At 37.1% G+C, this 288,358-nt stretch overlaps 15 protein-coding genes and 6 long non-coding RNA genes across 55 annotated transcripts in view; 9 read left to right on the forward strand and 12 right to left on the reverse strand.

The window, feature by feature from the left end:
- Nucleotides 1–871: 871 nt before the first annotated feature.
- On the reverse strand, nt 872–10,965 carry LOC124304723 (uncharacterized). The gene is made up of 3 exons (XR_006908258.1): nt 10,899–10,965; nt 5,342–5,346; nt 872–881 (listed from the first exon to the last, which is right to left on the reverse strand). It is a non-coding gene; the product is annotated as an uncharacterized LOC124304723 (long non-coding RNA).
- Nucleotides 10,966–24,409: 13,444 nt separating this feature from the next.
- Nucleotides 24,410–33,003, reverse strand: LOC124304716 (gamma-tubulin complex component 3). 4 transcript variants are annotated; one of them, XM_046763285.1, is made up of 11 exons: nt 32,979–33,003; nt 31,320–31,486; nt 31,112–31,244; nt 29,536–29,953; nt 28,217–28,719; nt 27,764–27,956; nt 27,389–27,593; nt 26,945–27,166; nt 26,726–26,857; nt 25,871–26,131; nt 24,410–25,512 (listed from the first exon to the last, which is right to left on the reverse strand). In XM_046763285.1, the coding sequence occupies exons 1-11, from the start codon at nt 32,986–32,988 to the stop codon at nt 25,336–25,338; spliced, it is 2,421 nt and encodes an 806-aa protein (XP_046619241.1). In that variant the 5' UTR covers nt 32,989–33,003; the 3' UTR covers nt 24,410–25,335. The 4 variants fall into 4 exon arrangements, with proteins under 4 accessions (XP_046619241.1, XP_046619242.1, XP_046619240.1 ...); XM_046763286.1 differs by lacking the exon at nt 32,979–33,003 and adding an exon at nt 32,849–32,968; XM_046763284.1 differs by lacking the exon at nt 32,979–33,003 and adding an exon at nt 32,627–32,833.
- Nucleotides 33,004–33,404: 401 nt separating this feature from the next.
- Nucleotides 33,405–38,806, forward strand: LOC124304719 (ribonucleoside-diphosphate reductase subunit M2 B). 2 transcript variants are annotated; one of them, XM_046763297.1, is made up of 7 exons: nt 33,405–33,879; nt 35,253–35,324; nt 35,583–35,771; nt 35,892–36,127; nt 36,895–37,123; nt 37,219–37,437; nt 37,763–38,806. In XM_046763297.1, exons 1-7 carry the CDS (start codon nt 33,778–33,780, stop codon nt 37,913–37,915), a joined length of 1,200 nt encoding a protein of 399 aa, XP_046619253.1. In that variant the 5' UTR covers nt 33,405–33,777; the 3' UTR covers nt 37,916–38,806. The 2 variants fall into 2 exon arrangements, with proteins under 2 accessions (XP_046619253.1, XP_046619252.1); XM_046763296.1 differs by lacking the exon at nt 33,405–33,879 and adding an exon at nt 34,058–34,428.
- A 1,651-nt stretch (nt 38,807–40,457) lies between these two features.
- LOC124304718 (eukaryotic translation initiation factor 4E-binding protein Mextli) lies at nt 40,458–61,804 on the reverse strand. 5 transcript variants are annotated; one of them, XM_046763294.1, is made up of 11 exons: nt 61,468–61,803; nt 58,368–58,488; nt 57,938–58,078; nt 56,680–56,849; nt 54,891–55,095; nt 54,458–54,529; nt 51,866–51,926; nt 50,744–51,035; nt 48,860–49,112; nt 47,265–47,380; nt 40,458–42,496 (listed from the first exon to the last, which is right to left on the reverse strand). In XM_046763294.1, exons 2-11 carry the CDS (start codon nt 58,480–58,482, stop codon nt 42,392–42,394), a joined length of 1,530 nt encoding a protein of 509 aa, XP_046619250.1. In that variant the 5' UTR covers nt 58,483–58,488; nt 61,468–61,803; the 3' UTR covers nt 40,458–42,391. The 5 variants fall into 5 exon arrangements, with proteins under 5 accessions (XP_046619250.1, XP_046619251.1, XP_046619247.1 ...); XM_046763295.1 differs by lacking the exon at nt 47,265–47,380 and having other exon boundaries at nt 42,343–42,496; XM_046763291.1 differs by lacking the exon at nt 40,458–42,496 and having other exon boundaries at nt 44,242–47,380; nt 61,468–61,804.
- LOC124304725 (uncharacterized) lies at nt 42,421–43,568 on the forward strand. Its single transcript, XR_006908260.1, has 2 exons — nt 42,421–42,541; nt 43,419–43,568. It is a non-coding gene; the product is annotated as an uncharacterized LOC124304725 (long non-coding RNA).
- On the forward strand, nt 60,250–60,839 carry LOC124304724 (uncharacterized). The gene is made up of 2 exons (XR_006908259.1): nt 60,250–60,449; nt 60,547–60,839. It is a non-coding gene; the product is annotated as an uncharacterized LOC124304724 (long non-coding RNA).
- A 4,358-nt stretch (nt 61,805–66,162) lies between the features above and the next one.
- On the reverse strand, nt 66,163–70,592 carry LOC124304721 (neuroguidin). 7 transcript variants are annotated; one of them, XM_046763303.1, is made up of 4 exons: nt 70,461–70,592; nt 68,407–68,941; nt 67,910–68,263; nt 66,163–67,770 (listed from the first exon to the last, which is right to left on the reverse strand). In XM_046763303.1, exons 1-4 carry the CDS (start codon nt 70,467–70,469, stop codon nt 67,748–67,750), a joined length of 921 nt encoding a protein of 306 aa, XP_046619259.1. In that variant the 5' UTR covers nt 70,470–70,592; the 3' UTR covers nt 66,163–67,747. The 7 variants fall into 7 exon arrangements, with proteins under 7 accessions (XP_046619259.1, XP_046619264.1, XP_046619262.1 ...); XM_046763308.1 differs by lacking the exon at nt 70,461–70,592 and adding an exon at nt 70,057–70,234; XM_046763306.1 differs by lacking the exon at nt 70,461–70,592 and adding an exon at nt 69,849–70,234.
- Nucleotides 70,593–71,222: 630 nt separating this feature from the next.
- LOC124304717 (transmembrane 9 superfamily member 4) lies at nt 71,223–77,567 on the forward strand. 2 transcript variants are annotated; one of them, XM_046763290.1, is made up of 11 exons: nt 71,223–71,384; nt 71,939–72,183; nt 72,585–72,731; nt 72,846–73,001; nt 73,174–73,451; nt 73,891–74,109; nt 74,524–74,681; nt 74,776–75,035; nt 75,584–75,767; nt 76,558–76,796; nt 77,346–77,567. In XM_046763290.1, coding segments are annotated over exons 1-11 (1,890 nt in total). In that variant the 5' UTR covers nt 71,223–71,381; the 3' UTR covers nt 77,347–77,567. The 2 variants fall into 2 exon arrangements, with proteins under 2 accessions (XP_046619246.1, XP_046619244.1); XM_046763288.1 differs by having other exon boundaries at nt 76,558–77,567.
- A 196-nt stretch (nt 77,568–77,763) lies between these two features.
- On the reverse strand, nt 77,764–85,074 carry LOC124304720 (metallophosphoesterase 1). Of its 7 annotated transcripts, XM_046763299.1 has the most exons (12): nt 84,926–85,074; nt 84,203–84,476; nt 83,779–84,074; nt 82,485–82,630; nt 80,809–80,843; nt 80,261–80,331; nt 80,027–80,167; nt 79,425–79,592; nt 79,231–79,316; nt 78,773–78,895; nt 78,274–78,414; nt 77,764–78,149 (listed from the first exon to the last, which is right to left on the reverse strand). In XM_046763299.1, the coding sequence occupies exons 3-12, from the start codon at nt 83,939–83,941 to the stop codon at nt 77,985–77,987; spliced, it is 1,239 nt and encodes a 412-aa protein (XP_046619255.1). In that variant the 5' UTR covers nt 83,942–84,074; nt 84,203–84,476; nt 84,926–85,074; the 3' UTR covers nt 77,764–77,984. The 7 variants fall into 7 exon arrangements, 4 of the variants coding, with proteins under 4 accessions (XP_046619255.1, XP_046619256.1, XP_046619257.1 ...); XM_046763300.1 differs by lacking the exons at nt 84,203–84,476; nt 84,926–85,074 and having other exon boundaries at nt 78,769–78,895; nt 83,779–84,176; XR_006908257.1 differs by lacking the exons at nt 77,764–78,149; nt 84,203–84,476; nt 84,926–85,074 and adding an exon at nt 78,490–78,540 and having other exon boundaries at nt 78,276–78,414; nt 78,679–78,895; nt 83,779–84,179.
- A 2,216-nt stretch (nt 85,075–87,290) lies between these two features.
- LOC124304714 (chitin synthase chs-2-like) lies at nt 87,291–96,790 on the reverse strand. The gene is made up of 20 exons (XM_046763281.1): nt 96,466–96,790; nt 94,542–94,663; nt 94,202–94,446; nt 93,849–94,142; nt 93,570–93,779; nt 93,159–93,506; nt 92,704–93,095; nt 92,383–92,635; nt 92,046–92,308; nt 91,767–91,977; nt 91,460–91,707; nt 91,152–91,344; nt 90,930–91,084; nt 90,396–90,701; nt 89,959–90,206; nt 89,567–89,876; nt 89,311–89,487; nt 89,059–89,226; nt 88,204–88,432; nt 87,291–88,113 (listed from the first exon to the last, which is right to left on the reverse strand). The coding sequence occupies exons 2-20, from the start codon at nt 94,649–94,651 to the stop codon at nt 87,836–87,838; spliced, it is 4,638 nt and encodes a 1,545-aa protein (XP_046619237.1). The 5' UTR covers nt 94,652–94,663; nt 96,466–96,790; the 3' UTR covers nt 87,291–87,835.
- Nucleotides 96,791–97,263: 473 nt separating this feature from the next.
- Nucleotides 97,264–106,605, reverse strand: LOC124304713 (chitin synthase chs-2-like). Its single transcript, XM_046763279.1, has 20 exons — nt 106,401–106,605; nt 104,846–105,317; nt 104,543–104,781; nt 104,179–104,472; nt 103,898–104,107; nt 103,465–103,812; nt 102,993–103,384; nt 102,652–102,934; nt 102,238–102,500; nt 101,943–102,153; nt 100,571–100,818; nt 100,263–100,455; nt 100,000–100,154; nt 99,330–99,635; nt 98,998–99,245; nt 98,632–98,929; nt 98,373–98,549; nt 98,123–98,290; nt 97,818–98,046; nt 97,264–97,740 (listed from the first exon to the last, which is right to left on the reverse strand). Exons 2-20 carry the CDS (start codon nt 104,959–104,961, stop codon nt 97,475–97,477), a joined length of 4,644 nt encoding a protein of 1,547 aa, XP_046619235.1. The 5' UTR covers nt 104,962–105,317; nt 106,401–106,605; the 3' UTR covers nt 97,264–97,474.
- A 32,656-nt stretch (nt 106,606–139,261) lies between these two features.
- LOC124304707 (putative uncharacterized protein DDB_G0277255) lies at nt 139,262–175,386 on the forward strand. The gene is made up of 6 exons (XM_046763257.1): nt 139,262–140,056; nt 141,388–141,607; nt 169,315–169,571; nt 169,942–170,005; nt 171,565–171,813; nt 172,273–175,386. The coding sequence occupies exons 2-6, from the start codon at nt 141,407–141,409 to the stop codon at nt 172,633–172,635; spliced, it is 1,134 nt and encodes a 377-aa protein (XP_046619213.1). The 5' UTR covers nt 139,262–140,056; nt 141,388–141,406; the 3' UTR covers nt 172,636–175,386.
- Nucleotides 175,387–183,820: 8,434 nt separating this feature from the next.
- LOC124306365 (very long-chain specific acyl-CoA dehydrogenase, mitochondrial) lies at nt 183,821–190,108 on the reverse strand. The gene is made up of 8 exons (XM_046766989.1): nt 189,767–190,108; nt 188,534–188,744; nt 188,223–188,441; nt 187,676–188,107; nt 187,220–187,483; nt 186,265–186,621; nt 184,932–185,144; nt 183,821–184,389 (listed from the first exon to the last, which is right to left on the reverse strand). Exons 1-8 carry the CDS (start codon nt 189,835–189,837, stop codon nt 184,252–184,254), a joined length of 1,905 nt encoding a protein of 634 aa, XP_046622945.1. The 5' UTR covers nt 189,838–190,108; the 3' UTR covers nt 183,821–184,251.
- A 5,697-nt stretch (nt 190,109–195,805) lies between these two features.
- LOC124306364 (histone demethylase UTY) lies at nt 195,806–255,790 on the reverse strand. 4 transcript variants are annotated; one of them, XM_046766985.1, is made up of 16 exons: nt 255,424–255,790; nt 253,189–253,457; nt 252,959–253,067; nt 216,380–216,558; nt 214,223–214,351; nt 211,381–211,564; nt 210,923–211,138; nt 210,532–210,693; nt 210,021–210,207; nt 209,089–209,403; nt 207,188–207,590; nt 202,219–202,557; nt 199,507–200,231; nt 197,569–197,824; nt 196,469–196,806; nt 195,806–196,386 (listed from the first exon to the last, which is right to left on the reverse strand). In XM_046766985.1, the coding sequence occupies exons 1-16, from the start codon at nt 255,489–255,491 to the stop codon at nt 196,174–196,176; spliced, it is 4,092 nt and encodes a 1,363-aa protein (XP_046622941.1). In that variant the 5' UTR covers nt 255,492–255,790; the 3' UTR covers nt 195,806–196,173. The 4 variants fall into 4 exon arrangements, with proteins under 4 accessions (XP_046622941.1, XP_046622943.1, XP_046622942.1 ...); XM_046766987.1 differs by lacking the exons at nt 252,959–253,067; nt 253,189–253,457; nt 255,424–255,790 and adding exons at nt 240,252–240,752; nt 243,962–244,297; XM_046766986.1 differs by lacking the exons at nt 252,959–253,067; nt 253,189–253,457; nt 255,424–255,790 and adding exons at nt 240,252–240,752; nt 243,854–244,297.
- LOC124306366 (uncharacterized) lies at nt 222,641–223,399 on the forward strand. 2 transcript variants are annotated; one of them, XR_006908590.1, is made up of 3 exons: nt 222,641–222,923; nt 223,043–223,204; nt 223,298–223,399. It is a non-coding gene; the product is annotated as an uncharacterized LOC124306366 (long non-coding RNA). The 2 variants fall into 2 exon arrangements; XR_006908589.1 differs by having other exon boundaries at nt 222,641–222,806.
- Nucleotides 237,538–240,109, forward strand: LOC124306367 (uncharacterized). Its single transcript, XR_006908591.1, has 2 exons — nt 237,538–237,835; nt 239,077–240,109. It is a non-coding gene; the product is annotated as an uncharacterized LOC124306367 (long non-coding RNA).
- On the forward strand, nt 254,610–256,244 carry LOC124306368 (uncharacterized). The gene is made up of 2 exons (XR_006908592.1): nt 254,610–254,808; nt 255,784–256,244. It is a non-coding gene; the product is annotated as an uncharacterized LOC124306368 (long non-coding RNA).
- A 1,579-nt stretch (nt 256,245–257,823) lies between these two features.
- On the forward strand, nt 257,824–258,950 carry LOC124305685 (28S ribosomal protein S14, mitochondrial). The gene is made up of 3 exons (XM_046765332.1): nt 257,824–258,040; nt 258,459–258,599; nt 258,680–258,950. Exons 1-3 carry the CDS (start codon nt 257,966–257,968, stop codon nt 258,860–258,862), a joined length of 399 nt encoding a protein of 132 aa, XP_046621288.1. The 5' UTR covers nt 257,824–257,965; the 3' UTR covers nt 258,863–258,950.
- A 209-nt stretch (nt 258,951–259,159) lies between these two features.
- Nucleotides 259,160–262,811, reverse strand: LOC124305595 (ionotropic receptor 21a). The gene is made up of 9 exons (XM_046765174.1): nt 262,392–262,811; nt 261,877–262,076; nt 261,651–261,773; nt 261,416–261,577; nt 261,004–261,245; nt 260,788–260,928; nt 260,143–260,335; nt 259,857–260,061; nt 259,160–259,544 (listed from the first exon to the last, which is right to left on the reverse strand). Exons 1-9 carry the CDS (start codon nt 262,809–262,811, stop codon nt 259,236–259,238), a joined length of 1,995 nt encoding a protein of 664 aa, XP_046621130.1. The 3' UTR covers nt 259,160–259,235.
- A 2,159-nt stretch (nt 262,812–264,970) lies between these two features.
- LOC124305681 (adenylyl cyclase 78C-like) lies at nt 264,971–285,373 on the reverse strand. Of its 9 annotated transcripts, none has more exons than XM_046765321.1 (21): nt 285,144–285,242; nt 284,715–284,846; nt 283,567–283,733; nt 280,826–280,903; nt 277,094–277,371; nt 276,824–276,981; nt 276,247–276,436; nt 275,666–275,853; nt 274,478–274,670; nt 271,360–271,518; nt 270,849–271,078; nt 270,237–270,373; nt 269,405–269,741; nt 269,108–269,317; nt 268,901–268,998; nt 267,514–268,434; nt 266,805–267,042; nt 266,537–266,663; nt 266,364–266,470; nt 265,712–266,020; nt 264,971–265,417 (listed from the first exon to the last, which is right to left on the reverse strand). In XM_046765321.1, the coding sequence occupies exons 4-21, from the start codon at nt 280,885–280,887 to the stop codon at nt 265,205–265,207; spliced, it is 4,155 nt and encodes a 1,384-aa protein (XP_046621277.1). In that variant the 5' UTR covers nt 280,888–280,903; nt 283,567–283,733; nt 284,715–284,846; nt 285,144–285,242; the 3' UTR covers nt 264,971–265,204. The 9 variants fall into 9 exon arrangements, with proteins under 9 accessions (XP_046621277.1, XP_046621276.1, XP_046621278.1 ...); XM_046765320.1 differs by having other exon boundaries at nt 284,567–284,846; XM_046765322.1 differs by lacking the exon at nt 284,715–284,846 and having other exon boundaries at nt 283,567–283,689; nt 285,144–285,236.
- Nucleotides 285,374–286,355: 982 nt separating this feature from the next.
- The window catches only part of LOC124305683 (tudor domain-containing protein 7), a 22,280-nt gene continuing 20,277 nt past the window's right edge, over nt 286,356–288,358 (reverse strand). For both annotated transcript variants that reach the window (XM_046765327.1, XM_046765328.1), the window contains one exon: nt 286,356–288,358. This exon is cut by the window's right edge and continues 408 nt beyond it. The gene's annotated coding sequence lies outside the window, so the exon portion shown is untranslated.

A 288,358-nucleotide genomic window follows, 5' to 3' on the forward strand; every position in this document is an offset into this window, starting at 1 on the left:
GAAAAGAACGTACCTAGCTTTCGTTTGACATATTAAAATTTAAAACATCTTGCTTAGTTTTGGAGATACCGGGACAACATCTTGAAACTTGAAAATCAACCGCGCATGCGCGAGTTTTATCGGCTGTTCGTGCAGCCTGACCATCCCGAGTTTCAGCTGTCACACTGTTTCTGGCGGCGATGTAGTCGATACGAATTTTCGAGGTTAAAATCTTAAATAATTGAGGTAGTGACTCGGAAGGGTTTGGGAAGCATTTGTTATTGGGTTGGAAAGTTGATTCTTCGAAGAACGGTCGGAATTTAATGCTTATGCTCTTCGAGCATGCAAATGTACACATTTTGTGTACGTTGGCCCGCCTGCATCGCAGACAAAAATATCGCTGCGAGAAGATTTCGCCGACCAATGAGATTGAATTTTTGGCGCATGCGCAGTTGATTTTCAAGTTTCGAGAGATTGTCTCGGTATAAGCATTTGAAGAATAAAGTTTTTTGGGAAGAAAATTAGAAATTGGTAACAAAAAAATATTAATTAAGAACAAACAACCGCCGAAATCACCTGGTAGCTCTAGAAATAATTCATGAAAGTTCTAACAAGAATTTGGCTTTCGTTTCAAATATCTCGTCCATTACCTGAAATACGAGCGCGTTAAAAGTAATTTGCCGGAAAAAATGTAAATATACACAGTGTACGTGTATGCACATTCTTTTAACGCGCGCGTATTTCAGGAAATAAACGAGATATTTGAATATCGAATCGTCGAGCTTTCATGAAGTCTTTCTAGTGCTACTTGGTCATTTCGGCGGTTCTTTGTTCATAATTCAATTTTTTTTTTCACTTTGTAATTTTCTTCTGAAAAAAAATAATTTTTCAAATGCACATATCTCCGAAACTAAGCAAGATATTTTAAATTTTAATACGTCAAACGAAAGCTACATTCTTTTCGCTTCCAGAATGCGCAGGGGGGGATGAAATCGAATCACCCGGTAGATTTTCATAAATTCTTCAGTGCTAACTGGTCTTTTTGGGAACTTTTCTCCATTTCAAGCCCATGTTAAAAAATTAAAAACGTTATGGAGTTTGCCAGAACAGAAAATATCTGTTGTAAATTTTTTCTTTTGGCACACTTTTTACTGATGCCAAGAGACGACATTTCCGTGCTACTACGATACAATCGGCGAAAACTAACCTTCTTCACTCTGCGGGAGTACACACGTGCGCACAGAATCTTAGAAGGCTAATTTTTCGACCAGTTCGGTTACGTTTGGCAATGCAGATTCAGCCTCCACTGTCAATGTTGAAGCAGCTACAGGCTGATCTGCATTGCCAACGTGATCCATTCGGTCGCAAAATTAGCCGTTCATGATTCTCTGTCTGTATGTGTATACGTAACAATAACAGTAAAAAACAGTATTCATAATAATGGTAATCCACAGCATCATGCACCTCGTCTACGTATATTATGAGAATTCATTATAAAACACGATTATCAATAGTATAATAGTATAGTAACTATTATTATTATTACTATTACTTTTATTATTACTATCATTAGTAATATGATTGACTCGATGACGAGCAAAGAAAAATGGATCTTAGAAAGACGGTTACGGGGAAAAAATTTCAAATTTCAGAAATATTTAATTCTGCCGAGCTGACGAAAATTTTTCATTTCAATGCAATAATGGATGTGAGGAAAATATCTGTCGAAAAAGTAATGCCAACTGTATTTAATAATAATGATATGGCAATGATGATAACACTTATACCGCGTCAAGTTATATTAAACGCGTGATAAATAATTCATGAGAAGATTTGAGAGAAATCATGATTGGTGAGGTAATATCAATAACAATAATAATAATAATAATAATAATAATAATAATAATAATAATAATACCAACCATAATAGTAATCATAACCTATAACTACAAATGGTATTGAAAAAGAAAACACAAATTTCAAATGTAAAATAATTCTGCCCAGATGCCGAGAATTTTTCATTTAAATGCAATAACGAAGGTGAGGAAAAAATCTGATGAAAAAGTAATTATTGTATAGAGATGATAATAATAACTATACCGAGTCAAATTATGTTAAATGCGTGATAAATCATAACGAGAAAACTTGGAAAGAATCATGATTGAAAAAGTCATAGTAATAATAATAATGATAACGATAGAAGAAATAATAAAAATAATAAAATTAATGATAGAAATAATAATAAGAATAATAAAGATAATAATAATAATTACAATAACAACAACAGTAACGATAATAATTATAATAACAACGATAATAACAACAACAACAATAGTACCAATAATAGTCATCATGATCTATCGCTAAGCTTTGTGCAAATGTAAAGATGACGGTGATTCGCGACTCACGTATGTATACATGCTGTGGCATTAGGTGGATGCGCGTAATAAGGACCCCTAATTATAGGCAATACAGAGTACACAGGTCTGGATTGTTTGGATTGAAGCGGCTGGCGCGCGGCTAATGTCACCCCGGCGAAACTCGGAGCTGCTCAGAGTGGTTCTTACATAGACTTATAAAGATAGACTGAGCGCTCCTATAAGAGGCACTGACGATTACATATAAAGGACAGTGATATACCGGGAGTACTACTCTCTCTTTTCAATCGGCGTCACGGTGGGAGACAACGGAGCAATGGAAGTGGAACAGCTATACATACAGGCGCATAATTTCGCCTCATTCTCCTCTACCGCCTCGATCCCCGCCACAAATATCGTCAGAGAGAGAAAGGAGTACTCCCGGCATATTTCTGTCCTTTAAATGTTTGCTTCAAGCGGCTCATGAGAGCGCTCAGTCTATCTTTATAAGTCTATGGGTTCTTACAGGTATGTTGCGCATCCACGTAAAGTCCCGGTTTAATATGTGTTATAATGGTATAGGTATACCTATGATAATAAGGATAACGGGAGAAGTTATATATACAGACTGTCCATGTAATGAATTTATCATCATCATCATCGTTAGTATTAATGTTGTTATTATCATTATTATTATTATCATACGTATAAATATATTACATGCTTAAATTGGAATTGATAACAAACAAATGAAAAAAGATGAAAGAAACCAAGAAAAAGAAATGCTGTTTTACTTGCTCGAAGGGAGGGTGGAGGAGAGAGGAAGAGAGAAAAACACTTTACGGGCACGCCCCATACAATATTTTTTGCGGCGAAGCATGAAAAATCACTTTGACGTCGGTTAAGATCCCTACCTTGGACCGCGCAACAGAAGTTAGAATTGCCGTATAAAGTCAGTTATACAGCAGTATAAGATGCGCACTTCGAACGGCGCATCAAAATTGCAGTATAAAGACAATTTTTTTTTTTGCCCTAAATACGAGACTAAAGTAACTGTTTTACGACGACGGGCATGAAAATCTACAGCGGGCAAAAAATTTACTTTTTATCACACGTGCGTGAAAAGTGGGGCTTTGCGTGGCAGTTTAGCGTGACAAAAGTAATCAATTTCAGCTGAGTGTTGTAAAGATAGGTTCACGCATGCGCAGTCTACAATTGCTTCAATTTCGTCCCTAGGGAGAATAGATTCACCACTCGTGTCCCACAAAACTACCACGTAAAGTCCTACCACTTTTCATTCCTTTGTTACCAAAAGTAGCGGAGTAACACAACTTTCCCCTTTCACTTCTATCTCGAGAGTGCGTTACGAAAAATTTGTGTTACCAACAAACGTGGGGGAAAACTCAAAAGTTATAGTAACCATTGGTTACTTCATCGCTCAGCTCGACTCAGGTGTTGATGCTTTACAATAGGTTGTCGAATAAGGGTCCCATACTAAAGCGTTGAGTGTCGACCCGCTGATCAAAACTATCGTGTGACTCGGGCCCAAAGTTAGCGATGGCAACTCGAGTGGTTGCCGCCCTCACTTTGCTCGGACGCAAACTTCACACTCGTCGCATTTGCCAACTTTCGTCCCTCGTCACACAATATACTATTTTTGCCCGCATTTGTTCCGGAGCCGGCAATAAAGTAACTTTTTTGCCTTTTGACTTTTATACTAATTGAATATATATATTGCAATTATTAGTTAATTGAATATATACATATATATATATATATATATATAAATACCAATTTGTTGATCAATGTAATTTGATCTCCGATTTTTGGCAGAAAAAAAGCCAAGTCCATACATGCGTTACAAAAAATATTATTTGAAACAGGGGCAAGGGGCCTTTTTCCTTCGTGTGATTGCATCACTCGCCTCCGTCTCGGAATAAGTTCTCGTTTCGCTTATGCTTGCGAGCCCGCGACTTGGACTGTAAACTCCACACGCGGGCAAAAAAGAACCACTTCTCGCCCTTGGTAGAGAATATACTAATATAGGTATTTACCGCAGTTTTGAGGTTAGGTATAAAATGGCACTGGTCGGATCGAAAACCAGTGTCAAACAGTGACTTATTTTTCATGCCTGGGCCGGAAAACAAATTAAAAACAAACAAACCCACGTAAGTATCGTGAAAAAATATTAAAAATGAATGTATAATATTATAGAGGTTTAAAGTACATTTCTCATACAATACACAGTCTGGCGGATTCGGTCCCACCGTGTTATTCAGTGCTTTTTCAGTGGGTCCTCAAATCAGTAATATTAGAGTGATGTTTCAGGATATTTCAATCACTCAAATTCCATTCAATTCTTCGGTAAAGTTGTAAAATTTTCCCACTGCGGTATTATCAAAATAACACTAAAAGGATTCAACACATGAAGCGTGGTTTCTTTATCTATTGATGACGTACTTTATTTGTATCGTTTCTTACATCACATTTACACTGACTGAAGACTTAACACTTACTGAATTACTGAAGCTCCCAGACTGACTGACTACTCTCTTGATATACTCTTTCTCTGTTCTAGAATATTCCCGTTGCTCCTTTCTTTAATTCCGAGGCTCATCTAGATCTTTTTCCTTTACTCTATAACTTCTGTCGATACTATTGTTACTAAAGTATTCTGTATTACTTATTGATAATAAAGCGTTCGGTATTGCTTTTTTCTTAACATTTTTTAAACAAAATATTTCCGCAATTTCAGTAGATTTCAAGCGTGACTTCAGTTATAAGTATGAATTTAGAATTCGGTATAATTTCAGGGGGGGGGGGGGTAAGAAATCTTTTCGATTTCAATGTTGTTGTAGTGGTGGAGTAGAAAATTTTTATTTCAGTGATTTTTCGGTGGGACTTTGGTATGCTTTTAATGTAGTTACATCGAAAATACAGTGTAAAATATTCTTAACTACACCGTGAAATCTATGAGTGTAACTTCGGTTGAATTTCAGTGGGACGAAATCTGCCAGGTGCAGACGCATATATATATATATATATATATATATATATATATATATATATATATATATATATATATATTCTGTAATACGAGCATGATTATCATTATTATCGTTATTGGCATTATTACTGTTATTGCTATTATCATCCCCATTATTATATAATAAAAAAGTTAAAGAAACAAAAATTAATGTATAACAAAGTTTTAATTACATTCTCGTAAATATTATAATAGTATTAATAATTATGTATTATGTAATACGCACTGTATATAAAGAAAGGGCAATTACAACACACCATCGCGTTTGCTCTTCACAAAGTTATTCGCTCCAATGATTAATTTTGGTTTTTTTTTTCTACGTTTTTTTCTCTCTCTTTGATCGATAATTTTAATTTTGCATCACCTTTGGTTTTCGAACCTCTAGAATCCGAGAAACAGGTGTTTAGTGTAATGTCCGTCTGTCGGTCTGCCATACAAACACCTCGATGAAAAAATCTGAAACTTACAGGATCTCACAACGATATGATAGGCACGAAAAATTGCCATGTCCCGTTTAATTCAAACTTCCGGTTCCGGTGAATCGATTTTTAATGTTTGACCCACAAATCTAGACTTTTTCTTCTCTTTATTACTATTTCTAAATTAACGATTATGATATTTTTCCGAGTTTATTTCGGTATTGAGAAAAAAATGTAGAAATTTTGAGTTTTTAATAATTCTTAGTTTTTTTCATACGTTTTTCTTTTTACGATTGAAATTTATTCTTTATTTTCATTACTGGTGTTTTTTTTATTTTTCCTATCGATAAACCAACATTTGTTCTTTTTTGATGAAAAGTATCGCAAAAAACTGTTTTTTCCAGCTTGTCATGTCTCATTTTATTTTAATCTTGTTCTGCGCTTAGGAACGAGAAAAGAAAGAAGAAATGGAAATACGAAAAAAAGATAAAACAAGTCTTCGCTGTTTAAAATATTCAAGAAAATGTTTTGCATTGACAGAGACAGAAACAAAGATCAAATGAACCGTGAACGAATGGAAACAAAAACCACGACAAAAATTCATTCTTCCATTTATTTTCTGTGACTCCTTTCCTCTCTCTCTCTCTCTCTCTCTCTCTCTTTCTCTCTCTGATTTTTTTGCCCGGCATTGCCACGGGCATAATAAACCTTATCTATCTACATATATACCTGTCTCTCGTTTTCTATTTCGGTTTTCATTCAGTTTTGAAATGAACCTCGTGTAAATATATCATACATACCTATACATATAGATATCTATCGAATGCATAAATGCAAGGAGAAAAAAAAACATAAATTATTGCATATCCTGCCCGAACTTTGGTAATTAATCACTTTGTATACCACATACATGATATATAACGGTCCCATCACATAAATAACAAGTTCAATAATTTGGTAAATAAATATAAAATACATAATAGAGTGTTTCAGAATCAAAAGAATTTTGATCTCGCTCGTACTTACACTCTGAAAAACACGTTTTGGAGAAAAGAAAATAAGCCCCTCAAAAGATGAGGTCTGCAGCTTACGTGGAATGACTGCCGAAATCAGACTTTGTGATAAAAATCATGAAAATTCCATTTCCGTGCCATTTTGGCATGAGCATTTTTTTTCTGTCCTTTAAAAAAGTTTTATTTGCGATTTTTGGATATAAAATAGTGAGTAATCGATTAATTTTACCTGTTTAGACCATTTTTCTTCACGTCCGTAGAGTCATTGACGCTTTTGTGTGTTTTCCATAACTCGGGACTTACTACAAGAAAATCGGACTTTAAGTTGAATAGCTCAAAGAGGAGAAAGAATTTTTTTGTAATAAAATTACACATCCTTAGCAAGCAGTGTCGTCCAATCTTTCTCTTTAATTTCAAATCGCTTTGAGACTTTTTCTGAACCGTCTCTATGTCTGATCGCTTGAATAATTTTCAATTTGACATCATTCGGTACAATTTCATTTTGTTACTCTTTTCCATAATCAATCAAGGTCATATTCCATGGAAACTCTTTTCAAGGCCCAAAATAAATTTTCTAGCCGCCATAAAAGAAATGTTCTTGCCAAAATGACACAGAAATGGAATTTTCATGATTTTTATCACAAAATGCGATTTCGGCAGCTATTCCACACAAGCTACAGACCTCATCTTTTGAGCGGCTTATTTTTTCGTCTAAAACAAGCTTCTCAGACTGCAAGTGCGAGCGAAATGAAAAGTTTTTTTTATTCTGAAACGCTCTCATATATATACGATATAGATCAAGGAAACCCGAAACGGAGAAAAGAGAAGAAAAATCACAAAAATGAATAATAACGATACTAACAGTGGTAACATCACCATAAAAAAAAAAAAAAAATAATAATAATAATAATAATAATAATAATAATAATAATAATAATAATAATAATAATAATAATAATAATAATAATGTTGATGATCATGATAATAATAATAACTAGACCCAGTAGAAAGATTGTTTTCTACGTGAAAGTTGGATATAAAACAAAATACGTACGTACATTCTATATATTATACACGATGTCAAAATTTACAAATGTTATGTTTTAAAGAATACAGGAAGAAAAAACAAACAATAATATTGATCAAGAATAACATGTAATGCTATCGCTTTATATATATTGCAATTCCAATTGGAAATAATCGAAATTTCGAATAATCCCATGGATCGGATATATGTTTTTTTTCCTTTACATTGATACAAATTACACTTCACTTTTTCCTAATTTTCATGTAATTTTACACATTTTATTCCTAAGCAGATCATTTCCAAAGAATCTGGAGACTCATAGAACATGGAAATTCGTGATTAATTTTTTTTTTTTTTTTATTTCCTGTGTCATGTAAAAGTCTGTTATGTATTTAACATCATGGGTGTAGATTATTGAGTGTTTTGAATTTCTCGTCGTCCACGATTTGTAAATTGTACATAGATACTTAGTTCTTACAATTAATTTATTAATTAATTGATTGATTGGTTAACCGATTAGTAAGTGTAACTAACGATAAGTATAATATTGTTCACAATATGTACGTAACCGATAATAATAATGAATAATTCGTATATGTATGTTACATAGACGTAAGCGTACACAAACTGAATATCTGAATTTGTACCTATGATATAATTAACTATGATATGTAATACAAAAGTATACATATGCATACATACATGAATAAGATGATGTAAAATCAGTATCGTTACAATGATGATGAAAAAAAGTAATATGCAAAAGATCAAGATCTCGATGAAAGTAGATCAAGGTGGGAAGAAACTTGCTGTATATACATAACATGTATATTATAAATACACAATAACTGTTGTGAAAACGAGGATAAGAAGAAGAAGAAAAGAAACACACGCTAAACGTTGTTATTATGTAGATTCATACTAAATATAAACAGCCACGGAGTACCACTTTTGTCAAGATGGAAATTTTTTTTTCAAATCAAAGATATAAAGGATAAAAATAAACTTGTAATTATATTACATACATTGCATATATAAATAAAGATAACATACACACCTAGTGAGCCAAAAACTTTATAACTAGATTATCACGATATCATTATTATTACGATTATTGATATCGAATTCATATTGAGTATAAAAAATAAATTGTACGTAATATTAGTATATAATGTATACCTACATATGTGGGTGGGTGGGTGTGTGTGTGTGTGTGTGTGTGTGTGTGTGTGTGTGTGTGTACATACACATATACAAAATGAATTATCTACCGCGCGCAAGTGCTAGTGAAAAGAAGAAAACAAACCAGGGAAAGAAAAAACGAACAAAAAAAATTGAACAAAAAATTCCACGAAGTTATTATTAACTATTATTACTATACAATTACTATTACTACTATTACTATAACCGATATGCTACCTTGTATAAAGAAAAAATAACATGTCGATCGTAGTATATAGAAAACCTCGTACCTTGTACTTATATATTATAATAATATGATCTATTATTATTATTACCTTGTATCCGAAAGTTGTAAGAATTGATCGGCTCATTCTCGAGGTTGGAGGAAAAAAGGAATCAAAAAAAAAAAAAATAAGAAAAAAGGCAAGAAACATTATTAATTGAATTGCAGGAAACAGAGGCGACGAGGAGAAGGGAAAGTAAAAAAAAAAATGTTCACGATTTTGTAATTTTTCATCCTTCTGGAACTCTGTTTCACCGAAAATTATATTATTAGGAAGAAAAATGTACATCTCAAATCCAATACCATTCCTCAACGTTACACACTGCATGATTTATATAGGATAATACAATATGTACAGCAATTTGAACACATTTACGGCGAGGATTGGTCGATCAAAATTTTCAAAACGAAACAAACAAATCACACACCTTGTTGATTATTATTAAAGAAAAGAAATTAAAAAAAAAAAACAAATTAAAAGAATCACTACCACGATGATAATGACGATAAAAGAAAGAAGAATAAATAACCAATAATGGTCATAATCGTAATAATAACGACCTGAATTATTGTTCGAATATTATAATTATGAGTGGAACATATTCGACACATTGTTAGAGTTGAGATTCGTCTTGGAAATCTTCTGATAATTTATTATAAAGCTTGTACAATATACCTATATAATATTTTGAAAAGTATGATTTTTTTCTCTTACCCTCAAAATTTCTAAATTTTGAGAGGCGGAAAAAAGGAAGTAAGGAACAAAAACGAAAAAAAAATGCCATGCAAACTTATCGAATCGTTACGATGTAACTAATATTATTGTTGTTGTTGTTGTTGTTGTTGTTATCATTATTATTATTGTTGTTGTCATTATTATTATTTTTTTTGTCATCATTGTAGTTATTATTATTATTATTATTATTAGTGAATACGAAGATTCTACTGATCATTTTAGCAACCCGAAGCGATGCGTTGGTATAGCTCCGCAACAAAGAGTAATGGTAAAAATTTCCCAAGAAACAAAAAGATGGCTCATCTACCCACATGTTTCCAATGAATCATAAATAATCTGAAATATATATGTACGGTAAATATGTGATGATTTGGAAATAATCACATGTTATCCTCTCGTGTTATATATGAATGTGTATATTCGCGTTCGAAGAAGATGCAAAGAAAGAGGAAAAATAAGAAGAAGAACGTAAAAATGTTAGAAAGACGTGCAGCAGTATGATATGCTATTGTATATGTATATGTATTATTATATATATTATTAATATGTGTATGACTGTGAAAGAAAGCGAGACAAAAAGTGATCAGATGAGAAAAGGAGAGAGAAGTAGGTGTACAATGAAAGCATGGAGCTATACCAGCATCTCGACGGGATGTTTAATATATATGAGGCGTTAGTGATTGTATTCGGTAATCTGATATATACGTATACATATACATACATGTATGTATGCGAGTGTGCGTGTGTGTGTGTGTGTAATACACTATCAGATATGAAAGATACCCCCAATGCCATAGAGACATGGCGTGTGACAATAAAGTGATTTAATGATATATCTTTATACATACATATATACATATATATATATATATATATGATTCTTTGGTGCATCTGTTAGTGATCGTGTAACTTCTGAACGACTTGACCGATTGAGATCATATTCGTACAATACATTGGTACTCTCGAAACGATGGGTCATAGCTGTACTAAGAACCGATAAGTCGCGATTGTTGCTTTATTTTGCATATTGTCAACGCATTATCGCGCACCTACCAGAAAGGGAAGGCCAACGTCTGCCGTGCCAGCTAGTACATACGCGTATGTAATGAGAGGTGTATTGAAACAGAAGTTTTTTATTCACACAACCCTGCGGTATCACGGAGATATCTCTGCTTTCTGTATCGCTAACCGATTATTCTTCTTCATTTTTATGCTGTCTATAAAAAATATGAGTGCTGCTGGATTGATGCTTTTGAATTTCCCGCCGAAAATACCCAGGCTAGGAAGTCGCAGGCGCGGTTGGCTGAAGAATATAAAGACGGATGCCCCTGGGTAAATTTTTGTGACTAGTTTTCGACGGGCAAGTGGGCCCGAGTGGGTCTGGGAGCGTAGGAGGATTATGCTCTATCGACTCCACCTGACGAGCTCGCACCGACATTCGTATCAACTAAAGTAGTGCCGGTACGGAAGCTTGAGATTGAGTCGGTACAAAGTGAGTATGCAAGACTACTTGTCGACTGCGACTTAGAAATGTCGATCAGCTCGATCATCCCCGTGAAAAGACGCGTAACAGCGTCCACCGCGAAACGCCGCGACAACCGTCGAGCACCTCCAACCTCCGTCAACCACTTACTCCCACCACCGACCTCCTTCGTCCTCCTTGTCAACGTCAACCCTGTCCACCTCCTCCACGCCCCCCCGACGCCTCCGCCATCGTCGTCGTCATCGTTGACCGAAGAATATAAAGACAGTGACTCTACTGGGCTTTGGTGTGACAACCGGAAATCGTCGTGCGCTTGCGGTCCCTGAGATGTTCCAACGGTAGAGTTGAGAACTTGCTGCAAAACATCTGAGAGTTACCGATTTCGACACGATGCTGGCTGCATTCGCCTTTCGAATAACACAGTCTTCGCAATGGTGAGCCCAAGCCAGTACTTAGCCTGTGTGTACTTACCGAATTGGCGGCGATACAAGAAATTATTATTGAGAATAAATTTCTTCCAAAATTCGTGGCAAAACAGTGATTTAATTAGAGTATAGGTACCCGAGAGAAGAATGTGTACATAGATTATAAATAATAATATATCAGATGTAATAATGATGCAGAGACCAAAAAGTAAATGCGGTCCATGTACGATATTACTATACCTATATGATCCATTTACGATTAATACGTGATGCATACTATGAATTTTATAATTTTCCAGGAGAAAAACTAGATTATCTACAAAAATACGGCTACAATATGAAAATAGAACAATTATTCCTATCGAAATAGGATTCTATTCGACACGCGCACGATGTATTCCGTGACATTATTATTCATAATTATTCCAACAACTTTTCATTTGCTCCCTCGATCTTGAATTTTCGTTGACATAGAATCGAAACACTGATTTAGCTAGTCGCAAGTGAGGTATCTACGTTGGTTAGAGAAGCAGAATTGTTTTTCAAAAAGTGTTCGTACGGAAAAAAATTCAGAGTAACTGTAATACATCACGGTTGCGCTAATTTTGATCGAGATCAAATGGATACTCCGTATATGAGACGGTATTTAACGCTGCGTAGTGGTTTAAAGACCTAGAAAGGTGATAGGGAGAGAAAGAACGACGCTTCTTAACACTTCGAGTGTATTTTAACACACATTTGAAAGATACGAGCGAAATTTTTCATCATCCAACTGTCGCAGAACGGCAGCGTTATTAGCCGACCCGTTCACTGAAGAATATATCTTCAGTCAACGGCTGACCATCGAAGGGCCTGGCCGCTTGAGTCTGGAATCGGCAAGAGAGATAAAGTTTGTATTTCTTGTATGAAATGTGAAAGCTAAAATCATTATACATCATATATCATCATACCTCATACATCATACATCATACATCGTACATCATACATCATCATACATAGTATCAAAGTTCGAAACCATAGTTTGGATGTCGGACGTTCAGAAAGTGACGTCACCAATTCAAAATCAGCTAGCCGAATTCCTCAGTCTGGAAACAACCGCGCAGTAGAGCGGACGGATGAGAGTCGCGCTCCGCAAATTTCGAGTACCGGGTTCTCAACCTCCCGGATCCCGCGCTTCGGGTCCGCTACGTATTTCGAGTACCGGGTTCTCAACCTCCCAGTTCCCGCGCTTCGGGTCCGCTACGCGGTGAAACTCGACTTCCAGGACAAGCGCTCCGTGGTTCCTGGTTCATGTTTACAATAAATTATTTCAATTCGTTTTCCGCGCAACCCCAAATTCGGTAGCTGTCAGTCCGCTAATAAAATTTCTCGACTTCCAGGATAAGCGCTCCGTGGTTCCTGGTTCATGTTTACAATAAATTATTTCAATTCGTTTTCCGCGCAACCCCAAATTCGGTAGCTGTCAGTCCGCTAATAAAATTTCTCGACTTCCAGGATAAGCGCTCCGTGGTTCCTGGTTCATGTTTACAATAAATTATTTCAATTCGTTTTTCGCGCAACCCCAAATTCGGTAGCTGTCAGTCCGCTAATAAAATTTCTCGACTTCCAGGATAAGCGCTCCGTGGTTCCTGGTTCATGTTTACAATAAATTATTTCAATTCGTTTTCCGCGCAACCCCAAATTCGGTAGCTGTCAGTCCGCTAATAAAATTTCTCGACTTCCAGGATAAGCGCTCCGTGGTTCCTGGTTCATGTTTACAATAAATTATTTCAATTCGTTTTTCGCGCAACCCCAAATTCGGTAGCTGTCAGTCCGCTAATAAAATTTCTCGACTTCCAGGATAAGCGCTCCGTGGTTCCTGGTTCATGTTTACAATAAATTATTTCAATTCGTTTTTCGCGCAAGCCCATATTCAGTAGCTGTCAGTCCGCTAATAAAATTTCTCGACTTCCAGGACGAGCGCTCCGTGGTTCCTGGTTCATGTTTACAATAAATTATTTCAATTCTTTTTTCGCGCAAATCCATATTCAGTGGCTGTCAGTCCACTAATAAAATTTCTCGACTTCCAGGATAAGCGCCCCGTGGTTCCTGGTTCTTGTTTACAATAAATTATTTCAATTCGTTTTTCGCGCAACCCCAAATTCGGTAGCTGTCAGTCCGCTAATAAAATTTCTCGACTTCCAGGATAAGCGCTCCGTGGTTCCTGGTTCATGTTTACAATAAATTATTTCAATTCGTTTTTCGCGCAAGCCCATATTCAGTAGCTGTCAGTCCGCTAATAAAATTTCTCGACTTCCAGGACGAGCGCTCCGTGGTTCCTGGTTCATGTTTACAATAAATTATTTCAATTCTTTTTTCGCGCAAATCCATATTCAGTGGCTGTCAGTCCACTAATAAAATTTCTCGACTTCCAGGATAAGCGCCCCGTGGTTCCTGGTTCTTGTTTACAATAAATTATTTCAATTCGTTTTTCGCGCAACCCCAAATTCGGTAGCTGTCAGTCCGCTAATAAAATTTCTCGACTTCCAGGACGAGCGCTCCGTGGTTCCTGGTTCATGTTTACAATAAATTATTACAATTCGTTTTCCGCGCAAGCCCAAATTCGGTAGCTGTCAGTGCGCTAATAAAATTCCTATAACTTTACAATCTTCTCATAATCTTTTTGGTAAAATATGTCGATAAAAAAATTATATCAAACCTTACACATTATTTTTGATTTGTTCTCACGCTGAAAATATTTATTAGTATCCGAGGTATAACTCGAGGTGGTTGGCGGTTTTCGTTGGAGGTAGTTAGGGGTGGTTGCGGGTAATCTCGGTGATTCAGGAGGAGGGGGACGAGGATTTGTGCTGGGTGAGTAAAATACTTTTATAATATTTCATGGCAATTGTAATTATATTTCATCTGAAATATTACAAACTTGTCACGTTTACAATAAATTATTTCAATTCATTTTTCGTGCAAGCACATATTTAGTAGCTATGAATAATCTTATACAATTTATTATATTATTAATTAATTAATTAATATTCTTATAATATTTGATGGCAATTGTAATTATATTTCATCTGAAATACTACAAACTTGTCACCTTTACAATGAATTATTTCAATTCATTTTTCGTGCAAGCACAAATTCAGTTGCTACGAACAAGCTTATACAATTTATTATATTATTAATTAATTATTTAATCAATTACTCAATTATATTAATCCTTACACAATATTTTCGATGTGTTCTTATACTGAAAATATTTATTACTATTCAAGGTATAACCTGAGGTGGTTGAAGGTGGTCGGAGGTGGACGAGGAGGAGGACGAGGAGGACGAGGATTTGTGCTGGGTGAGTAAAACACTTTTATAATATTTGATGGCAACTGTAATTATATTTCATCTGAAATATTACAAACTTGTCACGTTTACAATAAATTATTTCAATTCATTTTTCGTGCAAGCACATATTCAGTAGCTATGAATAATCTTGTACAATTTATTATATTATTAATTAATTGATTAATTACATTAATCCTTACACAATATTTTTGATGTGTTCCTATACTAAAAATATTCATTACTATTCCAGGTATTACCCGAGGTGGTCGGAGGTGGACGAGGAGGAGGACGAGGTGGACGAGGAAGAGGACCAGGTGGACGAGGAGGAGGCCGGGTGGGTCGTGGGAGAGGACCCCTCCTCTCCTCAGAGGAGGGGAGGGGGAGGGGCAGGGAAGGGGGAGAGGCGGGCGGGGAGGGGGTAGGGACGGGAAGGGAAGGGGAGGGAAGGGATGGGATGGGAAGGGGCGGGGAGAGGGGGAGGGACGGCGGGCGGGAGGGAGGGAAGGCGGGCGGGCGGAGGGAGGGAGGGAGGGAGGGATGGCGGGAGGAGGGAGAGGGAAGGGCCGGGCGGGCGGGTGGGCGTGTGGGGGACTTGTACTGACATCCGTCGTCCACTCCCTCCCTCCCGCCCACCCGCCCGCCCTCCCTCCCTCTCGCCCGCGCTCCCTCCCGCCCTCCCGCCCTCCCGCGCCCCCCCTCCCGCCCCTCGCCGCCCCTTCCCTTCCCCCTGCCCGCCCACCTCTCCCCCTTCCGTGCCCCTCCCCCTCCCCTCCTCTGAGGAGAGGAGAGGTCCTCTCCCACCCCGCCTCCTCCTCGTCCACCTGGTCCTCTTCCTCGTCCACCTCGTCCTCCTCCTCGTCCACCTCCGACCACCTCGGGTAATACCTGGAATAGTAATGAATATTTTTAGTATAGGAACACATCAAAAATATTGTGTAAGGATTAATGTAATTAATCAATTAATTAATAATATAATAAATTGTACAAGATTATTCATAGCTACTGAATATGTGCTTGCACGAAAAATGAATTGAAATAATTTATTGTAAACGTGACAAGTTTGTAATATTTCAGATGAAATATAATTACAGTTGCCATCAAATATTATAAAAGTGTTTTACTCACCCAGCACAAATCCTCGTCCTCCTCGTCCTCCTCCTCGTCCACCTCCGACCACCTCGGGTAATACCTGGAATAGTAATGAATATTTTTAGTATAGGAACACATCAAAAATATTGTGTAAGGATTAATGTAATTAATCAATTAATTAATAATATAATAAATTGTACAAGATTATTCATAGCTACTGAATATGTGCTTGCACGAAAAATGAATTGAAATAATTTATTGTAAACGTGACAAGTTTGTAATATTTCAGATGAAATATAATTACAGTTGCCATCAAATATTATAAAAGTGTTTTACTCACCCAGCACAAATCCTCGTCCTCCTCGTCCTCCTCCTCGTCCACCTCCGACCACCTTCAACCACCTCAGGTTATACCTTGAATAGTAATAAATATTTTCAGTATAAGAACACATCGAAAATATTGTGTAAGGATTAATATAATTGAGTAATTGATTAAATAATTAATTAATAATATAATAAATTGTATAAGCTTGTTCGTAGCAACTGAATTTGTGCTTGCACGAAAAATGAATTGAAATAATTCATTGTAAAGGTGACAAGTTTGTAGTATTTCAGATGAAATATAATTACAATTGCCATCAAATATTATAAGAATATTAATTAATTAATTAATAATATAATAAATTGTATAAGATTATTCATAGCTACTAAATATGTGCTTGCACGAAAAATGAATTGAAATAATTTATTGTAAACGTGACAAGTTTGTAATATTTCAGATGAAATATAATTACAATTGCCATGAAATATTATAAAAGTATTTTACTCACCCAGCACAAATCCTCGTCCCCCTCCTCCTGAATCACCGAGATTACCCGCAACCACCCCTAACTACCTCCAACGAAAACCGCCAACCACCTCGAGTTATACCTCGGATACTAATAAATATTTTCAGCGTGAGAACAAATCAAAAATAATGTGTAAGGTTTGATATAATTTTTTTATCGACATATTTTACCAAAAAGATTATGAGAAGATTGTAAAGTTATAGGAATTTTATTAGCGCACTGAGAGCTACCGAATTTGGGCTTGCGCGAAAAACGAATTGTAATAATTTATTGTAAACATGAACCAGGAACCACGGAGCGCTTATCCTGGAAGTCGAGAAATTTTATTAGCGGACTGACAGCTACCGAATTTGGGGTTGCGCGGAAAACGAATTGAAATAATTTATTGTAAACATGAACCAGGAACCACGGAGCGCTTATCCTGGAAGTCGAGAAATTTTATTAGCGGACTGACAGCTACCGAATTTGGGGTTGCGCGGAAAACGAATTGAAATAATTTATTGTAAACATGAACCAGGAACCACGGAGCGCTTATCCTGGAAGTCGAGAAATTTTATTAGCGGACTGACAGCTACTGAATATGGGCTTGCGCGAAAAACGAATTGAAATAATTTATTGTAAACATGAACCAGGAACCACGGAGCGCTTATCCTGGAAGTCGAGAAATTTTATTAGCGGACTGACAGCTACCGAATTTGGGGTTGCGCGAAAAACGAATTGAAATAATTTATTGTAAACATGAACCAGGAACCACGGGGCGCTTATCCTGGAAGTCGAGAAATTTTATTAGCGGACTGACAGCTACCGAATTTGGGGTTGCGCGGAAAACGAATTGAAATAATTTATTGTAAACATGAACCAGGAACCACGGAGCGCTTATCCTGGAAGTCGAGAAATTTTATTAGCGGACTGACAGCTACTGAATATGGGCTTGCGCGAAAAACGAATTGAAATAATTTATTGTAAACATGAACCAGGAACCACGGAGCGCTTATCCTGGAAGTCGAGAAATTTTATTAGCGGACTGACAGCTACCGAATTTGGGGTTGCGCGAAAAACGAATTGAAATAATTTATTGTAAACATGAACCAGGAACCACGGGGCGCTTATCCTGGAAGTCGAGAAATTTTATTAGTGGACTGACAGCCACTGAATATGGATTTGCGCGAAAAAAGAATTGAAATAATTTATTGTAAACATGAACCAGGAACCACGGAGCGCTTATCCTGGAAGTCGAGAAATTTTATTAGCGGACTGACAGCTACTGAATATGGGCTTGCGCGAAAAACGAATTGAAATAATTTATTGTAAACATGAACCAGGAACCACGGAGCGCTTATCCTGGAAGTCGAGAAATTTTATTAGCGGACTGACAGCTACCGAATTTGGGGTTGCGCGGAAAACGAATTGAAATAATTTATTGTAAACATGAACCAGGAACCACGGAGCGCTCGTCCTGGAAGTCGAGAAATTTTATTAGCGGACTGACAGCTACCGAATTTGGGGTTGCGCGGAAAACGAATTGAAATAATTTATTGTAAACATGAACCAGGAACCACGGAGCGCTTATCCTGGAAGTCGAGAAATTTTATTAGCGGACTGACAGCTACCGAATTTGGGGTTGCGCGGAAAACGAATTGAAATAATTTATTGTAAACATGAACCAGGAACCACGGAGCGCTTATCCTGGAAGTCGAGAAATTTTATTAGTGGACTGACAGCTACCGAATTTGGGGTTGCGCGAAAAACGAATTGAAATAATTTATTGTAAACATGAACCAGGAACCACGGAGCGCTTATCCTGGAAGTCGAGAAATTTTATTAGCGGACTGACAGCTACCGAATTTGGGGTTGCGCGAAAAACGAATTGAATTAATTTATTGTAAACATGAACCAGGAACCACGGAGCGCTTATCCTGGAAGTCGAGAAATTTTATTAGCGGACTGACAGCTACCGAATTTGGGGTTGCGCGAAAAACGAATTGAAATAATTTATTGTAAACATGAACCAGGAACCACGGAGCGCTTATCCTGGAAGTCGAGAAATTTTATTAGCGGACTGACAGCTACCGAATTTGGGGTTGCGCGAAAAACGAATTGAAATAATTTATTGTAAACATGAACCAGGAACCACGGAGCGCTTGTCCTGGAAGTCGAGTTTCACCGCGTAGCGGACCCGAAGCGCGGGAACTGGGAGGTTGAGAACCCGGTACTCGAAATACGTAGCGGACCCGAAGCGCGGGATCCGGGAGGTTGAGAACCCGGTACTCGAAATTTGCGGAGCGCGACTCTCATCCGTCCGCTCTACTGCGCGGTTGTTTCCAGACTGAGGAATTCGGCTAGCTGATTTTGAATTGGTGACGTCACTTTCTGAACGTCCGACATCCAAACTATGGTTTCGAACTTTGATACTATGTATGATGATGTATGATGTACGATGTATGATGTATGATGTATGAGGTATGATGATATATGATGTATAATGATTTTAGCTTTCACATTTCATACAAGAAATACAAACTTTATCTCTCTTGCCGATTCCAGACTCAAGCGGCCAGGCCCTTCGATGGTCAGCCGTTGACTGAAGATATATTCTTCAGTGAACGGGTCGGCTAATAACGCTGCCGTTCTGCGACAGTTGGATGATGAAAAATTTCGCTCGTATCTTTCAAATGTGTGTTAAAATACACTCGAAGTGTTAAGAAGCGTCGTTCTTTCTCTCCCTATCACCTTTCTAGGTCTTTAAACCACTACGCAGCGTTAAATACCGTCTCATATACGGAGTATCCATTTGATCTCGATCAAAATTGGCGCAACCGTGATGTATTACAGTTACTCTGAATTTTTTTCCGTACGAACACTTTTTGAAAAACAATTCTGCTTCTCTAACCAACGTAGATACCTCACTTGCGACTAGCTAAATCAGTGTTTCGATTCTATGTCAACGAAAATTCAAGATCGAGGGAGCAAATGAAAAGTTGTTGGAATAATTATGAATAATAATGTCACGGAATACATCGTGCGCGTGTCGAATAGAATCCTATTTCGATAGGAATAATTGTTCTATTTTCATATTGTAGCCGTATTTTTGTAGATAATCTAGTTTTTCTCCTGAAAAATTATAAAATTCATAGTATGCATCACGTATTAATCGTAAATGGATCATATAGGTATAGTAATATCGTACATGGACCGCATTTACTTTTTGGTCTCTGCATCATTATTACATCTGATCTATTATTATTTATAATCTATGTACACATTCTTCTCTCGGGTACCTATACTCTAATTAAATCACTGTTTTGCTGCGAATTTTGGAAGAAATTTATTGTCATTATTAATTTCTTGTATCGCCGACAATTCGGTAAGTACACACAGGCTAAGTACTGGCTTGGGCTCACCATTGCGAAGACTGTGTTATTCGGAAGGTGAATGCAGCCAACATCGTGTCGAAAGCGGTACTTAACTCTCTGATGTTCTGCAATAAGCTCTCAACTCTACCGTTGGGACATCTCAGGGGGCGCAAGCGCACAACGATTTTCGATTGTCACACCAAAGCCCATTAGGGCAACAGTCTTTAACTGTTGATCGGTTCCTCGCAGAGTATTCCGACTGCGCGCAATCGATTCCTTTCGCAAAATTAAAACGATATAGTACATCGAAGAATTCGATCCAGCATTATTCAAAATCGTAAAAATTTTCAGAAAAAATCCAGACGGGTGACACGTACTTTTTTTTTATCCAAATTTTTTTTTCCGTTACCGATTTGTATGACCCTTTTCCAGACTATTCAGACCCGCAAGGAAGTAAAAAAGGAACTGAGAGAAGCGTAGGGCCAAGCACTGAAAAAATAGGAATAAAATATGAAAAGAAATTCGATTATTTGTTCATTTCAATTCAAGTTGTATAAAATAGTAACAATACAACATCGTACACAGTGAATCGTATCTGGCAGAGGTCGCGCTTGTACGCGAGTCGCAACTGTAATCATACTTAGGTACAAACTATACGACTGTTACTATCTGATACAATACTTTTCATACTGTGCCTAAGATAGTGTAATTACGCTCCGTTTTTTTCTCATAGTAGTCTGATTTCGTGAGTAGTTTTCAATCATATTTTAGCATTTTATGATTCACTTTTATACTATTTGACAACTGGTCAAATTGCTATAAACTGACACTCGAACACTTGTACTAGAATTAAGGCATATCGAATAAACTGGAAATGTGTAGCTATGAATTTGTAATTTTTTTCCCCACCTATTTGAAATCCAATACCCAGATTCGACGTATTTCGAATGTAACTTTTGAGCCGTTGATCGCAGCCTATTGTGACTGCGCCCGGTCGATTCCTCTTGCGATATCACGTCGATATAGCACACCAAACAATTTATTCCAGCACTTTTCAAAATGGCCAAAATTTTCGCCAAAAATGCAAAGGGGTTAGCCTTACTATTTTATTGCGCAAAAAATTTTTCGTTTCAGATACGATTTGTATGACCCTTACCTGACTAATCGGACCCGCAGAAACTTAGAAAATGCACTGAAAAGAGCGTGGGACCAACAGCAGAAAATTTACGAAGGAAATCTTTCGTTTCTTGACTGTAACTCTTGCACCGTTGATCGCAAAGTATTCCATAGAGCTTATTTACAAGCCTCATAAGTAGATGTTCACTTGTTCTAGATATATGAAAACAATCCAATCCATAAATCCCACTATTCTAAAACCATAATACATGTAATGCATTGAAATCAATTAACTATTCATAATTTCACGATCATTGTTTATTGTTTAGGAGAAAGGCCCTGAACACACTGCAATATTTTCGGTATGGCCTATGCGGTTAGGCTAGATTTACATGGGCGTTAAATTCACGTACAGCGTCACGTTGTGGACGGCAAAAAGACGCTCATGATAATGCATCCTCTAGCATTTTTCTTCTCGCTAAAATAGATATGACGTATTTTCATATCAGTTTATAGACGACCGTGTCCGTTTTACGTGGCGTTCAACGAGTGGTTAATACACTTGTAAACACGTCACATACATACAAAATTTTTGTAATTGTGCTTTATAAGAGGAATTTCATAATATACTAACACCAAGCACACGAAAACAAAACAAATTCTAACTTACAGGTGATGAGAGAAATTAAAGACAATGTAGTCAGGGCGGCTAGGTGGTCTAGTGGAGTAAGGCTCCGGCACCGATCTTTAGACACCAGATTCGATTTCTCCGTCGTTAATTTTTCAAATCACCAAAAATTTTCGAGTTTGCATCCTCGCTCATGATAATGGATACCGTCGCAACGGCAAAATGCCGCGAGTTACGCAGTTCAGCCAGTGGTTCTTAGTTGCGTTTTTGTCCTAAGAATTGACAACTCTAGGATTGCTAATTTAAAGTGTGAACAAACGGAGAAAACGAAGAATCGAGAAGGAAATTGAATGAAACGGTAGCAGTTTTTCAAAGTAAGAAAATAATCTGATTCATTCTTATCACCCTACAATTGGGCACTCGTGCATAATTAAGATATCTTCTTATACGTTTATTGCCGCATAGTTCATACTGAAAATATTGCCGCGTATGCAGGTCCTTGCTTCTGAACAATAAACAATAACAAAAAAGATATCAGTACTTAATTGATTTCAATGCATTATATTGAAACGTGCGCGGTTTTCTTGAGGAGTCTACCTATAAGAAAACCTCGTTATTGTGAAGTTCTTTTCCCTTAACCCCTGAATTTAAGGTAAATATGGATAATATAAAGGACCCCCTCTGATGGGCAAAAGGAAAGGTCGGTCTTTCCGACCCAAAATCACCCTGAATCAATTAGCTATACGGACTTAGGTGATACCAAAGCCGCCTTGGTTTATGAACAAGCACCTTCTTCTTATGCTCCCTCGCGTAAGACAAGAGCTGTGTCGCTTTTGCTACCGATCAGAGACAAGAGAGTGAGGTGTATGTCACCCGTTTGGACACACGGGTTTCCCGGTGCTCCCTTCTGACTGCGAACTCGGAGTTAACAGAGTCACCTTCCTACTTCTAATCTTGGGTAGATGACCCAAACATAACGCTGATCCTGCAGATCAGGGACAACCGTGGCTGCCTGTCGGGTTTTTACACAAGGTGAAATAAACAAACCGTGTAGGACGGAGAAACAGACTCGTTGTACAAATGTGTGATAATCAACCAAAGTAGGTTTTAACTGAAATAAACTATTACAGGGCTGCGCTGAGCGCTCAAACAGTCTAAATTCTATAAACTAACCGGGAAAATTAATATAAAATAAAATAATATTGCGAGAATTTCTAGGTTTTTCTTCTGGTTACTTTCACGGCTCAAATTTTCTATTCGAAGCTCTTATGAAATAATTCCTATCGCTCTAGATATCCCGTGCTATCGTGGATTCTACTTAACTCGTATGTCTCTAAGTCGGATCTAAGCGCTTTGCTTGAAGTTCCGTGTCACAATTTACTGAAGCTATCTTCGATAGTGGCCTCCATACGAGGAACACTTCGCTACCAAACCTGGGTGAGTCAGTTCAGCGCTATGCCGGTCAACTGCTCTTTTACAAAATCTACCTCTGAACAGTGAGTCAGTTCGGCGCTGTGCCGGTCAACTGCTGACGATGCTCTCCGCGGTTCTCGTATTTATACTCGTCCCGATTTCCAATCCCACTACGTCGTCATCGTCTCCTCCTTATTCATGACCTTTGCAAAGGATCTTCAAGTCAGTGTTGTCAACGAGGCGTCGGTCACCGTCTGTTGTTGTTGTGATTTTTTGTACGTATGGGCATTGCTGATGTCGATGGTGACCGCGATCGGCTGTCCGTTACAATGTATTACAGTTCTAGAATAATGCCAATTAGAGTATTTTAATTTTTTGTAATAAATAAATATTAATATCTTGAACAGCTGCTTCATCTCGCTAATTCATTTTCTCCATTTTTTCACACTTTCAATCAATATTCCTAGATTTCTAAATTCTTCGATTAAAAATTTAATCGAGACTGACAGAACCACGCGAGTTTCGACGTGCGGCATTTTGCCGATGCGTCGGTACCCATTTCCAAGAGCATTTTTTGGCTCGCGCGAACGCGTTAATTTGCCGTCGCATCAATTTGATGGCCGTCAAAATCCAGCCTCAGAGTTAGCTATATCAAGGGAAAAAAATTTCACTGCTAGCAAACTTTTAACATTATTACTTCATTTGTTGTCGAGATTGAAATGAATCATTTCAATCCCTTTATCATACAATTCCATTTAATTATACATCTATTATTATATTTTTAGTTAGCATCAATGTATTTTGTGCAAGCAATATACAAAGGTGTGAATCTTTCGTACAGAGTACATCACAACACTGGTCAAATTCGTCGATGTATTACCCGAGACAACAAGGAATGATTCCCCGTTTTCTACGCCGCTTAACCGCGTCATTCAGTCGTCCAAAATCTGCATCCTTATCCCTCGGACAAAATTCTGACCAATCAGAACTGCTCTCATCGCTGAAAGAGCTTTCGAAACACGGCCGCGTTTTTTCGCCGTCAAAGTCCTTCGACGAATTTCTCGAAATGTCATCGATGCCAAAATGATCATGATAGACTCGGACCTCGCTCTTGGAATTTGAGTGATCAAAAAACTGCAATTCCGTCTCTTCGCCGCTCGGAGGATCTCCGGATTTATTCTCTGTGGTTTTTCTCGCGTATTCGAAAGGCAGAAATGCGATATTGACTGGAGGATACAGAGAGAAGTCTTTCATCTCCCGGAAATCGTTGTTCAGCACGGAGGCCAATATCGGTGTGACCGGGGTTTCCGGTTCATCGGGAATAATCCTGACCAACTCGGTCTCGGCGTGTCGGATAATTTCGGCTTCAAGAAACCGTTTGAAACTCCGTTTGCTCTCTTCGACATTTTTCAAATTTATCCTATCGAGTTTTTTCCGTAATTTCAAACAGTCTTCGAAATTCGTTACTATTTTTGCACTTCTTGAATCATCGTGTACTTCTGGCTTTTCGCCGATTGACGATACCGATGAAACATCTTCACCGCAGCGATTTTTCGATGAATCTTTAGACACTGGTTCGGTCGAATTTCCATTCTCACAAAGGTGTCACTTGCAGACTGGAAACGACTGCTCGCTTTGTCTACGGTGCTGGTACGTCAAAGGCGCCACCAATCGACTGTCTCGGCTCTTGTAGTATTCGTTGAAATCAAGCCGAACGCTGAGAAGCTGAAGTGAAACGTCTTCAGCAGATGCGAGCATCAGGAGAAACTTTTTCACACGATCCTAAGAGAATCGAAAATGGAATCAGACGATTTCCGATTAGAGAATGATGGAAATTAGGGGTGTGCGAATCGAATAGTGGCAATTGAGTGTTCAAATTTTTTTTATCAAATCGATTCAAGTTCGAGTAAACAATATTTCTTGAATTATTTAATCGGATTGGCGAATCTTCGATTTTTTTTTTCACATATCTGTGACAAAATATCCGAATAATTTCATTAGTACGAACTATTCAGTTACCACAATAATTGGAAGTGTGCGAATCGATTTTCCGATATAATTTCACTATTCGATTCGATTCGATTTGACGACAATTCGTACACTTCTGCGAAAATTAATTAACTAAAATTGGATTACATACTTGATAAGTTCTCGAGAGGAATTTCAGATGCAAAGAGAGTGTGGCTAGATATTTGGTGAAAATATTTGTACGTTTAGCGTCCTTCGCGTCTCCGCTTGTTGTCCTCCCCCACTTTTTACTTGGATCACATTTGTTCTCAATTTTATTTTCTGCTTTTGTTCGGTCCTCGTACTCCTGCATCGCTCTTTCTAGAAATGTTTCCTCCAACCCCTGGAGCTCCAGGATCGGACCGTAAACAGATCTCAAATGATTCATGAGCTCCTGAAAGAAACAAATAATTTTCTCAGTATTTTAAGGAGACACGAAACTCGTTGTTTTGCGATTTTACAGATGTTTCATCCTCGTGTGATCCAAATTCACTGAGAATCGCCTTTTGGAATTGTTTACATAGTGGGAAACTCTATTTCACAACGAAATATTTCATGGCAATTTGTATGAAATCTATTTCAATAATTGAATCTTTGTTTCCTAATATTTTCGTAGACGTTCATATGGGGAATTAATTCTATAGTTTGGATTCCGGCGATAAGAGTTAATCAATTCAGATCAAATTTCGCAGAAAAAACTAAAATCGCTTCAAGATGCATCCTAAAATTTTTCGGAACACTCCGATATTTTATCGCGAAACTGCGATGGCCTAAACTTTCAAAATAATTCATAAATCATAAAATTCAAGACGAATCTTCACAGAATCAGCCACATCACTTGATCGCGTCAATTTATAATTTTCAGGAATTTGTCTGTAATTTTTAATCCGTGATACTGCAAGGCGAAATATTTTAGCCATTGACGACGAAAAATTGCGCATAAAAAATTGCTGCTCTCTACATTCTGAAAAATCCAGTGCGCTTTCACCTGCGAATTTTCGTCGAGCAGAGTGCCGCGTCTGACAGACTCAACGAAGTTGTTATGCGCAGATATAATGTCATCAAGAGAAGTTGCTTGGCCTAATTGTCGGGCGAAAACATCCCAGGAGCACTCTATCACCTGAAAGAAGGGTCAAGTCGCTTTAAATGACTTGATTCTGTTGATTTAAGCGCTGATTCCGATCCAGGTTGAGGAACAATTGCTCACCTCGAATAAAAAATAATACTGCATTTGATGGACGAGATGAACCATGCTGCTCGTTATCAAGTGAATGTGATTCTGTATCGGCAATACTTCCGGCATTTTTCTAAATATCTTCGCTGACGTCGTCTGCCGTTTCCATATACCAGACAAAATCGATTCCATCCTCTTCGCTCGCCAAAGAGAGAAGAAGACAGTCTGATAAGTTTGGCGACAGGGCTCCAGAATCTGTAATGCGTCAATATTGTGTACAGAAATGGTGGATTTTCGGATTTCTTCAATACTCTTGCGAAACAAAATCGTTTCTATTGATGAAAAATAGAATAAACATGCGAGATGATTCGGCAGATATAGCAGTCGGTGTGCAAAATTATTTCAGAATCTCGTTTCTGAATGGTTATGGATCAAAAGTTACGCTGCGCATTCGTGGTGAATCGAAAATTCTCTTACCGTTCCAATCGGTCCGTCGACGTTGTAGTCAAGTATAAAAACGTCCCATCCAGTCTCGTTTTCGGACGGAGCAAGCGAGCGGACATACAAACGTCTCTGTACATCGAGATCGTCAAATTTCGCACTCGTAGCTCTGATCGCCGTTTCAAGGATGGGAAACAAGTTGTGAGTGTTCAACGAATTTGCCGGCTTCGCCAATTCCGGTCTGAAATGCAATTACCAAGTTTTCAATCGCGGAATTTCGTGGACATTCTGGTTAAACTAAATTCAGCAATTTTCGACGCACCAATGAGTCGTTCAAATCAATAAAAGGAACGAAAGGATTCGAACACGGAGTAAAAAACACGGCGAGAAACCTTAAATACATTGACTTACTCGAGGAGATGCATCAAGTGTTGAATAAAATGACCTTGTCCGAGCAAAAGGTAGCCTTTTATGCCCTGGAGGTGTTCCATGAGGTTGTATTGTTTGGTCAAAATTTCGACGACCCTCGTTGAAGTTTCTTTGAACGCAGTTTCCATCATAGTTTGTAGAGGACCGTCTGGATCGATATCGAACAGAGCTTCAACTGAAAGAATGTCAATTTGTAAGATGCGGCAATGAATTTTTGGGTACAAAAAAGCATCGAGAATTAATCATTGAGGTCTCAAATTGAGGTAAACAGTTTGTAGAGTCTGAAAATCATTACAGATCTTAAATAATCGATTAATTACGGAAAATAAGAAATGAATAGAAATTAAACACTGAAAGTTAAAATAAATTTCAACTAAAAGAATTTTGTCCAGTTCGTTGAAAGAAAAATTTGAGTTGCTGGAACAGATTTTGTACCGTTTGAATTTTCCGCGTTTTGTTGAAAGGATTCCCTGTGTCTCTCCTGAAGGGGCGCGGAGTCCTTGCAAATCTCTCTCAGGAAATTGATACTCTTGCCTGTACCAAGAATCTTCCTAGCCTGAGCCTTGCTGATGAAAGTCGGAACCATGGAGTCCCTGACCTGATACTTTTCGTGCCACATTCTGTCGCCGGCGACGTCTGACCGTGCTTCGATAAAAAACTCGTTTCTAGAATCGTCCAATTCTCCCTCGGCGATCCAGCGCACCAGCATCGTGTGTAGAGGGTCGCAAACTTTCTCCAGGATTCTTTTTACCAGCTGTTTTACGCCCGCGTCGCCGTGGTGGCTAAATCCGTAAACCGCAGATGCCAGGGCTCCGCCTTTCTGGCCCTCACAGGCTTTTACGATACTTGCGAGCCACTTCAGCGATTCCAATGGCTGATAAGCCCAAAGATGGAGATGCGAAAGTGTTACGCTGTCCATTCCCAGCGAACTTTGAGATCTGAAGAGACAAGGAATTTAATTTTGTAATGAGAGGTTGGGAATTAGGGCTGAATTTAAGTAGGAGTGGACGACTGAGGAGACTGAGGAGGTGAATTTGGAGAATTTATATTGATTCGTGATCTTGATACGTGCATATTTCTTCTGTTAAAACCAATAAATAGGAAACATCGTTACTGTCCATACAATGTTAACCGTCTTGTTCGGTGACAGGTTTTGCAATGGCAATAATATCTTTAAAATAGCTAGATAAATTTTGCAGACAGTAATACTTGGATAGTTTATCCGTGTTTCCAGAACCAGACTTTTTTTTTATTGTCATATTTTTTTGCCAATGAAATAGAATAGTAGTCAGTTTTGGAACAGAAATCGAATTCCCACTTTAAATGGTCGACGTTTTATTAAGGCAAGGTAAAAACTAAAAATCGGACAACTATCGCAGAATACCGTCACCGAATTTAGAGTGAATCCGTTAAGCCATTTTTAAAATATCACAGGCGCTGCAAAACAATTTACTCCTCAAAATGGCTGAAGTTTTATTATCCATACCAATGCTCCCTTATTAACTGATTCTCATGAAAAAAATAAAACAAAAATCGAATCGAATAAAACAAACCCAATTATAATTGAATAATTGGATATAGAGATATAAATTCCCAAAGTTGATCGATTTTCTGCTCTAGAGAGTGATACCAGTATTGGAAAAAAAGTCAAATAAGTCATTGAAAACTTGAGATTCGTGGAATAATCGGTTGAAGAAGAAGGTAGTACGAAACTTTCTTTAAAATAAATTTGAGAAAAGAGAATAAACTCTGACCTGTTCACCTCCTCCTGCATGATAGCAATAAATCTATAATATTCCGAGAGTTCCTGATGCAGGGCAGCAACAAAGCTGTCTGCGACTCGTCCAGAGCATGCAGCAGACATTCTTTCCAGCCCGCGGCTGACAATGTTGTGAAGATAGCCAAGCGCGCTGAGCCTCAAGACACCCTGTCTGTGCGTTCTGTTTACTTTTGCTTTCGGGTCTATTTGGAATCCATAGCTCGAATCGAGCTTCAAAACCTTTCCCTCTATCCCCTGGAATGAGTAAATAAGATCCTGGACCAGCACATCTTCGGACACTGACTCCTCGTTGAATATTCTCGCGGGATGTAGAGATGGGCCGCGAACTATCGTCTCTGTGTAACTCAATGGCAGCATCTGTCCCTGAGAGCACGAGACCTGTGAGGTCTGACCTAATTCAAAACAGATAATATGCAATAAGCAGGGATAAATTTTCAGGAAGCCTTTACGTGACTCAGAAACAATTAATGAAAGAATTGATACTATTTTGTGATATGGAAGACAAAAATAAGCTATTAAGAAACTCGAAACTGTAAAAAAAAACAATGTATAAGACTAAACAAAGACAATGCGATTGAATGATTGTATTATGTTTGTTTATTTTGATTAATCAATTGATTAGTCTTTCCAATTCATTGTTTTTCAGTGAATCGAAAAATCGGCCTGGTTTATTAATCACATTTCCGATTAATTGGTGTTTCCAACTCCATTTTGTCAGTTAATCGAGTTAATAGTCCTTTTAATTAACTGCTTCTTTGATTAATTAATTAACCGGCATTTTCAATTATTCACTTTTTCAATGAATCGATTATTCATCACTTTATTTTTCGTACGCTTGATTAATCGTTTTTGCGAGTAATTAATGATTAGATCTTGACAAATATTTATTTTTTCAGCCAATGGTTTGTTTGGCATTATCATTTAATCGTTTTTCCAGTCATTCGACTCTTTAAATTAATTGCTTTCATAATTAATCAATGAAATACACAGCCCTAAACAAAGCATTAATTACAGTAGAAACTCTATTATCCAAACCATGATCACCTTAACTAAACCATCTATTGTCCAAATCCCAGGTCAAATTGGCATGGAATATATATACATATATCGTAACATATATGTGCATTACATATTTATTGAATATTTTCTAGAGCTGATCATCGTGTCACTTAACATTACTGTTCAACTATCCAAATTTTTGATTATCGGAACCAGGCCTGGTCCAAATTGGTTCGAATAATCGATGTTTTACTGTATAGACGTTTTTCTTTCAGGTTTGGTATCTTTAAGAAAAAATTTTCCTTTTTTTTTGACAAGTTCAGAGTCATTTTTCCCATACTATTCTTAATTGAAAATTCGTAACGAAGTTAGAAAGCAACTGAATTTCCTTTTTTTACAATATCATCAATTAGAAGTGGCTTGTTAATGCGTCTGGCATCAAATGCATGTTGTCACAAATGCATTATTTGCTGTGTTAATCAGTTTCATTTATGAAATAGCACAAAACAAAAATTCAGAAACTGGTACAAATTCTGAGTTTCTTTACGCACGGCTGGTAGATGCGACAGGTGATGTCAGACCAAGCCTCATATCGGGGAACGAAAAATGCCTGTCCTTAGTCTGATCAGCGGTTTGTCCCATGTAAAGCAGAAAAGTCAGGATGCTGAGCCTGTTCTTTAGTGGCTGAAAAAAAAGGTTATAAAATCAAGAATTTAGTTGATATGAAAGCAAAATAAACTACAAACAAATCAAACGCACCCCGTCCTTAAGGTCGTTGTGGAGTTTGTCGAACTGAACGGCATCGCGAACTTCAAGTTTTCCCTTGATCTGTACGGCAACATTCATTTCATCTTCTCGGAGTGTTTCAGCACCTGGAGACGAAGAGAGGAGTCCCAATGCGAAACGCACAAAGCGTCTTATAGCCTCTGCAAGTATTTAAACATGCAATTTTTAGTCTAAATTGATTGATGATGCTCTCCTCCTTTCACCTCTGATATATGGATCCTTAACAGGCATGTTTTAATTTAACAATAGGATTGTAAATGATCCGAAAATGTTGTGATCCTGCATAGAGGTAAAAATAATAATATCTCAATTTTTTCTTATATCAAAAAACGTTCAAGTCCCCGCCGAAGTGCTTGCTTTCTGCATTTGTTTTCTGCGATGCCATGGCAACAGCAGAAAAGAAAGATGCATCTGCATTCGAAAAATTTGGGATAGCTGAAAACTACGCGGCTGTAAATTGATTGACAGTAATTTCTGATTATTATCATCTTTGAAAAATAAATTACGGTAATTAAAATATTGGTATCAACAAAAACCATCAAAGGAAAAATAAATATAATTTAAGAAAGTAGGAATTAAGGTTGTTTTAACTTCTCGACACAATAAATAACAAGCTACACAAATTAAATATCCAATCGCGATAATAATGGTAGGTGAACTTTATTTTCAATTATGTAGTGAAAAGATTTTATGCTGAAAATAGGAGCAGAGTATTTCGGCACATTGAGCATAGGTTTTTTAAACGTTTATATGGTTTTTGAATCGATAGTCATTTTCATTCCAACAAACTTATTGCTGATCTTGTTCGTCAGATTGTAAAAGCTATGCGAAATCAAATCTTTGGTAGATACTTTCTAGGAATTAAAAATTGAAAACCTTCTTTGCTTCGTTTGTTATTTCATTTATTTAAATAACATTTAGAGTTAAAAATAATTCTAGGGATAAAAATTAATCTATGACTGTTTCTGATTGTAAATATAATTTTAGTAGAGTTAAAATATAGCAATTAAGGTCCAGAAATTATCACAAATGACTGTAAATGATGAAATGAGATGTAAAAAAATTCCAATCGTCAATGTTTCAAGGTTTTATAAGGCCGAATAACGTGTACAACAAAATCTGGAGATTCTAATAAAGCTGAAATACATATTCAACGGGATTGAACACTTGCATAACATGTCATTGTGCTTAAACACAGACGTAATAAACCCGTAAAAACGATTGTGGCGAGCGGTTAGCCCGGCCTTAAACCAACCTAAGCTAATTTAACGTAACCTAACCTGGTTTCTGATCTCCCCAAAGAGAAACGACAAGTTTTTGGATGAGATCACTGATCGTCTCAACGTCAGGAACGCTCATTTTTATACTCTGTAGTGCAACTGATGCACTTCTACCAGGCTACGGCTGTTATTAAGTTTCTAATAATCATGCACATTTGTTTCCCAGAGAGTGACCATAGAGTGAGTGACACACGGGTGACAGGTAGGCAATTAACTGTTTACAGGCGAGAAGCTAGCTTTTGGGCAATGTTGCCAACTTCGATTAGTTAACGCTGCAAATCGATGGCTAATAATCGATGTTTTCAGTATTTATCGTGGTAATTACAGAGAGAAACCTGTAATTATACCATACCGCTAGCCATTACGTAAGCATTACGTAAGCTAGACACGGAATACTACTGGGAGGCCTACCAAGGCCGTATTCGTAAATTGACTGCCAGTACTAAAAATTCCCTAGGACAGAGACAGAGCCGTCCATGAACTCGGCAGCACAAAAGAGATAAAAGATTGCCAACAGTGCTATCAGTCAATTTTCGAACACGGCCTAAATCTAGTCAAAGTTATGAACTTTCCCTTTAGAAATGTCGAATTATGGGCGAATCACTACATTTGTCAGTGAAAACACCGATTCATGTTCAAACCGTCAAAATTTTTCTACCAAAAACCTTCAAAAACCACCAGATCCAATCAAACACCACCAAGTTGGCAATGCTGTTGACGTTTTCACATCTTCCAGTCCCTGCATCGATAAAGCAGCACGTATCCGAAAAACTAGGCCGAAGGCAGTTGTAACGTTATTGTTTTGTCTCTATTTGGCGGGAAATATTGCGCGCGAGCAACAAGAAATAGCGCGGGAAACGGCCGAGAGTAAATACGATCATCTTTTATTACCGAACCGGTCCGCAAACGAAAAACAGATTTTTTCCCGCCACGTGATTGCCAAAGAAATGAGCATAAACCGGTTAATCGACGTATGAGCAAAATTTGGCGGCAACATCACCTGTCCCGATTGGCCATCACGGTCATGTGCCGCATTGTGTTGGCAAATGGGCCAATCAGAGAAATGAGAACCGGAGCCTCGATGACTGAGAATCAGCAATCCGAAACCGTTTGCTAACTTGTCGTCAGAAGGTGATCAAAAGTAAACGATAATGGAACCTGAGCATAAATCGCCTGTAATCACCATGCCACTCCAAGTTTCGCAAAAAGAGAATGTTTCCCGAAAACTGGAAAGTCTGCAAATCAAGGAAAATGTAAGTCTGAGTATTTGTAGTGTTAAAAATCATATTTATTCACTGTTTCAAACTCACGCTTAGCGCGGAGCTTGTCTCATTCAGCAGCCTTTTGCAGCTGCGCGTGACGCGCGATAAGTATTTTAACGTATGCATTAATGCCGCAATTCACACAGTCACACACGCACATCGTTTTAATTTCCTTACGCGAGTTGTGCTCTAACCGCAAACTGCGTCACGACCTCGAAACGCTTAAATTCGAAAAAACTGGCTCTCAGTCTCGCTTTTCGCTTCGCATATTCTGCTTAGTGAAACATCGTCATGCTTACATCCGCAGCTAATTCCACGGCGAAATCTGTAATCCCAGTTCCCACAGTAATCGACGAAATTTATGTCTGTGCAAATGCCAACGAGGACCTCAGGTTATCGGCCACGTTCCTTCTATTCTTTGCTCTCTCTACCACAATTTTTTACTGCGCTGTGAAGCGCAACTTCTTCAGTGCCTCCACTCACCACAAATCGTCTCTTTTCGCCTCCTCCGGTCATCACGATTACTGCAATTATCCTGTCGTACGTATCTACAAATGTTGATGCGAGGGATTGTTGACTTGAGAAAGCCATGAATACATGTTAATTGAAGAAACTAAGCAATTATTCAAATATTTCTTGAAATTACAAGCAATCTGTCAACATAATTAAAATCGTGTTAGAACGACTTGAAATCTTATGAAATCACATGATAGCGCGGAAGAATTCATCCAGCAACAAATTCTGCAAATCGTTGTAGGTCTTGCGGTAAACTACAAATTATTTCAATTCACTAAAATTAATGTCCAGTCTTTTTATTGATTTCTATTTTACCATGTGCTGCTTTTTAATTATTTGTTGTGATTTCCCGTGATCTTGTTGAATCTCGAAATCATTAAGAATTGCTTGGTCAACTGGAAATAAGCCACAATCAGATATGGTAGAAATCAGAAATAATCAATTCAAATCATTCATTTGATTCCCAAGTGAAGCCACAAAATTAATTAAAAAAAAAAAAAAAACCCAAAAACACAACAAACCGGATTGAGTGTCTGGTTTTTATTTCTACTAATATATAAAGTTGCTAAGATGTTGATATTGCATTTTAATACTTAGAAGAAAATAAGTTGTCTTGATGGATCGAATTAATCGAATGAAAGAAATTGCCACATTTTATCCTGAAAATAAAGACAAGACGTGCAAAAGTATTTTTTGTCGTTCTGTTGATTAATTGTACTGTACACAGTTTGTATAAATGATAAAATAATTCAATAAACTAGGCAATGAATCCAAGGACTCCATTAGAACTTCGTGGGAATTGAGAAAGTACAACTAAATTGACGGTTTTCTTTCTACTTACTTTTCAGGTTTCTCCAAAGAAGATCTGCATCTCTCCAAACTTCCAACAGAACGTGAATGGAAAGCCTGAAGTACAGAATGTACGGAATTGGTTCGATCAGAATTAAGCATTTACAGTACACGAAAATGAAATATAATAAAAAAAAAAAATTTTATCTCAGTAATAAGACGTAGTTTAGCTGCTAGAATGAATCGAAAATCGTTTTTGAAACAGTGCTACGCGATTATATTTTGTTCACTACAAACTGACGAGAAGATTCGTGACAGATTTTTTTATCTTATTTTATATATATATCGTTATTCACTTTCTTTTTAACAATCAAGTGATTCACTTTCAGGTTGACAAATCTAAGGCAGTGAGGAAAATTGATCTCAAGGAAAACACCTTCAACCCAGAACTGGAACCACTGCTTAGAGATAATCCTCAGAGATTCGTCATATTCCCGATTCAATGGCCGGACATTTGGAAAATGTATAAAAAGGCAGAAGCCTCATTTTGGACAGTCGAAGAAGTAGATTTATCCAAAGTAATTGAGCATTCGATGAATTTGATGTATTTTTTAGTTTGTGTCGCACTTTATTGCTCTACCTGGTTTTTTAATCGATCTCATCATTCTTGTTTGTTTAATTCTCTCAAATGCTTTCAGGACATGACGGACTGGAATGATCTAAAGGACAGTGAGCGTCATTTCATATCTCATGTCCTGGCATTTTTCGCGGCATCGGATGGAATCGTCAACGAAAATCTAGTCGAGCGTTTCAGCCAGGAAGTGACTGTAACAGAAGCCAGGTGCTTTTACGGCTTTCAAATAGCCATGGAAAATGTTCATTCAGAGATGTACTCGCTGCTCATAGACACTTACATCAGTGACGCAAAACAAAGGTGAGAAAAATTAAAAATGATACGAGTTAAGAAATGTCGGGGTAAAAAAAAAAAAAAAAAATTAAATAAATTTCTGGCAGTGTTACTGGCACTAATGATGGTGAAAACTAATTATATGATATTTTAACTGTGTGCTAGAAATGATTCCATGTAAATTCAAACAATGACAAAAGCGAAGATATCAACGATTTGAGAAAAGGTTCTGTAATTAGGACATTCTAAATTACTAAACTGTGGTATTTTTGAACCGATTCTAATGTTTTTGTGCATCAGAGTTCTCCAGAGATTTTCTAAAGAGAATTTACCAATTATTCATTTCCAGAATGGATAAAAATAGATTTTTGTAAGTACCGTACCACAGATATTCGTCAAAAGTTATATTTACGCCTTACAAATGTACTATAATGTAAAATTTTTCGAATGTATCTCAGAAAATTAATCAGGATCTGATCAGCGAGAAAATGAGCGCAAAAGCATTTGATTAAAACATCGAATTTTGATCGTTTTGCACGTTCTGATCGTTAAATCTTCTCTTAAATTGTCGATATCTCAGCTTGCGTGTTTCGAATTTGTTCAACATCGTTTGTATCACATGGCAGGGATATTATTTGATTTGTGTTGCAAATCATAGGCGTAAATAACACTGCTAGAGATTTTTTTAAACTGCTTTGCTCCCTCGTTATGTCTGATTCAGTCGTTAAGATCTATATATCCAGAAAAAAAGTTCTAGCTGTAATTTTCATACTCAAAATGCTTGAATTTTTCAGAGACTTCCTGTTCAATGCCATTGAAAACCTTCCCTGTGTCGCTAAGAAGGCAAACTGGGCGCTCAACTGGATAAACAACGACAGCGCAAACTTCGGTGAGCGAGTCGTTGCCTTTGCAGCGGTCGAAGGGATCTTCTTCAGTGGAAGTTTCGCCTCCATATTCTGGCTCAAAAAGCGTGGATTGATGCCAGGTCTGACCTTCAGCAACGAGCTCATTTCCAGGGACGAGGTTAGTCGCAGTTGATCAGCATTTTCTTGGAATTCTGGAGATCGAATCCGTCTATGAAACTTCCATCTCAATCTCCTCATCTTCGGTTTTTCCAGGGATTGCATTGCGACTTTGCTTGTCTCATGTTCCAACACATCGTCCAAAAACCCTCCCAACAACGAGTCACTTCCATCATCAGAGACGCCGTCGTTATCGAACAGGAATTCTTGACTGACGCCCTTCCCGTCGCTATGCTGGGAATGAACTGCGAGCTCATGTGTCGCTACATCGAATTCGTCGCTGACAGACTCCTCGTCGAACTCGGCTGCCCGAAGGTAAAAAAAATTCACTCTGTTTGAATTTCTGATAATACAAGTTTCTCACTTATCTGCCCATTTTTAAATAGTTCTTATTTTCCGCGTTTTTACGATCACTAGTGTTGCCACTTTTTGTAAATCTGTGGTAAAGTTTTGTCCATTTTCGATTGATTGAACAGATTATCAACAATTTTTTCACCTCTTAGACCAATCATTTATAATTTTTGTCACTCTTTTACGAAACTTGATAGTTTGGACAATTTTTTTTCCACCCAGTTTGTTCTCTAACGATGAAAGTCGGATCGAATTTTCATGACATATACGTAATATTGAATATCTGCAGATATACAACTCCGAGAATCCGTTCGATTTCATGGAAAACATATCGCTAGAAGGTAAGACTAATTTCTTCGAGAAGAAGGTCGGAGAATACCAAAAATGGGGCGTGATGAGAGAGAAGAACAAGAGTGAGTTCACAATAGATGCAGATTTTTAAAAAGAAAGAAAATTACACCATTAAAGCGAACAATCAGAGTGAAAGTAAATTATTTCATACTCAATTTGTGTAAGCAGTAGCTGAATTATAAACGAATGTGTAAAACATGTCGATATGAACTCGGTCAAACTTGTCTCTGAAAATTCGTTGGTAATAACTAATTGACTTCGAAATTATAATGTAGGATAGAAGATTCGGGATCTTGTAAACCTTTGTAGATTTTGTAAAAAGAATACCAGTTACACGCAATATTCGAATTATTTACGTTTAGAGTATAATTATTTTCTAATTCGGAACCCGGGAAAAGTTCATGAAAGTAGTATTCGGCAATTGAATAGAAATGAATTTTTCCCCATTACTTGATCTATCGAATATCGTTTAAAAACGAAACTTTAATATAGTCTAGCATTTAGTGTGTTTTGAAATATTATCAGACGCGTTCTTAAGATAAACGATTATTTGTACACGTTTTTTCCTATCTGTGTTGATTATTATTGGTTTCTTTCTTACTTTTTTCATACATAAATTGTAAATGATACTGCATCACAGTTGACTTGATATTTTCGATAACACCGCAAATTAGTATGATTCGTATGAACAAGATTGGCTTTCTGTATTGTATTTTTTTCTTGACTGCGAACTCGTAAAAATTTCAAATAGCATTCGCTTCATTTGTTTGTTGTATTTTTCACGATGTGTGTTTTACCTAATCACGCCGTACAATTTGAATAACGACAGTATTTTTCACGACTATGATAGATAAGTTAATAAGTAAGTTAAGTACTATTACCATTACCTGTGCATATACAATATAAACACATGTAATATTGTTAATTACTTACAAATTTTATAAAATAATACACGATAATAATTACCTTCATGTGTTCAGAATTTTGTTCCCCTTTCTTCATCTCCGATAATTACCTAATTCGCATTTTATACAGCCATATTTTGAAGAATGAACATTTAAGTACAATACCAAAATGATTGCGCTGCAACTTCGCATGAAAAAAGAAACTACTGGAAATAATTGTTGAATAATCTGAGCACAGAAAGAAAAAAATCGGAAAAATTACACGTAAAATCGTGTTGAGCATGTTTAAAATTTATTGAGGGTAAAATAAAAATGAAAAAAAAAAATTACATGTGTACTGTTGCAGTCACAATAAATATACCTATGTACATAATATAATAAATTCTATTACATATGAAATTTATTGTTATTCATTATTGCATGTGTATTTCTTTCGTTAGTAGTGACTATTATTTATAATATCATATATACTTGTATATTATATCAGGGCAATAAATTATTTAATTAGTCAAATATATTTTTCACGTACGCAATTAAAGCGATTCGTAATTTACAATTATTATTATTATTAATAAAAATAATATCTGATATATTTCGAACCTTCTAAAAACAATTTAACAGATCGTAGAGAGATTGCAGGCTTATCGTTTTCGTAGTCGTTTTGTATTTCGAGTTTGAGTTTTTGTATGTCATATATAAATATTAATAATCTATTCATTCGCATCCCCCGATGAACGAAGAAAATAAAAAGGGAAAACAAATCTAAATACTTGAATATATTGATTTGTTTATTTATATACCTAACCAACTTTTCTCTAAATTATCATTTATTTATTTATAACAACCTGCCGGTTAAAAACACAGATCACATAATATAATTTATAATTAGAAATCTTGGAAGAAATTATTTAATGTTATAGGTGATTCACTAGATATTGCCAAGAAAAAGAATAATGAGTGAATAAATTAAACAAATAAAATTAGTGAAAAGATAATAACAGGAACCAAATTATAAAGCGAATGCGCAGTGTGCAAAATTAAACTACATATCGTAAATAAAAATATCGTTACTTCAATTCTCGCCCCTTCGAATAAAAAAAAAAATTAAACAAAGCGAAGGGAAAAGTCCTTACACCATAAGCAAACAAAATTTTTTACCTACTAAAAAAACATTTTTTTTTTTCTTTAATTTTTTTCTTTGAAGCACAGTTATAGCATTAATTTCAGTGATTATTGATAAAGACAAACATTAGAACAAAAATTCGCCTCGAGTTTTATTTCTGAGAGCGCCCCGATACTGAAACAGTATATTGTGTAACAAGGGGGCAAACTCGGTCTTTTCGGGCCGAGCATAAGCTTGCAATATGAGTCGTAAGTGGGCACGCACACACACGAGCCGAAGGCGACTATTGCTAATACGAGAGGCAAAAAACCGATGCCTCCTTGTTGCACACTATTCTTTATATAACAAGAGTATGTTATGCGTTTTTTCACGAAGCACGAAATTGAGGTTAGGATCGCGTAATATCAGATTTGTTTACCGCAGCGCATGCGAGCAGTAAGGAGTTAAAGTGGTCTTTTCTGTACTCCGCGCATGCGCATTCGCAGATTCACGCTATCGTCATAAAAACAGGTAATTCACTTACGGAAAACACGGATGAAAAAAGGCGTAAAACATGCTCGTGTTATGTAAACTCATTTCTTTTACTCTTTCACTTCCAATCTCTCAATATCTCTGTCAGTCTCTATCTCACAAGTTCGCTTAGAAAGTAAAAAATATAAAATCACTTTATAAATCTTTTTTTTTTTGGTATTAGATTCGTTTGTAGTTTTTTTTTTTTGTTATTTTTTGTAGTTTTGTTGTTAGAGTCGATTTACTTGTCCGTCATCTACGTTTATACTCGAACGATATTTCAACAATTGAAACGTAATGCAACATGCATATTAATTTTTTTTCGTTTATTTTTTTCAACGTTGCTTTTTACTTCTATCTCTCTCACCCTCTCTCTTTCGCTTTCATCGACATTCTCATTATTAGTATTTAGACTAGACTATACTTAATCACTGATCATCGTCGGTTCAATCCTTAAAGGACTTATCAGGATTCTCTTTCGTCGCCAAGAATAAAAAATACGCGTAAAACAAAATCTGAAGAGCACCGTGTAAAATTTTTAATATTCTTGAGAATTTGATCATTGTCTGAAAATTGCGTAACAATAACAGGAAATAGAGAAGAGCGTCCTTTTTGTTTCTATTTCGTTTGTTTTTCAAATAGTTGAAACAAAGTAGCTAAAAAATTTAATGCTGTTCGATGAAGTAAAATTTTTTTTCGTAACTTGGCTCCTCAGTTTTACGCCTTCAGGACTGTATTATTTTAATTAAGTATTAGAGCTGCGTTTTTTCTAAGTTAGCAATAACATTTTCATAAATAATCTACTAGGATGCCACTATTTTACAGACAAAAATATAATTCTTTTTGTTATTATTCTTTTTTTGGACGAATGTGACAAAGAGAGATTCCTAACAAAACTGTACGCATAGTACATAATATAAATAACTATTAACCATTTTTTTTCCTACGCTATATTTTTCTCTTTTGCAATAAATAATTTTCTCAACGCCAAGAATAAAAGAAAAAAAAAAAAACAAGAAAAAATTAATTTGACAAATAGGATAGAACAACCGTGTGTTTGGTTGATAAATAAATAAATAAATGAATAAATAAATAAATAAATAAATTAAATAAGTGAAATAAAGTAAAGTGAATAGAAAAATTTTCTCACAACATTAATAATTGATAGCAAAATTCGGGAAGCGAGAAAAAATATATAGTACAAGTTTAAAATAGTGACACCCTTGCTCTTCAATCAACTAATTTCAATCAAGATTCGCTCAAAGAACAAAAAAAATATATATGTAACCAATACATATGATGAATACAGTTTAGCTATCTTTAGAATACTCGTGTTTATTTTTGTTTTTTCTTCTCTGATATAGTGTGTAAGATTTTCACGCCTACCGCTAATTTTTCACACTCGTCTTTACAAATAGGCGGACGAAACAAAGAAGACAAATGTCTAAAAGCGCGACATTGAATACAATGAAAAACTAAGTACTCTCAACACTTGATAATTAGGCTTGTAACATGTGTAAAAGGCGCTGGTCGCGATGACTGTTACATTGATTTGATAATCAGATTTCTGCTATAGTTTGAGAATAAAAGGGTCAGAATAAACTGAAAAGACGAAAGTAATTAGAAAAAGAAAGTGAACGGGATTGACTCCATGAATACTTTTAGAAATTCTCTGATGCTTCTACCTTCTAGCATTAAAAACCAATTTTCAAAACAGAGTAACGAAATCGATCGCGAAATTCACGTACAAAAAACCTAAATAATTCCTTAATTTCTGGAATTTCGATTATTTGATGAGCCATAATTTGATTGAATCGAGCTTGTTTTTTCAGATATTCTCTAATCTATTTTATCATCGTTTTCTAAAGCAAAAAGTTTCCTTTCGATTATAAAAAAGAAAGTTGTACAGTCCTGAGGCAAAAGCGTTATTATGTTACACAATGTAATAATAACGATAAATTTATTCTAATTAGGGATTAGAGAAGTTATTAAATTTATATATATATATATTAATTTTTCACCTTTAAATTCACTCTGCTTCATTTTCTGTGTCACCGGCAGGTACGACGGTAACAAGACCTGCAGCTGCGACTCGCACCTTGTATGCCTCCGGTTCAAAAAAGCTGATCGGAGCCTACGAAAACAAATCGAAACAGAAAACCAATTATTGTACATGAATGTAATGAACAGAAATATGTTTTCAAATTTCATTATATCTAAAAGCCTAGAATTTCATTTAAAAAGTGTGATTTTTTTTAATATGTAAATTCTGATGGAAATGTCGATAAATTTTTTGGTACTGAATGGTTGAAAAAGTGGGTGAATTCAGGGAATTTATAACTCGATCAATTGATCAATTAAAGTGGGAATTTCTTCTGTTCAAAAGCATGTCAATCAAGCTTGTTTTATATTTTTTTTTCTTTCATTTAAATCAATCAACAGGAAGCATTGTTATTGACAATAAGTCGCACATTGTCTATCCTCTTTGCTATGATCACAGACTTTTTATTTTGAAGTTCAAATTTGATTTTCGGTGTGAAACTGTTGCCTTCTTTATTCAATTACCAAGGTAATATGACGATTAAATATAAGTAGAATCGTGGCTAAGAGGATAAACTATTCAAGAATACTGGCTCCGTATTTGAAGTGAATCGGTTCAACTCTTTTTGATATCGGGGACATAGCAAAACATGTCACTTGAACAAGATAGTTGACATTATTCTCAATAACAATGTATCCGATAATTTGATGCTGATGAAAAAAAAAAAAAATTAAAAAAAAATACAGACCAAGTTCGATCTACATATTTTTGAACAAAACAAACCACAACCCGGTTGAACAATTGGCAATCAAGATATAAATTCTCCAAATTAGCCTACTATTTCAGCGATTCATTAATAAAAATTAATCGATACTTCAATCAGAATTTATTACCAACATTTGAAAAATATAATTAGATTACTGAAAATGAATGAAAAATAAACAAGTATCTAAGAATTTGGAATAAAAATTCTGAATTAGTTGTGATTTAGTTTCATTTGCTTCCTCTTGCACAGCAGACGTTACTGAGGTGATGGTAAAATGCTTGTGGAACATGTATGAAAGCGTATTGTTACATCTTATCGTCAAAAGCGTCGATTAATGATGAAAAGTATGAATGGGGCGGCTTACCTTCACTGAGGATTGGTTACATGGAGGAAGAAGCAGCATGCCATAAAAAATTTGAGTATATAGTGATAGTTCGCCTGGTCACAAAATGCTGTGCAGATTATTTAATGTATTAATATTCACAAGTGAATATGTATGTACATATAGGTATGTTATAAATTTATCCGTACAGGTATATGTATGTGGATATGTAAACGGGAATGTATGCGTTGCGAAATTGTTAATTTCGAATCAATATTCACGGAAATTTATGCAAATTTTCCGGTTGCATATACATGTATATATGTATGTATTAAACATTATTCGACGAAGTTTGATAAGTTTCTCTGTAACTCGTTGAAATTACACAAGATCTCAAGAAATTTGTGAATATCTTCAGAACTTAATGACTGTATCTATAAAAATTATTTCAATAAATACAAAATTTCGTCGACTGTCTGAAAATCTTTGATAAATTTTGTATGATTTCATTATGTACGTGTAATGAAATCGTTTTATAGAAAATCTTTCGATTAAAAATTTAGTTCTCGCATATTTTCCCACTTTTTACCGTAAGATGCATCACTCACAATTAGTACGCTGAATAATGACATCATCGTTAATAAATGTGAAGTATTATGATTATGGTAGCATTGCATTTGGCGATGAATATCGAAAGCTGTTAGAAGACAAGAATTTTATTTATTAGTAAGTTTTTTTTGTTTGTTTTTATATTCCACAATAGTAACAAACGACTATTATCTTTAATATTATAATAATAATCGCTTGGTAAGCGTTATTAATTTAACGATAATGTTGTGTACGATTTTCTTTTGTTTTCCCCGTTTGTATTTTGGTATTGATAATTTTTCCTTCTCTCTCACATCTTCTTTGGTTTTGGTATTGGTTTTAAGAATAACTACCTATTTAATCATAGCTTTCTTTCGTACGAGAGTTAATTACTAATTAGCGTTAAGTATATAGCAGCAAAGTTATTTGTATATATATTGCTAATTCAATACACAACAAATTTGGAAATTTAAACAAATACACATGTATATATGTATATATATATATATATATGTTTTTTTTTTTTATATAATAACAAAGTTACACAGAAAATTCAAATAAAACACGAGATAAAAATATTCATAGGAACTGGAACTGACTGAAGTAAATAACGACAATGCTTTTCAATACTACTGGTAACAAATAATAATAATAATAATAATGAGTAACAATGGCAACTGGAACCAAATTCTTTTTCTTAATTCGTTCCGCTTTGCATAGCTTTCGCCCTTTTCTTTGTCAAATTCTTTTCATTATAGAATAATATACATGCGCCTATGCGACACAATATATAAGCATGGAATAATTGCATGTGTCAACATCATAAACTTTAATAACATTTTTAATAATAATAATAATGATAAACTTCAATCTCTACGAAAATAAATTTTATATACTAATGATAATGAAAAAAATAATAACAACGCTGCTATTATTATTGTTAATAATATTGTACTCGAAAGAAAATACTGAATTTGTTTATATCTTTTTGGTTTTTTACCTGTTCATAATTATGAACACTGCTAAGAATAATTATCAAGGAGATGCCCTGGTCGATTTCGACGTTGATTTATATATCTCCAAATATCAAAGTCCACGTGTCTCAAACGCGAAAAACAGCTTGACTGCCCCATTCTATGCACGATTCTGAATAAAAAAAAAAAAAACGATCCAACACATTTTCGTTTGTCGGAGATAATAAAGAAATGGAATTTCTAAGAAATCGCAGTAAATTCTTAGAATTCACGCCATTTCTTTGTTACTGTGTAAAATGAAAATGTATTGAAGTGTTTTTGTTCAGAATTGCGCATAGAATGGGGCTGTTAATAATGGGTCCTTTTTTCGCGTTTGAAATACGTGGACATGCGATATTTGGAGATATATACTCCAATGTCGAAATCGACGAGGGCACCCCCTTAATCACAGAATCATTGGAATCTGTTAAACGAGTAACACTAAATATCAATTTTCCGTAATCACAAGAAAAGAATAAAAGAAAGCACGGTGTAAAATATATTTTAATTACGGTAATACTATCAGATCGACCATTAGGTATATATTCAAAACTTTTCCCCTAAAACTGCCATGGAATATTGAATTGAAAAAAAAAGAAGGGAAATTAAATTTCTGACAGTTTTCGTCAAGCTCGATTTTTGTTTCCTTTTCTATTTCTCGCGTTTATACCGCATTTCAAGATAAAATCTATCGAAATTACAATAAATAACTCGAATCTGTTTATCGGTTAAATAAGTATTCCATTATTAATTTCATTTCTTGACTCACGATATTTACGAAGACTTTTAAACCTTCTTTTCACCAGTGTGATGTATGAATACGAAAATGGTAACGATCTTTGGTTAACTTGATCTTGGCATTGTAATTTTATACTGTTAAATGCGGCGAATAAAGTTAAGCTTTTACGCATTTTATACATTAATAATAATAATAATAATAACAATATACTCTGTTCGATAATATCGTGTAATAGTTTGTTTTTTTTTCTCTTTTTTATGATAATAATAACGAACCCGAGGAATTATATGGAATGCAATTAATGCGATTCCAATACACAATACACCGTATTATATGTAATACTCTTGTATGCCTTAGATTTTTTTTCTTTTTGACGATTTTCCTTCTCTCAATTTTTAACGGTTTTCGTTAATAATAAATCCTCTAAATAAGCACAGATCATTTTTATAATCTTCTCATAGGATACTTTTTCGTCTTTTTTCTCCCCTCTGATTGATTGTCGCGTTAGAAATGATGTACAAGTATTGCATTTTTCAAACGAGCTTGAGATAATTTCAGCCAGTAACAATTGAACATGTTAACAATTGAAAAGAAAAAAAGAAATAATCATCGGAAATGAAATTAGGGGTTTATAAGCGCAAAATTTTTGGAACAAGTATTTCATCTTTCTGATAGACCATAAACTGGAATCCAAATGTGCAAAAAAATTTTGAACGAAGCTCAAAACGATACTCAAGACTTTACTGTTTATTTATGACTTCGTTTAAAATCCTTAACCAATCGATTTCCGAGTAGTAGTTAAAAAAAGATCTAAACACGAGTTCATAGAAACGTATTTGGAACATCTCATAAGTCAAAAACGGAATACACCAGTTTTCTTCCAAATCTCAAAATGAAACTAAAACTTTGAACTTTATTTTGAATCTTGATTCAACTTATTGACATACCGTATTACAGAGAATGAAAGAAACTGTCGCGAACTCGATACATGGCTAAGTAATCAAAGACAAAGGCCTGATTTCATTGCCAAAGAAAAAACACGTTACCTTCAATCTCCGAGCAAAGTGCTGTGGGAAGAAAATTCTTAAAATTAGAAAAACATGTTCACATTGTTAGGATAGTTGTTAATGGTTAATATCGAGCTATGTTAGTGATTTGTTATTCCTTCTGCACTACCGAACCAGAGCCCCGCGTATTTTAATTCAGTACTGACGAACGGCAATCGTGGCAGAGTGAGAATTGCGATTTTCAAACCATCTGCAGTTGTTCTGTTGATTATTGTCGAAGTCATAAGCTACGTTTTGATTGTTATAGCAATTGTTAGCGTCAGAATACGGTGCGATTATTGAGCAGTTTGACAACGAATAGTGATCGTCGTAGTTGTTGTCACGTTGTTCTTGTTGTTGCTGTTGATGTTGTTGTTGTTGCTGTACCTTTCTAACAATGCTCGGACAGTCCTTTTGGATTCTAGCCCAATCGGCCGGGGCTCGTTTTGCGTACGGGCCTGCGGAGCACTGCAGCAGAAACTCGTACGTGAGCTCTCTGCTCTCTGAAACAACGTAACATAAAACCCTCTACTTGTTTCAGAACAATCGCTGCACTGGCGTGTTTTCTATCTTCCAAATTGTTTTTGTGTTTAGTTTCTCCATATTGCGCAGGAGATGTCGAGTTTAAAAGAAGCGAATTCGAAATGTGCGAGTTTCGAGAATTTATATCTCTATAACCGGTTGTCCAATTTGATTGGAGTTCGTTTTATTCAAAAGCATGCTATTCCAGCTCGGTTTAGTTTTTTTTTTTTTTTTTGGTTGCAAGTAACTAATGGGAAGCATTCTTATTTGCAATAACCTCGACCATTTTGCTCAGCGACAAGATTTACAGTGTTCACGACATCTCAAAAACAAGTCGACTATTTACTTCAAATTTGGAGACAGCATGCTTGGATAGTTTACCCTTTTTGCCGTCATCCCACTTTTTTTTCGTAATCATTCGTTAATTAAATAAAAAAAGGCGTAAATTTAGGACAAAAATCAAATTTCAACTTGTATTGCCGATTGCCATTTTGGTGAAAAAAGCCCAAAAAACACCTTGGATCGTAGCAAAGAAGATATAAAATAAACTATTAAAAAACATAGTCTCCAAATTTGAAGTAAATCGGTTGAGTTGCTTCTGAAATGTCGCAAACACCGCAAGACCTGTCTGACGTTATTATCAATAACAATGCTTTCTGTTAATTGATTCAAATGAAAAAAAAGGAAAAAGTAGTTCAATTTGCATGCTTTTGAATAAAACAAACCCCAATCCAATTAAATAATTGGTTGTACAGGTATGAATTACCGAAAATCATGTGCATTTTAAGAGTTTTTGGCATATGTCAAGAGTTTAATGATCAACAATAAATGGATAAAGGGTCAAAGAAATAGAAGCCAATATAAACGAAAATGAAGAAAAACCAAAATGGGAATGGAAAAAGAAAAATTCAAACAAGAATGTGTAAAACAAACAATACACATGCTTTCGATGCTTTTGTTTGTAATCTACAGAAGCTGAGGGAAATAAATTTGTTCGAGAAGAGTTATCAATCATATTATGATGAGAATTGACAAACACTTTTAGCTTCTCAATTTTAAAAATGCACAAAAATCAAAATAGAGGATTTCAAAATTGTTTTGCAAGACAGTCAATTATCATTAAATACGCAATATTCTTTATTTTCTATCAGAAAGGAAATATATGCAAATATATTCACCATTAGGTATCAAGGATACTCCTCTTTTCAAGAAAAATCCTAAAATTTCACTTCTAATTGATACAGTGTGTAAAACAAAGAAAACAATTCGAGCAAAAAAAAAAAAAAGAAAAAACAAAAAACAAAACAAAGTGGCAAAAACTGTCTAAACTAAATAAACACCGTGACTAAAGTAAAATGAAATTGGATTTTGAATGACGTTCGATGAAAAAAAAAGGTGATCATCTGAAAACGAAAGAAAGTATCGCAAAATGTAGATTTAAATTATAATTTTCGACGCACCGGCTGCAGCAGCGGGACTGAGCTGGGAATTGGGACGAGGTTTGTATGTTTCCTCGCTTTCTGAAGTAGCTGCGCTGTCTAGGCTTAGTTTACGACCGACGGCGTTCAATCCGCCTGGAGTAATCGGGGTGTGCGGAGTCGTGGGAGTAACAGGAGCGTAAGCTGGTTCCTCCTCGAAACTGAAGTACTCAACTCCACTGGTAAAGTGTTCAGAATCACCAGAAAAATATTCCTCAAGTACCAGTTTAGCTGTCTGAAAAAAAAAGGAGGAAGAAAAGAAGTGAAAGCAATCCGAAATTGGAAGATTCCTCACGTTTTTTGGAGCGAAGAAAGGTGTAGAATATAGAAATTGTTTGCGCTCGGCGGCGATGGCGGTAAGAGATTTTTTACCAACAAGGGTTGTAAATCCTCGTCAAACCAATCGGGAAAGATTTTCGATGCACTGGCTTCCTTGAGACGATTGGGTTTGACTCAAAGATGATTCAATGTTAGAAGGTTTCAAATCAACAAATATATTTATTAAAAGGCTTAAAGTAAATTGAATACACTGTTGATCTAATGTTGTACGAGATTCACGCGGGATAAAGGTAGTGAGAAGAAACTGTGGAAGTTAGAATAAGCTGGTCTTCTCTTCGCGTTGGTCGAAACGAATCTGATCTTAGAAGTAGTTCTTAAAAATTAACTGAGCTCGGATGGCCAAAAAACCACTGGAAGGGGTAGGAGTGTCCCTTGTGAAAAGGGATGAATTTTGCTGGGGAGTGGGACAGATGGTCACTCATAGGAAAGTTTTGCACCGAAAAAAGGATTGTAGTGTGTAGGTACGAAGGAATGAGAGGGAGTGAGCAAGTGAGCGAGAAGCAGAAACGTACATTCCCAATGTGAGATGCACGTGCGGGCGTTTTATGATACATGTCATAAAAAACAAGGAACGAAAGGTAAGGATTAGAGGATTGGTAGGTAGGCAAAGGTATTTACTAGTAGAAAGTAGAGAAATTGTCGAGATTGCAAGACTGGCTGCCAGATGTGGCAGACAGGCGTAAGGATTATCCTTTTTTGCAAATCAGTCGAAGAATGTCGTCAATAAGGAATGGGAACTTCCAGCAGTTAAGTATTTTATGACCCTTAAAACGTGACTAAAATGCCCACGCAGAGATTTAGGATTAAAGAATGTAAAATAAAAATGAAGAATGTTGAACGTGAAAAAGAATGCCGCTAATTTACAGAGCCGATTCAACAGAAATGTTAAAGAATTCTAACTCGCATTGAGATCAAACACTTCATTTAGCTAATGAAAAATCATTCCAGTTTTTTTCTTTCTTTTTGGAAAAACTAAGTGAGAACATCGAAATAATAAACGGAAACCGTGAAAAGAACTTCGAGACAGTTGTTTTAACCTGTTTAAAACTTGAAAAATCATTTTATTCAATACGCGAAATTCAGTATACTCGAAATTGAAACAAAAACATTCAAGATGAATTAAAATTGAACTAAAGGAAAGAATTTTAACATAAAAAACACGAGACATTAACATTAATTTTGTATATCTATAAAAAACCGTACACTGTTAATTTGCGATTTATAATGTTTCGGCTACATTGGGCGAAATTTTTTTTAATAAAATCCAAGTAAATCCAATTCAGTTTAGTCTTTGAAACCCTGCTTTTCGATAATATTTTAACCAAAAAGATGATTTTGACAATGGAAACTAACGTAAACTTTCCAAATTCACCTAAAAACAAACTTTCTTTATTTGAATTAACAGTTTTCAAAGTCTTTTCGACATCAAGAACAGATTCTCTGGATAAAATCTTAATCCGATAAACTCGACTTCCAATTTTTAAGCACCAATCTTATCTACCGTAAAAACTTCAAAACGTCAAATACCTTAACGAGATCCAGATTGGATCCAGTGATCTTGAGGGAATGGTTGTCAACTGTGACTGTATATTTGTACTCGCCAATGCTGGCGTCGTTGGTGGAAAAACTGTGGAGTAGGGTGGAGCGGAAACGGGAGGCTTGCTGCTGCTGTTGCTGAAGCCTGTTGCTCTCGTCTGATGCGCTGCTGTTCAGCGAAGAGCTGGAGCCTCCTATTCCACTCTTGTCGCTTCCGCCCTGCTCCAGCCTCACCGGGGATGCGTTTCGCTGTATTGTATCTTTTATAAGGTCCTTAGCGTAGCTGAAACAGTTTCAAAATTCTCATCGATTCCTCTCATTTGTGGTTGAAAATCATCGAATTCCTGTTACTGAATCTGTTTTATGCAATTTCAGCACTATTTTAAAGACGAATCAAATCACACCAGTTGAACCAGGAGTTTGGATGAAAAAAAAAAAAAAAAAATTCAAAAAATATTCGGCAGTGTTATTTGTACCAATGAAAATGAACCGAAATGAAACAACATTCCTGCTGTGCAACAGAAATCATTTCGGGCAAATTCGATTAACACAGGCTCAGATATCGATGATCTGAGCAAAGATTTTTGTAATCAGAACGTTAGAAAGGCTAAAACACTCAAAAATTAACTCAAAAACATTAAAATCAACTCAAAACCACCAATGTTTGATCATTTTGAACGTTCTAATTATAAAACCTTTTCTAAAATTGTCGATATTTTAGCTTGTGCTGTTTGAATTTGCACAAAACCATCTTTATAACACAGAAGGGTTGTTATTTCATTGATGCTTACTATTGTTGGTATAAATAATCTACTGTCAATTTTTCAAACGATTTTTTGCCCTTTCCTAACTTTTAATTCAAATTGTTGATTTAAAATTAAATTTATGAACAAAGTAGCTAATTATTAGATTTTCCGACAGTTTAAAAAATATTTTTCCATAGTTCTATACACTGAAATTCTGGTCAAAAAATTACGGCTTGAATTGATTACCGATACATCGAATATAACCTGAATTTGAAAACTATGAATTTCAGACCTCCAAAAACCGAGTTTGAAGGCTTAACTGTCCCTAAATTGTTAAAGTTTTACAAAATATATGAAAAACGCTCACTTTATCTTGTCCTCGGAGGTTCCCGTTATTTGGACAAGTCGTTCTTTGGCTCCAGGATTCACTGAAATCATTTCAACGCCGTCAGTCGGAACTCGTAGCTTTTGTCAAATGCGTTCAAAATCCGTTAATTAAGTTAATCAATCACAATTAATTAGTCGTTTGGGTTTATTTATTAGCATATGAATGTGCATGTATATTTATTTTTCATTCAAGATAATTCCACGCAAGAATTTCCACCAAAGATCTGCAAAATTCCATCGTTTCATTTCCAACAGTTAAAAATTTGATGAATAAACTTTTCAGCTGTATTAAATAAAATCTTTCAACTCTCACGTGGAATTTACCTTTATCGATTCACTTGCTTTTTATTGTTTATGCGAACATACGGCAAGTTAACAAAATATCGTATTATTATTGTTATTATTATTATCATCTTGGAGATATTAAATATATGAGCACAGCATTCGACAATCGTTATCGATGATATCAGTTATATGTCAAAAAATTGATAACATGAAGGATTTAGAAAATAAATCGAAAGCGACAGATTTAAAAGTAGGTGATAAAAAAAATCATTAACTGCACACACTCTGAATTCGATTAATTGAAAACGAAAATCGAATAACTGTAAACGCAATTCACTGAAAAACAGATAAACGAACAAAAGTTACGAAAAATAATTACTATAATAAATAGAAAAACATTAAACAATTCAATAATCGCTAGATGAAAATATTAAAGAGCAGAGTTATTTTTACAACAAAATAGCAACAGCATGATGCAAAAGGATGATTCGATTTTAGCGTGTCGGAGGAGCAGCCATGTTTTGTTGGTTCCATCCATTGACGTTCGATGCAAGTTTTAAGTTTAACAAATAATCTAATCTTCGAGCATGAAAACGATTTTGGTGAATTATTTCATGTGAAAAATATTTCGGAAACTTATGTGTAAGCAGCATTTTCAGATCTTCAACTTTATTCTCTTTTTCGTCGGTGTTTTTTTTTTTTACCATGTTAAAATCGTTGATTCAACTAACTCGTAAAATCTTAACTTGTTATTCTAGTTTCTTAAAGAATTAAAACTTTCACAAATACGTCGATCCGCTTCATTGATTATTAAATGATAATAAATAAATCGACACATGGAAAACTCTAGCGACTTACTAATAATTTCGTTTGATGAAATATTAAATAATTGTCTTTCAGAAAGTCATTTTTCTAATTTTTGGTCAATTCTAACAGGAATTAATTAGGACAAAAAAACAAAAAATTCGTTTTGTCCTATTTCCTTTGTCATGGTGGCCACGAAAAATTCCCCTGACATTTTCCGATCAAATCTTAATTGTATCCTGACTATAATTGGAACTAACATCATCAATTTGATTGTCCAATATTCTTATACATAAAGCTCGGAATCAATCGGAATTCAAAAATATGTTCGCGATCTATCTTTTTAACTCCCATAAAAGTGAGCAATCCAAAACAACAATTATTCTGAGAATTTTTCACCTTCAACAGGAAAAGCTCAACGTTGTGTCTCGTTTCATACCGCAAAAAAATTCCTTACTTTTTTCCCGACCATTTTTCAAATTCCTTTACCTTTCACTGATCATTTTTCAGATTCCCTAGCTTTTCCTTGGTCATTTTGCAAATTCTAGCTTTTCCCTGAACATGTTTCATATTCTCTGAATTCTCCCCAACTTCTAAGTTTTTCCTAACCGATATCAACTTGTTTTAATCCTGAATTATTCTTTCTCTGACCGCCGACTCATTTTCTACTCTACCACTCCCCTAACAGCATAATGTAACAGTTCAAGGTTAGATAAACGGCTGCAAGCAATCATGCGGGCAATATTTCATATCGCAATTCATCGAAGCAGATTGAATGACGATTATCAAATCGTGCGATAATGTCATTGGTACATTATGCCGATATTAATAACGAACATTCAAGTAACATAAAGGATGAAAAAAAAATCGTCGTCCAATCTTCGATAAATTAGATAAACGAAATGAGAGAATCTGATCATTTTTGTTATAACATTAAGTGATAGCGATGCAAATATCAGTCAATCAGTCGCTATTTGTAAATCTCTTGACTGAAGTTGGGTCGTTGCTTGGTTGTTACTGGAAAATTTTCCCCTCTCTCTACCTTTGATTATAACTTCTTTTTGCTCTTTTTTTTACCTACCAATAAATTAGCTGATAAAAAGTGCAATTCTTCATTTTAATGTTTTTAGCCTTAGTTCACTAGATGCTTACAATTCAAGTAAATCAACATCGGCACTTGTCGATCAAAGAAAAAGTGCGCAAAAGACAATGAGCATGAAAAATTAACCAAAACAGTCACATATTTTTTCAAAAGTTCTCTATTGTCTACTTTGTTATTATGCTTTCAAAAAAAAGAAAAAACAAATATGAATATCGGATGAATGTTGAAATGCTCTTCATCCAAAAGTATCGCAACGGCCCAACTGAGTCAGAAAAATTCAGCATGAAGCTATTTATACTTGCACTTTGCATGTTTTCAAAATTATTTGTAAATTTTTTTTTTGTTTGAATTCTGGTTTGTTTGTTTGTTGATATGTTTTACCTCGCTGGAAGGAGATGATTGTCTCGCTGAGCTCCTCAATCATGTGAACTCGTCTCCCCTTTATTCCCATCACTATAGTATAGCAGAGTTTTTGTGTGATTCAAATTTTTTATTTTAGGCAATGCGGTTTTCTTTTTTTCTCATTCATACGTTTGTTTGAAATTAACAAAATATTTATAAGCGCACCTGCGTTTTGTTTTTTGATAAAATATGACAATTTTGCTTAGATATTGAAGTGTTCAAAAAGTCTCTTTTCACTCTTAACAAAAAACAGTAATAATAAGAATACGAAAATAAAGAAAACAAAAAGTCAATTTAAAAGAAAGAAGTAAAAGAAATTTTATAATATCTTGAAATAATTATTTTCTGTGGAATAAATATATATTCAGATTATATACATCAGATATTGAAAGACAAATTGACGTTGACTCACCTTTCCCAGAGTCGCTGTTGCGTATCACAACTTCATCCTTGCAGTAATTTTTTCCTGATATACGAGTCGGTTTTGAAAATTTACCACTGTTCTTTATCACTTCGCCAGGTCCGAGGATTGGGGGAGCGGTCGGCGATGCCGTTGGCATCAAGTTAGAAATCAGCAAGTTTGTTGGCGTGTCTGGGGTCAGCGGCACATCTCCTTGCTGAAGATAAACAATATGTGAGAAATTAATCAACGAACCCATAAAACTATGTTATTTTTCAAATTCGTAGGACATTTTTGGGACGGAATAATTTATTTAAGGTGGTTGTTTGCAGACTGAGCCCAATTTTCCCCGACCTGATTAAACCCCATCACATTTTATCTGAGAAAACCCACCTGAAATAAGTCCAATTTAGAAAAAACATTTTTTTCTATTTTAATATTGTTTCCTTTTTTTTTTTTTATTTAAGAAAGGTGAAAAGAGTATATTTTTGGATTAGATGTGTTTATTAAGTATTGACAAAACTTTAAAACGAACGATTGACCTCAAAACAATATGTTATAGTAACCTAAATATTAGTTTGCAGTTGAGCGAGAGAATCCCAACCACAGAGGTCAGATGAGAGAGTGCAAACTAGACCGAACGTTTCTTACTAATTTGGAGTCGAATAACACTAAACAAAAATGCAATTATCAACGTTTGACAATCACAAACATGCAATGAATTGAACCCATTTGACCAGGGTGGAAGAAAAAAATAAAATCCCAGGTTTTTGCCCACCCTGGTGGTTTGCCCAAAGTGGTACTTTTCATTCCTTTTATACATAGTTACACATGGAATATTTTTGAAATTTTTGTGTCTTTAAGCTACAAAGATTTATACAAAAGCACAAAAACAGAAGAGTCTAATTATGAACAGAATGTTAGATGTCCATGATTTATTTTAAATTGCTTCAAAAGGATGAAAATCTAGTAGATTCGTTCAATTAGACTTTACGATGGATCATTTTATTCAGAAGAATATTTTCTGTGCTTTCACTGATACAGGTTTTCTGTTTTTTTAGTACTCAATATTACCATTTTTTGATCGTAACAAATATCGGTGGAACAATATAAAATTAAATATTTAACAATGCTAACTGCAATATGTTGAAAAAGGACTTCACCGATTCGTAGACAGTCACCTGGATAAAATGATTCATCAAAGAATGAAATTGAACAAATCTAATAGATTTTTAACTATTTTCAAACAACTTAGAACTAACTATAGATACCTAAATTTTTGTTTATAACTCAAGCATTTTCCATTTTTCTATTTTTAAAAAGAATTTCGTAACTTACAAATAGAATAATTTGATAAATACTTAATAAATGACTATTTAGTAATGAAATTAATGAAAAGTTTCTATTTTGGAAAACAAACCTCAGTAAAGAACAAAAACCTGCAGATTATGAGAGTGGAATTCTCAGAAATGAGTTAACTGGTGTTCCTCAGCCCTTGTATGACCCTTGAAAAAGAAGGGAAATCTGGAAAGGATCAACAACATTTGACCAGGGTAAGGGTCTGGCTTTTTTTCTGGAAGTGGTCATAAATTTTGCACATGGCCAACACTTTGTGACCGAGACTGTTTGTAGCCTGTTTCTTCTCCAGCCTGATTTTTCTTTACCCACCTAACAGTTCATTGTTTTTTTTTTTTTCCCCAAGTTTGCTTAGATGGAATCAACGATCCTTGACTGTCATTCAAAAGTCGGTACAATATGTAAAAATGGTCGTAATGATAAAGATGAATAAAAAAAGACTTACAATGTCGAGGTGGGAAAGTTTATGGCAATAATAGGAATCCATCGCGTCTGTATGACGCCATTGTTTCGCTCTGAGTTCAATCAGCTCCAATAAGTGAACTCTAGTCGTGACGTCAAGCCTTTCATCTTGACTACCGTTTCTGATAGCAACGAAAGCTCTGTCAAGTTGGTCTGGAATAGACGGAGGTATTAAAGAAGTTAAAAAGAAACACATTTTTCCGAAGTTTATTCCCACTATTTATGAATCAATTTTCAATTTCACGAGTTTTATGTGTCTCAAACAATTTCCCTGGCATTTTCCAACTACTTCGAAACTTTCTTTGATTCTGCCAAATATTATTTAGTGAATCGGAAAATTTTCATTTATTTTTACTACCTATTTCTCAATGAAACTTGAAAAATTAAATAAATATCTGCGTAACTCATTTTCCCTAATTTTTTGGGTCAATCTGCGCCCTACATCTTTGCTTATTTCTACTAATACAAATTTTGTAATTGAAAAGTATTTAAAATACAATAACAATGTGTCGGGATTTTTTGATCATTCTTATACCATAATTCCATGGCTAAAGATATATGGGAAAGGATTTTGCATTGTCTTAGCACCTCTTATAATCGGCAGCGGCACAACAGAGAGATCCTCATAAAAAATGACCCACTTTAACTAGCAGTAAGGAGGGAGAAGGCTTGTTACAATAGAAAGTAATAATTTCACAAAGTAACTGTACAGCCGTCAGTGTATTATATAATTATTATTTCGTCTTAGAACTTGTATTCTAAATTATATTGTTCCTTCTCCTTTATACGAAAAGAATCATTCACTCTTTATCAATGTTTAATTGCGCATTATCAATCAACTTTCTTCTATCTAAATTAAACGATCTCAGTCGATTTTTTATTGCCTTAAATCGTCTGACAATAATCAGAAAGGAGGGAAAAGATAGTAAAGCATTGAAGATAACATCCTATTTTTGATAATATCGTATATATTGTTCATGATCATTTGATAAAACGATTAGAGCAGATCATTTGAGCGGATTTTCGAAAGAATCAGTTGAATTCATATAGATTTTCTAAGGTTTTTAATAATTATCGCAAATTATATCTAGCAAAACACTGATACGATTCCAAAAACATCGAAATACGTGAGAAAAAATTATATATCGATAGAAAAAAACAATGTACTAAAACAGATATTTTGCAAGGTATAATCATGAAAATGCATGTACCATTTCCAGAGATAATTGTTAGATACGCACCCTTGTAAATAGCTTCCAATTGGTGGGCATGAAGCTTGAGGTGATTGCACATTGTGATGACGTTCATCTGCAGAGTTCTGTCGAAGTAGCCATTCGATAGATGTATCGCAACATTGTCAATCAAGGAAACTATCTCCTCAACTGGAAGGAAAGTCAAGCAAAAATGAAATTAAAAAAAAAAGTCAAATACAACAACATAACTACTGTTAAATAAAAGTATTAACCCTTAGCACTGGGATGTTTAAGACCCCAAGCAATAAAATTCATATCACGAGTACACTACTGGTTGTTTTAGTTTGCAACAATTATGAGAAAATCTGCGAACTGTTTTTTAAAAATTAATACAGTTTGAGGATGATCTCGAGGGTTAGAAAAGAGTTGATATTGACATTATTCCAAATTTTATTATAATATGTAATAAAAATGTTACCAGTCGTGATCCGCCCGTCGACAGTCGTGTGGCGATGCTGCGTAAGCTTTAGAGGTCTGGGCTTCTCAAGTTTTCTTAGTGTTCTACTTCTGTTCAGTTGCTGTGTGGTCGCCATTGTATTCTGGAAAATGAACTGGTATTTATTCGTGAATAAAGGCCTCAGCATTTTTATATTTGATAGATTTTTTCTTTTACTTCCCAATTACACAAATTGATATGTAAACAAAAAAAAAACACACTAAATTTTACGATGTCCATATTACAATACAAATAAACATGTCATCTACTCTTCAATCCGATAAAATACATGATTAAAATATGCACGATACTGGAAAAAAGCGGACAAGAGCGAATACAGCTTGCACCCTGAGGGTTCCATACGAAATTAATTATTTTTTTTTTAGTATGATATAAGTGCAAATTAACTATTTTCCTACTTATTCCTTTACTTGTGTTGTGAGACCTTACTTCTCTCCAAATTTCATGATTCTGGGTCAACCGGAAGGACCCTATGCGTTTTTATTTATGAGTTGCAAGTAGCAAAATATATGACATAAATGGCCGTATCTTTTGAGCGGGTAAATTTAGAAGCTTGAATTTTTTACACCTTCAAGGGACCGTAGACCTTGGTATTTGAGATTAATTGCAACTTGATACCTTTACCTGGTCCTGAGAAAAAAGGTCTTGACAGACGAACAGACAGACAGACAGATATACGGACAATGAAATGATCCTATAAGGGTTCCGTTTTTTCCTTTTGAGGCAGGGAACCCTAAAAATGACATAAATCTCATCAAAAAAACACGTGATTTTTGCGTTTCAATTTTACATGAATGAGACAAACTCGTAAAATCGTTAAGGAGGTACCCTGGTCGATTTCGATGTGGCGTATATATCTCGAAATATCTAATTCCACGTATCTCAAGAGCGACAAACGGCTTAACAACCGCATTCTATATACAAATCTGAACAAAAACACTCTAACCCATTTTCCATAGATACAGAAATAAAGAAATGGGTTGGATTCTACGAAATTGTAATATAAAATTCGTAGAATTCATGCCATTTCTTTGTTTCTGCGTCAAAAGAAAATATATTTCAGTGTTTTTGTTCAAAATTATGTATAGAATGAAGGTGTTAAGCCCTTTTTCCGTGAAGTAAAGAGTTAAGTCCGTTGTTCCCGTAAGCCCCTTAAATGAATTTAAAAAACGAAATAAATAAGCATTAAATAATAAAAATATTATGAATAAAAATTGTGGCGGCGAGGGGGGTCGGGGGGGCTGCATACGGCCGCCGCTGAGACGCTTGGAATTTTACTTCGTCAGTATTATCATTTCCAGCATTCCAAAGTTGTCAAACGCTATTTCACGCCCAATAAAACTACGGCAAGAATAGCTAAAATGTGATTTCACTATCGTCGAGTTCCAAGACTCGAGAATTTAGTCCGTAAAACTCCATCGTATGGCTGAAGAGTGAAGTTTGCTACTTGCACATTCTATTTCCTCTTATAGGTTTGAAAGCGGCTAACTTCACTCTCCAGTAAGACCATAAAATACATCGGGCGAACTGTTGAAATGTAAGAAAAATTTATAATAAATATATTCGCATCGAAATTATTCCCATTAAACGAGTTGATGAACGGGAAATTAGGATTATTCCGAAAATTTCCAGACATTTGTCTGTGACCTGGAAATATTCTGCATCAACGATTTTGTACACACACGTACGCGGATACGCGTCTATGTGTTTGATGTAAAACAGACGTAAGTCAAACTGTACATGCACACTCGGCTCGGCCTTCAGTTCAGCAGCCAATGCTCAGCGCTGAAGCAAAAACTGTGTTATGTATTTGATTCTATCCAGATAAGTATGCGTATGATAATTTATGCACGTAACACATCCCAGGTAAGTGTAATTGACATTGTGTTATGTTATGACAAAGTTTTTTTTTTTGTCGCAGTTAAAGTTGGAATCACAAAAAGGATTAGAAAGCTATAGAATCAGTTATACCTAGAAGTTTGCTTCAATAAGATTGTCGGTAGAGTACATAAATAATATGGATTTAGCGTAGATAAGATGCAGGTATGTTACATTACATACGTAGAATACATGGTTATGTTGTGGTATCTTATGGCGAACGTTAAATTAGGTTAGGTTAGTGCGAATGTTATCTAATCAGGGTCGTTGCCGCGCGTGGAGGAGCAACGAATTGCGCGCCAAACAGGGAATCGAGGAAAATTAAAGGCACAACTCAGTACCGACAGTACCTTCGATAATGACGCGAGGGAAGCTGAACGGCAGTGGAGTCCGTTAATTTGGCAAGTGCTCTACAGACCTCAAGACGCAGGGACCGTCAAGTAATCGAAAACGGCGAATATGCGAGAGATTATCGCCTGGCGGCATCGCGTAAGGATTACAACGCAACGTCTTTAAAAGTCACCACCGGCGGATTTCTTGAATTATGGGACAAGGTAAAACGGATCTCACGACGTCGAGTAAATTTCGTAAAAGCACGAGAAAACAGAGGAAAGTCTAATGATGAATATGCGAGAATAAACGCACATCGTCGCTTTCCGCTACCAAAGGTTTATAGTAAAAATGAATGATATGGAGAACGAAAATAACCTCACGTGTCATACCAGCGATATGTATTGTATATACCGCAATGTATACTTGAACATGTGCCTATAAAGTCGCCTAGCTGTATCTACCGTACACTAGAGTAGAAAATAAAGAAATTAGTCTTATTACTACTTGCAATTATTTATTAATAAACGTTTTTCGTGCCCGATACGTGACCGTTTTTAGCATTCTTAATTGCATTCTATCAATGCGGTTGATCAATCATTGTATATTCAAATGGCGACGATTTTTGATCGGATAGTTTTCGATATCCGATCCTAATGCTGATTCCGATCTAGCTCAAGCGAGCAGGCGATCACTGTATAAAAACCTTAAAAAATGACATATGTAAACGCTTACAGCATAAAGATCACCGCTATTACGGATATAGACGAACGTGTGTGACAATTTTCAAAAATACACGCACGCACGCGCATTTGATTATTAACACATACATGCAGGCATACTTATTACTTACTTCAGGTAGATAGGTATGTTGCTGATTTGCGGTGCGCACTGTCCTCTTCTTTTCCACCCAGACTGACAATGAACCGTTGCTTAATTTTGTATGGCCACACGGCGATCGAAAAACGTGCGCGCACGGATCTGACGCGAATTCTAGTATGTTGATTTTTATTTTTTCGATTTTTATTTAGGAATCAAACCAAAGAGGACGACCAACGATTCGTCATGGTATTTTCTCTCTACCCTGTCCTCTGCCTCGCCGCACCTCGCTTAGCCGGACTTCTCACCCGGGCTCTCACGACACGATCTCCCAGCCTAGAGCAGAGAACGGGCAGAGAGTCAACTAACCTACTAGTCGACTAAGCGCTGACTTTCGATCCGCCTTCGTCTCCCGACAGAAATTCGGGGACCAATCAGAATTCGAGTCTGACGAGAAATTCCCTAAATTCTTGTATATTTCTTCTCTGATTGGTTCACTTAGCCTTAAATCAGCTGCCTTCGGTGAATTCTCGTTACTTTTTTACCAGATACACGATGCGGGAAATTTGAATTTCCGCTCAAGTTGTAAATACATATTCAAGGGTCACAAGTCGATGTAAAATTTCAAAAGTGAAGTACAATGCAGTTTTAAATACATGATATTTGAAGAATATTATATAATTATGAAATATTCATATTCTCGAACATCTCAAAGTAAAGAAAAAGTAAGATTCTCTGACTTTAGAGACGGTAAATGGATGTTATAAGGAGGCAAAAAGAATTCAGACATTGAAAACATTTTATTCAGTCAGTAAGAAGCCTTCTACATAATAATTCATTTTCATATGTAAATCACACCTCGTGGTGTAATTTACACAACAATATACATCATTTTTCCACGTACCGCTTAGTTTTTTTTTCTGTTTTCATTTTTGTATTTGTTCGGATTAGTTAGTTTACGTTTATGTTATGCCGAAAATAAAATTATCCTAAAAACATAATCAATAATAGTACTCATAATATTATTTATCCATTATCATCGTCGTCCTCGTGTATATTTTATACTATTATTATTGTTGTTACTGTTATTATTACTAATTGTAGTCAATAAATGATTCCTATTTTGTTTCAACTTAGTTTTCACTGCAACAATGTTAAAATTTGTTACTTTTTTTTTTTTTTGTATCGGTTTCTCCCGCTTTTCGTCAGAATTCGAAATAGAATCCATTCAGATCTCACATTGAGTATTTGACGTTACGATTGAAGAATTAGCAAAGCTGACACCGGATAAAATATTCTCTACCTCAACATAATTGTTTGTTTGTTTCAGTTTTTTCTACAATCGTTTTTTTCAAAGTTCAACTGCAATGTTCATGAAATCTCAAAAAGAATCTTTCGAATTCGCAGAGGTTTCAGTCTCAGGGCGCAAACGAGGTGCTAAAGTACAACATTGTATATCATATATCGTGATCTATAAGTAAAAATTTGCCAACTGTTCGCAGAGAGATCGTAATTTAATAATACCTTCAATAATTATTAATATGTATGTTATGTATGTATATGTTATAATGTATGTATAATATTATCAACTATAATTATAGGTTAGATAATGCGAGATAGAATATAGATGAAAAAGGCACTCGTTTTGTGTAGTAGAAACATAATCCAGGAACCAATATAACGTTGTGTTAACACAACGCTCCAAAACACAATCTCCCTACATTTTGCAACAGCTTTCCTCCGTCTTTTCATTCTTCCTCTCTCTTCCCTGTACTAAAGGTACTCGATTGATTACGTAAATGAATAAATTATTATCATTATCATCGTATAACCATCATCATCATCATCATCATCATTATTTATCATTATTAGTATTTTTTATATCAGTCTAAAAAATTATTACTATCATCTCCCTTTCATTATTCTTGTTCTTCTTCTTCTCAGAAGGACTGTATAGTGTATTTATCGATAAAATTAATACAATGTATACGCTGTATTCATTAATTCTCTCTGTTCTCATCTTCGTCGTCAGTATTGTGACATATTTTATTATAAAAGATCTCGCTTTCTGCAACAGAAGGTAATTTCAATTTTCTTTCAATGTTTTTGTTTTTCACACATGTATAATCGAAAAATTTGTACGTTAGCACAATGTTTGCTTCAAGATCGGGAGCGATTGATACGTAACTTAAACAGGCTTCAGAGAAGAAAGAAAACAATATTTGTTATTTCCTTGTGTTTTGCACATTAGTGTAATATATACTTACATTGATTATGTTTACATCGGAAATAATATTATTTCATGCTAAAATTGACTCAATTGCATCGACAGCGTTTATGGATTTATAGTAAGTGCAAGTTTAGTGAAGGGGAAATAAAATCTTTGTAAAATAACACAGAAACGTGTACAGTGAAGACAAAAAAAACAAATTACAAACAAACAACCATTAAACCAAAGGATTGACTTTTTATCTCGATGTAAACATGACAATGTTCTTTTTGTTTTCTTTCCTCTTTTCTATTGACTTGAGGTAGTCGATTAAATAATAATAATAATAATAATATCATTTTTTGATTCTATTGTGTGCGGATATGTGTGTTTTGCTTTTGCTTTTCCTTCACTTTGCTACGTACATTTCTTGTGCCCAAAAACATTCGAATGTCCTCAAATGCGAGTCAGGAGAGAGCGATGCGATAAAAAAGTTGTGGAAAATCTACAACCGATTTCCTCAGAGAGAAGAAGAAATCAATTTTGTCGCTTGTCCTTCTCTCCCGAAATACAGCAAGGAACAGTGATACCGAACATTTTCTGTTTCATACAAGTTTTACCAAGCATTTGTAAATAATGCAAAGGCAAATGCGCTATTTTGTTAAGTATCATTATATCATTAGTTTTATCATTATTATTATTATTTAGTTATAGTATTATTTTTAAAATCTTCCTCGTATTCTTTTCTTTCTTGGTTGTTTTTTACTTTTTCCCCATCAAACTGTTATTTTTTTTCTTCATTTTCTCTCTTCATGTTTTTTATACTCATGAATAATTCATCGGTTATCACATTTTTTTTCTTCTTCAATTTATTCATGTAATTCTTTATTTACTTTTTATTTTACTTCACTTTAATTTTATTCATCTTGTTCTTTATTTATTTAACTTTTTCACCTTGTTTTCACAGATTTAAAGATAGGGAGGAGTGTTTTTGAAAAATTAAAAGCAAAAAACCAACCAACGCCGTCTAATTTTTTCAACTATCCCCGGAACGCGACTCAGCAATTGAACACTTCTGTAAAAAATATAATTTCTATGGATGGTTGATGAGCGAGTACCGGGTCAGCGATCATATACACATTTCTATATGTATATATACATATATACATGTATATATTGACAGTAATGATTTTAAATTACGAAACTAGTTACGCAATAATTATTTTTGTTTTCATTCTATACCGCTCACCAATACGACGCAAATTGACTATTAATTCGTCCAAAACGAAACAAAAAGAAAATGATAAAAAACTTACCTAAACGTTTATCGACCAAAAACGTGTCCTACAAAAACTGAGATTAGTATTGACATATTTTCTCCATGATATCAATTGGTTATTCAACATACGGTTTGAGCTCCAATTAATTAGCCATTTGGAACAAACGGTGAGCAGGTATCAGCATCTCGGTTATTTAAAATCATACTATTCGTTTTTTTTCAGCTGTTAGACGTCGTAATTGGCTTTTCCATTCACCCCAGTGATTCAGAAATTTCAACTCAACGGCCATAATTATTATTAAACCTAAGTAGTACTTCTTCGGACACGTTAACATCAATTTTGAATTTTGTCACATACACATTACTTTTAATTAATTAATGATTTTTTTTTCCTTACTTTTCTCCTTTTTTTTCATTTCTTCTTTATAATATAAATACCATAATACTATATGATTTAGAAATCAAGTCGATACTTCAAAAGAAAGAATCAATCGAGAGACTCCTCTTTTTTCTTGCTTTCTCCGAGTAGACATTGTTACTTTCTGTAGATTTTTTTTTTTTTTTTGCTCCTTTCCAAACATATTGACATCCTCTCTTACTACAATTGTAGCAACGAATAAGAAAAGAGATCAAAAAAATATAATAGTGATATTAGAAAAAACTCGCAACAAACACGTTAACACAATAATTATGTATAATTATAACTAATGATAATAATAATTGTACACCGCGAGAACAAAAAAACTTAACGATAAGAATATACATAATAATAATAATAATAATAATAGTAATAAATACCTAAATAAAAACACAATAATTAATTAGACAAATATCGCCAAAAACTTCAACATATTTTTTTTTTTTCTTTGCTTGGAAAAATGCGAACAAAATATATTTAATTGCTAATCAACGAGATAAAAAATTGATGTTAGATGAAAACAGTATTCGATCTTTTAACGCTATATAGCTGAGATCTGTATGCTCAAAGGAATTTGATCAATCTAGGGTGGCAAAAAAAGCACACAACGAAGAAATTAAACAGCGAGAGGAAAAAAATTCCTCGAGTTTTCGTTTAGAGACTTTGATATTGCATTAAATAAAATTTTAACATCCGTTGTATTTTTGTTGGCATTGTTTGGGTTCATATTGCATGATTTTTATCAACGACAATTTAGATCTCTGTAAAATATCATAAGTACTCAACTAATATTTAGCTGGTTTAATGTTGTTGGTCCACCTCCTGCGTAAAAAATCGATCGATTAACGATCAAATGGAGTCAGTATACGTTTACATATACTTTTACTTTTTTTTTTGCAATTTATGAATTATTTCGTTCTCTTTTTCCCATTCTGTCTGAGAGAGAAAGCTTTAATATTTGTTATTCAATCATGTTTTTTTTTTTCTTTTTGTTAATTTATAGTTAATGTCATATAGTGACAGAATTATTCGATTCGTTATTGTTCGATGTATTGTAATTACGGATTAAAAAAAAAAAAAAAAAAAAAAAAATCTAGGACAAGAAAAAATACGTGGAAAATAAGATTTGGCAAAAATGTCAGCAATTAAAAAATTACAATCAAAGATTTTAGCCTTCTCTCTCTATTCATCTTTCATTCTCCTTCTCATTTTCCCTCCTTATCCCTCTTTCAGAATCACTTTCTTAACAATTAGAACCGATAGTAATATTATTAATGACATTACTACATTAATTAATTACTTAAATAATAAGTAATCGATAATAATAATAATAAATTAAAAAACCATACCAAAATAAAAACAGAGGTATACACATATTATATATATGTATACGAGGGTGGTTCTTATTTTGGTCATGTCGGAATTTCTTCGCGCTCGCCCCCCAAATCTAATCAACATATACAGAAAAAACTGGCTAAATTCCTGAATTTACCGATAACTCCAACACGCCTCGCCAAGCAGTCAAATTTTTTATATGAAAAAATACATGAAACTATTAATTACTTTGAAACAACATATTCTAAAAAAAAAAATTCTATTACATATGACTATTTTGTAGGGAATTTAATGCTCTACAAAAAAGATCTCTTATAAAATTTTCTTAGATCTAATATTTATCACGCTATCAGTGGAGAACTGTCTTCATTTGTTAAAATATATAGTTTTAGAGTAGTAACCAGTTTTCTTGACAAATTTTCAAACGCATCCGTTTTTCGATAAAAAAAATTCGATAGCTTGGCGGGGCGTGTTAGAGTTATTGAACAAATTTGGGGACTTAGCCAGATTGTTTTTATATATATTGATTACTTTTGGTGGGTAAACGCGAAGAAATTTCAATACGACCAAATTAAGAAACACCTTAAAATATATACATATATAGTATATATATATATAGCATATATATGTACGAATACACGACGTTATCGATATTAATTAATTTGATCACGTATAAATAATAAGTGATTAAATTGTAGATTTGAGTATCTCGTTGGGTTATTTCCAGTGAAATACGGATATTTCATCGATTTTCTTTTTTCTTTACATTGATAAACTATTAATTAACCAGTGCGCATTTTATTCAACTCGTTGGATTATCTGAGTAAATTTCATGTATAGTTTATTTTATTTTCATTATTATTAATTATTATTATTATTACTGTTACGTTTTTCTTCTTCTTTCATTTAAAATGTTTACTTTATGTTTATTTCAATAGTTACCGCTGTATGATCCTCGGCTTTGTGGGTTTGGCTTGCTTGTTTTGTGTGTGCGTGTTGTGTGTGTGTGTGTGTGTGTGGGTGTGTGTGTGTGCGTGCGCGCGCGCGCGTGTGTTTCTTTCAAGGTTTTCAAATTAATGCTTTTTTTTTTTGAAACCTGGAAAAAAGAAATGTACACATTTAATCTCAAAGATCGAACGACGATTTTCTTATGCTTGCGAAATTCAGACAGACAGACAGAGAGAGAGATATTGTCTACCTTCAAAAATTCAATAAATTAGCGCAGAGATAATTACTTTTTTTTGCTTTTCCTTTGGGGACTTTCCTCTTCTTTCCGGTCTTTACAACGGACGAAGGTCCACCGAAGGAAGTGATCTCGTCACCCAAACTTCCAAGCGTAGTAACCTGCCGACGACGGTGTCTCTCTTGTTTAGTGACGGGAAGACGAGTCATGTAGTTCTCCTCGTACTCCATTTTACGCTTGTTCTCGAACCCAAGACTTGCCTGCTTCTCTCCAAGGCTCTGCGAGTCCTCTGCAGGCGCGTCCAGATATTCCTCTCTCAGCTCTCTAAGAACCGCTCCTGACACAGCACGCCTTTTTGCTCTTATATCCGCCTTACGCTGCCTCTCTGTATTTGTTTCATCTCCATCTAAACAGCCAGAATTAAGATTAGTACTTTCGAAATGTTTTTGTCTGCGGGAAGAAGACGTTAGATGTCACTTGAGATAAGATGGCGAAAAAAAGGAATAGAAATATCGAAGAAAAATCAGAGTTCTTTTTCCTATTTCTTACCGTAATGAACGGCAGCCAATCTGGGCGGTACATAAATGCCGGACTTCTTGATTTGAGTTTTAGTGATCTCCTTTTCCTCGCCGTCTTCGCTATCCGGGTCCAAATCGGAGGCCTCAATTTTTCCAACGAGAGCGTCAGGATTTGCCCTGAAGTTGGCTGGATCATCTCCGCTGGCAGCACCAGTCACAGCGGTTTTAACGAGCTTGTCTATCTGGTACTTAAGTTTATGATCAATGGGTCGAATTTTCTCAAGGACGGTCCTTATCTCAACGAGACGGTCTATTGATGGATCGCCCTCGATCTTTTCTCCCGAGCATTTCCTCAGGACGACATAGGTCAGGTTTATGAGATAGGAGAGAAGCATGTGATACTTCATCTCCAGGAAACTTAGACCCTTGTCCGTCGATATTTCTCCACTTTTTACCCTTGCCAGCATGTTGTCCACAAGCTGATTCACCTGCGTTACATTGGCGTTCATTTCGCCTAAAAGACGGAACGCCTGTGGCAAATCACACTGCTCCATTTCATCGATTGCCTGATGATTATAAGAGAAGTATGTCTTAATTTCTTGGCTCGGAAATTCAACAGATTGGGCTTTTGTATCGTTTTCATACAGTCAGATTAAGGGAGGGAAAAATGTAAACGTGTATCAAGAACCTACTTACTTTGGAAAAATTTCAAAATAAATTGATAAGTAAGATCGTGCTACAGCAGATTTTTCAGTATCAAAAACCAATATTCAACTTTTCTCAGATTTTATTTTAACGGTAATAATTGAACTTTTTCATAGATAAAAATTCAAATCACTTTTAATATCTAAATAGAAATTTGTGTCGCTAACTACAATTGAATGAGGGAAAGGCACAAAGCACCGTTTCTTCGAAAAAAGAAAACTATGTTCGATTGTGGAAAATACTTGGAAATTATGAGAGTTGGGAGATTTTAGGAATGAGGATGGGAAAGCATGGAACAATTAGCTCAATGACAGAATATGTGAAGACAGAAACAAAAAAGAAAAATGATTCTTTTTCTTTTCCCATATACCTTATAAAACTATGACATAACAACAAAACATGTGCATTACAAGTACAATAACAAGAATTATCTAAGTTTGTATACCAAGTGTAAAATGAGAAATATGAGTTGTGGGATACAATATAAAAGCAATTCAGCTTCTCTGATTAATGCAGTGTAATAATAATAATATTCCGTACTTTAAAACACACACGCATGCATGCATTAGCATTACTTTGTGAGAACACAAGAATATTATTTGTAACAATTATAATACAGATTGAGATCTAGTTAACATTGACTGTGGGCGTGTAAGAAATTGGTACTAACAAAAATTTAAAAAAAAAAAAAAAAAACGATAAAAAAGAAAATAACCTAGTTCGATTCGTAGTACTTGTAGCAATATTCGATTATTTACGTATGTATACTTTTTCAGCTCGTTATCGCAGTCGCAGTTAAAAAGCCGCAGATATATGTATAATAATGATAACAATATTATTGGGTTTTCGTGGTATGTTTTCTTCTTTCTTTTTGTTTGTTACTTTTCTTTCGTTTCACAGAAACAACCCTTCGCAAAGTATTATAAAATTGAAATAATCTGCCATCTTCCTGCGTATAATGTGTATCTGTATTTACTATAATGGATGGCTACTGTGGATGACAGAGTAGATACCCGGCAACCGAGAAAAGAGAGTGATTCGGGACGAATTGCAGTCAACGAAGAACCGAGGGTGCCGGAGATGATCGAGGAAGCGAGACGGAGAAAGAAACGAGGCAACGCGCTAACGATAAAGAAAGAGCGAAATGAAAGATAAAAGAAACATGAGGGAAAAAAATTCAGGTACGCGCAGCGCACAGCGCAGAGAAAAACACAAACACAATCACCGGCACATGGATGCCAACTATACCACCGCGAAATACTTTACGACGTTGTAAGGGTAAAAAGAAAAAGTGAGAAATGAACGAATATGCATCGGTTCTTTTATCGTTATTTAATGATTGTTCTGATACTATTTATACAGTCAATACGATCCTCTTACCTGCACCATTGTTATTCAATCAAAATAAACTCAACAAACACATATCTAATCGAACAAAACTTGTAATTAAAGCCCCCCACGTGGGACGATATTTTCCTTTTTCGAGGGATATATTTCGTCTTTTTTCTCCCCCCCCCCCCCCCCCTCTTCGCGCTGGGATTGCGAATCCCGTTACAAATTGGCCAACCGTATGGCGTCAAAAAGTCTAGTCAAGATGAAGACTGATCTAGTTCCGTTTATTTCGTGCCCACGTCGACCTTTTATATCTTATTTCGGAAGAAGTAGAAAATATGTGAAACTATTTTTCGCTACTTTTCACGTCATCAAAGAACATAGCTGCGGCATTCATTTTATAATTAAGTGTGACCCAAAGTTAGCTACTAGTGCTCAAAATTATCCAAGCCGAGATATTTATAGTGATCTCTGGTGATATGCTTGTAAGGCATGGTGGAAGAATTATTATGTTGGTATGATTATATAGACGAATAACCACACCATTTTGTGTTTTCAGCAGGAAAGAAGTGCGCTCAGTGCGGTTGAATCTTGTACTAAACTTCTGTCTAATAACAATATCTGATAGTAGACAACCACCAGACGATATCGCATTTATTGGGCGCTGCCGATCACCCTCGTGCACGGTCTGATGCCGCTGATGCTACAGGAAATATTCCCTGGGTTGACTGCAATTTTAATCGTTATTACGATAAATTGCCGAAAGATGGCGCAAGGCGCGTTGAAAGATTCATCAAATATTTATTCCATCAATCTCGCCAGTCTAGCATCGAAAGTCGAATAGCGGCTACGTTCAGACGACTGTTATGGTTCTGCTGCAATTTTGACGTGTGAACGAGTGGGGTATCGCGATTAAAAGTCAGGTAGGGTCGGCGTGGCGCGCCTTTGGCCAAACACTAACGTCAAATAATGGTGAGTAAAATAATGAAAATATTCAACAACGATGCATCTTAACGCTGAATATGTGCAGCGATATTCGAGCGCTCAATTTCTTTCTGTTACCCGGATTCTCGAATTTCCGTCGAATCTTCTTCATCTCCTCGCGGTTTAAGCGTTTCTTACACGTCCTCATCGCCTCCTTTCTCAAACATTAGCGGTTCTTACACCCCAAACATCATTCATCGTCCGAAATCGCACGTCACGTCATCGTCGACGGTTCAAACCGCGTTTCGATCTCTCTTCCTCTAAGCTTATTTTTTCCACGTATTTCACGCACTTCTGGTAACGCAAGCTATCAGCCACTAGACTGACAAACACAGCTAATGAATAAAAGCTGTGCAAACATTTAGAGACAACTTGGCACTTTTTGTCAATTCAACGCTTCACACCTTTTTATTAGTAAATATTGCACCAACTTTATCTAGATCCAATAATCCAAAATTGTGATCCCATGATGCTCAATTTCACCCGCGTCACCGAATCTTGTAACATGCTTCGATTCGTTTTCACTTTTTTTGTGTTTTCAGGAAAGGTTAAAATGGTGGACGATCTGGCTTTTCGTCTTGCTTCTCCAAGCAGATGCTTTTTATGTACCAGGAGTTGCACCGGTGGAGTTCACGGCTGGTCAGAAAATCGACGTCAAGGCTGTCAAAATGACGAGTACCAGAACTCAGTTGCCATACGGCTACTATTCGTTGGACTTCTGCAATCCAAAAGGCGGCGCTCTCATCTATAAGTCCGAAAACTTGGGCGAGATACTCAGGGGCGACAGGTGACATGATATATTATTACCCTGAGAGGCGTTCTGCTTCTGTAAATGACTTATGCATGATATATCCAAACTCTGCTGGAAAAATCCTTTACTAGAATATAGAAATCAGGCAACAAGCCAGGGATTGTATTTAATTTATCAATTAATTCATAGCAATCAATGTCATTTTATTATTCCATTTAATATTCTGACAAAATTGCGATCAAGCGTTTATCGAACCAAATATTAGCTTTTCAAACCCACGCAAGTATTTTTCTGTTCAGAAAAGAGCAGTTTTTGGTTTTTGCTTGTACTATTGGTTATTTTCAAGTTTCAACAGCATCTTTGCTACTAAAAATCTTCATCTTTCCTGTATTTTTTTTTTTCACACCCAATTCAAAAGCCCTTTTCTTTGTTCAAAGAATTGTCAACACGCCTTACGAAGTTGAGATGAATGTTCCTGTTCATTGTCGACTTCTGTGTCACACGCCGAATGAAAAGATGACTTGGAGCAAGGAAAAATCTGAGCTAGCAATAGAGCGAATTCAGCACGAGTACTATGTACATCTGTGAGTACATTTTATGACCATTCCAGTGATCCGTGTTGAAAAATCTATGAAATCATTTTCTCAAGAATTTTATGTCAACGTTTCTCTTCATTCTGTTGCCCTTCCTGATTTCAGACTGATAGACAATCTGCCTGCGGCAACTAAACAGCAACATCCAGAGACCAACGACTTCACAGTACAACCCGGATACAGATTAGGTGGAATTAAAAATGGCCAAGCGTACATCAACAATTACCTGAAGCTGATTCTCAGCTATCACAAACACGGAGAGTAAGTTGATCTTTATTGAAAAATATTTCAAATGTTACTAATTCCAGCTAGTATCTTGTAACAAAACACTTTTAAAGTCGAAAATCAAATTATAATCAAATTCGAAACTTGTGGGTAAAAATGTAAGTCAGATTTATGAATAATATACGTTCCTTTTTTTTTTTTCAAACAGAAACCAGTACAGAGTTGTTGGTTTTGAAGTGGAGGCAAGTTCTGTTGATACCAATCAGATCGAATTTACTGACAAGAATGAATGCATCATCCCTGATAATCCCAAGCCACTTTTCATCAACCCAGAAGGCACCAAACTCCAATTTTTCTACTCTGTCGTGTGGAAAGAGTCCGCTGTCAGTTGGGCGAGCAGATGGGACGTGTATCTTGGCATGAGCGACGTCCAGATTCACTGGTTCTCTATAATAAACTCGTTGGTTGTGGTCTTCTTTCTATCTGGTAAGAAATTGAGTCTTTGATAATTACTGTTTCCGTTAAATCGACGTTGTGGTAAACATTTGTCGTTCCTCCACGAAATTCGCGATTGTCTGAAAAACTGGGTGAATTTCGGGAATTTATATACCTACAACCAATTCAATTTAATCGGGGTTTGTTTCATGTCAAAGTATATCGATCGGGCTTTGCTTGTTTTTTTTTTTTTTTTCATCAGAATCGATTGACAAAGCAAGTAGACAAAACAATTTCTCATTCGATTTGCTTCGAATTTGAAAACAGTATTCTTGGATAGATAGTACCTACATCTTTCTCCCTAGAATCGAAATTTACCATTCCAAATTTTCTCAGCCAATACAGTGTAGTTTTCACCATTTTTTTTGACGATTTTAATTTTGTAAACACATGAGCGATAGCGAAAATATCGAAATTTTATTTATTCCAGGAATACTGACTATGATAATGGTGAGAACACTCAGACGGGACATAGCAAAGTATAACGCAGGCGAAAGTGACAGTTTAAGCGGTCTTGATGAAGCGATAGAAGAAACTGGGTGGAAACTTGTTCACGGCGACGTTTTTCGACCACCGACAAACTCTCGACTCTTCGCTGCTGTCATTGGTAGTGGAATTCAGATTTTCTTCATGGCGCTTATCACTATATGTAAGTCATTCTTTCAGTTTATTTGTATAATAGCGACGTAGATACAGAGAAAAAAGGTTTTGGAGTAGCATCCAAAGTTCAATGAATCAAGATGGCATAGGAAAATTCTCTCGTAATATCATTTCAGAATTTGCAGCAAACTATTTGAAGTAAGTTTTAGACACTTGCCGATTATTAGTTTTCAGTCTTCTAGACCGTTTTCACATTTTTTTTTTTTTTTTTTTTTTTTTACTATTTCAGCCTGTTATCCGGTTTATTCATCCAATTTCTAGGACTTTCAGATCTGTTTGGGTTTCTTTGGATGGTATTTTTATCAGTTAATTCTATAATAGTTTGTCCATATTATTCAGATGACTTTTTCGTTTTTTTCTTTTTAAACTGTTGATTCCAATTATTCCCGACAATTCTTCACAGTTTTTGCAATGCTGGGTATGTTGTCACCTGCGAGTAGAGGAGCCCTTGGCACCTGCGCTATATTCCTTTACGTGTTCTCCGGGCTTGTCGCCGGTTACTTTTCGGCGCGTCTCTACAAAACGATGCGAGGCAGAGAATGGAAGAAGGCTGCGTTACTGGTGAGTGATTCTCTTTCTCGGTTGTTTCAATATTTGTTAACCTTTTCCTCGTCGCCGTCTGTGCAATAAATAATTTAAAATTTTTACTTTTCAGACTGCAATGCTTTATCCGGGGATAGTTTTCACCACTTGTTTCTTCCTGAATTTCTTCATTTGGGGAAAGAAGAGTTCAGGCGCTGTTCCTTTCACCACTATGTTGTCCCTGCTTTGCCTCTGGTTTGGCATTTCTCTGCCTCTCGTTTACCTCGGTTACTTCTTCGGATATAGAAAACAGCCCTTTGCTCATCCCGTTAGGACGAATCAGATTCCCAGACAGGTTCCTGATCAGTTGTGGTACATGAATCCAATTCTATGGTTGGTATTCGTTTTTTCATCCATTTATAATGAAGTTTGAATATAAAATTTCTCGCCGATTTCTCTTCTGACCGATGTAAGAGTGTTTGTGAGAAACGATCCTATTTTTTCTTGGAACATCGATTTGATTTCATATTTTTTGTAAAATGATCGCCCCAATGTTCGGAAGTGCACTCCCGTCAGCCAGGATTGATAAATTATCTTTCTAATTAATAACAAATAGTTTACAAAATATAACCCCAACGGCCGTCTGGCTGTGAAATAAATAAAGTCAAAATCTGTAGAATATGTATTCAGCCGTAGCTGCTTAGAGCGAACTTTTTGACAATACTTCGATCGTTATTAAAAAATTCCTGATCGATTCGATGAATCGAGAAACAATTAGACTGCTTATGGTATAGTATGTTGTGTGATAAGGGACGAAAGTTGGCGATTATGACATAATTTTTTTCTGAAACACCCTAGTATACATGGATTGCAAAAAGAAACTAGTGTAGGTGACCCTTGATAAAAACCTAACCAATGCTTCTTTTCTCTTCACTTTCCAGTACACTGATGGCTGGGATTCTGCCGTTTGGGGCAGTTTTCATTGAGCTGTTTTTCATCCTGACAGCGCTGTGGGAAAACCAGTTTTACTACCTATTTGGTTTTCTCTTTCTCGTCTTCTGCATACTCGTCATATCCTGCTCGCAAATATCCATTGTTATGGTCTATTTCCAACTTTGCGGAGAAGTAAGTAAATCGATTTATTATGTTGGAAAAAAATGGAGACAATATCGACAAGTTTTCAATCAGTATAACAACATAACAAAAAAAACCAATAACAAAGAAGTTCATTGAGTTAGTACATCCATTGTCAAAGTATACATCTTTTTTTTTTTGTTTCAAATTTAATTGCTATTCTTATGCTTCATTCGCAATTTTTTTGCTCAATTCCTTCACCCGAAATTTCTGATATTGCCAGCTTTCCAATAAGTTAGCAACACCACAGTGTTTAATGGAGAACTAGTGTCGATAGAAAAAAAAAGACAACACTATATTTTTAGCCTTTTATTTGCTCAAGTAATCCAACGACCCTAATTTGTTTTACGAGAAAAGAGATGACCAACCGAAAATCGAGTATCGTCATACGACAGCCTGACCTGTATTTTGGCCCTTGGAATTGACCACACACAGATGCCGCGAGGGCGATTTTTTAGGTCATCGACGAGCCTGAAAAATCCATCCTTGGTAGGGAGGTGGTAAAAAAAATATGGCGTTGTCTTTTTTTTTTTTATCGGTACCAGTTCTTCATTTATCGTTGTGGCACTGCCAACTTTGCTGAAAGCTAACCGGAACACAAATTTCGGCAGAAGGAGTTGAAAAAAAAATAGCAATTAAAGAGCAATTACAGCTTAAAATATTTTGGATGTGGGTGTGCCAATTTAATGGACTTAGAACATAGAGTAAACCCATCAAGTAAATACCGACAAATCGGAAACGATAAAAAATTATTGTTACAATGATTTTTATTTATTTTCAGGACTACAGATGGTGGTGGAGAAGTTTTATAGTGAGTGGCGGATCAGCCATATATGTATTGGCTTACTCGATATTCTACTTTGTGACAAAGTTGGAAATAACCGAATTAGTGCCAACGTTGATGTACTTCAGTTACACAGGTCTGATGGTACTGACATTCTGGCTTTTGACCGGAACCATCGGATTCTTTGCGGCTTACGCGTTTATTGGGAAAATTTACGCTGCCGTGAAGATAGACTAGTCAGTGATAAAAATAATAGTAATAATATTATAATATTAAGACAAACTTTAAAGAAAAAAAAAAAGAAAAACCAGAAAGACAAGAACTGAGAGGAAAAATAAACAAACCAGTAAAAACCCCAGACGAGTTCGTTGGATCTTATATAAATTCTTCTCACGATATAATATGTATATTGTATATCTTTGCGTTCGAAGCAAAAAAAAAACAAATACAAAAAAATACGCAGAATTACAAAATTTCAGGACTGTGGTGTGAAATTCACCGGATATTGATTTTCAAAATATCTAATATGAAATCGCTAAATCATCCTGCATCTGGAATTTTTTCACAGTGATGACAACACTTTCGACGTTTAGTCAATGACAAGGCTGCGGAAAGCATTTTGTCCAAATCGAATCTCGTCGAATTTACTTATTACCCCTCTAAATAATAGTAATAATAATGACAAGAAAAAAAATTAATTTCGTATAATTTTCATTAATATACAGGAGGTATGTAGTATTTAAAATAATGTTGACCAGGATCAATATCACTCTTTTGTTTTCAAGGTGAGCGATGGAAAGAAAAGGAAATAAAGAGAAAAGAAAACAACATTTAAATAGCTGAAGAAATAAAAATCTGAATGTCATATGGAAATGAAAAAATGACGAAGCGTACATTGAACGTGACGACTGAAAACGACGCTAGAAGCTGTCTTGGTTGTATATAAAAAAAGGAGAAAAAAAAAACAAAAAAAAACAGGAAAAGAAATAAAAATTTTATATATAATAGGTAAAAATGGAAGTTATTATAAGATTCTGAGACAATCGTTACGTCGATTGATTTCGATCGTTAATCATCAACGTCGTCGAGGAAAGAGTAAAAAATAAAAATGTATATTCAGACCACAAAAGAGTTTCCTCTTAATTATCACTATCATTAGGATAAATAATAATAATCGTAATAATAATAATAGTAACGATAATATTGAGCTTGCAATATGTACATCTCTGTTGCTGTTTATTAGTATCGTCTTCATATATATCATACATTTCATTCAAATCCATTTGGTATGATCGATTTTTTAATACGGAAAAGGAAACAAAATATACCATAACTGGGGTAAGAATGTGAACGGCGGGTAAGTCAGTCTAGCATATGATATGTGTGTGTTTGTGATTTCGTACGTGCAGTTACATGAATTCGTTTTACGGATGAAGTTTCACCAGACGACGATAATTAAATCCTCTTCTAGCTTTGAGCACGAGGTAAAGGAATACTACAATAGAACCGATTATATATATTCCTATGACCGTCGTTTCGACAGGCATGTAACACTTTGATACCGAGTAATTGTTCGGCGTGAATACACCCTGAAAAAAAAAAACAACGAAAAATATGGTTTGATGTTAGTTCTACTTTTTTTCATACCTCGGTACGATTAGAAAATTTTTTACTATGTCATTGCAGCTTTACATTTATTATTTAAATACTTACGAGTAAGAACGACGGATTGTTTTTGTTGCGCCAACTGAAAGACGGAACGGTGAATTCGAGGATATTTTCTCGGTGGATTCGCCTGCAGCCATGATGCGTGTGACCATTGACTATAAGTCTCGGTTCCATTATGTCTAAAAGCTGACAAAGAAACAATCGATCAGCTCTGTTTAGGTTCATTAAATCATCAAGCGTGAAATCTGATGTGATAATTACTCGTCGACTAAATATCAGCGTTTTTTCTGCCGATGTTTTCATTATTATCACCTTGAGAAAGTTGTTTGGTTAAAAATCGATACATTTTTGTTAATTTTATTACTAAATATAATGAATTGATAAATAATCAACATACGATTATGTTGTTATAAAATTCTTTACAACGTATGAATATTTAACCAAAACAACCTCTTTGAAGTTCAATCACGCAACATTGGGGATTTTTTCTTCTTTCTTCAATTTTTGTGAACGAGCATCACGAAAAATATAATGCCTTACGAACTTGTTCAGACGCTTCTTTCGACAGGCATTCCCAACGTTCTCGAAATTTTTCGCTCTTTATATTGGCTGGAGCTTCGTCAACCTCGTGGCAAATTTCATCAGATTCACGGTACATAGGATAGTGCTGAAAATACATTTGATGTAAAGATTATTTATTCGCTCCTTTAAATATGAAACTTCAAAAAGCATTTGGCTCCCGAAAAATAGCCAGAAAATTTTCTTTTGGCTCTAATAAACAAAAAAATATGATCTTTCACGACGAAGCAAATTGAAACGAAAAGAAAAAGAAAAACATAACGAATCTGTTATCCCTTTTGCACAAAACTTGCAAAACCTCTGGTTAAAGGCGTTTATTAATAATTTTGCCCCTTCTTTCAATTTTTGCGTCAAAAAAAAAAAAAAAGAAAAAAAATAAAGAAACCAAAAACCCGATTGTAAACGTCGTTTTGTAAATCTCACCTGCAAAAGAATCGGCTTGCTGTACTGCTTCAGAATGTCTTTACTTTTGCAGCTGCTTCCGATACCTTTTGTGCATTTTAATTGCTCTGAAAGCGAAAGAGAAAAGGGATGAGTTTTACATTTCTTTGATCGTAATTTTAACTGCAACGCAAGTTGAAACTTGCGGTTACCGACAAAAAATCAAACAAACTTACTGGCAATTCTGTTTAGCGCCATTTCTGTAGGCTTGCAAAGGAAGCATCCGTCTCCTTCCAACGCCATACTGTTCATTAGAACGAAATGATTTCCCCTCACACTAACTCGCTTAACACTCGGCGCGTTCATCGCGTTAACGAACCTTTGATTTAAGTAAGGGATGATTTCTATATTATAAAATTTTTACAATATTAGCTTTATATATACTCGATTAAATAGTGTTAAATGTCTTTGAGACTACTGTAATTTTTATTAGCTTCTTTTTTGAAAAAACTTATAAAATATAAGGATGTTCGTTGCAAACCCATATTATAGCTATAAATTGGAATTTGTAAGAAGAGAAGACAAGAAAATAAACTGCTCTAACTTTAAGGATGTCAGTTGCCCAAAAATTGACACTTTTTGTCGATTTTGTTACAAGAAACTATTATGTAATAATATTAATAAGAAATGGATACTGATTTTTAACTAATCAACCTCCTCAATAAGGAGTAATATTTTTATAGGCAAACTGAAGCAAAATAAAATTGAAAAATGCAATCAAATCGAAGCCATGCCATGACTGATAGCTCAAATACTGCGCCACTCAAATTCAACGTACTGTAATGAAAGCCCATGTCGTGGTTCCCAGCAACGACATATAGCTGTGTATTTTGCGGAATGTAGAATAGGGAATTGAATCTAGCGACGTAACGATCAAATTCGGCACTGCTGCACCAAAGTCCCTCATCAAATATGTCCCCTGAAATTTATTTCCCATTTTTATCACTCTTTCTTGCATTTCACATATGAAATTAAAACTTTCCGCCGATTTACAAATTGTCTTCTTACAAACCTAGTATGAAAACCAATTCCGGCTTGTGAATAGTCATCGCTGTCTGAAATGCTCTGTACATTTGCCATTCCCTATAAAGAAACAAAGAAAAGGGATTACCATAATTATTATGCCCAATGTATTTTTGAATTGCTGTCGAAGTCAAAACTTTGCAATTTTATCATTCGAAGTTTTACCATTTATTACTCAATCAACAGTCAAAGCTAAAGATGAGAGTCAAAGAAAGAGATATAAAACACACCATGCATGAAATACCTTGGTGTAATCTTTGATGAGAAAACGAAATGGACACAGCGCATACAGAACACGACAGAGACGATAAGAAAGGCAATCACAGCGATTGTGAATACAAGACCGATGGCTGGAATAAAAATAATGCAACAATTATACTACGCACTAACGATAGAATACAGAATAACGGTACAGGGAAGTGCATATGACAAAGCGGACGAACCACTCGAAACGATGCAAAATACCATCCTTGGATAAGAGTGCACAAATCACGAGACTGTTCGAATGACCAGCTCTATTGAGCAGCAAATACATACCTAACAAACATCAGGATGCGACTCAAAAGGAATCCCTGTAAAGTCGTACAAAGAACAATACAGCATGAATACAGAATATGAGCGAGGGAACACAGAAATCTCAAACATGGCAGGAAGAATGTATGATCAAATATCTGAACGTGTACGTAACAAATCCATAGATTTATTTAACAAAAAACATTATGAGATGGATAATTCAGCAAGCAAGAAATTATTGCAATACAATCATGAATAAATAGACGCGACGAGGATGAAAAACCAAAATCAGCCACACAGAGAAGAATTATAAGTGAGAGAGGGAAATAAAAACACAATCAGACTACACTGAAGGACCAACAAAAATATATTGATTGATTCAAAATATCAAGCATACACTCGCCATACACAAGCATGTCTGTAAATGCTCATGTGGAAAGAATAAACCACATCGATAGTACAACATGAATCAGTGATGAATGTAAGACATGGCAACGATAATAACAGACATGAACAAAGAAATAAACACACTCGCATTACAAATGAAACATCAAACAAATGTATACAAAAACGATGTAACAATAAAAGACGCTGTTGGAAATATTGAAACTGGTATATTTCGGCTCTCCCTGCATCGATTGTATTGATACAGGGCTTAAATGAAAGCTCGTAAAGTCTAGAAACGTGCAAAACTTTCCAAATGTCGGATTTGAACGTGAGAGAAGAAGTATATGTGATAATATTCTCGCCGCCAGGGCCCAGGAAGTAAAAGAGTAGTAGATGTACTCAAGCCTATGTGCCAGCTAAAATTATGCCCGTTATTGATGCAGAGTTAGTAGTACGGATTCGTTCTAAATATGTAAACCAGGCAGCTGTCAACACCTGGTCAGCACTTCATAATCGTAATATTTCAACGACCAAAGAATACAGACGCAATGAATGGCCAAAATCGGTATTACGAACTCTGCGCTGAAATCTGCTCTAACATTTTAATCCGGAGTTTTATCTCCTCTCTTACTTCCTGGGAAGGCCAGAGGCGTCTTAGTGCGGTAAAAAATTGTGCGTCGGCTCGCGCATGTTCAAATTTTTTTTTAGTGAACTTGGCGTGATGGGCGACCGCCAATCTTTATTATTATTTTTTTGACTGTAATCACATTGACTTCGATATGAGTGCTATTGATTACAATTAAAAAAATTACTTGTTAGATTGCAAAAATTTTTATGATGTGATTACAGTGATTTCAAGATGACTAAAGTAAGGAGTGACACAATGATTGTTCTTTAGTGGCCAACCCTTTAGATTTATGCGGATTTGATAGTTCAGTGATTTTATTATCGTTGTTTTGGAAAAAAATTTCAACATATTTGAATTTGGCACTTGGCTGAAATTCTTATTAGGATTATTACTATCAATTCAGGATAAATATAAGTTTATTAATTTCATTAGTATTTTTAAATCTTTTATTTTGAGATTCTTAGTTGAAAATCAGATGTCAAAATACAGGGACTTGTATATGGTTTCAAGTAATTGTGCAGATGAAGTGAAATTTGACCAATTACATTTATTTTGTGCTTATTTCATGTTTTTGCACATTCCATATTTGCCAGAGGGAAAATCTCAGAAGTGTGATATTGTTTTAAAAATTTTGCAAAGATATTTTCTTTGACGGAGGAATTTGAATGATAATTTAAGCACCAACCTTTTTAACTTGTCGAACCAGTGACCGTTTCTGGATCCCAACAAGTGAGTATCGGATAAAAACATCACTTTCACAGGCCGCTCTTCTGCATTGTTCAGCAGAATAGCTGGATCTGCTTTTTGGGCGTCCAGATCTGGCCACCCACACTTAAAATAAGACAAAAATTAGAAACCAATTTGAGTGAAAAATTAACGTTCAAACAAGCAAGATTTTTATTTTTGAGGAAAAAATATGAGCGCTAAACAAAGTCTCCAAACTGCGAAACGTTAGCCTTTTCATTCATATTTAGCAAATGAGAAAAAACTTATGAATGGTGAACGCAGGTTTCTAAAAATAAATCCAGAAATTGAGTTTGCTCGAGTTCATTTTTTCAATAGTTTTTCTGTAAAGTAAAAAAGAAATCTGAGCTAAAACAGACTCTTCAAAGCGAGTCAATGTGAGCAATGTTCTTTGATTTTTGGGAAAAGGTGTGAGCAAAATTGGAGTTTCCTCAGTATCAATGAGTAAAAATAAGTTTCTCTTTTATTTAAAAAAGAAGATAGCAGCATGTTTCTTAAAAACCGAGCGAGTATAATTTACTGAATGTAAATGCTTGTTTTCAGTACAAACAAAAAAATACGAACTAGGTGGAAGTTAGTCTTAAAGTAAATGAGTAAAAGATGAGTTGTTTGAAGTAAAATGCAAGTATAAGAGTAAGATAAGGATTCATGATTTTTCAATTTTGTGAATGATCGTGAGTTTAGTATTATATTCTTATCACTTAAAAAAAGAAAAGAGATGAGTAGCACTTGCTCCTATTTTTAGTTAGGAAAGGACAAGAGAAGTAAGAAAGTAAATTTCACAATACATTAGATTTCTCGTTTCTCTTATATTTTGAAAAATATAGCTAATTTTCTGAAAACAAATGAGTTGAACTAAAAGCGAGTTCATAAAATAAAATAGCAACATTATGGAGTTCATGATTTTCTTTTGTTTTAATAATATGAAAGACAAGCAAGCTCCTCAAAACAAATGAGTGGAACGACTTTCAAGATTAGTTCAGTAGAGACTTGGGTTGAGCGAAAAGATAGTTTCTGAGGTAAATTATGAATGAAAGGGGAGTTTCTTTTTCTGTTTTATCAGTGTTATCACTTCGTCCGGTAATCTTTCTATTTCCTTCGTGACCACTGAAATATAGTAATACAAAAGACGTGTCGCTAGTTTAATCCCCAAAGGTTGAATTAAAATCTTGGCCAATAACATTCGGGCACTGACATGCCGAATCGTTAATATCTGGATACCTGGTTATACTCACTTGAAAAATTACGAGATAGTGAACGGCGTACTCGCAGTAGAAAAACAAGGTAACCAGGCCCAAGAATGCCCTGAGTATACAACGATTGTAGTAGTTCATTGATGGTCTCCAGTTTCAGATAACCTAACCTTACATATCGCAACGAGATATCGCAGCCGTCCATGCACGGTCAATGTGGCTGATTGTATTATGGGGGGATGCTTCGTCACCGAATCACAACAGAGGCACGATAAGATTCGAAAAAATCTGGGTCACTCATGGCGCGGAATCTCACAAGGTTTTTTGTTCGCTTTTACCTGACGTAAAATTATTGTCAATTTTCTCGTGTGGTAGGGTAGAAATCAATTTTCATATAATCATCTTGGACAGAGAGAGAACGACGTAATAACACTACATGCCCTCTCTTTCTACGACAGGCGCATACCTATCGTAGTTGAGTGCCCCAAGCATTTCGTTGATATTATCTGGATAATATGATTACATATGCAATAGTGCCTAGCCATCCGCAGTAACAATTCCTCCATGTAACATCGTGGTCAAAAAGGGTCGGTATGACCACAATCGTCTTTAAATAGCTGTCGCATGAACAGCATCGTCTCGATCGACTCATAGAATTTCAGGAATATACTTTGGACATTGTAGATTAGGGATCAATCGTTGTTACATGCAAAATTTAATCATGAGGTGGTGAAAAAAATCTGAAATGTGTAAAAGTATGAAACATTCTTTTTATCACTAAGAAATTCATAACTTTTGCGTTTTTCAATATTTTTTAATTAACTTTATGGGAGATACTTTTGAAATGTGATACTCGTAAGGAAAAAATAGCTGTATGGTGGGCGACCTAAAAACGGTATTTATTCTGAGATCTGAAGTGGGTTTATTTTGGAGTAAGTAAAAACGAAAAATTATGAGAAACTTTAATTATTTTATTATATATTCTTGTATTAATCATTTTTGAGTAGTACAGGGATAGGTTAGCGTATGGGCACTGCTCTTTCTTATTGCGGTCAATTTTTCGAAGGCACATCACGAAGTAAGGTGTCTCGAAACATGCGACTTCGTAAATTGTAAGCCATCTGATTGTAAATATCGCAGTAAGTGCGTGTGAAATACTTGTTACGAAAAAAACCGGTCATCATATTACCACTCGCGTTTCTTTTAGCTGCTCCGGTGTTGAAAAAACAAAAAATAAAAACTATTTTCACGAAACAGTTCTTTGGTGGTTACACAAGGGGTTTTAATGACCCCAAGACGCACTCACGTCAACGTTTTCTCAACGGCTGTTGCATAGATACTAGCACGAGGACGTAACGCCTCTATTCTAAGTATAGACACAAAGGACATTTCAAAGCGCTGCTAGACAGCGCGCTAACAACTTATAGTTATTTGGGGTTAAGCGGGTAGCTTGGTCGATTTCGCATTGATGTATATATATCCAAATATCGAAGTGTTTAGTATCTCAAACGTGAAAAAGGGCTTAGCAGCTTCAATCTACATGCAATTCTGACCAAAAACACCCGAATACATATTCATTTGGTATAGAAATAAAGAAATGGCATGAATTTTACGAAATGGCAATAGTGAATTCGTAGAATTCGTACGATTTCTTTATTTCTGCGTCAAATGAAAATGTATTGGAATATTCTTATTCAGAACTGTGTATATAGAATTGAGCTGTTAAACCCTTTATCGCGTTTGAGATACGTGGATTTTGATATTTGGACGTATATAAGTCAGTGTCGAAATCAACCGGGGCATCCCTGGAGAGCTAGTGAGTCGGGTTATTGAAACAAACAGTCAATAATGTCAATGTTTGGCATATTTTTAAATGAAGTAATATGATTTGTAAATGTGGTACGGGCATTTTCGCCGAAAAGTCTCATAGACACATAAAATATTGAAACGTAAGCTAATTTCTTATAAAATAAGATAAAAAATTCTAGTAAATGGCTTGTAGGAGGAAACGCAACATTTAACGACACAATTCAGTAACTAAATGAGACTTAATAAGTACAACAACGACAGCACAATAGAGCCTTTAGAGGCAGGCGTCGGGTTTTTGTGGTACGAGCATGAGTGCTCGGAGCGTTGGCGTGAGTCGGCCAATTGGAGCCTGCGAGACAGAGAAAGGTTGTAGTGTCGTTAATTCCCTCACTATACCGTTTACCACTTACACGAAAGGGTATGCTAGGTTTCCTCCTTGTCTGCATGCTCTAAGATAATTATGCACGTCGTCGGTAAATTTTTGTTGACACGTGAGCATGACTCGGTAATTTCTACTAACACGTGATTGTCGGTCGGTCATTTTTGCGCTACGCCATTGTCGGTCGGTAAAAAGAAAAATAATCGTCTTCGGTGTGACAGGATGAATTCTCACCAACTGTTCTTATACACCTCAGTAAGCATGCAATATTGATGGTTTTTTCTATTCGCGTGGGCGCCAGGCTACGGTACAGATAATAATATTTAGGTTTATATCAGAAGTAAATTCGAAACTAAAATTCTGAGAGGCTAAATTATGGCCAATAAGTCATGTTAGCAATGTTTCTAACAATAAGTTTATATCGTAAATCACAATTGATGTAACTTTTACATACTTCTGTCTAATCCGTGTAACTCGATCTTTATTGCAACGATCATCTTAGGTGCAGGGAATTTAAGAAAAACAAAAATTCGCGAATTGACAAGTTTTGAATGAAATCATGATTTTCTGATATTGCTGGAGACTGTGCATCTACGCTAGTAGTGTAGTATATTTTGATTATTTTTCTTTCAAAGCGTCGTTACATTAACGTTGCAAACTTTAATCGGATTCATAGTCATCTATGTTCCAATTTGTTGTGGTCTTGCACGTTTTCGGAAAAGTAGAGCTCAGAGAGTGTTAAGGGGTGCACTGGTGATTTCAACGTTGACGTTCATATTCTCACTAGTCAGAAAATCGATAATTTGATCATTCTTAAGCGCGAAAGAGGGCTTAACAGCCCCATTATACACAATTCTGAACAAAAACTACACCTAACCTCATTTACTATCATAATAGAGAAAAATAGTGACGTGATTGGTGAAGTGAAAAAATCTGTGGAAAAATGATGGATTCCGGACACGGGCCGCTTCGCTGCAGCAGATGTCATCAGGAATGAACTGCAATTGGTAAGTTTTTTTGAAATATCTTAACAATATTTCATCAGTTTACAGTGTCGTTTCAGGCTGAAAAAATTTAGCTCTGAAATTTTCATTGCAATGATTATAAAATGACTAATAGCTCACTATTTTTCAACACCATATGACACGAAACTCTTGAAATTTAAAAGAATTTTCGTTTGCGAAGACTTGAACTGCAATATTAATTACTATTATCATTACACAAGAAGAACAAGTAATTATTGGATGAAAATTTTTTTTCTAATCTAAATATTCACCAGCCAATGTGCAACGAAGTATACACATACATTCTATATTTATTCACTCTTTATGAATCAACCATTTACAATATAATTTAAATATTCTTTTTTACGTAACGAGGAATTTACTCCCCCAACGATGTTTCCAAACGTGTTTTATTCATTTTAGAAGAGGATCACAAAAACACTGTTTTTTATACAAGAATAAGGTATGATAAGGAGAGAGGGAAATTAAGTTCGGCAAATGGGTAAATTACCATGATTATGATTATGATTCAGTTATGTTGTAATTATCTCATCAAACTACGGCTAGATAGCACAAATAACTACACATGAATGATTTAACGTGAATTTTTCGCAGCCACTGCAGAGAATTTGTTTTTTTGAATATCTTAGTCAATGTTGATAAAAATGCTGTAAAAAAAGGGTCTTGGATATACTGAAAAATATTTTGAGACGACCAGAAATTCGTCAAGAACTACATTTATTCAACCACAATAATTAAAATAGCAAAATTTGAAAATATTTTTAACCAAAAAATATCCAGCACTTGAAAAAGGTAATATTATTCAACCGAATCCGGGTGCATTCTCTAGTTTTATGACACATTCTGGTTTTCATGAAAACGCGTTACATAGAAGCGCGATATTTGATTAAGCTCTGGGATTTTCTTCTGGATCAAAAGCGAGATTAACGACGCCTGGATGCGTCTCTGAGACTCGCATGATGATGGATGCTTGGCTGCCTCTCCTACTCATTTTGGGCTGCATGGTCAACGATGTCCTTGCCACGCCGTAATTACTGCTCGATGCTCCTCCCGGCATAACTTGCATTTGGGATTTTCTCTTCTCGGCCAAAATACTGTGGCGTCTAGCTTCGAACGCCTTGAAAGCTACAGTTGATCTTCGGGAAGACATGCGCCGTGAAAAATCTGGGGAGCCAATCAAAGAATGAGTTTATAATTTTGTACCCTTCATCGACTTTATCTGATTACTTCCTTCTTACGAGGAGTAAAACCTACCTGGGCCCTCGGCTATGCTAAAGAATCTTTCCCTAAATGCACTGTCAAGATTTTTATTCGTCTGCGTTTTTCTTCTATTCTTTTCCAGGTTGCGAACAGTGGTGCGTCTTGCAGGCGGTTTTAGACTGTCTTCATTATTTGTTTCATCAATGCTATCGAGTCGTTGAAGATCTTTCACTATCTGAACCGCGTCTTTGCTTAACAATGCTTGTTCCGATACGTCTTCCGGCTGTTGAGGGGAAAAACGCGAATAGGATAATGCACGTGTCAGATACGATGAAATACAGATGGCAGCGAATTGTAGAGATATGGTAATAGGAGTGTAAGTTAAAGGTAGATGGAGTGTACAGCGAGAGAGCAAGTGAGTAGTAGAGAGTTGACAGTGCAGGTAGTAAGAAGAAAGTCAGAAGAGAGAAGAGTGTGTGTGTGTCGAATGATAGAAATAAAAGAACGAGTAGATCATATCGAGTTACTGGATTTATTTAATCTGGCGTCTCTAAATTATCGACGTGTTGTTAACGTACTGTTATCGAGAGAATATATATATATATAAATATATATATATATATATATATATATATAAATATATATATATATATATATATATATATATATATATATATATATATATATATATATATATATATATATATATATATATATATATATATATATATATATATATAATTTGTTCATTCTCCCGATTCCTGAGCGGTATTGAATATTTCTTCCCAGACATAATCTTTCGTTATTCGGGCTATTCCTTGTACACACCGTTCTTTAACACGCGTGTAGTTTTTAAGTCACTTACGATCGGGATAACGTCTTGGTTCAAAGATCCGAATATTTGCTTACCTTTTTGCAACAATACCAATCCAGCGTTGTGGTTGCCACGATATGTGCAAAGGTGCCGCATCTGTGGAACAGCATCGCTATAAATTGTATGACCAGTACCAGAGCGAACGAAAATACAAACACTAGACCGATTGGCTCGAGTTGAAGGTACTCAGAGGTCAAGTTCACCTGAAAAGTGGGAAACAAACTGAATTCATATCTATATCGTAATTAAAATTAAAATTTGAAAAGAGTAAATGACTACTCGCGAACCTCCAGGGCGGTTTCGTCGTAGGTAATATTCGTTTGGATACCCCAGGGCCACTCAATGTGTAGATCATCTTTGTTGAGCTGCATCAAGAATACGACCATGACGAAAAGGGCATTCAGCATGAAAAATGCGAAGAAACTTTTGTCGCGAAGTTCTTTCAGGTCACCAGCAATTCGTGTCTACAAATCCGATTACCGGTATTAGGGCAAGAGTCATAAGACATGGAATGTACTTCGAACAAATTTCTGTTTTTTTTACCTTCTCTGCCTTGTCTTCGTCGATCGGAAAGAGGTACTTCTCGAGTATGTCCTTCCAGAATTGTTCCTCTTGTGGTGATAGGAAATCGACCTCTCCCTTCTTAAGATCCTCATCCTCCAACCAGTAAGGACTCACCAAAAATGTACGGTCTCGCTCACCCTCAGTGTTCTGGCTAACCGTGCTCTCCGTGTCACTTTCAACTTGGTCCTTGTTCGTTGGATTCTCGTCATCCATGTTGGTGGCTTCGCCACCAGGCCGGGTGAACGAAACTCGCCTTTGTCTCGGAGCGTGGCCTTGAGGATCTATGGCCCTATTGGTGACAGATTTCAATTATTTTCTCTAGAAGGGCGCTAAGATGTTTTTTTAATTCATTTGTGACAATTAGCTCTTACTTCGATATGTTCTCCAACTTCTTCTCCATCTGGTTTAGGGACGTCGCAATTGCGTTTAGCTGCTGCTTTTCGTCGGATGGGTTGTTGTGGGTGCATAATATGCACTTGAACAATCCGGCCAGCGAGATCTCTATCGAACCGTTATCGTCCGTGCTGTTTCCTTTGCCGTCTTGCAGAAAACCGAAGAGCGACTTTTGCTTACCCTTTCGTGCAGCCTCCTCAGCTTCTTTTTTATCTTCCTCTAATTCCTGACGGTGGTTGAAAAAATGTGATGACATGTTCATTACGATATCTAACATTATTCGGGGATATCCAAGCTAATTAGGTCTTCTAGGAATACTGGGAAACTGGTAATTTGTTCGATTTGTCAGTCCACGATTGAAAGTACGAATTTACTATTACATGAACTGTAACGTGACATGATGATATATAATTACCGCAGCTGTCTTCTTGACTTGCACTTCTCTGGTACCCCAGGTGACATTGTTAAGATTTGTGATGGAGTATATAACCAGCAGCATGTACATGGCAGGTATTGTTACGTAGTAGATTATTCCGCACGGAAGACACATCAATTCTTGGGGATGCATGAGTCCCGCTATGACCAGCTGGCCGGTGATTAGGAATAGAAAAAGAGAGCTGGGAGCGACCCAACCATCGTCCGCCATTTGTATTATAATAGCCACTATCACGGCCATCATAACAATACCGTATACCATGCTGATTACCGCGGCTACGAAAAGCTACCGGAAAGTGTTATTAGTACCTACCCATGATAAACGCATAATGGCACTGTAAAGAGATCACGTACAAACACACACACAGACATCTATACTGTCACCATTAATACGAATAAGCATAATAAAGATGAACCCCGGTACCGCGAGAGACACTAACCATAACAGACGTGTCTCTTATTTGAACATACATATCGCAGAAAATTAGTATCAATATAGTGATGAACTGCTTACTTGTATACTGGATTTACAAGTTAGGCAGACAATCATGAATATCACAACCGGCACGAGATTGTAATGAAAACTCGGCCAGTTTCCAATTCCGAAAGCCGCACTACAGGCACCAACCAGCATGAGAAATATTGTTCCCGGTCCGAGGATCGTTCCAACTGTTGATTAAACGGTGATTTTTAAGTTCAAACAAACCGCTTGAAGTAGTTAAAGGTATCGACTTACCCATAAGGAAGGTCTGATACCACATATAAACAGTCGATATGTTATCATTGTTTTTTACGGTCCGTTTGGAGTCTCCTATTAGATCCATTATGTTGGCCATTGTCGAGGGAACCCAACGACGTCGTTGATTAAAAAATTCGTTGAACCCTTCGGGTGCGTGTGTGTAGGCGTCACTGGCAGCCGAGTACTCAACCTAAAAACAATGCCAATAATGAAAATGCGATGAAAGAGAGCAAGGAATAACTATTTTCGTTTAGATAATCAGTTATTCATATTTTTCCGAAGAAATCAGAACTCGCAAACCATACCCTGTAACCCCGCTGCAACAGCAGAGTGCATAGCCATCGATCCTCACCCTGATCGTACTGAACGTAGTGCCGGGCTTCGTTGGAAGTTGTCGTGTATTTGCTCATCACTCTATCGTCCATAAGCGCCTTGCCTCTGAAAAGTGAAAAGCATCCAGGGCTGCAAAGCACGCAACCGATCGTGTGCTCGGTCGCCTTTTGTAGCCAATGTCCGATCGCGTATTCGAACATTTGGTACCACACCATGAAACCTGGAATAGTGACGGTATCACTAGCTGTACTGGTGCGAAGCTTACGATCGCGAACTTACCAGATCCTACTGGATGGATGCGGCCACATGCGGCACCGAGGTTCTTGTTTTTTTTCATTAAGTCGATCAGGAGCTTGACAGCGGCTGGCTGGAAGTCAATGTCGCCGTCAAGCGCGAGGAGGAATGTATGCTCAGCAATAATTTCTTTCCGTTCGATGCTGATCGGCAGTTGCATTAGTCGGTGACCGAGAAGATAGTACATGTACATGACCTAAAAGCAATACAGTGTCGCAAATTTTAATGACTCAGTTCACCGTTCTGGGCTTAGCTTCATCTCACCTGGCTCCAACGTTTCCTGTGCCGAATTTTGCTCTTGTCCTTAAGATGAGCAATCATCTTTGTCTTTCCTGGAAGTGTCCATACCAAACGACCCCCATAGGGTGTCGGGTACTTCTTTGGCGCACTGACGTGCATCGTCGTTTGATGAACGTTCGACGCTGCCTCATCCAGCGTATTCACGAGAAGTTTTACGAACCAATTCACCTGCGATTCGTTTTCATCATGATCTGACATCTCGAACGCGTCGTCAAAGAATATGTGAGCTGAGAACGCAGTCAATAGATTTGGGACAATGCAACGGTGTCATGTATGGTAATAAAACCGATTGACCACTTACTTTCCAATTCATAGTAATCGGGGTCAATAATCTTAAGGAAGTTCTGTGCGTTCCTTCTGGCGCACTGATCCTCATCCAGTCGCAGAATGCTCTTTAAGAATTCCATCATTTCCTCCTTGTTCTCATGCCACATCGTGGCGCACACGTGAATTCTAGTCACCAGATCGCTATTCCTGCTGGCTGTCTGAGCAGTTCCCAACCCTTCGTTCTGTTCGTATAAGGTATCATAGTCTTCGCCGTGCCTCACGAACCCCTGTAAAGTGTTTCATATTCCGTATAAATGATGAAGTTTTCAATACCTCACAGACAATATTGTTGCACCTCATCGGTCATGTTCGGCTGATCGTTTCGCTGTCTGTTGAGTGCCAACGATTGGTCGACCAACAGTCCATCGTACAGCGGCAGCACAAAAAGCTTCTCGGTTGTCGCAAGACGTTCGCATTTCGGAGTCCATATGTGGATGGTGATCCACGTTTGCGAAAGCAGCCATAATATCCATACCCAAGCGTACTCACTCCAAATGAAATCGCTCAATGAGTTTAAAGACGGCGACTGATAGAAGAGATAGTCAGGAATGAAACCGTGAAAAGTGCAAGGTTCTTCGTTTCGCAGAATGCACATGACGAGCAGGAGTGATATCGAGACGGGGACGGTCAAGTTAATGGGCAAGGCGTAGCCAAATCCCTGCATTAATATCTTGCAGGCGAGTTTACCTGGAAAATTAATAAATTGCTATTACCATTTGAATGAAAAGGCACTTTTAATGTTAAACTTACCAAAAATGTAGGTGAAGTATGCTGCCAATATTTGTATCAGCATCACGTACACCGGAGTGAGAGAGTTCGTGGTTACAATCGCCGTTACTCCGTCGGGAAGAACCTCTGATAGGTCGGGGATGGTCCCTCCGCCAATCGTCGACTGAACCTCGGAAACGGTGACATTGTGCTCGCTGAATGTGGTTCCGAACATGGTAAATAAGTTACTGATCGTAGTGCCCTTCATGTGTAGAATTGACAAAGTAGTCAGGACGAAAGCCGCTATCTTCCAAATTGACACCACGAGGTAGGTTGCGGACCTCGTAAACTTCAGTTCCTCCTTCACTTGACCCAAGTATCTTACGATTCCTGTAGTCGTGGAAAATTTAAGGATTATCACATGCTACTGCGTGGATGTTTCGTTTGACTCACCCAAGGGGCTCTGAATTGAAACGTAGTTTTCCCACCAACGGCAGGATACTAGCACTAGAGCAACGGGGGTTAGCCATAAGGCTGGGTTCGAGATGTAGACGAATGGCCATACCACAAATCCCGTGACCTGCATCGCGAGAGCGGCAACATCCACGATAAATAGAAGGAACAGTATCGGCTTATCACGTTTCTTGTAGCGAGAGAGAAGCCCTACGAATTAGCCATTTTTCATCATTCCCCATACTGGTTGAAAGACTTTTTTGTTCAGTTTTCACTCACCGAGCAGTCCTGGAACGAAGCACAGGCAATTTGTCAGCATTGCTCCCTGAATTACATCGAGGTCAGGTAATACGCTTACAATCAAAATGGCCAGTCCAATAACATACGCGGTTTCTGTAACCCATACAACTATGAAATGGGCCACCTTTGGTTTTTCGTACGACTTGAAACAGAGGATTCTCAAACTTCGGACGAGCGTCAAGATTTCGGTGATCGAAAAGGCAAACATTATGCACCATATCCAAGCTATCTTTTCTTCCTCTGGTAACGTGGCTGCGAATGTTTTTGTCGTTCCTGAAAACAACGCGATCATTCGTAAGCGCCCAATAAATTGTTTTAATGGGCTTTCATACCTAGCTGCTCGTTGCAGTAGTAAATAGTCCTGTCGTCCCGCAGTTGAGAGGTCATGAACAGTATTGTTCCCTTGGCAATGACGCTACAGCTCAAGACTATAGCAAAAACAAGGAGGTAGGCCACGATTTTTGATATCTTTATCGCCAGCTGCAAGCAGTTCTGTTCGGCCATCGAACCAGAGTCCTCCTTTAATGGTGGATTCCGAAATAAGTCCCATTCTTTAGCTTCCGTGACTGTTTTTAAGCTGTGTGTATTTACGAACGGAGGCATAAAGAAATGAACGTTTATGATACGTTGCAGTTGTATTTGCGAATTCATATCTCGTCTGGTAGTTCTCACCTTGCAGCATATTGCTCTTGGACTGCTAGTGGGGTGCTTTCATCATCTGAGAAATCGACTGGCCCGACGGTCCCGATGCCCGGGACAAATCCGTTAGGATTTTTGGCCATCTCGAACCTTTGCTGTAAACGAAATACAGTCTCTTTTTGCCTCACTGGGCCTTGATAACGGAAATTTTTGCACGTTGGTATCGATTACGCATAATTCAAGCTCATTATCTTCAGACACCCGATGGTGTGAAGGTCCTTGCGATTTGACGAAGCTGATACTTGTGGTATTTGAATTTATCTTACCTTGGCATGCGCGTTCTCTAGTCGAGCAATATTGGGTGATATTATACCAACTTATTGTTAGCGGCCTTTAGTCAGAAAGATACGGCTACGCGATACCGTTTATCTAAAATTCTATCATATTTTTATCAAACCAATCATTCCAAAACCTGTGAAACATTATTGTGTTGCCTGATGTTTATCGCAAGAAAGTAATTGAACAATAAATAATTTCGGGACAAATGAGCTTATATTACAGGTCATAAAAAATCGTAAAAAGTATTGCTGAAGTCTTAAGTTTGAAATATTTAACGAATCTTTATACCTCGCGCTCAGTCATCTAGTCCTTCAGATTGGTGCCAGAGTTTCAAGAGTTATTAAGTATCATACGATCGCAGCGGTCATATCTTCGCAAATAATGCTCTATATGTCATATCTGACATGCCGTAATTATTTTGTAATTGTTTATGATACACGGCTGTAATTTTTCATGAGTTTTTGGGATTAGAGTTCGGCATCTGGATTTTGATGCCCGAGACATTTTTTTATCAATAATAAATGAAGGTTTTTTGTGCGCCAGATGCTGATTCTTTCGTCGAAACTTTCAAACCAAACAAGACAACGTTCGAACTCAGACGGCAATATTAACAATGGCCTTTTGTTGGCTGGATATGAAACGTGTCATGATTTTTGGTATACTTTTTTATCACTGGTATCACCTTCTCTGAAATGATACCGATCGTCGTTGGCTAAATAATTGAAACGTAATCAAGTCTATATATACGTATAGACAATACGTATAGACAGACACATTTTTATAGTATATCTGTGTTTCTAAATAAGCTTGATTATGGGGCGTTATTTGGAGAAGCCATATCAGTGGACTGATCTTAGGTTTACATCCCTAATTGCTGGTTGCCGATTAACTATCAGTAATATCAAAACAACTCAGTAGCTATGATTATTATTGTCATTGCTGTATTCACCAAATCACATCCTTCATAAAGTGACGTATAATCAAGAAAGTAGAAATGACGTGTTCATTTCATAGACCGCGGCTCATAAATTTTCTTGGCTACACGAACTCAGCCGTCCCATATGCTGGCTTTCAACGAACCATCTATCTCAATCGAGTGTCAAATAATCCAATTTGTAACTGACTGTCGATCATCAGCTAATATCGACGATATCGAATTGTCCAATTATACACCCCGCACTAGTAAATCAGTGTCTACTTCATAATCATCAAAATGGCACACAGTTCACCAGTCCAGAGTCATTCATACAATATGAATACTTCCATGACAGGCGAAACCTAAAATTTAGATCATTTGATATGTGTTTTCTATAGCTGTCAGAGTTATATTAGGGTTTACTGATGAGAAATTATATATGGTCTCCGAACTGTGCATTTATGGTTGGAAGTCTTAATGGACTAGCAGTACTAACGCGATATTCGTAGATACGTTAATTGTCAGCTCTAAAGATTCGAAGCCACTTTCAAATCTTCCAAATCAGTAAAACAGTTTTTGTATCATCCGTTGTTGGCAAGGCTATTTTGGCCAGTTTTACCGGCACGTGGCACAGTGAATTTTCAGTTTCGAGTTCTATGTTATGGATTTGGATAGACCAGCGTAATTTATAATTCAACTTACTGTTCGGTGCCAATTAGCAATTAGTATTAGTCACAGACTACGTAGCTGCAGAAACTTGCAACATGGACGCCGGAATGAACGGCTGATATCAAACTGAACACACGCGTCGTGTTCCTTTGATTTGTGGGATCAACGATCAGTCCAAATGTCGATTATCTGTTTCCACTGAGCACTTTGCGGACTGCGTCTCTCGCCGAAACTTTAAACCAATTTCTGATACAAATCAACACTTACACTGAAAACTAGATTATGGAATTTATTGCAAGTGTGTAAAACGCGTGTCGTCTCAATACTGACTCGAGATTAACGAGAGAGACCTAACGCGGCAGAGTTTCTTATACTTTGAGGAAGGTTACTTCGGAATCTGATACTGACGATGACGTCATTCAAAAGATTTGTTGTTGTATCAGAAAAAAAGCAAAACAGAACAGAGTGGGGAAGGGAACGGAACGAGCTCTCAAGTAAGTGATACTTACTTTGCAACGTTTGGATCACCGATCGTAATAGACATTGATAAACCTATTCTCGTGACAACCGTATCACTCTCGATTTCGAATTTATATTTTACACTGCCTTGAAAATAAGTTTGCAACATCGTCAGAGCTCTCGAAGTCGAGTCATGCTCGATTCGTTGGTGGGGATTTTACAGATAAAAGCTAACGTGGCTCCGTTCACAGCAGAGTGACTCTTGATCAGGGAAACAACAGTGATTATCTTTTGATACTATGTAAAAATTTATTTAACACTTCAAAATATTTAAAAATAGAAGATAAATTTGTACAAAAAAGTAACCTAGAGACACAATTATTTTTATATATTTGAATATCGTAGTTCGGAAGAGTGAAATAGAGTGAGAGAAAACCAGTTCCATTTAGTGATATCGCCACCGGAAATTGAAATTCACTCGCGCACTGACTTAAAGTTCCGCGTCAGTTCTTCAGTAGGTTACATTTCACTGCACTGCACAATACTAACAAGTTTCTGGGATACACCAAAGAGAACGAACAGTTTATACTCTCGGGGAATCTTCATGATCAAATCCGAGGTTGATAACGCCCGGGCTTCTGTCGACTTCTTCATCATCCGAATTATCGGGATTACTTACTGGTCTAAGACGCATACTAGTGGGTTTCCCGAACATTCCGTATATACTGCTTCCCCCTGCTTGGGCTTGCAATTTCGACTGCTTCCTTTCAGCCAAAATTGTGTTCCTTCGCATCTCGAATGCTTTCACTGCTTGAATCGACCTTCGGGTTACCATTTCGCTGGGCAATCCTGATAGACAGATTAGAAAGATTTTGGCCATGAGACATTGTAAAATTTTTCGAAATCTAATTACGGGAGAACCTTACTCAAGTCTTCTGCTATACTGAAGAATCTCTGCCTGAAAGCATCGTCCAGGTTGTTCATCACGCGCGTCTTTCGTTTACCGCTCTCTAAGTTACGGACAGTCTTTCTTCGGCCAGGCTCTTTGCTAGTTATTTCCTCGTATTCACGATCCATTACGTCCAATCTTTGAAGGTCTTTAACTATCTCAACAGCATCGTTGATCTGTAATGTCTCAACCGAAACATTCTCCGCCTGTTGAATGAAGTGTAATAAGGTAAATTTTGCTTCTTCATATTTGTGCTCGCTCTACTGAAAGGCGCTGACTTACCTTTTTGCAGCAATACCAGTCCAGTGTTGTACTTGCTAGTATGTGGGCTAATGTTCCAAACCGATGGAAGAACATTGCTATAAACTGGATTACCAGAACCAGTGCGAACGAGCAGACAAACACAATACCGATTGGTTCGAGCTGTAGGGATTCTGTGGTTACGTGAACCTGTAAGAGGAAAGAAGAAAACCATAGGTTTTCATAATTTATCATTCAGGAATTGAACTTCGTCAAATTTTGACGGTGTTACCTCAAGGGCAGTCTCGTCGTAGGTGATGTTTGTCTTAGCGCCGAACGGCCACTTGATGTGTAAACTCTCCTTGTTCAGTTGCATTAAAAATATGATCAGCACGAATAGTGCGTTTAACATGAAAAATGCAAAGACACACTTGTTCCGAAGTTCTTTCAGATCGGTAGCGATACGTTCCTGCAAAAAGAGAAAATTCACACTTACAGAATTTGTTCATATTCGTCCGATCATCAATGCGAAGGAATCCCGAACTGCCCACCTTCTCTGCTTGGTCTTCATCAATTGGGAAGAGATACTCGTCGAGTATCTCCTTCCAGAACTGTTCCTCCTGAGTTGAAAGGAAATCGACTTCTCCCTTTTGCAGACTTTCGTCCTCCAGCCAGTAAGGACTCACCAGAAAGGTGCGTTCGCGGTGGACTTCCAGATCCTGACTCAGCGTATCTGACTCGCTGTCCAGTTGATCGGCCTCGATTGAATTTTCCTCAATTGGCTCCATCATGTCTGCATAGGCCATTGTAAATTTCCGTCCTGGTAGATGTGGTTGAGGTTCAACGACTCTATCGTTAGATGAATTGTTATTTCGAATTAAAAAAGTTTTAAAATTTATTCTTTAACGTTTAATTACCTCTCTATCTTCATTAGTTGCATCTGAACTTTCTCCAAAGATTCGGCGATTGTGATTAGCTCCTGTTTCTTGTCAAATGGCTTGTCGTGGGTGCAAAACATACATCTGAATAATCCGGCGCATGAGAAGTCGATAGATCCCTGGTCATTCTTGTCGGTGCCCTCGCTGTCTCGGAGGATGTCGAGAAGCGGTTTATTTTTACGCTGCCACGCAGTTTTCTCAGCCTCTACCTTCTCGTCGTCCCATTCCTGTTGTGAAAATCGTTGGATAAATGATTCGATGCGAACCTATCATCATTTGTGAAACACTTTGTGATGCAGTAATGTAATTACCCCAATAGTCTTCTTTACTTGCACTTCTCTAGTTCCCCAAGTAACGTTGTTCAGGTTTGTGATAGAATATATCACCAGCAGCAGGTACATGGAAGGTATTGTTACATAGTAGATTATTCCGCAGGGTAGACAGAGCAGTTCCTGGGGATGCAGTAGCCCTGCTATAATCAGTTGCCCGACTACCAGGAAGAGAAAAAGGGAGCTGGGCGCGGCCCAACCATCGTCTGCTATTTGTATCAGTACTCCAACTATCACAGCCATCATTACGAGTCCGTATCCGATGCTGATGAATCCGGCTATGAAAAGCTGTAAAAGTAATTTATTAATGACCATTCGTTGTCATTGAAGGTTGAAAAAAAATTTGCAGATTTTTGCACACGGAGGAAGTCAAGGATCAGTGTATCGAAGTTTGTGGTTTTCTGCATGAATAGCGAATTGCAATGGTGAAGCTAGTCATTAACTTCTGGTTCGAATCAATAGCCATGTTGATTAACACGTTGTAGTCTGAAAAAGCAGTCGATCGTGTCACGATTACAAGAAAGACAAGCAAATGAAAGACAGATACGAACGTGAGCCTAATTCTGTACAAAACAACCGCAAGCCATGTTCTAAAGTTACTTTATTACCATATTTATCTTTGTACTGTGAAACAATGTTCTCATGTACTTACTTGCACGTGAGATTTACAAGTGAAACAGATGATCATGAATATCACAATCGGGATTAGGTTCCAAAAGAAACTCGTCCAATTATCGATCTGGAATGCAGCAACGCAGGCTCCAACCAACATTAGAAAGATTGTACCCGGTCCAAGGATTGTACCAACTGTTAATTCCAAAATCATTGCGTTAATTACCTGGTCATGTGTGCATTACTCTTCTTACACTAACTATCGCGTTCATGAAAATCAATATAAGCTCGTAGGCAACTTACCCATGAGCAAGATTTGGTATGACATATACACCAGCGATATGTTGTCATTGTTCTTGATGGTACGCTTAGAGTTCATAATCAGATCCATGATGTTGGCCATTGTTGAGGGAACCCAACGGCGTCTTTGATTGTAAAACTCGTTGAACCCTTCGGGTGCATGAGTGTAGGCATCGCTGGCAGCTGAATACTCAACCTAAAAACCACGTCAATAATCAAAATGCGATGAAAGAGAGGGATCGATTACTGTTTTCGTTCAGAGAGTGTATTTTTCTCGTTTCTGAAAGTGAATAGGGCCTCGTCACACTCACCCTGTAACCACGCTGCAGCAGCAGAGTGCACAACCATCGATCCTCACCCTGATCGTACTGGACGTAGTGCCGTGCCTCGGTTGATCTGGTTGTATATTTGCTCATCACTCTGTCATCCATAAGTGCCTTTCCTCTGAAAAGTGAAAAGCATCCTGGACTGCAGAGCACACAGCCGATTGTGTGCTCGGTCGCTTTCTGTAGCCAATGCCCGATCGCGTATTCGAACATTTGGTACCACACCATTGGACCTGCAATATTTGAGGTGTCAACTAACTACGCTGCCACAGAATTTACATATAGTAGAACTTCGATTATTCGAACCGCAGCCATCCGAATCCCAAATTATCCCAACCATGACATGGTTTATCCGTACACTTAATTACCCCAACGTTAGCTTAAAAAGTACATGTTGACGCAAAGTATACAACGTTGCGGTTTTGCGAGAACCACACGTGTTCGAGCATGCTCAATTGCGTTTTTCATCTTCCAACGTTAGTTTACTTGTCCTTATCTGTTCCTTATAGCACACACAGAGTTTGTGTGAAATATATATTGTTGCATGTGGTGGTATTGCGATTTAGATATTTAGAATAGACTGTTTATCGTTTTAAATTTGTGTTATATATATATTACTATAGCTTGAGAGGAATTTCCCATCGATTTTGACAAAAAATCAATACATCTCTGAAACGATGCTACGTAGCAGATTGTTCCTTTGGGATTGACTTATGAGTCTTAGGATCTAACGAAGACATGAAAATGATCGAAATTTGCAAAAAACGTGTGAAACAGATCTTATAGAATTGACGAGTCTCGGAGGCTAGCATGACAGTTTTACCGACGGATCTTGTATATTTGATTCACGCGCACTCTGTTGGTCGATTGTCGAAACGAAAGCTGTCATTTACCCAGCCTCCAAAACTTGTCAATTCTGTAAGATCAAATATCAATTACCAAATATTACAGGTTTTTTTTGCGGTGCAACTGTTGCATGAAACTAAATTATTTTTGTATATCTGTGTTCGGCATTGAATATGGAATGGGGCTATCATTGCCTGAATCGCACCAGTGATGCGTACGCTTGGAGAATAGTAAAGATAAGTGACACGTACATACAAAAAAGTAATTTTTTCTAGTTGTCGATGATTTTCGTGACTTTGTTAGATCCTATTGCTTATAAATCATCGAATCCTATAGAAGCATTCCGCTACGTAGCATTATTTCTCAGATATATTAATTTTTCGTCAATCTCGACTGGAAGTTCCTCTTAAGATAAAAATATATTTTCAATTATCCAAAATTTTGATTATCCGAACTATGTTCGGTCCCAATTAATTCGGACAATCGAGATTCTGCTGTATTTCGAACTTACCTGATCCAACGGGATGAATGCGGCCACACGCAGCGCCCAGGTTCTTATTTCTCTTCATCAAATCAATCAGAAGTTTAACGGCGTTGGGCTGAAAGTCAATGTCGCCGTCGAGGGTGAGGAGGTATGTGTTCTCAGCAATTATCTCCTTTCGATCGATGCTTATTGGCATCTGCATCAATCGGTGACCAAGGAGGTAGTACATGTACATCACCTGGAAGGTATAGGCATTACTGAAACTGCACTTTTGCTTGTAATGCTACACGATGTCGGCATCAAATCTCTGGCACCCTCTCACCTGACTCCAACGTTTTCTATGCCGAATCTTGCTTTTATCCTTCAAATGAGCGATCATCGTCGTCTTACCCGGTAGCGTCCAGATCAGACGACCGCCGTAAGGCGTTGGGTATTTTTTCGGCGCACTAACATGAACTCGGGTTTGATGGACGTCGGAAGCGGCTTCGTCTAGCACGTTCACGAGCAATCTCACGAATCGATTTACCTGCGAGTCGTTGACATCGTGATCGGACACCTCAAAGGCGTCATCGAAGAAAATGTGAGCTGATGACATGGGGTTCAATGGAGATTTGTATCATTGGTCAAAAGTCGATACAGACAAGTTTTGAATTATTGTTTAAGCTAAGTCGTTCTCCCGTGATCAATCATTTTGTTACACTTTGTGAAAATCCAACACCATGCGTTTGAAACTTACTCTCCAATTCATAGTAGTCTGGATCGACCACGTTTAGAAAATTTTGGGCGTTCCTCCTGGCGCATTGATCCTCATCCAATCGAAGTATGCTCTTCAGAAAATCGATCATCTCGTCTTTATTCTCGTGCCACATGGTAGCGCAGACATAAACCCTCGTTACCAGATCGCTGGTGTAGGTAACAGACGTGCCCAGAGCGGAGTTATTGGTTTGTTCGTACGGAGTGTAATCAGAGTCACTGTCATCCTTTTTGTTATCCTTCGCTTTGATTCTGCCCGTCCCATTCTATGGGCAAGAAATCATGTATGATCGGTACTGGTAGTAAAAAAAACGTTGTGCTCACCTTCGCCGAAATTTCTGGCTGGTCGTCACGCCGCCTGTTCAGTGCCATTGCTTGATCGACGAGAAGTGTATCGTACATCGGTGTGACGAAGAGTTTCTCAGTTGAAGCAAGACGTTCGCATTTTGGTGTCCAAATTTGGATCGTTACCCAAGTGTAGGACAGTAACCACAAGACCCAGACCCAGGCGTGCTCTTCCAATATAAAATCGGTAAGGAAGTAGAAGGTTGGAGAGTCGAAAAAGAGGTGATCAGGTAGCATCCCGTGGAAATAACAGGGATCTCGATTTCGAAGACTACAGGCTGCGGTGAGAAGGGAAATTGACGTCGGGATTGTCAGACTGATCGGTAACGCGAAGCTGAATTCTTGTATCATTATCTTACATGCGAATTTACCTAAAAAAGAAGAAACGAACACTGTAACGAAGCTGCGACGAAATTTGGGAACCAGCTAAGAATCGCGTTTCCCAACTCACCAAATATGTAAATGAAATATGCTGCAAGCATTTGTATCAGCAATATGTATATCGGAGTTGTAAAGGTCGTCATGATGACCGCCGACGTTCCGTTTTGGACAACCTCAGACAGTTGCGGAATCGTTCCGCCGCCAATGGTTGACTGGACCTCGGTGACGGTGATGTTATGGTTGCTGAAGGTACTTCCGGCCATCGTGAAAATGTGACTAATTGTGTTTCCCTTGAAGTGCAGAATCAGTATGGAGAATGCGAAAAACGCAATGATTTTCCATACGGAGACGAAGATGTAAGTGAAGTATCTCGTGTACTTCAACTCCTCCTCAATTCGACCCAGCGAGTTTATTATGTCTATGATTTAACGCGAATTCGCCCATCGATCACCGGATTATTGTATTTAGCAGTTGGATTTCGCAATTTCTAATCAATTACTCACCTACGGGACTGTGGATGGTGACGTAATTCCCCCACCATCGACAGGACACAAGGATAAGCGAAACTGGAGTCAGCCACAAGCTTGGATTCGAGGTCTTCTGGATGGGCCAAACTATGAAGGACGTCATCTGCGCGACCACGGCAACCACGTCGGCCAGGATGTACGGAAGCTTCCTCGTCCCGTCAACCTTTTCATTCCGTGAAAGAAGCCCTGCGATTAAAAATCATATTTTGAGTTTTGTTATGCGTTTTGATCTTCGACAATTGTCGGGTATCACGTACCGAGCAACGCTGGGACGAAGCACACGCAGTTCATCAGCATTGCTCCCTGGATGACGTCTAGGTCGGGCAAAACGCTCATGAACAGTATCGCGAGTCCAATCACGTGCAGCGTCTCCATTAAAAACACAAAGACGAAGTGGGAGACTTTGGGCTTCCTTGACGATTTGAAAACACAGATTCTCACGCTGCGGATCAGCGTGCCAATTTCGGGCACCGCAAACCCGATAAGTATGCACCATATCCACGACACCCTCTCTTCCTCAGGCAGCAACGCAACGAACGTTTTTTCCGCCCCTGGTCGCATATCAGAACATTAGAGACTCTTCCATCGCACCCGGTAATCTACCGGATCGTTTCAACTTACCTAGAAGTCGGTTGCAGTACAAAACCGTCCGGTCAAGCTGGAGCTGAGAGGTCATGAGGAGAGCCGTTCCTTTCGCGATCACGCCGCAGCTCAAAACTATCGCGAAAACAATAATGTAGACTAGCAGTTTCAGGATTTTCAGCGTCACCGCGACGCACTTCTGGTCCGCCATCGAACCGGAGTCTCTCCTTAACGGCGGGTTGCGGAACACATCCCATCCCTTGGTGTCCGCTGATAACCTTTGGACAGTCGTTAGAAATGAAACCGTTTATGCCATGCCGACTATGTGCAACATCCACTCACCTTTCACCGTATTCGTCTTGAGCCGTCAAGGGCGAACTCTCGTCGTCGAAAAAATCGTCCATGTCGGTTGCTTCCGCACCTTCTCTTGGGATGCTGGGGTTTTGATGCTTCAACATGTCGCGACCCTTCTTTGCGGAGGAAATAACACAAGCCTCAAACGTGCAAAAAATCTGGTGACATTTACATGGCGTAGATATGTAATCGCCACCGCGATTGTAACGTCGATCTTATCTGTGATGACTAGACAACCAGTACCTAAATATCATCAGGTAAACCTGTTGTAATCAGGTCGCGACATAAGTGTACACAATGGTATTCGATATCGCCTATCTTTCGTTCCGCACGGGTATCTTGATCAATGGCAACTGCGTACGCCGTTAAACTTGCGCGTTTTCGAAAGGTGTAGATTATGTTTTACATGATCACAATCAGTGACGTAGTGGCCAACCATCAAATCCCCAACCTTGTCGACCTGTAAGAGTATCTCAATTTACGGCACTGAAAAAAATACGCTTAGGACAGCAGGAAAAAATTATACCGTGAACCATCCGATTGCTATTCTTCAATGGACGCTTCTCTACAGTAACGTTAAGGATTTTTTTCTCGTATTCTGATTTTACTGTTTATCGGATATCGTATTAATAATAACACACAAAGATATTTATCGCATTTGAAGGGGCTTATTGAAATGCTATGTATGAGCATGTACTTCTCACTAGATATGATGTGAGATTGGAGCTTGTTTTAATAAACGATCAGTGTAGGGGACTTGGAGCCTGAAGCAGAGTTCGCATTTTAGACAACCCCGGCTATGAGTAATACCAATCATTAGGCACAAGCGTCTAAACCTGGATAAGTTTTCGTTACTTCTGTGTAGTAACCCGTACTTGGATACCAAGTTAGTTAGTACTCTACTATAAAGACTATCATAGTTGACCATCAAAGTGGTAAAAATCGGTTCATTCTCAGCAAATCATCACTTTTCGTATCAGTTATCAATGTCCACGTGGCATGGTATTCATAAATGAGTTCATCAATATCAAGAATTAGATGATTAGCTAATGAAAAGCTAATACCTTCATCGTATCTTGATCGGTAAAGGGAATTCCTAAATTAAGAATTCTTTTCGTCCAAGAAATATTTTGTTTCTTTAGGCACGTCAATGAGCACAAACTAAATTTTGAAAAATTTTACAGGCAATGAAAACCGATGATGGCACTACAAAAACGGATTCGATCGTCAATTTATCGTGCTTGACAAGCAGTAGATCATTTGAACAATGTTTCAATGATTTCAAGATAGAAACTTTTCTGATCGTGTCAGATGAGTCCTTGATCAAAATTGATGATTATAGTAGACATTTTTTGAATGCAGTCAGTAAGGTTTGACAGTTTGATCAGAAATCCAAACCGAGTCGATTGTGAAAGACGATTTATGATTCACCACGTTAGAATTGTATGGTTTGAAGGTAGTATTATAAACTATATTACAACCGTATGGCTTGGAATGACACAAGCTGAAATCCGAATTTGAACCGAATGCAGCAGGCACTTACCAATATTCTTTCAATTAGTCTAATGAAGAGAAAACCTGAACCTCGTCCTTTCGAGCACTTTGATCACCGGGTTTCGCAATTCCTTTACTGCACAACTATTTTCCTTTTGCTCACAATTTTCAGTGAACCAGTCACTCACTTGTAAAGAAGTCTGATCAAACCAGTGTCAATCTGCGAATTGAGTTAATTGGCAGCACAGGTGCTGTAGGCCACTGGCCAGAGACTGGCTGGGCTTCTTTGCGTCTCATGGCATCAGTATCCGATGTTATCAATAAGGTTACCCGGGTCTGATATTGACCACGCCGTGACGTAACAGAAATATTTATTGTGGGTTATATATCAGAAATGATGTACACTCTTACTCAATTGTCGTTGAAAGTTCGGGTCATCAATTATACAATATAACAATTGATCGATCAGTCGCGATTAGCCTCGATGCATTTTGAGTGTCATCTTACGTGACTTATTGTTTCTAGAAAATTTCGAACTTTCGTACGAATGATCATCAAAAGTCAGAGTCGGTAAAATTCATTCATCATCTGTCATTTGGATTAATTTTTATATAATAATATCAGAACCGTCAATTAAACAAGGCTGCAATTCGGTCATTTTTTGTAGGAGTTGTCATATTTTTACACCCATGTTATATTATATCATACTTGTCATATTTTTGGAAGCAATGGCCTTATTCAACGATCTGTGATCTAAACATTTTATTCGCTAGGAGTCCCATAGACATGTCTTGGCCGTGAAACCCCATCGCGAACCATGATTTATTCATCTAAGTTCGAGCGCAAAGTACGAGATGTATATTGCGATGGGAAGGAGAGCTAGAAAAAATTCTTCTGTTCAGTGTGCCCAGTACCTATAACGATATCAAGAGGATTCCAATCGATCATACGTCATGTTTCAATGGTCAGCAGTTCGCCAGCAAGTTATCAGTGCTCACTTGAAAACTGTTTTCATGGGCATTGAGATTGCAGAAGTGCATGTTCGGAAATTTAAAGGAGCCTTACTCTTACTTCTTACTCCTTGCCTTGCGTAGAAATGCTTGCATTGGGATGCGATGGAACTACTACCAATCAAAAAGTACTTCGTCTTCTGAATGAAGATATAATTTGCTGTCAAGGAAAATTTGACTACTTCAACTTGGGAGCGATGTTGCAACAGACAGTTTGGTTGGGGAGTGGAAATTATTGAAAATTGAAAAGGAGCAAGACAGTAGTCAAAATATTCGAATGGATCCTTATTGGTCAGAATTTTTTTCTGTGTCAGGTTCGTCGGATATTGAAAAATACCCCATCATATGCTTCGTTGTCAAAGCTGCTTTGTGTTTTTCACATGGTCAAGATGATCTGGAACGTGAATTTTCATCATCGCATTTGGGTCGAACTTTAACTGACGCTGTAACTGCCATGTCTGAGAGAACTCTTGATTCCTACATGACGGTTAAAAAGTGTGATGCAAATATACAAGAATTGTTCTCATTTAGTTCCGATAACAAATGAATTGTCGGTAAACGCACATAGTGCTTATGGCAAATACAAACTTCACCTTGAAGAGGAGAAGACGAAAGAGATACGAACATTACAGAGAGAAAAAAAATAGGCAGAAACAAGAACTCTCGAACAGGGTAAATCTGACGAAATGGAATAGGAAAAAGAAGTCTTGATGGAGAGACGGGAAAATTGAAGACACTGCGTAAATAAGAAGGTGAAAAGAGAAATACGGTAGAAAAATTAGTCATTGGAGCGAATAAAAAAATGAAATTAAAAATCGAAAAGAAGAGAATCGAAGAAATTAATCTTGCTCGTGCATTCATGCAAGGAGGAAGTCTAGTACGTTAGGATGCCGAAGAACCAAATAAAGAGGCTAGTAGTATCGAAAAAACAGTGGAGAAAAGAACGAACTGATGAGTGATTTATTTTTTAAAGGAAGAAAAAATAAGCCTAGTTCATCTATATAAAAAAGTGAATATCACAGTGAACGTTGCCAGTCATTCCGATAAGTCATAAAGCACCTTATGGATATGAAAAAAAAAAATACTATTGTTTTCATAAAGACGTCTATTAGTTGGTCGTTCTATAGTGTTTTTTTAACATGCATAAATTTTATCTGTAATCGCAACTACTTGTGCAGTATTTTCGAACACATGTTCTCAAGTTGCGAGTTTTTTTTTTTTGACAAAACGTTGCAATAGAAAATATTGAAAATTTATATGCTATGTTCACTACTATTTTCCTTTATTTTTCCATCTCTTATACCTGTGCATATCTTTATTCTTTAGTTTCGTTTTTGCCAACATATTATGCTACATAGATTTTATGGGTATTGTACTATGTTTTTCCTATTAGATATTTGTTTTACATTTATCGTGAATTGATTTTTTTGTGCGTATTCTGGTCACTTTTATATATTACGGTCGTGTTTTTAAACCTGTGCAAGTCATATAATCATATTTTTTGGATGACTAGACCATTTGCAGCTATGATTAAAGTACGTTAATTAATTTCTGTAAAAATTTTGAAATTCGTCATTTAGAGAGCTAAACTACCCTTGCAAAATCACAATTTTCTTTATTACGTTTCTTACTGATTCCATCTTCAAACAACAGGTCGGAAATTATAACTGATCCGAAGCTTGTTAATCATCGAATATATCAGCGTGATAAAGTTGGACGTATTTGATGCGTATCTTACGATTTATTTACGAATCTTTTCTCATCAGAGTCGGAGAGATCGCAAACATGTGTTATTAAATTTATCTTAAATTAATTCTTGCATAGCGTTAGATCGTTATACTTATCACTCTTACCCTCTGTTGTCGATTAAATATATCCCGCGGTGGAATCGTTAGGTAAATTTTTTTTATTCCAAACCTTTAATTCGTCTTCATAATCTCTTCTATTCGTTTCATAGATTTTATACATTGATTTTTATATCTTATATTCACCAATCCTTTCTTTCGGCGCTGCAGGATTTCAATTGTACATCAATATTTATTTCGCTTATTATTCGTTAATTTCTTTCATAATTATTTCCCATCGATTTTTTACTTCACTGAGCCTCTTCTCCTTACCGACGATGGTAAACAACGTTTACAGCACTAGAGAAAGTCTTACAGTGTTTGCGAAGACTGCCACAGGAGGTCAGTAGCGGATGCTGTAATATAAGATGAAAAAGGTCTTTCCATTTGTCGTGATAAATTTTATTTTATTTTTTAAAAACAGGCTAAAGGTTCGAAGATTAAGTTTACGCTATAAAAAGTTTTAAAAAAAAAAATCAGTCTTTTGAGGAATGCCAATTTATTTATTTCACTCTACTATTTATGAGATTCTTTTTGTTCTTCTAATCTTTGTAATTTCACCGCTTAATGAGAAAATATTTTTTTAGTCAATAAAATTCATCAGTCGATAATACTGCAGGTCAGTTAATTGATAACGAATAATTAATCCCTGAAAACTGGTGACGAAACTTTTCAAAAATTATTCTACCCTCAGGTTGATGTGAAAATTTCGGTAAGGATAAAACAGATTTGGAATTTGATTTACCTGCATCAATTAGGATCCAGAAAATCTCACGACAGATTTTATGGATTCTTTTTAGAGAGATGAACGATTCAACTTTTCGTGTATTTTGGCATAATTTTTATTAAGGGGGCTGAAACTTCTTGCGGAGCTTTATGGAGATGGTTTTGGGTTCGGGTGCATCATCATCAGGAATACATTCAACACACATTTATAGTCGCGTCGGTTTGAGTGGGTGGTCATGTTGTGGATGCATACACGCATGCGGGGCTGCACTTTGGGATACGGATGGAAAATGAGAAGAATAAGAGAAAAAAGAAGGGAAAGAAACAGAAATAGGAAAAAGAGTAGTGAGAGGTGCAGCGAAGTGACGGTGATCAGCCTCTCAGCTATTATTGTTAGAAGTGCAGCGTTGCATGCTGGGTCGCATTGGTTGTGGTTCGGTTTTGGTTCTTCATTGCCTAATTCGTCCTTCGCGTCCGTCACCCCCTCTTTTTTCTTTTGCTTTTTCTCTATATTGTCCTTTCGTCTATGCAATCTCACACGAAAACGCGCTGAAAGATATTTTAACCTACACGACTTGTGTTTAAGCAACGTGAAATTTAGCGTAAAACACCCGGTAGATACTTTGGGAATATAATCAGAACCGCGAATTTAGGAATTTACTGTTTTTCCATCGTCCCGGAGAAGAAATGGAACTTCGTAATATCCGCTCATCGTGGTGCCACACCGTAGAATTATCAAATTTCGCGCCATTTCTAAGTCCGCATTTGATTTGAACGTTGATTTTGAAATTCGTTTGGTATTACCAGTGAGATTAATTTTTTATTCTTCATTTGCGAATGGAATTGTAGTAAACAAAGTAGATTTGGATTGTCTTTTTTTTTTTTTTTTTTACCTCGGTTTTCAACAAAATGCCAATGGTCGTGTGTTTGTTTCACTATCGGCATGTATAAAAACTGATCAATTGTTACGCAATGGAACGCAGAGCGAGTATAAGTGCGGGAAATCATCTGACCATCAACAATTCTATAGTACGTATCACATTACAAACCAACATTTGATTATAGCATGTTTTATAAACATTGGTGTAAAAGACAGACGTAATTGATATTTGTGAAATAGAAAATCATAAACAAAAGTGAAAATTAGTAATAATAATAACAGCCCCCGTAAAAACTAAACTAAAAAACAAAAGTAATTTTAAATTGAGAAATTTCAAGATTTGGCAACATGAAAAAAGCCACGTGATAATTATATTCTCACGAATTTTTTTGCATGTAGATTTTTTATTCATTCTGTTCGTAAACAGTGCTCCTATTCTTCACGGATTGAGTATTAAAGACAAATTATAGGGATCGAATACTCTTATCTTTATCGCTCTCTCTTTCTGTCTCGCTCTCCTTCTCACTCTGCAGATAGATGTTAGACGGTATTAACGCAGCATCAAACCTGCGGTTTAAACTCAGACAGAGCATCTTTTGATTATGATACATAAAATACGTAAATAAAATAAATACACAATGAAAATTTAAAAAATTGATAACTCAAATATTCTCAGAATTTCGCATCGCTGAGTGCAGTTTGCGTTAAAAAGACTTAGAGGATGAATAATTAGATACTGTGCACCAGATGGCCGGGGGCAAATCCGTGTATCGTCATATCGTATGGAAGTGACGTAAAAGTTGAAATATTACAGATATGAGCGTAGATGTATGATATATTAAATGTGTGAATGCGAACCTCTCAAATCTAATCACCCACGGTGATAAAAAATGTGTATATATCTATTGATACTATTTACGTTAGAGCTCGGAGGAAGAATACTTTTGACGTCGACACCAGTTTGTAGATTTTACATATACGAATATGTATGGACTAATCATATCGGTTTCAAAGATTCTGTAGTGAATAATTCAACTCGGAACCAAAACATCTGATAATTTTAAATAATTTCAATCCGAAAACGAAATTTTCGATGGATACTTGTAGCGAGATAACATGTTGTAGGTACTCTTCAAATAATTGCAGATGTCGAAATGAATCCAACGAATTTTTGCTCGTCCATTTTAGACCATGCGTTCCAGGAATGTCGCACTTTGAAATTTAATTCACATGCGATTAGCCTTACGAATTAGCAAAGCGAGCTGCGTGTTAGCGATGAGTTCAAAGGGCGATATCTCAGAAACGGATTGTCGAGCATTGACGGACTTGAAACTGGTTGGATTTATATCAACGTTCTTCGCAACTTCAGAAACGCGAAAGTTATCAATTCGATACTACAAAAGTTGTACAGCATCAAAATTTTGCCCTTTCCAATGCCAGGTACATTTTGTGAAACTTTTCACGTTCACTTCTTTGATCCCCAGAGTATCCACCTGTGGTTTTTCACATAGATTTATAAGACGCGATGAAAAATATATATATTGACAGCGTCAGATTTCTGACCAGCTGCTCCTGCTTGGGCGTACTTAATTTGATATCGTGGGTTGTTGGCTTCAGGGCATAAAATGGACCTTGTGCAAGGTTCAGAATTTTCTCGGAGGGGAAATAACGATCGGCATTCTTGGCCGCGATGCGTTTTTTATTCCGCGCACGTATCGATTTTGGGTTAAAAGTAACGATCGGTTGTAAACACAACCATCTTCATTTGGATTGAAAATTTTTATTCTTTGTGTAACTCGATTCTACCGGTATCGTGTGATAATTAAATCGGGTAAGAAATCTGGTAGAGATTAAACTTTATTCAATTACATGATTCTTTTTTACTCGTATCTCTATCAATCGATTTCTGAATGGTCACTTGTAACTGAAACTATAACCGAATTGGTAATCCATGCTCAATATTGAAAACTGGGCTACAATAATTATTATGAATTATTTACTGAAAACTAACTAAACGACGAAGTAAGTTACGTAAGTAAATTAATTACGTACGCTTAGTGGTGAAATTGTTGTACTATTCAGTATAAATTACTAAATAACTGACTGTAACGCTAAAATAATGAGATGTATTGCCAAACTGACCTTACATAACATCAATTAGGAACTAAAACCCGACTAAACTGAAGTTAACCAGAATTCGTGAGAGCAATAGATGGCAACCGGGTGTTTACAAACTACGATACTTTCGAAAATCCATGCCATCGGCACATTGCAACGAAACGACCGCTGATTTTTCCTAATCTGGAAAGGTTCGATATTATCTATCCGGAGCCCACGCGTCACGCTCTTAATCGCTAACGATTTAATTCCAACATCTAGACGTGGGAGGAAGTTGTATACATAGATTTGTATAAAGAGTATTTAGCACAAGTTTCCCTTCCTAGTTCCTGCGTAGGTGATCGGGCCTGATGTCCCTGACGATGAATGATCGCTGCTATCCCTTCTCCGCAATTGTGCAATTAGTATACCTAAGCACACATTATTTTGTTACTTACATTCGTTTACTGTAGAAAAATTATCAAAGAAAAGAAATAAAACATTTTGTCCACCGACTATTTGATAGAAACCAAGTGAAAATCTTGACATACGATCGATAATTGATTTGGATACGTAAAGAAATTTAATAAGTTGGAAGTGAATTTTTCTGTCAACATTAATTCATTCTAGACATTGTGACTCTCCCAAAAAAATATTAACTGGCTCCGGAAATCCGTGTTGAGCAGCTACCAGTAGCACGAGTCTGGCTCAAGATGGCGGTTTATAAATCCAGCTCTCGTGCTAGGTTAGGTTACTTCGTACAGCCGTTTGCCTGCCGGAATTGTCGGTCGTTGATCGTTTATCGACACGAGGTGTAAACGGATAAATTCCTGATTCTCTCTAAACGGGTACCTAGCTTTTATTTACACTCGACGATGCTGCTTAGCCGTAGTCTGCTGCCGTGCTGTTGTTGCTGATCGAGCACAGGAAATGCTGCCTGTGAAGCTGCATGGCCGTTCAGGAAGTACGAGAATAGCACCGAGCATACTCGGTGTCCATCACTTCGCAGTTCACGTTTATTCCGTTTCTCCGTGTACGTAACAATTCTTCCATTTTCTTCCTCGCACTTACGCTTCGTCCGATGAAGGATCTCTCCATCGTCGTTACTTGACAAGTTGCTTTATACTTCCTGTTTTATCGACGCCAATGATTATCGGATTCGTCGGTAATATTGGAATTATCTGTATCCAATGAGAATCGTTATAAATTCACGCGATTCTTTCCTTAAATTCTGATGTCACCGTCAGGGAATTTGGTTTCTTGTATTTTGGCGCTACAAAGCTTGCAGCAGACGCCAAGGCGTAATCAACGAGTCCAAGATCGTCGAAATCAGACGAACCGTTCGCGAGATATCGCGATGTGAACTTCATCGCTAGCGCGAACTTGCATCGCCCGCCAAATCGCTTTGGGCTAGTCGCAGGCGAGTTGAACTTCAAAGTCCGATATCTCTTGAACGGAGATTCGGACATCAACGAGCTTGGGCTCGTTGGATTCGTCTTGAAACCGACTACAAGCTGACTAGTACAAAAGCACATTATATCGTCCGAAAAGACCATCCGCGATCCAACATTTCAAACGGCATGACGTAGAAGAGAATTAGCAGTGCTGTTTTCTTCTCCATTCAAAGCCACGAAACTTTACCCCTGACTGTTTCTTCTCTAAACACTTTCAGTCGGTGAAAAAAATGTATTTCTAACAACGCACATGAAAAGATCCCGAATGATGATGATGAATACTCCTAATCCGATCTAAGCCTCGCAGTAATTGATCACAAAAAATAATCTAATAAATTACGCGTTTCCTCTCGACTCACGCGTCTGTACGTATATCTATGCCTAGAAACGCGTTTGTCTAGATGTAGATTGGGGTTTCGATCTATTTTTCTTCGTATCCGTGAGCATATGACGAACATTACACGCGTACCATATACATACACTAATATTATTTTAACGCCAGGACATACGGCTGCTGCACTACAGTTATATGTATAATGCATCTAGGTATGTCTACTCAAAATGCATTATATACACATATATCTACCGGAAAAAAAGCTCAGACTTAATACGACTAATTTTGGAACGCAGAATGGCTCTGCAGTCCTTCCCTTTCCCTACCCAGTAATGCACTCACCCCAAAGTTTAGTTACCTACCGCACTCGGTTTTCGTTAGCATGTATTTCGTATAAATGTATGCATATACCTATATCTATGTAATTTCATGTATATATGTATATATGCACTCAGCATATCGTACTTGACACTGGGCTGTATAAGCTCTCCGATATCAAAGCTTAGCTCTTCTTTTCTCGGGCTGTGATATTTTTGTAATGTGCTTGGAGCAGGTAAAAAATGAAAGATTGACCCGCAGCCGAGACGAAGAATTCAATTATAGAAATGAAAAGTGATAAGATAACCATCCATATTCTTTATTCATCTTTTTACCGTAACAAATAATAACAAGAACAACAATAATTATAATGATTATGACAGTAAAAGTAATGATAATAATAAAAAATATTTGTCAAATCATGTCGTAAAAAGATTTTTTCAAATATTCTTCTACAGACTTTTTCATATTATTATAATTTTTCAAAAATAAATTAAAAAACTGCGCTGGTTAACGATTAAATTAAATAATGTTTAATCCAGTTTCTTTCTGTTTGTCGCATGTATGCGTTTTCGACAACCCTGTGAAATTGGCCCCCCAAGTTTCGAATCATTGAAAGTCGTTCTTTAATTGCCTAATAATGATGATTTTTTAACCTGAGGTTTCGTTACGTTAACGTTACTAACTTCACACAAATGAACACGTACCTATCTATCAATGCAGTGATGAAATAAATATTTTATAAGCTCATTTCATCATAGACATCGTTTTTTTTTTTTATTACAAGTGATGGATAAGGTAAAAATTCATGTTTCTTCAAGTATACATACATGTACTCGTATATTGTAGGGGAGATTGGAGTACCTCGGGCACGATCGGGTACCTTTAAAATAAAAATAAGGAATGGGGCACATTGAAAAACCTTAAAAATTTCGTGTATGCGAGGAAAAATGGAGACATACGTCGAAAGTTCATAATAACCGCGGCAAAAGGAAGTGAAACATTTCATTTACCTTGAAGCATTTGCTGCAGGTAGGGGAGAGTGAGGTTATGTGTGACATAGGTCACAGTGTTCCATAATGAATATCATGCAAAACTCTTGAAGCGGAAGCTCGAACTTAACCAAACATTCATTATACACTAAAATGCGACAGTTCCATTCGAATTTCTTACAACGTAGGGTGTTGAAAACATTAGAAATATGATTTGGACCTTCGGCGGGCAGATTTCAGTTCTGCATATAATTCGTTTTTTCCTCGTTGCCGTCAAGTTTTTTAGTATAATTATACTCGTACGTCACTTGTCAACCATCAAGATGATTGTGAGCGTTAGTGTGCTTCCAATGTTTGCCTTGTTGATTATTAACAACAAATGTTTTTAACTATCGGTGAGGATCATTGTGGTAAATTTTGTTACGGCTCACTGCGACAATTCTACAGTCAATCGGGCGAATGGATATTTTTCGTTTTACAATTAGCCAAGATTCGGGGAAATTTGATGAGAGTTTAAACTTTTAGAATTTCACGCGTTCTGTGAGCTAAATAAAAATAGTTTTAGCTTGTATACCACATTGTCACCAGATTAACGCAGGGAATTTTAATACAAAATGAGCGTCCGTGAAGAATGTTTATTATCAATTCCTGTCCCAATTTATTAGAAAAACATATGAAGCTTATATTATTTCAAGTATACACGTGCTAGAAGTGCCGACTGTAAAAGTTATCTATAGTCGATTTCAGGGATTATAAAGGATTTAAAGAGAGCGAAAAATGAGAACGACATGTTTATTATCAGCTGTGACGGCCATGACATACCTCGATATGTATGTTAGATACTTTTTTTTTCTACCGTCCTTTATACTATATACGTCACATTGTACCTCACGCCGTGGAAAAAATCTTTATCCGAAAATATCATTATTCGGACGCGTCTGCAAATGATGTGCAAACGTTTGCAAGAAAAAAAAAATGGAAAATTGAAATTTGGGAGGTAGGGGGGTAACTTCAGACAGGTGTTCTCGTCTTGCATTACAATACAATTTAGTGAGTAATAAAAAAAAAAAACGTACATTTTAATTCACATAGCGTACAACATAATTAAACACTACTTAAGAAAAATTTCTAGTACAAAAATTTCTACTCTCTAACTGCCGCGTACATTGAATCAAAAACACAACGGCAGAAAAACAACTCTTGAGGCGATCTGCAGGTGAACGATTAAACCAGCGAAACGTCGGTTGTAATTATCAATTTCAATTCTACAACGCCGCCTCTCCAATGATGGAACTTTTTTTTTTTTTTTTGCAGATCAGGCCATCCGGCTCCCGGGGTTTCACATTCGTTACCACAAAACGTAGGAATCAACCGCTCAGGGAGTACCAAAGAATGGCCAGATATTGCCGGTGAGTCGAAAATGAACACGTTGCTTTTCTACTTTGTTCCCGGTCTTATTGAAAACATTTTTGTAATCTTCTTGCTCGAATGAATTTGAGAGATTTATTTATATCGTATATAATTTTACATACATACATTTGTGTATTTAGTCAATTGCTAAATTAAATGTTTTTTTTTTTTCATCCGGGGTCGGGTGAATCTTAATTCCTGACTATAGATAAAAAAAAAAAAAAAACCACATTTTAGCCACGACAGAGAGTGAAACGGTTTTTGAAAATATTGCTACATTGTTGTATTAAGTTGCAATCGATGGCTGCGACGTGATATTTGAACAAGCTTGAGCGTAGAAACCGAAACAAACACCTTTGAACAATAGAAATAGGAACATTTCGGTGATGGGAAAAAGTTACTCGAAATCCCAAACGATCAATGAAAACGAAAAACGATCAGTGATTGGTTATTGAGATGGAATTTGAAAGTGTAAGAAAAAAAATAATTAAAAAAATAAAAAAAAAAAAAAACAGTTTTTGCGCGCATTTTTCGAGTCATTGACACTACACGCTACGTAAAAAAACACATCAGCGCAGTTTGAATAAGACAAACGGCGTGACCTCGGAGGTATTTATCCCTTGAGCAAGGAAGGCAGCTTCCTCCCGAATTCTTGACAAGGCAGCTTGACAGGGGCCGCGAGAACGGCGGCGTTCAGAGCCAAGAGAACCGGTCCGAACTTCCGGCGCCCCGGGCGCGAAGCAAGCGAGACGGTGACCGGATTCATGCATTTTGTCCGTGTATCGTGTTTGATAGAAGTAGGCGTGTACAGCCAACCGCGTTGACTGTGAAGCTAAAAGCGCCGCTGGTGGTGAAAGAGGGAAGCTTGATTTTTCAAAACTCGCTGAATGAAAAAAATTGAACACAAATGGAATCGCGAAAATCTTATGATGTTAAATCGATAGGAATTTTCGTTTCTACGTGTGCGTATTTTCATTGATTCGTTGAGGGAAAGAAGAGTAATGCTTATGTCAAATTTTTCTCAGTCATTGAGGGAAATAATATAACTTCTTTTTAAACCCAACCTTGAAACGGTTCTTTAAGCGCCTTGTGATTGCATTTTCTCCTGCATTTCATCCCCAAATTCACCTCTGGTACAAAAAAATACATTAATTATGTGGAAACCTTCAACAAAAATTCACTTTGCACTTTAAAAAAAACTCTAACGATAACGTTTATTGTAACAAGTACCGGCAACGATACCTTTCCTACAAAAAAAAAAAAAAAATATATAATGAAATCAAAATCTTTTAATTACTGCCAAGTACATAACTTCTTCGCAAAAATAAGAAATGAAGACCAAGTATATCGAATTAGGGACGAAATGAATAATTCGGGGTTAGTTGTACAAATTGTCGGAACATTTGAAAATCTTTTGCTTTGAATCAAAATGCCGACAACTATAACGACAGCTATATTAGTTTCCTACCATTTTCTATATTTCAAAATTACCCAACAGCTCCCATAGTTTCTTTCTCACAGCCACTAAATAAGTTCTCCTATTCATTTCACGTTTCGAATCACTACAATATAATTTATTTTTGTCGCGACGAGCAATTCTGACCTCTTGACTGATAGTGATTTTTTTTTTAGATCGTCAATGCTGATTATTTTTTGCAGTTACGCTTTGAGGCCAGCTTTGATTACTAACCGAGAGATTCGCTCGTTCGCTTCTCTAATCGACGTTTCGCCAGTCTTACCATTCATCATCTCATCTCTTCTACCATTATCAGAAACGCAGGGTGTACGATTGGTTTGGAAGAGGCGCGTGGCTGCTGGCCACCAGCCCACATAGTGGGGAGTAACGATTGCTGATCGTATCGCGGGTCATTTGCTTATCGTCGAAGGCAATATTGTAATCACGCCAAACGTTCGATTTACTCTCTATGTATGCGTATATTTACCACTGCATAGTTCGATTCACAGGATGCAGTGCGTAAGATCATAAAGTACAATCGAGCCTCTCTTCTTGGAATTAATTGTGAAATAAAAAAGAAATGTACATGCATTTGGTGCGATGTAACGATAGTAATTCAAGAATGGAAAAATGCGACTGCAATTCAATTGGCAATACAAAATACAACAGTCAAAATAAAAATAGTCTGTAGATTTATATATGAAAAATGAACGGTAATTCTTGCGTTATTTTTATGATTGCTGATTTCGATTCCGAAGTCAGAATATGTGAAATAGCAGATAGATGCGGTGGAGTGAAACGCAAAAAAGAGTTTGTCAACTCAAAAATTTCGTATCTGAAAACCGAATATTCAGATTCAAAATGGCAGTAGAACGAAAAGATGAACAAATCGACGTGTAAATGTGTACATGGGGTTCTTTCGGGCCTCTGACGTCGAATGTAAAGTCAGAATGTGCACTGAGAGAAATTTTTAGTTCCGGTTACCGCTCAGTCCTTGACTATTTTCATTTTTTACCACAATCTAAAAATATAGCTCTAGGTAGAAAATGAAAATCAGTTTTCTAGCTGTTACCAGAAAGTCTAGTATCCGTTACTATTCTTCCTCGTTACGATCGCTGTTGCTATATTTTCTTGTAACTGTTGCGAAAATTCAATGCTTGTGCAAGAATGAATTGACGTTAAAGTCTTATTTAACTAAAAACGTAGATTTTGCGTTGCAATAACCAAAAAAGGATCGACAATAGAGCAAAATGGTTACGCGTACCTCGTTTTTCGTAATTCCAACAATATTCAAAGAGTTTCTTTAACGATATCTGTTTTACTGAATTTTTCTAGTTACTGTAACAAATAAAATTTTTCTCAGTCTCCGAATCCAAAATGGCGGTCCGTTTTTCAACTCTTATAACTTTACCATTCAAATCGTGTTATAACTAAAAGTAAAGGAGGAGCAAAAGCGTGAGACTTACATCGTATTGAACCGTCATTGAAAACGTTGTTTGAATTCGTTTGAATGGATATGCACGCGTATGTACCAACAACCCGCAGTCATACCCGTTTATCAAAGCGCCGACTTTCTCGCCGTTTCCCTTTTACCGCGTCTCTTGCGTCCTACGCGCCCTACGTTAAAGTCCTACGCCTTCATCCCAATCCCGATCTTGTTCCTCCTCTTCTTCGCATTCTGATTCGTCGCTGTGTTTAATACCCACGTGTCGCCCACGACGTGCACGTGCGATACATACACGAAATAAACCTGAGCGACATGTGAAACACACGAATAAGTGTGTATCCGTAACTGTCCTGTGTAACTTTGTAAAAATTGGTAAACCTCGTTCCATCAACCAGCTATCAACTCTTCCCAACATAGTCGGTATATTTTACATCGCGTAACATGTTGTATCTATAATGTATTTATTAGAGTGTCCCAAAAAAACCGACTATTTTTTTTTTCAAAGAACATTGAAAAATCGTCAGAGTATCTCTAGAAAATGACCCTGTGAAAATATAAGCTCTTAATATTAATATTTAGAGGTGGCGATTTGTAATTTTCTATTTCCCATTTAAATAACATGGGAAAATTTTTTTTTGAACTTTGGAATTTTGTGATGGGATAACGAGCTACTTCATAAGTATGACAAAATCAGGTCTTATAGGAAATTTGATGCTCTACAAAAAAGGTCTGATTGACATTTTGCGTAAATCCAGCCGTTTCAAAAATATCGAGCCTCAAACTTCGGACTGTTTAAAATTATGCTTTTTGTTCGTAAATACAACAAAAATTAATTTATATGTATTATATGTAATTAATATTTTTATTAATAATTTCGGATCTGCATTCCGTCAAATATATGCATATATTTATTTTTCAGTTGATAATTCTGGGTTTATAATACATATAAATTAATTTTTGTTGTATTTACGAAAAAAAAGCATAATTTTAAACAGTCCGAAGTTTGAGGCTCGATATTTTTGAAACGGCTGGATTTACGCAAAATGTCAATCAGACCTTTTTTGTAGAGCATCAAATTTCCTATAAGACCTGATTTTGGCATACTTGTGAAGTAGCTCGTTATCCCATCACAAAATTCCAAAGTTCAAAAAAAAATTTTCCCATGTTATTTAAATGGGAAACAGAAAATTATAAATCGCCACCTCTAAATATTAATATTAAGAGCTTATATTTTCACAGGGTCATTTTCTAGAGATACTCTGACGATTTTTCAATGTTCTTTGAAAAAAAAAAAATAGTCGGTTTTTTTGGGACACTCTAGTATTTATGCGCTATGCGATTCAACCGCTTTGCGTGGGTCTAAATCGATACACCCACTGAGAAAAATTCAGTAAAACAGGTATGGTTAAAAAAATGAAAATAGTTAAGGACCGAGCGGTAACCGGAACTAAAAATTTCTCTCAGTGCCGTACAATAGAAGCTGTATAATTTTCAAAAGTATCTGAAAGAAATGAAAATTACTCTCGTATTGTGGCAATAATAAATTATACTCACAAATTTTGTCAAAGCGGAATTTCAACTTGAGTTTTATTGAATCGAAGGAGAATCATGCCAACTCAAATAAACGGATCGTTACACGTTGCACATAATTCGGTAAACTATACAGATGACTTTAAAGAAAAAAATAAAAACGAAATCAGTTCTTGTAATTTATTCTTTCGGTTATAAAAAATTAATCGAAATATCACCGCAAGTAAATATACATCGATGCATCGAATATAAAATCAAATTGAAAGGTACGATGGGATCAGGATCGATGACGTTCAAGCTTTTGGAAGAAGTCGTCTCTACGTTTCTTCGCACGTCTTTTCCCGATCACGCTGCAGCGTTTACGGTTGAATGACTACGAGGTATGATGTTCCGCAGGGTATAATATCGTGAGCAGAGAAGGCGTCGTCAATTCCTACAACCGAACCTTGACATCCGATCCCTTTTGAATTCTTTCCTGTATACGTGTAAATGTTTTTCTAACTTTGTTTTCAATCTTTTCCCTTTCTCTCGCACGATTTCCGCCGTTACGCGATTCTCTCACGATTATATTTCTGTCAAAAGCACAAACAAGGAACAAACATTGTCGGGCATTCAAGTTTTCGCAACATTTTTTGATTTAATAAATTAGGTTCGAGGTATTCTGTCATTTTTCTTTACCATCTCCTTTTTTCGTCATCCTACAATGTTTCCTTTCTTGGCTCGGTACGTCTGTTGAACTACGCAAATAGGCGATATTTTTTTCCTTTTCTCACTCGCAAAGATTCTACATGTAACACGCTTGGTGGAATAAATTAACAGATATCCTTCGGATGGCCTCGCGTCCTTCTCGAATCACAAAATAAATTACCGAATTAGGGTCACGCGGAAATCCCAGCTCCTCAAGAATCTTTTCAACATATACCTTATTACGCATACATGTACGCCTGAGTGATGTACGTATAACAGACAATGCGGCACAGGTATAATACAAAGTATACGATACCCATCATCATTATCATCGCGTATAATGTGGGAATTAGGGAAAGCTTTGGTTGCCTTGCATTTTATCCTCTTTCTCGCTCTGTTTCTGTTCAAACACCGCGAGCCTTTGCTTTTCCCTTCTTTATCTGTTCTTTGTTACGTGGTCAAAAAAGAATCGGGATGCCGTGTACGTACGTTTGTGTATGCCTAATTGTTTTTATACCGCGGATGAGAACCGGGCACTGAAATTATTCTGTCTTTAATCTTTTCTTTTCATTCTTTACGTACGACGTATCGCATGTATAGTGCATGTATAGCACTCGCGAGATTCGACGAAGATTAGCCTCCGTAATATATATGTATAATAATCTATCTTATAGGTACGGTTTTGCAGGAATACAATGATGTATTGTAACTTAAAAAGTCTGTTGAATTAACGCAATTATACAAATTAACACATTAGATTCATAGATATCTCAATCAGTCGAAAATTTATTCCTTCTTGCGTGAGTATATTTTCCTATCCGAAATACTGCAAAAAAGTTATTACAATATCTACACTAGATAGGCATCCAACTAGTATACATAAATTTGCAAACAATCAAAACAATTTCCGAGCGACTAAAAATCACAAAAAAAAAAAAGAAATATCAAATGGATTAATTAAATTTCATTTGCAAACGAAGGAATTATTATCTTCAAACATCGTGAAACGTCACGCCTTGATGTGACTTGAGTTCTTATTCATTCGACCTACATTGATTGTGAGAGAAATTTTTAGTTCCGGTTACCGCTCAGTCCTTAACTATTTTCATTTTTTACCACAATCGAAAAATATAGTTCCAGGTACAAAATGAAAATTAGTTTTCTAGCTGTTACCGGAAAGTCTAGTATCCCTCGCTATTCTTTCTCATTACGATCGCTGTTACTATATTTTATTGCAACCTGTTGCGAAAATTTCATGCTTGCGCAACAATAAATTGACGTTAAAGCCTTGTTTAACTAAAAAAAGTAGAGTAAACCTCAGAAACTGATTTTGCATTGCAATTACCAAAAAAAGGATCGACAATAGCGCAAAATATTTACTCGTACCTCGTTTTTTGTAACTCCAACAATATGCAAACAGTTTTTTTTAACGGTACCTGTTTTACTGTAATTTTCTAGTTACTATAACAAATGAAAATTTTCTCAGTGTACGACACCGGAGAAGTTCTACCATTATTATTTTCAACTTCAAGTAATATTTGTTTAACACAGGACCCGAGTACACGTGGATTAATTACCGGATGAAACACTGCGGGAGTTACTGCGCCTAGTATTTTTCAGCCTTTGTTTCGTCTAATATGGCTAAGTAATAATAGGGCTTCGGGTATCGCGTGGTGCTCGAAATTTTCCCGGGGATTTTTATACCTATCTATCGCACTACCGGTTTGGTCTAGCTGCTTCCGATCTATACTTCAACTTCCTGGAAATAAACCGAACGAAATGGGATCGGAACCAAGCCTTGCAGCTCAGAATTAATTGCAAAATACAATATTCAATCTTTTTTTGGTTAATATCACTTTGGGAGAAAATTTGTTTGTTTTTGTTTGAAAACTTGTTTATTTCCTCGTTCTCCGAAAATTTGAATGATAAAACAAAAGGTAAAAAAACAAACAATTGTTTGAAATGTAATATAGTACAATGAGAATAAATTTTATTTACCGAAGGCAAACGAATGACAAAATTTATCTACTGGTATAATCTATTTTTTCTACTTTTTATTACGTGTACTGTACGTATAACACCCAATGTAAAAACCGCATCAAAGCGGAGTATCGTGTTGATTTTAGACTGTGAGATATGAGTAGATCCCTATATCAATGTAGACTGAACGCCGCTTTCGGGGATGCCGGAAGCATTAAATTGAAGGAAGCAAGAAGGGGGAGAGGACGAGGTGAATATCTTTAGCCGGTAGAGAGGGCTGCGCACGAAAAATAAGAAGAGAAAAATAGGAACTTAGAAGTAGAACTATGAGGAGGAAAGTGAACCACGTGGCGACGTAAGCCGGAACTTGAGATATTTTAATGAAAAACTTGAACGAGGAATAGCAAAAGCTTTCGGAAATTGAGGAAAAAAAGTTCGCTCTCGCGTATATGCTTCCTTGCATTTTCCATCGTGTGAGAAATGAGTCACTATCACCTAGAATGTTTGTTATTCAACGTGTAAAGAGATCATACAAGCGACGGTATTACTTGACAAGAGTGATTGAAGAGTATCGATATTTGCTGATCAGTTTTTGGGAAGATTTTTTTAATAGAAACGACTTCTTTTAACAAACATACAGTCGATGTCATAGCTGCAGGCGTCGAGAGGAATTAAACGAGACCTCGTTCGACAATTTTGGTCCAGCCGTTCGCGAGATATCGCAATTTCAAAGTTTTCGAGGTTATGTTTCCTCCAATTTAGCGTCACGAGGCTCCAACTGTGTTCGATTTTTCTACCGTAACTTTTGAACGCTACGTCACAGCAACTTGAGACTATGCGCAAAATATCGTCCTCGAAAAAATACATTATTGAAATCTTAGCCATGGATCGTTTGAAATTTTGCACCATTTCCCAAGCATTATTAATCGCACAAAGAAAGGAACAGCGCAACTTGTTTCTCTCTTAATATAGGGTATGTTTTATTGAAATCATTTTTTGTTCCATATCTCTTAGTTCAAACCAGATAGTGAAATACAGTATACATACAATATATACATAAAATTGCGTAGTTGTACTGCAATAAATCCGCATGGAAGTTGCAACAGCTCTGTTTTCTGGAGAAGAGAGAGAGAGAGAGATGAGAGTAGAGAAAAATGAGGTAAAATTACGACAGATAACCGAAAAAAAACAAGAAGGAGAAAAATAAAAATTAGTCACTTCCGTGGAAAGTATCATAACTCCAGTAAGACTTTTTGTCTGACGATTCGCGTAACAGTTTCAGGTCACTTATTATTATATTATACGTATACGTACTTCAAAGGATTGTGAACTCTATTTAATGGAATTCATTCTGTTCTGCACTTCGCGCGTATTCCGGATTCATTAGATTAATTAGTCATAAAAAATCCCACTTATTAATTTAGATGGATTAGCAGACGCAGATGAAACACAAAAAAAAACCTGGCAAAGACATAAACACGACAAGTGAAACGCGAGTCATGTCTGTACGAATTTGCCGCCCTCTCGTGTCTCGCCTCTCTCTCTCTCTCTCTCTCTCTCTCTCTTTCTCTCTCTCCAATAAAACCGCGAACCTCGCGTGTCGGAAGTTCGGTTTACGAGAGAAAAATATTCCGCTGGTCACACGGATCATATTCACTACACCTGCCGCAACGGGTCGTCCTCTCCGCTGGCTACAGCAAGCACCCGGAAGTTGAAGAAAATCCCACAGCAGAAGACAATCTGGTGCGCTTCGATTCACCTCCAACCTTTTCGTTCAACGATCGCATGCTTATTCTTGTCTTACAACGAGACTCCGTCTCAATTCATTCGTTTACTACTCCAAAATTCTTCCAAATGATCTTTGGTGTTTCTATTTTTTTTTAATTTTTTTTTTTTTATTTTTCTATGTATAATCGCGTGCACGCGAATCTATATTTGTCAGCCAAGTTATATTCAGCATCGTTTGCAGCTGGCACGGGATTTCAAAAATTCACTGTAATTTTATTTTAAGTGACTGAAAGTACTGCACGTTGTAGAGAATCAGGCTTTAATAATTACGCGAACAATTGAATATTGTCATGCGTGTACCTCGTGCCTACTTTCCCTGGATTTTTCTCACGGCTCGTGTAGGAGAAACACGATACACGAGGCAGGGAAAAATATTTCACCTACATTTGGCTTCCTCGCGAAACGCCTGCAATTATAATAATTCATGCCATCGTTGATAAGGCGAGCATCGGAATAGGGAGGGGGATTATTTTAAGGCATTAGATTAACGAGGCCGAAGCCAGTAGCCGGAATTAGCTGGCAAATGTTCGAAAATCAAAATTGTTTGACATAAATTGAGCCCCCGATACTTTTTTAGAATTATGAGGATAAAACTGAACCGCATTTTTCTATGTTCAAAAAGTTTAACACGATTTGCTGCTAACTCTGGCTGCTAGCTTCAGCTTCATATGAGATTAGCGACATGTAGGTCGATTGGAAATCGAAAGTAGGTGGCTTGCAGGACGCTTATATCGACAGTGTGACGGGTAAAGTTTTCCTTGGCCGTAGCCAATCAGCCGGTTATTTGCACTGCAGATAAATGAATACATCGTTTAGGTAGGCGTGAAGTGAGAACCTGCAATTACCCGACATTCACCTGACTTCCCGTGTCTCCCGCATGTTCACGCGGTGTTCTTATCCCATGCGCGAAATTAAATCGAGAATTTACAAATCGTACGACTGGGCAATCGAGCAAAGTTCTCTCAAATAATATTTCTCACCTTGCTCATCGTCTTCTCCGTAAAAAATCTAGACGATTATTCGGAAGCAAAATTTTCGAGGAACTAACCGTTTTCAAACTAGAGTAGTTCGAATTCTGAACCAACCACGCTCCGTCAAAAAATAACGGTCACGCACTGCCGGATAATAATTGGTTCAAACTTTGGCGCGCTTTAGTTTGAAATCCATGAGAGGCTCGAAATTTTCGCTGAAACAAAATCGGCTCGGTTTTCTACTGGGAATAAACCGAATCTATTTTTTGCCTTCGTTTTTAACGTGTTTCTTTTCTAACACGCTATATATTCTCTCGCGTTGGGAAAAAATTTGAACGAAACCCAGTTTCTGACCGTCTCTGAACGGTCTTTCGCTTTTCTGAGTCCCTTAGTGGGCGGACCGGATCTCGCTCATAGACGGTAGCGGTTCCTCGCGTTACGTCTACTTAGTCGTTACGCAATTGTCTATCCGCATTTCCTACTCTGGTATACATACGCATGAATTTACGTACTGCGACAACTGTGTGAGTTACGTTTATTCAGACACAACCACACGCGACAGAATGACGTTCTGTAAATTATCGCTTGTTAAGTTGGTACGCGGCTCGAATTGGGATTACGCACGTATCGGGAGTGTCACCTTTCTCACACTGCGTGCTTGCAGGCAAATTCGTCATAGATCGGGAATAATTCATGACTTTTGTCAATGAACAAATAAATGAAAAATACGAGATTCTTCATACAACCAACATGGCGGCACTGAGTTAGGTACGCGGGCAAAGCAGATTATTTATTTTCCAATTTTATTTCGATTGTAAGCCTACATCGTCACGGTCGGGTAGGTCAGGTTCCGCCGGATGAGGAAGTAAATTAGACTGACCTGACTGACTGCAGTCCGGATCCAGAATCCAGACCGGAAGTATCGGCGTATCGCCGCGGCGTAATTACGGCCGAGTGTCGTCCACATTCAACTTGTACAACGAATCGAATCTCCCATCGTTGTTCGAATGTACAGATACACCTGGAAGTCCGAAATCCCGGCCGTTCTCGCGGTCACCGATAGCTGACATTAAACGATATACAACTTCCATTGTCGATAATTGGGTTAGAGGTTAGGTTACATTGCTTCCATGCACGCAATCGACACCCAACCCGTACAAGATTCGAAATTGAATTTATTGAAATTTGAATATAGCCACGTGATCTTGAGTTTTTTCAAACACTGCAATGTGCCAATTACGGACCGTCAAAGATGGTAGCAACATTTGTTTTCACTAGTTACATTTAAGATGGCTTGAGAAAAATAATTGAAAACAATCTACACTGAGAAAAATTTCATTTGTTACGGTAATTAGAAAAATTCAGTAAAACCGGTATCCTTAAAAAAAAAACTGTTTGAATATCGTTGGGATTACGAAAACGAGGTACACGTTTTTGCGCTATTGTCGATCCTTTTTTGATAATTGAATTTTGTCACAAAAGAATTTCAAAATTCGCTCTGTGCCTTTCTTCTTGATATCTGGACATGTTTCTGATTCTAGTTCGAAGTCTTCCGCAAATTATTCTGCCAATTGAACTTGCAATTAGCCGCTTACGTGGGTTAAGCGAAATAGTTTGAAAAAAAACCAAGTTTCAGAAAATAATAAAAAAACAAAAAAAAAAAAACATTCGGATGGATCCATAATTCGCGTAATCGTAACTATGATAATCGGATGGAAAACGATGTAACAAATGTTTCTTCTTATTTCTCAAAACTTGCAGAAGTTTCTTGTTTTTTTTTTTCTAATTTTTTCTACCCCGACTTAATTCGGTTTGTGTAAAAAAATGTGCAGTCCCTTTCTCGACACCAACCAATTACGCACAATTATTATTTCTAGCGATGGAATCGTAACCCTTGTGTCAAATAATTGAATCGCCCATTTGCGTCGCGCCAAGCTTCAAATTTTTTCCTCACCTTCTCACTTCCCCTCTTCGTCTCGCTCTCCTTCTCGTTCTCTCCAAGTATTTCTTTAATTAAATAACCCTGCATCGATCCATCTGCACGAGAATATAACGGAACAAAGCAAGAACCGTAAAGACAGTGAACGCGAACCAGCCCCTAAAAAGGAAAAACGTCGCTTCCGTATCCCTCTGTGTATATAATACATAAAGGCACCCTAATCAGCGGGTGACGTGAAAATATTGCCTCGCCTCTCGTCCGTCGAATCTTTATTTTATTTTTCCGTCTATTGTCCGCGTGTTATCTGCAGATCGGGGAGGGTCCGACACATTCTCTATACGTAGGTACGAATTATGATGTAATACCTAAGTAGTTCGTTTGGGGCTGGACGATGTTGAGCGTGTGCCATACACCTATAACCATTATACACAGGTAGGTGTGCATAAAACTAAAGGGTCGAGTGTAACCACACCCTTGGTTCGCCAGGGCGCGGCCAAGGGTGCGCCGGTCAATGCACTCATCCTTGTCCATTCGTATCCGCGCGTGCAGCGAGCTACGCATGGAGTTGTAGTTGTGCTGGATTCGTGCTCGTGTTTGTAAAAAGGGGCATCAAGCATGGATCGGACAAGGGGTAATCAATTCTCATTACACCCACCGCGGAAGAATGATTGATGAATAGATTTTTTAAAGTTAATTACGCGCTTCGTCGAGACTGAAATTATTTATTATAAAATCTAGCACCGTTCTAGCATCGTGATGATTGGTAATCAGAGGCGACGAATCAACGCGTACTCGAATAATTTGAATCGGCTGTTCGTGATATCAATTGAATTTTTTATGTACCTGTTAATTGTCTCAGACGTAATGTATTTCGACTTCTTTATTTGTTGCTGTTGGAAAATTTAAACTTATTTATGCTCCACGGTGTAATATATCTAACAAGCGTTTGATCGTTCATGACTAATTGATTTCGTTTAAAAATTTATCGTCGCTGGAATGTGACAGATTTTTACGGTGCTTGGATCAGGACGGGTTTGACATTCATTCTCGAAAAGAACTTGAGAGATTGATATTGAATTCTAGGATCATTTAATAATTTGTAAATAAGATTTACATATGATTAAAAGCGACTGTGAGGTAATCGATTTAGCATTTTTGTCTGACATAGGTCAAGTATGCTTGAATAGAATTTGGAAAAATTGTTGAATTCAACTTTAGCAATCTCGAACGTATACTAGAGTTTATTAAAAAGTCGGCCCAAAACTTGATATACTTAGCAACTTCGTTTACGGGTGGATACCGTCTGTCATAAGTTTATCATGCTGAAATCGCAAAGTTGAGACAATTATTTCTAACTGAATTGATTTTCTTATGCATCATACATGGAACGAAATCTGTATTACAATGAAAACAGCGTTTCGTAATTAGCGTCTATTCTTAAATCTAGCATAAATTTAGCATGCTGATGAAAAGCTTGAGACATTTCATTTCAATGAAATTCTGTATTTCTCAAATTATGAAACAAAATTTAAAATCACGGTATAAATGGCGTTTTATAATTACTGTTCATTCTATCCAGCATACATAAATTCAGCATGCTGACGGAAATTTGAACGATTTCCAAATGAAATCGTAGCATTCTCTATTGAAAGCAGACTTGTAAAATATTGAAATTACTTGTGAAAGAAGCCTCAAAATTTGATGAAACAAATTCTAGCATTCTGGTTTTTATTCGTACCATTCCAGCGCTAGTTCAACACCATGCTATAAAAATATATTTACGTAATTGTACGCGCTTGGGCGAAATTTCTTTCAGACCACTTATCCGACTCTCCGTAAATTAAAATTCATCTTCGTGTAATAAAATCGTGCAAGATGCATCCATTAAATACACACCGGTAATGCTGTACCTCGGCCGATCGCAGCACGAATTTATGACACAGATAAAAGGGGAGCCGTTCGTTCTCCACCCTTGCAGGTACACAAGCTCGGATATATGTTGATGGTGCCCATTTCCGTATTGTGAGCCGCATGCGAGGAGGAACAATATCCGGAATTCTTTCTTTCCTTTCCCCCGTGTTACGTTATAGCTTCGGTTAATGCATCATGCAGGATCGCATGCACACGTGTCGTAAACTTCACATGGGTGTTGCTTTACTAATGGCATCGAACACCATTTCGCAATTGTATACGAAAATCGTTTTTACCATTAAAAAAAAACAAATAATAATTTCGCGCAAGGCTAACCAGCTCTGTGAAAAATTATACTAACAATAAAATTATTTGCACTTGTATTCATTAAATGGGTAAAAATTTTAACATCTCGAGATTATTCTAAGCTTTTATAAATTTGTCGAAATTACATAAATCCTAACGCCAAGATTTTAAATGAAAATATATATTTTTGTTCAAAGATGTGTAAGATATTTAAGCATCGCATCGATTCTGAGATATCAAGGCTTCGCCATTTTTTAATGCAGGAAACTTTTGCTGGTGCAATTTTTTCGACCCAGTTTTTTTTTTTACATTGTATTCGATTCGTTTCATTCGATGCTAATTTATCTGTTTGAAAACAATTGGAAGTTAATAGTTATTTTCTAATCGTAACTCAAGGCAGAAGTAAATAACGTTGATGGTAAAATTCGACGTCAAATTATCTACTGTCGTTGAGAGAACAGAGGAATGACAAATTCGACAGGGTATCTTTTTAAAATAATCAAATATACTTCGTGAAACTTTTTTTTTTTTTTTCTTTTTCCAACTATCCGATTTTCTTTAGTTTTTTCGAGTTCCGGATTTATTTACAATTTGAGAAAAATTACAATGCAATATTCGTTGTTAATTTATTTCCCTTCTTCTCTAAAACACATTTCTTATCAACATTCTAAATATCATCGCTGACAATTTGAAACTTTACACAGGCATTTCTGCAGTCTAGGTATATTTTACCCTTGTATAATATAAACAGATCGTGAGAGGGTTGCTTATCTTTGTTATTTTAAAGCTCTTGATAGAGCAATGCATATATAACGTGATTACATATTACTACTAAATTATACACATACATACATGTACAATCAACTGATGGGATACAAGGGAGTGTTTTGAGCTACGCGTTTCAACTGCGAGCTGTAATGTTTACTTTGTACCTCACCAAAAAATTATACATGTATATAGACTGAACCCTCAGATCACCCTTATACACATATATATTATATACACATCTTTTTTTTATGCAATCTCATACGAGCCTTAGTAAAGCACGATAGGTAGAATATCTGGGTAAATATTGTAACGTACACTATTTTTTTTAGAACTGCAAACAAGCGAAGAAAAAAATGAAACGAAGAGAACAACGGAGAACAGAGAAAATCATTCCGGTGATGTTTGTCACAGTGCAAAGGAAGAATTATTATTTCATTATTATCAGTTTCTTCAAAAAGTCCGTTTTCGGTTTGCCTGCAAAAAGTTCGGACCCATCAAACGTTGTAAATCTGGCAAAGTTCGTCAGAAATTCGCGGACCATAGCAAAGCTATGAAATAATTGGCCAATCAGTTAACCAGCTAATTAATTAACGAATCGTTCGATGTCGTTAAAGACCGGATATTTCACGAACTTCGATTTTCCCTCCATCTCATTAACGCAGCAGATGTCGCAAATCTCAATGTTTCAAATCTCACGGTGCCGCCGAAGAACGGATGTGACGGTAATATAGGGATATATACCGTTTTAGAAGCTTCACTTATCTTTGGCTCGTTAAATTTTTGAAATACATTCCGACGCCCATCCGGTCGTTGCCTGATCTACGTGTATTAAGTATTATGGAAAAATATGGAAACCATCGCGCGTATAACTGAAAAAGAAACCAAAACTTGTTTTCTATAGAACCACATAACATAAGAATATTAATACATCGGTGAGCGAAATCAGGATGGTATTTATATATGCGAGTGATAAGACACGCAAGAAACTAAAAAAGATGTTGAACGTGAAACCCAGTTTATAGGGAAAAATTAATGAAAAATTGGAAACCTCTAAAAGCTGAAAATAAGGTGCACATTGAACTACGTTCATGCGGAATTCATAGCATAGAATTTAACGACAAGAGGGTCATTATACGTGTGCAAGGATTTATAAAACGAGGGGATGCATCACAGGCGAGACAAGATCATTGAACGACTTAATGCACGCTGCTGCATCACTGAGATCGTGGAAGGAAGACCGTGAAACATTCATCAGGCCGTGTGCAATTCTCGTGTATAATCGTACACTCGATGAGGTTTTTAATTCTTTTCGATTCAAATCATGTGACGTAGAATTAATTTTTATAACAAGTTGTAGTAATTGCGTATACCGAACGAATTGTAATTATTTGCAGAATAAATTTCGGCTAGAACAAGGAATGGTAAATTGTCCGATTAATTCCAAATTTTTATAAACCAATGAAATGAATACATATTTCTTATTAACTTTTTATAATTTCTGTTCATTATTAAATAATTTTCACGTAATATTTTTTTTCTTTTTTTTTCTGTGTAAAATCTGTAGAAATGCAACGCGATCGTGCTAAGAAATAAATTTGCTGAAAAATGTAATCATACGTCATCTGACGATCCAAAACTCTTCATCGCAAAATAAATTTCAACATGTAGAATAATTTCGTCGGCATAAGATTTTTGAGCGACGACATTTTGCTCGACGCAAGATCGAAGCTCCATTCTCCTTCCAATTTATAGGTCAATACCGTAGCAGTTGCGTAATTATCAACATCGTTGAGTGTACCATGCTGCGCAGAAACGTGTGGATTATCCTCGAGTGACCGAGGCGGTAACGTTTGCTTCATGTATTTGGTTTTTTCCAAGTCTCAATTACACTTTTTCCTCACATACGTACGGAGTTGCTTAATTGTGTATTTTACGTTGCAGATCGCCGACTCAATCTCTTAAAAATATATGATATATACATATATATATGTGTGTGTATTCTCGGAGGAAGAAAACTTACGTGAATCAAGAAAGTTCTATAATTTTTTTCAATTATTCAACGATACATGAAGATATTTTTTGCAAGTTCAACGCTTTTCACATCTGCACAATTTTTGATAAAAATACTGAACAATCAATTTGACTACAAAGAATAGTTGAATCCATCACTGAAACCACTAATTAACCATTAATTTTCGTACAATCATATTTTCCCATCGAAATTTCGAATTTGAGGTTCAGCATACGGACTGTACGAATAGTCGAATTCAGCCATTAAATTCAACTATGTCGGAATAGTTGTGCATGCGTAGATACACGTAAAGAAACTAATTCATTGTGCTGTAAACTATTCAACCGATGCTTGGTCATTCTACGTATTTTGCAGCTAAAATTAGTTGCTGCGATTATTATTTCTTGTAATTTTAACATTAGTGTAATTCAGGACTTTTAAATATCACTTTACGTAGTATATAACTGAAAAATGGTTGTTGCAATTAGATTTTTCTTCCATTTCAGCTTTGAAGTTCATTTCTTTTTAATACCACCCCCCTGAAAATAGTTGCTGAAACTATAATATTGTCCTAGTTTGGCTTTGACATTTAAATACCTTTCAATTTCTCTGCACAGTTTGTGGTTGAAAATAGTTGTTAAAACTATAATTTTTTCCCAGCGTGTCTGTGTTATCCGTTTGGGCTTATTTCACGGTCCTCGTAGGTCCGGGTCCCGGGTTTCTGCTGCTGTTGCACTTGCCTGTATATAAGGTATATAATATAATATAATAGTATAGTTAGCTATAGTACGACCGGAGCCGTGGTTCACAGTGTTCGAGCGTCACATGGCCAGGGACATTCTGGAAACTCCGCCGTGTCGTTGGGGCGGGGGAACGGGACCGGGGGAGGACAGGCATTGCAGGATCTGTGGGAACGTAATGCAATACCATGGGATCGCCTGGATGCATGGACCGCCTGGATTGCGCCGCGCGTTTCGTCGCCACCCACCCCTGCACATGCACAATGTATAGCCGGAGGGCCAAACTCGAGCATTGCCATCCCCCGATCCCTTTCAAAGTCTTCATAATCCGCGGGTCTCCTGGTAAATCGCACTTCTTCCTCTGACAGCCTTTAAGAGGATGCTACGGTCTGTATTTACCGACCGAGTAAATCGTCACTATTTTTCACTATTTTCAAAGCTTGCGTGTCACTGACAACATGCACAATGTATAGTTGGAGGACCAAACCGCGGATCTCCTGGTAAATCGCACTTCTTCCTCTGACAGCCTCTAAGAAAATGCTACGGTCTGTATTTACCGACCGAGTAAATCGTCACTATTTTTCACTATTTTCAAAGCTTGCGTGTCACTGACAACATGCACAATGTATAGTTGGAGGACCAAACCGCGGGTCTCCTGGTAAATCGCACTTCTTCCTCTGACAGCCTCTAAGAGAATGCTACGGTCTGTATTTACCGACCGAGTAAATCGTCACTATTTTTCACTATTTTCAAAGCTTGCGTGTCACCGACAACATGCAGAATGTATAGTTGGAGGACCAAACCGCGGGTCTCCTGGTAAATCGCACTTCTTCCTCTGACAGCCTTTAAGAGGATGCTACGGTCTGTATTTATCGACGGAGTAAAACGTCACTATTTTTTATTATTTACAAAACTTGCGTGTCACTGACAACGAAAGCCGCAGTCAGCGCAATTTTATATTCAGTGCCTGACAAGTATATTATGCCCAAAAACTTGTTTTTGTTTCAGGTTAAAACAAGGCAAGGAAACTTATTCTTGTGATAAGTGGTAATTCAATTATAGGAATATATATTTCTCGGCATCAACGTTGTTGCGTAAACAAAAAATACGCACGAAATACGATATTTTCACGTTAGTGATGCGTAGGCTTTGAGAATAGTCAGAAATAGTGATATCTTACTCGGTCGGTAAGGACTGACTACTGCATCGTACTAAGAAGGTTGACTGGCCAAAAATCGATACTTTTCGTAAATATTACTATGCGGGTCCTGCATCGATTATTAATCAAATTACTATATATCTGCAAACTATGCGAAGACCGCCTTAAAAATACAAAAATAAAAAATACTGAAATTACAATAAAGAAAAGCTTAGATTTCGATGTTTTGATTGACGTCGCTTGAAAAAATATTGCGTGAAAACCAAATAGATTCGTTCAATTTTATTACAAGCTTACCAGAAAATTTTTTAAACAATGTTGCACCGACCACCCATGTTAACTGTGACGAACAAATTGTAATATCAAATTGAATACCGAAATAATAGAAAATCTTTTGCGGTGAATACGTGGCAAAAAGTCTTCTGAGTAAAATGAGCCATTCTACAACGAAACCGAACGAATCTATTAGATTTTCTACATTTTTGAAGTGATTCGAACTGTTGTATCGATATATCCAAACTTATCTTTACTATATAACTATAGTATTTTCTATTTTGTAGCTACGTGTATGAATAGAATTTTAACCGATTTCGAAATTGTTACTCGAGTTAATGCATAGAATGCCTCATATATGCGTGATGCTGCAGACGCACAGGTGTGTTACGGAGAGATTGAAACAGAGCGAGAGAGAGGAGAAAGACTTACTGCAGAGATTCATGCAGAGTAGAAGACAAAGGGATTCTTTGTTACGCGTATATAAATTAAACTTAGTGTACATTACAGATACGCGCTTGTATTCTGTGTATGTGCGAGTGTATTTATACGTGTGTAGAATCAACCACCGTATATCCGACTGCAGCAACGGTAGTGGAAAAGAAAAAAGGAATCGAGAAAGTCAGAAAGAGGCGAATGGCAGCAGAAAAAAAAAAAAAACCAATTAAACGAAACGAAATGCTTGTAAGTTTGCAAAACAATATTACATAAATTATCTTGTCTCATGATATATGGAATTGAAGACGGATGACAACAACGGCTTGAAATTATTTCGAAATACCTACCGCAAAGCTATTGTAAGGAAATTGTTTGCAATCTATATACATACACACAATTCTTCAAATCGTTTTGTGCAAGATTAATAGGAATCCGTTGTGTGATCGACGAGTGAAATTTAAACCTGTGTTATAATTGAATCCAAAGTAAGATACGTACCTCATTGATTTACTTTTATAACAGTTCGATGAAATTTGAAATACACATACTAATTATATTGGTTTGATTACGACTTGCCGAGGTCCGATCTAACTTGATCTAAATTAAATCTATTTACCGTGTACTATTTTTTCTTGCTATGTTATCAAACTATGTCGAAAAGCATAACGATATTTAATTCGATTCAACTTGGATTTGGCAAATCCAATTCATTCTAAACTAACCTATCATAACCTAACCCAATTATAAGCGAATAACTTATCAAAAATAATTAACTATATTTTGCGAGGTTTGACAACCTAATCCAACCTATCGTTACAAATTTTACTGATTTAGCTGAGGTTTTTAGAAATATACCCTAACCTAATCCGGGGTAAACAATCGACTACAAATGTATATTTTCCGGCCTGTGAATTCGAAAAAACTTGAGCAATCCCAACTGAAATTGAACGAATATTAACATATTTAATTAATTCTATGCTAAATTTGGGTCAGGTTAGGATGTACAAAATCTATTCGGCTGTTTACATGGACATATTTAGGACAATATGGCGTCTCGAGTAACCGACAGCTGATCGATATAGTTAAATTTTTCGAATAAGAAGGCACAGAAACTATCGCGGTAGCTGAGCGACTTTCATTTTGCTACTTCAAGTCGACGTGGATTAACATATGCAATGAAAAACCGTTAAAGATAGATAAATTCAATGAACTCATGAAAGTGGTTTTTGCCATGATCCAGAAATATTTTTTAGGTTATTTTTCAACTTTGAAGTTGGGGCATCAATGTGAGAAAAATGGAATTGTATAATTTCTTACGGAAGAATGACTCGAGGAAAGTATAGGAAAGGAATCTTCTCGACGACATTTTCTAATTCATGTGCGTGGTATGTGGGAGAAAAAAGAAAAAGAGATAGAAAAAATGAAGAAACGAAATACGTGCTACCTGTGCAACCTGCCCATTGCAATGACGGACGACGGAGTCCTTCGGGGGAGGATGTTCTCCCATAAGTATAATCCAGCTGTCGTGGGAATCGGGATGCTGACTCCCTCGCTAGCTCGCACAATCTCACTTCCTTCTTTTGTGCAGTATAATTATTTTACTTTCGCTATTGTCTTTATATAATATATGAAAACAGCAACGGCAACACGATTACCAGCAGTATAAGCAGAAACTTCGTATGGTACAGATTATTTTTCAGTTTTTTTTTTCCTTTCTCTTCAAGATACAACGCATAAATAAATAACGACAACAACAATACCGCAGTAAAAAAAAAAAAACTTTTCACTCAATTACAATTCAGGGTAAAAAAAAAATATCAATATTTGTCTATAATTCGATCATGCCAAACTTTCGACTACAATATTCATTTGAAAAAAAAAAAGAAAAACAAAAAAACTACCTAGGAAAGAGAAGAAAAACATTATACAACGTCGTATGTATAAAAATAATTCGACGTTCTTATAGTGCGGTAAAACGAATCGAAATTGTCAAAAATAATATTCGAATAATTATCGAACGTGTAAATCGAAACCAATTTTGTTTCGAGAAAAAGCAGAGAAAAAAAAAACAACGCTACTAAAATCAAACTTGTCCGTTTTTCGCAATATTGTACAACTCCAAAGGAACACGAGCTGAAGTTTTTGCACTTTACGTTTCGTTGGCGGTTCTGGATTAAATTCTGGGGAATTTCGTTCGCCCGTATAAAAACTAAAATCCCTAGAATTTAGTCCGAAGCGCAATTCATAATATTATTGCACCGATCGACACGCGTGATGACGGATGTACCAATCGGACTCACACACAATCGCATTCCGCGATTACTACGTACCGTAGAAGCCACGCGTGTAGTTTAGAGCTTGGAAGAGGGGGAAGTAGAGGAGAGGGAACGGAAGGTCGTCGTGTATCCTACTCACAAACTGAAATATACGCGCCATCCGGCCGCCGCTCAGTTGTAGCGAAGCGTTTGCAGCGAAAGGGTCTCGAGACTCGGTGTAAAACATTGTTCTTTTATTTTTCCTCTTTCAAATTCGAACGACAACGAGTTAACAATTTAACAATTAATAAACTACAACAACAAAATACGACGTAATTACGTATTCGAAAACTACGTATTAAGCATAATTTGTGAATGAATTTTTCAAACGATTAATTAAAAAAACAATCTCCGGTAAAAATTGTAAAAATCTTCGTAATCGAAGTAAAAAAAAAAAAAAAAACTGATTGTACATATTTTTTGTCGACAAATTGGTACAGTTTTCCATCTTCTTCTTACGTAAAATTATCGCAGAAGACATTAAAGTGAAATTGACATGACACTTGTTACTTGATCGTTTGTCAATTTTTCATAATTCTGTACTCTATAAAAAATTTAAATATCTACCGTACGTTATACAGTTGCAATAATCTGTAAGCTGGTGTATATTGTACACCGGGGGTATAATAAACGTGTGAATTCTTTGTAATGATTAATGTATATGTACACACAGTGTTTGCCGGTATATAATCAGACAAATAACTAAATGTACATATCTTCAAAGTAATTGTTCCGATACACATACACATCCGTATATACATATAATACACTTGGTGCATGTGCAGTTTTGTGTGTGTGCTTTAGTGTATGTGCTTCTCTCTCTCTGTGTTGGTTGCATGTTTAAAACAAGATTTGTAAACATGTTCAATTCCACCACCCGTTAAATCGTTGGATTAAAATCTTCGATTGAATTGGAGCAAAGTGAGTATCAGCTGATCTATGAATTGTGATATATATACACGCTAAAATTTTAGGTGAAAACAAAACTATCGACAATTGTAAATTATAATCGGTGATTTCGTTTTGCTTATTTTTTATTTATTTATTTATTTTTTTTCCTTCACTGTGCACGTTTTTTTTATAGCATTAGTTTTAATTCACAGACGTTTGTTGTTTACTGTACAAGCTGCAGAATATATACGATATCGAATAGCTAAATTTCAAAAAACAAACGATTTGTTCTGAAAACTGTGAAAACAAAAACTACATTCAAAAGCTAAAAAATCGCACTAAAGCTACTTATAAATACAAATGGTTTCAATGCAAATGACAAAATTGCAAAAACTCCGAATAATATGACAATCGATGGGGAAGTTTTCTAATTTAAGATGGGTAGGAAAGCAAGTTGGGTATCCGGAAAGTTTTCCCGAGTTCAGACATGTACAAGTGTATGTACACATATTTAAAATACATTTAAAATACATTATTTTACACTTAAAATTTTTCGTATCATGTAATATTTATAGAACGTGTTTCAGGTAAACGCGGGAAATACCGCTGAAACTCTTTGAAAAACATTGATGTTTCCTTTAATGTATCATTCCGTTCTAGAATTGTTTTGCGACATTTATTTTTCTAATTACAATTTATAAATATGATAGAAATTAGGTAAACGAAGCCCTTGCGAAAACTACACTTTTATCGATCATTCAGGTTCTCATTTTTACGATCATTCCATTTTCTTCGATACCCTTTACTTAAATTTTGCAAATTAGATCTTACTTCTTAGGTTCAGTCTTCAAATTATTCGATAATTTTTACATTTGTTCGATGGAAATCATTTTTTGTCGCGAATATAGTATTATAATTGTATTCCAATTACACAGCGATCATGCGCAAACAAACATGATAATTCCGACGGTGTAAAATTATTTTTCTATACCTTCGTTATTTTTATTTTTTCCGTGCTCAAAATTCAAAATTGTTCTTTCCCCCTTGTTCTGACTCTACAATTCAATGAAACAAACATTCAATGGGGAGAATTTCGAAAGTTTAATGTCACGATGCACTTTTTAATCAGTATTTCTTACCGATACGGTAATACCGAAAATCTTTTTTTATCGCCTTAATTTTTTTCAAAAATCTTTAACAACAATTACGGTATTAAAAATATGATTATTATCGGTGTGGTTATCGTTATTTATAAAATAAACTTTTTAGTACTCGCAATTAGATATTAATTTTGCGAATCTACTTTCACACCCTTTTGTCTTTCTATACCCTTACCACGATGAATTTGTTATTGTTTTCAGGAGATCGGCGGAGCGAAGGATGCTCAAGCACGTTTCAGTTTCGCCGTGGCGGGGAAGGGCGGACAGCGTTAGTCTAGCATCCAGCAGTGCTAGTAGCTGCGGAAGCGGAAGTCCGACCCCCGCACACACACCGCCACCCTCGAGAGCTTCGTCATGCGCGTCACTCGCACCCCTAAATTCTCTGTCGAGTTTTTCACCCGCCGACACTAATCCGCAACAGGTGAGTTAATTGATTAACGTTAACTTGTTACTGCTTATTACGTGTAATCGTTAGAGTCATTTTTTGCTGCAGTTGATCAAACTGTAGTACCGGTGTTTTCGCGCCTTACCTTTTTGTTCATTCTTGTTCTGCTTATTTCTTTCATCGTGAATTGCATTTTCCGGGAGATATTAAAAAATACATACCGGCATAACGCGACGATGGAAGAAAAAAATACCAGTCAAATTACTAATACTAAAAGAAAACTTTTTTATTGATACTAAATGTTGTAAATTTCACTTATTAAATAAAATGACAAATATCAAATTTTTACAAAAATACTAAACGAAATACTCGTAGCAAAAACCAAAATCTGCTGTATACTAAGTTTTTTTGTTTTTTTTTTTTTTGTTTATTCTTGTTTGGCTTGTTTCTTCTATCAAGAATTGCGTTCTATAGCATTTTCCGGGAGATATTAAAAAATACCGGCATAACGCGACGATGGAAAAAGAAAATACCAATCAAAGTACTAATACTAAAAGAAAACTTTTCGATTGATACTACGTATTGTAAATTTCACTTGTCGGACGAAATAAAAAATGTCAAATTTTTACAAAAATACCAAACGAAATACCTACTTGTAGCAAAAACGAAAATATGTTCTATACTAAGTACATATTACGTGTTTCATGACGAAAGGTACTGTAACGTGTTTTTAAAGAAAAATTAGGAAATACCGGTACAAATATCAAAAGACAAAACTTTGATTGATACTAGATATTGCACAAATCGCTTATCGAATAAAATAAAAACGGTTAAATTTCACAAAATTCTTAACGAAAATACTGATACCGATGATCAAAATTATCACAATACTAAGCGAAACCTACAAATTACGATCTTCTAACAAAATAATAATACAAAAAAAAAATATATATATATATATATATATATCGATGGACACAGCAGTATTCGTAAAACAGTTATACAGTTGTTGCAAAGTATTCGAAAATACTTATTCTGCCTAATTATACTAAGCAGTTGAATACACTTGATGAAAAACAAAATGAATGCACCAGAAAGTGACAAAAAATTATTAACGAAAATACTAAAAATACTAAAAACTGAAATACTAAATAATCAATTGTGCTGACTTAGATAATACCAATTAACAAAATGCGCTCAAGTGTTTAATAATGGAGAGAATATATGTATATATATATATATATACATACGTGGAGTATTATACGAGTATTATACACCCTTAACCAGCCACTCGATTTGTTCCTTGCCTTTGCTTCGATTATTTTTTCCTTCTCTCCAACACTCCGAATAACACAAGCGGTGGGAAACTCGTTTTCTAAGGACGTCGCATAAGCTGCACATTGCAGTCGACTGCACTACGACAGCTATACAATACCAATATACATAGGTATATGAGCTTCTGATAAAAAAATTACCCTCCATATATCACTTTCTCTCTCCCTCTCGCTCGCTCTTTCACTCTCTCCCTTTCTCCCGGTATCCTTTCCGTTATAAGCTGCATTTTTCATTCCTTTGACGCATATATACATGCAAATTGGTTGTACGTTTCATGATAATATACGCACTCGAATATATGTGTGTTATTTTCAAAGGGTGACGTACTGCAATTAGAAACGTGGGAATCTTCATATTTTATACACCTATCCGTCCATCTACGATATCCGCGTATGTATATATATATATATATGTGTGTAATTTCGAGTGTATGCATACACGAATGCGTTATTCGAGTTCGTGGAAATTTTAATGCTCTCGAAACAAAGACAAATTTAATTATCATACGTGTATCCGTAATTAAATTTTGTGTTAACTTGCGATGACTCTACAGTCGACAATGTTTGAATTATGTCATGATTCACCCCGTTCTGTTGTATCTGAATACCTTGTGTTTGTGTGAATACTTTCAGTGCTGATTTACGTTAAATGCGTTATCTACATTTCTAGAGAATTAATGAAATTTGAGAGGTGTTAAACTTGACTCCATATTTAACGTATTTTTCGCACTCAATTCAACATTCGCAGAATTCAATTTTCACCGTATGAGAAAAATCCCATGTTATAGTAACACAAATTTAACATTTGTAGTGCAAGTAATAAAGTTGACTTGTTAAAGAAAAATGTATTATATATAATTTCGGCGATGCAAGAATAATATTGCGGTGTTGAATACGTCGAAACTTCAGTTTTTGTTCTCGATATTGATAATCATTCGAGAAATATCGATGATCAGTCATTTTATTTGTTTACTTTTCTTTTATATTGTTTCTACAGTTCGAATATTGCTGGAAGCTGTTCGAATTTGTTTTTGTGCGTGGCAAAGATTCGATTATCAAGTCCGTTTTTCATTATTACTTGCTCGATGCTAACGATCGCGGAGATTTTTTGGAACGTGTGAATTAGAACGATATATTTTATTAATTCGATACTTTGACTTTCACAAATTCAAAGATCAAACCTTTATGTGAAAGGGATTTAACGAGAAATCTATCTCATCATCAAAAAATAAATAAATAAAAATTGAACAAGAAAATGGGATCAGTATCGATTAATCGAAAATTATCTGAAAAAAATACATCAGCATTTAATTGTTGAACTCTGTTTTTACTCGTGCGTTTTAGACGTGTATCCAAGGCTTCAACCGCAGTTGCAGACTAGACGCTTTACGTATGTATACGTATAGATAGATATCATGATGTACATTGTACATTAGTTTTATAAACTTTGGCGCCGAGACTAACTCGTAATAGCTCTTAAATTTTAACGACCAATTGCTCTCACTCTTTCTTTCATCCTCAAACGGCGCTGCAACAACAAGCTTCGATGGCTATACAATAGTTGTTTAATTTGTCCCCAACAATTTTTCTACACCGTACTTTAGATAGGTACACAGTAGATACTGATTTTCGTGTAATTCATCCATCTTTCTCTATTTATCGCTCGCTGACGTCTTCTAGAATTTCCCAGCGTGTCGACAAACAGTTTTCTAATTCCAATTTTACACGTCCAGTTTACCTCGATTCCCGGATTCTCATTAGTTTTTCTGCACTTCATCTCGTTCTATTTTTTCACCTATTTTAATTCTTACTCCTTTATAACAACGCATGTAACCCGTTATGTTTTGTTTTTCTTCCTCTTCCATTTTATCGAATCACTTAACGATCTCTCAGAATAATTATAACGATCCCCAAACTTGTTATATAAATCTCGTCATTATAGAAATACCCAAAATATTATTTGCATAAATTCTACATGCAACCGAAAACAAGTTCGGTCTGCATAATAAAATTAAGCGTCTTTTTTCCTCGTTGTCTTTTTCTTCTTTGGTTACGGTACTTCGAATTTTCGTTCTAAAACTTACAATTTCCGTCATCTTTTAAATTTTTTCTATATTTTTTTTTTGTTGCTCCTTTTGTCATAATTTGTTTCACCGTAGACAATTGTTATTGTCTTATTCATCCCTCTATTATTCCTCCGGTTCTTGTACAAGAGAACGACGGTGGTTTGTTTCATCGCGCGTAGTTTGATCTCGCGACATCCGGTGCTGCCGTCCGTAGTTCCGGTTCGCTCCCTCGGTATTCTTCATCTTGTTTTGCCCTTTTCTTTTCACTTCTTTTCGCTGCTTCGCATCCACATCTTCCGTTTTCCTCTCTAACAATGTCTCCCGTTAATTCTGTCGTCCTTGAACTCGATTTTCACCCCGTTTTTTATGAAACTGACGATAAGATTTTCACGTCTGATTGGTTGAAAAGTTAAATTAAAGGAAGAACGAATTTTCTCTATCGTTCTATGTCACTTGGGAGATGGACGATCATTTCAGCCGAGTGTAAGTCGCTCGGTTTGTCAGTGTTGCGAACCACCCGCATGTCCCATCCAGTGTTTACACTCTGCACGTACACCCATAAATATGTCTCCACACATGATACTTGTGCGCAGGTTGGTCGTGTTTCGTCGACCTCCTCGTCTCCTTGTTTCAATGTACCTATGCGTGACGTGTGCGTAACAGGGTGACGAAAAGTACATCGTCGCAAGATCCGATCGTTAAAATATCTCTCATTTTAAGCTCTTTTCGATATAAGCCCGCTCGTTATAATTCCGCTTATTATGAGATCGTTCGTCATCTTTTGAAAATTCGCTTGCTTAAAGTCCTCTCGTTAAGATCCCGCTCGCTTTAATTCCGCAAAGCTAGTTCAACATTGAAAGTTTTGTCACACGTTGTAAATAGTTTCGAAGTTCGTGTCTGAACCTTGGATAACTAATTCAAACAATATTCTCAAACAGTTTTTCATTCGTTTTATTTGTGGTCACCCTGTAGAGCGGAACACAATTGCCGCTAATCAGGATATACGTGCATGACGCCCACGTTATATATACGTATATACATACAATCATGTATCTACACACTTGACTTTTCTCAACATATCCATGAAACTACATACGTACATGTATGTATAATTATGGGGTCTGTGGCCACGTCCAAGGATCCACATTTCACATTATCGTACAATACATACGTATCGTACCTACCTGTATCGTATACACACACAATATTGCCCAATGCCTATCTTTACGGTGCATCAAGTCGATGTTATGTATTTGTACATAATCATCGAGACATATCTTGAAGCTTTTTTTTTTTCAACTAGTTCTTGCACGAAGAAATACGTGGTGCAGAGGAACTTTAAATAAAACATGAAGACAGATTGTCAAAAAATAGTGTATGATTAAATTTATCGTGGTAAAAATTCCAACATACTTTTAACTAAGTTTATCTTCGTTCTCTTCCACGTATTTTTTTTTTATCTGTTGGTCCGTATTCCTTCTCGCTGTTCTTTGACCATCGCGCGGTATTATGTTTACTAGTATTATTAGTACGTTCCGTACGGTGAAATAGTGCAAACTTCGGGTGGTTCGTACAGCATTGTCCCTGGCTGCGCTAACTATCCTTACAGCTATACCCCAACTTGTACGTATACGCACAAGGTACACAATATCCGGCCTGAAATAAAGATAACCAATTATCATTCTCCGACTGACCCTTTCAGCTTATATGAGAAGTTACGCGAGCCCGTATCTTTTCCTCTTCCTTTTCTTCTATCTCTACTAGTTACTACACATGGCAGTGATGTATGTAGATGTAAATAACACATACAAATATATATCATACAGTGAAACCAGTAGCACGGTTCGTTATCTTCTAGTTCGTCTGCTGTACTGTATACGTATACATGTGAAAGACGGTATAACGTAACATCTTGTCGTCATTTGTTAACTGAACGATTTGTCTTTTCCACTGCAGGTACCTCATGTGATCAATAAATTTCGAAAAATTGTGTGACCAAACTGAAACTCGCGTTACTTTCAGAGACCCGGAATGCGACAGCCCGCATGTATAAAATTTACTTACCAATGGGAGAATAAAAAATTTTTCAACAGATCGTTATTACTTATACTTGAGTGTAAATTACTTCATACGATAGCCGCGCAGCTACCTATAGCTTCCAATTATTACAATTAGCTCGATTGGGGTATATAACGTTCACTATATACTTCATTCCTGCGTGTCTAGCCACGTCACCTCTAAAATTTGCAACACTCCGTAATGTTATATGGTCACATTTGTTATACATGCGTATAATAACAACTTGAATCATCTATGTATATCGGACCGTTTTATTTTACGAAGGTCAGTTATGTTGAATTGTTATATTAGATGCTATACGCCGCGGTGGATCTGTAAACGATGCAATTATCCTAGTGAATAGATCCAGAGTGTGACATATACAACATTATATTTCATTTGCTATCTGCGTTAAATATCTGGAATTCCGTCGCTAACTGCATCGTTGCGTCATTAAAGAATTCCGAATTAATTATAAAGGTGTCGATACCCAAAATTTATGGTAATTAGTTTCTTGAACGATCCGTTCATGACTTATAATGCGGATTTCTTGAGAAACGCTTTTCAGCCTCTTACTCTCTCGACTATTTCAACCACTCGAGTGATTGCTTATTTTACGTTAGTCACTCGATCGGATTGTACTGCCTTGTTCAATTCTATTCCGCGATTCAACTGCGTTCGGTGAAATTATACCGCGAACTATTTATACCTGTAAAAATTCTTCTCGGAAACATCAAACAAATAGGTAAGGTGTTCAAGTCTAAGAAACAATTTTATACGCACGCGGTGTTGAAACAATTACGAAGAATTGCCTAAACGGTGCAGTACAATTAATCGGAAAAAAATCGACCGAAAGAACAACCCTCGTGACGACATTCTTTCGTAACTCATCGCATAGCTGACATCGAGACGTATCCAATGAGCCCTCGCACGTCCAAATTGGATCATCTGAACCCGAGATATCGGAGTTCGAAGTGCAGCCGCCGAGCGACTGTCACTTGTCCAATGCAGCGCATAACCTCTGAATGCTTCAAACTGCCATATCTTGGGTTCGGATGGTCGGATTTCGACGAGTAAGGGCTCGTTGGGTTCGTCTGGAACGCCGCGGTCAGACGGGTTATGACAACACGCAATCGCATGCAGCGGTCGTCGACGATGTACGGAAAAATTACACAGATCGATCGAAGATCGATCGATCAGGCATGCGTAATTGAGCAAATTCCGATCCCGTGAATACCTACGTTCACACACGATTATGCGGGCTCCGTGACATAAAAATAATGACGACTGCGGCGGTAGCCGCCGCTGGTGAACAGTGAAAGCATCGATAGTTGAATACAAATCCGGAGGTACGAGTCACGCTGCAGCCAAAGGCTATTTCGTAGTATATCGCCTGGTAGAATTTGTAATATGCCATGCGCTTACGCGTTCCACCTTGGTACTGGTGTTTATCTACTTGTCTACTTATGCTACATACGTATTAATACACACACACACACACACACACACACACACACACACACACACACACACACACGAGAATTAGCCGGTGTTCGTAACAATGGACGCGTGGATAATAATTATCCTACCTGGTTGTATTTTGAGTAAAAACCTGACTCAATATGGAAATTTCAATCATCAACGATACAGATAAATTTCCCGGCACTTTGCCTAGTAGGTATAAGTACTTTTTTTATTTTTGTGCGTTGTCTGTTTTTGTTCTTGGTTCTGTTTTTCTATTTTCTTCTACCATGCCTTTCAAAGTCCCACAAGACAAAGTAATGGTAACGATAGTGTTTAACCTTGTTCGTGGTTAGAGAATAAATAAATTGATCAGGGAATTCGACGGTACGGGTGTCGCCGTTCGCGGAACTTGGGCTGTACATAATATCTACGTATATCGGTATATCTGTACCGACATGTTTCACCGACACAAGTTTTTTAAGCAATTTCATTTAATTTATTCACCTTTGGGATAAAAATTACTGCTTTTCGATACTTAATTTCTTATTTATGTTCTCATTGCCATCGATATCTCTGATCCTTTGGTATAATTAATTAAGTCGTCCGGACGACTCGATTTTGCGGTTTTTATCCGAACTCTAGTAACGCTATCTGAAAGAGCAAGTTATACGAGTTGCAGCCTTTGATATGGCTCGAGTTGTTGAATTTCATTTTTAATCTCTTTTTTTACTTTGAATTCTGTACGATTCGACTGTTCGAAAAATATTCTTCGAAAGTGCCTCATCTGCCATCAGAGGTTTTTGATTTATATACTTACTATATTGGTTTTCATTTAGAATTTTTCCTGAATTCTATTGAAAATTTGAATAAATTTTCTCCCCATATGACTATTGTGGCGAAACTTTGGTCACGTTCTCACTCCAATTGTTGAATGTTAATATCAAAAATTTCTCGATTTTGATACCAAATGTTCTAAAGCATTTCGGGTGCAAGTTTTTTTTGAGCGATTATGAAACAGAATACGAGAACTTTCTCAAGTTCGTCTTCCTGTCTTACGAAGTAACGAAAAAAAAAAAAAACTTACGAAACGAAAGCACACTTGTCGTCGCCGTCAATTTTTTAGCACTCATTCTCACACTTCAACGCAGTTAAATAGTCGTAGTCTTCGTTCTCGGTTGTAATTAAACGTGGAACGGTTTTTCGTCATTTGACATTTTCATGTATCCGGTTTGTGGATGACTGGGGGGAAGGGTTTACTACTGTGTGCTCTACATTATCACACTCATCAGGGTCACGGTTTGGGCCTGTAGATCCGCGTTTGGTCGAGCGAGTGAGACAACATCGACATCCTTGCGTGGAGTCGTATCGTATGGCGGCCTCAGACCTCAGTCATCGTTGTAGTAGAAGCATGTGTCATGTGATCTACACTGTGCGCAGCACAATGTACCATATGACGTAGCATGCAGCGAAGGGTCGAAAGAGTTACCGTTCTTGTTTCAGGTGCACGAAACGAGTCGCACAAGACAAAGCCGTGCACCATCCAGCTTTTGTGCCAATATACATTCGGTTTGGGCTGAAGCTGTGGGTTTTTCATCTTTTCATTATGTACCAGATATAGGCATGCGTGCCATGTGTGTCCATGCGTCTAATTGCAGTCCTCCTCATTCCGCCATATGGTACGTTGTGCGTGACGATCCGGTCACCGCATGTATTGGTGAGCTTCGTCCGTGGATTGGCTGCAGGTACAAACCGCGCAATGGCGACGATGATTGTTACGTTTAACATTCTGATCATACGTTATTACAGCTTGGGGAAGGGTTCGTTCGTTTTCGCTTTATTGTCGAGATCGTTGAATACCATATCTTCTTGGCTCTTACTCAGGGAAGAACTCTTTTGTATCACCTCACACCACCGCTGTCGCTGCTACTGCTGTTGCTTACGCTTTTTTTTTTTATCCTTTCCCTTTCTCAAATTCATACCTCTGAGGTATATCCATTAACCGGAAAGATCCCTAGATAAGCTTTGCGACAGGCACGAGATGGTGTTGATCATTTCACCGTGTGATGTTCCGTTCTTGAGAGATTGACGTGTAGTACGCATTTTTTTATCTAGTTTTGAATTTTCGTCTTGTAGCAGGTAAAGAGACGACGAAACCAATCAGCCCACAATCACCGATTTCGGACTCGCCGTTTTCGAGATGACACATTAGCAGTTTGCAAATAGCACAAGCGCGATTTTATACTGTTCAAGTCACAGAGCTGATCGCGCGCAAATTACCCTTCAGGTTGCGATATCTCCAGAACGAATAGTCTAAAATTGACGAGCCAAAGCTCGTTGGATACGATTTGTCTTATTCTTTTCTACCAGCCTAAAACTTTCGCCACTTTTTTCTTGCCTACATGATTTTAAAAATTATTATGCATTTGTGTTTAAAATGTGACGCCCTGTATAGCGATGGTGAAGGAACCTGCGCCATGTGCAATGCAGCATACGAGCTGCTTCTGCATGAATGCATAGAGTCCGTGATACAAAAACGATGGGACCCCTTCTGAGTGTAGCGTGCGACGTTGAAGATGGGGAAATTTGCGATCGCGTGATTCATTCGAATTTCGATCTTTCGATACACTGTGCATTGCGGTTATAGTTATGATCGTTGTTGTCGAGATATTCGATTCGGCTAAATTCGACCAAATCGTTCATCTGCGTCTCGTACAGAAAAAAAAACAAAGAACGTTTTCAATACTGTGCGAACCACGATGAAAGTTGTAAGAAAAAATTTGAAAACGAGCAATACCCTTCATTTATACTCAACATTCTTGTTTTATGAACTATGCAGCGGATTAACTGAATGCCTTGAGGTAAAGAGGATTCAGATTTTCTCGCCATCTTAGCTGTCATTAATACAGAGGACGAAGAGCGCAGGCGCTGTGATTATTGCAGGATTAAAACGAGCCAAAGAAACTGCACACTGCATCGGTATACGAGAAGGGTTGAGGTTGAGGTTAGCGCAGCGTGTCGAGTTCCTCACTAGTCGGCTAGGCCGCAGGAACGAGCCGTATCCGCAAACTCTTCTCTGCCTATCCAACTCCTCCAACTTTTACCATTATGTGAGGTAAGGTTAGGTTACGTTAAGTTGGAGTAACGTTGACGTAGGTTAGGTTGTAGAAACTTCGAGGCCGTCGCGCCAACCGCGAAGTGCTCAAGAATCATTGAACCATCGAAGCTGGCGCTCAAGCTTAATCGAATAAATCATTTCAGAAAGTATTTTATCAATTTAGGTTAGGTTGGACTGGGATTGTTCTTTTGCTTTGTGTTTATCTTATCCAGAACGCTTGTCTCCACTCTAAAGCTTTGAGTTTTGCGTACACCAGAGGTTTATTTTCACTGGTTACGATGAAGGTAATTTGAACTGTGTAGGGCGCAGGTTTTCTTCACTAGCCAATTCCTGTCTTATTGTTAGACTTGCAACGCAACTGAAGGTACGTGAAAAACTCAAGTAAGTTACTATGGCAAAATAATCTGCGTGACTTTACGTTCGTTTTTAACCTCAATTTACGGTTTTTCCGATACCAAGAACGGTGATTTCATCCCACTTACGATCAAAATGACACTAATGCAAGTTTATTTAAACTACGAGTTGATGTTAACGTAAATTTTAATGACATTTTAAGATTGGATTCTTATCTCTCTGTCTACTCAGATGAATCCGGTATATTGAATAAAGTGTTTCATCCCACAGTGGAAGGCTTCATGACGAGAGAAGAGAGCGTCCTGTATACATTGCGTAACTTAACTTGACCCAACCTAACGCAAATTCTAGTTTCCGGTAATTGCAGCACCAGCTACCGATCATCATCGATGACCTCGCTGCTCTCAGTCTGAGACGCACACACTGATCACTATTCAGGACTTTTCATTCCGTTTGAGGAGTGTGTCGCAGCAATATGGCTGCCCGCACGCCGCTATCGCCGGTTTATGCGCTCATTGTAGAACCGCAGGATATTTGCAGGATAAAGCTTCGTTGTCGTCAACGTATCTCAGAGGGTGTTTGCTAAACACGTCAGGTTAAGGTACGTGCGAAAAGGAACGATGTTTACGTTGAGAACGAACGGGTTTTCCACTGCAAACTACACGGAACATTGCCGAGAAATGAATTGTTAGGTTAGAGTGGTTAGGATTTTCTTTTTATCCTAAAGCTTCGAGCATACACAGGTGCTGTTTTGGCAGGGCTGTAAACCGTCGCGCAGAATCGTAAATTAATTTCTTATTTTTTTTTTTTTTTTTTTACTTTTGCAAATGATTAAGTTATTAGCAGTGAAAGTGTTAAGAACTGCACCAATACTAGGAAGTAGTCTCACATACAAAAATATGGAGAACTCATACTATGGCTACAATAATTAGATTCTAGTTAAATTGCCAATTTTTTCAAACTCTAATTGACTTTTCATGAAAGGCACAAAAATTTGAGAAAACAAAATATTATTCTGGTAGATTGAAGAGAGAAGAACATCAAAATTAATACCCATGTACCTAGAGTGTAGTCACATGATACGTGGGACACTTTGGGTTATTAAAAACAATCTGATAACTTGGCATACATAGAGAAACACACATGGATACTGGTACTAATTATCTCTGAGCCTCTTTGCTCATGATTGCAAAAAGTTCCGCAACAGTCCCGAGTAACAAGAAATTAAGAAGTAACAAAGCATCTTAAGATATATTCTCTTCTCTCTCTCTCTATCTCGTACTCTTTAAGTTTCGTTTCAACAACATCTCCTTTTTCTTGCTTCATATTTTGACGTTACTAGTTCTAGTTTACTATTCTGTTGAGTTGAAAAAAGATACCAGGTAGATTCGTTGTTTTATATTACGTCTTTTTTTCTTTCATTCTCTCGGGTACAATGGAGATAAACAACAATTTACGTGCATAGCGAAAATAGCCGTCTCCGGCTAATTCATTATCCAGATTAAACCGAGATTCTTGTCTCCGTTTCTCTAATTTCACTAATTCTTCTTCTTCGTCGTTTCTTTTAAATTTTTTTCTTGCTCGTCTCTTCTCCGAAACGGTTTTTTCAAGTACCGCAATTTCGCCGTTTCCGCTTCTGCTCTGTTCGTGAAGAATAATCGCGAGGATCAATTGAAACAGGTGAGAGATGCGCACGATGACGCTGAGAGTGGAGTACCGGAAATGGTTCACGGAATAGCGAGAAGTGTGTGGGTTACTGTGCGCAATAATTACGTCTTAGTAAATGCAGGCACCATTTGCATTTCTTTTTCTCTCTCTCTCTCTTCCTCTCTTACCGAACCCCAACGCTGTGCCTAAACTTCTTTCCGGTCATTTCCGGTCAAAAGAGACCGACTGAGTGATCCGGTCGGTCAGTGATCACATGCCCATCCGGTTTCTACCGTATGAACAAACACGCTGCATCCTATTTACCGTCACTTCCCTGCATCCTCTTCCTCCTCTTCTCCATACACACTGCAGATCATGCATCTGCCGCATGTTCATCACTTTTACCCCAATACCGCGCTCACAATATTCTAAACTTAAATTTGCAGTACCGAAAATGGCACATGAAGCGCAAGTGTGAACGGAACTTTTTCACTTTGTCATTACAAGACACTGTCTCCTTGATTAAAGCGTTCAGGAGTATGATCGGTTTCTTCTTTTTCCAACACCTGCGTTCTTCGCGATAATCATTCGACGACAAAAGTATACAGTGCCGAAAGGTTGAAAGTCCGGCATAAATCTCAATCCTAAGAGCACAGCTTGGACAATGAACAAGCACTTTTCTCTTCACTGTAGTTCGTCTGCTGCATTGGGCCAGAGTTCGTGATCGGAACGATGGCGTACTCGTCATAGTGGCAATCAACAGTGTATTTAAACCACATGTGTTCGAGTGGTGCAGAGTATCATATTATTCATAGTGAATATTCTCAACAACGTAACAACACTTGGCGCCAGCCTCGTTCTTAGATATTGTCTCTGTCCAGTGCCTGGAATAATCTTGTCGCCCAAAGTTCAAGTTTGAACGACATTTGTTCTGCAGGAGACATTTCCTCGAATCACCTGAGTGACAATAGTAGAGTCCCTGAAGTGTAACTCAACGTGATCGTACTATCAAAACTCAGAGTTCGATGATGACTTGTTGGGAGTCGATCTTAAAAGGATCTACCTCTTTTATCCCAAAATGACTAACACTAGCTGATACCTATACATGGTTTCCAATGTTTTCTGCTTTTTTCACTACAGTATTGTACATGGTCGAATTGCCCGATTGGATGGTGGAGCATCAGGTTTGACTTATACGCATTGAAGCGTCAAGTGAAGTCAATTAGTGACGTGGGTCAAACGATCGTTCTCGTCACCGCCATGACCTCCTACTCCTTCTCCTTATTCTTGAGCTATAATAAATCTACAACATCGCGCGTTACCAGAAAAGTCTAGAAGCAAACACCATCGAGTACAAACGAATATTTCGGCCTGTAGACGAGAGTTGACCGATAATCTTATCTCGACTTGAGTACTAGGAACACCTACTATGTTCAGATTATATTTATCACCTCTACCTATAACCGTGGCTGCAGGTGCTGCTACTGCAGTTTTGTTCCCCTGCAGTCGTTTCAAGCGAGAACAAATTCATTCTATGAATAAATTTATTATACATCTTGGTATTGAGTAGCTGACGCTAAGTCACGTTTCGCGTGGATATATTTGGAAATATCCTCAGGGTGAACACAATTCGTAATTTATGACTTTTGCAGATTTTTTTTTTTCGTTTTTCTGTAGATATTTATGCTTTCAATTGTTTTTACTTTATGATTTTGTTTTATTTTTCAAGGGGATTGTATTTTAAGCGAAAAACGAATTCACTTCCCTTCACTAGGATATGTAAGTTTGAGTTTGAGTTGCATTAAATATAATTTGATTTTCGTGCACTTGATTTTAGTTATTTCATCTACTATCTTGAAGTTACTCGACTCTCCCAATTTTATCCGCTCTTGAATTACTCGCTTCTATGATTTTGTGTGATCATATTCAAGATAAGAGAGAGAAAGAGAGAGATGAAGCTTTTACTTCTTACGTATTTCCTTAGACTTAGAAACATGGCATTTCCATGCAAGAAGATATTTCGCGTGATGATTTCTTTTTTGAGAGTTTTGACCATAATATATACTTCAATCTTACGATTAGAACTATGTTTTCAGTCATTCGATATGAAATCACGAAGCGAGAAGCAACATGATCCACAGCATAGTACTTTCCTGAATAATAAGATCCATCGATAGAATACTCAAAACGTGTTACCGCAGTGCATCTAAAATGCCTACTAAAAATCCGAATACAGAATCCCGCGTCTATTTCTCGTTCGTGCGGAGTAGGCAATGTGTCTACTTAGCTAGCTGCCGCCACGCCGGTGTAGTTCAAGCAGCCGGATGTGCGCGTTCCAGGCTTCCAGTCACGACTTGGCGTCCTCGTCGTAGTCGGCTGTTAGTCTCCTGTGATAATCAGCTTGTTGCCGCATCAGCAGCAGCAACAGCAGCAGCAGTGCCGGGAACTTGAGCATTACACACGAGTTGTTCTAATTTAGAACAATCAACCGCCGCCCGGAGGAAGATCCAATTATGCATCCTGCCTTTAGTGTCCACACTGTCGACCATACGGTTTACCCGCTCTGCAATGAAATGCCCCTCTCTCACATCCGCGTAAGAAAATCATGCGAAATCTCCTCCTCGGCACGTGCCACCGACACCGTTTAACCTTCTTCGAAGACCCTGCGTGCCGTCAGGTGTTGCAGAGAGGCGATGCCCTCCAACCTCACTCACTTCCGCCGGTGGGAATAATAATGGAAGAGCACACCAGTTGGGGGCAAACGCGTGGTGAAGTCCCGGAACTCGCGGAGGGTCAGCAGCCCCTGTCATGAATGGTGGACAATGTGCACTTGAAAAGGACATCCTGTTCTTGCTGCTCAGGGTGCCGGCCCAACCGTCGTTGGCACGTGCTTCGGCGACCAGGACGAGAAGCAAGAGAGAAATAGCGAGACGGAGAGACTCTCGTCATGCCGGTGAGTCTCGGTCCAGGAAGAACCGCAGAATCTCAAGTCATCTTCAGTTCTCGAAACTCGATCCTCGAATGGTCTCTCGGACCATGATCTCAAAGTATGAGATGGAAAAGTGCATCGAAGATATTCTCGGGCGGGATTCATCGACCACATTCTCCGGTAGACAGTTCAGCAATCATCTCATGTCAGGTCAAGTCTTCGCCGGTTTTTTATCCTTGTACAGTTCGCGTTTCTACGTCAGGGTTTCCTCATCGCTGTTTTATCGCCTCCGCCCTGAACCTGCCGAGTAAAAACTGCACGGTCTCAACTCTCGGCTCATGATCATCGCTGCCTGCATACCTAGCCGACATTTTACCGAACGCTTGATTGAACGCCTTAAGTGTTTACTCGATCGATTATTGGGAATGCTTGCTACAGGGACTTTGTCTTGAATCTCTCGATTCTTGCTAACCCCGTGAGAATACCATCTTCATAATTACTAAACGACTTCTCAAAATAACTGTCTTTTATCAGCCTTTGGTTAATTATTTAACTGGCTACAGGCGGGTATGGGTCTTCGGTCAAGTCGTCGTGCCTTGCGAACCGTGTAGTTTTCACTTTACACGGATATTTCATCCTATTCATTCTCATCGGGATAATTCGCTTCGCAAATACCACAAAGGCAAGAAAAACTACTCACCTGAGAATTTATCAGCGGTGTTTTTCAATCCAGCTCGTCCATACCCTTCAGGATCCCTTGTGGAATGCAGTTTTCGAGATGAAGCGTCACGAATCGATTATGGCCCACGAGTTTAAATAATTTTGTACCAAGTGATGCGTTCCTAAATTTGAGTACCCTCGTCAACGGTTGAATGGGCAAACATCACAGTTATTGATCATTGGAAATCTTAGAATCTAATAAAACGCCATCGATCAATCAGTGAACGTAGGTCTTCCAGTACTGTAAAGCGTGTTCTTACCAGTGATGATTAACTGATCGAAATTTAAAGAAAGACATTTGATACTTCGAGTATCATGCCGAGATTCCTGTCAGTCGAGGATCAAACAAGAGGACCAGCTTGACGTTATTCCTCGGTAGTAAGATTTGAATGAGAATGAAATCAAAGACGCCCCATGCTCTCTGTTCCTGCGGAAGTCGTACCTCACGTGCATTCTCCAGACCATATGGGTCCCCGAGACCCACAGGAACGGGGAGAAGAATCTACCATCAAAGTATTATGTTCCATGGTGTAATGAGGACATGCGGCACAGCCGGAACGTGACGCCAGCCCCTCGCTGCAGGGCTAGAAGAAGAGCCACGTGGTGCGGGCTGGCGAATAGGGCACGCGCCACCCTGGCTGTTTACTCTGCACTCACCCTTCTCCACCCTCTTGTCCTCGTACTTCAAGGATCTTACCTCTCGTCCTTTTCCCCACCTTTCCTCCTCGCACAACAACCATTCAGACCGCCCAGAAGCCGTCTTTGAAGAAGGAGGTGATTGTTTCATGCAGGATATCCTTTCACGGTACAGTCATCAAAATGATCATGACGTTTATCATCGAAAGTTGATTCGAAAGAATTATTCTGTTCTTGTAGCTAACGTTTTCTGATGATTTTTCATTCGGACAACAATGATGCCTAACACAAGAATATTCGACTAATCGAATAGGTATATACGTATTTTCTGTTTACATTTGAATCTAGTATTCAAGAAATATTTTCTCAGTGTTTCATACAGTTACTGAGCGGAGTAAAAATCGAATGACCAGTTTTTAATTACAGCGATCTTCGTTTACGAAGAATGGAACTGAACGATTTCGAATGACTTGACTATACTTAAAATTTCATCACAACACTTCATCATACTCTACAAGACGAGGTTGAAAGCCGTGAAGTGGATTCTCACCGGCGAAACCAGAGTCACAAAGCATCGAGTAAAGGACATCTGCAGACTTGAAAAATGGTGAACTTTGGATTTGAGGAAAAAAATCTGGGCCACTGGGAGCAACGATTGCCCAATGTTCCATTTGCAAGAAGCGTTTCTGACGTCTGGCGTCTGGCTGCTGTAGGAGACTTATGTAAACCGGGACGTGCGATTATGCCACAGTACGGTAAGTGGGCACATCACACCAGCGCCGCATCGTTACGAGAAAAACAATGCGACCATGCCAGCTGGTGAGATCCCACGCAAGCGGGAACCGCGTTTTCTCTCTTTGTGTAGTGAAGAAAAAGAACAAGCAGAGACTTAAATTAGAAAGAAAAAGGTGATGATGAATAACGGAAAATATGCTTAATCGGTTACTCAAAATCCTACGCCAACTTTTGCAATTCGTTGGCTTTGTTGCCGGCGTTGTCGGCTGGAGTACTTTCCCATGAAAATCGACTAAGGAAATAATTCATTCCTTCTTCTGTCTCTTTATTTGTTTATTATTCTTTACGAATTTCCGTCTATTGTACGGAAATAAGAACGAGGAGACTGAGTAATAAGGAAATGTGGTAATGTGGTAACGAGTACCAGTTTAGTTTCTTGATTAACACCGATTGGTGACAGTGATGAGACTAAACAAGGAATATTTTTCTATAAAATGATTCAAGTAACTCTTCAGAAATAAAGTTTCGTAGCTTCTCTGAATATGGTTGAAGTGTCGATAAGTTTCCAGCTAGATTTCGCAACGAATGAAAAACTTCATAACCACCATTCGACATTCTGAATCCTCAAGTGTTTGTTTCACCGTTTCCTCTCCGTATCAGTGTAAAGAAAATGGTTTTATTACTTTCAATTCCGAACGTTAATACCGGACGGGAGAACTCTTCCCGGAACCGGGCATCGAGAGTTTGATGAACCAGATCCAAAACACGTAGATCACGAATCCAGGCATCGACGCTGCGGATTTTGATGACGACCGTCCAGGATCGGTAATCCATCCATGTCACCCAACACGGACATGACAGACGGTAAAAAGCTGCGACTCTTTGGGATGAATCATCGGCGGTGCAATAAGCCAAGGATGGAGTACTTATCGGGATTTTGCAACGGCGTATATTACAGAAGCTGAAGTCCTTTGTTTACAGCAAGTTGACACACGCGCATAATATTCTTTCCAATGTTCGCATACGTGCCGGTAATGCAACTTCAGATGACACCCACACACAGCGCGCGAAGAGGATCAGAGTATAAGATTTCCTCGCATGATTCGGTTTACCGGTATCGAGCATTCCGTCATCGATCTATAAGCGGACTTCGCTGCACGTGAACGACAGCTGCAGGTAAAGCGACACTCTCAAGAACAATAACTCGGCACGTCGCCCACTGAGAGCCGACCCTTCAACTCCAACTCACACTAGCAGACCATCTTTGATGTGTCTACGTAATCCTGAAACGCGAATCCACGCGGAATGCTTTTCGCTCCTTCTGCAGTAACGCATTCAGCAATCGTTGAGCCTCATTCGAATGAGAACAGTGAAGTTGTATAATAACATTTCCAGCGCCTACAGTCCATGGAAGAAGTCATGGTTACCGATATTCACCATACGATCTGGACTACGAAAAATGCCATACCATTTTACCTTTTTATAAGTCGCGACGAAAATGATTTTCACCAGTTTAAAGCATGCCTGCAGAAATCAACGGATCACTTTTCTGTCACAATGCTGACGGACGAAATGCTGACTCCAGGAATAGTAGACTAGGTCTATATACATACAATGCCGCAGCTCCGATGACTTTGTTCCGCTCGAATTCTGTCCATCGTGCAGCATTGAGCGGCACCGAATCAAATATGACGCCACTGCGGTTGCTTAGTCTTCCTACACGCAGAGTCAATCTATCGTCTCGGATTCTTTCGTCTCAGCAAACTGCGACTTCGCGATCACGCTCCTTGGAAAGTTATGTTCGATAAGGGTGGAAAGATTTTATGGAACGACTTATTCAGTTCTTTGTGTACTCTGCTTTGACCGTTTCAGACTCGACTTATAATCCTCAACGTTTGCACAGCCCACAGTTTTATCCCTCTTATTTTTACTTACCGTCGCTGAGGGTTCCTCTCCTTTTCAGGTGGCCGACTATATGTAAGACAGGCTGCGCACGTGTCCGCCTAGATTTCTACTGAACAAAAACAAGGAATGGAAAAAAAAAGAGAAACAAAAACGCGGACTTTTAAGAAAAAAAAATCCCTCAGGCTCCACTCACCGCAGGACTTACATCCTGTGCTATTTCATTCCGCTTCTAGGAACGGAAGCAGTTTGGTTCCCTTATATATTCAGCCTTCGGCTATTCAATCTCGTTATGTTTTACTGGCATGTCCCAGTTCCGACTTCAAATCGAAGGTATTTTATTCAACTCTTCTACTATGATTAACGTTTAAGCAATAAATGATGTCTTAAGAATTCAATCGCACGGTGTTAAACCAAAACCCAGCAATTGCTTGGCGATAAAAAATAGATTCACCCGTTCCCCTCTCTCATTCAACCCTGATTTTGTATTCATGGAGAGATGGAGGGCGACTAGATTTTATTATTCACACACAGTACGGCTGAAGACGTCGACAGATAGGGAGATAGGAAGAGACGCAGATACCTAGTCAGGTAGGTGGCACGTACCTGGGTATACACAGCGACACATGTCGCTGCAACACCGCTGCGGCGTTATTCTCCATTCCAAAAAACCCCGTCGCATACATCACTAACATTATTTTCTTATTCAGGAATTGCTGAGGTATACACTCAGCGCATGTATCAAACTGCGAACACATCTGAATCTCTGCGCAAAATTGTGCAAAGAATATGATTTGTGAAATGAAAATCTGCTCGTATATCAATCGATTAACTATTCTTCCATATTTCTTAGTGACTTCACATGGTTTATAGATTTCGGATAGTCCATAGACAAACCGTCGAAGACTTTCAGAATATCAGGCTAATATCAATTTTTGTTCACACCTTTGCCACCGGTGAATTAATTATTTTCTCATAAATCTTACTGATTACACTGCGGCTTATGGGTTTCGCATAGTTTGTGAATGAATTATCCAAGTTGTCCAGTTAGGGGGATTCGGTTTTCAATGCACAGCGTGTACGTAGCGGTTTGTTAAAATATGAAACGAAACGAAAGCATAAAAAGAACTTCGACTAGCTGACTGATTGTGAGTGACTGACTGACTGGTCAGACCCCGGCGACTATTTACTACTCATCGTCAGTTGCAGGGCTGCCTGCCTGCGTTCCTCGATGATGTATGTATGTACACGCGTATGTATGGATTTGTCTACAAGCGTGACATGTGTCGCGTATCCTTCTCTCTATCTTTCTCTCTCTTTTTCCTTCTCCGGCTCCGCATAATTTAATGTCAGCAGAACGCACGACCATTGTCTACTTGACACTGTACGCTGTCCAACTCCCTTATTCGTATTTCTCTTTTTTTCTCAGTATGGAAATTCTAATATATATGTATATAGATATATAGATGTATGTTTTTTTTTTTCATAAAGAAGAATGAGAGGAAAGGGTAGAAAATGGTTGGTAGGCGCGCCACTTGTCAACCGTGAAACCTGCAGATGTATTCTTGTAACACAAATTACAATTCATTTCACAATCAATTCGTCGCAGGATAGAAATCACTTTTTTTCATCGTATTTATGTATGTAGATTTAGTGTACAGATGGGAAGTTCCACGACAATTCATTAGGGTTTGATACTTTATTATTCCTTATTTCTTCCTTATAGTATCTCGATTTTGTCCCTACAGTGTGATTCACATTTATTCATTATTTTGGCACCCAGAATAGATAAATGTTCAAGTAGGTGAATAGATAAATAATTCATATTTTCATCATAGAAGTAAATGTCGTACCATGCGTGTTAGAGGAAAGTCTTTTCCACCAAAGTCACACTATTTTGAGAACACATGCTACACCATTTTTGGAAAATTTCGAGGCGGCTATTTGTGCAACGGATTTTTGAAGCGTTATATTTCTATCTGATAAAAGGCGTAGAGACAAATTCAGCGAAATCTAGATCGTAGAATTTGGACAGACCGTTCACGAGGTATCCTTTGAATTTTGGTGCTAGCACGAAACTCTGTTCGCGGTTTGAAGTCGTGAGCCGAGTTGCGTGCAAGTCAAACTTCAAATTGTATTAACTCATAAACGGGTAGTCGAAAACTCAGAAGTTTGGGCTCGTTGGATGTGTTTTGATTTCTGCTATACTTAAGAACCATAAGGCAGGCCAACTCGATATGACAAAAATTGCGTCTGCCAATTGTTTAAAAATGTTACAGTGAAATCATGAAACTAACGATAAAAAACTTTCCCTTTTAAAGGATTTTTGCTGTAATTTTCAGTACATTGTCCGAGTGGTCAGAAAGCGAGCTTTCGAATCTATGCCAGGGTTTACTTCACCTTGTGTTTTGCGGTCGTATTAATTCAGGGCGAATAGAGAAGAAAAAGAAACAAAGTGAAACCCTCGTAAATTCACACGTGCATATTATGGTACATACCTATACGTGTACACGTGTTCTACGTAACACGCAACTCGCATGGGGATTACACATTAAATGAATCGTGGGAGTCAACTCGGTTTATATTGTCAGTAATGACCCGCGTTGAACGCAACGCAGCTGGATTGTAAAACTCGTGAAATTGAGGTGAGTAGGAGTTAGAAATAAAGGCTTAAAAAAAACCTTAACGAAGAACAACAACACTGAAATTAATATAGAAAAATGAAAATATTATAAAGCGACCTTGTCAGGCGGCCGGGGGTCGCCGCTTATTACGCCGACTTAACAAATGACAATTGAATTATTCCCGCGGACATCCGGCCCTCTTAGCGCCATTAAAATTCAGCCTCCAGTTGGCTAATATAGCTTCTTCGTTGCACCTTTTGTTGTCCCAGTTTCGTACGGCTGTATAAAAATAGTTAAAGCACATTTAAAAAACTAGAGATCAAGAACCCAAGGATGTGGGAGAAGAATTAAAAAACCACCAAAGATCGTTCAAATCATATAAAAAAGATAAGCACTAAACCGTGATTTGATTCACGCCATTAACGATCACAAGTTTGGATTTTATCGTCCAGGTTGTTCGAAACACGTATCGCAGATAAAGCAAAAAACTGAGTTAAGTCTGGCCTCTCGGTTTTGTCGCTGGAAGCCTCAAAGTGCCTGAAAATAGTTGCGGTCATACGAAACTCGAGAGAGGTGCTTCTCCGCCTGGAACCACAAATTTTCACGCGTTTTATGGCGATTCGACTGGTCGTGAACAGGGTGGCGACATATGGACCCCATACGAAATATTTCGAGACCATCTCAAAGGACAACTTCGTACGAGTTCTCAGTTCCAGCTGTTTCACTTATCATTCGAAGTGATCGAAATTACTGCTGCGGTACACGCCTTGTACCGGTAATTACACAATTTCACTTTCGCAGTAGTGTAGCAATGGAAACGAATGGTTGAATGATCGGTATCAGTTCAGAATGATCGATAGATCAGTGAATTGGTTCATTAATCAGAACGAGAGAGAGAGAGAGAGTAGCTTTACTTTAAAAAGTCAAGAGTACTCTTTTTATATTTCAACGGTAAATTTTTTTCCATCAGTTTCTTCCAACGTCGATGCAAATTGAAAAATGGTACATTGGTCACTTTGTCGATGGCGTCGATTCATCCATTTGGTCGAAATATTGCAACACACTTCCAAGTATTTAAGTAAGAATATGATTTGAGAGAACAGTGAAAACTTTTTGAATTGGAAGGATTTTCATCGTAACTACCGACGTATGGCCGAAAGCTGCAATCTACTTTGCGAATTTCGGTTTTCCTCGATTTGGGTTTATCTCCTGTACCTCCGTTAATTAAGGGTACCTGATATACATCATACCGAAAAACAGTTGCCGAGCATATGTACGCCAGACTTTTGTACAGGGTTCTAAAAACCCCGGGCTGCCGAGTGTTCTCAAGTGCTGTTTGCTCATCCCCTCAAGAGCACGAGAGCCGGCTAATTCCAAATTACTAATAGTGCGAAAAGCAGATGTGCGGCTCCATCGTGACGAGGAATCGAGATAGGGGATCAGGATCATCTGTGAATCAGAATCTAGAAACGGGAATCGTCGCCAATTAGTTCTGCGAAAGCTTTTGATTACGATACTGCGGCACGTATTTCAAGGGATTGCGAGAACTCTTAAGGCCAGACTTTATGGCTCATATCCGTGACGCCGGATCGCCGGTCATTTTCTTCGGCACGCGCCCGGTCCTCGGGTCTGGTACCAACAGATATCCAAACTTTTTCCTTTTTTAATTTCTCTTCCGTCATATTTTTTTACTTCAGTCACAGTCAACTTTTGACGATGTTTTCAATTGAACTTCCTCAGTGCGCAAGTGTTGATCAATAGTTGTGAAAACCTTTCCAAGTTCCTTCAACTAGCTGAAACCTTCAAAGTTTTTGAAAATCATTAGAGAATATGGATGGTCAAGTCTAGTCGTACCTTACCGGATACCTATGTGATTATATGAATGGTGCGAATCATTCATGAACTAAGAAAAAAATCATTTGGAATGATCACGTGAAATCTTCTGAAAACAGTAGTCCAAAAAGAGACCCAAATTCTCTCTTTAAGTTTCTGGAAATCACGTGAAAAAATCTTTGAACAAGGCACATTCGGCATCCAATAAAATATTAGGACACAATGAATACAATGAATTATCCCTCAATTACGCTCGGCGGGGATTCTGAAATGGTGTTGAGATTTTGAAAACTTAAAAAAGAGCCGATGAGAATGTAGTAAAAATGGTTAAAGAATGGTTAAAGAAAATCATTGACCAAATGTTGTTGTCATCTTGAAACGGTTAACCGACAATTACACCATCCAAATATAGTCGATGAAGTGCGTATAGTGTTTCAGTACCGAACAAAAATAAACAAATAACTCAAAAAACGCACAGGACAAAAATAGTCGACGTGGTTTTCCAGCTTGTCTCCAGTCGCATCTCCACCGGGTGTAAAGTTTTCGACTCGGACAGTAGTGACAAGCAACAGACGGTTCGGTGCTCGTTTGCTCACGTCGCCCACGTCCGTTTCGACTCTTAAAGTCTCGGTGGTTCCTCAAGATAATAGAGAGAGAAGAAAGAAGAGAGTTGCGCCGCTGCACGGAATCGCTTTTGGGGACCGTTCGGGGACCGCTCGGGGACTGTTCGGTAGCAACGGGCAGCACCTTTCTCAGCGTAGTGCAGGCTGCATGGAAGCCTACGTGCTGCCTCAGCGCGGATATAAACGACACCGCTGGGTTTGGGCCTAACCCAAAGTTAACACGCCTATGAACCCTGCGATTCGGAGCAACTTCTGAACGCCTCACCGTCTCTAATTGCACGTCCCGCGTCGCCCGTTGCAGGTAACGTTTCGTTCCTTCAAGCAGCCCATGCCAGACGGAATTGTGTTTACGGCCATGGCTGATATGGCAGCCCGGCTTTCGCATAACGCGTTATCGCTGTTTACTTAGGGCGACATGCTACACAGGGTGTTCCGTTTTAAACTAATCGTTAAAACGTGTATACTTCAAGTTGATGGAAGTATTATCTAAAACAGAACAAAACAATCGATTCAAAGTTTTAGGGTTCCGACTACGAACATAAAATCGGAACATCGGTTATTCTTTCAAAATAGGTTGTTTTTGCTAAATTGATGCAAGGGAAATCGTTTTGTTACGATCAAACTTCCTTCGCTACAAATTTAGGCGTTTTCCAATTTTTTTAATCGATGATTTTCCATCGAGTTGAAAATTGAACTTCACATTTAAAAACAAAATGCTGGTAACGTTTGTGTTTTTGAATAAGTACAGTAGTAAAGAGGACATTTAGTTCGAGACCTCAAGACCGTAAACTACTTGCGAGTGATACCTTCAGACTGATTTATGATGCAAAACCGAAGTTTGAAAGCTTCGCTTTTACGTTTCAAGTACGATTCTCCTCAAATCAAAAATAGCTAAGTGCTAAATTTTTCGATATTTAGCTGCTGCTTTCTTCGAACTTTGGAGCAAGCTGTATATCAGTAAAAAATTCAAAACCCCAAAAATCAATGTCAACAGCTGGAAGTTAAATTATACCGGAAAAACAACAATTGTACAAACTAATATCGCAGCTTTGCCGCCAGCGCAGAATCGTCACAACTTTCCTCTAAAATATGTTGCGAGCAAACCATTTACAGCTAGAGAGATACCTTAACAACTCGTTGAAAATGAGGCGCCTTTTGTGCGCTCAAACTTACACTAAGAAAAATTACATTTCTTATAGTAATTAGAAAAATTCAGTAAAACAGGTATCGTTAACAATACTGTAACAGCTATAAAACTAATTTTCATTTTGTACCTAGAACTGTATTTTTCGATCGTGGTAAAAAATGAAAATACTTAAGGACTGAGCGGTAACCGGAACTAAAAACTTCTTTCAGTGTACCGATTGTGATCGGTCACTGACAGCGGGCCCAAAACAAGCGATCACGACTTTCTGCGGCGGTAAAACGAACGGTCGATACTATAGCGAGCTCCGCACTGATGATTGCGGCTATTGTCCGAAAAGACTTGAGCGTAAATTTACCGCACATTAATGACCGCACTGCACTGTTGTGGTAACAAGTGGTTATAATTATAGCTCGTAATCTGTTCGGCGTGATAAGAAGCGTACGATACGCGGGATGAAAATATATTACCCTTGATGCGGTCGTGAAAAAAGCTCTCATCCCTCTCCGGCAGTGTCGCGTTATCGTCGGCGATGCGTGGAGCGTGGAAAAGTTAGCCTCGTTCATTCCGCAGAGTGCACGAGCACTGGTCGATGACCATTACGATGACTTCTTTGCGGCGACCGCGACGCCAGGCGCCGTATAATAATCGCTGTGGAATTTATCACGGTGATTAAGAAACGCGGAATCGAGAGACAGGATACAAAAGTTGTGCGGTGTTCTTTTCTGGGTGCAGCACTTGCGGCTAGGTTTCATTAACCCAGCTCAAGTCATTCTTACTTTTCTGCACACGTCATCGCATCAACGCTCTGCTCGAGTTAACTTCGTGCAAGATGTCTTGGGACACGGTGGAGAACGGAACAGGAATTACATACCGAGTCAAAAGTCAATGTTCGATTTGTTCTGCAGTGTTTCTATAATGTAATCACGGATGTTCGGGTTTTTCGGCTCGACGAATTCGATCCTGATGTCGAAAATTCAAAATAAACTTACTCAGCCTAAATGAGCGTGATCGGTTTTTCTGACGATAAATTTCTTCGTGTTTTATAACGGTACAATTTTTAAGTTGCAGTTCCAAAAACATGAATTTTGAAGTATTAATTTTTCGTCTCAAATATGCAGATGCATACATTAAATTAAAATCCTACGATAAAAATGCGAATTTCAAATTATCGAATGAATCTTAAAATACTATTTTTCGACTTTTGGGGCTTGCTGAAGTAAAATTTAGCGTTGCAGATTCGAAAGTTTTTACGATTGAAGTAACAATGGAATATCACTCCCATTTTTGAGTAGCGACAAATGATGTATCGAAGAGCTACCGTCTGTTCCTCGCGTGTTGGCCGACACAACGCACAGCTGCAATTGGGCCGTAAGTGCATATGGAAGTAAGATGAGCGGCACGCAGCGCAATATTAGGAGGAGATACTATGAATAGAGAGGCGTGCATGCAGGGTGTTCTGGCCCGTGTCATCCGCACCTATTTATGGTAACCCGTTGGCTTCACCCTCACCGGGGCTTGTCGGCAAAGGGTTGACGGCAAAACGACACCCGAACACCGAGACGAGGGGATGGCGTCTTCCGCGTATGTCGCGCGTTTAAACACGGAACACAAAGCACGTTCCCAGCCCTCGCTTTCGGTTAATTGGCGGCTAATTGTCGACCTCCTCCTCGAGGATGTCTCGGGAATTTTTTTCACCTCTGTCTCTCTCCCCCACTCTCTCTCTCTCCACCCTGACTTAACCTAAATTTACATAACCTAACCTAACCTAACCTAACCTGCGGATTTTTCAGTCTTGGCTTTTTAAGCTAACCTAATTTTGTCTTACTTGAGCTATTCTAACCTAATCAAACCTGGAATTTTTTTATTCTTGTAACTCTGATCTAACCTAACCTGCAACTTATTTCACTCCCGCCTTTCCAAGCCAATCTAACCTTGTCTAACTTTTCCCAGTCGAACCCAATTAAAGTTGGATTATTTTCTAAATCCTTGTGATGTTAACTCAGCTTTAGCTGTGATGATATAAACTGTAATTTTTTTTACATCTTTTGTCTGCTGACAGCGCATAATGAATTGTTTTTGCTGTGAAAAGTAGTCGAGATATGTTCGTGATATTGGGATTCAAAGTGTAAACGTGACTAGAGCAATATGACGTCGTAAATTTTTATAAGCTGATCATTTCAAATACATTACATGGATATTTCGGGTCAGAAAACTGGGTGCAACTGCGCGTAACTTTGTTCAATTACTTTGAGTTGTTAGAGAATGAAGTATACGTTGAATAGCAACTTTTATAACCAAATATGATGGCATCTATCAATATATTCAATTTCCAACACCCCATTTTCTACTTCTGGCGGTAAGACTCGACTGCACTTAAAAAAATTTCCACCTCTGTTAAGATCGGATAATTTGAGTGAGGTATTTATAACGATCCACATAATTTGAAGACTCAATAAAACTTGTTTCTAACGTTTCCAGATGAAATATGCTACCATAAAAAATGAAAAAATTCTCACCGATTAAACATTAAAAAAACAATTCCTTTTCTGATTTCAGACCACCATCAAAGTATACGCGAACTGTTTGCGGCCCGATATCGAGTACAAAACGCTAAGCATCAGCTACGAAACGACCTGTCGAGAAGTGGTTCAAAACCTGTTGAACAAATACAGAATGAGGCACAGAGATCCTCGCCTGTTCTACCTCACGATGGAGGTGACCGTGAGGAGGGCGAACGTTCGGACCGTTTTACCCCTTGACGAAGATGCCAGGCCTGCAGTCCTGCAGTCCTGTCATCCCCCTGGCGATTCGAGGTGAGTCAAATTTTTTTTTAATTCAAACGCAACTGAGAAAGAATAATGTAAACGTAAAAACGATTGCCTGTTAGCTTGCCCTTTCTGAAGAATATAATTTGTAACCTGTTGTATTAATTCGATCGACTAAACAAACTTGGAAGCTCGGAATTTCGAATTGTTTGTTAAATTTATCAATCGTATTAATCAAAAAATTTCAGTTTTTGAGACAACAGATTGAATATTGAGTGAATCGGAAATAGTGTCTACTCATTTAGGACTTGAAACTATAACTGTATTATAATAAAATTGAAAAACACTTCTCACAACCGAACTTATTCAATCTGATTAAACTTACCTAATTTTTTGCGTCCGTTTCTTTTTGTTATAGATTTTCGCTACAAACCCGTCGAGGAGGTCTGGTCAAGATATACGATAGTGCATTGATGTCTGGGGTAAGTTTATACACAACAATAGTAATAGTAATATTGTTAGTAAAAGTAGTAATAATAATTATCGAACAACGTATATATTATAAAATTTACGAGCGTGTAATTGAAACGCGACATTGATTTTCACATCGTTGAACAATCTGATTTAGAACTATTTCATTGTTGTAAAGGCCATTTTTGTTTTCACTGGTTCTCTGACTGGTGTTCTATTCACCTTGTCGATGGCGACTTCTTCTTGATCTTGTTATTTATTTATATATGTATATATAAATATATATATTCCTTTGTCAATCGTACAGAGAGCCGATTGAGAAAGCCTTCTGTGTAAACGTGCGAAGGTAGAAAAAAGGCCGAAAGGTATAATATACAACACAGATATTGCAGGAGGCGCTAAAAACTGCGTGGGAGCGCTGTGCACGTGTGTGTGTGTGTGTATGTAAGGCGTAATCCGTGTCTGACTACGGGATACGGTCGGGAAAATAAATAACGAGGATTTCTCGGCATTGCGTGTTATACACGTATAGTACCCATAATACCATTTGGTATACGTACAGGCGTATGAGCTACCGCAGCTACACGGAAGTTTAAAAACAGGAATTCTTGTATATTTTGTCTCGCTGATGGTGCAATGCACCGCCCGTGTCTCGCGGTACCCAGAAACAGTAAATCTAGCCACCCCGATGAAAACAGCAGCAGGTTATAGCCTTTGTGCTGTCTCCCCCTTTTTAAAATCCCTCTAAACTAAGAAAGGGGAAACAGTCAACAGAAGATGGAAAACCGAGTGAAAAATCGGCGACCACGTGTGTTGTATGTATTCGTCATCCATTTATAATGCCGTTTCGTGTATACATTGGATCAGAGGTGACGTGAGCTGAAAATGAGTAACCAATTGATTGCGTTTAAATTATTCACCAATCCGCAGTCTCTCAGCATGTATCATACAATAGGAATTACGAATTTTCTTATAGCAAACCGATGGAGAGCGACTTCAGGCACTTGCCGATAAATATTTATGAAAAGTCGAACGCCTTGCTCGCTGCAGTTTCTTGGAAAATATTTAAAACTAGCTACGCGGTATATTTTTGTACGATAATAACGATGTATGCAAAGTGCGTAAATGATTATTTTTAAACGTCGAGATTTCTGCAGGTTTGAAAAAGTGTATAAGGTTGTTCTTAAAAAAAAAAAAGTTTCAATCGTAAAGAAAAAACATCCGTTTTGACAGGCAAATGAACACGCGCGTGCGAAAAATCAACATGGACACCGTTTGCATGCTTGCGATTTAATTCCGTTTATGAAATCATTTCCATCCCTCAAAACTGATCAAAACTAATTTGACCCGAAGGAGAAATATGACAAGATTAGTTGAGTCATCGTTTGAACCTGTAGTACCTAGACGCATACCTGGAAACCGATGGTCAAACGAGTTGAATAAATCGCATAATCTCCGCGTGTAACTTGTAAAATTGCGGAATTAAACGCGGAATGAAATGAACCGTTGATTTCTTACTCTCTGATTTCCTAATCAGCTATAAATTGGATCGCTGATTGATTTGTTGCAGTCAAAGTACAAGAGCCTTTTGGTTTCCGAGCACACGACAGTTGACGAGCTCATCCAGATGCTCCTGAGCTGTTACAGCTCGAGCGAAAGGGTGGAGCAATTTTCTTTGTACGAAGTGTGCGAGGGCGAAGAGTACCAAAGAAAACTTCACCCGGACGATTCACCTCTCAAGGTTACACAGAGATGGACATCCATCGATAGGCACCTTCGCATAAGACGAAATCCTGACTACAATCCTTATAGGAGAAAGGTAATAAATATAACACTATGCTGTCGTTTCTACTTTTATTTATGTATTTTTTTCTAATCGTTTAGTGATAGCAATTTTGTGATCTTTACGGCACGTGGAAGTAGTTTTTTTTGTCTGTAAAGAAAAATCGTTAGGATAATATAGCGTTCGAATTGCGCAAAAGCTGATTCACGTTTGAGATATATTTTACAAATATCAGCGCACAAAAAACATCGTGAAAGCTGTTGGACTTATATTTTCTGGCATTTAGCCCACGCAGGCTAAGATATACGATGAAAAACCAATTTTGTTGTTAAATGCGAGCCAGTTAGTGGAGTATATGTTTCCTGCCGCTAGATGGTGGTTCCTAAATTTGAAATTCGAATTAATAAATCACAAAGTTGAATATCTCTTACAGGTTATCGCCTCATTGTCCGTACGTATTTTTCAAATTTTTCTCTTTTTCTCATTCTTCTCCAGAGTATGTGGACTTCGGATTCAAGTATAACGATGGCGATGTCGAAGCTCCAGCTGCACAGTAACAAGCAAAATCATCATCACAACCAACACCTGCACCACCATAACCATAACAACAACAACAACAACAACAATAACAACAACAACAGCAGTAGCAAAAATAATCACAACAACAACGTACATCGTCAAATTCATCAGAATAATAACGTAGGCGGTCACGTGCAAATGTTGCCCGTTCAGCAATCCCGTGTCGTTATTCCTCATGTTTCGCAGATCACCAAAAGCGTGCCATCGACACCTTTGACCGGAAAGCATGTATCAGCTAGTTCCGCTTACGCCGACTACGAAAACTACTTTTACATATAGATGCGGTTACCAAGCGATGATTATTATCAATACACAATTAAAGACGGTGAAATTGATGGAAAGTTATTATGGTCACTGAGTCAACCTTTCGATGGTTGATGCAGTTTTTCAATAATTGTAACCAAACTCAATTCAGAATAGTACCTTAATCTCGAATTTGGAATGTCAAACATTGAAAAATCATGGAAAGAAATGTTATGGAAATCTGCGGATTACTTTTAGTGATTTTGGTCCGCCATATTGGAGCGGCCATTTTAAGGTTTTCAATCGGATTCAGTATTCGACATCAAAGATTCAAAAATCCTATAAAACCCCAGAGTTTGAAATAAAATTTTACCAATATTGTGTAACTTATAATATATCGAATAACGAATCTTGATCGGTATCGAAAATTTAATCTGCCCAAAGCGAATGAACCTAAACATTTCTTTCAACAAAAAAAGAGATGCGTACGTATTTTGACGAATTCAGGCAAATCTGATCCTGCAGAATAAAGAATTGATCCGCAAACAGAATCCGAATGGCAGTTCTCAATTTCCTGTAAGATCGATGTCTGAATGAGATTGAGGTTTAAAGTTAAGTCTATGAGGTGATAGATGATAATTGTAAGCAACGGATTTTAGTCAGTATAACGTATATCAGTGTAGGTAAAAGACGAATGAGTAAATGTTGAAATGTTAGAACCAAAGTTAGACGTACCTACGGCTAGTTTGCGCTTCGTTATAGCGCGCCAAAACCTGGCAAGTCGAGAAGGGTCCATTTTTTTCATTTGTTTTATTTATTTTTTATCTTAAGTCCTTCTCGACTCATGTGCGATTGTGGTGTCTAAACGTGCATAGCAAATCGTTAACTTATTATTAAATGCAACAGTAAATCAATTTAAGTTTCTCACGAATAATATCGAAAAAAAAAACGGAAACGTCTGAAGAAATTGAAGCAGATATTTAATCTTTTGTAAAGTTAATGTATCACAGTATTAGATTGACGACAAATTTCCTCTCATTGAATTTTCAAGAATATGTTAAGATTTAGAATGAGAATTTTTTCTCTTTTGATTGGAAAACAACATTATCAAAGTAAGCAAAAATGAAAAAATAACATGTGCAAATTTCTGATCGAATTTAAACTAGCTGATCTGCGTTCAGTTTACGATTATCAAGTATACATGATATCTTGGTACGATATATCGTAATTCGATATTCAATGAGAATTATGTAGATGAATTGTGCACTTATGAAAGAAAATTTTATGAACCATGTGCGATATAGAATTAATAAACGTCTACAGTAATTATTATTAATATTCTGTAATACTATTTATTTATTATCAATGTAAAGATTTATATTACGTATTTAAAGTGAAATTTGTCAACAGCATAAATTCTGTTTTTATAATTCGATACTGAAGAGCAAAAAAAAAAAAAAATATTCCAACAGTCAGACAATTAATCAGAAAATTTTAGGATGAATAAATGAATACATAATTCTTAAAAGGTAATACCAATTATATTTCTTAGTACTTCAAAGTCAACGTAAGCTAAAGATACTCTTATGCTGCTGGTCTGTTCCTCAAAACAAACAGCAGCTGTAGCTTAAAAGATTAATCTAAAGTTGTATAAATTATATATATTTCTTAAGCGTTCCTTTCGCGCAGCTTTGCATGTGTACGTAATATTCAAATATCGAGTATCAATGGAATATTTTACATATACATAATTTGCTGTTATATCAAATATAGAATATCATTCGTCACTAATTTATGTGTCCTAAAGTCGCTATAAATTCAATTATAATAATAAGGTTCTATAATATTGATAATAGATACGCTACTTGCGATCAATGTCGTCGTTTTTATACACAATGAAGAACTTGGATTATTAATATAAGTAAATCTATGTTAATTGAGTATAATATGTAATCTTTCAGTACCTAAATTGTTTCCAGCGTGGAAAAAACGATTCAGATCTATTGATTGTACGCATTTTGTAAATGTTTTTTTCATCTCTTTTTATATGTTCCCCGAAATAGAATTTCGCATTTAACTGTACATAAAACTGCTTGAAGGAACGTAGATTTACCTTACTAGAAATAGAATATCTAATCATTACATCAAGACTTCAAAAAAGTCGAAAAATTGAAACGTTTTTTCAACACTGAACAAAATCATTAGGATTAGGTTATATTATGGTGGAAAACAGAGGGGAAAAAACATAATAAGAACCACAGAACTGTTACCAGACTTTTTGTGCGCGTGTTTATATTATATTACCAAAGAGAAAAATTTATAATTACGTTAATAGTGCGATAATTAGATCATAATTATTGATAGTATACAGATTAAAATATGTTAGAATAATAATGTTGTATACGTAATTCATAAGATTTACGCATGCAACCTTGATGTTTTTTTGCTCCGGGTAGCTGGAAAGATATCTAGAATGCGTATGATAATTCCCCGGATTCACGTTGGAACGAATATCTGCAAATATCTAAAAATCATCCGCAATAATTACCAAGTGATCATCGATGATCCTGAGGAATTCACAATTTTGATTGTTATTTGCATATCCACGAAAAGTGTAATGAGATTCGTCGGGGTTGAAAATTCCCTTTAATTAGGTCCAGTCACTCTGTCCTGGATAATCTTTTAGTCCTGCATAGTGCTTCTTAGGATTATGCATATAATTGTATGTGTAACGCTGTTATATATGCATGTAAATAAATGAATAAATGAAGACATAAATACATGCAACTGTGAAGTCATATTGTCTGTGAAATGAGTTCAAGTTAACTGAATAACCAGGTAGATAGATCTTATTGTTAGATCGAAACCGTATTGTTGAAAAGAAAACACGCTTGCATCCTGATCTAACGCTTCTAAATGTTGCCCTAATTTTTGCACATTGAACATCGAAGACTTTAGTTTCTATTCGAAAGGATATTTCGAATCCCTGGATCTTTACAAAGGTGCAAAATCTCTGTAACAAATGCGTCAGGGACTATATGTAAAAAGAAGCCACAAAAACATCTTACGACAAACCGCTGGTAGGGCAGAAGATTTGGTCACTTTACAGCTGTATCTATATATCGGCAACAATTTTCATTGGCATATTTACGTCTATTCAGTGGACGTGATATACACATTTACATTTTTAAAACTACTCTTAGCATTTCATACTATACGCATTGAAATCTATTCTTCAGATAATGATTGACCAATTGAAGAGTGATGCTTTTAATGCCAAGATTCTCTAACTTGTCCAACAATTTGTCATGACTCACAGTGTCAAATGCCTTGAGAGATCTAAGAAATTAATACCAGTCGGCAGATTTTATCTAGTTCTGAACATATGAAATCGGTAATTGCAACCTGAGCACTCCAACACTCCAGATTTTTTAGGAAACCAGATTAATGATTGGGATATTATTCACCGTGACAGAAGGAAGTCAACAGTAACAGCCGAGAATTTTCTCTGATACCTTTGCTAGATGAGATGTAAGAGAAATGGGAAAATGATTATTGACATTTTTTGCATCCCCACGCTAATGAATAGAAATAACTTCTGCTCCTTCATATTGGTGAAAGCAAAAGTTCTTTTACAGAGATACATTGATCATGTGACTAATTGCAAGAAGCGGTACAAATGTGATAGTACATTTCAGAATCCCAGCATGTATAAAACCTGTCCGCTCTCCTAGTAGATAGGAGTGGAGCTGAATGTCAAAAATGCTGATATCAATTCTTCGTGCTCGCCAGCGACATAATTTTGTGAGACAAATCAATTATTGTGCGCAGTACGGATATGCTGCGTGCAGCTAATAAAGAATTATACCCAGAATACCAGAGATCTCCTTCGTTATTTCGCTGCTGCCGAGGGTTGAACGAATCGATTCTGTTCTCTGCTGTTGATCCGACGCTATATTCTCTGCGTTTTCTGAATTCCTGGGGGTTCAATTAGTCGGGACATGGTCATACAAATCGAATCTGAGATCCAGAGATTTTCGGTCGAAAAATGAAGAAAAAGTAAGGCTAACCCCTTTGCATTTTTGGCGAAAATTTGCGCGATTTTGAAAAGTGCTGGAATCAATTAATTGTAGCACTGTTCGGACGTAATTTTGCGAGAGAAATCGATTGGGCGCAGTCCCAATACGCTGTGATCAACGCATCAAAAGTTACAGCCAAAAAACCAGAACCTGAATTTTCGACATTTTTCAGAAGGTGCTTTTTCGCTCGCCATTTCTCTCCTGTTGGTCCTACGCTCTTTTCGCTGCGAGTTCTGAGTTCCTGAGGGTCCAATTGGTCAGATAAGGGTCGTTTAAATCGAATCTGAGACCAAAAGTTTTTTGCCCAAAAAAAAAGTAAGGCTAACCCCTTTGTGTTTTTAGCGAAAATTTTCGCGATTTTGAAAAGTGCTGGAATAAATTAATTGTGGCACCATTCCGACGTAATTTTGCGACAGAAATCGATTGGGCGCAGTCCCAATACGCTGCGATCAACTCATCAGAAGTTACAGCCAAAAAACGATAACCCGTTTTTTCGACATTTTCCAGCTAGTGCATTTTCCTTCGTAATTTCTCTCCTGTTGATCCCACGCCACTTTCGCTGCGTTTTTTGAGTTCCTGGGGGTCCAATTAGTCAGGAGAGGGTCGTACAAATCGAATCTGGGACCAGAAATTTTCGGTCGAAAAATGAAGAAAAAGTAAGGCTAACCCCTTTGCATTTTTGGCGAAAATTTGCGCGATTTTGAAAAGTGCTGGAATCAATTAATTGTAGCACTGTTCGGACGTAATTTTGCGAGAGAAATCGATTGGGCGCAGTCCCAATACGCTGTGATCAACGCATCAAAAGTTACAGCCAAAAAACCAGAACCTGAATTTTCGACATTTTTCAGAAGGTGCTTTTTCGCTCGCCATTTCTCTCCTGTTGGTCCTACGCTCTTTTCGCTGCGAGTTCTGAGTTCCTGAGGGTCCAATTGGTCAGATAAGGGTCGTTTAAATCGAATCTGAGACCAAAAGTTTTTTGCCCAAAAAAAAAGTAAGGCTAACCCCTTTGTGTTTTTAGCGAAAATTTTCGCGATTTTGAAAAGTGCTGGAATAAATTAATTGTGGCACCATTCCGACGTAATTTTGCGACAGAAATCGATTGGGCGCAGTCCCAATACGCTGCGATCAACTCATCAGAAGTTACAGCCAAAAAACGATAACCCGTTTTTTCGACATTTTCCAGCTAGTGCATTTTCCTTCGTAATTTCTCTCCTGTTGATCCCACGCCACTTTCGCTGCGTTTTTTGAGTTCCTGGGGGTCCAATTAGTCAGGAGAGGGTCGTACAAATCGAATCTGGGACCAGAAATTTTCGGTCGAAAAATGAAGAAAAAGTAAGGCTAACCCCTTTGCATTTTTGGCGAAAATTTGCGCGATTTTGAAAAGTGCTGGACTCGATTAATTGTAGCGCTGATCGGATGTAATTTTGCGAGAGAAATCGATTGGGCGCAGTCCCAATACGCTGCGATCAACGCATCAGAAGTTACAGCCAAAAAACGATGACCCGTTTTTTCGACATATTCCAGCAAGTGCATTTTCCTTCGTAATTTCTCTCCCGTTGATCCCACGCCACTTTCGCTGCGTTATCTGAGTTCCTGGGGGTCCAATTAGTCAGGAGAGGGTCGTACAAATCGAATCTGGGACCAGAAATTTTCGGTCGAAAAATGAAGAAAAAGTAAGGCTAACCCCTTTGCATTTTTGGCGAAAATTTGCGCGATTTTGAAAAGTGCTGGAATAAATTAATTGTGGCACCATTCCGACGTAATTTTGCGAGAGAAATCGATTGGGCGCAGTTCCAATACGCTGTGATCAACGCATCAAAAGTTACAGCCAAAAAACCAGAACCTGAATTTTCGACATTTTTCAGAAGGTGCTTTTTCGCTCGCCATTTCTCTCCTGTTGGTCCTACGCTCTTTTCGCTGCGAGTTCTGAGTTCCTGAGGGTCCAATTGGTCAGATAAGGGTCGTTTAAATCGAATCTGAGACCAAAAGTTTTTTGCCCAAAAAAAAAGTAAGGCTAACCCCTTTGTGTTTTTGGCGAAAATTTGCGCGATTTTGAAAAGTGCTGGAATCAATCAATTGGGCCGCTGATCGGATGTAATTTTGCGAGAGAAATCGATTGGGCGCAGTCCCAATACGCTGCGATCAACGCATCAGAAGTTACAGCCGAAAAACGATGACCCGTTTTTTCGACATATTCCAGCAAGTGCATTTTCCTTCGTAATTTCTCTCCTGTTGATCCCACGCCACTTTCGCTGCGTTTTTTGAGTTCCTGGGGGTCCAATTAGTCAGGAGAGGGTCGTACAAATCGAATCCTGGACCAGAAATTTTCGGTCGAAAAATGAAGAAAAAGTAAGGCTAACCCCTTTGCATTTTTGGCGAAAATTTGCGCGATTTTGAAAAGTGCTGGAATAAATTAATTCTGGCACTATTCCGACGTAATTTTGCGACAAAAATCGATTGGGCGTAGCCCCAATACGCTGCGATCAACTCATCAAAAGTTACAGCCAAAAAACGATGACCCGTTTTTTCGACATTTTCCAGCAAGTGCATTTTCCCTCGTAATTTCTCTCCCGTTGATCCCACGCCACTTTCGCTGCGTTATCTGAGTTCCTGGGGGTCCAATTAGTCAGGAGAGGGTCGTACAAATCGAATCTGGGACCAGAAATTTTCGGTCGAAAAATGAAGAAAAAGTAAGGCTAACCCCTTTGCATTTTTGGCGAAAATTTGCGCGATTTTGAAAAGTGCTGGACTCGATTAATTGTAGCGCTGATCGGATGTAATTTTGCGAGAGAAATCGATTGGGCGCAGTCCCAATACGCTGCGATCAACGCATCAGAAGTTACAGCCAAAAAACCAGAACCTGAATTTTCGACATTTTTCAGCAGGTGCTTTTTCGCTCGCCATTTCTCTCCTGTTGGTCCTACGCTCTTTTCGCTGCGAGTTCTGAGTTCCTGAGGGTCCAATTGGTCAGATAAGGGTCGTTTAAATCGAATCTGAGACCAAAAGTTTTTTGCCCAAAAAAAAAGTAAGGCTTACCCCTTTGTGTTTTTGGCGAAAATTTTCGCGATTTTGAAAAGTGCTGGAATCAATCAATTGTAGCGCTGATCGGGTGTAATTTTGCGAGAGAAATCGATTGGGCGCAGTCCCAATACGCTGCGATCTACGCATCAGAAGTTACAGCCAAAAAACCAGAACCTGAATTTTCGACATTTTTCAGCAGGTGCTTTTTCGCTCGCCATTTCTCTCCTGTTGGTCCTACGCTCTTTTTGCTGCGATTTCTGTGTTCCTAAGGCTCCAATTGGTCTGATAATGGTCGTTTAAATCGAATCTGAGACCAAAAGTTTTTTGCCAAAAAAAAAAGTCAGGCTAACCCCTTTCCATTTTTGGCGATAATTTTCGCGATTTTGAAAAGTGCTGGAATCAATTATTTGTAGCGCTGATCGGATGTAATTTTGCGAGAGAAATCGATTGGGCGCAGTCCCAATACGCTGCGATCAACGCATCAGAAGTTACAGCCAAAAAACCAGAACCTGAATTTTCGACATTTTTCAGCAGGTGCTTTTTCGCTCGCCATTTCTCTCCTGTTGGTCCTACGCTCTTTTCGCTGCGAGTTCTGAGTTCCTGAGGGTCCAATTGGTCAGATAAGGGTCGTTTAAATCGAATCTGAGACCAAAAGTTTCTTGCCCAAAAAAAAAGTAAGGCTAACCCCTTTGTGTTTTTGGCGAAAATTTTCGCGATTTTGAAAAGTGCTGTAATCAATCAATTGTAGCGCTGATCGGGTGTAATTTTGCGAGAGAAATCGATTGGGCGCAGTCCCAATACGCTGCGATCAACGCATCAGAAGTTACAGCCAAAAAACCAGAACCTGAATTTTCGACATTTTTCAGCAGGTGCTTTTTCGCTCGCCATTTCTCTCCTGTTGGTCCTACGCTCTTTTCGCTGCGAGTTCTGAGTTCCTGAGGGTCCAATTGGTCAGATAAGGGTCGTTTAAACCGAATCTGAGACCAAAAGTTTTTTGCCCAAAAAAAAAGTAAGGCTAACCCCTTTGTGTTTTTGACGAAAATTTGCGCGATTTTGAAAAGTGCTGGAATAAATTAATTCTGGCACTATTCCGACGTAATTTTGCGACAAAAATCGATTGGGCGTAGCCCCAATACGCTGCGATCAACTCATCAAAAGTTACAGCCAAAAAACGATGACCCGTTTTTTCGACATTTTCCAGCAAGTGCATTTTCCCTCGTAATTTCTTTCCCGTTGATCCCACGCCACTTTCGCTGCGTTATCTGAGTTCCTGGGGGTCCAATTAGTCAGGAGAGGGTCGTACAAATCGAATCTGTGACCAGAAATTTTCGGTCGAAAAATGAAGAAAAAGTAAGGCTAACCCCTTTGCATTTTTGGCGAAAATTTGCGCGATTTTGAAAAGTGCTGAAATAAATTAATTGTGGCACTATTCCGACGTAATTTTGCGACGGAAATCGATTGGGCGCAGTCCCAATACGCTGCGATCAACGCATCAGAAGTTACAGCCAAAAAACGATAACCTGTGTTCTGGACATTTTTCAGCAAGTGCATTTTCCTTCGTTATTTCTCTCCTGTTGATCCCACGCGACTTTCGCTGCGTTATCTGAGTTCTTGGGGGTCCAATCAGTCAGGAGAGGGTCGTACAAATCGAATCTGAGACCAGAAATTTTCGGTCGAAAAATGAAGAAAAAGTAAGGCTAACCCCTTTCCATTTTTGGCGAAAATTCTCCCGATTTTGAAAAGTGCTGGAACAAATCCTATCATGCACAATTCCGGCGTAATTTTGCGAGAGGAATCGATTAAGCGCAGTCTCAATATGCTGCGAGCAACGAATAAAAAGTTACAGCCGAAAAACGAAGAATTTTCATCGCCATCTCTCTGCTGTTTGTCCTACGCTTTTTTTGCTGCGTTTTCTGAGTTCCTGGAGGTCCAATTAGTCAGGAAATGGTTATACAAATTATATTTGAGATCAAACAATTTCCCACTCCAAAAATGAAGAAAAAAGTTAGGCTAATCATCTTTCATTCAGCCAACATCTAAATTTACCACATCAATTATTATACGGCTTGTCCGTCTTATTTGACTTCCTATCGGAAGCAAGAATCGAAAATGTAAACATTCCGCATCTACATACATCCCTACATATATAGTGCTTGAAGAGAAGAATTCATATTTACACATATATCACGGCAGAATAAAACAAAATTCGAACGGTGCTGAGAGAAATTAATGACAACAGAGACAGGGCGGCTAGGTAGTCTAGTGGAGTAAGGCTCTGGCTAAGCATCTTTAGACGCCAGGTTCGATTCCTGGCTCCGTCGTTAAATTTTTGGAATCACCAATTGTCCGAATTTATATCTACATCTAAATTTACCCCTCGCCCTGAAACCATATTGAACTCTTGCCTCCTATATTCTATGAACAATTCCTCTTCGGCATTTTCTCAACGTACTCTCCAGATCATTCACAATGAATCGATTATATCGCCAATCATTCAACTCCTCAATACCAGTTCCTCTCGTTTCCCATTCACCTTCGTACGGACGTGTAGTCGTCGGATTGCAAACCCAAAATAGGCCGTAATACCATCACGACTGGGTGTGGTTTTTTTTAAATTTCCTTCATAGATGCATCTACTTCAGATTTAAGGGGTTAGGTGGGTTTCAAAAGCTCAAAATAGGTACATTTTTATGAATTTTTTTTTATTTAATCAACAGAATATTTCATTCCATCAATTTAACACATAAAAGATACATATTTTATCAGTAGTTGGTGAAATTTTCATTGAAAAATATTGAAAATTAAGGCGTGGACACGTCGTCTGCTATGATCCCTCAAAAAAAAGTTCTCTCGGCGTAGTCAGGATAACTCATGACAGATTCATCTGAAATGCAAAAACCAAAAATTTTCTGTTAGTAGATGTTTAAAACTCGTGCTTGGACGAAGGAAAAAAAAAAACAAAAATTACATCTTTGGCGGCGTTGAAAACAAAAAACCTTTATTTTGAGTAAAATTTGCACCCTTCATGGCCTTGAAAAATCACTTGGAGCAGAAAAAAAAAAAATTCCTGCGTTCAAGCACGAGATAATGTTATTTTGAAGAAGTGTGCAAAATTTGAAAGAGATCGGTTCATAAGTTTTCGAGAAATCGTGACTACCGATTTCAAAAATGTAGTTTCGAGAAAAACGCGATTGAAGATTTCCAGAATAGTAGCCAATAATCGTACTTACACCGTATAATGATGCAAACTCACGTTTTTTCCACGTGCCATTACCTGACACGGTAACATCTGTCGTACCTTCAACATCATTTTCATCACATGTTAATTTTTTTTCTTGATTTGCAGCAGACAACCTCCATATACCTGCGTCACGCTTGGTTATAGCCTGATGGGTGAAACATCCAAAGGCTATATCTCTTAGAATATGACTCGGATCGTTTTAAAATTTTAAAGGAATATTCTCAACATATTCAATTATAAGATGAGCAAAAAAAAAAAATTCGAATTTTTGAAATTTTGAAACCCACCTAACCCCTTATGTCACTACGTTGGTTCCCTTGACCGTTTGATTGGCGATTTAGTAAATAAGCGTGTTCCAAAAATTACCATTAAGCCGTACTCATACCTTAAGTGGTTATTTTGCATATATCAAAATCCTCGACTCGCCTTAGACGATATTTAATATTCGCTTCTTTCCTCAAAATTATGTCGTTATAAGGTCTGGATTACTTGGCTCTATTGTTTTTAAGAGATCGCACAAATTTAAAAAAAAAATATCACGAGGTTAGCCTTTCCAATCATTTGTTAATTATGTAACTGAATACTTTCAAAGCGAAAATGAATCGCCGATTGCCTTATCCTATTATTCATTTAGTTTACTGAGTTGTAAAGTAACCATTCGCCTTGAAACTCATATTTCATCATTTGCGAAGCGCCGACTCTCTCCAATTTGTGTTCATTCAGAACAAGTGATATTATCACGTCATTTGATCACACCATTTATCATTTTTACGATTCTTACAATAGATGGCATAAGAATAACCACAGCGATAACAATATCATATTATAATTGTAGAAAAAAATAAATGTTTATTATATATTACATATTATACGAGCTCCATTGGTTAAAAAACTTTTTATTTATTTATTTCTTATAAAGTCAGCATATTAAACTTATATATTTATACCTAACTTGCATTGAATGATGCTCCATATATATACATTTACACAGTTTACACACAGACGGCTGGATGAAGTGCCGTCTGAAAGGCACAAAGTAGGGCATAAACGATGCATTTTTACATTTTACCGTCATTGCTATCATGATTCTATTTTCAGTCCAGCGAAAACCCAGTCATTAATTAATTCGCGATCATTTGATAAAATTCAATGAACTTTCGAAGCAGGAATCGCCAGATACTTTTTAATTTGCCTACCTATATAAAATAAAATATACAATATTTTCTCAGTTCTCAGAGTTGGACGATCATCACTATTTCGTACGCTGAACACTGTCCGCAGTTCTTTCTCCGGTGCCGGTCTCTCACCAATTTACAAATTCAAGGGATTCGACTGCACGATTCCGCCTGACTCGCAAACGTTTCGTGAAATTTTACCGAACTTACTGAATATGTCCAAATGTTTTCCAGCGCTGGCGACTTTTAGATTGTACGCAACTCTGCCTGATGCCTAAAATCAGAAAACACGATATTTTTGTTAGGAAATCATAAAAGAACCAATTAACTCATTGTCAGATTTCAAGTAAGTCTAAATCGATTCGGAGTTCGACTCATTTCGAATCGAATCAGATTTCGAGTGATTCGGAATCGACTCGGTTGTCAAGTAAGACTCTTTTGACTTTTTCTTAATGCATATTTTTGAAAACGGTATCCTAGTTTGATTGTCAAGTATTTTTCGATTTTGAAAATTTTGATAATTACAAATTCTTCCCAGTTTTAAATTATCGAATAATGGCGTCACAATGCCGATTAGTGATGTAAGAGTGAAACTTAAAGGTCTGTAACTTTTGTATTTTACACAGTTCGATGAAAAGATAAAAAATTACAATAAAAGGTACATATTATCTAGCATCTGTGATAAGCTGGACAAAAAAAAAATTTTTTTGAACCACCTCATAGAGAATTTTGAATCGAATCAGATTTCGTGTTACTTCAAATCGAAATAAATACGATCGTGTAAAAAATGAGCATATAATCAAAAAAGTAAATTACCTCCGCACACCAAGCCTGAGCCATTAGTAATTCGTGTGCGGCGCTGGGCAAATTCTTGTTCAGACTCATTGTAGCCCTGCTTAGAACGACGGCCATCGCATAAGTGTCCATCGCAGCCTGAGCGTACCTGTTCAAAATGAACTGCTCGTTGACAATACCACGTTTGTATTTAACTAGAGCAGCCTCAATTGCTTGACCAAAAGACTGGATGCTCTGTGAACAAAAAGCATTTTCTAGTAGAATTTGCATCTTGGATACTGAGAGCTTGAAACTCATCATGTAAGCTCATAAGTAACAAGATTGAAGAAGAAAAAAAGAAAAATCGAATGGTCCAATATACAAAGACGAGTTTTTTCACTGGTAATCAGCACAGAAGAACTTGACGTTATAGAATAAAATTTACTGTTATCTGTTCGAGGGGAAATGAAGTGCGCTGATCAGATATTATAAAATGGGAATCAGAAGCATGCTAAACTTGTCATTTTCTATCGTGTTTTTGCATCCCATTTTACGATATTTGTCATCAAAACGTGGTCTATAAAATCATATAAGCCTTTTGAAAGTAATTCCTCCCATTTTCGTACACACACATATGTGGGGCACACGTACATGGCACATGTACGCGCAGGCACAGACTTAGCTCGCCAAGCTGTGATGGCGCTCTCTCTCGCTCTCACTGGCTCGCGTTATTCACACCGTAAAATCCTCAACTTTGGAATAAAATTAATTTGTAACGGTACGATGGAGCATAATACATTCACTGAGGGAAGTTTCTGTGATGATATCCTTTATAAAATACTCGTTTTTCATGAAGATTCTAAGACAAGTTTTCAAGAAATTCACCAAAACGTAGATCTGTAAGCTAGTCAGCGGAGACTCGAGATACGGAATAACGTGTTAAGAGTTGAAACTTTGACAGTTAATATTTCAAGACTGGTACAGTTAAGTTTACTCAAATTTTGACACCTCGTTTAAAATATTGTAATGAAAGTATGTTTTTTTTTTTTTAGAACGATTGTAAGAAAACGCATTTTGGGAAGAACTACCTTAAGCAGGGATCTCAACAGAATCCGGAATACTCTATGAGCGAACAAATTGTAAATCCGTTTTTAACCATGGTTGGTACTGTTTAAAAATGAAGTAATTAAAAAATAGAAACACTTTTTCAAACAGCAGCTAATGGAATACTGTTCTTAACTTCCTGCGACATATTTTTTTACTGTTCATGAACACATAAGTACAGCCCTGTTAAATATCTTGAAACAATATTGAAACGAAAACATGGTTTCTTTTTCTAAGTAAACAAAGTAAATTATACGAAATTAAACCCAACCTTTGCACAAAGAGCAGCACTTTCCAGCAATTCGGGATGCACAAGGTGTGAAAAGTTGGGCGAGGAGTTGAGTCCAACAGCTCTGGTAGCTCTTCTGGTCGCTTCTTCAACAAGAAGGCCCAAATTAGCTGTAGGATTCTGGAAGGCTCGTTGAAGCTCTTGTAAATGGCTTCCTGCATATTGAATTCCAGTGAGAGCGACAAACAGTCTGAGAATGTCGTTCGTCCCCTCAAATATACGGAAGATCCTCAAGTCGCGCATCACACGCTCCAGTCCTGTGCCCTTCATGTATCCCATTCCTCCCATAATTTGTATCGATTCGTCGCATACATTCCATGCTGATTCTGAAGCGAAGCACTGAGGGAACAAAAAATACGGTTTGTATCGTTCGGGCAACGAAGAACTCTGTGACGCTTCATTTTTCCGATGAATCAACAATTAGGAAAGGAAAAAGGAAAGTTTGAAAAACCTTTACAAGTATTACTTACGCAGTTAATACTAAATACGAATCAAAAAACATCTCTACTGTGCGATAAAAATGATTTTGAGCACATTTGAATACTGCAAGCTAATAGTAAGATATTGACAATTTGAGAGATCTTGCCACCAAAACATTAAAAATTATTAAGCTTTAGTGTTTTTCGCTAGTTAAGTTTAGTGTTTTTAGACTTATTTTGATTACCATAAAGTTCTTCAGATGTCCCCTGATGAAAAGTTTACAATTAATCGTCTTCAGAGTGGGTAAAAATGTATTTGTGCTAATACGGTACAGTTGTTTGTCAACAGTTACATTTTTACATGACACAAAATTTCTTAATTTTTCTTATACAATTTCTGGAGATCTGATAAGCCTTTCCTTTTCTCAAATTATTGATATCTTAGCTTATTATATTCGAATTTAATGAAATTTATTTCAATTATGTAGTAAAGACAATATTTCATATACAAGACTCACCTTTGAGATTGCAGCTTCCAAATGATAGTCCTGACTGCCGTTGTCCATGTTGCCTGAGATCATGTAAGCCATGGATTCGGTTACGTAATGAACCATCGACATGCGGGCAATCTTCTCTTGGATAGTACCGTAGCTGTCGATGCGCTGACCAAACTGCAGCCTTTGAGTCGCAAAATCCGTCGCTTTTTTGATGCATGAACGCATCGTGCCAGACAACGCAGCTGCCATTCCAAACCGACCGTTGTTCAAAATGTTCATTGCCACCTACAGAAGAAATTATATTTTATAACTTATATTATAATTAAGATATATCATCGAAAATGAGCAGAAAATTGAGAAAAAAACTAAAATATTGAACAAATTTAGCAAGAAACTGAGACCATGAATTAAAAAAGTAAACCTCAGAGTGATATCCAGCAAACGAAAGTTCATTGGTGTGTAAAGTTGTAAAATTACCTTGAACCCTTCTCCTTCCTGTCCAAGAATATTTTCGGCAGGAATCTTGACATCCTCGTAGTAAACCTCAGCAGTATTGCTGCACTTGATGCCCATTTTTCTTTCCGGTGGTCCGTTAGTGACACCGCCGAATGATCGTTCGACAATGAAGGCGGTGACTTTGTCCTTGGTCTTGCCGGTCGCAGGATCAGTGACAGGTACCTGAGCAAAAACGGTCATGATCTCAGCCAGACCTCCGTTGGATATCCAAATTTTACTGCCGTTGAGGACATAGTGACTTCCATCGGCTGACTTGACTGCTCGTGTCTTTATCGAACCTGCATCAGAGCCGGCAGTCGGCTCAGTCAGGCAGAAAGCGGCGTATTCACGACCCTCCGTTACTCTCGGAAGATACTTGGCTTTCTGTTCCGGGTTTCCGAACAACAGAATTCCCTGAAACAGAGAAAAAGATGTGAGAAGAATGCCCAGCTGGACTAAATAAAGCGTGAAAATATCAGCTTAACTTTTGTATCGGTTTCAAAAATCTACAAAACAAGACACAAATCACCTTGAAGCCGATACTCTGATGTGCTCCAAGTGTTATTCCAACTCCCAAGTCATTCGCCCCAACGATTTCGACACCAGCAGCATACTGAGTGTTTGTCAGACCCGCGCCACCATACTCTATGGGGACTTGAAGCCCGAATGCTCCGAGTTCCCACAGTGCTGCCGATGTTTTTTCGTTTATGGATGATTCGTCGTCGTTTCTAACGGGGTCGTTGACTTCCTGGAAAGATTATTGCAAAGAAATGAAGGCGGATGATTGAAACGACTGAGGAAAGGATAAAATCTGGAATGTGCATGGCTCTTTTCACCTACCTCAAAGAATTTTTGCATCGGATCCATGAGCATGACGATCGTTTCTCTCTGTTCCTCTGTTAGCGGTTCTGGATATGGAAAAACCTGATTGGGCTGAAGTTGCCCACGAAATATGTTCATGGTAAATGATTGAGATTCTTTGGCGGGCTTTTGCGCCGGCTTCTTCTCGTCTGCTTTCACTGTTTTTGGCGAAGCCTGAGTCGCCAGACATCTGAAAGTGACATTCTATCAGCTGGAGCATATACCATATCCATCTCTACGTATTAGAATAAAGATGAACTGACTGCGCCTTAGAATTCAAATTAAGGAAATTAAATTATAAAAAGAGAATCTGAATTATATAACAACAGCCTAATAACTAAATAACTTATGAAATGACTTTGCTAAAAAAAAGGAGACTCAAATCTCAGCAATCAATGAAATCGCTCTAAAAGAATGAGTAAACTGTAAGTAAGATGTTGTTTTGATCCCAACCGTGAGTATAAGTAAGAAAATTCATGCAGTATAAACAAGTAGAAACAACTGGAAATAAGGAATCAAAAGAAAATGTGAGTAGGCAATTGAAAATATATAAAAGTGAGGAAAGGTAAGGGAGATTGAAAGAAGTGAGCAAAACAAATGAATCAACGTAAATAAAAATAACTGCTAGCAATGTGAAAAACATAGAAGTAAGAAATGGAAGGTGAGAAAAGGTGAATAAAACAACTGAAAAGTGAGTAAGAAAATGCAGATTCACCGAGCGAATGTGAGAAAATCAAAGCCTTTGAAGAACTTTAACGATTTTCATAACTAATAATTGAGGAATTGCAATTGCGATGTTAAAAACGCGATTGTTATATTGTGGTTCCAATTTTATTTTGAAATCGAGCATCGAAAAAGCTGGATCAGAGCCAGTTAGTGTGAAGGCCGTCATCGAAGGGCAGATAACAAAAACATAAAAGCCGTATTGGGGATTTGGATATGTTCCACAATACTGTCATTCGTCACATTACTCATAATACTGCTCGTTTTCTCTGGATGCAATTGGAATGGAATTAGGTCGAATGCATAATGATAACGGAATATAACTGAAAGTTGTTGACACATAAAAATATAGTTATTATTGTTGTTATTGAATGTATTACGTACACACAAAACGAAAATAACCGAGCATCTGAGAGAATATAAAACACAGAATGTTTGAAATTCGGCATATTTATTATTATAACCTTATAAAAACCTTAAAAAACTAACCTTGAATTTATTTCGATGAATTTGTTGAGGCACTTCGGAGTTTGAGAAATGTATTTCGAAACACGTATCATGATTTTTGTTCAGTTATTTAATTTTTTGGTGTGAGAATTAGGAGAATTTGAGAAAAAAGACTAAAATATCTGTATAACTGTTTATTAAAAAAAAAAAAACACCAAAGTCCACTGTTAAATTATGAAAATTATGCTGTCGTATCGAGAATATATCAATCAATTTTTAGCAACGAGAAATAAAGGGGAACCGAGTCACGACCAGTGAACTTTAAACACTGGGATCAGTGGGTTGTCCTAGACTTGATAGTCTCGAGAGTCAGACACGAATTCAATTCACTTCGTTAATCCGTGCAGTCGTGCATATACAGATAACGTGTAATGTTGAAATGTGTAAAATTACCCTAGGTTGCTGCCAACCACTGCTGCCACGCGTCCAACACACATACACACAAAAATTCAGTCAACGCAATGTCATCACTTTGCCTTTGCCTGATTATCATTTCCGCCAATCTCAGCACTCGGTGAGAAACGACTGGCCAACCAAAGCGGATCATGAGTAAAGACCAGCCAATCAGGGCGCACGAGGAAAGTGGCTGACCAATAAGAGTACAGCAAGGCTAGAATACGATGCGCAATGAACGTCGGGATATTTCAAAATCCGACTATCCATCTGACAAATTTCGTAACTGCGGGAATATTGAAGACAGATCCCGCGAATAACGTAGATCGGTAACCGTGCAATTTCTTCGATTAGTTATAAATGAATGAAACTAGAGATTGTTTCACTGAAGCAATGAAATCTTGATTCACAATCAAGATATGATGAAATTTTCTGTCTAGCACGTGAACTTTCATCGTAACGTGTGGGATCGGACTTGGGACTTTGACCCGTCGAACGTATTTTTTGAAGTAACATAATATTACGATATATAGATACGAATATAATGAAAATTCCATTCACTAAAGCATAATGATAATAATTAACTGTCATTATCCACTGATACTATTACTATTATGAATTAGGACCGCAGAGAAATAATCTATCGCGATAAGTCTATGTACTTGATTTGATAGTTCGTATGTTTCAATTAACTAGCATTGGTGTATGCAGCTTAGGGTGGTCGTTAAAAATTAAAATCTTTGCGGCGCCCGAAAAAATCCTTCCTTCTGATGAGAAACTACGGGGAAAATTTTGCTTTTGCGATTTAAACAAAAATAACACGTGCCGACGGCCAATTGAAGTTAATTTTTCGATAAAATTATGGTTTTTTTTTTTAATTTGTCTCAGTAGTTAAGTTTGGGTAAAAATCATCAAAAACGGCTTGTAGAAAATTAAATTCTCTACAAAATTTTTTTTTTTATCACCATATTTAGAGCTAAAAATTCTGTTTTTCCTAAAATATGAACAATTTTCTAACTTCTATTCGCAATCCCCAAGTTGGGATTGATAAATTAATCCATAGAAAATGATATTGTACTTTTTCGTTCTTTAAATAAATAAATAATATCAAATATAACTTGGTAATCATTAACTAAATCTATTTAAATCAATAATTGCGAATAGAAGTTAGAAAATTGTTCATATTTTAGGAAAAACAGAATTTTTAGCTCTAAATATGGTGATAAAAAAAAAATTTTGTAGAGAATTTAATTTTCTACAAGCCGTTTTTGATGATTTTTACCCAAACTTAACTACTGAGACAAATTAAAAAAAAAACCATAATTTTATCGAAAAATTAACTTCAATTGGCCGTCGGCACGTGTTATTTTTGTTTAAATCGCAAAAGCAAAATTTTCCCCGTAGTTTCTCATCAGAAGGAAGGATTTTTTCGGGCGCCGCAAAGATTTTAATTTTTAACGACCACCCTAATGCAGCTATAAAATTTCACTGTTTATTTTAGGCTCATACTGTAATCCTGATTATTTAAAGATCTTATTAAAATTGAATGATATGAATCATAAATAAACACCCACCTTGGATTGTTATTTTACATCTTTTGTTCCTTTTTCTGACACACTATTACAGATAATTGGAATACTAGTCAAAACTATAACAGATACTAAAATTTTTCACAAAAAGACCACGTACAAAAATTGATTTTTTCCGTTGTAATAACTGTATTTATATTACATACTGTTATTATATTACATGCATACAATATTATTTATGGGAATTGTAAACGAAAATATTATTACAATCAGTCATACCAATCATATTTATCATCATTAATGTAGTATCTAATAGCAATAATAATGATAATAATCATCATAATCGTCATCAATTTTAGAATAATAAAATAACATTAATGATGTATGTAAAATGTGTATGCATGTATTTATAGTATAATATTACCTGTACATCTATTTTCTATACTTTTATTTTCGTAATTATAGTTTCCTTTAATTTCCCATCGTTTTTCAATTCATAATAAATTTTTGTTCTTCTTTTGAACACTGTACAGTTTTACAATACTTTAGATATTATATATATATATATATATAATATACTATTATATATATTATATAATATAATAGTTAAAGTCAATCCAATTGGTAAGATATACAATTATCACTTTTATCACATGCGCGTGAAAAGTGGGGCTTTGCGTATCAGTTTAGCGGGACGAAAGTAACCAATTTCATCTCAGTGTTGTAAAGGTAATTTGACGCATGTGCAGTCCAGAATTGCTTCGCTCTCATCCATTGGAAGATCACTTTCATCCCTGGAGAGAAGAAAAGCCCCAACACTTTTCATTCACCTGTTATAAAAACTATCCTATGTGACTCGGACCAAAAGTTGGCAATCGCCAGCTTTCGTCTCTTGTCACACAATATACTATAATAATGATAATATAAGGAATAATTGTTACATAATTTCAAACTTACTTAAGTCATCAAGATCACAAGAAAAATGGGGATGATCATCTCGACAGTAGAAGGGATATTTGCTGGTTTTTCATTCCATTAAACTTTTTATTATTCCAGATTCTGCGACGCTGCGGCGGTAACATTAACGAAATTTAATTTTATCTATCAATTTATCTACCTATTCATTAATTACTTATTCGTATGCATATTTTATAATTAGCAATCCTCTAGATCAACTGTATACCAAATAAGAAAAAAAGAGAAAAGACAGAGGGGGGATGGAGATAAAAGAGTAAGAATGAGGAAAAAAAAACACTGTCGGCTAAAATTGATTAACAATCATGAAGCGTTTCATTTTGAAAATAAGATTTAAAAAAACAGTGTACACAGACACATCTGACAATATTGCATAATATATTTACAATTAATTATGCCTGTACTATCAATAGAGGTGTATACAGTTTATAGAATTATATATTACACCTATAGGAATAATCGGTACAATAAATTTTCAGCTAACTGCTGACGCAGAATCTTAATAATAAGTTGTAATGAAATGGTGTTGATTTATCAAACGATTAACCAGTAAAAAATTAAAAAATAAAAAAACGAAACACTCAATCAATTGAAATTTTTGCGCAACGACAAATTCGAAAACATTACCATCAGCATACCAACGAAAAAATAATAATAATAATAATATAAAAAAAAAAAAACAATAATAATCTCCGATAGTTTTGTAAAAGGCACTGTACACACACGCGCGCGCACACAATCACACAAAAGTCGCACATTCGGGTGAACAGACAATATTATCATTATCATCATCATCATCATTTCATATATATAATTACAATATGTAGTAACTTCTATCTAATATATACATGTACAATATTCTATACATACATGTATACAATAATAAATTATGTACATACATAGTTATTCATTATAATAGGCAGAGCAGCGTGTGGTGGTCATTTGTTTCAAATTTGAATTATTAAGAAAAATAAAAATATATATACACACACCTAAATGTATGTATAATTCATGTTATTAATACTATTATTATTATTATTTTTTTTTTTATCTTTCTGAATTTTCGTGTCGCTTGTCATTTTTAGATACGTTTGTTACATAATATTTTATAGATACGTCCGTATTTCACAAAATATTATATGACATAAACATATATATATATATATATATATATATATATATATATATATATATATATATATATATATATATATATATATATATATATATATATATATATGGAATCTACTTTTTGCTGTGTAGTTAAGAACGCGAGCTAATAGCTTAAGATAACGAGTGTCATTTCTAAACCCCTCAAAACTTTCGGATGCGCAGACGCAGTGGTATACACAAAACAAATAAGAAATTATGAGAACAGGGAAAGAAAATTGTACTAAGTAAAAAACGCCACTTTTTCTCCTCTTCTTTGTCAATCATTAACTTCTTCGTTCTGTTATTCTTCTTCTCGATTAGTAACCTCACGCAACGAAAAAAAAATAAATAAATAAATGAATCGAAAGAAGGAACGAACAATAAAATGAACGGATGAACTGATCAAAATAACAATGATAACTATATAAGACAAATGATAATAATTGTTATCAAAATGGAAAAAAATTTCATATACAATTATATGTGTATATGTGATATAAACTAAACTAAATTGTGTGTGCAGTGATTTTTAACTGTATTGTAATTCATATATATATATATTTATAATTATATGTGAATATTTCTTCTCTTGTGCTTAAAAATGCTCTTTCAATCATTTTGTAATTGGACCGTATGATATAAGCATACATAATACGTCATTTCGACGAGACGCGATTGAATCAATTATTATGCTATACAGGTCAATGAAAATGTGTATCATATACTGACAATAATAATAATAACGATAAAAATAATAATTATAATATTAATAAAAAAACTTTATTACAATTTACAATTATTTTATTATCATCGCAATTTTCTGAGCATCCAAAGTTGAGAGGAAAGAAAAAATTTTCCCGGTGGGATTCGTGTATTAATATATGTATATATATAAATTGTATCACAATTTGGCAGTGAACGATGTATATATATGTATGTATAATATTATACTATATTATCATATCCTTTATACAATTTTTTTCTTCTTTTTTGCGTTAAAATAGAGGTTTTAGATTTAATTTTAATTTTTCTTCATTATTCCTGTTCTTTTCCTCCTCTTATTTTTCGTTCAATTTCGATTGCGATTTGTACAATTTTTACTTTTCACGTATCTTCTCTCTTTCTTTCGCTTTCACTCCGGTTGGATTTCCTGTTTCGTCGATGTATACTTCATTCTCTATAATTCGCAATTTTCAATCTTTTCGTGGAAATTAATTTATTTTTTATTCGGTAGTAAGACAAAATTTGAGAACTGGAGAAAAAAATTACAATAACAAGTAAAATAAAAATAAATAATACAAGAAAGAAAGTCTCGAGATATTGATATAATAACGCTGACTAGCTTATTATCAAATCTTATCAGATTTCGAGCTGCAAAGAGAGAGAGAAAGCAGAGAAAGTGAGAGAGAAAGAGAGAGAGTGTGCGAGATAGAAATAAATAAAGATCAAAAACAAAAAAAAAAAGAAAAATTATATTATTATCATCATTATTATTAATGTTCTTATACACGTCATAATAAACGGATGTTAATTTTTTTTTTACTTCTCAATTATATACATATTACCTATTCGTTAGTTGAAAAAAACAGCCTACAATTATAAACGTAGCGATTGCAATAGTTTGATTTAAATTAACTAAATTCTTCATTATCCTGTGTATGGCACTGTATCAATTAGTTAGCATATGCGATAATTAATGATGTTCACAATAGGATTGTTAATTTATTCCCATCTTTTTATATATGATTCAAAACCCAAACCCGAAGATGGTGATTATTACTGATAGTGATAATAATAACGACAACAACAACAACAACAATAATAATAATAATAATAATAATATGATAATAATAATAATGGTAATAGTAATAATATCAACAATACGATCAAAGACACACCTCTCTTCTGTGATAATTTCATTACACATATACTATTTTAACGTCGTTGCGTCACTCTATCCGACGAATAGTCGTTCGTTCATTTCTGAGTTTAATGTAATTTTTTTTTTTTTTTCTAGTCCTAATGTTACTTACTTCGCAATAACTTTGTTGAAGATCACTTTCTCTTCTTTCACACATTTACAGAAGTGGTTTGCGTTTCGTTTCATTATTATTTTTGTACACCTAATCGTCCTTTTTACCGTCGATCGACAGAATTCATTAATCTACAATTCGACGCGCTTACTAAAATAAGACGCATATATAAATATATTGAAAAAAAATTGATAAACAACATAAAAGAATAGACGCGATAAAGATAAAACAAAGAACAGAGGGGGGCGCGGCGGCACTAATACTGCAGCGTGTCCAGGTAATCCAAGTACCTGCGCTGAGTGTAACCTCAAGAGGATTGACTCGTCGAAACAGATGTTGCCGCTGACGGCGAAGGATGGAGGATGAAATTGTCGTAAACCGCCATCAGATCAGACATTCTGTATTCTTCTAGACACACGAAACCTTCCAGTGAAGGCGCCTGTTTACGCGCGCAGTCCATGCAGTGGACTACGTGCCTTTTTTCTTGCTCACGGATGAAGAGTATGTTGAATACTTCGATCTGTAACCAATGGTTTTGCGTGTCATTGAGGGACAAGATGAAAAATAAATGACGAAAAAATTTGCAGAGAAGTGAAACTTACCTCGCACTGTCCGCAATAATGAGACGCCTCGTTTTTCCCTCTGCCGTGAAACCTGACCTCAACGCCTTTGCTCCTTACGAATTCCAGTATCAAGTAGCACTGCCTCATCGTTTTGAGAAGGCATTTTTTTATAAGCTCAAACAGTCGGCGTTCCGAGACTTTGATATTCCTTGCCAAGTTCCATGACAAATGAACCATGGGAACTATGGACTTGAATGACTGAAGCTTGTTCCACTCATATCTCTCGATCGCTAGCTGATATTGGCGCGGTGTGAGAGGACCGACGTTCCAAGCGATGTTGTTGCACCAGCCGACCGCTTGGACCCAATGAACACATCCTGAATGAACAAAAGAAAATAGAACATTATGCATATAATAGAGAGAATGGTTTCAAGTAACTGAAACTGATTGACATTTCTGATTTATGTCATAACAGGAATTCCCAGAAATTTAAAAGGAAAATGTGAACTTCCTTATATTCAAAGCATGTTGGGAGGTAATTCTCCATCGGACACAAAATTTATGTTCGTCAGTTAGTAATAGCAACAAACATCGCTCAGTGGATGAAAATCTTTTTATACGAGATCAAAAAACTGTTTTCAACGGACTGAATCTCTCTTAAAGATTTGAAAAGTCTCTCCAGACTTCGACAAACTCTTCTTAAATCGTTGCAAAAATATTATTGGAATGGTAAGAAATATCTTTGAACACGTAAAAACTGTATTCGAATAATTGATACAATAATAAAAATTCTTTTTCGAGGGTTCAAAAACATGGTAGGCGATTGGAAACATTTATAAATGGTTGAAAACATTAGTAAACAGTTGAAAACTCTCTGCAAACAGTTAGTCTTTGAGAATGGTCGGAAATACTATTGGCATGGTAAAAATTTGTTTCAAACACATGAAAAGCCTGCTCAACAAAGTTAAAAGAGTATCTAAAATGACAAAGAAACTTTATGAACTGTTGAAAACACTTTTAAACGGGTTCAAAGACTAGTTTCAGCCGTTCTGAATCTATCGAAACCGTATTTGAGGTGTTTTAGACAATTCGAAATGGTTGAATGAAACCATAAATTATGCTAAGGTGTCGGTACTAACCGGCATTGACCCAAACGAGGTCGCCAGGTCTCTGCAAGAACCGATAAACAGGGATATTTTCTTCTTGAAGATCTTCCAGAGAAGGCCACCAGCTCCCGTGCAAATAATTGATGTTATTTCTTTCACAGAGAGTGCATATTACACCCCAATACGCATCCGGTACTGCAAACCACTCACAGTCACCTGGACCAATGTTTATGTTGATCGAACAAAAGTTGTTGTTCTCTTGATGACCCGGCGTTCGACTTCCCGGCACCTGAATTAACAAATTATGAAAACTCCAAGGATTATCCACTTAAACTTTTCAAAGTATTTAAACAAAGGGATAAAAGCATCAATAATAAAGTATTAACCGATCATGTTTCACAGAACTTCGATAAACAAAAATAGGAAAACTTTCAAGGGTTCGGCATCATGCAAAATATATTTTGCATGGGTAGAAAATGGGTAGAAAACACTTGATTGTTATCTTTGAATACAACGTTCACAGCATTGGGACATCTGGTGGTGATAAAATGCAGTATGCGAGCCTTAATTTAATTTTAAAAGATCTATTCATTCGTATTTCTTGTAGTATAATAATTCCATGTGACGAAACTAAGGTTGCACAGCTTGCACTATGCTGTCTGTACTTTTCGGCTCGCATAATTGACCTAAAGCCATCTGTCGATACAGCCCAGTTCTCGACACTACATTACCCAATCACGCCCCCATATCCAATCCACTATCAAGTTTTTAAACATACTATTCAGTTATAGAATATCCGTATTTTTGACTTAATAGCTGATATTCAATTAAACATATACCTGATTAAACCCACTGAGAGGTTAAAGGCTATCAATATCCGTGTCAACTGTTTAAAGGCTAAAATGTTACATTGGTCAAACTAGTAGGCTTCCAAAAACTAGAATTAATGAACATTAACGCCATATTTTCGCAGATCCAGAAAAATAAACAGCGTTGACAAGACATAGAGTAAAGTTTTATCATGGTTTTAATTTCACAATGTTGATATCATTTGCCATGAAAAGAAATACAGGAAAATGCTTATTTTGAAAATGTGTAATATTGTGAGTCATAACAACACTGTGAATCTAAGATTTATGGAGTGATCCTTCTCATAGTAGTTTGTCTAATTAATGGTATCGATAGTTAGCCTCTTGCTGGTGTCATGACATTTGACATCATGTTTTACATATTGTGTCTGATCGAGTTGCTTCTCTCTCTTCAGTTTATGTTTCTCTTTCCCGTCGTTTATCAGCCGGCAATTATTGGGTACAACACTTACGCTTTCTTACATTTCTAAGAAACTGTCCAATTTCAGTATTGCAATGACAAGTGAATATTGCTGCCCCTTCCTTTTTTGGTAAGATTTTTAATATTAGGTATATGTTGTTGAATTGCAAAAAGTTTGAGGCTTTTCATAAACTAACTGTCATTGTAGTTAACCGTTGACTATTGACCTGGACATAAGCGGTTCTTGATTTTTTTTTTCTTTGCTTATTTGTATTACAAACTACCAACAAACAGCACAAAACTTAAAATCATCAAAACGGATGTCTTATGCACCATTTTTTGACGTCTATAAGGCTCCAAGGACATCTTTCAGGTATGAACATATCTTTTGTACACAAGGATATCTTTTCGGGACTCAAAAATGGCGCATAAGATATCTTTTAGATGTCTCTTTGTGACGAGTTTAAGTTTTGTGCTGTTTGGGTTGGTTTTTTCTTTTTTTTTTTCTGTAAATAAAATACAGCTTTGAGGGGGTCTCCCTCAAAAAGTCGAAGTGTTGATAAATAGTTAACAGCTTATTTACTAACCTTCGACGCTGAAAAAGTTTTAAGCAACTATTAAAAGTTACTTCAAAATATCAAGTGCAAAACGATGAACAGCAGTGCTAAAAAAAGGTAGGAAGATGTGAGTATTAATAATCACCTTCATGTAAAGCTGAACAGTGTTCATTCCAAGAATGACATGCCCGACATGACTGAGCATATTTCCAGCAGAAACGACCCTGGCAAAGGCAGGGAGCTTCATGAGTTCGTGAAGCTGGATCCGCCACTTCCTTTCGTCGGAAAGATCGACGTTGGTGCCGAACCTGAGCATTTTGGATCCTGGTTTTCCCATCAATCCAAAAACGTTTTTTTTCCTTCTGACGACACCGGTACTGTCCTTAGAGTCGGAATCGGATAAATTGGCGGTGTGAACGCCCTGCGATTTCTCCCTCTCTTCCTTCAGGCTGTCCTGAAAACTGGAGGCCTGATATTGCGCATATTTCGCTATTGTCGTGTGGCTTCGGTGGCTTATGCAGCCCCAAACCTTCCGTGACATGACCGGATCCCAGTTCTCATCGCTCGTTTGTTGTAGCTGCGTCCTGACTTCGATCCCGTGGTCAGGATTTGCCTCGACTAGCGTCTTTGTTGAGAAGAGGCCGAGGTCCAGTTTTAGGGCAGCAGCAAGCCCTCGGATCACAGCTATTGGGTGTTTCAGACAGAACTCTTGGAGCTGCGGGCCGAACGCGTCCTTTTTGTTCTCCAGGTAAACACTTGGCGTCGGTGGCAACAACTGTTCTCTGGTTAGACGCTGTGTCGGCGGATCCGGAGGCGCCGGTGGTGACGATTTGTCACTGAGTATCGAGCAATTGGGAACGCCTTTCAGACCTAAGAAGATATTTTTGAAGTTAGTTCCAGTAATTAGGAGAAAACGAGGATATACTTGAAATTGGTTATTTATTTTTCATATTATTAAATTTTCAAATTATTCGAAGATCTCTTTAATCTCTCTATCTAATAAAAAAGTTTCAAACAAATGAACAGGTAGAAAAAGATTATAATAACAATAGTAAAAAAAAGACTATAATAACAATAGTATAAAAAAGATTATAATAACAATAGTATACGCATGAAGTTGGCTGTGGGGTGAGATCCCGAAAACAAAACAAAAAGCATCTAGCAAACCCTTTGACAGCTGTCATCGGGTGTTTATGACAGTCTTTGACAAATATCTTTATAGGTATCTGTTTCTGACGCGCAAAAAATGAACATGCAAACGAAAATTATCAAGATGATTCCCGACGGGAATTGTCTTTTTCGCGCGTTGGCGTATTGTGTATACGGCACTCAAGATCGACACGCAGAGGTGAGACTGAGTATCGTTTCAAATATAGTGGATAATTGGTCTACATTTGCGGGTTTTATTACAGGTAATGAGTCAAACGGTGCTGTGATTAGGTCACCTGGTGATTACAAATCACATATGAATAAAAATGGAATATACGAGGGAGAAGCAGAATTAGCTGCAGCTGCGGACATTTTTAAGATATGTTTAATCGTGTATCGTGAAGAACAAATTCAACCACACCGGATCGGATCACAAAATGAAACACAATTCTCGCTACTATTCACCGGCGACGGAGACAGTGGACACTTTGATATCTTGCAGAACCAAAATAAAATTCAGATAGTGAGTAATAAGTATGAAAAGTAACAATCAAATAATAGTAAATCTAAATATATCACCAAACAGTCAAAAGGACAGCCAGGATTTACGATGACAATGGAGAAAGGAGGAGTTTCAAGCAGCAGACAAGGCGATGAAGATGGTGGATGGTCGGAAGTATCACAAAAGAAAGAGGAACATAAAATTGTAAGTGCAAAGACCCAAATAAGCCATTGAATAATATCCATCAAATATTCGTATAACCAGGTAAGAGGACGACCAGGATTGATGTTGACCACAAGAGAAAGAGGTGTTTTGCGGAATGAACAGTAACGCAAATATAGAGAAAAAAATAATATAAAGAAGGTGATTTTGGAGAATAACGGGCAGAGCGGTAGCAAAAATAATTCAGCAAGTCAAGGAGATAGATCGATATCAATAGAGAAGGAACACCAATTTTCAACCAACGAATGGAAGCTTAGATTGATGAAAAAAAGAAACGTAAGCACAGAAGGAATTGAAGTGGACAGCAAGTGCAGACCTGTCATCAAATCAACATGAAGTAATTCGCCTGTCTACTTGACAATGCGTAAGGAAATAGTGAGGCGCGTAGCGCCGAGATGGGGTTGGCGCGCGAAGCGCGCAGGGGCGAAGCCCCTAGTAATACAAATTTTGAAAATTATATTGGAAATATATGGAAGAAACCTCAGATATTGTTCCTTTGTTTAAAATCGATTCAAAACTGTTTAAAGCTTCGGTAATTTGTTCGATTTTCCTTTACCATGGCTCATTTCATGTAAAAGATTGTTTTCTACAAATTGATCGCCTAAACACGATTTTTTTTTTATCAAGGTGACATTATTGAATACTTAAATACTTGTTATATTTTTGTTCAAGTTTTGCGAACCTTCAATTTTTTGAACCTTCTACACGTTGATTCCCACTCAAGGAAAAGACAAGGAAAAAAAGGAAAAAAAAAAAAAAAACATGGTAAAATGAGAGAAACTTGCAGAATAAGATAGTAATACGTGTAGAAGGCATAAAAAAAAAACAAGAAATAAAAAAACAAAGCTGAAAATGAACGAAATAACAAAAAGCGGTCAACAAAATCAAATTAATTTAACAAAACAATAGAAGACGATATAGGTATGAGGTGAAGAAAAGAAGAAAAAGGAAGAAATGGAAACAAGCAATGTCCTTTGAACTTACCTTGACCGATGGAACTATCCAGGATAGATCTCGCGTCCATATCTATGCTAAGTTCGTTCTCAGGTTGGGTTTCACAGAGGCTTTCAAGTTTGAGGACGGGTTCGACCCTGACGTGAGGTTCAATTTTACTGGTGCTCGAAGTGGCCTCGCATTTTATCGTTTCTACTGTTGGCGATGATTTTCTATAGCGCTTTGCTAAATGACCTTCTGGTCTCGAGGATGCCATTGCCGACGCCGGCGGATGAGAATCGTCCAATTTTTCTACCTTTATGTCTTTCACCTTTTCACTCGTCGCTTCGTCTATATTTGACGGTGAAAATGGTCCAGAACTCAGCGTCCCTAATATTGACAACAAAAAACAAAAGAGACACATGAATATAAATAAAATTCAATTACCTGATAACATACCTGGAAAAAATAACAAGTATTATATGAAATTGCTTTTTTTTCTACCGGTTCTTTCTCTTGCCTAACTTTACTTCAGCAGCTTTTTCTGTAATTTTCTTTCGCGTTAAATAATATTTGAGTCTCGCTTGAGTGTTAGCCAGGGTTAGATGTGTTTACCTGAACATCTTACTGAGTGCAAAAACAAAGCACGCACCTTGTATTGAACTGTAGTTATGTTGTATATAAACTCGTAATATTACAAGATAGTGAGAGAGTGAAAAACACACTAACAAAAGGCTTGGCCATTATGGCCTTGCTTATAAATAAATCTGTGATTACACAGCCACAGGAAAATGCTGCAGAAAACACTGAATTTTCTAAACCGTCAAATGGAAAAAGCTGGAATCTAGGGAATAGAAAAAGAAACAAAAGCAGCCTCAAAGACCATAATTAACTAAAGAAGAGACAAACATGGATCAAGGATTACACCAATAACAAGTTTCAAGCGCTTGAAGAAACTCAAGAGACTGAAAATTTGGCTGGAAACAATAAAGCCGTTGAAACCGAAAATAAAACAAATAAAGTCGAAGTACAAAAATCACTGCCAATTTTCGTAAATGGTGTCTATAATATATGCTCTCTAAAAACTATTCTTGATAATATCGCAAAAGACAGTTACTCCTTGAAAAGCCTCGCAAATAATGAAGTCTAAATTCAACCGCACCTCAGTGAAAAATATCTACCTATCGTCGAAGAATTAAAGAAGAGAAATACTGACTTTTACACCTATCAAAAAGAAAACAGGACAAAACTTACAAAGCAGGGCTAAGAAATATGCACCCGTTAATAGACACTGATGAAGTAAAAGGTGAAATTGAAAAGTATGATTACAAGGTGTTCAAAATCACAAACATAAGGCAAAGTATAACAAAAAAGCCATTGCCACTATTCTTTGTTGAATTAGAAACAAAAGATAAGAAATAAGAAAAAAATATATGAGATTAATAAATTACTTCACCTAATCGTGCGTTTCGAACCTCCGAGAACAAAGAACAAAATAAGACAGTGTATGAAGTGTCGGAAATATGGTCTCACTAGAAACTTCTATTTCAAGAGTCCTGTCTGCGTGAAATGCGCAAAAAAAATCTGACAACAGACTGCCCGACAAAAAAAAAAAAATAATAAAGCAAGTGAAATGCGCAAATTGTGACGGGAACCACTCGGCAAGATATAGAGAATGCGAGGTACGAATGCGAGGGCAAAAAAAAAAAAATGTTTCCAACATTAAGAGCAAGACATCTAAATGAAAATACTGACAATAGAACTGATAATTTCCAAATTCAAGATAATACCGTCGGCCCAAACCTCTCTTATGCTCAGGCAGTAAACGACAACATTTACAAAACTCAAGAATCAAAACAAACACAGGCTCAAGAGCTCTCAACTGCAAAAAACAAAAGTACCTGGAAGAAATGATGAGTTAACTGATGATTAGAATGGATACCATGTTTAAACCTCCTCACCACACTGATAAACAAAATAAAATGAGTGAAGAAATCAAAATAGCCTTATGGAATGCAAACGGCTTAGCTCAAAGAAGACTGGAATCAAAAACATTTATAATAAATCATGATATCGATATAGTTTTAATATCGAAAACTCACTACACACAGAAAAACTACTCCAAAATTCCATATTATTCAGTATATTCTGCAAATTATACAAAAGGGAAAGCGCACGGCGGTACAGCTGTAATAATAAAAAAAAAAGATTAAACGCTACGAAAATGAAAATTATTGTGAAGATTTCCTATAAGCTGCTAACGTTACGAAAGAGGATAGGAACGGACCTATTATTATCTCTGCTGTATATTGACCGCCAAAATATGAGATCAGCAAAGACAAATTTACTAACTTTTTTGAAAGGCTATGAAATCGTTTCCTAGCACACGGAGACTATAAAGCGAAACACCCCTGGTGAAAATCCAAGTCATTAAATCCAAACCTCAAAGGCAGACAATTGTACTCATCTATGAAAGCTGGTAATCTCATGGCATTATCTACGGGAGAGCCTACCTATTGGCCTTCAGACACAAGTAAGATGCTTGATTTAATTAACTTTGCAGTTGTGAAAGGTATAAATACAAGTCGCTTCATTGCAGAATCTCGTTTCGATCTAACTTCGGATCGCTCACCGGTAATAATTAAATCGGCTTCTCAAATCAAAAGAGTACAAAATAACCATTTTCTACACAATAAAAAAACTAATTGGGAAAATTACAGAGCAATCTTAGAGGACACAATGACGTTTAATATACCCATCCGAACTTTGGAAGACATAGAAAATTTGATTGAACAATTTAACATAAAATTACACGAATCCATAAATCTAGCAACACCCCCAATTGAACAGCAAACTACAAAATTAAATGGTTCGAAAAGTATTCTCAGAAAAATAAAAGAAAAAAGAAAGTTGAGGAATATCTGGGCTGAGGAGTAGATCTGATCTGGATAAAACTAAACTAAACAAAGCGACCAAAGAACTTAAAAAGTACCTGTTAGAAGACAAAAATGAGGGCATCCATAATTCCTTGGAAAAGGTGACTGAGTCGCTGAGACTACTGACTACTCACTTTGGAAAGCAACGAAACAATAAATCGTCCACAGCAGTTTGTTCTTCCGATAAAAACGAACTATGGAAATTGGGCAAGAAAGGATGCAGAAAAAGCTGAAACCTTTGCTAAACACCTTAAAAACGTTTTTAACACGCTAGCCCGTCAAATCACAAAAGAAGAAGAACTATACATAATCAAGGATATGCAAATAAATCAAATAGCAGACCAAAAGAGCAAAATCAAAGAAGTAATGAACATAGTCAAAAAGCTCAAAAATAGAAAATCTCCTGGTTACGACAGCATTAGTATTAGAATGATCAAAGAACTCCCGCCTAAGGCAATACGTTTTATCACCATTCTAATAAATGCAATTGTACGATTATGTTATTTCCCTACCCAATGGAAAGTTGCACAAATAATCCTAATTGCTAAACCTGGCAAAGCTCCAGAGATCGTTACATCGTACAGGCCGATAAGTCTACTACCTATGCCTACTAGGTATGGCACGAGGGTTTATTACTTAGAGTTAGAAAAATGTTGCCCAATAATTTATATTATCTACTACGATTGTATTTAAACAATAGAACTTTCCAGGTAAAAATAAAAAACGAGATAACAAAACTTTATCCAATAAATGCTGATGTTCCTCAAGGAAGCGTACTGGGTCCGACCTTGTATTTAATCTACACTGCCGACATACCTACTATGGACGGAATAACAAATACGATTTATGCCGATGACACTGCTATACTGGCATCCCACACAAGTGCAGCGATTGCTTCCTTTCGTTTTCAAAAGTATTTATTAAAAGTACAACAGTGGTATGAAGCCTGAAGAGTAGCTATCAATGAAAACAACTCAAAGCAGGTAACCTTTACTTTACGAAAAGATACATGTCCTGCAGTATACTTAAACGACCAACCCATACCGCAATCAAATAAAGCAAAATACCTTGGGATGCATCTAGATCGGCGCCTAACATGGCGAGAACATATCTGAACAAAACAAAAACAACTTAGCCTCAAGATTATAAATATGTACTGGTTGTTAGGAAGAGAATCTAAACTCTTTACTGAAAACAAGATAATACTGTACAAAACCATAATTAAACCAGTGTGGATCTACGGTATCCAAGTGTGGGGAACTGCCGCTAAGTCAAATATAGAAATAATCGACCGATTCCGGAACAAAACTCTGAGAAACTTATTGAACGCGCCGTGGTTTGTATCGAATGAGATATTACGGAAAGAGACAAACATATCAACAGTCAAACAACAAGTGCAAACTTTCTCTCGAAGATATAAAGATAGATTATACCAACATCCAAATCGTCTTGCTATAAAACTACTACAACAATCATCAAGTGCATCAAGATTTAAGAAGTATGAGTTTTATTTTCAATGATAATTTAAATTGATTTATTACTGTCCAATAATAAAATGAATTGATAAAAATGTAATTAATGTATAAAAATATAAATAGCGTTTAATGGTACTTAATATAATGTACATAAAATTCAGCTTATTGACTACCCAGACGGATTGTGAACAAAAATGGAGTTAGATCAAACACAAAAAAATAAAATTTAATATCTAAAGAGCTCCAAAAACCAACTTCAAGCCCAAATAAAATTTCAAGTGTGTCTAATAACGGCCATTTTAATTTTGTTTCTAACAAGGAACATCAGCTAGGTGTCCCCCTTCTATTTCGGTGCAACTCTTGTATGTCGTAGAACATTGAATACTGAAAGACACCAAATTCTTTTCTACCGGCGGAAAACGGTTTAAAGAGGTGAAAACGATTCCCAAAGATGGACACCCAATGGAGTGGTTTCTCAGTTTCGGATAGAAGCGCTTCATTCAAATACATTAAGTGCGCGTAGAAATCATCCCGTTGCATTACCATTAAAATTGAGAGAAACCTGTAACTTAGCAAAAAAAAAAGTCCAAATCAAATGGTAACACTTACCGGGTGTGCCGTGGTTCGTGATCGTATTTGGATCCTCCTTCACGTCGAGATCTTCAGAACCAAAGTGTTTTAGAAGATCCTCAGCTAGAGAAGTGGCAATATCTTTCTGAGAAAGAAGAGCCTGGAGTTCCTGATCTGTGACACCGAGATCCTTGTTCCCTGCCGATCCCTCGGGATAGCTGTTAGTCGTTGACGATATCTGAGTGTAACCCTGAGCTGCGTACTGATTAGACTGATACTGGTTGAACTGCCCGCTGCCTGGAACCTGGCGTTGAGGGTAATTCGGGTCTGAGGCTGATTTATAAGGCATGCCTGGTGATTGTTGAGCGTTTCCAGTTGCCGCCGCATTGTAACCGATGTTAGAATCCGAGAAACCGGTCTGAAGAGCGACCGTTCCTCCTTGCTGAAAGTTTTTCAAATTGTCCCAAGTTGGAGGAAATTCAAGTACTGGGACAATGCGAACTTGATAACTAATTCAGGCAAGGGTTTGAACGTTTCTCCGAGATTCCATGTTCGTTATTTGTCTGATTTTGAGTCACGTGGCCTTACGTAAACTTCATTTTGATCAAAGAAATCAAAGTTTGGCAGCTAAATTGTTATTTGATCATTTCGACGTGTTACAAAATGTATTCATTACGCGGATTGAAAAAATTTTTATAAAAAAAATAGTTTCTAAACAAACATGTGTGTTCTTTTTTTTTAGAAATAACTCTGTGATTGAATACTTTGTCGTGATTTCTTTGAAATCGATGATTATTTCTTTCTACGCAACAATCCTCTGTAGCCTATGATTAATACACTAAAACCTGAATCATAAGACTGGAATCTTGTCATCTGTTACAGAAACGGAGGCATCAATTTATTGAAATTGTGAATTTCTGACATTTCTCAGAACACACAGACAGAAACTTTGCGGAAACATCGAATATCAGTTTTCTTTTCTTCAAATCTGCGATATGAAATAAAATTCTGAAAAATTATGATTTTCCTGTAAACATTGTTTCGATTTTCGGTTTTAACTGCACGTAGGACAGAAACATCCATGAAGGCTAAACCTTGGGAATCCTGAAGATTTTCAACAGTAAAAGAAGTTCCAAAAGAATATCTAAGTTCTTTCCAGCATGTTCTCTAGAATTTCTTGAAATCTCTCAGACATTAAGGGCTATTCATAAATTACGTGCCTCTATTCACCACGCTGGACCCCCCCCCCCCCCCCATGTCGTTTTTGGTGGATATTTGCTAGATCCCCCCCGAAAGGCACGTAGTTCAAAAAAATGATAAACAAGTCATTTTTTTTTACGTTTATTATTGTAAGACATCCCAAGAAACTATTAGCGAAGACTAACCAGGCATCCAAATCATTATTAACAGGAAAAAAAATTTTTTTCAGCTTTTTTGTGATAATCAAGCTGAGTTTCAAGTGTACCTATTACGAAGGCACGTCATTGAAACCCGTGACTGCAATAGAGATAATATTGCGCTCGAGAAAATGAATTACAATCTATCAATTATAAATCTACGTATCGCAAACTAAAATCCCCCCATCTAGCCTAGCGTAGTATTTCATCAAAACCCCTCCCCCCTTAAACTAGCTACATCGTTTATAGATAGGCCCTTATTGAAATAATTCAAACTTGTCCAACAATAATACAGAATGTTCGGAATGTTTAAAAAAACAATTGAAGAAAAAAAACCAGGTTAATTCATGGAGTAAATCATTGGAGAGACTATGGAAATCGATTGATCGTGAAGAATGAAAAAAAAAAAAGAAAGTTTTCGATCGGTAAAATGTACCCTGAATTGTTTAAATGCAGGCGAATTTGCCCTCTCTTAAATTGCCAATCAGAAATTTCCACAAATTCTGCCAGTATAATTAATTTTTAAAAATCGGCAAAGCTTACCGGCTGCTGTGGGATTCCGTAATTTTTGACAACCCCGGGCTGACCGGGCGGCGCGTGAGCGTAAAGCGTCGGATAACCGGGTTGTCCAGGTCTTAGTCCGCGCTGTGCAGCCTGCTGCTGTTGCAGTCTGCAGTGTTGTTGATGCTGCTGCATTGCTCTGTACGAGTGTTGCAACTGGGCTAGCAAACCCTGCTGCTGAGGCGTTAGGCTACCGTGATTTTGTTGGAGGAAATGAAGCATCTGAAGTTGCTGCGAAGATAGGTAAAACGGAGGCGCTCGCTGCTGAGCTACTGGAGATATCGGCTCTTCTCCAGGCTACGATGGAAAAGCAATTTCAGTATTTGCAGATTATTGGATCGTTGCGTTTTTGTGATTTCACATTTTCGAAAAGGAAATAACGTAGAACTAGTAAAATTTCATACAATTTTAGGTTGTGCCTGGCTTCCTAGCTTTGAAACGAACTTTATATTTTCTTTGGGTATTTAGGTTTGAAAATTGAGATTTCTCAGGATTTTAAACTGCTATCGGATTGTATTTTATTTAAATAATCAATATAAGTTTACTTTCGTTCTAGGTTTAGACATTTAGAGTGGAAACAATACGTTCGATTTTAAATTTAACTCGATCGTTCAGATACTTCAGTTTTTTGAGCATCAAAATTTCTTCTTTTTCTTACGACAAATTTAACGCTAATGATAAAATCTTAATTTGTAAAAGGTAACTGGATTTTTTACTTTCCCTAACTTTCGATCAATTTTTGTGATTTTGAACTGACCTTTCTCTCTCGGTATTCATCGGACAGAACTCGAAATTTTTAAATTCGAAAGGAATAGTTATTGATATGAAAAAACAGCGCGCTGAAAAATAAATTTCCCCACAACAGATACAGTGGAAAAATTGCAAGAATAATAATTTGAGTAGTAAAATTTTACTTTGAATCGTTTTGTGTTGATATTCTGCCCCTGTGCTTGAGGATACGGAGGCGGAGGACCCGGCGGTGCCGAATTATACTTGTAACCGACGCCGCTCTGCGTTTGTTGCTGTTGCTGTTGCCTACTTGACATTTCAGCACTGATCGGTAGATTCCAAGCTTCCTCGATTGATGGCAACTGCCGCCTTCTGAAGAACAAGATGAAAAACAACCAAAATTAAACGAACTTAAATTAAAGAAATGAAAATCCAAATAATGAGAGGTGAAAGGTAAACTGAAAGTTTCTTTTTAATAGAATTCAATCTCTGACAAAAAAGAAGTCATTTTATGATCGTGAAAATAATTTTGAAAAGTTGAGAGGAAAGTGTACGGCGAATAAAGACCAAAGCAAAAGGGAAAAAAAAGAAAAACAAACAGAAACGACATTTCTCGATCAGACTTTTGTTCAACTTGATTTAAAAATTGATTTGAATGGGATCAACAGGAACGCGTGGAATATGTTTTCAACTCACTTGGTAGCAATGGAAGGCATCGGTGCCTGGCTTAAATGATTCTGAAGAAATGTTATGCGGTGTTGGAGCGATGGGTTCATTGGTGTCCCACCACCGTTGCCCTTCTTCGCACCAGCAATACCCGTGAGAGGAACTGCAGCGCTTGGTGTATTGTTGTTTCCCCTGAAAATAACCATAAACGAATTAAAAAATAATCACAAAAACAGTCTGAACATTATTCATCCCTGAAAAAGAATTGAAGGTCTTCAATAATCGTAAATATTTTTGCTCTATTATTATATGTAAGTAAAATCAGAATGATGCGAAGGATTGAAAAATGAATAAAATAAAAAAAAAAAACTAAGGCGATTCGTATGAAACAAAATCGAAAGTTGTGTATTTTTTTTCTTACCTCGACGCATTCACGTAACAAGCAAGGGCGTCTTTCGGTTGGCTAACACTTTCGTAAAGTATACCAAGATTAGTCCAAGCGGCCGAATGTGATTTATCCAACTGTACAGCGCATATGTAAGCCTGAAGTGCGTCCATAGGCTGATTCTGCTGCTGATAAAGAACCCCTATGCTGCACCAAGTGTCGGCATTGCCCTCAGATTTTTCCACCGAATTTCTGCAAGTGTTTCCTCCATTTATTGGTTCGTTGATTATTGTTTTTTTTTCTAATATTCTAGCTACTTTTATTCGAATTCGTGATCATCTAATGCAAATGTAATCATCTCCATTTGTTCGGTCAATCATTATTGTTGTTATTATTATTATTAATATTAATTTAAAAAAAAATAATTCTATGTACAAACTATTTTTATTTTAATTTGTAGTAATCGGATGTAAAACGAATTCGTAAATTTTTACCTGTAAGCTATAAAAGCGTCGTGAACTTTTCCAGAGGCGGCTAAACACCTGCCCAAAAGATACAAACTCTGACCACTCTTTGGTTCAGCTTCGATTGATTGTTGTAGACACTTTATCGCTATCGTCTGCTTTTGCGGTCTGGTAACACCGAGTATCGAACAGTCAACCACGTGGTACATCCATCCTGAAATACAATACGCATTTTTAACAATTATAATAATCACAAAAACCAATCAAATTTATATAACTAATTACTCATTTGCTTCAGGAAAATAGAAAAAGCCACAAAATTGCTTATAATCACATCAAAACTGACTGACTCAAATACCTGTAACCTGAAATTTATATCTACAGTTTGAAGACCCGCGTGTTGTATAACTTTGAGCTGAAATTTTCACCCTGTTACGTTTAAGACGAGAGGAGAACTGCATCTGCTCAGATCGCCTAGCTCTCAGTTACATTATAAACCGAACCATATTTAAGGTACGCTTCGTTCAAGACGAGGAAGAGAGAAATATTATTTCTGCACAGGTATAAATTCCATTCCTCAGACGATTTCCAACTTTTAACTACATTGCTTGCGATGTGCAGCATAACTATTTCCACACGTGACTAGAGAGTGGAAATTTGGGTAAATTATACAGCTAAGAATTGAAATCGTCTTTAGAGAAATATATCAAACACATAATTTTTAGAAAAGATCGGCGGGATATTATTATCCGTGAAAAATCGAGTCGATTCACTCAAAGTGAATTTACCGAAGTTCGGATGATTTTCAGATTGGGGCGATTTAAGTCTATGCAAATCAGGATTCACCTTTTCGTAAGGATCGCGTGACATTTCAATTAGCGAGAAGTTCGGATAGTTGTGGTTAAAAAAAAAAAAGGCTGAATATACGAGACTCGTGCAAAAGAGAAAACAAAAGAAAGCAACTCCATTTACAAACTCTATAATAGGTACATTTTCACGACAACTTGTGAAACTAAGCTCATGTCGATTTGACGCTTCTCGTATAGTGTTTAATGGATATCAACGTTGCTCAATTTTTTCATTTACGCGACAAATCAGGATTAACAGAATTTCGGGGAATTCCGAACTGCCGAAATTTTGAGTACCGTAATAATACAATATAGTGTAATAAAATTACGTCAAGTGAAAACTTTCCAGGAATCCAACAGACTGACTGAGAATCGACTCAATCACTTAGTCAGTGACTACAAATGAACTTTATTTGATGTAAAATTACAGTCCTAAATAAAGTTTACGATAGACCGAGGTGCAGAGAACTGTACTTTGGCAATATATACTGTACCCGAGCATATAAAGAGATGAATTATGTTACCTCCAAAGGTATATGCCATTGTCTCAAAAAAAAAAATCTCCCCAAGCGTTGTTAATCCTTCGGAAAACTACCGACAATTGTTGGACTTGAATAAAATTGACGGAGCAAATCAGTTTTAGATTTTTTTCCAAAATGGTCGAGGTGATTATATGCTAACGAGCGTATTCATTAGCGGTGGATTTATGTAAGATTTACTAGAATTTCCAAAGTCTAACCGCCTTCTCAAAGTAGCGCGATTTGAAGTTCCCGCGCTAATCGACGCGTCGGGTAACGCGTGACCGTTACGAATAGGTGAATCCTGATTGGCGCAGATTTCGAATCGCTCCAGTTTGAAAACGGTTGGACCCTTGACGTTCTAGTAAACAGGGAAAAAGTGATATAAAAACAAGCAAACGAAATACGAACGCACAGTTCCTTATTTCGTTCGATTTTCTTTTCGTTTTTTTGATTTCGTTTACCAATGCTTGCACCGAAATTAAATTCACTGCGTTCAAAATTCATACCTAATTCGCAGATTCGAATCAGGGAAGGAATTAAAATTAAAACTTTAAAAATACCCGAACTTCAAATTTGTCTTAGAGATAATCGCAAAGTCGAAAAGGGCTCGTTGATGCGCCCTGTACCACCGTCGCCGCCACGGCCACCCCCGTGGAATAAATCAATACACGTGTCTGCAGCTACTTCGGTGTCGACAAAACCCTAAACCTCTCACGTTCACTGTCTATCTCTACCTATCTTCGCCTCGTCGCTGCTGCTATTTTTTCCGACGCTATGAGATTCGTCGTCGCGTGATAAAAAGTCGAACGAAACTTAGAAAATTTACTAGAAATATTCTCGTTACAGCCACACGAATGCATAGGGAATTCCACGGTAGTTCAATCAAAGCCTAAACATGACGATATCATCTTAAATTTGGTCGATATATATTTTTTATCTTTAGCTACTGCTACTGTGCTTTTTATATTCTTTCTCATATTCTATCCCGCCAATAAGACTCGAGCGAATATTGGTCAGGGTTCGTACGCTTTTTGGAACCCGAAATTCCCCGACTTTTCCAGGTGTACCAGCCTGAAAATAGGATTTTTTTCAGTAACGTTCCAAGAAATATGCCGCTGATTAATGAAAATTTGTTTGCTTATTAATACTAATACCTTCAATATTACCTAGTAATTAATTTACTGTCCGACTACTAATTTACAAACAACAGCCAGCGATTTTCAGTAAGAAAAAAAACGAAAGAAGGTTAGATATCAAGTAACGTACGTATAAGAACGAGTTTATTTCTTCAAGAAACTTAAAATTCCAGTCTTATTTTCGAAATTCTCTGACTTTTCCCTGACTTTTTCCTGCTGTAAGAAATTCCCCGAGTTTTTCCGGTTTTCCAGGTTTTCCCTGTGCGTACGAACCCTGTTGGTGCTACTTGTGGGGGATAAAAGTGACGAATAACACCGTGCAATTTTGGTTATACATAGATACAATGTAACAAATAGGTAGACTTACCTAACTGTCGGCATATATCAGCCTGCAAATGCGAGGGTAAGGCCTTCTCCTTGAGGAGACCCTCGTAGTGCTCTTTGGCTAGTCGATACTTTCCTTGCACCTCGTATAAGTGAGCGATGTGAAATTTTACTGTAACAAATTTCAAATCACGATGATAAAATTAGAAGTCGGTTAGATTGAGAGGAAAAAAAAAATATGTTCTGAAAAACATTTATCAAAATATATAGTATGAGAGACTTTTATCTTAAGATATAATTCTTTAATTTTGCAATTAGTCGCTCAATTACCTTATCAAATTATTCTTTAAACATCATATATCGATAAGGTCGAAATTAACAAAGTTACCGTAACGATGCAATATGTTTATAACCACGGGATTGTCTGAAATTTAGTAAACCATAACAAACAAAAAAAAAATGGTCGTATTTTGTAAAGCCAACTCCTTGAAAGTCATTCTAAAGTTGGACAATAATAAATTTTTCCATCATGTATCGTTGCGTTAGCGTTAGTAATTTCAGCCTCCTAACATTGAATAATTTATTACAGATGCACGACAAAGAAACTCAAAGTAAAAGATGAAAGAAAAAAACTGACTGATATACGAATTAAGAAAATGGAGCGTTATTGCAAAATTTAACTTTTGCATATATAGACATACATCATAAGTATAAAACAGATGCGGATGTGATAAAGATACGTGATAAAATTGTTACATGCGACACACACGCACAAACACACGTATATGTACATTGTATATATAATATATAAATGATATAAGATACGCAAATGAAAAATCTATGAATGAATGAATGAATACAATAATACATGGAATGAGATCATTTGAAATTCGCGGTAAATTAAAAATGATGGTACTCATTTAAGCCATATTATCTCATATTATACATGCGTAACAATTCTACGTACCATGAAATTATTGTCCTTTTTTTTTCTAATTGTCTCTTTCTTAATAATCGGTTTCGCTTGTTTCTTTTTTTTTCCTCACTAAATACCCACATCCGTCGTCGTACTTTTTTTCCGCGAATTCATCGATGACTAATCTCTAATTAGAAAGCGTCATCATTGTCGCCATCATCCAGGCATCAATTAAAAAACGCGCGCACGTACAATGTTGTATAATTCTAAGATTCAACTGACCGAAAATGACTCGTTAACATGTCATAATATCGCTAAAACAGGCCAGTTTTAAGAGAATGAAAAACATAAAAATGAATAGTAAAAACAAGAATATCGATACTACCTTTTTTTTTTTCCCTTTCCCCCGCGGTTTTCCACCAATTTCCGTACAGTTTATACGTATGTAAGGTACATACGTCGTATACATTGTATAATCAACAGACGTGCGAGTAATTAATTAAGTAATTAGGGGGATACGTATTAGATATACGTGATATAACATGCGGTCGCGTTGTTCCTGCTTTACGCTACTCTTACTCAAGTATACGTATACGCATATGTATACACGCACGCACACACACGCAACAATCCATACAGGCACATGAGCAGCGGTTAGTGACGTAATAGGATTAAAGCGCCAGCCGTTTTATGCTTACGGCTATACGTACCGTGTACATACACATACGAATTGCTCCTACATGCGTATGCATACGCACGTTCATCCGCAAGAGAGTCTCTTTATCCAGGTCAAGTTCAATTAAGAAAGTGAGTAAAAGAAAGACGTTTCCGCGTATGGAGCATCTTGTGTGCATAGATATTACTACATATGTACCTAGGTACGTATAATGCGTAACGGTACTCTCGTTTTAATTTTTACCTGCGTATATATATAATTCTGGCTGCTAGTATGATTAATATGTGATATATATACATAAATCAATAAACGTTGTAATGTTCATTCAAATAAGGTAGCGAGGTTCGAAAATAAAAATTTTGTGAAACACCTTGAACCACCGATGCTTTTATAAAATTATGAGGATAAAATTGAAGCGAATTTTTTTTCTTTTTTCAAAAAGTTTTACACGTTCCGCTGATGCCAACACCGTGACTGCTTATAGCTTCACGACTGCATTCGTTCATGTAATTCATTCATCCAAAGATCTATCCAACCGTTTATGTAGTTGGTGAAAATCATAGATTAAAAATGTTTTCTTCATTCGTGAAACAAAAATTTATGCTCACTCTCGAGTTTAGAAAACGATGCGGGTGTTGTTGCGTCGATAAGAGCTAAGGTGAGATGTTTCAGGGCTGCTTCGAAGTCAGCGTTTATCTTGAGCATTAATCCAAGCCGTAAATGAACCTCGCAGGCCCTTGAGAAACCTGGTTCCACCCATAATACTTGTTGAAACGCCTTTATTGCCCTGGAACAAAAATATTCACCAATAAAAACACGTTATTATTGTTGTCATTATTGCCATCGTCATTATTATTATTATTATTGTAAGTTCCACCATACTTCGTTGAACTATTAATGTGGTAATTGCCTCTTTATTTTTTAATACATTTATTCAATTGTTAAATCAAAAATTTATCCAACCATTCATCATTCATTCGTTCATTCGACCGAATAATTTTATCTTCATTCGTTAGTTCATACATTAATCATTTACTCATTCACTCAAACATTTGTCGATTATTCATTCGTTCGTTCGTTCATTCATTGGTACGTCACAGATTTACGCTCACTTTCTATCCCATTTTTTTTTTTTTTTTTAATACGCTACGCTCTATAAAACAAATAATTTTTCGACAAGAAGTGTAAAATTTTTCTTGGGCGTTGAGCCAAGAGAAAAGAAGGTCTGAGTCACTGCAGCGCATATAATCAGACATCACGACATCATCATTCGACACAACGCAGCGCATTAAACATCTGCATGTATATATATACAGACACACATGCATACGCGCCATGTGCGCATATATGCATTTGTGTAACCTAACCTTATCCCGCACACAATACGAATGACCCAGTTTCTTCTCTCTCCTCAAGTGGTTAGGAAATATTTGTATTGGTACACACACACGCGCGCATGTTTGTAAATATTTTTGTTTTGTAATATATTTAGTTTGTAATAATAATGAACACCATGTTAGAAGACACAAGTGGCGCGGTAAATCATCCAAGATAGAAAGTATAAAGGAAAAAGACTCGTACGTGCGTCAGATATACCGGGTATAACATGTGTTACAGATAAGCGAAGCACAATAACTCAATGTACGTGTCCATTATTGAATAACATGTATTAAAACAGAGGAGTGAGAATAACAATGAGAACTTGTCGAGAGTTAATTAGTAAATGAACAAAAAAAAAAAAAAAAGAAGAAGAGATAATTCTCTCATTTGTAATTTGTACGCACGTATACGTGTATGTAATATACATAAGAATGTTGTTTCCGGTTTTAGGTTTCCGGCTTACTCACTATACGTATTGTATGTACCATATAACCACGTCTGTTATCATTGTTTTCATTACTGTTATCGTAACCGTAATACGAGTCCACGAATTATATTCAACATCCGCATTAGCAGCAGCAATTCTTCTACAGATATACATGTAACACAACAAACACAGACATACAAGTATAATAATGATAATTATATTTTACACGTAATGAAAGATTGCGTTTTACAATCTTTGTCTGGCTTTTCACCTCTTCTCCCAATACGACGACGTGTCTATGAATAATGCATGTATATGTGTTATAATATTAATATATGTGCCGTGTCGTGCGGCACGTATTTCTTATCCAGCAGGTTTTGTTAGAGAGTCGATTGATTCATTCGTTCGCGTATAATGTCACTTGACGTACATCGTGAATTTAGTTATATGCAGGAAAAAAGAAACGTGGGAAACTCCTCGAAAAAAAATTTATATAGGAGAGGTGAAAAAGTAAAAAGAAATAAAATGAATCGAATGAATACGAAAGAAAATTGATCTGGTCGTTTGTTTATTTATTTATTTATATATATATTCATCATTCGTTCATTCGTCTCTCGATTCATTATAGCGATTGCTACTTACACAGCTATTTTATTTCACGCAATTTCATATGATTTCTTACTACGTAATTAAATCTTGAGTTCGGGATTATGGAGATTTATTTCAAGGGAATTTCGATTATTCCCGCTGCTATTACAAATGATCTCGATTTTTTTAAATCATACTGATTACGATCGATTTCAAACGACTACAATTTTACAACTTTCAGCATTCAACGATTTCATATCTGATTCTCATCGGAATCGGGATAGATTTGAAATTACCGCTTCCAGACGATTTCCACTAATTACCTACAAACGGTTTAATCTGCATCCAAAAAATGATTCGAAATTATTTAAAAAACAATTTTAAACGACTTATACATACAACATTCCAAACATATCAAGAATTCAACATATTTCACGTGAAAATGTCATCCGATTTTATTCTGGCTCGAATATAAATAACAAGGGAGAAAAAACACATGATACGGTTCATGATCTCGCGATAAAATAAAATACAACGTATACGCGACGCATTTTTCGTATCGCCATTGCACACGGTATTCATATGCATGTAATATACGTGTATTAGATATGACAATGTATACGTCATGCAGAGAAAATCATTGTTATCCTCAACCAACAACCTCCGCACAACCTCACTCACAGATTCAGCTTTCTTATTCTTTTTCTCCTCCTTCGTCTTCTTCGTCTTCTTGCAGTCCATTCATCGAACAAGTTATACTCCTCTTTTTCTCCCCCCCCCCCCCCCCCCCCCCCCCCCTTCCGCTCCATGATCCGCTCTCAAAGCTCTTTATGTCAACGACTCATGCTGCTTATATTACGCAATTGCTTGGATCCGGACTATGACGTATACGTCCATTGCATATATGTTACATTACATATATACATATACCTACACATCAGAGAGAAGACTTTAAGCAGCGTCATCCGTGAATATAGATATATACAAATATTTCAAATACATACACACAGATTCTCATACCGTATTCGCGACTCGCGAAAGTAATTATTGTCATGGGTCAGGTTTATGTTACGCGTATGTATACGTACAGTGTTGTGTTGTGTACATACGTAAGTGTGTACGGTGTAATAAAAATGATGTCAAGTTTAAGGTTAAGCTTTTACTATCGTGACACAGTTTTTTTGTGATTTTGGAAAGAATTTTTTTTTTTTTGTTTTCCTTCATTTTTTGTCGGTCATAAACCTTAATCTGTCATGAGATAAGATTATTTTTTTTTTTTAAACGATTTTAAGAATATCGAAACTCGACTATTCGTAATTATACAAGATTCTTTACAATCTCCGTATCTTAAATTTCAGTGATTTCTGTTTGACGTCGAGTCAAATTCGAGTTTATTTTACAATCGGTCTCATTCTAGTAGATTAATATTAGCCCGACTTCACGTAAGACGAGTACAGAGAAAAAAAAAAAACCATTTGCAATATGAAAATCTACGTAATTTGGTTACAGTTGGAAACTCGGAATTGCAATAAGCGCAGATCCGCTTCGGTCTTTACGTTAGAGGTCGGCTGCAGTCAGCTGGTACGAATGAAATCGAAGAACGTTCAGTGAGAGGGTCACAAACCAGCTTCGAGCAGCAGCCAAACTGCCGCAGATCAGCTGTGAAGTGCCCCACATAAATTATACGGTACGTATGTACGTTACATACCTGTCTAGATGTTATACAAGGTACGGTACACACGTTATTTATTTTACCTGCACTGCATCGAGACGACCTTTACGCACGTGTGTAACAAAAATTAGAATGCACCCCACGTCTGTACATTATAAATATGTATGTATGTACACACACACATACATATATATATATATAGACAAATATGTAATGTAAGACATGCAATTTGTAACCAGTTCATAATCGTCGTCACGGAAGCAGAAAACTGCAGTTTACAAACAACCGATGCATCGCTGCAAGTTTATGCTCGTAAAAGTAGTTATAATAACAATAATTATAGTCAAGTGTGATAATGGTACAATCTCAAACAAATTTTTGTCCTACTGCTCGTTAGATACAGAAAGAGAAGCGCAAATGTTACGATAAACGGACCCAATTGTTCCAACGATCAATGAAAAGTTGGATAATACTGTTTACGACATCTCCAGCAGTGCTATTGTTTGTACCAAGGATGATGAAGACGACTGAAACAACATCCCTATTTATGTACTGGAAGTGATTTTTGGTAAATTTTAATGATACGAGCCAAGATATCATCAATCTAGGAAAAGGTTTTACGATTAGAACGATGAAAATGACGCATCTGATTCTAAAGTATCAGAGATCATTTTTTGTTCACCATTGTGGTCTGCAAAGATCGGTCAAAAAAAATGTCCCAACAAGTTGTCTCCTCGGTGGTTAAGAATATATTTTTCTAAATACAGTTCTACGGATATTCGGTCAACGATCACATTTCCGCGTTACAACTATTCTGTACTATAAAATTTCGCGAGTGTTTTTCAGGCAATACGTGATACCTGATCAGCGAGCAAATTGAGCGCAAAAACGTTAGAGTTGGAAAAAAAATCATCAAAATTTGAGCAGTGAACGTTCAGTTTGTAAAACATTTCTCAAACTGTTGATACCTTCACTTACGTTATCGAATTATCTCAGATTCATTTCACAAGCATTCATCGTACGAGCAGATATGTCGTTTGGATTCGCGATCACGATCACTGGCGTAAATAACAACGCCGGTGATTTTCTAAACTGTTTCGTGACTTTCCTCAACGTTCGATTCCTCCCCAGTGCCGCTGACATTAATATAGGTACTTCAGGGCGCAAGATGCACTGCGAGCATCAAGACAAGAATCAAGACATTAGGAAATAACCTGCACGCGGTTAACCGGATGCCGTAGGTGAGCGCTGATAAGGTCAATTAAGCAGTTTAGCGCTGCACCCGCGCCCATAGTTAATTGTTAGGGTGTTCCATGCTGCTGCTTATGGTGGTGCGGTGCAAAGCAGTACACGCATCAATGTTGTAACTACCAAAGCCACGTGCGTGGTGCATGCCGCTACGTAGTTACGTGTATAATGTATAAGCACACGATGTAGTACATAATCTTAAATCTGAAACGCTAGTCTCAACACCCTTCCTCGCCCTCCCCTTCCCCCCCCCTCTCCCCAAACTCTTGACCGAAAATTAATTCAAGGGGGAAAGAAAAAAAAAAAAAAAGGGAGACCCGAAACAAAACTACTCCTTATATACACTGATTGTGAGAGAAATTTTTAGTTCCGGTTACCGCTCGGTCCTTGACTATTTTCATTTTTTACCACAATCGAAATATATAGTTCTAGATAGAAAATGAAAATCAGTTTTGTAGCTGTTACCAGAAACTATGGTATCCGTTACTATTTTTTCTTGTAACTGTTGCGAAAATTTAATGCTTGTGCAAGAATAAATTGACGTTAAAGCCTTGTTTAGCTAAAAAAAAGTGTTGTAAACCGTACAAACTGATTTTGCATTGCAATTAACAAAAGTAGAACGATTTTTTCTTAACGATACCTGTTTGACCGAAATTTTCTAATTACTGTAACAAATGAAATTTTTCTCAGTGTATGGATTACAAATTCAGATAATATTGTCTTTTGAGAATATTCCGGGCTATCGAACCAACTCTAATATCGAACGGAACATTATCCAGAATGCTGATATAAAGCTGATTTCCTTTTTGATTAACGATACACTTTTTGGACACGATTAAATTTATTTAAAAAATATCAAGAAATCTGGTGAAATCGGAGAAGTGCTTTGACGTTTTGACATTCGTAAAGAAGCACTCTAAGCTTCGCAAAGGATTGTTGCAATTTGCCAACGTGAAACGAACCGACTAACCATTAACCGAACGAAGTGTGTACGTATCAGGTTATATCTTTACATACATGAAGCTTGATACCTACATAGGTATGTAAGGAAGAAAATTGGTGCCAAAGGTAAAAGGTGTGGGTAGATAGACGGAAGGCAGTAAGTCGGTCCACAGACAGACAACCAACCAACGAACCAATGCGGAATGAGGAATGAAGAATGAAGAATGAGGAATGAGGCATTCACGCGTTGAGCAATAAGGAACAAACTCTTTTTGCACCACGCATCGAGGAGTCGGTTGGCATATATCTAATATTATATGCATATCCGTCTATAGATATGCACAAGCTTCCATCGTTCAGCGTGTCTTAAATGCGAATGAGTGTGAGACCACGAACACGGAGGTACTGTACTGCCCAACTGACGACCACTACTACCACTACCACTACCACTACCACTACCACTACCACTACCACTACCACTACCGCCACCACTACCACTACTACTACTACTGTTGCTGGTGCTACTGCTGACTGCGTTGAGCGCTTGGGCACTCTGACCCAGATTTGAACCACCACCTCCACTTCTCGTGTTTGTTAGTTGTAAGAATTGCTGGTCTGCAGTAGCAGCACTATCCATCCACCATCATGCCAGAATGTGGCCTTCCGCGTGTTTTGTATCCGTCGTCGTCGTGACGTCTACTACTACCATACATGAAACATACATTACACATCATGTGTTGCCCGAGTATTCAATGCCCGTAGCTATGACTTGTAGAGGGTGAGACTTTTGAGGAAATCCTATACAATTAACGATTTTACCTATGGAAATTTTGGGATAGCGGAATTTCGACACATGTTTGGTTAACAGTTCCAATTTTGTTGACTCCTGTAGACGGTAATTTGGTGTCAATCGAATTAACAGTGTCTGATGACAATCTTACAAATGTTGGAATTTACCACGAAAAAATTTCCATGTCAGTTCATATTTTCTACAAATAAGGCACTGTGTTTCAGGTACTTGGGAATATTACGGTATGAGGATGTGGCAGGTTTACGGTCCAGAAAAAACAACGGTCAAAAGAAGAATGATTTTCTAAATTAAGACTGTACAAGTGCAGCTGAGGTCAATCGAGACGAACAAGGTTAAAACAATGTCCGTCTTCAATGGACCACAAAGTAAAAAAATTTATACAACATCCGTATGAGTTTCGTACGTTAAACTAATGCTTTATTTTTAAATATATCTCTGTTATCAAAAATTATTTTCAGCTGATTTAGATAGAATTTATCTACCGCCAAAATGAGTTACGTATTATCTATGGAAATCGGAATAATTGTACGAATTAAGCATTAATAAACGGTGTTCGATAACGTGCCTTGTTTCAGATTATCAGTTATTCAACTATATGGACAAAAAATTTCACTGTTCAATTTTTTCCTACACCACAGGAACAGTTTTTTGAATAATTTCATCAATTTTCGTTCGTTGATTGATTCCGAGCCTTGGATAGTTCGAAACTTTTCCATTTAGACAAATTTTCAACTGGACTTTGCACCTGCAACACATCCTCAATACCGAGTGATTAACGCACATAGAAGAATAATAAGTCGAGTGATTGACGATTAAAATCAAAAAATTTTGTAATTTAAAACGAAATTTCAAGACACGATTAAGAGGCCCGTATTATAACACTGACAATGAGAAGAATGTCTCGCTCTACGTGTTTATGACGTGGCAAAGCCACGTATATACCTACGACAAAGGCGTTTGTCTTACTTTTTAAGCTTATAGGAAGTGGAAGCGATACTCGCGGTTGTTGCAACAAGCTGGCTCACACTTTATATCATGCCTAGTATAACAAGCTGCATTATACCTGCATAGGCAGCCTACTGAGAACCGTCACTTTCAAACTGCATCGCTGCAGTTACGACACAGAAACAGATTAAACGTGTGTATGTATGGTGTAATGTTCTTGTATACGTACGGAGACGATGTTCACCTCCAAGTATTCTATGTGTGACGTATAGCTAGGAGTGTGCGCAACGTTATTATAGCTGCCTACGGCCTTCGTCGTCGCATAACCGCAATTGCAAAAGTACAACGCTGCTGCATATAACGTCATTGCTGCTGCAACGGGAAACAATATATCTAATACGTGCAACGCTCGTTGCGCACCGGTTTCGAGATCCGTGATCGCAAATCTAATCTCAGAACTTGAGAATTCCATTGTTTCAGAGGCGACGTAATAAAACGTCATCCGATTTTATCGAAGATCGATACAAGTTTACAAATTTCGAGCTCAGTAATCGGGAATCTGAAATCTGAAATCAGATTCTAAATATTCACAGTTTCAGACGTAATAATAACATCGCAAGTGACCAAAGTACATTCGATTTTCTCGGAGATCGGTGATTTGCAGAGTTAAACACCAGCGATCATATTCATAAAGTCAGAATTTCAAAACTCTTAGTTTCAAATCGAAGATGGTAAGTCAAGTGATAACATATGTATATATATTTGATTGGGTGTATTAAAGATGGATAATGTGAATATGACACAGGGATTCGAACTTGTCGGTTCGAGAGCCGTAATCGCGAGGGATTAAAAATTGGTTTCATCTTCCCAAAGATCAATAACTTGCCGATTTCAAAATCGTTAGAAACGGTGAATCTGAAATCGGCATTAAAAATTAACGATTCAAAATCATCGGCAGCGGATCAACAAAGAACCCAAAAGAAGCGTTCGATTTTTCGATACATCGGTAACTTTTCATTTCTCCTTTATACCGTCCGTTATAAATCCCCGATATCGTACACCGTAAAATCGTCAAAAATAATCATTGTATTCGTATTTATTTGCGGTTGCGTTGAACGGAAGTACGATCTCGCCGGAAATCCTTCTCCTCGTCCCTTTTCCTCAAGAATCGAGGAGGAACGGTACACGTGCACACGTGTAGTAAAACTACATCGTTTGTTCAGACAGGTAGAAGTTTCTCTAAGGAAACCCGATGTGCAGCTTGAGAGGGCGTTCTCTTTCGTTTCTTTCTGCCAACACGGCCAAACTCCGTACAGACACAAAGGTATCCGTGCTCGTGAAGTAACCGGAATGGTGGCGTTGCATTCGACGAGGACGCCACGCGGTGCATCGACTTCCAGGTGTGTGTGTGTTTGTGTTTGTAGCAGTGCCACACCGAACACTTTCGGAGTCCAGCTGGTCGTTCGGCGCTGAACAGCTGCCCACATCCTGTTCTCACAAACGCGTCCATGTTGTTATACCTACCTATGCGACAGGGCTGCTGCCACCGCCACTTCCACCTCTCAATGACGACGACGACGATCACCGGACGGCGTTTCCTCTTCCCGACGGTGCTGCTGTTGCAGCAGCCAACAGCGGTAGACGAGGGTTAGCGAGCATCCTTTGTGTCAAAGCCCCACAATTTTAAACCGCATGCATCGCACGCAAACACCTTGTGATTTGCCTTCTTTTCTTTCTTTCTTTTTTTTTTTATTTTTTATCGATGCACCTCATCTGCACGTGAGATCTGTGACAAATGGATACGTGTATGACTGGTTCAAGTGCAATATTTATCCGATATGTACCGTGATAGCATTATCATAGTTTCTCATCAGTTTCCGTTTTATACTTCACTTTGTCAGAGTGTCAAACCTGATAAAAACTAATCGGCTCAACGGATTTTTCAGTTGTGTCAGAATCGCTGAAGAGAAACGAATCCTCGCTAGTCGAGTTTTAAATAATTTTGCACACTTTTACTTTGAAAATTGTAACATAATTGAAGAAACAAATCACTGGTAAACTGACAGTTAAATTTATAGGCAGATAAAGGAATGAAAATTGATAATAACCCACATTAAAAGTCTAATTGTGGATTATAACAGTTGAACATTCCTCACAATATTGAGAAAAAAAAAAAATAATAAACGAATTTCTTCATGAAAATACATTTTGGCACCATCCAGAATTCTGTTACACAAAAGAAAAGAATATTATCTCACGAGATTGCAAAAGTCTTTTGCTGGTGGGATTTCACGAATCATCGAATATTCGTTCAGTTATCGACGAAGTTATGGAACAACCTTAACAGGTCACTTGGGGGTGAATTCCATGCCGAAAATTTTTCAAACTCCTCGTAAAGTTCCTTATTCGTGGAAACAGGCCTCGTGGCGCCATTCTTCATGCGAAATAAAGTCCTTTTCTTTGTCATTTTTGGCACTTTCTTTAACTTTGCCAATGTTTTACAATATTTAAACAATCAATTTTGGTTAGGAAAACAGATGGAGCTTTTTCTGCGATCTTCAAACAATACCCAGAAATCTTTTTGTAGATTTTTAAAACTCACGTTTGAAGCAAAATATCAAGTTCGGGGTAAATTTCACCCAGTCTGACCTTTGTGCGATTCTACCGAGGTGTGACCTACTAGGGTCAACTGAATATGCCATCGGTAAATTTTAAATGTTCTAACCGCGATTTTCGCCAACCGATGATCACCCGAATGACTGAAAAAAAATCGCCTGTTGAGACCACTGCACTTCAAAATCCGACGATTCCAACAAAGGGTTTGGTTCCCATTAACCAACGAACATGGCATCCGGACAACTGCAGAATTGCAATTATGTACCGTATGTAACGACTGCTGTTCGTTATATAATTGCATTGGCTGGCCGTAGCGCGTAATCTCCGGACTGGCAAGCCGCATCGAATGGTCATATCGTTGGCGTCGTGTCCATGTCGTCGTGAATTGAATGCGGGTCAGACGAGTGAGTGAGGTAAGCAGATGCGTCGCTGCCGGTGCACCAGCTAGCCAGCAAGCAACCAGCACGTGCCCCAACAGGTGTTTCTTCATCCATAAAGGATGACCAAAAATCTCTTGCTCCTTTTTTTTTTTTTAAGTTTTATCGAGGAGTGGCCAAGCCTGGCGACTGACTGACTGACTGACTGACTGACTGACTGACTGACTGCATCCGGCAGTGAGTCTCTCAGGCAGTCTCTTATCTAGGCACTTATCGCATGACTGCAGCGCTGCTTTTCGTAGCGGAGCCCATGATCAGGTTCCTTTTTCTCCACCGTTGTATGTATCGTTCGTGTACAAGGTGTTAACTTGGTGGTTCATCATTTTCATTTTTATTACTTTACATGCAACCACAGAGAATAAAATTATAGTCGTCTTTTATTGTGCTGTTGTCCTCATTACGCTATGTGAACAACTTTCCTCTAAGGAATAAAGAAACGCTGCAGTATAGGAATTAGTTTGCGGTGTGGATTTCGGTGCTTTCAAGTTACCTAAATTTCGGAATTACTCAGTTTTACACTTCCTTAACGTCGTTCGTTTGCTTCGTGAACAATGAATCAAGTGGCATAACTAGATTGTCTTGATTGTGTCTATAATCGAAATTTTCCACACTGAAACTCTTGGGAGTTTGTTGGATCGATCCTTCGACCGTAGAATGTAGATAATAGAATGGAACTTTAGGAATCTGAAAGAGAAAAGGTAATGTGACGTGACGTGTAAGGAGGTGATATACGTCTCGTGCACAGTACAATCCAACAGTGTGGTATATACTATACACACTCGTCATCCGAAACATAAATTCTTTGCTGCTTCTTTTTTCTTCTTTAATTTCATGTCTAGGATCTCTGTCGAATTTTCTAAAGATAAGCTAAGTACGCTTTAACTTCGGTTAGTTTCGGTTGAGTAACATTGCACGACTCCAGTAAACTTCAGTCAGGTTTCATCAATGTTCTCTGACCTAGGTGTACCGTAGTCCAACTTCGATTACCTTCGGTTATACGTTACCATTTAATTTGAGGTCAATTGTGGTCAACTTCTTTCAACTTCGGTCCAACTTCGGTTGGCTCATGATTATATCTGATGTTAATTCTTTCCAATTAGATCACTACAGGATACGTATGCAGGATTATTTTGAAGGGTTTCCGCCGCGACCATTATCCACCACCACCACCACCACCACCACCACCACCATCACCCACCCACCATAAGCAGGATCGCCGCCTTCGCGCAGACTCCGACCTTGACGTCCTTGGCGTCTAGATTAACGACGACGAGACCCGGGCACGGAATTCCAGAACAAAGGGCTAAGCATACTCGGCGAATTAGAAATCACGGGGCACTATAGAACATAATAGGAGAAAAAGAAGAGACCGTTTCCATTCGTCGAGTTTAGATTATAACGGTCATGTCCAGTTATATAAGTATAGTCCGTTCGTCATAGCACGACTAGAACACGGTGCCAAGAGATCAAGCGACTTGTCTATGCGAGGTGTTGTATATCGGTAGGTACATTCATTGATCATACCGTAGGCGCAAAAATTCTGATTCATTCAGCTTCCCAAATACTCAAGGTCACGGGAACAAAGTCACCGTTACTTTTGCCTTCAAGTGCTACGCCAGTCTCGCTTTCAATCCAACTATCGAAAGGAGAACTCAGAAAATTATACCGAAGTGAAAACGATTCACAAAACGATATTTTTTTTAGAGGGTTTGTTGTAACTTTATTTTGACCTCACTAAACCGAGCGAAGATTATTACAATTCGTGGATAATTTATTATTTCATCGAAGTGAGCTCGTGACTTTTGAGACAGCCAGTGAAAAACCCATCAAATTATTGGAATGTTTGAGATACACAGAATGTCATCAGGCTAAAGTTTCTTCGGTTGGTTAGCAATACAATTATCGTTTGTTCCGATCAGATTCCGATTTCACTGGACTGTCGGTTCATTTCCGTAATTATAAAGGTAATTGATGGGTAAAACCATAAAGACGATATTCCCATAGTCTGGATAAATAAATTTACGATCGTGTCAACCAGACGACGGAATATTCACCCCTTGCGGAACGCATGGAGGGATGTTTCGAAACGAAGCAAACTACTTTACAGCAGAGGATGGATCCTCCGATCACCATGATTTGCAGGCCGAGCTCCAGCGCACCTCGGGCTATGGGATGCCATAACAATGCAGCCCAGTCATCGGTTGCTGCCTCCTCCGCACAGACTGCAACTAAAATCTCTGAACTACGGCGACGGCGAAGACGACGACCACATCGTTGTGGTAGTGAACGATATGGGAGGGTGTGAGTTACGTGAGCTCCCAGGGACCATGGACCATGGACCAGTATTTAGGTTCTCGGAATTCCCAGACTGCAAGAGAGCTGAGAAGAGAAGAGGAGAGCAGAGCAAAGCAAAGCTAAGCGAAGCGAAACGGAGAGCAGAACGAACCTACTCCGACATTCGGAGTCCCTCTCATCTCCTTTCCTGTTCACATCTTTTCACTTCACACGTTTTCATCACGTCCTCGTATGGAAAATTAGTGTCTATTTGGAAACCTTTGCCAGAATATCTGAAAGAACTATAGATACCTGCAGTAATCATCAGGTCTCGCAGTTAATTAGGGTTGTATCAGGTGTACAGTCCATTCGAAAAGTGTCAGAACGGAACGATATTCCGACTCACAATAAGCTTGAAATCAATCAACGAATGAGATTCTGATGAGTTTTGTCAGAAAACTATCATTTTGGATATGAAAAAACTGGAAAAAATTAAAACTACGAAGATTGATCGAAATGGTTCGGTACCTAATTAATAATCTATAACCGATTACATTGTCAATCATTTTTTGCTGGTGTCAATTTTGTATAGAACTCTATATAAATCAGCTGGCACGTATTCTCGATGACATGAATACATTTTTACAGAAAGAGCTAGTTCATTATATTCAAACTGTATCGGTTTTTTATACGTTGTTTTTTTACATAAACTGAGAGTCCAGACTATTCATGGACAATTTATTATTTATCAATAAAAATTATAGCTATAATTTAGTGAAATTTGACGTACGGTACAGTGTTTCAATCAAGAAAAAAAATTGAACGGTATGTCACTAAATTTGTTAATAACTTAGCTCATTCCGTCAAAATCTGTATGTACTTGATTGATCTCAGCTGCAAAATTGTTCAGTCTTAATTTCTTAATCCTTCCTTTCTGAGATGATTTTCTGACTGTAACTCTGACACATATTCTCAATCCTCAATCCATTACGCTGGATGCCTCCTATGTATAACACTGGTATCACATCGAGGTCGCTAAAGACTCAACGTCAACGGAGATATCGATGCAAATAAGTTGAAAAAATTCTGAGATACTCTTCAACTATGACATTTCAAGGCAAATTAGTTATCTTTAGCAAAATAAAACTTTGAATATGAAAAAAAATTCAAGCAGATTATTCAATAATAGTACCACCTCATATCGAGTATTACATTGCGTTCAACTTACCAATAAATTGAACAGTGTATTCGACATTGCGACTATAGTCTCTTACTCCAAAACGCACGAAAAGCAAACTGCGTCTTACCAAATGAGAGAAACAGTGACTTACTGGCTGGCCTTAGTGTAAAATCACTGTCTCAAATGTCGGATCAACTCGTAACAGTCACAGTCTAAACTCCCACTAAATTTTTAACTTCCCGTTTCTCCGTTTTCGGAGAAAAAAGGAAGTTACTGTAATCACCCCGAAAATGAAAAGTTTAGTTTTAACTACATCTCGACGTTTCAAGATCTAGAGAATCACCTCCGACCATTTCGGATGGACGTACGTGTGTGTGTATGCATGTATGCACGTATGTATGTGATCAATTTTTTTTTTTGTCCGACAATATCTCAAGAACAAGTGACTAGATTTCCATAATTTTGGTCTCAATCGACGCGGCTTTTCCAAACTTAGCATTGATTAGATTTTGGCTTTGATTGGTTCGGTCCTTTTTGAATTATCTGAATAACAAATTTCCAAAAAACAAAATATAAATGTACCGAGTACCGAGTTTCATCCCAATCGAATGACTTATTGGATTTCGGTCCGCCATTTTGACTTTCGGAAATATAATTCCGGATTCGTAATCAACGATATAGTATAATCGTTAAACTTTGCCCGCGGTAAGCTTGTTAAATAGTGTCACAATCCGTTCGGTATTTTGTCTCAATATGTTGTATAATTACAAATGTTCAAAACGCACAGTACTGATTCACTCTTCAGAAGATCATCGACGAATTGCAATATTACCGAAAGATTTATTGTTCGATGAAACTTGATCGACTGGAAAATTTCAGATACATATTGAATTGGATAAAACTGAATCGGACCGCACATTTACTCATTCTATACCTCGGAACAGTGAACCTCTTCTACCGTGTCGTTGGAAACTTGAAACGAAAAGGTTTGGGAGCCCTTTTCAAGGTCGCCGGAGGCACTTATTACCTTCGCCATTTCGTTTCCTGCGGCAGGGTGCTTTACGGAGGTTGTTTCTAAACGGCCTGATGCACTTAGTGCAGCTGCATGCCGGGGTTGGTGGTTGGATTTTCAGGTCGGGTTGGCGGAGCCGAGAGGTTCTATGTATACCTACGCGAGACGAGCTGAAGGCTCGCAGTTTTCTTCGACCGACCGACTACCTACTAAAACGAACCGTTTTACTTTCCATTCTGCTGGCACGGGTGTGTTGATCTTCTTCCATCCATTTATATAATGAAAGTAAACCGATCATCAAGGACATGAATTTTGGGGAGAATTGACCGATTTGCAATTTACGCAAAAATCAAAATCTGGAAAACTGATTTTTTTTTTATTATTATTTTTGTGATCTAAGAATCAAAATGACCCAACAAAAAGTCATGCAAGAATCTTTGGTAACCAGAATCAATTCACTGTGAATTCACCAATTTCTAGAAGATTAAAGTATACGAGTGCAGACAGAAAACGAGAGAAATTTACTTCCTAGGTGTGTATAATTTTACATTCTTAGATGATATTCTTCTGGCTTCTTTGTTCAAATGACATAACCGAATTGTTCAATAAGGAGTTCAACATTCGTTATAGCATTGATAATGAGAATTATAGAACACAATTACAGATTATTGTTATTGTTATATTCCCAAAAACACCCTAAATATGTATATAGTCAACTATAAGATTTATCGCTTCAATCGAAAGCCACGTGTATGGAAAAAAAATCACCTCAATTTGCTGATCAAATCATAACAATACTCAATTTAACATTACCACTTAGATAACATGTATAACAATTGGTATAATGATTATTGTTGTATTATTATTCTTGTTATGGTTATGCAAGATCTGTTTACCGGCCCATAATTCAAAAACGACTAACCAAACCAATCCCCCAAGTTTTATTTGTTTTCCAGAACCAGCGTGTACAGTCTTCCGATCCACGGTTTAAAGCTAAAGCTCTGTTGAAGCCTTTGGAAATATATTCATGACTTGTATCAGCACCATATTACAACCAAACTCTCAACCCTTCAATGTCTTCAATATATCATCACTCTGCATCGATTGATTAACTGATTTATTTATGATTTTTGGGAATGCAAAAACGAGAACTTTGAAAAACTTCTTCCTTCTATCAATTTATCCTATTTCGTTCAAATATTTACTGTTATTTTTATTTGAGGTTTTCAAAGTGACAAAATTGTCAGTTGAAGAGCAACGGTGTTTCACGACGGTACAGTTTTTATTTAAATTTTTTCACTTCACTAGCTCGTATAAAATTACGATACATACGACAAAAAAAAAAAATGCCTGATCCATCATTGATGCAGATGAGTAGAAAAAAAATCGAAGAAGAAAGACCGATCAGAAATATAATATCAAAGCTATAAACATTGAATTAAAATTTTTTTTATTCCTGCACGTTATCGTTCATATTATTATCAATATAATTTTTCTCAATCAGGACCAATGAATGAAGAAAAAAAATAAATAATAACTGACGTTAAAAACAGGAGAGAGAAAAGAACCGCGCCGACGAGTTATACGTGCGATTGAGAACCGTTTAAGTTTGAAAACCTCTGTTGGTACAATCGAGACCGCGGGACCAGAATGGCTGGATAGAATTTTTGGGGACAGGGAACCAGAGAGTGAGATAGAGAGATAGAGAAGGAGAGAGAGAGTCTGAACCGGGTCAATACTCGTAACGTCCGTTCCTCTTTAAGACGTTGCGTCTCGTCTGCCGTGGCGGGTCGGAGGATCGAGGGTTGGGTTGATGTTGAGGGGCGGCATTCGGGGTTCGGCGTGACCCACGCACCCTGCAGGGGTTGCTGGCTGGCTGCCGAGCACTCGGTTCTACGCTACCAGCCTACGTGCTCCGAGGCACGTAAGCCAGACAGCAGTGCGGAGCCTACTCGGCGCATCAGCAGCGACGCCGGGTGGCGAATTCTGGCAACTCGGAGTCCCAGGCCGGGAAAATTCGGGTTTTTACTGTGTTAGTTAACACGCGAGGGGTTGAAAAACTTCAAATTTTATGCTATACACCGCTCGCCAAGTCTAGTTGTTAAATTATTTGAAATTTTTAATGTCACATGCATTAAATATTACCAATTTTTTTTACCTAACCTTGTAAGGTCATTTGAAATCAACAGAAATCTTTGAAATTGCACGACTCCCCAGAGTTCAAATAATACGAAATTTTGTTTGAAATCATCTGAAATGTTTAAAATCATATTAAATCCCTGAGATCCGATAGTGAAGTCGTCCAAAATCATTGGAAATCTTCTTGAATCATATTGATCGAAATCATATTGAAATTACTCCAAATTTTACGCGAATTACTGTGAAATTTTTTTAAATACTGTAGTGAAATTATTTCAAACCATCTGGAATTCCTAAAACTCTATGTGAGGGCTTTGGATATCATCTGAAATTCTCATTTAAGATCATTTGAAATCATTTGAAATCGTCTCAAATCTATAAATTGTTTTTAAATCAGCTGAAACGTGATCGTGATACTCGTACAACAGCCTTTGAACACCGTTACAACTGTAAGAAAATCTGATCCAAGTAAAACAGTCGTTCTTGATTGTATACGTATGCAATATCAGTTGTTAATTTGAAATTTTTCGAGAATTGTTATATTAATTAACACGGTTCGTGATTAGTTCGTTACACTTTTTCACGACCGCTTCACGAGCGCAATGAAAAAGAGAAAAGAGAAATGGAAAGAAGATATTGAGGAATAAGTTGCCGGAAGGACAAGACGCGTTGGCGTTCTTTCTTCTCGCCGTTTTCTTTTATTCACCACCCCAAGCAATGCGCATTGAAGGATGCGTCAGGTGTTGTATTTTCGTTGTCCTACTATTGCTGCTGTTGCAGTGGAAAAGGTGCAACGGAAAGGTGGTTGAAAACTTGAAAATCGATGTAGAAAGAATTCGTGAAAAATGTATCGATGACAATGAAGGATTACCGAGAAGATCAGCAGTTTTTTCTTTTGTGTTCTTTTTTCTTCCCATTATAATGCTACTCCATGAATTATTGAATCTACGCTGCACGTTATACCGTTTTCGTTTCACGAAAAATTCATGATGGACCTGATCAAATTCCCCGCAATCTCGTCGAATCTGACCCAATAATCTCGATCTGTATTTCGCACTTGGATGAATAAATCAGGGTGAAATTTTTTAAGCGCACGTGTGATCATCGTGGCGACCATTTTGAAAATACGATGATAGATCTGCGTTGACGGGTTCATTTTATAATGTAAATTATCATACTTCGATTATTATTTATTTTTTTTTTTTTGTTTTCATATACGTGTTACGAGATTATCAAAATTAGGAAATAAAAATTAATTTTTTACACTCATCTACCGTTAAAATGTCTCACAAAACTTCGATTACACAAGTATGAATGATCCCTTTGCATCATAAATTATATATTGCTTACACTAAATCGAAATAAACTCTCTGAACGCATCGATGGGGTAAAAAAAACAGCAAAAAACTTTCCTCACTAATCGTAAGTAAGATACAATTGGACAGGGTAGTTCTAATTTCGTTATACAAAGAAAATCAAAAATAACAAAAACACAGGAAAAACATAGAAACCGAGTTGAATAACAAAAAAAAAAAAAAAACTCCACTGGTGTCGAAAGTGCATTTTTATTTTATTTTTTTTTTTCTTTCCGATTCGTTTAGTATTTTCGAAAACGTAACTAGAATCGACGGAAATAAATTAAATGAATCTATCAAGTTGTGCAGTGTTACGAATAATGCTGAATTATATGCGCAGCGATTGCAATCGAGTCTCGCTAATACAGTCTGGCTCTAGAAGCAATCTCTCTTTCTCTCTCTCTTTTGTAACAATACACAATAGATGAAGAGAGAGAGAGAGAGGGAGAGTGAAATCTCCCCCTTCTAATCACCGCCCGCTTGCCTGCGCATATTGCAGAAGAGTTCGGTTCGTCACGATGATGCAGCATGGTAGGTACAGAAAAAAGGAGAAGGTGAAGGGGGAGAAGATTTAGGGGAAGGGCCATGCAAAGGGTAAGGTTGTGTGTGCATAGGGCGTTTATATCGCACTGCTGCTGCTGCCGCTGCTGCTGCATGTGGGATAGAAAGAGAAGAATAGAGCAGAGGAGATGAGCGTGTGAAAAAAAAAAAAAACCAATTGAAAAAGGGTTGAAGCGAGGAGAGGAGAGACTAACCCCTGAGGGGTTATAAAATCATTGTTCGATTCGCTATTCCCTGTACTGCATAATATATTCTCATATTCGGTATGTGTTAGTTAACCTGCAATATTCTAAACTACAGCATAGCCCCTGTTTCATTTGTTGAAAGAGAGGTTTGGTCAATGCAAGGAAAAAACAAAAACAAAAAAACATTGAGCAATGAAGAGAGAATTTTACTCGAAATGAATAAAATTTTCTCTTAACATTATTTAAATTACACGGCAGATAACACAAGTGAAATATACACTGTACGGGTATTTTGAATTTTTCATTCTTCGACAAATACTTTCCTTCTTTTTTTTTTTTTTTTCGCTCCTAGTGGATTATTTTCGACATAACAAACGGACAAAAAAAAAAAAAATAACAACGAAAGAAAGTAATCATTTATTTTGTTCGGTCAAAACAAAAAAAAAATTATTCAACGTCGTGTATGATTTGCTTTTTTGTTTTTTAATTTGACCCTTCAAGTTAGTGAAATTTATGAAATCCCAACTTCAAGGAGGACAAAAAAAAAACACCGATAACCATAAAAGAACAAAAAAATAAATACCTATAATGGTATATGACTGAACAAATAAACGATTCTAACTGTCAAGCAGAAAAAATGTACAGGTAGTTTGGTGCTCGAAAAGGAAATGTAAGAAATATCAGAAGTAAAAGAAGAAGAAGAAGAAGCATAAAAAGAGATGTAATATCTCACTGGACTTGGGTTTCACTTCCCCTCTCTCCTTTTTCCACTCCTTAACTGACCCTTTGAAGTGGCTTTATGCATATACGTATACGTATATGTATTGTACAGAGGAAAAGAGCGAAGGGAAGTTTTAGTGGGTTGTATTTTCTCTGGTTTTTACTTCATTTTATTTTCATTCATTTTCTTCGCTTTTTTTTTTTTTTTTGCTCACTGCTTTTTCGTGGGGGTGTGTGTGAAAAGGGCCCAAAGGCCCTCGACTGACCCTGAAAGTTCAACAGCCCTGTATAGTGATATACCGAGCGTTGTGCGTGCCTCCCAAACGGTCTCCACATAAGGCACTCCGTGCCAATTGTAAGAGTAGAGTCTAGAATTCTACACAGACTAAATTTTCTTACCTTACATTTTCCGAGTAATTGTGTCACATAAGTAAGATATTAAACTCCCTGAATTTAACAATTTTGCAACGGGCATCCCCGGAATTGGTAAATCATTTCCAAGTTCGAGTGTCAGTTCTGAATTCGTTCCCAAATCGACAAGGCAAAATTTGCATGCAACGATTGTCTAGATCAGTCATAGCGCATCTCCGCGCATGCGTTTTGCTTCTGGCGTCCGACGATACGAGCGTCAGCGGTGCTCAATCACGTGCTGCGCGTAGCCGCTAATTTCAGCTTTGTAGGTGTACGTGGACTTCGATATTTGGACATACATACCGGGACAATCTCTTGAAACTTGAAAATCAACCGCGCACGCTCGAGTTTTATCGGCTGTTCGTGCAGACTGGCCATCCCGAGTTTTCAACTGTCAAACTGTTTCTGGCGGCGATGTAGTTGACACGAATTTTCGAGGTTAGAATCTCAAATAATTGAGCTAGTGACTCGGAAAGGTTTGGTAAGCATTCGTTATTGGGTCGGAAAGTTGATTCTTCAAAGAACGGTCGGAATTTAATGCTTACGCTCTTTGAAAATTCCAACGTACACATTTTGCGTACGTTGGCCAGCCTGCATCGCAGACAAAAATATCGCCGCGGGAAGATTTCGCCGACCAATGGAGACTGAATTATTTGGCGCATGCGCGGTTGATTTTCAAGTTTCAAAATATCGTCCCGGTATATACATACGTCAACGTCGAGATCGCGGTTCACACAACTTCTATTTAAAATTTCTTGGTTTCCAAAGACTTTACATATACGTATGTTATAACCTCTGTGTGCACGGATGTTTACGGAGAGGTTCGTTCGCTTATGCATGCCTACATGCACGTTGTGCGTACATATATGCGCAAGGCGTACAAGATCTGTTATATGCGTCCCCATACACATGCATCAAACTGCAAGTTGTGAAATACCAAGGTTTCTCCTCCTCCGCTTCTCCGCTCCGCCATTCCTTTTTCCTCTCCTCCTCCTCAACCTCATCTTCAACGGAGGAGGAAGGAAGCGGAGAGGCACCGTTACTCGTAATACCCTGCAAGTCTTCTGATGCGCAACCGACTTGCTGGCTAGCTGTACGCAAGACGCCGTCTTGCAAGCATCTCGCATTGTCGTATTTCTCATCTATTATTATCCGTAATACGTACGTACCCACCCACACACATTGTAACACACTTGCACGATATTTCGTACACATACGTATGTCTTGTTATTGCAGAATGCATCTATAAATTATAGGTATGTTTTAGGATACGTAGAAAGTTTTTGAATAAATTTTCAGACACGTCGATTATTATTGTTATTGTTGTTGTCGTTATCATCATAATTATCATCATCATCGCCGGTGTCATTATTATTATTATTCTCATTATTATCGATCTATACTGTAACCCAAACTGGACTCTTCGCGTAGAGTTTATTCATTTCACGTCTGGTTTCTTAGTTTCGCAAAATCAAAACTGAAATTGGAACATTTTTATCAGTTTTCCAGGGTACCAATTTCGTCAAGTTATTTCAACGGTTCAATTATTCGACACATATTAATATATATGCACACATATTTGCGATCTTTGAGTATGAAATTTAGCAATTATTCACGATTGGGAACCGCAATTTTTCAATTCTGCAATTTTACAGTACATAATTTCGTCGATTAATTTTTCACAATTCGTCTTTTATTCCGTCTTCGGAGCACCATTTGGCAAAACATGTTTTCTGCAGTTGCTTGTTATCACGTCGTTTATACATATATATATATATGTACATACACATAAACATGTATGCAAACACGATATATTGCGGGTTGCAGCTGCACGTATGGCAGATATGCAGAAATTGACGTCGGACGAAAATATAACGTAAATGCGCTTTTCTTCGTCGCTAATATTAAACGATATTACAACGCGCATGCAGATATGGCATTAACATTATCATTATATGCCGGAGTTTATACTTGAAATTGAACATACAGAAAAAGAAAGTAACAGAAAAAAATAAACTAATCGTGAGAGTCAAAAAAAAAAATTGACAAATATCCTTTTGGGATATGTTCTTTGACGGGACATTTTCTCGTCCATTAGTATTAGCATTTTTCAGTTGTTTTAATTTTTTATCAGTATGTTCTAGTTGTGTATTATATGGGGCATTCCACACCCACTCAACCAACGGCGGACCCTCACCGTTACTGATTTTGTTAAAATTTTTTTATGCAATTGTGAATTTTTACCGAGTATTTTGAGTGATTTTGTTTTACTTTCGATTATCGAAAACCGACATGCCTTTGGCCGTAATTTAAAAATCTAAATACACTCAACGTTGGTTGAGTTGGTGTAGAATGCCCCGTATGCATATCTATAATATACATATAGTTGGAATTTTATGTAGGTGAAGAAACGAAGGACGAGAAAAGAAGAGGGGAAGAGAGCACACCTGATAAATGCAACGGATACTCGTTGCAAGACAGGTACTTGCAACTATCAACTGCTAGCTTCAGAGCGTACGTAGCTCTCGCTTTCACAGTGATTCTGCGCAATGCCGCCGTATTTATACTCTACATACTTCCTCTCAATAAAATATTTACAACGTGGCGTGGAGCGATGATACTATATACATTTTAAGGAAAGAGAAAAAGACCGTTTAAAAAATCTCCAGCAGTGTTATTCGTACCAATGACATTGAACAAAAATGAAACAACACTTCTGCTGTGTGATAGAAATTATTCTGAGCAAATTCGTATGCTGCAAGCTCCCAAGGTATATCAGCAATTTGAGAAAAGGTTTTACGATTTGTCGTTAGAAATTTTTCAACTCTGGTGCTTTTGATCAGATTTTAATGGTTTTGAACTTTTTTTGTTCACTATGTAGAGGCCTCCAGAGATTTCCTGAACAAAATTTTGTATAGTCACTTCCAGAGTGGATGAAAATATATTTTTGTACGTACCGTGGAGAAAATATTCGTGATAAATTACACTTGTGCGTTATAACTAGGTCATAATGCAAAATTTCTTTATTGTTTGTCGGACAATTTAGGTATTTGATAAGCTAGAAAAATGAGCTCAAAAACATAAGAATCGAATGAAAAACGCCCAAGTTTGACCATTTTCAACGTTATAATCGTAAACCATTTTCTCAAATTGTCAATTATATTTGTTCATATCAATTGAATTCGCTTTAAATCATTTCTATCGCATATGAGGGATGTTGTTTTATTCGTTTTCACAATCACTGGCATAAACAAAAATTCTGGAAATATTTATAACGGTTTTTCCTTTTCTCCAACATTTAATTTAGATGTAATATATTCATCAGAAAAATTCTCGTTAATGCTGATACGAGCGAGGGAAATTTCCTCGTTCATAAATATAAAGACAGCGTATTGTGGCAGGAATGAGGAAAAAAATAAACACCTGTAAAAGCGATTCTTCCGCTCTTTTGATCCGCCCTCCAGTTATGAATACCTATTTTATCATCCTTTTTCTTATCTCACGCGCACTCGCGCACGCAAAAGCGGGAGCGAGCCGTCGACGCAAGCATACGGAAATGATGTCGCTTTCCACTCACCATTTAAAAACCGTTCAAGGTCCCAGCAGCAGCGGCAGCAGCAGATATATCAGAGCATCCGTGGAGCATGGCAGCGGATACACGAAAAACAAACTGATAGACAGAGTGCGTTGACACCGAACAATACAAGAGATGCGACACAGTATTTGAGTACCGGCATAAATGCCACGTAATGCACACAGATTTATTATTATATGTATGTCGAGTGTATATTTGCCACGAATCAAATTACCTATCACTGGCTCTGCACTATGATAGAAATCACCCTCTGAGAAGCATCGCTTACAATATTATCCCGCAGTCTTTCTATAATCGATATCTTATTGCGGATTTTAAAATAATTTCGGATCACTTCATTTTTAGTGCAATATCCTTAATGCAATAATTACGTATTTGGTTTGATAATTACGTATTTACGTATACCGAAATATTTTGCTCCTTTCAAATCGCTGACGAAAAGCTCTGCGGCTATTCACGAAACTCAAACATCAATCTTCACCACTGAAAATAAATAAGAAACACTCGATCTGTTATTATATATTGTTCTTCATTCATCATGTGTTGTATTTTAAACGCAGGGAATAAGAACACGACGCTCAAGCTCTTACGTGAGAAAGAGAATGAGAAAGAGAAGCAGAAAGATTTTTCACTCACTGATTCGCACCCGCGAAGAATAAATACGTTAATAAATTAATACAAGATCACGCCAGATAACCTTGCCAACCCACCGGAAATTAAAATTGAAACAAAAAAAAAACCATCCAAAACTACGCTTATAATTCTTGAAGAAATGAATATTACTGCGATACAAATCTGTTCAACACTTGTTTCGTATAACAATTATTATCGTACGCTTTGAAAGAAGACCAGAAACGAAAACAAAACTTTTCAACTGCTCGACGTATTCAATAACTTTTTGAAAATCGAACAGACACATAGAGACAACAGGAATGTGATCTTGTTATCGATTTTATTATATCGTTGCCACTGTTATTCCAATTAATCAACAGAGTTTATTTTTGTTTCGTTGTGATTATTCAAGTCTGATATTTTCCTGTTCTCATTTCGCAATACCTGCTTGCCGCGGTTTCTGTTTTAAATTCTTATTTGTCAAAACACTCTGTTTTTTATTTCGTTCTAGTTCATCCTCATTTGTCACCAATTTCTTTCTGCCTTATTCTGAATTTTCAACGGTTTCTTTTTAATTGTGTTTTTGCATTGTTCTTACTTTTGAAAACCGACACGTTTGTTTCGTCCCGATAATTCAACGGTTCCTATCTGTTTTGGTCTTATTTTTCGCACCGACCAAATCACCACCATTACAGAAAGTCCGAAAATAAATAATAATAATAATGATCTGCGAACGACGATCGGCTGCAACGACTTTGTACCATAATATTGCTTGTACCATCGGTTGAAAAACAAAAAACGACTGATTCAAAAGCTGCGAGAAAAGCAAGATTTAAAATCTTCACGTTCACAAGACAAGCGAATAAGAATGTAAGGTGTGACGCGAGGCGAAGCGAAGAAGTAACGCTATAGCGAAAGCACCGTGAACAACTCCCGCTCGATTCATTAAACTACAGAGTGTAACTAGTGGTGGTAGCATTGAGGCAAAAGTTGGTTTGTCTAAACTCAGGAAACATTGACTCAGCCCGAAGCGTCTCGTCCGTATGTATAAATATATATATTTCCATGTCCTCTTCTCTCTCCATTTCTTATTCTCTCTTTCTGCGTTCGCTTTCCGGCTTTGTATTTATGGAACTTAAGGCACGGAGTGCAGAGTGCAGTGCACGCAGCGCGCGAGTCTGTCAGTTGCGTTCCAAACTCGCTCGCTCAACGGCCGACGCAACGCAAACGCAACGCGACGCAGCGCAGCGCGACAACACGAGAACACTGAATGAGGAACTGAACGGCAACAGCCAGTCAACTCTCGATTTTGTAAGCGCTGCATCATGGAACAGACGGCGGAAGAAGAGGCATCGTGACGATTTTAGGTGCAGGCAATTCGATATCAACGGACTCTGCGCTACGGTCCGCGATATTCTTCGAGTTTGGATCATCTGATTACATGATATTTAGGCTGAATTATTCTCCAATCCCAATTTCCTATGTCCTCTTTTCAATTCTGGATTTTACGCAATTTTGGCCGGATTCGAATATGGAATATTATCCAATCTTCGGTACAGAATATATTATTTTTCAACCTTGGATAGAGAATGTTTTCCAATTTTTAGTATATCAAAATTTGCTCCAAACGTAATAATAAAATATTTTTCAACCTTAGATTGGTAATATTCTTTGATTTTTAGTCCGACAGAACATCCTCCAGCTCGAAGAATAGAATATTTTCAAGGTTGACTTCTGAAGATTTAGCGTGATTCAACGTCGGAATTCTCCAATCTTAAACGAGGCTTCTTTCGCTAATCTCGAAGTCGAAATATTCTCCAACCTTCAATTTGTAATATCCATCATATTCCTGAATTCACAACAATTCTACTTCAATGTGTACTTAACGAAAAATAATCACTCTGAATCTCTGCTACAACCTTCAATTACACTCTGGCGATGTTGATTATTTTTTTTAGCCAGCTACTATCTTTTTCTCTTGTCTTCACGTCTCCCTCGTTCCTATTTCGTTATCTTATCTTTGTTAACAATTCGACGGTGCAAGCGTCATGTCTGTGCGTTATACGAGTGAGATCAATACATACGTACGTACGCAACGGTTATGTATATAAATGAGTACATAATTTTGCGCGTAGTGTTGAAAACGTAATTGGCCACGCAACTATACACTAAAATAATCAATTCACGAAAAAGAGGACCGGTACCGTATCCGATCTTAATTATTATACCTATTAAAAAAAAGCGTAGCAGCGGGACTCGACAAAAAAAAATCAAATAAAAATAACAGCACGCGGTATAGGAAACGAAGCACTCCACCACTACCCACCAGCTACTACTTCTACTACTATAGTCACTCCACGATGCACACTGCGCGTCTCGTAGCCCAGTGCACAAAGAGGAGTGACCACGAACTGATTATGCGACGATGATGATGACACGAAATTACGAAAACATCATATTTGTTATTATTTGTGTTTTTCTTCAACTCTCGACAGAGTTTTCGATTGCAACTTCGAGTTTGACGCTTATGATATGCAGTTTTGTACTGTTGCATGCATATGTAAAATTACCCGATGACCATATTTAACTTTAAATCATCATTGAATAAACCGTAGCGTCGGATATATAAAGAATTATACTCATATAATGATAAAATGCATATCAATTATCAACGATACTCAACACATGTGTCAAAGCAGTGTTTGTTTACTATGAGATAATCATTATTATTATTATCATTGATATTCAGTACACACAATTTACGAGGCGTTAAGACATTTTTTAAATTTTCGTTTTCTTTTTATCCGGCGATCGTCCATTTAAAACACTTCCCCCTATATATCTCTCCACGCTTTCCCAATTCTCATTCTCTCTCTCCCTCTCTTTCTCTCCTCTGCGTATATTATTTATTAAGCATTATTTACGATCTTTAACGCTACCAATATTATAGCATGATACGTGTATACACATACTTTTCTATGCAACTAGATGAATCTTAATTATGTACGCACGATACATAACGTTACATTTCACGACTTTTTTTTTATATTGTTATTTATTTAATCATTTTATATACGTACACAAATGTATGTAAATAAGAATCAGCAGTTTTTATTTTTTATTTTTTATTTTTGCCGTTTGCGAACATACAATCTTCGTCAGCTTTTCATTTCAACTAAATTTTATTATATCGTTACTATTATTATTTTTGTTGATGTTACTACGATGATGATGATGATTATGATTATTATTACTGATACAATAAACTACTGGCAGTGTAAGAGCGAGACTGCTCTCCTCCTCCGACGAAGGCACTCGCACAACTGAGTGAACTGAGGTAACGGGCAGAAAGTGTGCGGTGGGACGCTGACACCAGTGGCTGGCTGGTGGAGCGAGCGCGCGCGACTCGCAGCCGACTCGCTCGCTCCCCATTTTCAAGCGAAGCCAAGCCAAACGGACGGGCAGACAGGCAGCGGCGCAGCGGTACGTGATCTGTACTAAGGAGAGAGGAAGAGGGGAATTTGGGATGCGGGGGGGAGCGAAGAAGCGCTGCGCGTGGAGGGACGGAATTGACGGGAGAAGGGCGAAATAAGAAGGGGGGGGGGGGGGATTCGAGGGCCCGCGTAGGGCGCTGGATGCCTGCCTGCAGCGGTGACCGACCCGCTAAACACATACGACGAGGATACGACCCGTTTTATGGATATACGCCGCTAGCTCTGAGGATACGACGCGACGACGAGCCTATATTACCGGTTACGCGCATGCGCGTTGCCTTTGTTTCGTACCGCTCAGACGTGACTTCACCTTTGCTCGACTGACGCGCGCTGACTCTCCTCGCTAATGGCGTGCCGATGGTTGACCTCTCTATGAGGCGAATTTTTTTTGATTTGTATTCTTCTTTTTTTTTTTTTACCGAATAATCAAATTCTAAATTGCACTAGCTGCGTAATTCAATGTTGTATGTACCTATTTTTTTTTTTTTTCTTTTCAAATTCGGCCAAGTAACTATGTTAGAAGCTTTGAATTTTGCCAATGTATACACGGTAAAACGCACAGAAGAAAGAATACTTGAAAAATTTGAAAAAAGCAACAAACATTGAAAGCTTATATCATACCTGTGCACTGAATTCAAGTGAAAATTCCGTATGAAAGTTTGAAATGGTCGAAACAATATCTTCAAAGCTTCTGAATTTGACAAAAATTTGAAAGAGCTTGACTTGATCTTTTAACCAAATTTTTATTTAAGTAAGCACATGATCGTGACTCTTTAGTGATCAAGTACATAATATGATCTTCGTGAGAATGATTTTTGTTCGCGTCAAATCTAAGCCAGCATTGTTCGATTGTGATCGAAGAAGTACTTTTTCTGCCTATTACACGATACGGATCCATTGATTTTGGCACATTTCTTTTTCAAAATAGCCGCTAGAAAGAAGAAAAGCTTCATTGATTTTAGTAAAATTCAGAATTCAGCCATAATCCTTGCAAACTGATTTTTGAATTTTCAAAAATCCTCTTCATCGTTTACATTCGGTTGCTATCGTCGCTGAAAAACCCTCTACAAAGCTACCCTCAGAAAAGGGCGGAAGAAGGGACGAGTGAAATACGAGAAGGCACATGGAAGTGTGTTTTCTTTGGATCGTAGGACGACGGTCGGAACCGACCTTTTCTAGGTTGTTTGCACGTGGGATTCTATTGCCTCAGAATACACCTCTGAGCTGCATTATCAGTTCTGAATATATCGATTTTTGGATTTCGATTTTCAACGGATCCGTTTCTCGTTTTTTCTTTAGATGCACAGTTTTTATTCGTTTGTTAGTACCTGTTTTTACTTTTGTCGATCAATGTTTGTTGATTTTTTTTTTTTACTTCTGCTTTTTCTTCTAATTTTTTCCTGGTTTTTGATTCTTGACCTCTCGTAACAACTTTAAAGCAACTTTGATACACAACAATGTTTATTGTCGGAATTCTTCCATCTTTACTTCAGGAATCCTTGTCAAATCATATAATTTCTCGACATTCCATATATGTGAACTATACCTATACTGATGTACTGTATACTGGCCATTTCCTGTTGTAATTTATTTTATTATTGACTTTTGGTATCCAGATCTAGACCTACGTATATATATAAGTATGCACCAATAATAATAGTATATAAGACATTATATACTAAATTCTGTACAAACTATTGTACATCATATTATACACGTATATACCAGAGCCAACGAATAAGAAACGATAGAGCGTGGATGCAAAAAAAAAAAATTACACGTGTACAAAGAATTTTCCCTTTTTGTCTCTCTTCTGTTTCCCTCTTCCGTCTTCTTGAACTTAATCCTGCAGGTATACGTTTTCCTTTACAATTTTGTTTTCTCCCGTCTTTGAACGTAGGCTTCGGAACACTCAATAATTTGTGAAAAGGAAGAATTTCTTTTTATGTTGCTGTGATTGTTTACCATTATTATTATTTCAATGTTTATTTTTTTTTCGTTGCTTCTTTCTTCCCTATTATTCCGTCAACCATACAACCGGTATACCTAGGTAAGTATCTAGGAATATACCTGTACCCTGAATGGAAGTTCGAGCTGCATCGCTTGCACATGTGTTGCAGCTGACCCGCTGCAGTCTTTTTACTCCCTTGTATTGTGGCTTAATCTTGAATCTTATGTACCACTATCTACAAGTATACAATAAATGATTCTACCAGAGTATAACGTTAGTATATAAGTTGCTTCTATATATATTCGCAGAAGAGGAATATGAGGAGAAGAAATATTTTTTTTACTCTAAATTTCATGATGCGAGATTTTTTTTAAGATTTCGGAGTTGATCTTTTAATTTATTTACTTATATCGACATGTTGTGTCGAAAATTCGTAACTTTCAAAATATACTATAATAAAACGTACGCGCGCATGTGTGTGTGTGTGTGTGTGTGTGTCCGTGTATCATACTAACTGTTCCGGATAAGGGAAATATTTTTTTATTTACGCTTGAACAAGGTGCAAACGATAATTTCTCCCGATCTAAAACTCTTGTATACTTCGAAACGATATTTTTGTACGGCAAGAACTAAAACGAAAATAACAGGAACATATTGCTCCAGTTTGAAACAGTTTAATATAGGTATACGAAAGGCCAATGAAATCGAAATGCGAGATGCCAAGTGCGCTGCACGTATGCAACAGACGAAGAACGAAACAACGAATGAATGTACATACATAGCGGACGTTAGTATTATTATTATTATTATTATTATTTATCATGGTGATATTAGTGCAGCAGCATCAGCAACATCAGCAGCATCAGGTGATATTAGTTGTTCGTATATTGAACCCAGCACGCGGGGTCGTTAAACCCACAAGCTCGGTCGGTCGCTAACTCTCTTTCTCTCTTTTTACCTTCTCCGTCGCCGAGGAGGCTCGTGCGGTTGGCGCGCATCCCGCATCGCGCAACCGCCGCGACAACTACGTAGCGTCGACGACGACTGACTGCGTGACGACGTGACGTCACACGTCGAGGAGAGGCGACTACGTAGTTGTGCCCAGCGTATAACGTACGCCGCATAGAGCGAGGTCGCAAGTATGCGTGAAGAACGATGCGCGCAATCGCAATTGCAAGAAGCGCACGCGGTGATGAGAGGTGAGCGCGTGGTTTCATGCGCTCCTGTAACGTTGGTGGGCCGAGGGTAGGAGTGAAGGGAAGGGGTGTTGCTCGTAAACTAGGGGGCCGGCTGTGACGTGGCGGGCGTTGATTGGTCGGCCATTACGCGATTCCGACCCTGGCCGAGTCAGACCGAGCAACTCCCCACCGATATTAGAATTGTTACTTGACGTGCGTCTAATGTGACGCACGAAAATAATAATAAAAAAAAAAACTACCCGCGATGCTCAATTATTCTGAATCCCGATTGGCATCTGTAACGATGATTATGTCACAGGATGTTATGGTGAAACTGACGCAATTTCTTTCACAAAGAGAATAAGACGAAACTTTCTGGCATCTCGATGAAAATTTGCAGTCACAACTACGCTCGTACACGTACAACGTACAACGGATCTCGTTATGTGGTGTATAGTACATCATCGTCTAATAATGAACGTCGACACCACACATGCAACGATCAGTGCACCATATTTTAGTATTGAAATATTGAGATTTTGTCCATTTCTATTATCTTATTTTTTCGAATTTTCATCTTTTACCCAAGTTATATTGTATAGTAATTTCTCATGCATATACATACATACAAAACTTCATAGATATATCGGTGTATCGACCTTTGTGAATATGGAAAATAAAAAAAAAAAAAAAAAAATTCAGACACTCTAGAAATAATTGCAATATAAGCCAAACGAACCAGCCAGCCAGTCAGCCGCGTCTGGATCAATTTAACGGTAAAATTTTTTTCCGCGGCGCGAGGTATTACATACCGATGCATATACATACATGTATAAATTTATGTACTATGTATTTGTATGTGTACATGCAGAGATTCCCCGGGCGAGCAGCGACGGGACTTGCGCCAAGTACTAACTGTAAGCTGGTACCAACGGCAATACTGCAATATTGTGTACACTGTACATCTATATGTGATACGGGTATGTGCGACGGGTATATATAAGTAAATGCAGATATCTATATACCTTCTAGAGTTTGTTGACTCTCGGTTTCAGCACAACGCGATGCCGCGCGACGAGACGCGACGACGTGGCTGACCATGACCTGGGCTAACGATTCTCGATTCGACATTATAATGTAGACGCGTAATGGAGGGTAGGGGTAAAAAAAACCGGAATTACCGATTGACAGAAGGACCGAAATATTGAATTTTCATGCACCCGAAAATCTTATTCGTAGAATTTAAAAATGTGACAAGTCCAAGTAACGAAAGTTGAGAATATTAAAATTCGAAATACTGAAAGACAAAATATAGAAAGGTCGAAACATAGAATTAGATTCTAGAGTGTGGTATTCTGTGTGTGACCTTTCTAGTCTTTTACTGTCAACGCTTGGACTTTCAACATTTTGAAATTCTATATATCAAGCTTCCGCTTTTTTAAAAGTTTGATATTGTGGCCCCATTTTTACCCCTACTCCATTGGATATATGAATATGTATACACGTTATGTGAATATAATATGAATTTCAATTACCTCAAATAAATTTCGAATGACTTCAGATGAGTTTTAAAAACTTGAAGTAATTTCAAACAGACTTTTTAAGTGCATTCCAGATAATATGTACGTTAAGTGAATGTAAATGGCTTACGATGACTTGGTGCGAATTCGACTCATTGTCAATTTAAATCGCACGAAGGCTTGCAAGTGACTAATTCCAAAGACGTCGGGTAAATGCAGATGAATTTTAGTGACTCCACGTGAATTCAATCGAAATAACTCAATTTAATTGAAATCACTTCAATAAGTTAATTCAACAATACAAAGACTTGCATAAGTGAATAATTCCAGAGTTCAAGTGATTTCCGAAGACTAAGTAAATTTAAACGATTCAGTGAGCTCGCGTGAATCCAACTCAAATCAAATTACAAAAAGATTTGTAAGTAAGCTCCAAAAACTTCAACTGAAAATTGTTGACTAGGAATTCAAAATATTTCTATGCCTACTTTTTCACTTATAAAAAGATATGTATATTGTTTATAAATATAAAAAAATTGTACATTCATCTAGTGAGGTGAACGTGCAACTTTCGCTTACAACTATTTTTGTTTTGGAAAAACCCTGTAAGCTTTCAATTTATAGTATTTTTGACGATACGATTAAAGGAATTTTGAAGTCGAAATTTCGAAATTTTTCATCAAGTTTTCGAGTAAAATGACCACTAGGGACTTATGTAGTCTTGCACCTTCCCTAACCCAACATGACATCAACCTCTGACCCAGATCTCTTAAACGTTCGATACTCGACGTCCTAGATCTCAGCAAATATAAGTGTACGATATAACTTTCCCTGCGATGCACAACGCAGTGTTTAGATACAGCTTATACTCGATGTATCGTAAACCATACAATAATTACAGTACTTAAAATATGTCTATGAAAAATATATTATATACGACAAAGAAAGAGATTTCAAAAAATTTGAAAATAGAAAGTATGCACAGAAAGGGTACACTGAAGGTAAAGTGAATGATTTTCTACATTTAATTGGTTGGTAAGAATAGAAGAGACATAAAAAATAGACAATGTGTCGTAGATTCACAATTAAAGTTCGAAGCCTAAATATACTAGTGATATCTCAAAAAAAAAATAAATAAATAAATAAATAAATAAATTCTGCAGTTCCTTTTCCACTTTTTTCTCGTTTCATCTTGTCTCAAAATAGGAATGCAGTCACAATTTTTTCGAAAGGTGGTAGAAAAGAATAAAGCGACAAGAAAAATCTGCCCCCTATTTTAGAGAGACTCCGTCACGGACTTTCCTATATTCTCGCCTACACTGTGTAAAATTCAGTTTATAGGATGTATAGCTGTGTGTGTGCGTACAGTTAAACATACATACAATATGTACGAAGGAACGATGCTAGAAAGAAAAGGTAAACCGGAAATCGATATTCCCCCTCTGTGTATATAACTTAAACGTGTATAAGCATATATACAGAGACAAGAATATGTATAAAGAGAACCGCTGGTTAAACGACGACGCCTGCAATCTACAGAGAGGGATATGGAAGGAAGGAAAAAAGAAATTGGTGGGGAAAAACGAGAGAGAAGATTACATGAGGTAGGAAGAAAAACAATTTTTCTTTTCTTTCAAGCTATAGAATCTATACAAAGAATTGTACGTATGTGGTTTATTTTTTAATTGTTTTATTGTACATGCGCGTGGGTGAGTTTGAAGTCACATATACTTAGGTATGTATAATTAAATGCGGTCGACGGAAACGGAAACATCAATCGTGAAAATTTTTATTTCTATTTCTAAAGTTTATAATTGTAGCAATGTGAAGAAAATGAAAAGTGAAAAGAGCAAAATTCCTATCTAAGACTTGAAAAATGTTTCTCAGAATTTAAACGAAAATTATTGGTAACGAAGAATGAAATTTGATATGCTGATCGAGAAAATAGGAAATTGAAAAACTGACTGGAATCGTTAAGGAAATCTGAAATCAACCAAAATCGAAGCGAGATAGAAACGTCAGGTCAATCATAGGATGATAAAAAAATTTTGTTCAAATTTAAAAAGAACAGAATCTGCAATGACGCTTGGGAAATTGAAAAGTTTCAAACTTCTAAGTAATTATAGGATAAAAGACAAAAGATAAAGGGAAAGCGCTAGAAGGTATTGAATTCCCGATAAAGACCGATCAGAAGCCTTTAAGAAACAAAGGCGTGAATTTTTGTATCGGCATGCAAATAATGAAAAAGGGAGGGAAAATACAGAATTGTGGAATAATAATTATTCTGTCCAATTCTATACTTTATTAGGATCTTCCCGTTTGTCGACAAATACATAGGTTCGATACTAATATGGCACCGAATAGTAGAACGAAACGGAAACCGCGTGTTTTATTCATCCCCCATTTTATTTCGTTTCGTTGCGCCTATCTCGCCATCGGGCGTGTGGAGTTTGTCACGTACGCTGCTTTGCTTTGCCTCGTTTCGACGGTCGCGCCGCTCTGCGCGTGCGGCTCCGCAGTTGATTCAAACAAACCCCGTGAGAGGGGAGGAAAAACAGAAGAGGAAGACTTGAGTGGAAAAAAACATGCGAGACGAGAGAACTGCGACTTCGTCGGTAACGAAAACTTTTTACCGTCGATCGGTAACAAAGCCCTCAGATCCTTTTGCCAACGATCGGTATCTATTTATCGCCGGTAATTAATATTCATCATCGGAAGATAACAAATATAAGTGCGACCCCTTTTTTTTACTAACAAAATATTTGCAGTATTTCGCTTCTTTCCTCTCTGTCCATCAAGAGAAATGGCACAAAAGAGGAAATGGGAGAAAAAAACTCGACCGACGCCGAGGGTCGGGAGAAACAAAGGAACATAAAATTACATAATTAATTATGTAGGAAACTACATAAGTATGAGCAATAAGAGCTGAAATTATTCGAACTCTGTAATATTCTTTCAATCTCTTATAACATTAAATATTGTAAATAGCGTGCATGAACCATCCAAACAATGTCCACGAGCCGACGACCCTACTTGAAGGCTAACGACTACCTAACTCAACTCCACTCTTCAGACGCTGACCCGCTGATACATATTTAATAAGCATTATCGCAACAACTTTTCACGAGTTTTCTTATCATTTGATTTTTATTAAAATCATACCCATATCACACTAATTGTCATATTATATTAGGTTTTTTTTCAAATTTCGATAATTTAAAAAAAATTCTGAAAACATAGAAAAGATTGTTAACCACGACGGACCAAGCCGAAATTTTGTGATATAAAAAGCAGTTTTAGTGAAGATTTTTTTCAAAACAATCGAAGGATACAAACAATATTTAAAATCAGAAATCTATGAATGGAATAAAATCTAATCAATAATTTTTTGATATTTATTTGGATCAAATTATTGAAAACTTCATTGAAAAACACACAATTTGAGGGAAAAAAACATTCGAATTGATTCATTTTTGAAAAAATTATGAGCATTTAAAAATAAATCCAAAATTGTGAAAAATTCACACCTCGTGAATGGCTGGATAAAAAAAATTTGAATAAAATCATGGAGCTCTTTTTCATAGAGTACAATAAGATCAAAAAATTAGGACCAAATTAAAAAAGTCAATTTCTATGGTAGGTTGAGTTGGCATAAAATGCCCCATATATATATGTATATACTTGTTTTCGTGAAAAGAACAAAATGCCGTAATATTACGAAAGGAAGACGAAAAGAGGAAGGGAAAGCGCAGCTGTGATTAAAAATCACAAAAGTTGACCTACAATACAAATATTTAACAATATCGATGGTGACAGTAAATGATACGAATTTGCTGACCAAACGAGACATTATTTTTCCGATCGCTCAAACAACTATCCAGGCATCAGATTAAGATACTGAGTTTTGGGAAGTTTTATTACTTAAGTTATTACTCACCACTGGAATGCATTGAAGTGAAAATAAACAAGCCCCTGTCCATAAAGAAACGATGTGTCCTTCCAGTAGTCGGTTTTCAGAGCGTAGAACTTTTGGTATGCAGACATCGCTGTGAAAGTAAACAGCAAAAACGAAATATTGAGTAGTAGAAATTGACTCTCATATGGATTTCGCAAGACATTTCTTTACAAACAAGGAAAATGGCACGAGTAGATCCTAATATTTCTCACCTTTGGTGTAATCTTCGAGCAGCAAGTGAAAATGGCCCAGCTTGCAGTAAGTTTTAGGATCGATACTGATCCCTTTTTCATCATCGTCATCCTTAAACTCGTCTGAGTTTATGCTCGATTTCACCTCGGTACTATCGGCAGCTCTTCTTCTCTGTTTCTGTGCTTGCGCTTGCGATAGCATTCTCTCAAGGTATTTTATCGCTCTGACGACGAGAGCCTTCTTTTTGGATTGTTCCGGCGAGTTCAATTTTAGAAAACCAAATTGCCGACTGCATCAAAACATGAAAAGCAGAAAAAGAATGAAATCAACGACTTAGTTTATTAATAAAATAAAAACGATAATATACGACGAGATATGACATACGTGTAATTCTACAACTAAATTAAATAAAACAGTAAGAAGATGTTACATGTTTGAGAAATGAAGTAAAGAAAAATGCGGTAATTTGTCTTATTCATTCATTTGTTTATTATTCAAAAATTCTTCATTCAATTCGTATTTCAGTACTGGCATCTATCTATTAGTATTTGCAAAGCAAATAATATAACGGGCAAATGTTATATTGACAACTATTTATTTTTTAAATATCGACCACAGAAACAAGTTGCGTAAACATTCGGTTGGTTAAACATTAGCATTGTACCACCAGTTTTAGGGTGTGCGAAAAGAATTTTTCTAGGAAAGAAAAAAAATCGATATTAGCAACCCTTTATCAGTATGCATAATTTATCGTGTATTATCTCTTTTATATTTACAAATGAATACAGTATGACATTTTTTGCGATCCTTTTATATCAGCATTTCGCTGTAATGCGCTTTAGATAATCTTTCGGAACGGTAATGCAAATTTTTTGTAAAATATAAAAAAGATAATACATGTTAAAGGGGTACTAAAATAGATTTTTCACTCTAATAAGAAAATCATTTTCGCACACTCTAAAATTGGTACTACAGTGCTCAGTCATTTGCAGGTTCCTTTTTCAACCAGAGATGATCATTTTTTGCATGTGCATGTATAAAAATCGAATTTTTTTTTAAATGAGAAATACCCTAATGTATATCCATATACACATATGAACGATTTAATTTTAAATATCGAACGCGACGAGGTGCTCGATTGTTTTTTATTTAATCCTTGGTTGCGGATTTGTTGAAACAAAATTCAGCGAAAATTAATACGATAAACCTGCAATGATAATATACGGAACGCGGTTATGTAGAACGCGACGAGGAAGCGATCCGAAAAAAGAAGAAATGATAAATAGAGCCGGAGAAAGGGAGGTAAAGGGTGTCAGTAGGTTGTTGCCGGGCGAGGAGTCATAGCAGAAACAAGGATGAAGTCCCGTTGTGTTATCAAATCTCCCGCTCATTCTGTCCTCGCGTACGTTAATTAAGAAGTTCCGAGACTCGAGTCAATTCAAAGATAGCTCAGGCTAGGTTAGCTTAGGTTATATTGGAGGTTAGAATCATGAGTTCTGTTCTTCTATGACACCAAGTTAGAAATAGGTTAGAGTTAGAATCACGCGCGGTTTAGGTCAGGTCAGGTTAGAATACATTAATTCTATCGTAAACAGATTGAAATCAGAATGATATCAGGCGATATTAAGTTAAGGACAGAAGTAAGAATCGAGGATTTCATTATACTTGATTGCAAATAATTGTATAAGGAATAAAAAACTATGTTGTAGACAGGTTCGAATCAGGATAATATTAGACGATATCGATATCAGACAGAGGTTAGGATCAGAGATTAGGTTAGCTCGTTTCAGGTTATGTTCGAAAAATTGGAAATTAAGTGTCATTGATTATGGATTGCTCAAGACAGTCAGCCAAATGTGAGCTATTGAACATAGACGCAGCATAAATTTTCTGCCATTAACAGTTTTGATAACGCATATGAAAGTGTGAATATAGGATACTGCGATGTCACCTTTGCACTCCCGGCGCTCTTTTGCCCTCTTTAAAACAGTAAACCCTGGCCGATTGTCTTTTGCATTCCTTAGTCATTCCTTATTCCAGCAGAACCGGGAAAACAGGAGAAAAACGAGATATTGAAGAGAAGTTGCGAGAACATTATTGTTGCGATAGCAACAATTTGTTAAAAACCATTGCGTTTATGTTTTCTTGTCCCTCCTTTTCTTTCGTTTATCTAAATTATTATTGATGAATGGTTTTGAAACACCTACCAACAACTAGAGCATATGTATTTTATAAACGCGAATGTATGCACATACCTATCGAGCTCCGATAGGATCTGCAGTTCCTGTGGAGTCAGATTAATATCGTCTGTCTCTTGGGCCATTTTATTGCACTTCACAATTATTTATTAAACACCTGCAGTCGGACTAATTCGCTGTCAATTGCGTTTTACTTTATACAATTATTTATCTATTCATTTATTTATTATCAGTTTCAACGTTATCATTGTTATTATAGTAGGTACCCATTATTACGATATACATGTAGCCATTACTGTATATATAATACACTGTATTTTCAACTTCGTTATCGTTATTATCGCGATAATTAACATTGTCTTTCACGTGAATCGCACGAGAAAGTCTTGCAGATAATTTTTATTTTTTACTTTCCAGAACGAAAGATGAAGCGAAAAGATGCCAAAAAGAGAAAGAAAAATAAACACTAAGAAGATCGAAGAAGTAATTTTTCCCACATCGTCATGATTGCATTATTGCTATACCATACACCACTGTGGTATTGTTGCTGCAGTTTTAAAGTCACGTACATGCAAAACTCTCACACACGAAACATAACCGGCAGAAACGGTATTATAAACGATATACACAGCAAAATGTTGGCATAAATTTGGTAAATTTACGGTAAATACACGACCGCGATTAAGATAATGCGGATAATTGTCGGCGTTTGGTGACTAAAATCGCATGGTACGATGTGGCGACACATTTTCCTAATAATATGTGTAACATGAAGTATTTGTTGACTTTTTTAAATTTATTCATTAGTTTTATACTGTTACATATTTATATTATTTAATAAACAACACAGAGCTGTCATGTGCTGTTCTTCACTCTCACACACTGAGAAACGTTTTTTTTTCCCCGTTTCAAACAATTTAGCGCTCTCTCTCCTCTTTCTGCTCCCTCTCGGTTTATACATATGTGCTTACGTATGTATGTACGTACCAATGTATGCACGCATATGCAGAAGTGAAAAATAATAATACGATATTTTATTTACAAACGATGCTCTGTGATTAGCGCTCTTCTTATTGGGCTCTTGTTGCCGCCAAATTTTCGGCCTCGCTTTCCAATTGTTGCTAACAGGTTGAAAAGAAGGTCGAAATTCTCCGTGTCCCTTTCGGCTACGCCACCGACGACACACGCGACCACGTCCACGACTTGGACGGAGCAGCACCGAACACCATTTTCAACAACACCGACGGACTCGGCTCGCTGGCTTTGCCGTCTGGTGCCGCCAAGCTCGAATCTAAGACTGTTCGACTCAGCCTTGCCAACTCTCTGGTGGCAACAGGTCGAACTTAAACTGGAACTGAACCGTAGTTTGAACCTCCAGGACCGTACCAAGATTTGGCGGAGTACACTTTTGTTCTTTATATTTTATGGTCGTATAATTACCACGATTTTACTTCTTTAATCAAGGATCAGACAGGTTTTAACCAAATTAATCATATTTTTACATTCAAGAATATTTAAAACTAACGATAAAGGTTTTCAATTACACGAAGTAGTTGCTGGAGACTTAAAGAAAACACTGTTTTCTTTATTTTTGATTCAATAATTGAAAACAGATAACCAGAACTGTGAATTACTGGAACAGTTTCTTTATACTTCTGTATTTGATTTTTTTGCAATATCAGAGGTTAACAAAAAATTACGTAAGTTCCTAAAATATTTCCAGTCCAGCATATTACCGTACAAATACGGTCCTGACCGTACGGTTGGCAACGCTGATTCGACTTGACACCGGAAGCTGCAGAACACGAAACCCCGAAGGCGTGAATTTAAACTGCGCTCTAACTGAGATTGGGAGCGATCACGGACGTAGGAAATATAACTGAACGACGCCCGGTTACTAAACCACTAGATAAAATTAAAATGATGCCGACCTCCAGCGCTTCCTGTGTTTGCAGCTGAAACTATGCATGTATCTACCCATTCTACCGCAGAGTAGGTAGGACCAAAGGAGACACTCGGAAGCTAATTTAATTCCAACCATTTTACGCTTGAGTGTTATACGTGTGCGAAAATGCCTTTAAAATATTGCCACGAGGCGGAAAAATTTACAGACGATTGTTCCCGGCAAAATTTTTAGCGTTGCGGTAACTTCTCCATCGCCCGGAGCCGTTTAATACGCAATCCCACGGCCACACAAGATCCCTTAGAACAACCGCCTTTAACAGCCTTTAGTCAACGATTGCCGCCAGCAAGGAGATTGCAGTAATAATTCTATTTTTCGTGCCACGAAAATATCCTCAAAATATGGCGGGTCAGATCGATAACATCAAACGACTTAATTCTTTACAAACGGGAATGCGCGCGGGCTTATGTTCAGTGCAGTGACCAGCAGCGAGAGAGAGATAATTGTGTTTCATACTGTCCGCACTTGTCTAATACGTGGTTACTACCTCGTATAAAAACATTGCCCGTCAGAGCAAAAGAGTGCTGTGCATCAGTGGGGTGTTTGAAAGTGCCTCTAGGCCACTGATATATCAGTGGTTTGGGCCATGAAGTAAAAGGGTTAAAGGGCATTTCAGAGTTGTTACACGATACAAACATGTCCGCCTTAGGCACCGGAGTCTCAGTCTTGTCAAAATACATTTGGAAAGCTCCCGAGCTTGCAGGATTTGGCGTAAGTTACTGAAGCCCAAAATGATCATGAGGTGAAAACATAAACCGAGTAATGCCATCGCTCAAACTTGATAAAACTTAACCTAACCTATCCTAACCTATTCTAACATAATTCTGTTTTTACTACACTTAATAAAGACCTTTCATCGTTACCTTTAGTTTTTTTTTTTTTTTCTTTTGCGTAAACGATTCGCAGCACTTGTCCAGAATCATAGAAGAACCAGCTTCATGGCGACTATATTATTTCACGACTCAAAGATTTCACTTAATCCCTGGAAGCGACCTGTGACCAAAGTTATATTGTGGTTCTCTTTCTTTTTTCGCTCTCATTCATCGTACAATATATTCTAAATAAAATTCCCATTTAGAATAACAAAAAGTATTGCTGACAGTAACTGGAATATTATTTTTATTATCAGTTTCAGCAAGTTCGTAACAAATGGGTCGGATGGAAAATGATACGTGACGTCAAGCGGAGGAACCTGGTCAAGCAACATGCTCCTGAAAGGCTGAGGATCAATTCTATCAGGAAAAATAACATTCTTCCTCTGGAACTCAGAGTAAATATTTTATCACCTGCGATAATGGTATATCTTGAAATCTCATCCATGTCGTTCATCTTTCTAATATTTTTTCGCAGGAAATCGCAGATCAAGAAATCGCGGCGTTCCCACGTGATTCTGGCTTCACAAGGATTCATAATCGATGCGTCATTACTTCGAGAGCGAGAAGTGTTATTCCGCGGTGGAGAGTTTCTCGTATTGTTTTTCGTGACCTTGCAGATCACAACCTGCTATCTGGCGTTCAACGTGCCATGTGGTAGATTTATATATCTGTAACGGCTTTTGCAACTTGTAGATAAAATTTCTTTAAAAATAGAATAATAATAATAATGCTAATGATAACTCCAACTTTAATTTTTCTGTCTTTTATTGTCTTGCATCCGTATGCAAATGAAAAATATTTTTGCTATTAATGTGCAAACCGTTAAATTTTAGGGTAGGTAATTATAGAATATAAGATTCCAAAACGCATTGCAAACTGCTCAAAGAATGTCATTAAATTTGAATATTGATGTTCGAAAATGACATATTTTATTTCAGCAGCGATTGATGCTTTATCAGTTTTTATTGATTCTTGACAATATAAAATAATACTATAGGAATAACTAATTGTATTAGAAAATTACATTCAATTTAAATGCTGTTTCTAAAATATCTCGTGACATTTTGAATTTCGTATTCCAACGGATAATCGTCGATTCCGTAATTATGGACTCCGTAAGATAAGTCATCGTTTGATTTCGCGTCCGTTTCGCTGGCGTTTCGGCTTCTGGACTTAGCACTACAGCCCTTGCTTAATTTTCGGTAGATGCATTCAAGGATTAAAAGAAGTAGCGATATCAGGACGCCTGATCCCAGAACTATAAACATACCCTGAACGTCATCCAGCGTCAACTGTCGTTCTTCCGTTGACGGTATATGCAATGTTTTCTCAGTACTGACCTTGAATATAAAAAAATAATTCAATCAGGTTTCATTCACCGTCAACATCGTGAAAACATCTGAACATTGCTGTAACTGGTAGAAACCAATTTTCATGAGAACCCGAATCCGTCCTGTTTTGCAATTATCTTGGTCATAGTGAAATGCTCATTTTCAATAATCAAATTTCGAATTGACATTCGAATTCAACACCCGTTTTATAAAATACTCGGTAATCAATTTTCACACAGTTCTGAATATTTGAATAAATTTCTCCCAATTTTAGTTCACCATATATTGTGCCATTTTGCATGAAATAAAAATTTCACCCACTTGCAAAAGTTTACCAGTAGATGATCGTTGAACGTCCCATTTAACATCAGACGTTATTTTCTGCACGAGTCCAGCCTGATTAGCTCGTTGAGCGACTTTGCTCATCGATTCCGTGTACGTTGAGTCCTTCGGAAAGGCTATAGTGACCCCGAATTGCACGAAGCATTCGCGACTTATGTGCATCAATGATCGTTTTGTTTTCCAGCTGTGAATAATCGTCGGTACTCATCAGTTTCACGTTCTTAATGACGCATCATTATCGTTATTGGTGTATTCTCATCCTCACTTTGGGGCAAAATCCGCTTGTACAATGTACTCAAGCATTGCTCTTGAGCCGAGTAAAGCGTAGGGCCAAAAATAGGCTCGACTGGCGTTTCGTATACCCTCCGCAAGCGTCGGTACCAATTCTAGATTCTTTAATAGCTTCACTATATTCGGATCACTGCTGTTCTTGAAAAAGTACTCCCAACCGTCGTGATCTGCAGCGAACGAGATAATAACTCCAAGAAAAGATTTACCTTTGAATAGCTATAACGCAAGAGATATTGTAATCTCGAAAAAAACAAAATATCATAGTACTAAGGTTATAGAATACAGTTAGACGTTTTCGTCTTACATCCATCTAATCAAAGTAATCCATCGTAACAGGTAAGGATCATAAACAGAAATTTAATACAGATTAAGATCTAGTAGATAAACTTTTTCGAATAGATCGTTATAGTACGTATTTTGAAAGGCTAAGACAAATCGACGTTCAATATTTTAGAATCAATTTCAATGTAGTCGACGATCTGATTCGAATCTTCAAAGTTAGCGAATGGCTGTAATTCGTAACTGAAACTGCTTCTGTGTTCACGACTGTTGATAACATGGTGTGAAAGAGACTCGATAGAGTTTCGCGCCAATTACAGTAAAGAAGGTAAGATATTACCCAGAGTTCCCACGCGATATCGGTAGTAAAGAAGCTGATCGCTCGTTTCGATGGCGGCTGGATATGCGGGAATCGTTATAAAGGCAATAATCGAACTGGTGTAGCACGATGTTATAATTATCGTAAATACCCAGTAAAGACCTGTAGCAAGAAGGACAAGGGCGTGATATCGTCAAATTTTCATTGTATCATAGAATAATCACCATAAATTCTTACCGATCAGAATCGCAGATGCATTTTGTGCGAGTCCCTCGTAAACAAGGGGACTTTTGATGGTGAAGCAATTTGTAAACGTGCTAAAGACGAACCAGAACATTTCCATCAATTCTTTAGGCCGTGTCACGAGCCTTAGTAAATTACTCTTGCTGCTCAGCGTCATAGGTATGATTGCTCCAAGATATGCGAATATCAGGGTGACCCAAACCGACTGACGAAACGGTCCCAAAACCGCTCGGTATCTGTTGTAGAGTGACACAAAGTAATCGGAATAATTATCGGTTTGGTAGATAGAAAACCATTTTTTCTTACTCAGTAGAAACTGGATTCGTGAATACAAAAACAATATGTACTATTATTTAATTAAGTTTTCTAGCGATGGATTAATTAAAAATAATTATAGTCGTTCTACTTTGGCAATGCGGTAGAGGTTAATGATATGAATGCAGCGCAATCGTGAGTGTGAGGGTACATCGTGTCGAAACTTCTCATCAGGTCGACTGATCTGTACAAACCACCCAAACCCATTGATGCTTTACCCGAAGAAATATCCCGCATAACTGCGTTGACGGGGCTGAAAAAATTCCGGAATATTTGTCATTGTACATGTATCTGTTAATACAGCGTATTTTTATATTAATTTACACCTTAGTGAATCTCTAGGTGTAGGATCTCGAACGTCGATTGTGAAATTTAATATCTTGCTCAGTAGCCTTATCACTCTGATGTCCACACCGTCCCACTGGACAGTATCGGTAGACGGAGTTACCCTGAAAAATAAAAACAGTGTATTCGAAGAATATTCTTACGAGATTTTTCTGCAGTAAATCTTTTTTTGTTGCCATATTTACTTCTCCATTATTATTTACACACCGTCGAAATGCGAAGGGAGGCTTATGCATAGCTGATACGCGGAATCTATGACCATTAAATCCAGACTCCAATTTCTGTGGGAATAGAACTTTCTCAGGCTTCGTCAAACGATCCTTGATCCATGAAGTTAGTATCACAGGGCGACTTGATCCAATTCCATCGCTGTACAATTCGTGCGTGTAAAGCACAAACGATCCCTCCTTTTTCAAGACGAGGAAAAAATGATAAACGGACATCAATTAATATGGCGGCGTGTTCGTTGAAGGATAAAAAGTTTAATTTGCGTTTCGCGACGTGGGTACCGTTTCAAAATTTGAGTTATTGACTTTTTTCAACTACGTCCGAACTAAGAAATCCGGTAGGACTCAAATTTTCGCATTTATAAAACTCGCTTGAAAGAACGCGAGGGCTAAAGTCACGAGGTGAAGACACGGGCCATTCTACGACAGCCATTTTGACGATTTTGGTTGCAGAGTGCAAATTCGATTGATTAACAAGCCGCATCCTTTAATTACCTTGGCTGTTCTGCTCGTGCTGCGTGCGATAATTAATAAATTTTTGTATAACCTTGAAACCGGGCTTTTTAAAAAGTCGAGAACATCCCAGGTGTTTGCACCGGTAACTACGACAACCTTTCCGTCGCTTTGTTGCTCCAACGCATTTCGTACGTTGTTTAAGTTCTCCAAAAACAAAATGTGATTCCGGCAGGCTTCGAGAGCGTGTAGAAAATCGTCGGTCAGTTTCACTCGCTTCTTCACGTAAGTTGATGGGAGATTTTTCAAAAATTCTTCCAACACTGTTCCGTATCTTGTTTCGAACGCATCGTCGTACAAAATTACCGTCGTACTGCAATCGTTGAAATAGTTTTCACCGACGTGAGTCAAAAGTCCTAAGAGGCTTTCAGATTCAAGATTTGGATGTAAAGCCGTTAGCATTCTTTCCCTTCTCTCAAATCTCCCAAATTTTTCTGCAGTCCATACCGATTTTGATCCCGATAAAATCATCCCAAGTACCATTAAATTCGTGGCCGAGAAAATCCACATCTCACCAATTTTCACCAAAATTTTCATTCCTGCTTAGATATAAGTTATTATGGAATGCTACGCTACGACTGCAGATGGCAAACGAAGCACTAAATAAAAGAATTGAAGGGCACCTGAATCGCCTCTAATATACCATCATATCTGTATTAATTTTTATTGATCATTACTACAGAATGATGTTAGTGGAATCACCACCCACGATGAGGCATAAGTAACGTACCTCGGGTTATTGGCTATTGATTTATCAGATTCACTATTTTGTTTTATATGCTTACTTTATATTAATTATTATTATCATTGTGATTATCAAATATTTATTATATTTTTCTTGAAGTTTGCCAACAAGTCGCGAATCAATTTAGATAAAATGTTTTATAGTATGATCACTCAATGGGTTATACGGGGTGTTGAAAGAGGTGGATACACCTGGATAGCACAAAAACGAAGTAACTTAGAGATAAACTGATAATAGATTCCCGAATAATTTTTCCCTGGGAATCCAATGATAATATTAGTTTTTGGGCCAGATGGGCCCAGGGGGGCCTTATGAGGCCCAACTTTGAAATTTTAAATGGAAACCCCAATTTTTTCGTTCGAATTTGGATTCAGCGGGAAATTTTACGTCCGAATACGTATTAACCATCGCCGGGGTCATTCGGGAATCTATTATCAGTTTATCTCTAAGTTACTTCGTTTTCGGGCTATCCAGGTGTATCCACCTTTTTTCAACACCCTGTATAATGATATTTTATTTAAAATTATAAATTAAATATCCTAGCGCACGTTATACGACATTCGCAATTTCTTTTTTTCAAATTTTAATTACTCCTAACAACATAATACATATAACATACCTATTGTAAGTTATCATATTACACATATATTATATATTTATGTATTCAAATCGCGATTTTATTTCATGCATTACTTCGGGGTAATACATACAAACGTACATACAGACATATCGTTTCACATATAATCTTTATACATTTTACACTTAATATTATTCATATTATGGTATAGCATGAGTATTAATATAGGTATACTAACAATACTTATTATACACGTTTACGTAACATACACGCATGACAAGTAATCTAAACGTGAAGCAAAAAAAGGAGAAAAAACTAAAACTTTAGACAAAAATCTATCTGAAAAACTATCTCTAAATATTTAAATACGATTATACAGGCGTTTCTTTGATTCCTTTTGATTAATTTGATTTATTCTTTTTTTTTTTTTGTCTATTCTTTGCTTTTTGGATTGAGTACCGATAACTATACATATAACGAGCTTGTGTTACGACCACAATAAAACCACGTAGTTGTCGGTATCATTATACTTATGATATTTGAATAGGGAAACGATGAATAATTATCATTCATTGAAAATTATGTAAAGTATAAAGAACAACTAATTATCACAATCATTCACGTAGCGTTAAAGAAGTGAAACAAAATTTTACACGTACCTAATAAATGTATGAATCCTGAGCGCATCCGTATTTTAAATGAAAATCTCAATAACTGCAGTTTTATTTACGTTTATAACATGTATTCTTGCTTTCTCATGTAACCAATGACGTGTTATATAATATGCAGTATTGTATACCGGATAATAGAATATTATACGCAAAAGTAAAGGATGCATATTCGGCAGGCCGATGCGGTGGGTCAGCAACAAGTTAAATATACTATATCGAAACAAAACCTAAATATATATATATATAATATGTATTGAGAAATGGTGACGAAAACTAATTTCCCAGATCTCGCTGTATAGTGGCATTAAAATTCATAACTCGTAAAATTGATAACATCCAAGAATAATCGTTCAAGCAAATGTAATTTCCAAAAATGAATTTTGGCGATTGTTATTTAAATCTCAGATAATCAAAAGGCACAATAGAATTTTGTTACATTTATATGTAGATAGATTTTACCACCGTAGACTTCGGCGCGAGTTCAGGTATCAATAAGAGTCTCGGCCGATCCTCGGACCTACAGCAAATCTCTTTCAGCGTTTAATTGATACCTGACTTAATTATCACACTACTCATAGGGTGATGAGTTCGATTTCTCTATTTATTTTTTGACTTTTTTACTCACCATCAAATGTGATCGTCATCGTTATCATCTTTAAGTGAAGGATTGGTTGAAAATAGCGCAGCGAACGAGCCGCATCACACTCAAGAAAAAAAAAACGCCAAACGAAGAACTTGAATCTTCATATTTTTCTATCAAACTCATTACGCTTTTATTATCTCTAATTTTCCATGGTGGAGTTCAGGTTCTTCGTAGAGCTCGCGTCTGCTTCCTGCGAGCCTGAACAACTCCGTAAACAACGGCAGCCAGACTTCGGCAGTTGCTCGTCAATTTTGAGGTCCCCTCTGATTTCAGGCCACCTTTTCCTAGCACGAAATACGTCTCCATGGTCCCCTTACCCTTGACCGCGATCATACCTCGTTTCTGGGTCTGATAGCCACGTGCAATCAGGAACTGAGTACAGAGACAGAAGAAAGTGGAAAAAAATCATTATTAGGTTAAAATCGCGAAATTCTAAATTTTTCGATTTTCGCCATAAAATATTCTCAACTAATCAGTAGACGCCATCTGGTGGTAGGAAATATATCACGCCAGCGGCTTCGTCATATTTGGTTATAAAAGTGGTTATTTATCGCAAATGGCACTCTACATCGACATTGTGTCACAAAATTGAAGTCCAACAGCTCGCACGACGCTTTCCGTGCATGCATCTCTGTAAAATAAGCCTGAAGCGATCAGCTGATTTGCCGTTCCGACGCCATATTGTATTATCCACGCCCGTATTCGGATTACCTCGGCTATTTCGCGAGGAACTTGAATCTTCCCCATCTCGCCAGTCGAGTCCATACGCGATGCTTCGTTAACGGTGTTCCCCCATATGTCGAATACCGGCTTTCTTGCTCCAATCACACCACCGACTAGCGGACCACAGCTGATGCCGACTCTCAGGTCAAAGTTGTTGAAAGAATGGATATTCACGTCCTGAAGCCGCAGTCTCATTGCCACCGCGTAGTCAACCAGTCTGCATAGGTGCTCCATATCGTCAACGTTCTTATTCTACAATGCCGGAGACGATATAAGCAATCTTTAGTCATTTTCGGTTTCCATTGGGAATGGAAATATGGCGCTGCGAAATCTGGTACCAAAAAATGCGCAGCTCAAACCCAGTCATATTCAATTTGAAAAGAACTATTTCATCATATCTTCTTCCTAGTAGATTGATTCTGTGTAAAAGAAAACTAAAGTCTCACAGCTTGGACTGACAATAAGTTGCCTATACTTCTCTAGTCGCACAATTTACCTAAAACCATCCATGTATTTTACGATTTATGACAATTAAAAATATCGCAACAAATCATTACGTAAATCATCGAATTTATAACACAGATGTTATAATCACCTTTTGGCAAGGATTCAGACCGGAAGCAGCCATGTAGGTTGCACCGACCGTCTTTATCTTCTCTATACAGTGGAATCGCGTCTCGTCCAAAAGTTCGTCGAAGTCAGCTGAAAAACGGTCGACAATTTCATTAAAAATCTCGAGTCCAGGCTTATCAAATGACAAATACTAACCAATTATTTCATTCAACAGTCGTATGCACTCCATTCCTTTGTTGACGTCCTCGGAATAGAACTCCGTGAAGTTGGGTACACTCGCAAACATCACACCGACTTTGTCCCGCGACTGCGAGTATAATTCCTGAAAGGGACAAGCAATAAAAAATCATCGTTTGTATTCTGAAGTGCCGTGATTTGGATGCAACAAAAAATCTTACGGAGTCTTGACTTGATCGAACAGTATTATTTTTTTTGTTCTTGTTTACGAATTGCACTTACATACCTCAGGCGCTCTGTCCTGTGTTAGAAAATGATGCGCCACATGGTCTGGAAGGATATTCTTAAGCAGCTGCATGTTGTTGTGCCGGGATTCGATCATGTCGGAGAGTTCCCTTTCAGCCTGCTGTTTCCAGAGGAAATCCAACCGTGATGTCACCTCGACTAGCCTTCCATGATACGTGACCATCACAAGAAAAACACCGAGGAATATCAGCATCTGCGCTGACAACGGTATAGCGCGGCTGAAAAAATTATGAAGAACAAAGATAAGAAGACGATTATCATAATGATGATATGCAGGACGATAGAAAGGTTGGAATATCATGACGAAGGATCTCGTCTAGAGTTAGAACACGTCGCAGAAGTTCTTGAGAACGATGACGAACGACATGATCAGCAAGAACGCGTTGAGAATGATTTGAAGGAAATAATGATGGATACAATGAACACGATGATGAGACAGAGGTAGCGGAGATGCATAAAAGAGTCGTCCTGTGATAAGAAAAAGAAATGTCAACAAGTTTAGGACAAAGACGACACACGACTTTAAGAATCGAAACTAGTTTCAATCGATTCTATACAACTTAAAATGACTTCAAATAAACTTTGACAAGTCTGCGGACCTTCAAACGTGGTAGTAATATAGTAATAATAATTCAAACATAGTCTAATAAGAGTATAATATATCATGTAAGAAAATAGTGCAAACTCACGTGTTCTCCTCGTCAATTCGTACGGTGAACAAGTCTCGGTACAGCACGAGTATAAGAAGAGCGTAAACGAGTACAATAACAGTAGCGAGTGCGGTTTTGAAAAGGTAATAAAGTTTTAGAGCAGAGGCGAGAGCGACAAGGCACAGTATCCATGTGAAGACGGCGTACTCGGGATGCATGCAGTCGATCCACGTGCCAGGTTCGCACGATGACCGCATGGCTGCCATGGAGGTTTCATTGTCGGAAAATATTGACATGATCTTCCTCGTTGGGACTTTTCGTCTTCCCCTGGTAGACGGACTTTCGTTCGACAAACTCGGGGGATTTTTGAGCCGCTTGTTATGGTGCAGGTGCCTCAACTTGTCCCTCGAGTACTTTTCGTACTTGTAGAACCTGTAAATCTCCTTCCTGGTTCTGCGGTGGGCTGGACTCGCCTGGCCGTCGACGACGTGGGTCAGTTTAACCTCGATGTTGCTAGTCTCAATGGCTTCGTCGCCCTCAGACCCCTTGGAGTGGTTTTTCGAGTCACCCTTGCTCCTGTCATCCTTCGCCACAACGTCGTCTCGAAGTGCCGCCGAAAGGAAGCTGAGGATCAGCTCATCCAGGCTCCTCGACGAGCCACCGGCTTCCGGCACCGAACGTCGCTCCTGAGATCCCTTCTTCTGGACCGGAAGTGGACTTGTCTTTTCGTTATTGCAGTCGACTCGAGGACACGCGATCACGCTCAGCATTGAAGTCAACGCCATGAGTGATATCACGCAGCATATGAAGACCGTTCGTCGCTGTTTGTCGTGGGCCAGTACCGAGGAAAAGTGCTGCAGTATCGATGGCAGGCTCTTAAACTCCTCGGCCATCACCAGTATCGAGGCCGCCGTTAATACGAACGTCGTGAAAACCAGGGAGATCAGAAGTGGTAAACAACTATAACGCAAATAATTTACTGCGTTAGCCGAAAGTCATATCATCTACTTCGGTTTTGTTTAATGGGTTGTTGGTGGTGATTGGTCGCGGAGGAAATTGATGAAACCATAAACTAAATATCGTGAGCACGATCCGTACGTTTACGAAAATATTCTCAACCATCGGTCACTTCATTCAAGTAATAGGATACCTAATTCGATACTACGAGTCTTATTTAAAGATCTTCCGAGCACTGGGACATTTAATTTTAACAATAGGGTGAAATGGGACGGGAGTAAGTTTTATTTAAAGATTCCTCAAGTATTAGGATAATTGATTCTACACTCACTAATTGTGAGACATATCTTTAAGTCTTGCATGGACTGCGGAATTCTTAATTTTACACTAACAATAAGTCGTAATCAAACATCTCTGATAATAGACAAGCCGAATGTTCATCGAAAATGTATAAACACTATTCACTCACCTCGGTGATATTACTGCTTGACATACAGCGATGAAAAGCCATATCACGTAGCAGCAAATCATGTTCGACTTGAACATGTCCTCTCGCAATTGTCCAAACTGTGTCATGGGTAAAAACGATGGTCCGATAAAAAATGTGTAGCTTTAAAAAATGAAGGAGCTCGTCGAACAGTGCAGTTAAAAGCTGAAGAAAAAATCTTTGTTATACCTTAAGTTCCAAACTTTCGTCGTTGTACCTAAGCGTCCAGGTGTTGACGTTCGCCGATCTCATTCGCTTGTTGCTCGCTGTTTCTATCGCTAAATCGGTCGTAGATTTTTCCGCAGTCGTGCCACATGCAGCTTTACGGGTTTTCGAAACGGAGCCGTCATCCTCGAGGTATTCGGACTCCAAATTGCTGATGGAAGTGGCATTGTTCAACTGAAATAATTTATAACCGGAATTCAAAAAAGGTGATCGGCGACGAGTCGAAAGCGTGTGGAAAATTTTTTCGATTCATGCTCTCACATTTTCGAATGGTATTTCCGGTGTCCAATCGACCCCGATTTCCTCCTCGACATTCGCAGCCCCCGAAGAGTTGCTGTTTCTACCCGGCAGCTGCCCTGCGTTGCTTCCCTTAAAGCTCTTCCTACTCTTTCCGTTCACCCCTTCGTCCTCCGAATTACTGCTCGCTTTTGGCCTTGACGAAAAGCGTCGCCTTGTGCTCAACGGCTCGATTTGCTTTATCAAATACGTCTCGACGTTCCTGTTCTTCAGGTAATTGTCCCGGTCCGCTCCGTAGCCCGGCTCCACCTCGTAGACGTCGTTCAAACACTTGAGGGTATCGAGTGAAATGTGCACTCGGCTACAGGTTCAAGAAAGAATTTCAATTCACATGTTTTAGATCTTTGACGGGTTCATTTTTTCGTATTTAACTAATTGTACAGTGAAAATTGTAAAGCAAAAAATGGAAGCTACCACAAGACTCCGTGCAAAAGTGCGTAACATTCTCACTAGCGCCATGAGGTATCAGATCCCCGAAACTTTTTTAGTTGATCCCTTACTCATTTTTAATGAAGAAGATAATTCACCAAGGTAGCAATGATTTTGGAACAATTTTTTTGTCATTACATTTGGTAGAATTTAATAAATAACTCGTAATAAAAACGTAATAGTTATGGGATCTTATTCACCATGTGTCGCTGTAAATCTTATTGAACAGCTTTCGCTTTTCCCAGTAATATACTCTTTGTACAGTATTCGAAATTCAAAATTCAAACTCGCGAGAGTCTGGTATAAAGCGCGAAGATTGTATTCCATGTTCGCCCAAAATTTCGCACAACTTTGCGAAAATACTTGCCCTGGTATTCCTCCGCTTTCAAGATGATTTGCGAGGGTAACATCATAGGACCAGACGTCGAATTGCCATTTTCGAAGTCCCAAGACACCGCAGAGAACAGAACCGCTATGTATCCCGATTCGCATGTTCAAATCAGTCTGAATTCGGGAAAAATTTATAGCGCGATGCCATATGTGTTGATATTATTATGAAACGATTTTTAATTACGGCTGTTCGAAATTCAATACTTTTTTTTAAATTCAAGTCATAAATAGTTATAGATAGAATGTCTGTCAAATGAATGTAATCGTAATAATCAATGAATAATCAACTTAACATTGATATTCGTTTACCACAATTTATATCAATTTTGAAAATATAAATATTTGACAATATCAACATGATGATGTTGTGAAAGATAATTTTTATAATAAACGTTGTCAGCGAAGAGTAAAATCGAATTACGAATAAACCAGGTTTTCTCTCTTTTTCAAAACTATTTGAAATGACAAATCAATATCTATGCGCTTCTTAATAATGTCCCAGCCATTTTTTGTATTTCGTTAGGAAAATCGTCGGGCTTCAGGACTACATAAATTCGATTTCAAATCAATGATTCATAGAAAAACATACCTTAGTTGTGTATCTGACATCGCGAATCGCTTTTATCATTCTGAGTCCCATTTCAACGCAGCAATGCGCGTGGTCTACTCTAGCCGTGGGTAGACCGGAAACGCAGTAGTAACAGTCTCCAAGAAGCTTTATGCGCAGACAGTGATTCTCTGACGAAAGTCTGTCGAATCTTGCAAACAGATCGTTCAATACTTTGACCAGTTCTTGGGCGCTGCACTGACTTGCCAATGCTGAAGAAATTCAGAGTTTAGTTATCGAATATCAGGCAAGGAAAGATGAACAGGTGAAATGGGAAATAAGAATTTAGATGAAAATATTTGCACAACCAATCTGTCGTTCCGATGTGATATTTTAACACCAGCATTGAATGGACGTACATATTTTGTGTTATAAATTGTGAATTTAATTAAAATTGCGAGAAATAATTATATTTGGGTGTGTTACGGCGACAATGATGATAATAATATATAGGTGTACCTATGAGATGATATACTTCGGCTTAAAACGTTACCTGTGAAACCCTTGATATCGGCAAAGAGTATGCTAACATTTTCGTACCGATGAATGTATATTCTGTGAAATTGATTCGGGGTAAACGTGATGGTTCCACCCCTTTCCTCCTCTCTGGCGATGTCGCGAATCATTTCCCTCGCAACAAAGTCCGGCAATACTGAAATCGAATGTTGGTTCCTGATTTATTTTCGATGAATGAGAACCTATCATTATAAGAAAGTACTGCAACGGTGAACTACAGCGCCGCTGTGTTACAAGATTTTTGTTAAACTCTGGGTTCTAATGCATTTTTTCGAGGTGGACCAATATGGGTCAATTATTTTTGCCAATTTTCTGCTCTCGATTAACCAATAAAATATCATCTTTGAGTCCCGATAACAATTTTAACGCCGAAATTCATTCGCAGGCGTGCAAATGGCGGCCATTTTGATTTTATCTTCGCATTTTATTTCGTTTTCTTTTTTATCAACTTCACGTTTTAGTTGATCAGCAACACTAAAAGTGCTAAAAAAAAAAGTCAAAAAAATCGGCCCATTACGGGCCCGGTCTTGAAATGAGTTGAAAAGAAAATACACGTTTTGAGAATTTTAAGAAAGGTCCTTTTCGAAATCACTCTCAATAATTATGAATAATCAACCAGTTGAATAGAAAATCTGAAAAAATTCAGGTGACTGTTTGAGAGTTGGGGCAATTGTAGAAAATTTTTTGAACAAAATCGAAAATATTCAGAGTTAGACGTCGGTTGTGTTCGCATGGAATTCCCTATAACCAAAGGGTAAAACATTATTTTCCGACTAGGATGAATTGAAAAGACACGATATTTCTAAAAATTTTAAACGATGAGAAAAGAAATTGCTCGGTTACAATCTGAAGTTGGAGAATCGTGATAACGGCGAAAAATGAAGTAACCTGTAATCTGGAAATCGGTTAAAAAATTATCGATCAGTATTAAGTAGGTGAAAGATAATTTTTCTTGTCGAAAATCGTCCATAGTCCTGTTTTCCTGCATCCATATTGTATAATACATGTGGGAGGTTCATACATATATAAATTTTTTTTCAATCCATACCATTGTGTATGCACACTGTCCCATATTATACATGTATGTATTTATGTATGTAAATCAAGGAGTTGAGCAATCGGGTGAAAATATGTTGTATACTATAGCTATATGCATAGAGAGAGGGCCGGACCCTTTGAAGAACACCTCGATGAACTCGTCACACGGTTCACGTAACTCTCCAACGAGACGTTGAGACCAAGTTAGGGGTGCCGCTCAGCCACCGATACACCATATGTATATACGTACATACACACGACTATGGGGATTAAATCTCCGCGATACATGCATATAACAAAGCATCGGTATTTCATGCAACCGTAAATAATAACAGGAATTCTGTCAACCGCGTGCACCTTCGATTTTTTCCTAATTATGCATTCCGTATTAAGCATGTTCTGAAATTTATATTAGTTATAGGTACTGTAGAATGATTATTATCTTTTCTCCGTATATACGTATAAAACTCTACGTTTTTCTGTCTGTTTGTCTCTAATAACTCCAGAACTGCTGAACCGATTTCGAAATTTTTTTACAGCGGATAGCTAAAACGTCTGGCCAGGCTTGGCCTATCTTCTGGAAGGTCTGGCCGATATTTCGTTACAAACAGATCAATAGTTTCGGTGGTGCAACGATACTTATAAGCCAAGTGGAAAGCGGGATCGCACAATTTTGCGAATACTGACCAAACTGTTACAGATGAAGGAAAGTTACGTTAGAGAGTTTTCAAGGTCTCGATAAGCTCCGGGAACAAGTCCCGAGTCCATATGGCTATGACCAATAGTTTTTCCGCAAGCAGCATTTGGAAATATTTGCGGGCAGAGCCCCAATGGGCTGCCGGTGTACGTATAAAATTTATATTCCCAAATTCGCGTATTGCATGTTTTTAAAAATCGAGGAAAAAAATTATTCACTTCGGGTGTTATGCAAAGAGAATTTTTTTTTTTTGTTAGCAGTTGTTATTACGGTTTCATCGAAATTTTACCCCCTACGATCGCACCCTCGTACCTTTTTATTATATACCCTCCTACATTGAATCAGGGAGCGAATGAATCGTAAAGCGCCGGTGGTTTGGAATTTACACCCCCAAAAATAGAGATCTATTGAAACAAAATACAAAGTCTAATTGAAGAGAAATTTGAAAAGAGTGAAATTTTTTTCAAGTCTTTCTACCAAACTACTAGAATCATAATACCAAAGTTTGTTGTTGAATTCTGAAACTCTATTAGGTGGGTATATCATACGAGACGCGTTTTTGTTTAAACCAACAGTTTTTCAACGATTCAACGATTATATATAGGCAGAACGAAACGCGGATCACATTAAACGTCAAATAGTGACAGGGATGAAATTGACGAGGAGTAAACAGGCATGTCGTGTGATGATGGAAAGCTAATGGATACGAGGATCGGTCGATTTTTTACTTTTTGCCGTCTTTTTTACTTACTATTTCTGGCTACTTGGGCCCAAAGGCTAATCAATTGAAAATCAAGTGAATGGTTCCAATTTGTCAACATTGATTTCGACCGATTTTCATTCATTTCCAATGATATCTCTGACTTCCCATGATTTCAGAGCGCTCAATGCGATATTCAGTGATTTTCGGACCGGTTAAATTACGGGAAATTCCAAAAAATCACTAATGCAATCAGCAGAAATCACCTACACCGCTGGGAATTAGTCAGAAATTGCTGTATGAATTGAAAATAAATGAAAGCATGTAACAAGATATAAATGAATATAATATTTATGAATTGAAAGTATTTATCGTTTACCGCAAGACCTGCATCGATTTCGATGATTTCCGGATGCTGACTGTGCGATTTTTTATCACATGATTTGCAATAATACTTGCCATGATTTCCAATAATTTAAACAATCTCTATCGGTTCCTTGTGATTTGAAAAGAATTTCTAAGTCACGATTGAATTTCTTTGATTTACAGTTCTATGTCCAGTTGCCAAATTTATGACACCTCTGAGTGATAAGCCCCGAACTTAGAACGGACTGATTTATGAGTCGGAGTGAAAATACATGGGTAAAAGTGTCAGCTCACCGGAAAGAAGCAGCTTTTCCTGCCTGTTGTTTTCGTTTTGTGTCCGATGTCTTGTCTCAAGGGAGCGATGGGTCTCCAGGAATGCCTGACGCTGACCCCTGTCAGTTAGATATTTGGTATACATACCGGCAAGATTTACGGCCACGTATAAAAGGACGTTTGTGGCGAGGAGACGAGGGAAGCAGACTTCATCCTGAAACGTATACTCTGCTCTATGAACACAAACGTCACTGAACACTCCCATGGTGAAAAACAATTCCTATGATTTTTTACGAAAATCTCCACAATTTTTTAAAACATTTGGAACACGGTATTAGTGTATGAATAAAATTTTTTGTAGAATTACACGTTTTTTCGTACATAGTTGCTGCATACTAGCTTGCTGTTTAGCAATTAATTTTTATCAATGAAAGGGATATCAACTTCATTAGAACATCGCCCAATTCGTATCTTAGAGAAACAACTAATATTCATGTTCTTTTTTCACAATACTCACCTATCGAGACAAGGTGAGTTCAAAAGTATACAACAGATTTTCTAAATCCGCCGAAATCAATCCTAGAAATGAGCAGTGACTCTGAATTGTTAATATAGATTATCTGCTATGGGTTTTCCTTCTAAGAGAGATGCGACATCGAGCGACGTTTCAATAATAATATTTCAAACTTTCTCATAGATATTTTAAGTTTATAGCGAATCATTCATAGACATTCCTATCTTATTGTGCGAAATTCTGCAGAAAAAAAATTCTCTATTTTCGAGTTGTAAATGTCCTCAAGACTTGTAAGAATTCTCAGTTTTCTTTAATCATCTACGCGAAACTATAACTGTTTCTAATTCAATTATAGGTTCGCGTATGAACTCGTACAGTTATCCAAACAAGAGATCACTGAAGCAGTGGTTATGTGTTTTTCGTCGTAGAAGACTAGCGATCGAAATAGTTTCTTAAAAAAGTTTTTTACCCTTTAACAAATACTCGCTGAGCTTTGATTATTTCAATTTTTGATCGAGGCGTTTGATTTTTCATTTTGATGTAGATAATTGCAGACGATTGCAGTTTTTCCAAAATTCAATCGTCTTCTACGAATATTGTCGCGAAAATAACGAGTAGCCACGATTCTTCGTTCTTCCGCAGAATATCGTAGAAATTATTTTCACCAGCTTCACCCCGCGGACCTTTGAACTTACGTATTCGGCGCTGTCGCTCTTCAGCGTTATCACGGACATTATCGTGTGCGCCAAAGCGGTACCAGAACCGGCTATAACGCACCATCTCAGGGGCAGCGGTAGCATCGCGTAAGGAGCGTAGACCACGAACAGAATGTACCAAACGAGTCGTTGCTGGGTCGAAAACCCGAAGCTCGCGCCGATGTAACCTGTCGATCAGGTTCAATATTGTCACAATGGTTAATCCAACTCTGCACACGGTTCAACCGCACAACTGGCTGCATGTCTATGTATTTTATTGATCGCAGCATCATGTCAGATACAGTTCAAAACGTACGTCAGTTCGTTCGTAACTGCAGGGGGGAGTCACATACCAATGGATATCTGTCCAATTTATCAAGTAATTACTAACCCCAGCGCAGGGTGTATGCAGTCTACACTCCGCAGTGCAATGTGGTAGGATGAGTTATCGAGAGGAGATAGTGAAACACCCCAGAGTGTGAATCGACTCCGACTCTGAGCTCAGGAGATGACTTTAGGTGACATGCAGGTGATGGGGGAGTTTTAATGCCGTCTTGGATTGAGCACCTGAAGCTTCGTACCCTGGGAGTTGACGAGGAGCAACGTGAATATCGATGCCCAGTAGAGGTATCTGTTGGAAAAGCACCGCCACCAGCCCAATATGCAGAAAACCAGGTTCGCCACTACGCAACAGATTATCCATGAGAGCGACTCGATCAGTCCGCCCGAATTTTTGTTTCGACGCCACAGCCATATCGTCATCAGAGCAATCTGGAGCCACAATGAACAAAACGCATAATTTCTTTCTACAGAACTGAGTGCTCTTCGAATATTCAACGTGTAGAGGTCGAGACGAGTTCAACGATATGCCACAAAGCATACTTCCCATTGAACCGATTTCGAATCGTCAACGCCGAATGCTGCACAAGGGTTGTTCAAGATTCTTGTGCAGCTTCTGAGGCGCATAACACGCGATTGCCTCGACGAAAACACACTTTGTGACATATCGTTTAACTCGTCTCAATTTCCGCTACACGCTTGCTTGTCGAGAATCTGTAATGCTCTGAACGAATAAGATTTTCTATACATGCTGCGACTGATTTTCATTGATTTGCGTCTGAAAATTGGTATTTCCACTCATATTACAGCGTCTCTTACCTTCAGACTGAGATCTATGACGTTCAGCATTATCAGCGACTTTTGTCGTTGACGGTTCGAGTAGTTTAAATAGGATATTTCCAGCTGTCTATTGTGAAAGCTGTTTGTCAATGACGGGCAGAATATCCCTTTGTACAAAACACCGCGTTTGAAGACGTCTGTGGAATTGCAAAAGAACGAAACGTTGCCAGATTAATTCTTGTTCAATTCCATTTCATTACAACAGTGAAAATTCTAGCGTTTAAATATCCGACATGAAATGCAAAACACCTCTTTCAGCCTGTGCTTCTTCGTCCTGGACCGGTTGTGCTTCGTCGGCTTTCGTCTCACTGCAGGATTCATCATCCGCATCATTTTGATCTCCACGCACTGATTGTGAATAAATTTTATTAGCACCAGCTGTCCCAGCTCCATCGTCATCCTCTCCTTCGTTTCTTATGGTTTTCGGATCTTCCCACGCAGCCAAAGCCTCTCTTCCCAATCGTTCGGACGTCAATTTTTTCACCGCCTTTATCCACAACTGTTTCCTCGGCGATATTCCCTGTAGCCTAGATCGGTGCGGAAGTAAATCGAATTACTATTACAAGCATACATAGACTGGTCTGTTTAAACCATTTTTATTGATAACTATTATTTTTATCGTTCTTCTTATCAGCCCAAAATTAAAACAGTGTCGAATTATTGTGAAAAATTTCGAGAGCTAGCTCTATCGGTTTGTTGTCAATGCAACTGTTCGTGATACTGTATCTTTTTAACATCCGACCTCCTAGCGAGAGTTATCAGTTTTATTAACGACCTCTGTGTGACCGCGTCACTGATCACGTAGATTCCCCTTGAACCCCTTGAATGTGTTATTCTGGCATACCAAAATTAGCTGAAAATATACATTTTCCATATATTTTTATGTTGATAAAGCCGGTATCTATACTATAATTGGTGAACATGGTAAACTAAAGACTTTGAACACAGCTCGAAGTGCAGCTACAACTGTCAGCCCAATACGTTTCCAGCTTTCGTCCAGGTCTACCTTCAATTTTATTTTCAAATTATCGTCAGAAAAGGCTGAAAACATGATTTTTCGATTTTTGAAGCGATTCTGAAAAATATTAACGCGCCATCGTTCTTAAAGAAACAACTGACAACTTCATTTTTGATGACTACAGTGAGTAAACAAAACATTGTTTTGTCAACCTACATGGCAATCTGTTCGGTTGCTTGACTTTATCATCGTATACGCACAATTTTGATTCGGGCCATTTAAAAGATCGTCGCACCTACGTCTGTCTTGTTTTGTTTACAATAAAATAAAAAAATAAACAAGTTATTTATTTATAAGTTATCTCCGACGTTACTACTTTATACGAGCTTAAAAATTTATCGAAATAACAATTAATTGCGAAACGTAAATTTTGCACCGATAGGCGGTTTATTTAAAAATCAATAATCTAACAGTTGTAAGTCGAATTGTAAATTGAAGGAATTAAACGGATGTTTTCATTGAACGTCTCGAGTCGGCTGCTGCCCCATAATGACGGTTACTAATCCATCACTCCCTCTCCCCGCAAAAGCTAGTCGCTTATGGGGACATATTCGAAAAGGTATGGCGAGTTCGGAAGTACTTATCATTATTATTATTATCACCATCATTAATACTGTTATTATTATTAACGGACTTATATATTCATCAAAATAAAGAACATTCTGTCGAGATAACTGCAATCACTGAAAATCACTTGCAATGATTTTCCAGCGTTTTTAATGATTTGCACTGATTTCCAGTGATGTTTTGCGATTCTACCCGATCCGGAATTCACTGGAAATCGTCTTGAATACTCGCAAATGATTGAAAATCAAGAGTAACATCGGAAATCCGTAGAAATCATTCGAAATCATTGTCAGCCAATTAAAAGCGTTCATTTCATTTCGAATTGAATGGCCCCTAGATTTTGACCGTGCAGAATCGAGAGGTTCAGAATGTATAATAACTGAGTATCGGGGAGAAAATTTCGATCCAGAGGAATTTCCGCGAATAATTATACATGTACGTAAATAACACTAACCTCTGACTATTTTTTATTTTTGGTTGTTCGACGTATGTATAAAGTTTTTACGGTGTTACTACATAACATGTATATTATACAAACATACATGCTATGTGCGTATATGTATGTACAAGGAAATGAAGAAGATATATGGACATGATCAGCTCTCACATACTTACACCCATATACTTGTACTTATACTCCTACACGTTTTGTATAGCTAAAATAACGTTTTGGTTGTTTAACCCATTACTTATCCCCCGCAGGGGGGTGCCACTCCAGCATATCCCGAAGTGAATTTATTTTCGGCATTTAATGCCTGCGGTCCCCAATACTTGGATATTATCGGTGTGTGTAAGAAGCTATATACGTATAAAAATATGCCAAGGTGCGCCGATTATACGCTTGTCTATTTATCCCGCGCATCTAAAATTCATCCATAAATCTGATATGACCGGTATACTATATAACTATATAAAATACGCGATTCCCAATTGAGACATGTGATACATTTGTCTGTAATAACAGAGTGAAAGACATCACGAATCTCGTCGAGAATATTTTACAAAAATAAAAATCATTACTTCGTCCATGAAGCGCGCGTGTGTAAAAAAGAAACGAAAAACGTGGGTTTATAGAAAAATTCACTTACGCTTACAACATTCATTTGTCTTGTCTTCAACCTCATTTACCGCGAAACACTTTTTTCCTTGTAATATAATATAAAATTATGGTAACACCTCACGTAAATTATACGATATAAAGAAAAGAGAATAATGAAGACACAATAAAACTACAAACTGACGCGAAGGAATTTTAGGAGAAAATTATACATGAAAATTAGAAATTCTACGAATGCTTTATGATGTGGAAGGATTGTGGAAAAGAAGCGGCAGATGTATTATGCAATTTTTTTTTTTTTTTTTTTAAAGACTTTCGAAAAGGAGATCGTCGCGCAGAGTAACGATTATTCAGAGAAAACGTGCAGTCTGCTTTTGTGAATGATCTCGAAATTATATAATATATATTACCATGCATGGAATATAAGTACCGAAGTCATATAGTTTAGCATGGAATGAGTTCAAGGACGAGATACCATCGCGAGTATACAAGACGAGGTATAATAGAATTTAAATATGCAGCTGGGAACAACGTACGGATAATGTAAATTATCCTCTCGAAACGGAACAAAAAAATGTAAGAAAATTTAAAAATATGCAACGCAGCTGAATTTGGTCATACCAATATTTTCTCGAGAGCAAAAGCAAGAGCTGTGCAAAATTTGTTTCAAAGGTACCGCGAATATCATCTCGAGAAGTTCGATGCTTTGAGAAATTTCAAGATATGGTAACGCGTCCATAATTTTTTTTTAACGCCTATCGATACTACAAAATTTTCCAAAAATCGTCTGAGATAGATAATTTCATTTTAGCTCTAGCTTAATTCGGTTGATTATAGTGGGAAATAAAGAAAAGACCGTTCTTGTGTCAAATTTTTTTTACGTTGTGCATAAAAAATTTATGCACAATTAAAACGAGGCCAAAAATAAATGTGAAAAAATCTGTTACCCGAAATTTCTAGAAAAATGAATGATGGAAAAATGAGACACGATTTACGTCAAAGTTGTCGATCAATTCTGCAATTGAGCATTTTCGTTTTTTTTTTTTTCTCTTTTTTACCCTGTTCCGGAGATAGCGTTCAAATTAAACTCGAAGCGATAAAATGTGACGGTTATAATTGCCTTTTAAAGACCTGCGTGGAATGAATTTATAATTTTTTTATCCTGTTTCTCCATTTCCTACCAGGCTGTTACCAGACCATCCTTAATATCCCTAATATTACAAGTAATTTGTATGTATTTGTAGTACACGCGTACTGCATAATGATCAATGAATGACGGGGCATATTAAATACGATGTCAATAATGGATGAAGATGTAATTAGGTATAATTTTGCTCACTCGCTAACGCTTGAACCGTCACTGCAGTCAAGCATCATGCTCCAGGTCTGCTCCGTAATCATTATCCCACTCGAATATCTGTAATGGAACAATACAGGTACACAACGATTCAATTAGCCGACTTGCTCGTATCCCTAAGTGGTGTATTATAGAAATTGTACACTCCGTCACAAGCGTACGCGTTCTGAATTAATAACACAAGACGTATCGTTCTTAAGACGTACTGAAAGCCCGCGTCTTGAATCGTCCAATTATGCAACAGAACTCGAAATATTAACCTAACTACCAAACGATGTTGTTTAGTTAGAAAAACCGTTTTGGAGTCTGGTTAAATATACAAAATGGTTTTCAGCTAGTACGTTAGTCCTCAAGACGTCTTTCCGAATGAAAAAGTTTAAACTATCATGTCACCGATTCCGATGTCTCGTTGACATCGCCAAGAAAAAAAAAAAATAAATAAATAAAGTTAGCAAGACTTATTCTGAACCTGACATAACACGTTGCCGAAATATTCGGAAAGGCGCCAATTATGCAAATAACTCAACGTATTAACCTATAAGATAGCAAAACTGGGTTGTTTGATTAGAAAAAAACAACGTATAATTGGGATCTATTAATAAAATTAGCAAGATTATTTTCAGTTATCGCATTAGTACCAAAAAAACGAGTTTCAAATACAAAAGTGTCAATGTCTTATTTCACCTGTCCCGACGTCTTATTGACCTCCCTGAAACGTCTCAAGTCAGAAATACTGATGTTGGCAATATTTTCGGACAAGACGTCTTTCCGCGTGTAAAAATTCTCAGGGAATTCTATCGGACAAATTTAATTATAAGATTAATGAAGACGTCTGGACGATTCAACTTGAATCTGCAGTGTGCGGTTGGCTCGGCGGATAAGTTTATTATTTATATTTTATTTTTTTATTTTTTTTTTTCTACTCCTGTTCTTGTTTTAGCACTCATTCACGTCCGTCAGCATAAGATGCCACAGCGAACACCTACGTTTATGTGCCCTGCGCACCGCGTCTTACGTACAAAGTAGATATTTATAATCCTCTGCAGTCAAGTCAGTCAGTTGCGAGTAAATGAATGCGGCGGGAATGCATTTACTCTGTGTGTACAAACATACTACTACGATACACACTATTCTTCACGTAATATGCTCAAGTTACTCTACCGACGCTTTTGCAAATTCAATTACATATCTATCACTTCGATATATCGTTATAATTAAGCGTCACGTTGTATTATTATTGCGATTTTATACGCCACCAAAACACGTTGCATCCTCACAGATGTCTTTGAAAAATCCTTAAAAATTCACACTACAGACGTATTTAGATAAATTCAATGCCAGTCTATAGACTCCTTGAATATAAGACGTCCATGTCAGCCGTACAGTGTCGACTCAACAATTCGACTCGACACCTCTGAACGATGCAAAAACGATTTATGTGCATCGTAAGAAGTCTACGTCTTTAAAATCTTTTACCGCATACGCTTTATGGACGCATGTGTGTAATTTTTTTTTTTTTAAACAAATTTACAGAAATACAGACGTCTCAAATAAATCTACAAAATAATACAAGACTTGAACAAAAATTTGAAGGTACTCTGTAGACATTTTTCGAAACATTGATCAAACACTTTCTCGGTGTCTTCGTTGAAATTTATTAAGACGTTTCAAAAATAACAAAAATACACACGTAGCATCGACGGTTTTGAAAAGTAGCGAAAGCCCTGCTTCGACAGTAAGTGTCAATAAACTTAAAAATATATTTCGTACATCAGTTGCGGAAAAATGTAGAAATCTTTTGTACGTCGATGAGAATCTAAATCCTTTCATCAATTCCATAGGTCCAAATCAAAATCAATTAATCCTTTTTATCGACGGTATAACACAAGCTCAATCTTCGATGGATATAATCGATTATTTCTTCGCCTTTACAGTACAGTAAATGGTTGTAACCGCGTTGATTGCCTCTAACCATGTACACTTAATTACGCACGCATTCGTCAAAGCTGCATACCGTATATGTACGTTAGATAAATAAGTGTGGATCGCAGATATCATCGCGCCGGCATGCTCGTTATGACAATACACACTCGAAATATGTAAATTGTACACTTGTGCATACAAGCGTGTATAATTGGTATTTATTGTTCAATCTGTACACGTATATAATGTATATTATATACCCTAAGTGTATATTTAAATGTGTTTGAATCGTTTAATTACTAATAAGTATAAAGTAATAGCATACATGTACAACAGCTGAAGATGATACAGTCGGTATTATAATTTTGACTAGTTACGTTATTCTGAAGAAATAGAAGAAAAAGAATAAGAATTAAGAGAAACTGAACCGTGCATTACGTACAAGAAAATCTAGAGTTGTAAATAGAATTACAATAATATACTTAGGTGAGATGGACCAACAAACAAATATAGAACGTTTGTCAACGTGATGAGAAAACAAGAGAAAATAAGAGAAAAGAGAATAGCCAACGTGATGTGATGTATACATGGCATAGGTATAATGCGAGAGTTGAATGTCATTGTAAACGGGCGCGCGTCATTAGAGCTCGCCAGTGGCATAACTCGATCCTCGCTCATTCAAACAAACTACGGTATAACGTCTCGACATTTCACATAATATTGCTGTGCATACATATATGCAGTGCCGGCGTATTTACATGTGTATACGGTAAACATAATTGGTCTATTGTAATACGTACCATGTACTACACATTTCACGCCTGCGGTAGCACAACTTCACTGTAACTTGGGAATAGTGACGAACTTAACTCTGTTTTACTGAAACGTCCAACCGGCCAAAAAAACGATATCACTAACAATTCCTGTCATTGGTTGATCAAATGTTTAGTTTGTTTCACTATTTTTTCTGTACAGCGTTAAAGTGTGCTATAAAATTATAATTGATTCGATCGAATTGCACTAATTGCAATCAGCGTCAAAATCGAAACCAAAGAGGGTGAAATTATCCAATTGACTGTTATTCAATATGCACGCGCAGTGTATGGGACGTACTTTTTTGAAACCGAAATATGAGTGTAATATAATTTATTATACGCGTCGATGTTCCAATGAACGTGAACGGAACGATCGTTATTTTTATTGAACAACGACAATTTTGAAAACTATGCAACTACGCACAGATGTTTACCAGGATTGATGGAATTTTCACAATATCACCGCTTGAAATACTAAAGAAACACAAGTTTTTTTTTTTCATAGACTTTTTTTCCTCCTTACACACTCACTTTGTTCGTCGGTGTTTCATTAGGTTCGCCTAATTGATAGATCGGTTTGTGTAAACATTCATATGTTTTTTGGTTTCTGAACGATATAATGTGGTACGATTTTAGAAACGATGCTTTCGTTGAAAATCTACCCACCTATAACTTACAAGCAATATTAATTAGCTTTAATTGATTAAAATCGCAACGTAACATTGCTGGCATTAATAAATAAATAAAACCGTAGTATAATTATGCAATCTCTCTAAATTTGTTAATATTCGGTCTGTTCTTTGGTTGAAGCGATGACATTGGTAAAACTATATTGGTTCTCAATTGTTTTCATGATCAAAAAATTTTATAATATCATTTCAAACTATAAGACTGTATAACGTTCCGAAACATTCCTAAAGAATGTGTAGAAACGCGTATAGACACGTAATTATTGTAAATAAACATACGAGACAAAATAACTAACTCGTCCGGTTGTGATTATATCTCGTTACAATAACACGTCAATTAATAGAATCAGTTTTTTATATTGTTGTTGCGATCTTTATCATCATTATTGTTATGGTCGTTATTATCATCAATGTTATTTCTTATTATTACTAACTGTATTAGACCTTTTGTATGAAACGTGCTGTGATTATGATTCAAATATCAATCAAACATTCATATAATATCGATGTTCTTTTCAAGTTTTCGTTTTTCATCAACGTCGTATAATACACATCGCACCGCGATGAGACAGACGTCTGGTATAATCAGAAAAAACACTACAAGTGGCATGCAGGAGGGTAAATAAATGAGGGAGATGAAAATAAATAGCAAGGTAAAAAAAAAAAAAAATCGGAAAAATTAACGAGGATCTTGAGAGTGTAAATAAAAGAGAAAGAAACTGACTAAAAACCATAAAAAATAAACAACTACGATGAAGGTGAAGACGGTGAACTTTCTAGGGTATTTTATTAGATTCGAAACTACACGCTATGAATTTTTGGTCCTTGAAATACATGATAAATTAAAAGAAACAAAATTTTTCGTTATGTTACAATTCACGGTGTCGACACGAGGAAATGTGCCAGGACAGACCGGCGAGTAAGATTTTCGACGTGCGAATTATAGATAGAGGGATACGTATAGACGGAACCACGTACCTCTATAAACTAGCGTGGTGTGATCGGAGAGTCAAGACTTTAAACCACGGCGGCGGCAGCGGCGGCGGCGGCGTCGTTGTTCTTGAAAGCGGCCGCGCACCCAACAGCGACCGAATTGTGTGTGTCCGGTACAAAAGAGCAGAAGAGCCGAGGCTAGGATCGAGTTCCACGCTTTTCACGTGCTTCGACGCCTGCACAACCGCATTTCGTGATGCGTATCTGTATGGCAAATTTGCCTGCCAAACGGCGCTCGCCACGCTCTCTCATTGGCTGTAGAAAAAATGCCACTCTCGCACACACGTTGGCCAATCAGACTCGAGAATTCCACTTATCCGCAACCGCATGTGAATCATGATCATACTGCTGAAAATTCTGTTTGCCGTGTATAGGCGGGGTGAGAAAAATAAGGTATGAGATAGCCTTCGGAAATTACGCGACTGACGTCAATTCCTAACCCCCAAGGGCGAAAGAAAATACATACAGTGACATTTTGTATAATGTGTATGTACGCAACGGGATACTAAAGTAAAATCGACTGACTTTGTACCGGGAAACTAACTATTTTGCTTTAATTTTATTATGATTATTCGAAGGTTATTATCTTTGATATTGATGCGATACAGATCAGTGATTTAACGGCGTTGTACATTGTTTTTATTTATTTACTGAAAACTTACAGGTTTTTTTCATTTTTTTTTTCAATCATCTTCTCTTAAAAAATAATAACGTCGAATTTAGAATCGCAACAATTTTTGAGTATCTATAATAAGAGGAAGTTATCACTTATTCCTTGCAATTTGTTGGGATAATTAGTATAATATTATTGATAAGAATATCATTTAACGATTGTTAGAAAAATTATCATCACTCATTATGGTAATGATGGTGATAATAATAACAGCAATAAAAACTTGTGTCAACTCATTAAACCAACAAAATTTGCAAAAAGGGATTCATTATTATAATTAATTAATAGCTTTGGCGGTTTACATGACTCCTGCGCGCCAGTCTAATACTGGTATTATAACAAATGTTAGGTAATATAAAATACATGATATTGTAACACTTGGAAAAATAAAATTATTATTACTATACGTTTTTTTTTTCTTTCTTTTCTCCGTTTTCGTTTAATACCAACAATATGATGTAATCATAACTAATATTGTATGCCTATATTGTATGCACACATAAACTACATAGTTGTAGTCTCACCGTAACTTGCTTTGCCTTATTCGTAATATTAACTGTAACTATAATAATTCTTCTATCAATTAATTAACATGCACAAACACGATATGGAAACAAATCGAGAATGAACTTAGGAGATTAAGGAAGAAAAGTAGTCACATGTTATAATTGTAACACTGTAATTATCGGATTATAAGGGAGCAATTTTTTACGCTGTAATGATTAAAGTAGGAAAAACAAAAAACTAAGAAAAGGTCAAATTGAAGAGAAACGGAAAAGAATTTCACAACTGTGCGCCATTCTCGCATTTGTTTTTTCATTTTTTTTACCCCACATTTAGGTGGATGTGATTATTAGGAATGATATACGTAATACATAGGAATAAACAATTTGGCACGTTTGTATCCAAATGCTCACAAATATTTCAAGTATTGCTTATACCTATTGCATAAATTTTCGATACATACATAAGAATTAGGAAATATGAAAATAAAGATACGAAAATCGCAACAAAAAACCCTGTTTACAAGGCGATATTATAGGTATGTATTTAATTATCACCAAGTAATAGGTATTAATTAAAGAAATATATTCATCATAAATAACTAGTAAGAAGTGATAAGAGTGAAATAAAATTAGAGAAAAATACAATTTAAAAAGAAAAGCAAAAATCAAAATATCTGATTATTAAACTATTTTACATAGGAATGTTATGTAACAAAAATGGAACGAGATGTGTGGTTGTATGTATTTTAAAAGCAGCGATAAGAGAAAACATTGTAGCATAATTATATTTGAACAAAAAAAAATTAGGAAACCTGTCGCGGACGATTTCTTGTCTTTTTTTCCTCAAATAATAACAATATGACAACAAGGGAGAAATCGATGTTTTCCCATAAATCCTGTTTTTTTTTTGTCTTCTTTTTTTTATATTTCTCAATTTTTTAGCCAGTTATAAAAATGAGAAGGAAATAAAATATACCCGAAGTATGACAAAAATTATACCATGTACGAATAGCATAGTTACTTTTATCCTATGCATACACATGAACGTTGTGTGTATGTATTTCCACAATGCAATCCATCACATATCTGTATAAATATATAGCTAACTACATGTATATATATAAAAATTTTAATAATAAAAAACAAAAAAAAACTTGTAACGTAGTAACGGTATTTAGAAAAATATTTTCCTATACGTATATCTATATTGTTTCGAAAACTAACGCCTAACCTGCTTATATTTATTCAACAGATAATACATAATTTTTATTTTTATTATTATTAGTATTAAATGTTATATAGGTATAACACGACAGTCTACTAAAGAGGAAGTTTTCGTTTCTTCGTGTAAAGCGTTGGTTTTTTTGTAGCAATTTAACGATTTTATTATTCTTTTGCTATTCAAGCGCGCCGTGGCTTTAGTCACGATAGATACTATCAGTTTTACGTTAAGCAACGTGAAATAAACCCAGGCTAATAACAAAGTCAGTTCATCATATACAATATAGCGTATAGGTATAGAAACGCGAAAGAAAAAAAAAAAAATAATAATGGGAGAGTTAGCAGTCTGTCCAGGTTATCTTATTCACTATATAATTACCCCTCGTTCTCTCTCATCTGTCTTTTTAGTCAATTTTTACAACACATTCATATCGCGAGTTACTATTTATTCACTATTAATGCAAAATTAAAAGGAAGCAGGGTAAGAAACAAGTTTGCAGTGCGTAATACAAAATCGTCACCGGAATTAAAAGGACAATAAACGCGATTACGGAACATTATTGATTGAGTCAGTCGTCAGATGAGATAAGAACGGAAAAATAAAAATACATAGCGCCACTAAAGGATTCTCAAAAACAGAGAAAAATTCGAAAATTCCGAATTCCGATCACAGCTTTGCATAGTGAAACCACGAT

The sequence above is a fragment of the Neodiprion virginianus genome, chromosome 5 (genome assembly GCF_021901495.1).
Source record: "Neodiprion virginianus isolate iyNeoVirg1 chromosome 5, iyNeoVirg1.1, whole genome shotgun sequence".
NCBI classification, from domain to species: Eukaryota; Metazoa; Arthropoda; class Insecta; order Hymenoptera; family Diprionidae; genus Neodiprion; species Neodiprion virginianus.

Coding starts and splice junctions, on each gene's coding strand:
- LOC124304716 (XM_046763284.1), bottom strand. CDS start 32,705: ATGAGCGTTCCTGACGTTGAGACGATCAGTGATCTCATCCAAAAACTT. Junction 27,957..28,216: donor AAACGCGGAAAATTCAAACG/GTACAAAATCTG, acceptor ACATTCTTTCAG/TTGAAGCTCTGTTCGATATC. Junction 27,167..27,388: donor TCGACGGACCGATTGGAACG/GTAAGAGAATTT, acceptor GACGCATTACAG/ATTCTGGAGCCCTGTCGCCA.
- LOC124304719 (XM_046763296.1), top strand. CDS start 34,180: ATGCTTACATCCGCAGCTAATTCCACGGCGAAATCTGTAATCCCAGTT. Junction 35,772..35,891: donor AAGAAGTAGATTTATCCAAA/GTAATTGAGCAT, acceptor AAATGCTTTCAG/GACATGACGGACTGGAATGA. Junction 37,124..37,218: donor AGCTCATTTCCAGGGACGAG/GTTAGTCGCAGT, acceptor CGGTTTTTCCAG/GGATTGCATTGCGACTTTGC.
- LOC124304718 (XM_046763291.1), bottom strand. CDS start 58,482: ATGGCGACCACACAGCAACTGAACAGAAGTAGAACACTAAGAAAACTT. Junction 56,850..57,937: donor ATTGGAAGCTATTTACAAGG/GTGCGTATCTAA, acceptor CGTCTATTCCAG/ACCAACTTGACAGAGCTTTC. Junction 49,113..50,743: donor CCAATCTGGATCTCGTTAAG/GTATTTGACGTT, acceptor TTTTTTTTTCAG/ACAGCTAAACTGGTACTTGA.
- LOC124304721 (XM_046763303.1), bottom strand. Junction 68,264..68,406: donor ATTGGCTGCCGTTCATTACG/GTAAGAAATAGG, acceptor CTGGCTGTTTAG/ATGGAGATGAAACAAATACA. Junction 67,771..67,909: donor CAAAGGAAAAGCAAAAAAAA/GTAATTATCTCT, acceptor TCTTTTTTCCAG/GTTTCAAAAAAAAAAAGCAT.
- LOC124304717 (XM_046763288.1), top strand. Junction 72,732..72,845: donor CACGAGTACTATGTACATCT/GTGAGTACATTT, acceptor TCCTGATTTCAG/ACTGATAGACAATCTGCCTG. Junction 75,768..76,557: donor ATTTCCAACTTTGCGGAGAA/GTAAGTAAATCG, acceptor ATTTATTTTCAG/GACTACAGATGGTGGTGGAG.
- LOC124304720 (XM_046763299.1), bottom strand. CDS start 83,941: ATGGACGGCTGCGATATCTCGTTGCGATATGTAAGGTTAGGTTATCTG. Junction 79,593..80,026: donor CGACATGGGCTTTCATTACA/GTACGTTGAATT, acceptor TTTATAATATAG/AAATCATCCCTTACTTAAAT. Junction 79,317..79,424: donor GGCGCTAAACAGAATTGCCA/GTAAGTTTGTTT, acceptor TTTCGCTTTCAG/AGCAATTAAAATGCACAAAA.
- LOC124304714 (XM_046763281.1), bottom strand. CDS start 94,651: ATGGCCAAAAATCCTAACGGATTTGTCCCGGGCATCGGGACCGTCGGG. Junction 93,780..93,848: donor CTTCGTTCCAGGACTGCTCG/GTGAGTGAAAAC, acceptor GCTAATTCGTAG/GGCTTCTCTCTCGCTACAAG. Junction 93,507..93,569: donor TTCAATTCAGAGCCCCTTGG/GTGAGTCAAACG, acceptor CCACGACTACAG/GAATCGTAAGATACTTGGGT.
- LOC124304713 (XM_046763279.1), bottom strand. CDS start 104,961: ATGTTGAAGCATCAAAACCCCAGCATCCCAAGAGAAGGTGCGGAAGCA. Junction 104,473..104,542: donor GTACTGCAACCGACTTCTAG/GTAAGTTGAAAC, acceptor ATATGCGACCAG/GGGCGGAAAAAACGTTCGTT. Junction 99,246..99,329: donor AAGTAAAGAAGACTATTGGG/GTAATTACATTA, acceptor TTTTCACAACAG/GAATGGGACGACGAGAAGGT.
- LOC124304707 (XM_046763257.1), top strand. CDS start 141,407: ATGCTCAAGCACGTTTCAGTTTCGCCGTGGCGGGGAAGGGCGGACAGC. Junction 169,572..169,941: donor CATCCCCCTGGCGATTCGAG/GTGAGTCAAATT, acceptor TTTTTGTTATAG/ATTTTCGCTACAAACCCGTC. Junction 170,006..171,564: donor ATAGTGCATTGATGTCTGGG/GTAAGTTTATAC, acceptor GATTTGTTGCAG/TCAAAGTACAAGAGCCTTTT.
- LOC124306365 (XM_046766989.1), bottom strand. CDS start 189,837: ATGATACGTGTTTCGAAATACATTTCTCAAACTCCGAAGTGCCTCAAC. Junction 186,622..187,219: donor TGGAAGCTGCAATCTCAAAG/GTGAGTCTTGTA, acceptor TTGTTCCCTCAG/TGCTTCGCTTCAGAATCAGC. Junction 185,145..186,264: donor GTGCTGCTCTTTGTGCAAAG/GTTGGGTTTAAT, acceptor TTTTGTTCACAG/AGCATCCAGTCTTTTGGTCA.
- LOC124306364 (XM_046766985.1), bottom strand. CDS start 255,491: ATGGCCCAAGAGACAGACGATATTAATCTGACTCCACAGGAACTGCAG. Junction 216,559..252,958: donor CACTTCAATGCATTCCAGTG/GTGAGTAATAAC, acceptor TTTTTGTTCCAG/GGCAATAAAGGCGTTTCAAC. Junction 214,352..216,379: donor ATCGTTTTCTAAACTCGAGA/GTGAGCATAAAT, acceptor AATTTGTTACAG/TAAAATTTCACATCGCTCAC.
- LOC124305685 (XM_046765332.1), top strand. CDS start 257,966: ATGTCCGCCTTAGGCACCGGAGTCTCAGTCTTGTCAAAATACATTTGG. Junction 258,041..258,458: donor CCGAGCTTGCAGGATTTGGC/GTAAGTTACTGA, acceptor TTTTATTATCAG/TTTCAGCAAGTTCGTAACAA. Junction 258,600..258,679: donor TTCTTCCTCTGGAACTCAGA/GTAAATATTTTA, acceptor ATTTTTTCGCAG/GAAATCGCAGATCAAGAAAT.
- LOC124305595 (XM_046765174.1), bottom strand. CDS start 262,811: ATGCTAACGGCTTTACATCCAAATCTTGAATCTGAAAGCCTCTTAGGA. Junction 261,246..261,415: donor ACCTCTACCGCATTGCCAAA/GTAGAACGACTA, acceptor ACTCTACAACAG/ATACCGAGCGGTTTTGGGAC. Junction 260,929..261,003: donor TGCATCTGCGATTCTGATCG/GTAAGAATTTAT, acceptor TTCTTGCTACAG/GTCTTTACTGGGTATTTACG.
- LOC124305681 (XM_046765323.1), bottom strand. CDS start 280,887: ATGATTACGGAGCAGACCTGGAGCATGATGCTTGACTGCAGTGACGGT. Junction 276,982..277,093: donor AGAAGCACAGGCTGAAAGAG/GTGTTTTGCATT, acceptor GCAATTCCACAG/ACGTCTTCAAACGCGGTGTT. Junction 276,437..276,823: donor TCATAGATCTCAGTCTGAAG/GTAAGAGACGCT, acceptor TTGTGGCTCCAG/ATTGCTCTGATGACGATATG.